Below are 278,657 nucleotides of genomic sequence, written 5' to 3' on the forward strand. Positions count from 1 at the left end.
GGTTCCTGCTCTTTTTTGGTTGGCGACATCCGAAGTCCTGGGACAGAAGGGAAAGGAGGATAAATATGAATATGAATGTGTGTGTGTGTGTATGTGTGTGTGTGTCTGGCTTCTCTCACTACAATTCGTATGGTCTGTATCGATGGTTCTGCCTGTTTTGTCCTCTGCCATATCCTCATCGCCTAGAATAGTGTCTGCTACACTTTTGGGCTCTAAGGAAACATTGTTGGAAGGAAAGGAGGAAGGAAGGGAGGAAGGGAGGAGGGGGAAGGGAGGAAGGGAGGAGGGGGAAAGGAGGAGGGGGAGGGAGGAAGGAAGGGAGGGAGGGAGGAAGGAAGGAGGAAGGGAGGAGGGGGAAGGGAGGAAGGGAGGAGGGGGAAGGGAGGAAGGGAGGGAGGGAGGAAGGAAGGGAGGGAGGAAGGAAGGGAGGGAGGGAGGAAGGGAGGGAGGGAGGAAGGAAGGAGGAAGGGAGGAGGGGGGAGGGAGGAAGGAAGGGAGGGAGGGAGGAAGGAAGGAGGAAGGGAGGAGGGGGAGGGAGGAAGGAAGGAAGGGAGGGAGGAAGGAAGGGAGGAGGAGGGAGGGAGGAAGGAAGGGAGGGAGGGAGGAAGGAAGGAGGAAGGGAGGAGGGGGAGGGAGGAAGGAAGGGAGGGAGGGAGGAAGGAAGGAGGAAGGGAGGAGGGGGAGGGAGGGAGGGAGGAAGGGAGGGAGGGAGGAAGGAAGGAGGAAGGGAGGAGGGGGAGGGAGGAAGGAAGGGAGGGAGGGAGGAAGGAAGGAGGAAGGGAGGAGGGGGAGGGAGGAAGGAAGGGAGGGAGGGAGGAAGGAAGGAGGAAGGGAGGAGGGGGAGGGAGGGAGGGAGGAAGGAAGGAGGAAGGGAGGAAGGGGGAGGGAGGGAGGGAGGAAGGAAGGAGGAAGGGAGGAGGGGGAAGGGAGGAAGGGAGGGAGGGAGGGAGGAGGGGGAAGGAGGAAGGGAGGAGGGGGGAGGGAGGCGGGATTGCGTTTTCTTCATGGTGGACCTGAGCTCGTTGCCCAGAAAGCCGCAGAGCTTTGGCCTTTACCCTTGAAGATGAGTTTTGAAGCCATGCCCCCCAGTTCTCCCCCCGCCGACAGCTGCACAAGATTCTCATCGCCCACTGGCCACATGAGTGTCCTCAGAGGGAGCAGACGCAGGTGGAGGACCTCCTCGTGGCCAGCAGAGAAAACAGGGCAGCGCTGCTTCACTGAGCGCCGGGGGCGGGTGGGCTGGGGGCGCCCCCATCGGCTCTATAAAGGCTCCCTGGCCAGAGCCCAGGCGGACAGCGGCTTCTACCTCTTCGTCCCTGGAAGGGCCAGGAAAATGGCCCTGGCCCTGGCGGTCTTCAGTCTGCTGGGCTCAGCCTGCTTGGTGTCAGCCAACAGCTTTGGTGAGTTCTGAGCCTGAGGCCATGGGGCATCGGGTCAGGAGGGAGCTCTCAGGCCAGCCCCTTGTTAGCCAGGATTTGCCCCAGGGCCTTGGAACCTGTCATCTCATTTAATCCTCACCGTGTCCCGGGTCAGTTCCTTGCTCTTCCCTTTTCAGATGAAGAGACAGGGTCTTGAGAGGGAAACTGGATGGTCTGAGGTCACGGAGTCTGTGATTTGCGGAGAGGAGATGGGAAACCAGATCTTCCCAGTCGGACTCTAGTTCTCCCCCACCCCACCCTGTTAGCAAATTTTGGCATTGCCGTTGTTTTTTTAATTCTCTTAGCGATCTCAAGTACTAGGTTATCCGTGTGGGGTATTTGAGAAATAGTCAGCAGGTAGTGAAAAACACAAATCTACCCGTGGCATGAAATAGACCTAAATTCTAGCTGTGGCTCAGCCAGTTAACCTGTGACTTTGGATAAGTCTCAGCTTGCTTCCTCGCTGGGAAAGTAAGCAGTTGTGACTGTGATTTCTGCATAAGCTCCTGCATGTTACACGCATTCTCCATGGAAAGTAAGACACATGGGAGTTATTTTGTATTATCATGCGGGACCAGGAAGGTGCTCTGTCTGCAGGGAGTGCCTTGATAAATTCAGGAGCACCTCCTTTATGGTGTTCTGACCTGACCCAACTGCTCCCTGGGGGAGCGTGCAATCCAAGGGTTCATTTTGAATCCTTCTCTTGCCAGCTGTATGATCTTGAACAGACGACATTCCCTGCCCAAGTCTTAGGGCCACATGGGTAAGGTGGAGATAATGCCTCCCAGGGGATGACGGGAGCCAATGTCATACTTGGAAAGGTGTGAGTAGCTGCAAAATTGCAAGTTAGAACATACTTGATGATGGTGCTAGAAATAAAACCCGGAAGAGCATCTGTGCCTTTAGGGAGCCCGTCTCTCTTACTGGAATCCAGACCAGCAACTCCTCTCTGATGAGTCACTTCCTTTGTGCAGAGTACCAGGTGGACGCCCAGCCTCTCCGTCCGTGTGAGCAGCAGAGGGAGGCGGCCTTTCTGAAGGGAGCAGACCACGTTCCCCAGTGCGCTGAGGATGGCAGCTTCCAGTAAGGCCTACTCCAGCCATGTGGACTCAGGGGCCTTGGAGGCCTTAAAGCACATCTCATTCCTGTCCCCTGTCCACCCTTCCCGCCCTCCCTTTACTCTCCTCCTTGAACGTGAGATGTGGCTACTGTCACCTGGAGGGTGCCTGCCACTCAGATCCTCAGACTAATCAACACTGAGTCATCTGACCCAGAGTGCCCCAACCCATGCTTCATTCCAGCCAGAGCCAAAGATGTCCCCTCCTTTCCTGCCAAAGCTTTTACCCTAATTAATAAGGGGTGCGGGGGGGGAGATCTAATGATTGATGCTTTGGCGCCTCTTCTCCTCCCTGCATCCTCTTGATGAGTCAGAGGTGGAGGGAAGCAGGGGCCTCTGAACTTTCAGGTCAGTGGCTGCCTCCAAGCTGTGCTGAGTTCGGCTCTCTGGGCTGCATGACGCTGTCTCCCCACGGGGCTCCTCTCTGAAAGGGGTTTTGGCTGCCCTAACAAGAACGTGGAGCCCGGGACTCTCTCCCGGCAGAGTGGAGTGATAACACACAGGGACCCTTTGCATGTGTTTCACTTTCCCCACGCTGTTCCAGCCACGTTTGAACAAGGGGAACTCTGTCTCTAGGGCTGTGTTCTGGGAAACATCCCTGAGACATCCGTCACCCCCCACCCCACCTCCATTTTATTCACAAGCTTGCTTTGTGCGCCTGACAAAGCTCTTACCTACTCTCGAGAGCGCAAAGGCCAGTGCAAAGGCCAGTCCCTGCTCGGGGCTCCGCGAGTTCTGGATCAGAGGAGTTAGGAGGGTGGCTCCCCTTTGCCGCCGTATTTAATCAATATCTAGCTGTGCCCGTGTCTCTTTCCTGGCCACGTGCAGGTTCAAGCCAGCCCTGCCCCCCCTCAGAAGGTTTTGCATACGATGTTCTCTTTACCTGGAACACCTTTTACCTTCTTAGGCCCCTGGTATAACACCTGTCCGCCCCTCCACCTCAGTTTAGCCATCACTTCCCCTTGGAGACCCACGGAGCGTTTCCTGTGTAACCATAACCCAGGCCACTGTCTGCCCACTCCTGGTCCGCGTAAGGAGCACCTTTACCCCCTGCAGCCTCCATGGGGCAGGAGCGTGGACACCAGCGTGGCCTTTGCTACAGGGCTGGCAGACTGGCCTGGTGGAGGATGAATGTGCGGGGCTGTCACAGGTGTCAGCACTTTCCCTTTCTCTAGTCACCTGCCCTGCCCCACACCAATCTCTTCCTAGTTTAAATGAATTAAAGCTTGGAGGGATGGAAAGGAAGAAGAAAGGTACCTGACTGTGTCTCCTGCCCTCAGGACTGTCCAGTGCGGGAAGGATGGAGGCTCCTGCTGGTGTGTGGACGCCGACGGCAGGGAAGTGCCCGGGAGCCGGCAGCCTGGGCGGCCTGCGTCCTGTAAGTTGGCAGGGGGGACCCGCTGGGGACAACTCACATCCTGGGTAGAACACTAGGCTTGGGCGTGTCAAGGGTGAGCCTCCCCATGGGCTGCTGGATCTTCCCCTTTGAATTCGACCCCATCTCCTACAGGACTGCTGTGAAAATCAACAGGACAAGTCCTTTGTTTAGCTAATCGCCTCTGAAATCCCCCATGTGCCAGGCTAGGTGCCTGGTGCTAAGGAAGGGACAAGGAGCAGACATCAAAGGTCTCTGAAACCAGAAAGCAGCCACGTGCACAGGAAGTGTTCTTTCACCTGGGGTGTTTCTAAAATTTGAGACTGAGGTGAAAACTTCCCTGTTAAGACGATTGTTATGATGAGTAGTCAAAGAAAGTCCAGTCCCCATTTAAAGCGTGTCACAGTTCAGCCTAAAACAAAGGTCAGTTTACACTGGTCATCTTAAAATTGTGAAACTGAGCTTGGAACCACTTATCCTTTAATGGAGCAAAGCTCCGTTTTGGGCACTGGTTTTGGGGGCCAACATGCTGCTGGGTCCCATGCTGTCACTGAGTTCTTGTTCCTTGTCTGTAACACGAATATAGTACCTGCTATAGGGTCGACTGTGATGGTTGAGAGGATTTAAAATGCACATAAGACACCCGGCCCACAGTAGGTATTCAATAGGGGCAGTAATCACTAATGTCACTAGTCCTCATGCACCTGAAGAAGGCACTTGTATTTTAATTCTGTAGATAATGTGAGTGGGGCACAGAGAGGTGACAGACTTCCCCGAGGTCACACAGCAAGTGTGCGGGGAAAGTTGAATTCAGACAAGCTGTCAACAGCCAGCTTGTACTCCATTCACACTGCACCTCTGCAGTGCCAGGGCTGTGGGGTGTCCCGGGGACCCATGGGACACGATGAAATCTGCCCTTCCAAGCTCGGTCCGCAGGATGTCAGGAGAAATCCTGGGATATAGAGTTGGGCAGTTGGAACGCTGGTCCTGAGGCTGTTGCCCGCTCCTCGAGCACCCATGGGCTGTGGGAGGGACCGCCCTGCCTTCCCGCCTCTGGGGAGGGAGAGGGGTCCTCCTGGGCTACGACCCCTACGTCGTCCCTGCTGTCCTGCTCTGACGCCGCTCTTCGTTGCCACAGGTCTGTCGTTCTGCCAGCTTCAGAAGCAGCAGATCTTACTGAGCAGCTACATCAACAGCACGGCCACGTCCTACCTCCCTCAGTGTCAGGATTCGGGGGATTACGAGCCCGTGCAGTGCGACCTGCGACGGGAGCAGTGCTGGTGTGTGGACGTGGAAGGGATGGAGGTGTACGGGACCCGCCAGCGGGGGAGGCCGGCACGATGTAAGTCCCACTGGCACCAGCACCCCATGAGGAGGTGGAGGCGGTGTGCGGCCTCCCATATCGGAACCAAAACAGGGTCAGGGCTCCCCGAGAAAAGGCAGAGGACCTGGCCCTCGGCACAGGGAAGGAAGGGATTTTAGGAAGGTTTTATCCCTGCTGATAGTTCCATGTGGTGGACAGCAACGTTCACCGGCTGCTCATCAGAAGAGTGAGTAGGATTCCAAGGAGCACCTCCCGCCCCAGGCCTTAGTCCCTGTTTGGGATGCTGTCATGAGTGTACTATGAACCCATGCACCTAGACTGCAGAAGTGGACACACTTCCTTGTATGGAAGAATTAAAAATTGTTTTCTTGGAAATGTTTAGGCCCAGGGAGCTGTGAGATAAGAAACCGCCGCCTCCTCCACGGGGTGGGGGACAAGTCCCCACCCCAGTGTTCTCCAGACGGAGCCTTCATGTCTGTGCAGTGCAAGTTTGTCAACACCACGGACATGATGATCTTCGACCTGGTCCACAGCTACAACAGGTAAGGGCTGCTGGGCCCCTGAGCGAGCTCGTCACGGGCCATCCCTTCCCATCTCCTGCCAAAGCTCCTGCTCACTTTGGGACTGTATGCTGGGATGTGCGCACACTCGTGTGTGTGTGTGTCTGTGTGTGAGACACGCAGCCCGTGGGAACGGAGAGAGGCCTCACACTCGTTTGCTGTGACGGACATCTGAAGGGCTACAGCATTCCCCACAAAGCGGGCTGGCAATAGCTATTCAGATTAAGAATAGGCGAACCTTCTGGCCCAGCCAGGCTATGGAGATAAAGACACCAGAATGTGAAGATGTATGTACTAGGATGTCTACTGCATCGTTTTTTATTGTAGCCCAAACCTGGGAACAAAGTGACTGCCAGCCCAAGGTGGGTGGCTGGATGAATGTGTACCTGCCATGAATGTTTCTGCAGCCCTTTAAGAAAATGCAAATCAACTCTTCCAGTTGATTCGGAGAGGATTCTGCAGCACACTAAGATAATATGATACTCAAGGTACAGATAATATAAGAGGATTTAATTTTTAGAAAACAAACATCAGACAGGTCCCTTCATGTGCATATATGATTATATGTTATGTTCATATTATGTGATCATGCTTGTGTCCGTACAGGATTAGGTGAGCGCAGAGAAAAATATGAATAAGCACATACTGTGTGGTTATCACAGCCACCTTGAGGGTCAGGTTGCTGTGGAGAAGGGAACCAGCAGAAAAGGAAAAAAGATGGCTCCATAAAAAACGTGGACCGTTTTTATGCATTTTTATAAATTGCATGTATGTTTTCACTTATCAATGAGTTTAAAAATTCAAATAACAAATATAAAAAGGGAGATGCGTCATAGATCTTGGCCCAAATAACTGGATAGCTTCTGGTTTTTCAAGATGGCTACTTTATTACTGTAAAGGCCTCGCACAGACTTCAGATATAATTGAAACATTCTGAGTGAAAATAAATAAGAATATTAGTCTGTGAATACTGATAGGAATTCTCTTGGAGAACCTGAGCCTTTATGTAGCTGGCTTTCAAAACAACAAGTTTCTTTCCCTATGAGAGAGAGGGATGTGCCGGGAGGGGTCACAGATAAAAGCCTGTGACCAAGAACTGTCCCAGAGGTAAGTCTCTTTTGAGCTGCATAGTGTTTTAAAAACTGGGGGATTTTAAGTAGAATCCTGTGAAATTTCCATTTGTGTAGGTAAAAATAGTTGCACATCAGCAATTTTATATGTTCCACATAATACACAAAAGTCTGAATTCCTGATTCTGAAGAACAAGGGTGAGGGCTACATGCATTGTCGCATGGCACCAAGAAGCTGGTTCTCTTTGGACTGAGCGCACCGCCCCCATCCCGCTGCTCTGGGTCTCTCCATGTCCTGCTGCCACATACCTCTGCTCCATCTGTTTGCATTACCTGCCTGGCCCCATAGCATTTGCCCTGTGACCCTCATTCTGACTCTGTCACTGCTGGCAAAGTGACCTGGTCACTTACTTCTCTGAGCCTCAGTGTCCCCATCTGTAAGGACAACACCGGCTCATTAGGTCATGGTGAAGATATGCTGAGCCCTTGTCTATAAAACCGCTGCGAAAATTGTAAATTATTATGCATCTGTAAGGAATCCTTACAGATTCCTTACAGATCACCAGCTTTAGCAAATGTAGGTTACATTCAGCAAATGTAGGTTACGTTCCCCTCCCCACCCCACAAGGCCTGCCCGTGTGCACATAGGAATCTGCAAACAGCCTGATTTACTGATGCTCATTGATGCAAACCAACGTGTGCTCAGTTCAAGTTCAACTGGATGTTCACTATATACAGGGAATTTGAGATCCTTTCATTTACTTCAATATTTACAAAAATAATTGGAATTGATGGTCTCTGGCACACAATGGGGAATCTGAAGCACAGAAGTTAAGGACCCTAGCCTAGGAAGCACAGTTGGTGGGTTCCAGAGCTGTCTGTCTCCTTTTACCATCCCACAAAACCTCAGTTCATCTGTTCCCCACAGCATAGAGCACAGAACCTTGCATACAGTAGGCCTACAGTCATCAAAGAACTTCTTGCAGGTGCCAGCTTGAGGCACAATTCATAGCTGCTTCCACCAGAGGGCAGTCGAGTTAAAGGCAAACATTCAGGACTAAGCATCTATTGTTAAGGAACAAAAAAAGTTTACCCTTGAAATGGGAGCCTTTCTTTTATGTAAGCAAGCATGTCTCTGAGCGAATTCTGATTTAAGAAGGTCATGGGAAGGGTCAGGTGGCTGGTTACTGGAAGCCCAGCCATATTCAGCAATTTTCTGATAAGCAAACCTGGGCAGTGCCAGCCCCAGTGACTCCACTGGGGCAAAGTGTCAGGAGCCACGGAGGCTACGTGGAGAGTCTAGAGTCTAGTAACACCTAGGGTCGCCAGTTGAAAAAATACCGGATGGCCAGTGATATTTGAATGTCAGATAAACAAGGAGTAATTTTTTAGTTTCAGTACATCTCCAATACTGCATCAAGAATTTTAAGCCTGAGTGGGAGTTGGGTATATCTTATTAACCATCAGACTTGGATTTTGAAAAGAATGGACTGGGGTCAGGGAAGAGCAGAATGGGTGCCTGGGGGTGACTCTACAAGTTCAGAGGCTACAGTACTAGTCCAGGTGAGAGGTGCTGTCAACTTGGACCAGAGCAGGTGATGGAGAGGACCATGGTGAGACGGAGCGGGATTGGACAAATATTGACTTGGTAGACTCCATGGAACTTGGTGAAGGAACATATATGGGAGGCGAGGGAGAGAAAAAGTTAAGGAGGACTCCAAGGTCTGGTTTCTGGATGGATGGTACAGGAAGAGTCTGGAAAGGAAAAGTCACAAATTTGCTTTCGGAATATTGAATCTGAGGCAATTTCTATGGGAAATTCACATGGAGAAGTGGCGTAAGGCAGTTGACCTATTTCTATGGGGCCACAGGGAGCCTGGAAGCCTCATTTGCCAACCTGTTTGTTGTGGGTTCTTGATGTGCTGGGTGATGATTTACACTTGAACTTGGCCACAGCATTTGCCCATTTAAGGCAGGTCCTTTTGCCTCTTGAAAAAGGCAGCTGTTAACTATACCTGTTTGGCCGGTGACCAAAAAAACATATCATGATGGGGTGACATGATGGAGTGAGCTTTGCCAGTCCTTCCGGCCCTTCCCCCATCTTTCACATTGCCCTTACCTAGGCACTAACTAAGGAAGCATATTCTGGCTAAGCAGATTGTAGTAAAGGGCTTAAGAGCCGATGCCATTATCAAGGCTTTAGTGACCTGAATTAAATTCAGTCAGTTGGTTTCTTTATTAGCTCTTGTCCTTAGTGACCGAGCTCATTCAAACTTCTTCAAATGCCTTGGCAACCCATGCGATACAGGTGGTCCAGGGGGACGGAGCAGATGCGTCACAACATGTGGTAAAAGGGCCTCGTTGCCTGAACGTGTGAGCGACTGTGTGTGGAGACATCCTCGTGGACTCATCACCTGTTACCCTCACAGGACCCTCTGCAGTGTCTGCAGTGCCCCAGGCACTGTGGGAGTCACAGCGCTTGACTGTGAGGAGGGCTCTGCTAGTCTTCATCAATGGCGAGATGTCTGGAGGGGCGGTTCGGGAGAGGGTTGGAACATCTGACTGAGAAGGGGGTGTTGGCTCCCTGGGCCCAGGGGCACGAATCTTACACTGCAGTTGGGCAGGACCAGACGCCTGGCAGGGGCTGACATTTTGTATTGCACGGAGCCTCATTAGTGATTTCTCTAACTCTATGTTGGCCACAATCTGAACATAAAAGCAGAAATGCCATCATTTTCCCCTCCACTACAATTTTCCTTCTTGAGGACTCTTTCATTCTCATCCTGATAAAATCCAAAGAAAGGGAAGCATCCTTTTCCATTAGTTGAAGGTTGAGGTGGGTCTCTGGGTTGAATTGGTGGAATGTGGGACTGGAGTGATTTAAACTTCCCGTGCCTCATGCTGGAATGGGTTTCAGAACTCCGGGCCAGCTGAGTGACCCACGACTGTCTATTAGATGCCAGGAAAAGCTCAGTGTCCGGCCTAGAAAGAAGAGTGTCAAAACAGAGGACTGCCTCTCAGGATATGGGGCAGGAGCTGGGTACAGCCAAACGCTCTGCGTAACACCATTAGCAGAGATCACGTGGTGGTGAAGCCCTGGATCTGAACCTCCGTTCCCACCACTGGTTCAAGACCCATGGCCAATACACCTCACTTTTTTAACCTCTAAAATGGGCATGAAAAAAATACCACCTGCCTTTTAGTAGGGTTAAATGAATTAAATGAGTCAACATATATTAAACATTTTGCAGGTTGTCTTCTACAAATTAGTGTTCAATAAATGGAAGTGATTATGCTGCTATTATTAGCACTTTTGTAATTGAATTGTCCCAGGTTCCAATGAATGAACTTCTGTCATATACCTCCCATCAGTGGGAGCAACTGGGCCAAGTGAGTTTTTAGTTTCTTTTATTCAACTCACTTAGTGTAACATTCTTTTTAATTTAACTCACATACACACAGTCATAGACCAACAACATGGAAAAAATCCATAATTCTACAGTGCGTTCATAGGTCTTGTTTTGTGCATTCATTTCCATTCAAATGAACTAATACTCGTGCACCCTGTGTTCAGGCTCTGAGCAGTTCCTGCAAATATATTCCCTTCCAATACTGGTTCATGCGCATAGGAGCAATTGTAGTGTATGTACATGCCATTTTGTATTCAACCCTTTTTACATAATATTATGCATGCATTCGTTTAGGGGGTTTACTATAATTTACTTTTAATTTTCATATCTTTGGACATTAAGGTTGTTTTCAACATTGTGCTAGAATATATTACACAGCAACAGACCTGTCTGTGCAGAGAGCTGCTTTTCTGCTAACTTATTGGTTGGGGATATATTTCCAGATGTAGGTAGAAACATACTATACTGGGTTTCATAGACTTGCTATATAGGGCATAAAATAAATCTCTCAGTGTTGCATAAAGGTGAACAAATCCCCTCTGGTTGCTATGTCACTGCACGTGGGAAGAACTCCTGATACAGCCTTATGTCACTCACCTGGGCTTCATATTACTTCCAGGATGGGGAGCCCAGCCAATTAGCTCCCTTTAGCAATTGCCGGGTCAGGCGGGATTTAGGCATCCTTTTTTTTTTTTTTTTTTTTTTAGTTTCTGCTTTATAACAAAGTGAATCAGTCATACATATACATCTGTTCCCACATCCCTTCCCTCATGCATCTCCCTCCCTCCCACCCTCCCCATCCCACCCCTCCAGGCGGTCACAAAGCACCGAGCTGATCTCCCTGTGCTCTGCGGCTGCTTCCCACTATCTATCTACCTTACGTTTGGTAGTGTATATATGTCCATGCCTCTCCTTCGCTTTGTCACAACTTACCCTTCCCCCTCCCCATATCCTCAAGTCCATTCTCAAGTAGGTCTGTGTCTTTATTCCCTAGGGGTAAAACGGGAATATAGGCATCCTTTTCCTCAATTTATGGCAAGGGATGTATAGTCCTTGTTAGAGATGTCACACTGATTTGGTGTTTTTTTCAACTATGGGACTGGGAAATGGCCTACATAAGAATTTCCTATCCTGGAATTTGGCTTCTTTTCAAGCTCTTGAAAAGTTGTAAAGGGATCTGAAGTTGTCTGATCTCCCCAAATGAGATCATCTACAATGTGTACCATATGTCTGTAAAGCACACTTGGCCCTTAGTCTCGAGGGTTATATTCTTGTAAAGGAACTTGTTAATGCAATGCTCATTAACTGTTTTCTGCCTGGTCCTATGAGACACACGCTTGGGCATAAATTGGTCAAATGCCATGAATGAGAAAAACGCTAATTAGTAGATGACAGCCAAGCACAGCTTTATTTTCACAAGTCCAGCCTCGCTCTGGCCAAGGACAACCAATTTAGAAAAAAAAAAAAAATACATTTACTGCAGGAAGCATGGAGCAAATGGCATGAAATAAAGAAGCAGACATTTCTTTTCCCCAGATGAAATGAGGCCACATTAATTTACTTCTACAGGAAGAGCTCATGATGACTTGCTTTTTATGAAATGGTGGTCATAAATCCCATTGTCTCTTAGGTTCCCAGACGCATTTGTGACCTTCAGTTCCTTTCGCAGAAGGTTTCCGGAGGTGTCTGCGTATTGTCACTGTGTGGACAGCCAAGGGCGGGAACTGGCTGAGACAGGTAAGCGCATTCCCCAGACCCGAGAGCCTAAATGTCACTCCCTGTCAATCAGAAATAGCGGCTGGGCTGCCCTGGGTATGGAGGAGGGCGTGGCCTTCACAGACTTTCAAGGGTGGTCCTTTAAGCACAGCTGCTGATAGTCCACGTGGTGCCTTTGCACACACTGGAAAGAGGTGCCCGGCCCCACCCCACCCCACCCCGCCCCACCCCTGCACAGCTGCAGCTCCAAGCTTGGCACGTAGAACCCAGGATGGACTGCAATTTCTCACTCTCTCAGCTGTGCTCCCTTGTGCTGTGAACAAACTGTTCAACCATACACAGCCGCCCTGACTTTGAAAACCATTAAAACCTTGTTCAGACCCAAAGCACAATGATGCCAGTGGAGGCTCTGGCCTCTTCATATCTGTTTACACAGCGAGGTCAGGGTCTCCTGTCTGAATGAACCCATCCCTCCAAACGTTTGCTGTCTTGGCTCAGGTTTGGAGCTGCTACTCGGTGAAATTTACGACACCATTTTTGCTGGCCTGGACCTTGCTTCCACCTTCGCTGAGACCACCCTGTACCGAATACTGCAGAGACGGTTCCTAGCGGTGCAGCTAGTCATCTCGGGCAGATTCCGATGTAAGTACTAAGCCCATGGCAGATGTGTGTGTTTCTGCTAGGAGAAAACCACTTGGCTTTCAAGTCGCTGCAGTCTCTGTGGTTGTCCCAGCAAAGTGGGTGCGGGGATTGAAACAATCGTACCAGCGTCCAGAACGCATGCTGTAAACACACCAACTGTCCTTTCCTTTACCACTCGGATCTCTTGTAGGCCCCACAAAATGTGAAGTGGAGCGGTTTACAGCCACCAGCTTCGGTCACCCCTGCGCTCCGAGCTGCCGCCCAGATGGGGAGTACCAGGCGGTACAGTGCCAGAGGGATGGGCCGTGCTGGTGTGTGGACGCCCAGGGACGGGAGATCCAGGGGACGCGGCGTCAAGGGGAGCCTCCATCCTGTGGTGGGTGTCCTCTCCAGGCCTCCTCTCTTGTTCTTGTCAGGTCGTGTGACTTTAAGTGTCTCTCCAGACGGACCTCTTCATAACCCATTAATTCCAATGCCTCCTGAGGGTGCCCCCACGGGCCCTTCAGGCTCAACATGATGCAAACCCGTTTATCATCATTAATTTCCAGCACATTTCTCATCCTGCGTCAGGCATGGTTGCTTTCTCAGGGAGCTCAGAGAATAGTAGAAGAATTAAGTGTACACGTGCCATGAGAGAAGTGTGTGCTGATAGCTGAAGGAGCACAGAGCAGAACCGGGTCAATCCTATCTCTCAGCATGTATGGCAAGGAAACATCCAGGAAGGCTTCATGGAAGAGGTGACACTTGATGAGCATCTTCTAAAATAAAGATGTTTCCTGAAGGAGGAAAATAAAGAGAGTCGTTCTCTCTACAAAGAGCAGGAGAAACAAAATTATAAGGACAAAAATACGAAAGGGTCCCGACTTAGGATGGTTTGACTTACAGTTTTTGACTTTGCAATGGTGCAAAAATGATACACTTTCAGTAGAAACAGTGCTTTGAATCTCGATCATTTCCCGGCCTAGAGATATGTGGTATGAAACTTTCTCGTGATGCTGGGCAGCGGCAGCGAGCCGCAGCTCCCCACATCAGCCACTCGATTGTAACCCATACACTTATGACCATTCTGTACCCAGACAGCTATGCTGTCTTTCCCTTTCAGTACAGTATCCAATAAATTACATGAGGGAATTCCCTGACTGTCTAGTGGTTAGGACTCGGCACTTTCACTGCTGGGGCCTACGTTCAAATCCTGGTCGGGAAACCAAGATCCTGCAAGCGTCGCGGTGAAGCCAAAAAAAAAAAAAATACTTACATGAGATATTCAGCACTTTATTATAAAATGGGCTTCGTGTTAAGATGATTTTACCCAACTGTACGCTAATGTAAGTGTTCTGAGTACATTTAAGGTAGGCAAAGCTAAGCTACAATGTTGGGTATTCAATGCATTTTCGACTTCATGATATTTTCAGCTTACGATGGGTTTATCAGGATGTCACCCCACCACAGTCGAGGAAGATCTGTAATAGGCGTTGGTGAGCTAATGAACAGTGAATCCGTGAGAAGGATAGAGAAAAAACATGTTGGAGTATGTTTGGGGTGGGGAACTCTGAAAGGCAGGGGTAGTAAGGTCTTTCATAGCAAAGCAAAGGCTTGGGGGCTTCATCCTGGAGGGTCAGAGGAGCTGTTGAGGGTTTTTAAGCTGGAGAGTGCCACGTGGGGTTTGTGTGTAGGAAAGACAGCCCAGGCATTTTGGAGGACAGATTGTACAGGAGCACCAAGCTGCAGGTAGTGGGGCGTTTGAAGGTCGTTGCAGTGTCCTGAAGAGAGATAAGGGGCCTATGTTACTTTCCTGGGGTGGCTGTAACAGATGACCACAAACTGAGTGGCTTAGAACAACAGAAATATATTCTTGCACAGTTCTAAAGGCTGGAAGTCTAAAATCAAGCTGTGAGCAGGGCCATGCTCTCTCTCAAGGCTTCAGGGGAGAATGCTTCCTTGCCGCTTCCTGATTTGTGTTAGTCGCCAACAATCTTTGTGTTTTTAGATAGAAACGTAATTGTTTTATTTTATTTTATTTTATTTTTATTGGAGTATAGTTGATTTACAATGCTGTGTTAGTTTCAGGTGTACAGCAAAGTGAACCAGTTATACATATACATATATCCACTCTTTCTTAGATTCTTTTCCCATATAGGCCATTACAGACTATTGAGTAGAGTTCCCTGTGCTATACAGTAGGTTCTTATTTGTTATCTATTTTATATATAGTAGTGTGTATATGTCGATCCCAATCTCCCAATTTATCCCTCCCCACCCTTACCCCCGGGTAGCCATAAGTTTGTTTTCTACATCTGTGACTCTATTTCTGTTTTGTAGGTAAGTTCATTTGTACCCTTGTTTTAGATTCCACGTATAAGCAATATCATATGATAATTTGTCTTTTGTCTGTGTGACTTACTTCACTCAGTATGATAATCTCTAGGTCCATCCACGTTGCTGCAAATGGCATTGTTTCATTCCTTTTTACGCCAACAATCTTTGGTGTTCCTTGGCTCGTGACTGCATAACTCCACACTCTGCCTCTGTTGCCACATGGCTGTCTCCCTGTGTGTCTGCCTCTGTATCTCATCTCCTCTTCTTGTAACGACACTAGTTGTATAGGAGTAAGAGCCCACTATATCCTATAGTTAAGAGCACTCTAGAGTAGTAGAGCCTACTCCAGTAGGAGCCCATCTTAACTCGTTACATCTACAATGACCCTGTTTCGAAAGAAGATCACATCTGAGGTTCCAGGAAGGACATGAGTTCTGGGGAGACTATTCAGCCCAGGACGGGAAGCAATACTGAAATAGAAGTAACGGGCTGTGGAAGAGGGTGTGGACTTGAGACATGTCACCAGGCATCCCAGTAAGACTCCATTCCAGGGACTTCCCTGGCAGTCCACTGGTTAGGACTTCGCCTTCCAATGCAGGGGGTGTGGGTTCGATCCCTGGTCGGGGAGCTGAGATCCCACATGCCTCGTGGCCAAAACACCACAACATAAAACAGAAGCAGTATTGTAACAAATTCAATAAAGACGTTAAAAATGGTCCACATCAAAAAAAGAAAATCTTAAAAAAAAAAAAAAAAGACTCTGTTCCACCTTGCAGTGAGACCCTGAAAGGTGTTAGCTGTGGAGGGGGAGGAATCCAGGAGCACTTGCAGGCTTCCAATTTAGGTGAAATGGATGGCCTGGGCAAGATCTGAAACAGTGAAGGAGGAGTACAGCCTTTTTAGAGGCTCAAAATAGACATGTGTTAATGTTCTTTCAGTACTTCCTGGTAAACCATTTGATTTTTCCAACTTAACATTTTGAGCTCTTGGCACAGTATCGGGTACCATCCTATCTGCTAAGTGTGAGGATGTAGAAAAAGAACATTCTGAAGCTCTGCCTTGAAGGTAGTTTTACAATTACACTTTGGTTCTATTAAAACCCAGAGAATATTGTGCCCTCCAATTTCCAGGTGAAAATGAAGAACTGAGGTCTTCCAAATTAAAACCAAAAGTACTTCCAAATGCATGGATCTTTTTTTTTTTTTACTTTTTCTCTCTGGTGTATCAGTCCTATTTCCATGGAAACAAATGCCACGTGGAATGAATATCTGAATTTTCTTTTTTTTTTTTTTTTGCCTTGGTAACTCTACGTAACAAATGAATGGACAGGATATGCTCTTAATTTGGAAAGAGAGTAAGCTGAGCCGTGAACTTGATTTCTTCCATACCTTGCTGTAATATCCATTAGAGGAAGCTGTGGCCTCGTGGACGGATGTGTTATGTGTTCAGATGTTGCCAGTCTTTCTCACTCTCTCTGATCGCAAGTTCCAGCTCTTTCTCTATTGCCTGGTTACAGAGGAAAGTTGGCTGACTTCCTTTTTGGCACCCATGTGAATTGAGGGAAAAGAATTATTTGGAAAAGTTGTGGGTGGGTGGGTTGCAAAGGACTTCTAAGATTTATGGTATTATGGAGAGAAATGGAGCTTTCTCCCTTCCACCTATGTGACTGAGACAATTGGAGTTTGAATTTAAAATCTTTTCTCTGAATGGGATGACAGTCAACTTAGGATATTCAGATAGAATGACCTGACCACACATGTATTGAGTTGACTGAGTTAATACTATTTAATTAATAATTTCAAGGAAAGGTCAAGAAGCCTGGGAGAATGTGCTAAGTGTGTTTGCTGAGTGAGCATTATTGTATTATATTGTGGGAAATATCATAATTCCTAAATACTGTATCAATATGTTGAAACATAGGAAAATATTTCTAATTATGGGAAATACCAATAGCACTTAAAGTATGGTTCTTATCCTCAAACAGACTACAAGCTAGTTAGCCTAGATGAAATGACCCACAAGGAGGAATTGGAAGCCACACAAAGAGCATATAATGAAGCATTAAAGGCCATTGAGAATTCCAGTAGGAGAATACTGGAAAACAACATTTCATTAAAAACAAATAGGAATTTGTTGGTATAGTAGTTTATTGGGGGGGGGGCATAAGAAATGATCACAAACTGGGTGGCTTAAAATAACAGACATTTATTCTCTCACAGTCCTGCAGGCCAAAAGTCTGAAATCAAGGTGTCAGCAGGGCCGCGCTCCCTCGGAAGGCTCCAGAGTAGACTCCTTCCTTGCCCCTTCCTAGCTTCTGATGTTTGCTGGCAATCGTTGGCATTCATTGGCTTATAGCTGCACCACTCTTGCCTCTGCATCCATCTTCATGTGTTTTTCTTCCCCGTGTATCTTCTCTGTAACATGGCATTTTTTAAGGACATCAGTCATTGGATTTAGGGCCCACCCTAATCCAGTATGACCTCATCTTAACTAATGACATCTGCAGAGATGCTCATTCCAAGTGAGATCACATTCTGAGGTTCCAGATGGACTTGAATATTGGGAGAGGCTGGACATCTGGTGAGGAGACATCATTCATGGTGGTGAATGTGTGGTCAGGGTTCCAGAAAGTGAGCTGGTGTCTCTGAGCCCAGCCTGAGGGGGAAGTCACCCTCTAATGAAATCTAGGAGAGGAAGTCAAGTCAACTGGAGTTCTTACTCCCCAAGATGGGGGCCACGGGTTCTGCTCAGGGGGAAAGGAAAAAAATGTTAATAAAAAGATACAGAGAAGCAAGAGGTATGAATTCGGTCCCTGGCTGACTTTTTTCATCTCACTACCAGAAAGATCTGAGGCCTTGTGTCAGGGTTACTGGTGATAGTAAAACCATTTCTCTGTTTGCATCTCTGTTTGCATTTCTCCTGCAGCTGAAGACCAGTCCTGTCCCTCCAAGAGGCGGCGGGCCTTTTCCAGACTCCGCTTTGGGCCCTCGGGCTACTTCAGCCAGCACGACTTGTTCTTGGCTCCCGAGGAAGGACCGGGCTCTCAGAGAGTCACCAGATTTGCCTCATCCTGCCCCTCCTTGATCAAGGAGCTCTTTGTGGATTCTGGGATTCTCCACCCAATGGTACAAGGGCAGGATACACGGTTTGCTGCCCTAAAAAGTCTCCTCAAAGAAGCCATCAGAGGGATTCTTCCCACCCAAGAGCTGGCCCGTCTCGCCCTGCAGTTCACCACCAACCCAAAGCGACTCCAGCAAAACCTCTTTGGAGGGAGATTTTTGGAGAATGTCATCCAGTTTAACTTGTCTGGAGCCCTGGGCCCAAGAGGTACGTTTAATTTCAGTCGCTTTTTCCAGCAACTTGGTCTCCCAGGCTTCCCAAATGGATGGGCACTAGCAGATCCAACCAAGCCCTTCTCCGTGGGACTGGATTCAAATCCTGCCAGGGAAGCCCCTGAAGCCTTGAAGACGGGTGCTGCTATGAATAAGACAGTTGTGGGCAGCTTTGGCTTTGAAATCAACTTACAAGAGAATCAAAATGCCATGAAATTCCTTTCTTCCCTCCTGGAGCTTCCAGAATTCCTTCTCTTCTTGCAGCATGCTATTTCTGTGCCAGAGGACAAAGCAAAGGATTTAGGTGACGTGATGGAAATGGTGCTTAGCTCCCAGGGCTGTGGGCAGACACCTGGCAGCCTTTTTGTCCCATCATGTACTGCAGAAGGGAGCTACAAGGAGGTCCAGTGCTTTGCTGGAGAGTGCTGGTGCGTGGATGCCCAGGGCCAAGAACTTGCTGGCTCCAGGGTCAGGGGTGGACAACCGAAGTGCCCAACAGAGTGTGAAAAGCAAAGGATGCATGTGCAAAGCCTTTTGGGTAGCCAGCCTGCAGGGTCCAGCCTGTTTGTCCCTTCTTGTACCAGTGAGGGGCACTTCCTCCCTGTCCAGTGCTTCAACTCAGAGTGTTACTGTGTGGACGCCGAGGGTCAGCCTATTCCTGGAACTCGAAGTGAACTTGGAGAACCCAAGCAATGTAAGTCTGTTGGGTATTCAGTCTGCAGACTCTGATTCTCCCCTGGGCTCCTGACACAGTGCCTTACAGTCATAGCTAAAGCCCCAATTTCTGTTATGGCAAAATACGCTGGCTGTTTTTTTTTTTAACTTTTAATTTTCTATTGGAGTATAGTTGATTAACAATGTTGTGTTAGTTTCAAGTGTACAGCAAAGTGATTCAGTTATACATATACATGTATCTATTCTTTTTCAAATTCTTTTCCCATTTAGGTTGTTAGATCATATTGGGCAGAATTCCCTGTGCTACACAGTAGGTCCTTGTTGTTTATCCATTTTAAATATTATGCTGGCTGATTTAAAAATTGTCCAGAAAGGTCTTGATACTGTTTACCATTCTAAGGAGTGAATAGGGAGATTTATTTGGCCTTAAGGAACTGCCACATACATGTCTGCCGTGCTGACAACAGCTGGTCTCAACCATGTTGATTTAGTGATGGAGATGTTCTCTTTCTGGATGATATTTACAAATTTAAGGTTGATGGCATCTCTATGGTTGTATAAGGTGTTAGATGGAATTTGGACAGTTAAGGTCTTCCATCTCGGTCTTCGGGGCTTATTAAACTTCTTAACCTGACGTACCTGTGCTTTGTTCCTCCCCAGGCCCCACACCCTGTCAGTTACAGGCTGAGCACGCCTTTCTTGGGACGGTGCAGGCCCTGGTCTCTAACCCCAGCATGCTGCCCACACTCTCCAGCGTCTATATCCCGCAGTGCAGTGCCAGCGGGCAGTGGAGACGTGTGCAATGTGACGGGCCCCCCGAGCAGGCCTTTGAGTTGTATGAACAGTGGCGAGCTCAGAACAGTGGTGGCCAGGAGCTGACCCCTGCAGAGCTGCTAATGAAGATCAGGAGCTACAGAGAAGTGGCTTCCAGAAGCTTCCGTCTCTTTATTCAAAGTCTGTATGAGACTGGCCAACAAGACATCTTCCCAGGGCTAGCAAGATACTCTTCAGTCCAAGATGTCCCGCTGGCAGTGTTGGAAGGGAACCTGACCCAGCCCAGAGAGAACATCCTTCTGGAGCCCTACCTCTTCTGGCAGATCCTAAATGGCCAGCTCAGCCGATACCCAGGGCCCTACTCAGACTTTAGCACTCCACTGGCCCACTTCAACCTCCGGAGCTGCTGGTGTGTGGATGAGGCTGGTCAAAAGGTGGAAGGAACCTGGACTGAGCCCAACAAGGTCCCAGCATGTGAGTTGAACCATGAAGACCTGAATTTGTGGTTTTTAAAAAAGGGTGTCTGGTGGGAGTGTATTGTCAAAGCTGGAGTGGAGTTTAGAGAAGGCCAGGTACATCCCTTCAACGTATGGTTGAGAAAACTGAATGTATTAGTCAGCTCAGGAGGCTATAACAGAGTAGCAGACTGAGGGGCTTAACCAACAGACATTTGTTTCTCACAATTCTGGAGGGTGGAAGGTCAAGGTGCTGGCAGACTTGGTTCCTGGTGAGAGAAGGCCTGGCTTCTTCCTGCCTTGCAGAAGGCCACCTTCTCGCTGTGTATTCACATGGCAGAGAGAGAGAAAGAGCTTTGGTCTCTTCATTTTTTAAGACACTAATCCCATTAGGAGGGCCCCACCTTCATGACCTCACCTAAACTTAATCACCTCCCAGAGGTCCCATCTCCAAATACCATCCCATTGGGGATTAGGGCTTTAGCACATCCCTGTGGGAAGGACCCAAACATTCAGTCTGTAACACCGAGGCTCACAGAAGGGAGGTGATTTCCCTACATCTACACAGTCAGGCATCGGCAAAGTTAATGTAATTCATTTTTAAATTTTCATATAATCGATTACTTAAATCAATGCCTCAAATTTTAACTGGGTGTCTTCTGTGTGCAAAGCATTACCTTAGCCCAGTGACGGCTATAAAGTGAATATGACCTGGCTCTTGCTCCGTATGGCGAATGCTTTAGTAATCTGTCATAAGTTAGGTGCATCGTTTGGTTAACCAGCACATTTTGTGATGGTTTTGTTACTTATAAGGACACTGCTAGGTGCTCTGGACCTCAGGAAGAGCTTCTGTCTTCAAAGTGCCTTTATTTATCAATACTTGAGGGGTGTTGATTCAAGGGCTAATTGAAGAGCTGCTGAAGGAGGTCCGTGAGTTCAGTTTTGTGGCAGAAGACTTACAACAAAGCTATGGTGTATGACATAAACAGAATGAAGCTGACTCTGTGTCTTAAACTAAAATGCCTTACCACCAAATAGCCATGCCATCAGTTTGAAAGAGCAACCAGACAGATTCAACACTGGTATTACCAAAGCAGAATCTCACTAACTAGCAGTTGCTAATTTTACAGGTAATGTTATAGCTGTTTAAGTCCAATAAAGTCTCTCAATTCATCCTTTGCAATGTTCAACATTGTCCAGACCTTTCTGGCTATCGTTAAAATTAATCAGACTATTTTTTTAATTTTAATCTTTGTACTTAAAAATTTTTTAAATTTATGCAGTTTTTAAAGGTTACAGTCCATTTACAGTTACTACAGAATATTGGCTATATTCCCCATGTTGTACAATTCATCCTTGAGCCTATCTTATACTCAATAGTTTGCACCTCCCACTCTCCCATCCCTATATTGCCCCTCCACTCTCACTGGTAACCACTAGTTTGTTCAGTTTGTTCTCTGTATCTGTGAGTCTGCTTCTTTTTTTGTTATATTCACTAGCTTGTTTTATTTTTTAGATTCTACATATAAGTGATATCATACAGTATTTGTCTTTCTCAGTCTGACTTATTTCAGTTAGCATAATGCCCTCCACGTCCATCCATGTTGCTGCAAATGGCAAAACTTTATTCTTTTTTATGGCTGAGTAGTATTCCATTGTGTGTGTGTGTATGTGTGTGTGTGTGTATATATACACCACATCTTCTTTATCTATTCATCTGTTTACAGACACTTAGGTGTCTTCTTTATCCATTCATCTGTTTATGGACACTTAGGTGGCTTCCATATCTTGGCAATTGTAAATAATGCTGCTATGAATACTGGAGTGCATGTATTTTTTTGAATTAGTGTCACTATTTTGACATTAGCCAAAGTTTAGACTTTAGCAGAAGTGGGTTTTGGGTGATAGGAATATGTGATGAGAACGGTAATTCCCTGGGTATCTTGAACAGCCTGGAGACCCACCACTAGGATTCTCCTTAAACATGTCAAGTCCTAGCAATGGGCTGACCTTCAAAGTCAACACACAGATGTCAGCATGACTGTTATATAAGAAGTCTCATTTATTTTTTGAGATTCTCTGGACCAATGGTCAGGTCTCCTACACGGGGACATTCCTGTAATTTTAGATGATTTAGGACTGAATTTGGTCCTCTTTGGATCTAATTTTTGGGACCTGAGTTGCTGATACCAAAAGCACCTAGTAAATTCAGCAGCTAGTCTTATTCACTTTGAGACCTTATCCACCAAAGCGCTGGAGCTGGCCTTAGAATATACCATCTCTTTCATGGAGTAACGTGAGGTTGTGTAGAGTAGACCACCCAGGTGTATAGAATAATCCACTGGGAAAAAAGTATTAGAACTTCCATTTATATTTAGTATTTTATCTCTTCCTTTTAAATTTCTGTTTTTGGTTTTGCCATTAATTGTTGACAGCTGAAACAGCTGAGAAAACTGTACCCAGCACATTATTTTACTGGTACATACATATGCTTTATAAATAAAGAAATGCACATGTTTTGGGGGTGCATGTTCAAACTCTTTCGTTGATGGGGTTGTATTATCAGAAGGGCTTGGTGGCCATTGGTTCAGGGCCCTGATGCTCAAAGTGGACTCGGGCAGCATCAGCACCACTTTGGGAACTTGTTAGAAATTCAGAATCTCGGACCCCACCTGCTTAATCAAAATCTGCATTTCTGCAAGATCCCCAGGTGGATCTAATGCTCCCTAAAGTTTGAGAAGGATGGAACTAGAAGACAGAGCTCTAGGCATCTTGAATCCGGGTTCTGTTACCTCCTACTCTGTGAGCTAGAGAAAGGTTGTCCGTCTTAGTCTTAGTTTCATCTGTAAAATCTGGGTTATGACAGATAACTACTTCAGAAGTGTTGGTGTGAGAATTATAGCAGAGAATAACTACTTCAGAAGTGTTGGTGTGAGAATTATAGCAGAGAATAGATGGAAAGTGCCAGGTCCAGTACATAGAAAGTCCTCAACTAACTGGATTAGTACAACTGACAGTAAGTAAGGAGGTGACCAGTAACTTCCTACACACATGCAGGGATGATGGCTCCTGCCTTTAGGGGTGTGATGTCAGGTCCTGTCCATATTGCCATCTCTGGCCTGTTTGCAGTTTGCTTTCTTCACTTCATATGCATTTATGGACCACCCACTGTGTGCACTGTGCTGTGTGATGGAGAAACAATCATGAGAAAGTTATGGTGTCTGTCCTCCAGGGGCTCAGAGCCTAGTGTGGGAAACTGACTTGTCATCGGGTAATAAACTGAAATGATAGAACAGAAGTGTGAACACAGAAGACACGACGGAGGATGCCCAGAGAATGGGGCTACTCACCGAATGGGGAGTTGGGGAAAGATTTGCATGGCATCAGCTTCTAGATCGTGAGGGATGTTTGCCCAGCCCTTCCTGACAGAGGAAATAGATGTGCCGAGTCAGGGAGACTGTGAAAGGGTCTGCTTTGTTGGGGATGGGTGGAGAAAGGTGGTAGGAAGGGGTTCAGGGTACTTAGGAGGGAATGATAGAAGGAGAGACTAAAGGTAAATTGGGGCCAGATTTTCAAAGGTCTGAAGTGTCCAGTTATGGAATCTTCATTCTATTCTGAAAGACATGAGCAGTAAGCATAGATTTTTGAATGTGAACTTTTGCTTCAGTGATTCCAAATCCGTGGGATTGAGAGAATAGATTTTTTGATCAAGAATATCCACAGAAATCAATGTCTTCAAATCCCAGATGTCAAGAGTTTCTGGTAATCCTGTGCTCTCAAAAGAATCTACTGAACATATTCACTGTTGAATTCAGTGTGATTGATTGAAATAAATATGGCTGGGTGGCTTTTTATAGTAGTAACAATTTCAAGGACAACATGTACCAGACATGTGCCAACCACTTCAGCTGCCGCACTCATAGAATAATTACAAAAACCCTATGGGGTAGATTCCCTGATTATCCCCATTTCACAGATCACAAGACTGAAGCTCAGAAAAGTTAAGCACATTATTACACAGCTGATAAGTGATCATGCTGACATTTGAACCCAGAGGTCTCTGAGAGTCATGCTCTTTCCTTTTCACAAGAATAACTCTTTACTAAATTACAATGCCTCCTTTCAACTTTTGATATCCATCCACTCATCCATCCATTCCCCGATTTATCCATCCGTTCCCCCATCTATAGTCTATACATCCATCCGTCCATCCATCCATCCACTCATCCATCCATCCATCCATTCCCACATTTATCCATCTATTATCCGTCAATCCATCCATCTGTCCATCCTTCCATTTGAGGCAGCTGGTCAACATCACTGGTTCTAGAGTCATACTGACTAGATTGGAATTCTGAAGCAACTATTTGCCAGCTAGGAGCTTGTTTGAAGTTATATGACTTCACCATGACTCACTTTGTCATCTGTAACACACAGATAATAATAACATCATATTGGGCTATTTAATAAATTAAATTAAATTGTTTGTGTAAATGTTCATAGTACAATGCCTGGCATGAAATAAACATTAACTACTACTAATATTCTTACAAAATGGATACTCCATAAATGTTGAGTGAATGCAATTGTGGAGACAAAACAGAAAGAACATTTCAGGTTGTGGAAAGAGCTGAGGTGAAGGAAACAGCTGAGGCAGAAATATGTGTGTGTGTGTGTGTGTGTGTGTCTACATGCTCACATACTTCAAAGGGGTCAAAGGGAGCAACAGGGGGTGGATGAATCCATCTGTGATGTCTTTACTCCCCTAGGTCCTGGCTCTTGTGAGGAAATGAAGCTTCGTGTCCTGCAGTTCATTAAGGAAGCAGAAGAGATCGTCATGGATTCCAACAGTTCTCGGTTCCCTCTGGGAGAGAGTTTCCTAGCGGCCAAAGGAATCCAGCTGACGGATGAGGAGCTGGCCCTTCCTCGTCTCTCCCCACCCCGGGAGACTTTCTTGGAGAAGTTTCTGAGCGGGAGTGATTATGCCATTCGATTGGCAGCTCTGTCCAGTGAGTGCCCCGTGCTTCTGGTTTCTTGTTCCTTATTTGGGGGAAGCAAGAGCTTGAATTAGTTCCTCTTCAGTCATCTTTAGGACTGCAGTTTCCCTGGGCCCATGGATTCCAGAAAAGACAAAGGCTTTTTGTGATCCCAGCCAAAGCTGGAATTTTGCACACCTCTCCAAGATGTCCCCCAATCCCCCAGCAGAGCCCCCTGGGGGCGGGGCTTCACACTTTGTATTGTAGATGGTGCCTGCTGCGCACCAGGAAGCCAAGGATTCTGGTTAGAGGGTTCAAATATGTGAGCCCCAAATGCTCCCACTCCCCTCATGGCCTGTTCTGAGGCTTCCCTCCATTTCCAAGGATTCAGGAACACCCCTCCAAGGGGGAGAGGAGAGGAGCCCTCCTAACTGAGGAACTTCTGGGTTTAGGCACCTTCCTCATGTGAGCGAATCTAATCCAGGTAGTAATTCCAAAAAGCACAACTTAGTACCTGCATAAAACAGAAGTATGCTCAGGGGACTGACACTGCTCTGGCCTAATAACAGCTCAACATTAGTTGAAACGTACCTCTGGCCAGGCACTTGCTGTGCTCAGTAGATTTACCACATCTTTACATTTGGTCCTCCAGCAGCTCCATGAACATGATGCTATAATCAGCATCTTTGATTCTTTTCAAATGTGGAAACAGAGGTTAAGTCACACGCCCAAGTTCACCCAATTAATAACTAGCAGAGCCTGGATGCGATGCTGGTGGTTTGGCCCCCGGGCCTCTGCCCCATGCCCCTGCTGCCTAGTATGGCCAGGCTCGGAGCCTAGATTGGTCTCATCCCAGGGCCCCATCTCGTCCTCCAGCGCCTGCAGCCTGTTCTGGCAGCAGGGTCTCACGTCCCTGCAGTCCTCTGGCTGACCCCGCACCAACTTGGCAGGGAGACCCGATTCATCTATGTCCAAGCATACCCGAGTTCCCACCCCCTTGTCAACTTAGCCGATTCCCTGTCAGGGGTTCTCTGGGCTTGGGTCACAAAACAGCAAAGCAGGGCTCCCCTCACAACATCTGTACTGAGATGAAGAGCGCCCACGCCTGCAGGCTGGAGCCTCCCTGCTTTCATGTTCCTGGCATGTCTGCTGCCACCTTGACATTGGGTTTCACATGTCTTTATTTCCCTGACCACATGTGAGAGTCTCCCAAGGGCCATCTCTGTTTCCTGCTTCTCTCCCTCACCAGCCGTCTCTCTTGGAGGACAAGGCACCCGTCTTATTCTTTATATCCTGGGCCTGGCACAGCACTCAACAGATCGTGGGAACCTGGAAAATGTTGCTTAACCACCCTTGATTCTTTCCTCCTCTTTTTTTCTCTTCTCCTTCCTTCCCTCCCCTCATGCCCAGGTACTTTCTTTCTCTGTTCCTTAGAGACTTGGAGATTCTGCTTTTGGCAGGAAACCAGTTTTTTAAAATTTTGTGCATGGGCAGGGTATGATGTAATCAAAGAGAGGTGGAGGGACTGATGCCCCTTGAGTTGTGACCACATTGGTTAGGGAGGGAAATTTAGAGGAAGGGAAGAGAGGTCGGTTGGCACCATATAGGGGTTTATTCGCTGAATGGTATGATGACACGTTCCTCAGAAGTCAGGCTAAGGAAGTTCCCCTCCACCAAGCCACTGGCTCTGATTTTGCATGTCTGACATCACTGGGAAAAAAGGAAGTGTCTATGGAGAAGGACCAGGGTTGGCCCCTTTCCTTGGCATCCCTCCTGCTGAGAAGAGGCACGTCTGCTGTTGCAGAGGAGAGGAAGCTCTTGGCGTGCAGACCTCCATGTCCTGTAGAGTGCGGGGATCGAAGGCCCAGCGCAGGAGATGGAGGGCCACAGAGTGTCTTTGACCATCAGAACCTGGTAGCAGTGTCCCAGGGCCTCGTGAGGGGAGGGGTGGGCGCAGGAGGAAAGGTGGCTGCTACGCAGCTGTGCCTGGCACACAGTCAACGTGTGATAAGTGTCATCAGTGATCACTGCTGTCTCATGTGCCTGAAGACACTGCGTTGACCTGATCAGCTCTAAATGAGAATTCCTGAAGAAGGAGGAACAGTGATTCCATTCCTTCAAACTTCAGCCGACACTTTTCTTTTCTTTTTTTTTTTTTTTGGCCACACCTTGCGGCTTGCGGGATCTTAGTTCCCCCACCAGGGATCAAATCCATGCACCCTGCAGTGGAAGTACAGAGTCCTAACCACTGGACCACCAGGGAATTCCCATCAGCTAGCATTTTAGTTTTATGTTTTTTTACATTTTTATTTTTAATGGGCAATCTGGTGAGTGCCTACCCACCGCTCAGTGAGCCTATTTTGGGTGGAAGTGTTTGTCACATAAATAAAAAGGCTGCCTATGTTGAAACAGGGTCTGTGTGGCTGTTCTCAGGATGGAGCCTACGCGGCCCGGGCTTTGCCAGTCAGGCACTCACATCTCTGCTCCTCTCTCCTGACTCCAGCCTTTGACTTCTACCAGAGACTCCGTGTCCACCTGGGCAGATCCCCACGGGCATCCACCCCTCTGCGGTCCAGCCCCTACGTGCCCCAGTGTGACGCATTCGGAAGTTGGGAGCCCGTGCAGTGCCACGCCGCGACTGGTGAGGGGGGCGGGCGCCCTGGGGAGGCCAAGTGACACCACTTAGAGGAAAGAGCCCGGCCCTGGGGGGCAAGTGCGCTGGACTCTAGGCCCCTGTTTGGCGGCTGGGGACAAGTCCTTTAGTGTCTCTGGCCTCTGGTTGTCGCATCTGTACAATGGGAGCAGTGGCCTTCTACTAGCCCAAAGGTCACGTGAGTGGTTGCTGCGGTTTCTGGGTGTTAAGGCCTGTGATTGTGGACAATGTTGGGGAGGGCAGACAGACGGGAGGATGGGAGAGGGACCTTACCGGCACTGCTATGCATGCAAAGAGTAAAGTTTTTAAAATTTTTTAAAGATTTTTATTGGAGTACAACTGATTTACAATGTTGTGTTAGTTTCAGGTGTACAGCAAAGTGAATCAGTTATGCATATACATATAGCCACTCTTTTTTAGATTCTTTTTCCCTATAGGCCATTACAGAGTATTGAGTAGAGTTCCCTGTGCTATACAGTAGGTCCTTATTCGTCATCTATTTTATATATAGTAGTGTGTATTGCGGGACACTCGGGGCAGGTCCCTCGGGGTGCTTCCTAAACTCTGGCTGTGGCTCTTTTCCAGGGCACTGCTGGTGTGTGGATGGGAAAGGAGAGTACGTCCCTACCTCGCTGACTGCCCGCTCCCCTCAGACCCCGCAGTGTAAGAGAAGCCCCCCTGACCCGGGCAGTGGACTCTGTAGTGGGTGGTGCCCGCTCCCAGCCTGGGGAGGCTCCATGGGCCAGCCCTTCAGATGAGCCCCTGAGAGCAGCCAGACCACACCTCCTCTAGTCCCCAGGCCTGGAAGACTCTCCCTGACCTTGGCCCTTCCTAATGGGTGCTCCTCGTTTCCCAGGTGGAGAGAGGCAGCTGTGGTGGGAGAGGGAGCCCCAGGTCTCCCCGCTGCACCTGCTCCCTGGGCAATTTCTGCCACTTCTGTACTTTCAGCAGCCACCTCGCATCTGGTCTATAGTCCAGCCTCTCTCCTGAGTTCAGACCCGTGCAATCAAGCACTCACATTACATCTCAGAGATGATATGTCCCATGTGGGTCTTTGTCCCTGAATCTCAGCCTGCTTCTTCTCTGAGGTTCCAGCTCTATGTATAAGGCACCTCCATCCACCCAGATGCACGGCTCTGACACTTGGGCCAACCTGGGCTCCCCACCCTTCCTTGGCACCCGTGGCCAGTCTGTTAAGAGGTCCCCTCTCTCCCCGCCAGGCCCCACCATCTGTGAGAAGTCTCGAGCCAGGGCGTTGCTTTCCAGTTGGAAACAGGCTGGTTCCCAAGGAAAACCATCTCCAAAAGACCTGTTCATCCCAACCTGCTTAGAGGTAAGCCTCTGAAGGCCCAGTAAGGTTTGAGAGGGAAGCTAGAACTTCCTGGATGTTGATTTTTCTAGTTTTCAATAAATTTGTTTTAGTTGAAAACTCACAGGAGTTCTAGACCTGGGTTTTTGTCCCAGCCCTGGCTGACCCTAGCTGTGTGAACTTGGGTAATTTACTTACCTTCTCTGTGCTTCTCTGTACTTTATTTTATCCTAAGATCAGGACACATTTTAATCTTCCCTAGTGCTAGGATTGTTTTGAGGCCCTAAGGAAATATCTTTAATGGAAACTCTTTGAAAAATAATCTACACATATATAGTTTCTGAGGCCATTTGCCACATCACCATGCTCATCACATTTCAGCTTCTCAACATAATTGGGGGACGTAATATATTTCCCTCTGCAGCTCCTTGGATGGTTGTCATGATTTAGTGCAGTGATTGATGTGAAAGCTCTTAGAGAAAGGCTTCTTGCTGGAATCAACCACTTAGGTGCCAAATGATGGAAATCTCTGTGCCCCAGGCCCCTTTCCCTGAAGTAGGAGTGATAGGAACACCGCCACCCACTCTGCTAGGCTCCAAGGGGCTCCAAGAAAATCAGATGAAATCAGCAGTGTAGAGGTTAGTGAAACTGCAAATTACTGAGCAAAAGTTTCCTTATTATTATTCCTCATTATTATTATTGTTTGGTGCTGTAAACATGGACCCCAATTATGATGACGTTTTATAGAGAAAGTTAATCTTTTATTTTGGTTGACAGCCCCCTACCACTGGAATGAGAGTCTGCTCCATCATCCAGGGTGGCGAGTTCACCCATGGAGAAGGAGAGGCAGAAACCACAGCTCTGACGGAGGGAAAAGGGGTTCAGAGCAGGTCCCAGAGAACCTCTGATCATGTGGTTTCCCAGCCTGTCTCCTGGAGGACCCAGGTGCCAGGAAACAGGACCCAAGACGTCCACTGCCCAAACTGGATGGCTATGCCTTGGACCCAACTCCCAAAGAAAAGTCATGTTAATGGCTAAAGTGTTCTCAATTTTAAGTCTTTACCCATATTTTCTCAAACCTTTGCTTGGCTTTGACTCTTACCTGTGTAGCTAAAAAGCCGTGCGCCCAGGGGTGCATCACCTGATTTCTCTGGGCCTCTCTGAGTAGAATGAGGACAGTGGGCTCCCTACCCCCCAGGGACTGAATGACACCCCCGGGGAGGGGAGGGCCTCCTGGTTATGTTCTCTGTAAATGTCAGGTGTTGTTATGATGGTCATTTCTTGTCTGTGAACATGGCACAGCAGAGTATAAAATGAACAAGTGCCCACGAAAAGCTCAAGGAAACCTCCAGTGACGGCCAGGAAGCCTGGAGGAGCTGCCCTCTCCCCGACACCTGCTGTTACACGCCCTCAGGAGAGATGCTGTTTTCTTCCATCAAGGGTTCTGAGAAGGAACATGCTCAAGGGTCCATCTAGTCCCACCTCCTTCTTTTTTAGATGAGGAAACTCTCCCCAGTGAATCGAAGGAGCTTTCCCAGCATCCCCCAGCTGGCCCTGGGACAGGCCGAGGAGACAGGGGCCCCGGTCAGGGTTTGGGTGGCTGCCTTTTACCTTTTCTTTATTCCCTGTTACAGGTGTTACAGACTCCCTTTCTCCAAGGGATGCTTGTTGAAAATCATTTCTGGAATGGGGGGCATTATTCCAAGAGAATGGCTGGGCTTTGGGGCTGGGCGGGTTTAGGCCCAGCCCGGGTCTGCCATTCCCCAACCTATGGGATGTTTTTCTGTCACTTTCACTCTCTGAGTGAGCCTCAGCTTCCCCCACCCTAAAATGGGTTAACTGTGGTTCTTGTCTCATGGGGTTGTTATAATCACCAACTCAAATAATGTATGTAAAGGGTCTGGAAGAGGACAGCATCTCCCCCCACCTCCATTTGGAGAAGCCATCCCCAGTGGTTCTGAAGGAACATTCTTGACATCTGGCTACCGACCTATCAGCTACAAAATCACCTGCCCTTGGTGACACGACCTCGGCTTTGTCTCAGACAGGAGAGTTTGCCAGGCTGCAGGTGTCAGAGGCCAGCACGTGGTGTGTGGACCCGGCCTCAGGAGAGGGCACACCGCCTGGCACAAACGGCAGTGCCCAGTGTGAGTATGGCTCCTCCCCCATTACCCCCTACCCCACCCACGAGCACCAGGTGTGGAGCCCCAAGAGCTGGGGCTTCACGTCCCAGCTCGGCCACTTCCAGAGCTGTGCAAGCCTCTAACCTCACTGTGCCTCAGTTTTCTCACCTATGAAATAGGGGCGATATTCCTCCACTTCAGTGGGCTCTTGGAAGAAATACACACAGCAGGGATTGGGGCTGCGCTTCGTAACTAGAGGTGCAAACCTGCGCTGGTCCCTATTAAAGTGGGCACTGGTGCTTTTGTGGGGGACCAGCTGTGCGGCACCAATGCCACCACAGGCTCCAGCCTGGCTCCGCCATCTGGTTCCCACGGTGAGGTCAAGACGATGTCCCTAAAGTGCAGACGTGTTTACGTCCCTCCTCTGCCTGGAACCCATCGACACTCCCCGGGGTCCTTAGGGCCAGGCTCTCTGCTGTGGCTCGTGGGCCCCTGTGTGTGTGGCTCCTGTATCTTCTTTTGCTTCTCTTGTTTCTCCATCTCAGCATCAAGATCCAGGTGTAATAAACTGTAGTCAGACTTTTCAAGCAGGCAGACACTCTCTTCCCCCGGGGCCTTAATGTGTTCTGGTTCAGCCTCTGCAAACCTCCCACCCCTCCCCCTACCAGCTGGCTAAGTCTTACTCAGCCCACCCATAGGTCCCTCCAGGAAGCCTTTGCGGGCCTCTCCCTTCCGGCGGAGTTCATTACCTTCCTACGGACTCCTAAACTGCCCTGCACATCTCCTGTTGTCGCCCTTATCATCTGAACTGTGGTTGCTCACTTACTTGTTAGATATCCTTTAAGACTCTAAGCTCCTAGAGGGCAGGCAGTGTGTGTGTGTGTGTGTGTGTGTGTGTGTGTGTGTGTGTGTGTGTGTGTATGGATCAGATAGGGGAGTACAGACCTGAGCGAGGCCCAGGCTTTGCCCTGTCCCAGTTCAACACCCCAGTGGGGAGGCAGCCCCAGACCCAGGGGCCCTGCAGGCAGATGGCAGTCGGTGGTGGGTGGTGACAAGGGCTATGGCAGCTTCACGGGCAAAGAGCCCATGTGGCTTGTTTTTGCATCAAGGCCCGAGCCTCTGTGAAGTGCTCCAGAGTGGAGTTCCCTCCAGGAGAGCCAGCCCTGGCTATGCCCCAGCCTGCACGGCAGAGGATGGAGGCTTCTCCCCAGTGCAATGCGACCTGGCCCAGGGCAGCTGCTGGTGTGTCCTGGGCAGCGGAGAGGAGGTGCCTGGGACCCGCGTGGCTGGGAGCCAGCCGGCCTGTGAGAGTAAGTGGTGATGCCGCAGAGGGGCTCCCTGGGCTGGTGGGGTCCTGCTCATCTCTTCCTTTGTCCCGGCTGGGGTTGGGGGGGACTCCAAAGGTGCCAGGACAGTGGGGACAGGAAGGGAGACAAGCGAACCGCAAGAGGGATGTGGTCACAGTTGATTCCCGTGATGCTGAAACTGCGTCTACTTCCTACCAATGCCCAGCCCTGGGGCTCAAACCAAGGAGAGCCCGTGCAGGGATCTCCTGAGCCGGCGCCTCACAAAGCTCAGGCTCTGGCCTGCTGAGGGGTGCCAGGTCTTGGTCTCCCCATCCTCGAGTGGGGAGGAGGGTACAGACAGCAGGATCTCAGTGTGGGTGGGTCCATCCCAGCCAGGGAGCTTTAGGAATCCGTGGAGGTGTTGATCTGTTTATTTTTATTTCTAGTTTAAAAATCATTTGGATATCAGATATTGAAACATATCTCTTATGAATATATATTATACGATTGAAATACATTATTACTTATTAAAATATATTATTTAATTATCAATTACTTACCTTTCATTCCTCCTATATACTCAAGTCACAGGACATTGCAGTCATGCTAAAATTTATGGGCACAGGTAGGTTACATTATCTGTGACTTTCGTTTCAGAACAGTAAATGAAGACATTGCAAAATATTTATTACAAATTGGGATGTTGGGTCTGGCAGGGTTGAGGAATATTGCACTAAATACTAATTTTATTGCAATTGCCTTTCTTTTGCTGTCCTTATTGTTTCGTTGCCTTGTTTTTAACTTTTGTGGTCTATAAGCAACATTTTGGAACTGCGGACATATTTAATTAGGTCTAGTGATTTCTATGCGTAAAGAGAATTTTTATATTTGTAAATTTATATTTATATTGTCAAGAGACAGGGGGTCTCTTCAAGGGAAGCGTGGGAAGGAAGAGTCACCTGCTCTCTTTGTGGGGCTCTGTCCCCTTCTGTCCGTTTCCTCACCTGCCCCTAATCTCTGGCGTGTGCCCACGGCTCTCACCACACGCCTTTTCTCCCAAGCCCCCAACTCCCCCTCTCTGTATGGGGCCTGCTTCAAGGGCCTCAGCAGCTTCCATCATGCGGGGAACATAGTAGGTGCTCGATGGGTATTTATGAGTAGAGCTCCCTGCCAGATACTGCCGCGAGAAGTGACGTGGCAGCCTTAGGGTCGGACGCCATGCACGTTGAACTTGCAGGGCATCTAAGAGTGGTCTGCACTGTCTGGGACCCAGGAAACAGCCTGAAGTGTCTCCTGCAGGAACAGGTCCGGAAGCACAGCTCTTCTGGGGTCTGGGAAGACTCCATGCGGCTTGGCCTTGCAGGATTCCATGATAATAACTCACCTGTGCAGAGATTTACCTGTTAAAATGTGCTTTTCACATTACTTATCCCATTTCTGCCTCCCAGTGATGCAGGTAAATAGAACAGTCCTACTCCCCATTATACAGATGGCAAAACTGGGACTCACAGAAGCTCAGTAATATGTTGAAAGCCACACCGCTGGCAAATGGAACAGCCAGCACTAACGAAGCCCCTTCCTGCTGACCTACTGCAGAGCGTGGTGGAGAAAGCTCAGATGTAGGGGCCAGACAGACAGACCTGAGTGTCAGCTCTGCCACCTCCCTTGCTGGGTGACCTTGGGCTAGTCCCTTAACCTCTCTGGACCACAGGTTCCCAATCTGTGAAATGGGCATGGGGAATCGTAGCTATTTCTTAGAGTCATCGTTAAGATTAATTCAAATAGTCTCTGTAAACAGCTTCGCCTGGTGGCTCAGAGGGCAGCCTCCAGGGCCAGGCCTGGCTCCCCACTTGCTGCTATAGGACTTCAAGCAGAAATTTAAGGTCCCCCTGCTTTGGGGTCCTCACCTGTGGGATGAGGGTGACAACAGTCTTGCCTCACAGAGATGCTGTGAAGATGAAATCAGTTCTTGGGAGATGCTTGGGCAGCCCTGGCACACAGTAAACGCGCCGTGTGCACAAGCTCCTGTATGAGAGGCTGGAAGCAGGATCTGGTTTCTAGTCCAGTCACCAGCACGTGCCCCAGGCAAGCCACTCAGCTCCTTTGAGCCTTCATTCTCCTCACCTCTAAAATGGCAATGATGCAGTTATCCTTTGGAAGGGCTGCGTGACTTTAAGGAGGTGGAGTGCCCTCTCCATGCAGGCCCGCTGTGGGTGTTCAGTTCACGTCAGTTTCCATACTTCTTCCTTTTTCCCTCCTCCCCGACCATGGAGGCTGGATGAGTCAAACCATAGCCAGGGAGTCTGCATTTCAGTGAAACTGAGAAAGAAGGCCGTGGGAAAGCAGGTCGGCTGGGCAGGGTGAGACACTGGTGAGAGGAACATCTGTGTCTCAGATGATGCGGAGACCCCAGGAGGAGATGCCTTCCCAGCCAAGTCAAAGCACTCACTGGCCCACTCCCAAAACAGGCCATGGAGGGGAACCAGAAGAGCCACAGGGTACAGAGCCATCCTGGGGGCCTGGAGGGGAACGTGCATTTATTGAGGTTTACTCTGTGCACCGGGGGCTTACACGTGCACATTCCCTCACTGACCCCTCGCTTTTCACACACACATACACACACACCTGGCACACTCGTGGAGAACATAGATTCTGGGGTCCGGTTTTGCTGTGTCCTAGCTCTCGAATCACAGGCAAGATATTTACCCTCAGTGTGCCTCAGTGTTGGCATCTGGGAAATGAGGATAATGGGACCCACCCCACAGCTTTGTGGGGAGAATTGAAGGAGTTGATATTGGTGATGCTCTTAACAGTATCCCTGGCACATACCAAGGGCCACACAGTGGTTTTTAAATAGAGGTGTGGTATTGGAAGCTCAGATGGTGAGGGGTTTTCCCTGGGGTCCCACGGGAAGGATGAGAGTCAGTTCTGGGCCCACATATGGGTCCAGCTGGGGATCCTGCATGAGTCCTGAGAGGTGCCTGGCCGAGTAGTTGCAGGAAGCCTCAGAGGACAGAGGAAAGAGCGTGGGCTGGAGATGCGGGGCATGCAGGCTCCAGTGCCACTCTGCCTGGCATGAGGAGGAGCTTGGCCTCATCAGCCTCAGTGGCCTTGGCTGCAAATGGGGGCCTGGCTGCTGGTGTGGGAAGCCCCTCGCAGGTCCTCGGCCCCTGGCCCGGGTGCCCTCTCACGTGAGAGCTCACGACTCAGCGGTGCTCTGGCTTTCCAGGTGCCCAAAACCTTCCCCTCTGTCCTTGGCCCACCATGGTGGTCGGAAGTGCCAAGGACCCTTATCGCCATCCTAGAGGTCAGACACGGAGGCTCAGAGACATATGGGGCTGTGCACAATCACGCGCTCAGCACGGAGGGGTGGAGTCCTCCCCCAGCCTGGCGAGCCTGCTGTCTAAGCCAGAAGTAGGGCCAGGGCCTGGGAGACATCCATGAGCCATTATAACACCGAGTGTTGAGGGCTCTGGAAAGAGTATGCTGGAGCTGGGGAGCCCAGGGAACAGCACCCTCCCATCCCTGAGCAGCACCAGACTAAAGGGCCTTTCCCTGCTGGGGTAGTGCTTCGATTCAAAGAACCAGCACTCAAGCCCTGCCTCTGTCCCTCCAGATCCTCAGACCTCAGTTTTGTCATCTGTAAAAGGGGGATGATAAAACCGGGGATACCTGCTTCATAGGGTTATTTTGAGTGAGGTCCAATTAAGTATTGATCATGACAGAGTTAACCTCTAAAATTCATGGTAAATATCAGCTATTATTTCTCTCAGAAGTTTACCCTCGTGGTGCATCAAATGCTATTTCATTGTTCTGAAAGGGTGAATTCACATCCTATAATTTCCAATCAGGCAATAATGTATTACACTTGTTGTTACTGTTAATAATAATAATAACTAACATTAATGACCATTTATTAGCTGCCAGTAACTCCTCTGGGCTCTTTACATCCCTTAATTCATTTTGATTCACACCATCCCTAGGTGGTAGGCACTATTGCTATCCTCACCATTTGATGGGTGAGAAAACGGAGTCACAGAGCAGTAATTAACTTGCTCTAGGGGGCTCAACTAGTAAATGATTGGGCCAGGATTCAAAGCTTGCAGGCTGGCCCCATAGCCCACAGGCTGACTCTTCCCATCCCCAGCGTATACATGGTACTTGGTAAGAGCCAACTCAATAAGCCCTCAAATTTCAGTGCAAAATTTTGGCCAGAGGCCATCGTCTTTATTAGATAGAAGACCCAGGCTGCCCCCTGGAGATCAAAATGGGTCATTCTCCATCTTTGAGGCCCCCAAGTACTCCTGAGTCACATGTGGGTTGCAGATTTTAAAGCCAGACATATGCAGGCAGCAAGGCTATGCTTCAGTCAGATGATTAACTAAATCTCTAGCCAGGTGTGAAATTGTCGCACGGAGTATGTCTGTCCTTTAATTTACTTAGTTACCCACTTATTTAACACATACTCATGGAGCTTGTGTTCTGGGTCAGCATTGTGCCATGGCCTGGGTGAACAGAGGAAAGGGGTCCTCTTTCCTCTCAGAGCTCAATCCAATGCGGAGACCAGAATGCAGATAGAATCTTGAATAATTGATAACACGACGGGGGCGTGGTCTACTCCAAGTGGCCTGAGAGCTTAGAGAAAGGAGGGCTAAGTCGGCCTGGGAGAACCATGGAAGGGGTTAGACAGTTTGAGGGGTTGAGCTGATAACTGAGGACCTGAAATGGAACCTTCTAGGCAGATGAGCAGGCAGAGGGAAGGGCATGGGGTGTGCAGCCAGCCTACGGTCAGGGAACGACAACTATGGGGCAAAACGGGGCTGGAGGAGACCAGAGCAGAGAGAGGGAGTCGGGTCAGCAGGCGCTGGGGGGGTCTTGAGAGCCAAGTCCAGCTCCATTTCTTTGCCGGTGGCACGGACTGGGTTGGACATGGGAGCAGAAGGGCAGGGGATGAGGCCCAAACGCGGGGAGCTGGCGAGGAAGCTTCGATAGCCGTTCAGGAAGAAGATGACAGATGTCTACATGAAGGAAGTGCAGTGGGGATGAAGAGAAGTCGAGGACGTGTGAGCCACTGCCTCTGCTGATGGGCAGAGGAGGTGGGACCATCTTGGCTGGCTGCCATGTTCCTGGCTGGAGGTGCCAGGCCTTGAGCTCGGGGTGGTGAAGCCAGAGTGGGTGTGGGCAGCAGACACTGAGTTCTGGACCCGTTGGCCTTGAGGTGGAGGAGACTGGCTGAGGATGGGACTTAGAGATGGGAAGAGATGGGAAGAAGCTCGAGAGGGCCTGAGCTGGAGGTGGAGGAACGAGGGTCATCCCTGCTCAGGCGTGTGATAAAACTGAGAGATGGGCTCGGCCAGGTGGAGGGCGGGGCGGGGTGGGGGCAGGCCCAGGCTGGCCTGAGGGAAGGGAAGGCGGGGGGCCCCCGTGCGATGAGCGGCAGTGAGGGGGGCAGCGCTCAGCCCCGCGCTGGGCAGGTGCCCACAGCTGTCCCTTTCCTGCTCCTAGGCCCGCAGTGCCCACTGCCCTTCAACGTGTCGGATGTGGCCAGCGGGGCCCTCCTGTGTGCACCAGCCTCAGGCCCAGGAGGGGCTGCCGTGCAGCGGTGCCAGCTGCTGTGCCGCCCGGGCTACCGGAGTGCCTTCCCGCCAGAGCCGCTGCTGTGCAGCCTGCAGAGGAGACGCTGGGAGTCGCAGCCCCCTCAGCCCCGTGCCTGCCAGCGTGAGTGGCCACAGGAAGGGCTGCCCGGTGCCCCGCTCCCTCTCAGGGCTCGGGGCCGAGGCCTTCATTTTCCCCACCTGAGTGTAGCATGTCCACCATAAGCCAGGTGGCATCAGAGCAGGAGAGAAGGCCCAGTGGAGCATTTTCTTCTAGAAGGAGCAGACGTGCTTCCCAGACCCCTGGGTGGGGGGAAAGCTCTATTTGTGGCTTCTCTGGAGCAATCTGCCCCTTGAGACACCTGCCATCATTTTGGGCTCCTGAATACAGGACTGCATTCAAGATGCAGGTGCTCCAATGGCCTTATTGGTTACTATGGTGTTGGCAAGCTTAGAGCTGCTGGTCCGGCCTCTGAGAGGGACAGTGACACTGCCATGCCAGCCCTGCCCCCAGGTCTACCTGGAGCTCCGGGGTGTGGCATCCTTTCTGATCACTGTGGGCCTGGGCCATATTTAAATATGGGCAGATCTCCTTCCTCCTGCTCTCATAGAAAACCCACTTTCACATGCACGTGGCTGTGAGGCCACATCAGGCTCTGACTGCACCCGCCTTGGCAAAGGCTGGCCGTGGTTACTCACAGCCAGGCCAGGCGGGGGCAGACTCGGGGACCGGCGCTGGGTCCACCCAGGGCAGCGGGAGGGGCATTCAGGAGAGAGACCCAGATCCTGGGACTGACTGTCACAAGGCTCTGGGTGGCTGGTAGAGCGTCAAAGGATGGCATTTGTCGTAAAGCCTTCTGAAATAGAGAATACTATCCAGAAAAATTTCAAAATATGATTTGGACAAATAAGCGGCCTATTTCCCAGGATGATGACAGAGTGGCCTGAGCCGAAATTAAGTCCAGACTGGTCACGACTGAGCAAGGGACTTGGGAGAAGAGAGGCACAGGTCCTGAGCTCCTAAAGTGGAGTGCAGGGCTGCCGTGTACGACTGTGCAGGTTGTGCACTGAACAACCTTAGAGAAAGCCTTTCACATAGGCTGTGGTGAAACTCTTAACTGGCCAGACCAGGTGCGGTGGCCCTGTTTGAGTGCAAGGTACTGTGGAAGATTTTCCAACAAGAATGTCCAGGTCCCATGTAAATGTAAAGCGGCCTGGTTTAGAGGCTGAGGCAGGACTGAGTTTGCTGTGAGGGTGCAAAGTAATTTGAGACGAGCCGGCATGCTAGGAGGTAGTTAGACTGAGAGGGTGACAAGCAAGATGGCAGTGCTCGTGGGCTCCAAGCTAAATGAAGAAGGGTTATTTTTGCAGAGGAAAAACCAAACAAGGCAAAGAAAAGAATCCCGCAGCTCTCCCGTCCCTGTCTGCTGACCTCCGGTGCTTGCCTGCAGGGCCCCAGCTGTGGCAGACTCTCTGGACACGAGGGCAGCTCCAGCTCCAGCTCCCGCCGGGCAAGGCGTGCCACGCCGACTACGCAGGCTTGCTGCCGGCTTTCCAGCTCTTCCTATTAGACGAGCTCACAGCCCGCGGCTTCTGTCAGATCCAGGTATGTGCCTGGCCTTCCCCACAAGGGGGGCTTGGACTGAGCTGAGTGTCCCTGGGCAGAGAACCTCAGATTTCAAATGAACTTACAGTTCAACCCACGGTCCTTTTACCAATGGGCAAACTGAGGCCCAGGATGAGAAACTAACTCAGACGAGGCTAATGACATAGAGGCAGAGGCGGATCTGGTATCCATCTCATCATCGGCCATTCTTTCTGCATAAAGATCCAAACCAAATGTGTGCTGAGCGCTTAGACTGTGCCAGGCACTGTTAGCATGGCTTAGTTAATGAGATCCTCACTGGAACCCTATTATTTTTACCGTTTTCTTACTAGAGAGTAAAAATAATTGGCCAGAGTCACACAGCTGGGGAGTGGTAGAGCCAGGCTGGCTGACGTGAGGACAGAGCTGTGGTCACCACATGGTACTGTCCCCACCCATAAAGAAAGAGCCTGGGAATGGGGCAGGGAGGCTGCAGTGCTGCGACACGCTCTCTGAGCTGCTGTGCCGGGGCGGTCCTTAAATCTGTGAGGAGGCATCATGGATCCTCCTTGGAAGGAAAATGTTACATGCCAACTGGAAAGACATGGTTACCGAAGAGTTTTTAGCTGTGTAATAGGCAAGGACTTCGGTGATTTGAAGTCACAAGCGTTCACAGAGGGAGTCTTTAAAAGTCACTCAGTTAAATAAGTCCTTGTTCTGCTCAAAGGCTGCTATCTCATCAGAGCAACTCATTTCTAGTGCCTCATGTTAAGAATTTCGGAGAACACACATGTTCACAAAACCAGATACAAAGGGTATTGATTTTAAAACAAAGAGAAACAAACCTTGCCCCCTTTTATCTAAAGAAAGGCACTTGACAGCAGTATCAGCAATATTTATTGGTTAGTGAGCACTGGTTGTATTCCTGGTGCCAGGCTGGAAGTTCTACTTTCCGTATCTCTAATGATTACAGCACCCTGCTCAGTGGGTGTCATTAGCCCTTGATTGGTAAGTGAATTAACTAAAGCCCATGGAGAGTAAGTAAGTTGCCCAAGATTTCACATCATGGAGTTAAGTCTAGACTCTCACTACACCAAATCTGTTCATTCTTTCACTCATTTTCTCCCTCCTTCATTCTTCCATTTAGCAAGTGTTTGGGTGCCTGGTACAGGCCAAGCATGGTTTTAGGCACTGAGAATTGTCAGAGATAAACAAAGCCAGACACTAGTTACAGCGGCCAGAACAGATTTTCATCAGTAATATACTGATGCTCCGCAGCCCCTCAGCCTCTCTGAAGCTAATTCAATCTGTAACGTGGGGTGATGACAGTTCTGACTCCACAGGCCTGTTTTGGAGACTAAACTAGCTAATATGTTTAAAGCGCTTCACGCAGGGCCTGGATAATGGAGGATGTTCAAAAAGTGTGCGCATTGCCTCCCGGGAATGCCAGGTGCCTGGCACACAGCAGTTCTCCTCCAGTGACAGTGGCACGAACCCCACGTCCACTGGTGCACCTGCACCCTCGGCGTCGTGGGGTGCACGGCACACAGTAGGTGTCTGGTACCAGTCTGTGGCTTGACCTGCCATCCATGTTGAATGGCCTCCTGCAGCCCAGGCCCTGTGTGGAGAGGGCATCGTCTGGACCCTGAATGAGGTGGTCGAGGTCTCTTGTGCAGCAGGCTGACAGCCAAGGCCCAGATCGACTCTGGATCGTGGGTCAGACAGATGTCACTTTCCTTCACAGACCCTTCCTTTTACACAGAACCTTCTCATTCTCCTCTAGATGCCCAAGCTTCTGATAAACTAACACCCCCTGGGGCTTGATATAGAAGCTCTTGGGATGTTGCTTTTGAAAGAGCACGATGGGAAGAGGGCCCAATGAGGCTTGTGTTGAACCCCGGCCCCTGCCCGGCACTGTCCCCAGGCTAACCAGGCACCACCACCGTCCATCCGCCCACCCTGCCCTGCAGACGGTCAGGGGTCACTGAGGGCCGTGCTCAGGTTGGGAGGAGAAGCCCGGCCGCGTGGTCACAGTGGAGGAGTTGGTGCTTCCCGGGAGGGAGGGTCGTGTCCTGCTGGATGTAGGTGTTGTGAGGACATTGGCCGAGTCGGCAGAAGTTGTTTCTCCAATGAAGTACAGCCCCGTGAATTCGGAGTGTTTAGGCTTTCTTGTGTGTGTGTGTGTGTGTGTGTGTGTGTGTGTGTGTGTCTGTGCCCTTTTAATTTTATTTTTTTGAGAATCTTTTAATCTTTATTTTTTTCTAAGTATATTTGTTTTCTTTGTAGTTTATTTTTACATATATGTGTATCTATTCTTTTTCAAACTCTTTTCTCATTTACGTTGGCTTTTACTCTGCTTACACCTCTGTCTGCAGGCTGTGTGACCTGAGTAGGCGATTAAACCTCTCTGAACCTGGAACCTCATTTTCCAGCTCTCTCAAGGCTGCGTCCTCCCAAACGGCTCCCACTGGGGACAGGTGGTGGGTGTAGAGCAGACCTTCTGAGGACAGGGGAGGGTCTCAGGAGCTCCGATTGCCCGTGGCCAGTTCCCGGGTCAAAGGGAGGTCACGACCTCTCCACAACCTCCTCCGACAGTAACATAAGCCAGTTTCGGTGCCTGGTGCAGGCTCGGCAATGCTGGCTCCCTGCTCCGTGTTCTTGAGCTCGTGTCTCCCTGCAGGTGAAGACGGCTAGGACCCCTGTCTCCATCCCCGTCTGCGATGACTTCACGGTGCGGGTGGAGTGTCTGAGCGGGGAGCGGTTAGGAGTCAATGTCACGTGGAAATTGCGTCTGGAGGATGTCCCACCTGCCTCTCTCCCGGATCTGCGTGACATTGGTATGTTTTCCCGCACTGCTGCCTTCAAGGTGCACAGACTCGCTGGGTCTCAGTGTTCCTATCCGGCAGATGGAGCCACTGCGGCCCTAGCTCCTTCCTGTGGGGCTCAGGGAGGGAACCATGTGCCTGGCCCGTGGGAGGGGCTAGTTCCTGAGCAGTTTATAAAAAGCAATAGAGTTCTGGTCCATAGCTGACTAGAGCTAAATAATATCACCCGACTGCGCTTGTGAGAACCTTTTCTAATTCTCCTCTTGGTTTTCTGGGCACAGAGAAGGAAGGCAGGTGTGATGTAGGGGAGGGTGGGGCAGGGTGAGGGCGTCTCCGTTTGTTTATAATTTATGTCCTGCCTACTTCCAATCAGAGAACATCTCAGGCCACTGACACTGTTTAAACACATTATTAACACTATTTAAAATGGAGTGGTAACGATACGGATGAATCGAGAGTAGAAAGGTCTAAGGAGAAGCAGAGTGGACCTTACGATTGTTACTCTGAACCAGGGTGGGACATAACCCATGGGCTTCTGACCAGAGGGTGGAAGCTTCTCCACTTCCTCTTCCACTATCTGGTGGCCAAACGCCGAGGGTCAGGGATGGCTGGAGCTTGACTTCTGTTCTATGAGGGGGAACTTGTAGAAAACGCCGCCGTGTAACCCAGGAGGCAGACTGTATGTATCTCAGACATTCTGCAGTGCCTGTGACCCTAATTACCATCTCCCCCCCAGTAGCGTTATGAATTAAGGGTCACTTTTTGTTTTGCTCTGGAAACAACCTGCATAATTTGGGTATGTTTGAAGCTGCAAATGGATGAGATGTTTATTCCTGGCGTCCATGGCCTGGGGCTGCCTTTACCGTAGCTGTTGTGGCGTGAATGTTTGTTGCGTGCTGGGACCCTCCCCAGCTCCAGATGCTCACCCATCTGCTTTCTTCCTAGGAAACACTTGGAGTTCGACAGCTGGAGGCCTTCTCAGCGTTTAGCTGAACCTGAGACGGGGGCTCTGCCTTCCCTTTGACCGGCCCCATCACATTCTCCCTTGTAATCCTCACCAACTGCAAGAGGGGCATTCCTAGCCCCATTTTTCAGATGGGGAAACTGAGGCTCAGGGATGGTGGCTTGGCAAAGCTTGGGACAGTTGTGTATCTGGATAGTGTACCTTAGATGAGTGACTGAGGTCATGATATCCTATACCGGTGGGGGTCACATTGCTGCCACAGAAATGACAGGAGCTGGAGATCTGGTTTGGAGTCCTAGCTGTGCTTCTGATTCTGTGTATCTTTGGGTCAATCAACCCCCTTCTCTGGGTCTCAGTTTCTCCCTCTGTAAAATGAGACACTGGGAGAGGCCTATGTCTCCTTTCGCTGTGGACATTCTGCGTGGCTCTGTCCCTGGATCCTCCCTGACCCTTGCAGGAACAATGACACTCCTGCCTCATCTTGTGTCTTGCAGAGGAAGCCTTGGTGGGCAAGGATCTCGTTGGGCGCTTTGCAGATCTGATCCAAAGTGGAAAATTCCAGCTTCATCTGGATTCCAAGACGTTCCCAGCAGACATGTTCATCCGCTTCCTCCAAGGGGACCGCTTTGGCACCTCTCCCAGGACACAGTTTGGGTGCTTGGAAGGATTCCACCAAGTCTCGGCCACCAGCAACGCCAGTCAGGACCCACTGGGATGTGGTAGGTTCCCCCACTCTCCCTGGACTGCTGTTACTGAGCCATGCGAGGCTGTGGAAAAGGCCACAGAGCTCTGATAGAGGTTATTCTGACATACAGAGTGGAGACTCATTCATTTATTTATTCGATGAAAGCTTTTCAATTGTCCAAATATGCTCACAGGCATATAGTTATCACCCACCAGGTAGTAGCTGAAACTAGAGGCAACATGACAGAGGAAGAGCCCCCACGTTTGAGGTTATCCTTCCTCTTAGTCCTGGATGAACTTGGACCCTGTGGCCTGGGCTGCACTGTCTTGGTGGAGAAGGCCGATGTCTACCCTGTGTGCTCCATGACTTTTCCTAGTCTGGTTATGGCAATACGTTACTCACCACCATCCCCAAATGGCCAGTGATCATCCCAGGACATGATGGTTCAGGGGAAGTGATTCCTGGTGGAGGTTTACTGGGCTGTTCAGCAGCAGCCTTGGAAACCATTCTCACTAGACTGCAGCTGCCGGTTCCCTGGATAGAAGCTGTGTGATTTGCTGCCATAACAAATCACCACAAATGTAGTGGTTTAAAACAACACCCACTTATTATGCTATAGTTCTGTAGGCTTGAATTCTCACACAGGGTCTCACTGGGCTCACATCAAGGTGTCAGGAGGGCTGCATTCCTACCAGAAGCCCTGGGAGGAAATCAGTTTCCTGATTTTTCCAGCTTCTAGATGTTGCCCACATTTCTTGGCTTGTGGCTTCCTTTCTTCATCTTCAAAACTGGCAGTGTTGTAGCTCTCAGGCTGTTCTTCCGTAGTCACAGCCCCCTTGGATGCTGTCTGTCACTTCTAAGGACCTTATGATTGCACACAGCTGGGTAATCCAGGACACTCTCCCTATTTTAAGGTCTGTTGACTAGCGACCTTAATTCCATCCGCAACCTTAGTTTCCCTTTGCCATGTGATCTAACATATTTACAGTTTCCAGGGATTAGGACATGGACCTCTTTGGGGGCCATTGTTCCATCCACTACTGAAACTTCCAGGGCCTCATGGTGAGAAGCCATCCTCCCACATGGCATGAGACAGAGGCATTTTTATTGAGCTGAAGAGAGAGAATATGTTTCTCAGTTATTTATTTTTCCATTATTCATGTTGGTTGCAACACAAAAGCTATAAGGCCTTTCCTCTTATGAAATGCATGCCAAATTCTAAGCTCCACACTGGATTTCAGACGCAGCTAACTCTTAACACAGAAACCAGAGACACAACCACTTCTTGCTAATATTTACAGAGGATCTTGCAGTTTACAAAGCACCTTCACAAATACTTAACTCTCACTATTGCCCCCGGTGGCAGGTCATCTCCCCATTTGACAGGTGAAGAGGCTGAGGCTCAGATGAAATGAGGTCATGTGTCTGTAGTGCCCAGAGCAGGGCTGACTCAAAGGAGGGACTCAGTTCTCTGTGGATGAGTTACCCCAGGTCCTCTGGGCCCAGAGCTCATGATCCTTCCACCTAAACAGAGCTGCCCAAACAAAGAGGATGAGGAGTAGAAGCAGGCATGGATGGTGCCACCTGCCAGGGTGGGAGAAACAGGGTCACAGCAACGGAGGTGATTGCAACACCTGCCACTGTGTTCTCAGACTTGCTGTTAAGAGCCCTGGGCTCCACTGCCGAGAGCTCATTTGTGTGTGTGTGTGTGTGTGTGTCTGTGTGTGTGTCTTTGTGCACAAGCACACGTGTATTGGGAGGAGGCTGCTTTTATAATCACCCCAGGCAGTGTTGATAAGGGGGTCTGGGAGCCCCACTTGCAGAGGCTCACCCACCTCGGGTGCCCCCTCTGGAGCACGGAGCCAAGAGGCGGGACAGCAGGAGATGGAGAGAGGGACTAGTCAAGCGCCAGGTCCCCATTTCCTGTGTGTACAATAAAGGGGGTGGACTGGGAATCTGGTCCTAGGTTCCCTCTAGGGAACACGGTTGATGATTAGATGACCATTTCCTGTCTACCAGGACGGATAGTGCGGCTCAACTGGGAAGTGGGAGGGGAAGCTGAGCCAGGAGCACAGACAGACTTGCCTGACGGGTGTCAAGCAGTGGGGACCCAGGGAATCACAACCCAGCCTTGGGGTGACTGGACTTCAGAGAGAGTGGGAGTCACAGGGTGGGCCTGTGAATGAAAGGTTTGGCCAGGGCTGCACTTGCTGCAGATCAGGCGTGGCCACCTTTTTCCGTAAAGGGCCAAAGCAAGTTTTGCAGCCTTTGCAGACCATTCTGTTTCTGTCTCATGGACTCAGCTCGTCCACTGTGGGGAGAGAAACGTGGCTGTGTTCTAATAAAACTTTGCTTGCCAAACGGAAGGTGAGCTGAATTTGACCTGAGGGCTGTAGTCTACCCATCCTAGCTCTACACAAACCTACATTCTGTTCTTCAACTGCAGCAGCTTTTTACCAAGTTACAGAGCATTGTTGATGATACCATTCAGCCCCACCCCTTATTCCAAATGGTTAGAAACGTCCAGAATGGAATTCACAAAAGCTGTACCAAAACCCCTGGATTTTCTCCAGTGTCGATGATAACATCCATTCTCTATTGAATTTCTACATTGCTGTGGTCCAGGCTGTCAGGTATTTTTAATGCCATGGGGTGGACGAAGCAGCTGGGGGGCATAAGTTAAGAGTGTTAGGAAGACCTGGGTTCAAGTCTTGGCTCCAGCACCTTCTCAGTGTGGGTTCTTGGGACACTGCCCATCTTCACTAGGCGTAATCTGGAAAACAGGGACAGTAATACCTATTTCATGGGGATTGTGATTTGCATAGCTGAATATAATCTATACAAAGCACATTGCTTCACACAAAGTGAAACTTCAGCCACGTGAGATTTAAACTCAGCCCTGCTGTTTCCAGATTCTTTGTTCTGTCCGCTGATTCACAAGTCTCCCTTCTCAACAAGGGCCCTTGGTGAAATCACGCCCTCGGATTCTTGTATCTATTCTTACTGGCTCTTTTTCCTTCTGAAGCACATCTGGAATACAGCTGTGAGGCTACAAACAGAGCGTTGTCCTGTGGAGATAAGGCAGGGTTTCTGTGTGTCGTCTTGGGGGGCCAATCTGGATGGTCCCCCGGGGGGACAGTGACTCAGGGAGATCGGTGGGAATGTCCACCTCCCATGACTCAGGCAGGCCTGGCAGCCTTAATCTAGGCAGTGCCTACTGCAAGGGGTGGAGGCCTTGTTTGCACCTCCCATGCGGTCAGTTACATTCACCCTCTTGCCTCACTGCCAGCCAGGTGGCTTCCCCTCAGAATTACCTGCTGGCAACCTTCATACCAGGTTGGTCCATTAAGGAGAATCCCAGAGAAATTGTCTGGATTTTCCATTTCCATTCTGAACAACATTCACTGTCACTCGTTCACTGCAAATTCTTATAATAGAGCTAGTTCTCTACGGATTTCTTCCTGAAGTAACATGTTATGTCTTGTTTCCTCCCTCCCTCCCTCCTTTCCTTCCTTCCTTCTTTCTATTCATGCATCTGTCCTTCCTCCCATCCATCTTTCCATCCATCCATCCATCCATTCCATCCAAACTTTCAAAATATAATTATGTATCAAATACCATGTGACATTCTTAGGGAAGCAAAAGTCATAGCTCCACTTTCAAGGAGCTCACAGTCTAGCTGAAGAGAGGTTAAGTGAAAAGACAGCTAAAATATCATGTGAAAAGCCTTTTGCATCCCAGTCAGGGCAGTCAGGGATGGCTTGCTGGGGTTATAAAGGCTGGCGTGAAGTCTTAAAGGCTAGTTAAAATTGTCTCTTGGACAAAAGCAGACAAGAAGTGGTTTGTGTGTGTGTGTGTGTGTGTGTGTGTGTATGTGTGTGTGCCCCCATGTTGAGTTCGCTAAAGTGATGAAGGACATTCCAGAAATGGAGATTAGTGCAAAAGCAGGGAGTTACGAAGTGCTGTGGCTTTATGGGGACAGTGCACATGGTTTGCATGACTGGAGAATGGGGCCTGAGAGATAGGAGAGGACCAGAGTGGGAGAGGCCTGGGGGCACAGTAAGGGGCTTGGTTTGGTGGGGTCACCAGGGGCGAATTTTAAGTTGGAGAGTGACGGGGCCAGGGGTGGGGTTGAGCAAAGCAGGCTAAGGAGTGAAGGACAGTTATGCTTCCTCAGATATTTTTCTTCAGCAGAAACACAGCTGCTGTTGCTTGGGGACTTTGGGAATGGGTTGGCTAGAGGGATGGCATAACCCCAAAGCTTTGTGAAACGTGCAAACTCAAATTGGCCAAATTGCCTCATTTTACTGAAGAGGGAACTGAGGCCCCAGGGATTTTCCAGTGATTTCCATGAAGGGATTTAACTGAGGGATAGACATCCAGTTGTTGCGGTGGACTCAGGGTCTCTGGGGGGACCCACCTGCTGGGGAAGGAGACAACGGAGCCTCACTGTGATGTTCACAAAGGTTCCTTTGGGCGGAAAAGACTCTTGACGTCAGACATGGAAAGAAACAGAACGCAGGTCCTTTGCGTGTGGTCGAGGGGCCTGAAACATATGGCAGCAAAAATTCCCAGCTCTCTTTTTTCTGCTCCTTCACCTGCACCCTGGGTTCAGAGGCAGCAACTCAGACTGGCTTAAAAGGTTTTGTTTTCCTTTAGCAATGAACTTGGAGACTACTTGAAAAAACAGCCACAGTACTGAGGTAAAAATACTAGAGATGATCAACAATGTGACTCATAGAAGTAACGAACCCCCGCTCTCTGAGCGAAGATGTGCATGGCACAGGGCAGGCCGGAAAACACACCATTCAGTTTCCAGGGTGTGCCTGGAGTTTCTGATTTACTCAGAAACACCACACACATATGCACGCTCAAGAGAGTAGCTCTCAGATCCACGCTGGCTCCGTTCTAGCACATCCTACACGTTTGTGCTCACTTCTTCGTCAAAGGAAGGTGGTTGAATTGGTGTGTGGAGAAAAGGCTTTGGTTTGGCGAGAAGGGGGCTTGACTCCCACCCCTATCATCTCGCTGCCTGGTTGACCTTGCCCTTGAACATGAGTTTTCTCCAGGCTAGAATGGCGCTGATAGCTTTCCCATAACGTGGTGACATTGTAATACATGGCACTGTGCTTGGCACGTTCTACAATTTTACTTCCTCCCTACCCTTTTCAGAAAAGCATGCTGGGGGCATCATGCATGAATGTCCTGAGGCTCAGCTTTCTCATCTGTGAAGTGCGGGTGGAACGCTAACTCCCGGGTGCGCTGTAGTGATGTACATGCAGCACATAGCGGAGTGCCAGGCACAAAGACAGCGCTCCCAAGAGTGGGCACGCTTTTGGCTCCCACCCTTACTGGGTAACAGCTCACTTCTTCTAGAAGTTATTTGGCAAAATCTCCAGAACACAACCCTGAATCAAGAAAAAAGACAAAACAGAACCTCCTTCCGCCATCCCCTTCTCTGAGCTGTCAGAATCTGTGTGGCCAAGTTCACGCACTCGCCTCAGAGCAGAGCTCTGGGATGCCAACTTAGAACCCTTATGCGACATGCATCTGTCCAGTTTGGGTTTCTAGTTTCTCAGCTTGTATCATATTGGAGGAGACAAATTAGGAAGGGTTGGGAGTGTTAGAACCAGAGGGACAGAAAGCACTGAGACTGCTGATTGACAGGGGAGCACGGGGAGGAGACGAATGAGGTGAATGAGGCATCCAGGGTGCAAGACGTGAGTAGGTCCTCACTCTCAGGGTCACACTTGGAGTTTCTGAGTAAATCAGACTCCACAAGCCAACTGTGAGGGCCTCTGTCAGTCCTGTGCCCTGGGCATCTCACTCACTTCCCGGTAGTCCCAGGTCTGAGCCATGCCATCACCAACTGACCAAGAGGGAGAGGCCACATTCGAGTGCGATGGTGCTGAATTGTTGAAATCACCCCACAGAGGGAGGGCACCCTGTTTGGACAGAGTAGGTGCTGAGGTTGGCTGTCAGGAATGAATCCCTCAAGTCTAGAATGAATTACCATGTGTTGAGCACCTATGAGTCTGGCATTATGATATGTGCTTTCTGTACATCATCACTGCACCCCAACGGGATAATATTATTAATCCTTTTTTTTACAGAGGAGAAAATGGAGCCTCAGGGAAGTCCAGAGGCATTTAGGTAGAGTGGGCTGGGGGATTTTACCCGATCTGTCTGACCCCAAAGTTTGCACCCACCACTGTGCTCTCCCATATTCCCATGGCAACCTATGGATGGACGCTCATCTTTCAAGATGTTCTCAACTTCATCCCGTGACAACCTTCTCTCTGTCTAGTAAGCTCTAGCTCAGTAGCTGGCTTTAGCTGGCTTTTATCTTTCCATTCCTTGAATAATCCAGACTCATTCCTGCCTCAGGATTTCCGCACTTGCGGAAATTTCTCTCTGCACAGAATTCTCTTCTGCATCTTGGCCTAGGGGACTCCTCACCCATCAGGTCTCACGTGTCACCTCTCAGAGGGGCCTTCCTCACCATCGTGCCCTCCGCTCCTGCTTCATTTCACTCAACTCTGACATTCTTGTCAGACACCCTCTCATCCTACCAGCCCGTCAGCTTCTGGAGAGTAGGAGCTTTGTCGACCCTCTTCACGGCTTATCCCCTCCTCTTAGGGCCTGATGCACAGCAGATTCTCAGTGGGCAATTTGTTAAATGAATGAGCTCTTGTCTGATTTTGGAGTTTCACAGACCCTGTGTGTTCTGAGCTTGTAACTATAAAGCTAGTGTCTTGTTCTTTAACCTCATCGCTCTGTTTATCTTTTCTAGTTAAGTGTCCTGAAGGAAGCTATTTTCAGGATGAGCAGTGTATTCCCTGTCCTGCTGGATTCTACCAAGAACAGGCAGGTAGCCTGGCCTGCGTCCCTTGTCCCGTGGGCAGAACGACCATTTCCGTTGGAGCTTTCAGCCAGACTCACTGTAAGTTCTAAAGGGTCCCGCTTCGAAAGAGAAACCCTACAGTGTCGTGGGGACACTGCAGGACATCTCGGCCTTGTTACTACTGAAATTCTGAGACAGATAATTCTTCGTTTTGGAGCTCTGTCCCTTGCATTATAGGATGTTTATTTAGCAGCATCACTGCTCCTTACCTATTAGACGCCAGTAGTACCACCCATGCACACCAAGGTGTGACAACCAAACTGTCTCCAGACAACGCCAAGTGTCTCCTAGTTGGGGGCAAGATTGCCCACCCTTGAGAACCACTGGATACAGATCGTAATCCAAAGGGTACCGCCTTTGAATGCCTATGCTCTGTCAAGAGCTAGGCCAGACATTTTACCCGTGTTGCTTCATTCAATCCTCTCAACTCCCCTTCTAGGTAAACATGATGAGCCCAACTTTTACGTATAAGAAGGCTAAGGCTCACGGAAGAAATTTAGCTAAAGTCGCTCAGCTAGAAAGTGACATAGCTGGCCTTTGATCTTGGCGTTGTCTGATTCTGAAACTTCTGATTTTTGTAAGTCAATGTTATCAGATCAAGAAGTGGAAGATGTTTTCCACCTACGATCATGACCACTGTGTAGCTCATATTCCCTTTCTGGCCCCATGAATCTGTCAGGACTGTGTGTACCGGTGGCCTTCCTGTATGTCATGTGATTTCACTTGGCCTATTTACTTAACAGTCAACTGGGGAGTGTTGGGTTTTCCCTAGCAGGGGCCCATAACTTGCCTTGTCGCAAATCTTTTCATGTTAGTTCTGAAATGGTGTCAACATGAGGCATTGCTTAAGATCGGAGTAGTGTTTAGAATTGTAAAATAATCAAAAGAGATCAAGACACCTTCTGTGACACAGGCAGTTTCCTTGGTCAGGAGAGCAGTGGAAATAGGGTGGTACTTCCAAGAAAGTAAATAGAGGAATTTCCTAGGCTGGAAGTCTGACATTCCTTCTGGAGGAGGAACTCTTCCCCAGGAACTCAGAGTGTCCTTGACCCCCGGGCGTCCCGCTCAGTTTGCACACGTTGGCCCCAGACACTGTGGTTTGGGATGACATGAAGTGTTGTCACACGGCCCCGAGGAATCCTTTCTTAAAAGGAGGTCCCTGCAGTGCACTGATCTGTGTCTGTGGAGCGGGTGCTGCCTACCTGGCAGGGAGCAGAGGGGGAGGGGGAGGCTCGCCACCCCCCAACCCCATTTCCATCCCCACGCTCCCTCCTACCAGCACTGTGACCTCGGCCAAGTCACCTTCCTTCTCTGAATGTCAACTTCCAGAAATAGGGATAAAGACCAAGTACCTATGTCTTATTATAAATCACAGTATCAAAGCCTGGGGTGGGTAGGAGGCTTGTATTATATGTCAGACACTGAGCAAGGTACTGGAATAAAATAGGGAGCAAAGCCAGCTGAGGGCCCTGCCTGCTTGGGAGGGAGTCAGACAGCTGCGAACTGTTCCTTCCCGCAGACAAATGGAAATGATAACTGTGCCCCCGGCTCTGAGCAGAGGTGTGGGTCAAGAGGAGAGTGTGTAACACTCGGGCGTCCAGGGATCTGGGGGCTTCCCTGAGGAAATGAGGACTGGCCGGTGAAGAGTGAACTCCTTGCAGACTGGGGAGAAGTCTGCACCAGGAGAAGAACCGGGGGGCAGAGCCTGCGTCCCAGCAAATGGTATCAGAGCAGGAGGTGTGTTCCAGGCTGACTGTGGACACACAGGAGCATGTGCAGGATCAGACGGGCGGGGCCAGGTCACAGCGGCCTTAGTGGCCCAAAGGCGAGCCCAGACTTTGTTTTTTGGTCGGGGTGGGGACACTGACAAGTTTTAAGCTGGGGGATGTCTGGCTCCGACGTGTGACTTGGACGTCTGATCAAGGACTGGGAGCCTGGGGTCCAGCAGGGAGGGGACCCCAGAGGCACGGCACTGAGAGATGTATCCATCTTTGGTTCCAGGTGTCACTGGCTGTCAGAAGAATGGGGCAGGCCTGCGGTGTGACCAGGACGGCCAGTACCGAGCCAGCCAGAGGGATGGGGCCAGAGGGAAGGCCTTCTGCGTGGACGGCGAGGGGCAGAGGCTGCCGTGGTCAGAGACAGAGGCCCTGCTGATGGATGCCCAGTGTCTGAGTACGTGCAGGCCGTTAAGTCAGCCACTCCTGGGGACAGGGCATGCCATCCCAAGGGCTTTCTAGAAGGGGAGAGATATGTGAGATGCGCTTGTCCCCAACCTTTCATTTCGAAAACTTTTAACCTATGTAGGAGTTGAAAGAATAGTAGGAAGAACAAATACTCGTCACCCAGATCCAAAAATTGTTATTGTTTTGCTCTTTCTCTCTCTCTCTTTTAATCATTGGAAAGTATATTTCAGCCGTCATGAAACCTCACCCCTAAATACTTCAGCATCATGAGAAATGAATTTAAAAATCATTCGTCTGCTGAGGTTTCCTTTCTTGTGGGCAGCTTGCCTCCGAAAAGCTGGTCAGCATTTCTCCCTCAGTGGGATGTTGGGGGAAGACCCGAGTGCCAGTCCTTCTTCCATGTTACTTGCTGGGTTACCCAGAGCAAATCGCTCAACTTCTCTGATGCTCATCACCCCAGAAGCCTCCTGCTCGCCTCCTGAGAGACCGTGAGGGTCAATATTATCCTTTGAAGATGCCAGACATTGAGCCCAGCTCTTCAATGAGATAATGGGTGCGAAAGAACTAACAGGAGTCCTATAATCCTAGGTGCATGGGAGTGGGACCAGAACTAATTTAATCCCAATGGTGCCCTTTACTGGTTGTGCAGGGCTGGGCAAGTCACTTACATTCAACCGTTTCCCCATCTGTAAAATGGGATTGTTAATGCCTTAGCGAAGCGTTAATGAATGCCAAGGGTGTGTGTGTGTGTGTGTGTGTGTGTGTGTGTGTGTGTGTGTGTCTGTCCATGGATAAATTGCAAATCCAATGAAAATCTTTATTATTATTTGTCAGTATCCCTCCTCTTGGGCAGAAATAGCAATTGGGGAGTTAGAGCTGGAAGTGCTTTAAGAGATCAGTTAGGCAGATCTTTGTTATCCTTTACAAATGAGGGAGAAGACGTCCTCAGAGGGAAAGCAACTTGCCCAAGGACCACGGTGATTACTGACCATTCTGGGTGCTTGCGTCTTAACTCTGGCCCTCTTTGCACCTGTACCACTGGCTTGGCTCTGCGGATTGTAATGCACACTTTGTAAAGCATTTCCTGGCTTTTCCTGCCCTGTGTTCATCTGGAGCAGAAACGCCAGTTTAATCAGTGGCACCAGAAATGTTTATGAGGAACAGCTCAGCTTTGCCAACTTTGATGACGCCTCCCTGAAGTACAGGTTTATGAATAGCCTCCAGGTTGGTCCTCAGCATCTTGGCTTCTTATGCAAAGCTTGGAGCTTAGATTTTCCTTTCTGGATATGCAGAAGGATTTCCGTGTTAAGAAGCTGGGCCCCCACTGGGATGGCAGCACGCTGTCTCAGAATCCTTTCAACTTGACTTTGAGATCTTTCTCTTTGGGCGTGGAATTGAAGTCTCATTATTGAGGTGTTTGTCCCCTAGAAAAGGCGAAGTGTGTAGAGGTCAGCTGTGTAATTCCCTGAACAGGTATCCACTGGTGAGGGCGGTGCCCCTTCCGCATCCTGACACCACCTCCCTCTGTCCGACCTGGATCCTCAGACACGTGGATCACTGCTGTAGCCTCCTGATTCATCTCTCTGCTCCAGCCTTGCCTCCATCCAATGACTTGCCCACGGTGCTTCAGAGCACTTAAGAGGCAATTCGACTTATACAATTGCCCTTAAAACTCTTCAGTGGCTCCGCGGTGCTCCAGGATACAGTAGAGCTGCACCACCTCAGGGCCCTCTCTGGACTCTAGCCTCATTAGACCACATGTTCCTTTGCGGCTAGACCTGTATCTTCCTTTTTGTTCTATTCGAGAGTAGCTGGCGCTTGTCGACACAATGAATGAATGACTCTAATTATCTGGGCTTCTTCGGAACTATTTCCTAAAGGTCATCAGGGAAAGGGATTCTCCCACCAGCTGAATTCCTGCAGCCAGTCTGATAAGGCCCGGCACCGAGGCGGGGTGTCCTTGCAGGGGGCAGAGGGACCCAGCATTTCCTGAGTCGTTACCGGGTACCGGGTACTCTGTGCCGCTCTGTTTATTCCTCACACCAGGCAGCTGAGACTCTCAGAGGTTGAGACATGCCCGGGACACAGAGCTGGTGAGGGCGGTGGCATCAGGACTGGCTGACTCCAGAGCTAGTGCTCCTTCCCCATTGCCAGCTGCCTCCTCACCTTATATCTCTCTGCTGCAACTTCAGCGTGGCCCCCTTGATCTTTCTGACATTGCCTGTGGTAAACCCTTTGTTTAGACCTTGGCCGGTGGAAATATTTCAAGCTCATCTTCCCTTTAACTCTAGATCCAGTTTTCTAGTTCTGCCCTTTGTTGGTCCACACCAAAGACTTCATACTCCATGTCAAGTGCTCAAACAGAGGAATACGCCTACCATTGGAATTACACCATCTTCATAATGTTCTGCCCTGGTTTCCTGGTGTTGTAATGATTTTGGCAGTCATCCATCCATCCATCCATCCTTCCATCCATCCATCCATCCATCCATCCATCCACCCATCCATCCATCCATCCAATAAGTAGGAAACTAGTATATATCTGTCACTATCATACCTGGCGGGTGTTCAGATATCATCAGAACATTATCCTTGTCTTGGAAGGAGACAGGCACATAAATAGCCACAGTACACTGTGCAAAATCATGATCAAATAGAGTGATGTGCCCAGATGCTGACCCTTTATACTTTCCCCCAAACATTTGTAAATATCTGTTATGTATGTAAATTTGTAAATATCTGTAAGGCATGTGGCAGATTATACCAAAAGAATGTATAAATCTGCACACTAACTCAATATGCCATGGAATCATTGGTAGCTCAGTTCATAAATTGTTTCTGTTCTGTTTGTCAATGAGCTTCTTCACAGAACTCTGAAATGTCAGGACCTCCAACACCAAGGTGTCCCTTATGTGAAAACCAGCAGATTCTCTAACTGAAGTGCTAAACTTACAGCATTTATGGCTCCTGAGAAGATTTTAATTGGAAACTGAAAAATGATTCAAATTTTATTTAGTCTCCTAGAATGCTGTAAGCTGCTGGTCCGTACCAACCAAGCCTCAGGGACACTGGCTGCGTATAATGTGGTGTTTGCTGGACTGGAGCTTCTGGTCCCTATAAATAAGATAACAGGGAGTATAAAAAATAAAAAAGAGAGGAGGAGATGAGAGCGGAGGGACTGAGTATGGGCTGAGCACATGAACTTGGCAACTTCAATGATCAATGAAGGACCACTTTGTAAAATTAGAATTTGTTTTTTAACATCTTTATTGCAATATAATTGCTTTACAATGTTGTGTTAGTTTCTGCTGTATCACAAAGTGAATCAGCTATACGTATACATATACCTCCATATCCCCTCCCTCTTGTATCTCCCTCCCACCCTCCCTATCCCACCCCTCTAGGTGGTCACAAAGCACTGAGCTGATCTCCCTGTGCTATGTGGCTGCTTCCCAATAGCTATCTATTTTACATTTGGTAGTGTATATATGTCCGTGCCACTCTCTCACTTTGTCACAGCTTACCCTTCCCCCTACCCATATCCTCAAGTCCATTCTCTAGTAGGTCTGTGCCTTTATTCCCGTCTTACACCTAGGTTCTTCATGACCTTTTTTTTTTCTTAGATTCCATATATATGTATTAGCATACGTTTTTTTTTTTTCTCTTTCTGAGTTACTTCACTCTGTATGACAGACTCTAGGTCCATCCACCTCACTACAAATTACTCAATTTCGTTTCTTTTTATGGCTGAGTAATATTCCATTATATATATGTGCCACATCTTCTTTATCCATTCATCTGTCAATAGACACTTAGGTTGCTTCCACGTCATGGCTATTGTAAATAGTGCTGCAATGAACATTATGTTACATGACTCTTTTTGATTTATGGTTTTCTCAGGGTATATGCCCAGTACTGGGATTGCTGGGTCATATGGTAATTCTGTTTTTAGTTTTTTAAGGAACCTCCATACTGTTCTCCATAGTGGCTGTATCAATTTACATTCCCACCAACAGTGCAAGAGCATTCCTTTTCTCCACACCCTCTCCAGCATTTATTGTTTGTAGAGGTTTTGATGATGGCCATTCTGACTGGTGTGAGGTGATACCTCACTGTAGTTTTGATTTGCATTTCTCTAATGATTAGTGATGTTGAGCATTCTTTCATGTGTTTGTTGGCAATCTGTATATCTTCTGTGGAGAAATGTCTGTTTAGGCCTTCTGCCCATTTTTGGATTGGGTTGTTTGTTTTTTTGATATTGAGCTGCATGAGCTACTTGTATGTTTTGGAGATTAATCCTTTGTCAGTTGCTTTGTTTGCAAACATTTTCTCCCATTCTGAAGACTGTCTTTTCATCTTGTTTATGGTTTCTTTTGCTGTGCAAAAGGTTTTATGTTTCATTAGGTCCCATTTGTTTATTTTTGTTTTTATTTCCATTTCTCTAGGAGGTGGGTCAAAAAGGATCTTGCTGTGATTTATGTCATAGAGTGTTCTGCCTATGTTTTCCTCTAGGAGTTTTATTGTGTCTGGCCTTACATTTAGGTCTTTGATGCATTTGGAGTTTATTTTTGTGTATGGGATTAGGGACTGTTCTAATTTCATTCTTTTACATGTAGGTGTCCAGTTTTCCCAGCACCGCTTATGGAAGAGGCTATCTTTTCTCCACTGTATATTCTTACCTCCTTTATCAAAGATAAGGTGACCGTATGTTCATGGGTTTATCTCTGGGCTTTCTATCCTGTTCCATTGATCTATATTTCTGTTTTTATGCCAGTACCATACTGTCTTGATTGCTGTAACTTTGTAGTATAGTCTGAAGTCAGGGAGCCTGATTCCTCCAGCTCCATTTTTCTTTCTCAAGATTGATTTGGCTGTTTGGGATCTTTTGTGTTTCCATACAAATTGTGAAATTTTTTGTTCTAGTTCTGTGAAAAATGCCATTGGTAGTTTGACAGGGATTGCATTGAATCTGTAGATTGCTTTGGGTCGTAAAGTCATTTTCCCAAGGTTGATTCTTCCAATCCAAGAACATGGTATATTTCTCCATCTGTTTCTATCATCTTTAATTTCTTTCATCAGTGTCTTATAGTTTTCTACAAACAGGTCTTTTGTCTCCTTAGGTAGGTTTATTCCTAGGTATTTTATTCTTTTTGTTGTAATGGTAAATGGGAGTGTTTCCTTAATTTCTCTTTCAGAGTTTTCATCATTAGTGTGTAGGAATGCTAGAGATTTCTGTGCATTAATTTTGTATCCTTCTACTTTACCAAATTCATTGATTAGCTCTAGTAGTTTTCTGATAGCATCTTTAGGATTCTCTATGTATAGTATCATGTCATCTGCAAACAGTGACAGTTTTACTTCTTCTTTTCCAATTTGGATTCCTTTTATTTCTTTTTCTTCTCTGATTGCTGTGGCTAAAACTTCTAAAACTATGTTGAATAATAGCAGTGAGAGTGGGCAACCTTGTCTTATTCCTGATCTTTGTGGAAATGGTTTCAGTTTTTCACCATTGAGAACGATGTTGGCTGTGGATTTGTCATATATGGCCTTTATTATGTTGAGGTAAGCTCCCTCTATGCCTACTTTCTGGATGGTTTTTATCATAAACGGGTGTTGAATTTTGTCGAAAGCTTTTTCTGCACCTATTGAGATGATCATATGGTTTTTCTCCTTCAATTTGTTAATATGGTTTATCACATTGATTGATTTGCATAGATTGAAGAATCCTTGTATTCCTGGGATAAACCCCACTTGATCATGATGTATGATCCTTTTAATGTGCTGTTGGATTCCGTTTGCTAGTATTTTCTTGAGGATTTTTGCATCTATGTTCATCAGTGATATTGGCCTATAGTTTTCTTATTTTGTGATATCTGTCTCTGGTTTTGGTATCAGGGTGATGGTGGCCTCGTAGAATGAGCTTGGGAGTGTTCCTCCCTCTGCTATATTTTGGAAGAGTTTGAGAAGGATAGGTGTTAACTCTTCTCTAAATGTTTGATAGAATTTGCCTGTGAAGCCATCTGGTCCTGGGCTTTTACTTGTTGGAAGATTTTTAATCACAGTTTCATTTTAAGTGCTTGTGATTGGTTGGTTCATATTTTCTATTTCTTCCTGGTTCAGTCTTGGAAGGTTGTACTTTTGTAAGAATTTGTCCATTTCTTCCCGGTTGTCCATTTTATTGGCATATAGTTGCTTGTAGTAATCTCTCATGATTCTTTGTATTTCTGCAGTGTCAGTTGTTACTTCTCTTTTTCCATTTCTAATTCTGTTGATCTGAGTTCTTCTCTCTTTTTTTCTTGATGAGTCTGGCTAATGGTTTATCAATTTTGTTTATCTTCTCAAAGAACCAGCTTTTAGTTTTATTGATCTTTGCGATCGTTTCCTTCATTTCTTTTTCATTTATTTCTGATCTCATCTTTATGATTTCTTTCTTTCTGCTAACTTGGGTTTTTTTTTTTTGTTGTTGTTCTTCTTTCTGTAATTGCTTTAGGTTTAAAGTTAGGTTGTCTGTTTGAGATTTTTCTTGTTTCTTGAGGTAGGATTGTATTGCTGTAAACTTCCTTCTTAGAACTGCTTTTGCTGCATCCCATAGGTTTTGGGTTGTCGTGTTTTCATTGTCATTTGTTTCTAGGTATTTTTTGAAATCCTCTTTGATTTCTTTAGTGATCTCTTGGTTATTTAATAGTGTGTTGTTTAGCCTCCATGTGTTTGTATTTTTTACAGTTTTCTTCCTGTAATTGATGTCTAGTCTCATAGAGTTGTGGTCCCAGCCCCCACCCACCCTGGAGGGTGAGCAGACAAGCCTCTCGGGCTGGTGAGTGCAGGTTGGCACCAATCCTCTGTGCGGGGCTCTCTCCACTTTGCCCTCCTCACCCCTGTTGCTGCACTCTCTTCCATGGCTCTGAAGCTTCCCCCCTGCTCACCCCCCATCTCCACCAGTGAAGGGGCTTCCTAGTGTGTGGAAACTTTTCCTCCTTCACGGCTCCCTCCCAGAGGGGCAGGTCCCATCCCTATTCTTTTTTCTCTGTTTTTCCTTTTTTCTTTTGCCCTACCCAGGTATGTGGGGAGTTTCTTGCCTTTGGGGAAGTCTGAGGTCTTCTGCCCGCGTTCAGTAGGTGTTTTGTAGGAGTTGTTCCACATGTAGATTTATTTTTGATGTATTTGTGGGGAGGAAAGTGATCTCCATGTCTTACTCCTCTGCCATCTTGAAGGTCCTCTCAAAATTAGAATTTTTTATATCAAGATTTTTGAAGGCTTAATACATGCCATTTCTATTATATTAATACTGCCCTTTCCCATTCCCACTCCAAAGGTAATAAACTTTTTTTCTGCACTTATTATGAAAACTGAGAATATATTGCTTTGGATGGCTTTGAATTTATTGACGTGATGAAAACCAACTCAGACATGGTCTCTTTTATAAAGCAGTGGATATGTGTGAGAATGAGGGCCTACATACATGTTTATAATCATGTCTTCAAAAACCTAGTACTCATGCACTTCAGGGTTTGCTTTTGATAGTTATCTGCAAAATATTGACACTCTTGGGCATTTTGGATTGTCAGATAAGTCTCATTCCTTGAGAGTTACATGCAGTGCTTTTTGCTTGGTGAAAAGTGAGTTCCAAGTCTCATAGCCTTGAGAAATTTTATTTCTTTCTCCTCTCTTATCTAGTTCCATGAGCATGTGACTGTGTCATTCCTACAGATAGGAGCTCAGGTGTGTTGATGGTACCTGGGAAAACAGATGCTAACATATCATTTAAACAAATACTATCATAAACATATCTGAGCCTCGTGACACATTTTCAGACTTACGTGAGCCCATGTGCACGTGTTTTATTTGTCTTTTAAAAATAACTTACTTCTTTCCAGAAAGTGGACACGTTGTTTTAAAATAAATATGAGATATCATTATAAATAAAATATTTTATTTATAGAATTATACATAAAATAATTATGAGATATCATTAGCATTCAAAGATAAGGACAGTGGGCTTCCCTGGTGGTGCAGTGGTTGAGAGTCCGCCTGTCGATGCAGGGGACGTGGGTTTGTGCCGCGGTCCGGGAGGATCCCACATGCCGTGGAGCAGCTGGGCCCATGAGCCATGGCCGCTGAGCCTGCACGTCCAGAGCCTGTGCTCCGCAACGGGAGAGGCCACAACAGTGAGAGGCCTGCGTACCACGCACACACACAAAAAGATAAGGACAAGGAAATATAAATTTAGATAGAAAATCAATATCAATGTGAAAAAGGGAGTTGTGAGAACTAATACAATATTAAATTATTCTTCTTACTTCCTGACAATGAGGTGGAAAAAGGAGACATGGCAAGTTATAGCTCTCAGTGTTAGCCATGAGGCAGCATTCTGGAACTACCCTTAAAAGGGAATTTCTCATTTTGGAACACCTGTGTGACCAAGGGCTGTGAGTGGGAAGTGATTTCTTGACCTAAAACTCTTTTTGGCTTCTCTGCAGAGGCCCCAGACCCTTCAGAGTCACATTTCACAGATTTGCTTTCCTTTCAGTGATGAGGAAATTTGAGAAGCTCCCAGAATCTAAGGTGATCTTCGATGCAGATGTTGCTGTGGTGGTCAAGTCCGACGTTCCCGGTTCTGAGTCCTCACTGACGCAGTGCTTGGCAGGTGAGGGGCCGGGCACCTGGGTGGTGCTGTATGAATATGCTGCGCTGATCTTGCAAGACACATCAAGTACAACCCTTGAAATGATCATCAAATATACGTTATAAAAAATACTTTATAAATCACTTGATTCTCAAAATGTGCATCCAACTCATAATTTCAGTTAGGAGTTTATAGTGCATCCACCACCTGCCAAGAACGAGGCTCTGCCAGATGTCAGGGAGCAGAATTGAAGGACATTCGTTCCTTGTAGAGCATTTTGTCCAGATCAGGAGATGTATCTGTTTATTTCAGCGGTCAAGCCAGGGATAGGTAATAACAACTACTACTCACTGAGTATTCATCTTTAGGAGCCTTATCTCATAATCCTCCAATCCTCCATGAATAGTCATTGTAACCCATGTTACTGTGTGTGTGTGTGTGTGTGTGTGTGTGTGTGTGTGTGTGTGTGTTTGGGGGGCAGGGAGTAGGGGTATGTGTCCATCTGTCCTCAGCATCTCCTGAGGGACTGGTGGGTGACTGTCCCATGGTGCTTGCAGACTGTGCACTAGATGAAACCTGCAGCTTCCTCACCGTGTCCACGGCAGGATCAGAAGTCTCCTGCGATTTCTATGCTTGGGCAAGTGACAACATCGCCTGCACAACTTCTGGTCGGGTGAGTCATGGCAGCTGCATGGTGGGTGTCTCTTGTCCTACATCAGACATGCCCTGATTGAAGTGACACGACTTTGATCAGGTGATGGAATGAGATTGTCAATAGCTGATCCCACGTTACCTCTACTTCTTCAAAACGATGGGACTTTGGGAAATTGAAACTGCAGAGGACCAGTGATGGCTCAGGATGAAGTTAACTTAGGGACTGTTTATCTGAGCAGGACCATTTCCAGACAGATCCATCAGAAGAGGATTTCAGTGATGAGCCCCCTGTCCCCCACCTGCTTATCTCATTGGGTAGCTTGAGCCACTGGACATGCCAGGACATTGTCCAGAGACCAAAATACCATCTGTCTCTCTGAGCCCCAGGCCCCAGCATTCTTTCCCATTGTAGAAGTAAAACATGATTATGGCTTAAAATGGAAAAGAAAGTTAAATATTAGTTAGAACCACATGAAATTGCTGTTTCAGTAAGTCAAAGCTGGTCGGGTATCAGCAATTTCATTGTAACCATGAATTAGGACAGAAAGGTATGCAGTGAAAAGCAATTCTCCTAACTTCCTAACTCTTAGCCACATGCAAATCTCCATTTTCACTCCTCCATTCCTTATGGATCCTTCCAGAACATTTCTATGTGTTTATAAGTGTTTATTACATAAAAACATTTTTGTTTACATGCTAATATTTTACAATACATATTCTTTCCTACCTTGATTTTCTTACATAATATTTATCTTTCTGCATCTAAAAAATGACCCTTGTTCTTTTTAATGGCAACATACCAATCCATTCTTTGCATGGACCTCATTTATCTCACATTTAAGGGCATATAGATTTGTTAGCAGTTTTTTTTTAATACATTTATTTATTTTATTTATTTATTTTTGGCTGCGTTGGGTCTTCGTTGCTGCGTGCGGGCTTTCTCTAGTTGTGGTGAGCGGGGGCCACTCTTAGTTGCGGTGAGTGGGCTTCTCATTGTGGTGGCTTCTCTTGTTGTGGAGCACGGGCTCTAGGCACGTGGTTTCAGTAGTTGTAGCATGCGGGCTCAGTAGTTGTGGCTCGCGGGCTCTAGAGCGCAGGCTCAGCGGCCATGGCTCACAGGCTTAGTTGTTCCCCGGCATGTGGGATCTTCCCGGACCAGGGCTCGATCCCGTGTCCCCTGCATTGGCAGGCGGATTCTTAACCACTGTACCACCAGGAAAGTCCCCTTTTAGCAATTTTGCATCAGCACCAGGTACCAGTGCTTGTGTGCAACTGCATATTCATAAGTGACAGCCCAGAAACAGCATGGAAGGTGGACCCCTGAATTTTAGGACTCAAGCTGGGGCCTGGAGCTGTAGGATCTTGAGAAGAGCAGGGAGCTCTCTTGGATTGAATCTCAACCCTGTCATTTCGGGGCTGTTTACCATGTGCAGGTTCCTTAACCTCTGTCTCCTCATCGGTAAGATGGAGTCTGGTGAGGATCCGAGACACTAACTCCATACACACAGTAGATTGTTGAGGACACGTTCACTTCTTTGAGTTTAAAGCATTTTGAGGAGGATGACCGCGCCTTTATTTGTTTTTGCGATCATGATTCAGACCTGCCTTAAGATATATCAGGGGGAAAAGGGGGTGGGGTGGGGGAGGGAGGATGGGCTAGTAGGCTGGTCTCAGCAAGAACTCACCACCTTAACCCATTAAGGTCAGGACTGAGCCGTGCTCTCAGTGTCGCCTCTCCTGCCCTGGGACAGTGCAGACAAGCTGGGCTTATTTGTTATCAGGGTCCAGGTGCTGCTCCCGCATCTTGGCTGGTCCATGGTGAGTGATTGTGCTAATAATAGGACACCTCTGTCCAGACTTCCGTCAGGGCCTTTATGGTCTGAGGGTCAGAGCTGTCAGTGACAGTGGTTCCCTAGGCAACTGTCAAGTCCTTGGGAATCCCTGATTTAAAGAACGTCTACTACTTGTGCTTCCCTAAGGGATCAGAACCAGCTTATAGAATTACTAATAACGGAAAGAGCTGACATTTGTTGAGTGCTTACTAAGAACCTGGCATTTCTGTGAGTAAACATCTTAGATTATTGATCACCTGATCCTCTGCTGACAGCTGCTTGCTCAGTAAGTGTGGATTTTATTCTACAAGATATACAACATTTCATTTTATTAAAAAAGGCAAAAAAAGAACTAACTCTAACTTCAACCCCTCAGCCCATGAGAGACACTGTCTTACAGGGAGAGTAGTTAGAAAGCGACTCTGGAGCCAGGTTGCCTGGGTTCAAGTCCCAGCCCCACTATTTGCCTGTTGCTCTTTTGCACCTTGGTTCCTCAAAGCCCCCATAAATATGGGGTAATAACAGCACCCGCGTCACGGGACTGTTGTGAAGTCATACATGGGAAAGTTCACAGGACAGTTTCTGCTGCAGAGGAAATGCTCAATGACCTTTGTCCTAGTCTTCACCATGGTTGTTAGTGTGTTATCCACACATCAGGTCGACGGGGATTCCATCTCAACCATTAGTAAGGCTCCTCTCCGGGGCCGGGGCCCTGCAGTGCCTTTGACCATGAGGGATCGGTCCACCCAGCCCAGAGCTGAGGCCACGGTCCCAGGAGCTGACTGCGGGCCCCTTGGCACCACTGGGTCTGGGCCAGGCTCGGGGTGGGGAAGGGACTCTTGCTGAGGCAGGAGCCCCGTGCTTTGGGTTACCTCCGCCCCCTCCCTCAGAGCCCGCCGCCACCCAGCAGAGCCTGACTGCAGACGGGGCCAGGGCTCCTGTAATCTGGGGCCCAAGGCTCAGGTCCTTCTCAGTCTGCAGGAATCCCACCTCCTCAAAGGCCCTTCTTCCCTCCTAAGACCATCATCCATTCAGTGAGTTCGGGGTTTTTCAAACAGCAAGGAGAGCTGTTGCCTTCCAATAGCCTGTGTTTCAGCCTCTGCCCTCCCCAAATTCCCAAACTTCAACTGGGAAACTCAACGTTGGGCAACTTTGCAGGGTGTGGGGGCAGGGAGGGGCAAGACACTGGAAACAAGACAGAACCTGATACAGATTTCGCCTACCACGCCCACCCGGCAAGAGCTCTGGGCCTAGGGGCAGAGGCACTGGACAACAGCAAGATCTTCAGAAGCCTGACCTCCCCATTTCCAGGCTAAAGAACCTTCCCCCGATCCTCCCTGCGCACAAGCTGCGTGCCACACAAGGTCTTCCCGGGGCTGGACCCTGCCTCTCTCTCTCTCTCTCTCCTCCCATCACGCCCCTCTCATAACTGACAGTCCCTGAGAACCACTAGACGTAGTTAATGAAAACACCCACGGGATCCCAGGTCTCCATCTCTGCTGTTTCTTCTGCTTACAATCCCCCTTCTCTTGTTTCCACCGGACAAACTCTTATTTATACGTCAGAACCCCACCCAGATTCACTTTTTCTGGGAAAATTTTCCAACTCCCCTTTCTCCATAGAGTTAACCACTCCTTCTTCAGGGGTAATTATCTCCTCTTTTATTACACATGTCTTTGCAGCTAACACTCTGGGCTGGAATTTACTGCTTACATGTCTGTGTGCTTCAATAGATGGGGAGAAACTAAGGAGCAGGAGTCTTCTCTTATTTATCTTTGTAGCCCCCGTGCCTAGCTTTGGTTGGAGTTGAATAAATGTTTGTTGAATTTAATTGTTAAATGTCACCGGACGATAATTCCGCCTCTTTCCACGTTTAGGAGGAAGATGCACTGGGGACCTCGAAGGCCACCAGCTTTGGAAGTCTGATGTGCCAGGTGAAAGCGAGGAGCAGGGGTGGAGACTCTCCAGCTGTGTATCTGAAAAAGGGTAGGTTGATGAGCTGGGTAGCTCGGGGCCCCAGTGGCTTAGCCTGTTCAGTGTCTGGAGCTGCTTCCCCGCAGGACGTGTTTGGAGAGGAGCCTCGCTGCCCCCAGCGCAAGGGACAGGGAGGCGCATCCTGCAGGTGAGCGATTCAGTTGCAGAGCAGACACAAAGGCTGCGGGCAGAGGCCAGCTGAGTCCACACCGTGTGCCCTCTGCAAGCTCATGTGGCTGCCTGTGACATGGGGGTGTCCCCAGCAGGACCACAGGCCCTGGGCTCCTGCAGCTGCCCATCCTGGCCCTCCAGCTCACGGGCCTTCACTGCCCTCTCGCTTTCCTGTCCACACGCCCTGGAAGCTGTCAGACCTTCTCATAAGCAGCCAGACCTCCGAGCTCTTGTCTCTCCCTGCCCCGCACTCAGAACCTCCCTGGCTGCAGTGTGTATGCACGTTACCTGGGGGCTGGTAACACTGCAGACGCCAAGTCAGTAAGTCAGGGTAAGGCCAAGATTTTGCCTATCAAATAACCTCTCAGGGACGCCAGAGCAGCTGGTCCCTGGACTGCACTTTGAGTAGTGAAGCCGTCTCGTGTTTTATACTTTACAGCTCACTTCCCCAGGCACCTTTCATTCCACCCTCACAGAGATTCTTGAGGGAAGGTGAAAATGGGATCATAATCCCTGTTTTACAGATGAGGAAACTGAGGCTCAGAGAGATTAAGAGTGTTGCCCAAGGTCATATTGCTAGTAAATTGGGGATCTGGGTTTGAACCTAAGTGCGTCTGATTCCCCTACACGACCTCACAGAGGGAGTCAGGGAGATACTTTTGGTCACTGTAACAAAGCAGTGGGTCTTCCCCAAGAACCCTACAGCCTGCACGACTCTGCCCTATCCATCAGGGCCAAGAGAGGGGACAGCAGTGCAGGGTCCTGAGCCCTGGCCCACGACTACGCTCTGCCCGTGAGCTGTGATGCCCTTTCTAGTCACCGCTCTCCCGGCCCCGCTTCCTGCGGTTAAGGGTGAGGGGGCTGGAGCCCGCCTGGCGGGTTGACCCCAGCTCTGCCACCACGAGCTGTGTGTGACGGTGGACAAGTTCCTTGACATTGTAGGCTGCTGTGATTCCGTTAGTCAAACAGGAGTCGCAGGTGAACTGAGGTTGTTGGGAGGTGGGAATGAAGATGCTTTCAGAATGATGCGATGCTTTTAAAACAGTGTGTGGCGTGTGGTGAGGAGCCAGAGGAGGGCTTCTACGATCCTTGTCACTCTTGCTAACAGTTTCCCGATGACCCGAGGCAATGGCTGTGGACCAGAAGATAGGCCAGGGGACCTGAGCGAGGATGGGAGGTGGGTGGGTGGGGGGTTGGAATGAAGGTGGCAGGCATGTCACTTCCTTAGGTCTGAAGCTCCAGGCAGGCAGCCTGCTCCCAGCAGCTTCAGAATTGCGCTGCGAGCAGCTGGCGACGGAGAGGATGCCTCGGGCCAGACCCAGGGCCTCGGCTGACCTCGGTAGCAGGCTCAGCCCACGGCAGGGACAAGCGTCTGTGTACTTTTGTCTCTGGTCCTTCTTTCGCCTAATACCTCCATCCTGTCTGAAATGAGAGCTCCCCTGGGAGAATGGAGTCCAGCAGAGCTGGGTTTTCTCTGATCTCTGGCCAGGTTTTAGAATGTCTGCCCCAGTGTTTATTCCAATTATTTTTACTACCCATTTTGAAAAATGACAGAGCACAGAGATTATTTTCTGAAAAGGAAAACCAAAATAAAACAAGTAACCTCTCTCAAAAATGTTCTTTAAAACCCTACTTTGGCCTTTTATCATATTTTTTTTTAAAAGGCAATTGTATTTCTTTTTAAGTGTTTGTTATTTTTTTCTCCTCCTTGTCTCCTGCAAGTTTATACTTTGGGGGAAAATTGCAAGGGAAATTGTGAAGCTTCTTGGCTGCCAAGCTAAATCAAGGGCAGAAATGTTTTCTGCCTTTTTTTGTTTTGTTTTGTTTTGTTTTGTTTTGCCTTTTATATTTTCAAGCAGAAAATGCACAGACCCAGCCATTCTGGGTTCTGTTGTAATGAAAAGAGAAGGGAGGTAAACTGGATCTGGCTTTCGACTCCCCCGCTCCCAACGTACTAGTTCTATCTTTGATCGGGAACAACTTCTTTATTTTACTTTCTATAAAGTGGGAATAAAATGGCACAGCTGAGCAGAAAAGGACACAGTTTCTGAAAGTCTCCTGCACAGTCCGTGGCACCCAGTAGGTAGTCAGCATGTCCCTCCACATGCCTGCGCTTAAGTGACCTGGAAGATGGGACAGTTTGGTCCATCCTTCAGGGCCGTCCTCTGTCCAGACCCACTTAAGGTCCGTGGCCTTGACTGTGGAGGAGAAGCCATGTGATTTTTCAGTATCAAAGGAAGTCAGGGCCTGAAGGTTCCTTGGAGATTATCTAGCCCTCATGTCACAGGTGAAGCCTAGAAACAGGAAGCATCTTGTCACACTGCATCCAGGTGGACCAAGGACTATAGGCCCGACCTCCCCCAACTCGGGAACATCTCCCAGACCTGCTCCATTGTCTAGGACTCCACCACCGTGTGGGTGAGCCCAGCATCACACGCCCCATACATGTTTACTGAGTGCCCATGGAAGGACATACACTTCGCAGGTGCTGCGGATGCCGCTGTGATCGAAACAGACAGAATCCCTGATTGATAGAGGAATTGGTCCAGCAATAAAAGCACTTCAGAGGGTGATAAGTGCTTTGATGAAAATGAAACAGGACATTGGGGTAAAGATGGACGTGGGCTACCTAGGAGAGCCAAATTCATGGAGAAGAAAGTGGAACAGTAGTTACTCAGGGCTGGGGGAGGGGGGAGTGGGGAGTTAGTATCTGATGGGGACAGAGTTTCAGTCGGGAGGGTGAAAAGTTCTGGAGGTGGATGGGGTGACGATGCTCAATATAGTGAATGTTCTTAATGCCACTGAACTATACACTTAAAAACGGTTAAAGTGGTAAACTGTTTGTTATGTATATTTTATGACAATTTAAAAAGGAAAAGAAAAATGAACATGAGCTGCCTTGGGTGCTCAGGGAAGGAACTTCTTAGAAGGGAATGTCAGAACTAAGGATGAGAAGGAGCCCACCATGCCCAGATCTCAGGGCAGGTGGTCCTCTGTGCAGGCTGTGTGGAGGATGCCCAGCGAGCTGAGACGCGGCCCTACCATCCAGGGCAGCACTGTGCAGTAGAACTTTCCGCAGGGATGGAAATGCTCAATAAATCTCTGCTGCCCAAAATGACAGCCAGTAGCCACATGTAGCCACTGAGCACTTGGAATGTGGCTATTGCAGCATGAACTCTGATGAACTGAAATTGATCTTCGAGTAGTCACACATGGCTTGTGACTCCTGCTTGTGAGAGCGGGGACTGTGTCCGGGGAATCACAGCTGGTGGGGCAGCAGTAGCTGTCTCAAGTGGCTTAACTGTAGGGTGAAGGATGACAGAACCTTAGTAGAGGCACAGAGAGAATGTACGAGAGATCAAGGGAGGGAGGTGAATTCTAACCGTATAAAGCTGGGAGATGGGCCCTTTAAGTCAAGCTGGGCTTTGGCAGAGGGTGGGCGGGGGCTTGGCCTGGCACAGTTAGAGGACAGTCAGGCAGAGGGGGGCTGCGTGAGCGAAGGCTTGGAGGGAGAAGGTGCTGGCTTTTTGGAGACCTGTAATGTATCTGCTGAGCGTCAGCTAAGGGCCAAGCTCATGGTTCAGCCTTTGAATGTCCAGTCTATCTTTTCATCTGCTCAGCATCTGTGAGGATTATATACCATCATCGCCGGTTACAGAAGGGAAAGCTGAGGCTCGGAGGACTTAAGAACTCACTTGCCAGGGGTGCTGTGGGGATTCGCACTCGGGTCCGCCTGGTTCTGAAGCCTGCACTCTTGCTCCCACGCTGTAAGGTCTCCACCACCTTTAGGTGCATGTGTTGGTTAAGACCTGGTGACCTGCCAGACCACTGGGAGGTCAGGGTGGCCAAGAGCACAGGCTCTGGTGTTCTTTCTGCCAACACCAGCTGTGTGAACCTAGGCCAGACTGTTCACTCGTTAAGGTTCTCTTTCCTCAAGTGCAAAATGGATATAATAATAGAACAGACATGTTGGCTATAGTGAAATATATATATCTGAAAAAACCTCATATTTGCAAAAAGATGCTCTAAAAATAACTGGGCTTTTATGGGAAAACGAGACTTAGGGACAGGCAAAACCCAAACCATGCCACTTCTAGCCAGAGGACTGACAAAAACAGTAACAACCCTATTTAAAATGCTAGCAAAACTTTAAAAAGAGACATACTGAATCCATCACAAAGAAATGCTACAGTAAATGTGGAGGGCAGGGTAGCCTGATGGAGGAGGGGAGGGCCTGAAGATGTTGAGGCACAAAGATGCAGGAAGAGAAGGAAAATCGCGGTCCTCACTTTGAAGACAGAGCCGCTGGCCAGTCTGAGGCAAGAGGAAGTCCGTGGGCTGATGGGCATCATGTAGTCCTGTGTTTCTGAAGCTTGCTGCCTTCAGCTGCACGTGTATGTGCTGCACTCGCTTGTAGTTTGATGACACAAGGCAGCGACAAGCTGGGAACACTGCAGATCAACCAATGCAACCTCAGCATTGCAGCGGCCGAGCTGCCTGTGCACCACGTGTTCAAACCACTTTGCCTTACAGAAACACACGTGACAGCAGAGCAGTCCGAACCGAACTCAAGGGCAGTGAACATTAAATGAGGTCGTCTAGGTAAAGCACGTGGCCTGGTGTCTGTGTGTATAGTTAGAGCTCAATAAATATTTGCTGGTAATAATAAAAACCATAATAAATGCCAGTTCTCCACATCTCCCCTTCAGACCCTCAAAGGTGTGGTAGGTGTTTGTCCAGGTCTGCTGGTCTGGGGCCATGGCTTTGGTGGGCTCCATTGTTCTGCACAGACGGGAGGCCCGGGATTTTCATGGCACAGAGGGCATCTTGGTGGACCGCACACTGTACCTGGTGTGGTCAGAGGGCCCACTGTCATGTGACCAGCACGCTCTGCTCAACGCTGCATTGTTTTGAGATTTAAAAAAAATTTTTTTTCTACCTTTTCCCCAGGCCAAGAATTCACCATGACAGGTCAGAAAAGCTTTGAAAAGACTGGTTTCCAAAGTGTGCTCTCTGGAATGTACAGCCCCGTCGCCTTCTCAGCGTCAGGAGCCAGTCTGACCGAAGTCCATCTGTTCTGTCTTCTTGCCTGTGACCGTGATTCCTGTTGCGATGGCTTCATCCTCACGCAGGTCCAAGGAGGTAACATGACAGTGAGGGCTGGGGCTTCCCTCTTCCACGAGCTGTGGTCTAGAAAGTTTGGAGAAGGCGTGGGATTGCAGAAGACAGGATACACAACACGGAGAATGCCTGGGGAAGTGGCCGCACTCACTTAGAATGTGATATTCACAAAATTAGGGACTATCATGACCCTTCCAACAGGTCACATACTATTTTGGCCACTTTGCGTTTTAATACCATGTTTTTCCTTAGTGCTGCCTTCAGAGGAGGTATTTCGAGCTCTATTTTCACAAACCAAGAAACTGAGGCTCAGAGAATTCAACCAGCTGCTCCTAATCACTCTGCTCATGACACAGTCACGGAGCGAGGGAGCTGAGATTTTTTTTTTTTTTTTTTTTTTTTTGTGTGTGTGTGTGTGTGTGTGGTACGCGGGCCTCTCACTGTCGTGGCCTCTCCCGTTGCGGAGCACAGGCTCCGGACGCGCAGGCTCAGCGGCCATGGCTCACAGGCCCAGCCGCTCCGCGGCATGTGGGATCTTCCTGGACCGGGGCACGAACCAGCGTCCTCTGCATCAGCAGGTGGACTCTCAACCACTGCGCCACCAGGGAAGCCCGGGAGCTGAGATTTGAGCCCAGGTGTATCTTCAACAGCATCTCACTGCCACCTCTGAAGCCTGGACCCACCACATTTGGTTGAAAAATGTTAGTTCATTCCCATCACCCATGATCATTCATTCAGTGATTATTTATTGAGTGCCTACTGTATACCAGGTCCTGTGACCCATAGGGCTGTAATTTTCAATTGTCTGTCACCAGTGGGAATAGACTTCTGTTTACAAAAATAAATCCGTGTCCTTGGCTACGTAGCCTCGTGGTGGTTGAGAAGGGGCTTAGGTCAGACGGACCTGGGTTCTAGTCATCACTCTGTAACTATGTCACTTTTCTTGAACCAAGTGCTTAAACTAAGTTGTAGGTCCCTTATCCATGAAAGAGAGAGAATGATAATTCCTATTTGACTATTCATTATAAAGATACTGGGTGCAAAATGCTGGACTTGAGCTTGGCTCCTGGTATGCTATTAATTTAGTGACAGAGGGACTTACCTGTAACCAACTGCATGATTGGCAGCTTCAGCTTATGGAGAATTCTGAAGATTAAAAAATATGTGAAGTATTCTTATATATCTCTTTATGACCCTCACTTACAGTCAGCTATAAACCTTAGGTGATCACCGTACCTGTGCAATCCAATGTTCCAGGTATTGGGAATCAATAAAAGGAGCTTAGAATGTGGTTGGGGAGGCGAAGGTACCATGAAGGACCATAACCTTCACTCCCTCATCTGTGCTGTCATCCAGGCGCGTATGGAGGTCCGCTGTGCTCCAGGCTCGAGACACAAGGCGACACAGGTGTCTGAGGCCGTAGGAGGCTTGAGTGTAGAGGAGGGAGATGTCAAGGGGGCTTGGTGGTCAGGGAGAGCTTTCTGGAGGAGGAGAGACTTGATCCAGGCTTTGCGGGATGGGTAATGTTTAGATGGTAAGAGAGGAGAGAGAGTCTGGTCAGAGTGGGTGTCCCTGGGAGCTGAGCTCAGTCGGGGAGACCACGTATTCTGGAGAACATCATCCATGACACTGGACTTATCAGTCTACAGACCCATGGCTATGATCAACTCCAGCATCTGTACATCATTCCCTCCAGACTCAGAGGTAGATACTGTTGGCTGTCTAGCTTGGTCACCTGGTGGGACAGTTGTATGGTGAGTGATGGAAGATATCAGGTGTCCGATTTGGTGATGGGAAAGGGAGATTTGGGAAGGTCCATATGGGGTATATGCTAAGTATGAAGTGGCTTTAAGACATTCACAAAATGTGGACTGAGCTTTTGGATACAAAAGATCCAGAGCTCAGAGAGGGAGTCTGGGTGGGAGATAGAAACGTGTGAACAACCAGCGTTGAGGTAGTAGCAGAGGTGTGGGTACAGATGGATTTCCTAGGAAGGGGGTGCTGGGTGAGAAGATGGAGGAGGGTGGGACTGATCCCTGGGGAATATCTACATAACTGATGAAGAATCTGCATAGAAGACAGAGAGGAGGAGACCCAGGAGAGCAGCAGGTCATAGAAACCAGACTGGAGACGGTTGAAAGATGAAGGAAGTTGTCAACAGTTTTGAATGCTGCTGGGTGTTCAAACAAGGTGACTCCTGAAAAATGCTGAGGTCAGCTCGCAGTGGTCAGCAGAGGCTACAGTGAGAATGTTTTGTTGGAGGTCAAAGGAGCCCAGGCAGGAATGTGGATTGAAGTAAGTTGAATCCTAAAATTCCTTCTAGGTTTAACGCTTTGTGGTTATGTGATGCGCATTCATGTCAGTGTTTAGATAGGCAAAAAATTAGATGTTGTACACACACATATACACGGACACATACACACAGGCACACTCATTTTATTGTACTTCACTTTATTGTGCTTCGTAGATGCTGCGTTTTTTTACAAATTGAAGGTTTGTGGCAACCCTGCACCAAGCAAGTCTATCGTGCCATTTTCCCAGCGGCATTTGCTCGCTTTGTGTCTCTGTGTCACGTTTTGGTAATTCTCAAAATTTGTCAAACTCTTTCATTATTATTACATTTGTCATGGTGATCTGTTCTCAGTGATCTTTGATGTTACTGTTGTAAAAAATATTACACCTCGCTGAAGGCTCAGATGATGGTTAGCATATTTTAGCAACAAGGCACTTTTAAAGTAAGGTATGTACTTTGTTTTTTTAGACTAAGGGTGCTAGACTACAGTATAGTGTGAACATAACTTTTATAGGTACTGGGAAACCAAAAATTCCATGTGACTCACTTTCTTGCAACATTTGCTTTATTGTGGTGGCCTGGAACCAGACCTGTGACTGCTCTGAGGTGTGTCTGTATATATCTTCTTTATGTGTGCCTATATTTAGAAACACTGCAATTCAAATCCAGGGTGCTTTCTGCCTTCTTTAATCTTAATGTCTTTTCTGAGGATACCACAATTTCCCCAGATGTTCGATTACTCACCAGACCACAGGATTTTTCAAATTGGAAAGGTTGACTTCATTTTCCTTAGGGTCATCTATGGAATAATTACTTTGTTCTGTGGAGAAGTAAGCCCACACAATCCTTTTTTCCATGACATTCCTGGCAAGCAGTTTGCCCGTCTTTCCCTCCCAGTGTAACCCGTGATCCGTGAATTATGTTGATCTGAACAACCACCTCGCAATGCTGCAAGTTAAGCTTTTCTTTGAGACACACATCAAACATCAGGCAGATGTTTTTCCCAGTCTCGTCTGATGGGCAGTCCTGGAATTTTAACTTGTGAAGCTTTGGCTGGATCTGCTGATGACCAGGAACAGAATCCCGCGACATGATTTTCCTGCAGCCTGGAAGGGCATTTAATTTCTGGTAGAGTCCCTCTCGTCCCCGTCCCCTCCTCCCCTGCAAGACTCCAGCCCCGCCAACCTCCAACCCTGAAATGGCTTAGTTTCCACTGATAATTATTAGTGGAAATTCATGAGGCTTCTGGACCTACATTTCATGAGCCTACTTATAACACAACGAGTTGAGGCAACTTGGAAATGGGGTTCAGTGGCACTTGTGTGGCCTGAGGCTCCCGGGAGCGTAATTGAAGCTGGCTCACGTGATCAGCAAAGTGATTTCAAATCTCCAGCTGGCGCCCACCTCTCAGACACCTGGTGTTCTCATCGACACTTGAGCATTAGTTAAAGAAGAAAGCTGCCTGCGTTTCTCTTCCCAGGTCTGAGAGGCGGAGGAAAAACGTGCCCCACCTCTTGTTTAAGTCCATGATTCTTTCTTTGGCTTCAGAGAGGGGCAGCCAGCAGAGCTCAGGCTTCCTCTGGGCTCTCGGCAGGCGCTAACGCACCCCTGCTGCCCTGTGCTCGGCTCCGGCTCTGGGTCCGGCCAGGCCGGGCGAGGCACTCACTGCCCTCTGGTCCTTCCTCTAGTTCTGTGCAGTCACTCAAACAGCCCCATCTGTGAAGTGAAGTGACCTCACCAGCTCAGGGATTCTGGGATCCGGCTGTGTGCTAGGATCACCTGTGGTGCTGAATTAGTCACAGGACTAATTCCCAAATGCCACCCTTGCGACCTGTCAAGTCGGAACCTCTGTAGTTGGTGCCCAGGAACAAGCACTTTCAAAACTCTCTCTGTGATTTTGATATAATCGGTCTAAACACCCTGGTTTGAGAACCACCGAGTTAGTGGGTCTCTCAGGTAGCTTTTTACCACAGAGATGCTGCTGATGATAGTGATGACGATGAGTTTTAACTACTCAGGTTGAAAGTGGGACAGGAGAGAACAAAATGTCACATTCATAAGCCAGACATCCATGAGTCATCTACATTGGGGAAATTTTGGTGCAAGAAGTTTGAAACTTATCTGGATTTGGATATAAATTAGGATAAAGAAGGGAATAGGAGCTGCGGGGTGGTATGTTTCCTTTTTCTTTTCTTTTCTTTTTTTTTTTTTTTTTCCCCAGGAGAATCTGAACAACTATACTACCTAACAGGGTTATGTATCCAAATAATACATAAAGTATTTAATTTCTAGATCTCAATAAATTCAGGCAATGTACTTAACTTATATGAAGCTCAGTTTCCTCATCTGTGAGATGGAGATAATAATGTCAGTAAGAATTAAGGAGATTAATATACTTAAAGCGCTTATCATAGTGGCTGGCACATCACAGGCATCCAAAACATTTGAGTTACTTATATTTACCTAACTAAAATCACTATCAAATTCAGTTAGCTTGGGGGTAGGATTTTCTGCTACTGAATAAATTCATAACATTAGGGTAGCTTTTTAAAAATTCCGATTTAGAAGATATATTCAAGACAAAATAGTCCAATGCCTTCCAATTACCAAATCTAGTAATGGATTTCTCTCTATGCATCCCGGGGATGTGGGCACACAGCCTTGGCTTGGTTACGTCCAGAGACAAGGAGCTCATTTCCTAACAGGGAAGCTTGTGCCATGGGTGTACAGCGCTTGGCTTTTAATAGTTCCTTACTTTGAATCTAAATACTGCTTCCTGAGCTCCTTCAGGATTGATCTCCTGTGTGTGTGTGTGTGTGTGTGTGTGTGTGTGTGTGTACGAGAATGAGAGACAGAGAGAGAGACAGAGAGAGAGCTGTTTATTTCCTTGAAGCCTCAAAAAGATGGTAAATGGAGACAGAGGATTCTGGCAGTAAGACCCCTGGTGGTATCAGAGGTGTCATTGCTGCTGTCCCCATGAAGAAGTGCTCTCATGCAGGAGGAGGTGGTGTCCCTCCTCTCAGGAATTTCCCAGTAAGACAACTGCGGGACGACTGGGGAAGGATAGCCCAAGTTAAAACCAGGCTCCTGAGTTCCGGTGTCCACTCCCGAGGAGTTGTTACCTGCCCACAGCCTACAAGCCTCTCAGGGCACAGACGCGTGTCTCTAAAGGGGCTCTGCTTGGTCCCCATCACACTGACCTCTCTCCCCTCTCATGACTCTGTAGGTCCCATCATCTGTGGGTTGCTGAGCTCTCCCGATGTCCTGCTTTGCCATGTCAGAGACTGGAGGGACCCTTCGGAAGCCCAGGCTAAAGCTGCGTGTCCTGGGGTGACGTATGAGCAGGACAGCCGCCAGGCGACGCTGCGTCTGGGAGGCCAGGAGTTCAAGAGTAAGCCTCTGCCTTCTGCCCGTGTGCGTTCCTTCACAATGAACTGTCCTCACCAGCAAGGTCTGCCCCTTTGCTGTGGGCCCTCTCCATACCCTGAGGTGTTTATCCTTCTGAAAAGAAACTGTACCCAAAAGGGGAAGAAAAAACAACCAGAGCATCTCAGCAGCGCTCCACGGGAAGCATGACGTGGCTCTGGGGCCGCAGGTTGGCTTGGGGGGAGGCTGGCTCAGCAGGGCAGCTGCACTGCCCTTGGCCGGGCTCTTTCACGTGTCTCGGGGGTCACTTGGTGGTTGAGCGCTCTTGTCTGGACTTGGCCAGGGCGGCCTGGCCCTACTTCACGTGCCTCCTCTTCTGGGTAAGCACGTTCTCCTGTGGGCAGAGTCAGGAAAGAACGAGGGAGACAAGCCAGGCCGTTGAAGGTTGCGGCTTGGACCTGTCCCCGTCACCACTGCCTTACTGCACTGGCCCGGCCTGACTGGAGTCAGGGGCGGGGACACATACTCCATCCTTTAGTGGCGGGAACTGCAAAGTCCAGTGTAAAATGCGTGGCTACAAGGCGGGGGGAGGAACTGGGGTCAAAGACGCGGTCTGTCCCCAGGGCTATCTCCCTGGGCGTATTTCCCCTCTGTCAGTCAAGGACTTCCAGGAGGTGACCACCGCACTGCCCGTCCTAGATACAGGGGCCCAAGGAACTGTCGGCCCCCCGACAGGGGCTCCACTGACAGAAATAACCATTGAGCTTGCTCCTTGCCCTTTTTTCTTTCAGAAGCTCTTCCAACATTTTCCATAAGCGTATTAGCACTGGATCTAAAGATCACCCCTGAGATCATCCGCCCCCCCTCCTCATTTTACAGGGAGGGGCCTTAGCACCCGAGGCCCCCGGCGGCCAGTCAGCTCTCTCTCTGCCTCCCCCAGCCCCGGCCTCTGCTGCCTCTCAGCAGACCTCCACCAGGGAGGAGTGGAGACTGCTCTGTCCTGAGCCAGGGACCACCACGCCAGGGCTACTCAGTGTGGTCGGGACCAGCAGGCTTCGCATCACCAGATGATCATGAGAAATACAGATTCTCAGGCCTCTCCCCAGACCCCAGGGAAGCCCCAGGAATCTGTTCTAACAGGCTGTCTGGATAATGCCATGCCCGCTAAGTTTGAGAAGCACTGAGTAGGTGACCTGAAAGTTTCCTTCCGACCTGGAGAGTCTGAGTTTTCAGCGTGAACGGGGCCCAGCTGCTCACTTACCTCTTCCGGACCCGGTGTGGGGTTGGGGGCAGCCTGGCTCCAACTTGTCTCCTCTCTGCTCTATTTATCTGCCAGCCTGTGAACTCAGAACTTGACCCCATGGTTCCAGTCCACCCTCTGAGTTGAGAGGGGTGAAAGCACGAGCTGGTGTCAGCCAGATAGAGGAGAGGAGGGGACTGGGCAGAGGTCAAAGGAGCCGTGAGATGCCCTGGAAGGTGGTCCTCTAAGGGCTGGCAGAGACCATGTCCTTTCTCCCGGAGAAGTTTCCACGCTTCTCAGTGTACTGCAGCCCTTGGGGTTCTAATGGCAGAGAGCTCAATGTCACCTCCTCCAAAAGCCCTCCCTGACTACCCCTGCAGGGCTTCTTGCTTCCTCCTCTGCAGAGCTTTATGCATGCTCCATGCAGCTCTGTTAGACAGTGCAGTGGGCAGTGCATCTAAACTGATCCTTTGCCTGGCTGCTTCTCTCCCTGGCCCAGCTGAGAGTTTGCCCCCTGGTGCTGAATCCCACCTTTGGATACCAGCTGTGTGACCTTGAGCAAGCCAGAAAATATCTGCAGGCCTAATTGCTAATGGAGTAATGACAGTTTCCTTCTCACTGGGTTGTGAAGATGAAAGGAGGGGGTAAACAATAGCAATGGTGATAGAAACGTGTCTTCCGTGGTGCTCCCTAGGAGCCAGGTCCTGCTCCAAGGTCCTGACCTGTTCTAACTCGTGAATCCTCAACACACTGCTTTAAGGGAGGTACTACTGGGACTCCCCTGGCGGTCCAGTGGTGACGACTCCGCGCTTCTACTGCAGGAGGCACGGGTTCCATCCCTGGTCGGGAAACTACAATCCCGCATGCCACGTGATGCAACCAAAAAGGAAATAAAGTTTAATTTAAAAAAAAAAGGGAGGCACTATTATCATTATCCCCATTTTACAGCTGAAGACACTGAGGCACACAGAAGTGGGGTTTTTCCAAGGTCTCAGAGCTTGCACGTAGAAGGGCTGGGACCTGAAACCAGGCATTCTGGCTCCAAAGTGACGTTCTTAACTGCTTCCCTATATTGGCACTTACAGATGATACACGTGTAGAACTTAGTATGGTATCTGACACATAGTATTAATATTAGATGATTTTATTATCATTTAAAAATATGTCATTTTTTTGTTATATTTAAGAACTGGACCTACTATATAATATATAATAAGAACTGTGTCTTATTCATTTCTGGATTCACACCATGGAGCATAAAACCTGGCATAGAGAATATACATAGTATCTGTGGAATGCCTATTTACCAAAGCCTGGAAAAAATATTGCAGAATTTGTGGAATTCCATGAGGTTTAGTTTTTTTGGGGATAAGTAAAATCAAATAGCTTATTTCTATGATGGATAGTAAACACATGGTATCCATTACTCTGAGAGGTAGCCCAGTGTGGAAACGAGCATTTGAAGAAAGACATATGATCCATTCATGGGCAATAAATCCAGAGTGAAATGCTTAACACAGAGTGTGTGCTTGGTACGTGCCCAAGAAGTGAAGACTATGCCCTTGTCTGGCCTCCCTGAGGAGGAGTGATTACCGAAGACTTTTGAAGTTCTTTATTTTTTTCGGTGCCCTCTGTGTATATATATATATTTTGGGGTGCTGGGAAAGCTTTAAGAAGGGAACCCTTGGATGGGGATTTCAGGCAGCCTGAGGCTATTCATGATGTTCCAAATTGAAGGTTGACTTACACACAGACTGATCTGGAGGCCACCTCCAACTGGGAACAATAGGTCCAAATCCTTCCTTCCCACAGTGAGACGTCAGCCTTAAGTACAATTAGTCCTTGAGAAAATAAACATGGGGATTTAAATTCTTACTAGAGTGTGAAGAGCTGATAAGTACCTTTTCCTAATGGCAGATATTGATGGAGGGATACTGATGGAGGGAAAGAGGAGTGAGGATTCCAGGTATCTGAACAACTGAAGGAGACACTGTGGAATGGATTGGTAACACGTGGGAAGGGGATAGGGATGATAAAGAGGATTTCTATCCCTCCCACGGTTGGTTGAGGGCCAGCCTCTTCCTTCCATTTTGCAAATGGTTAGATGGTCTTTAAAATACAGACTCTGGAATCAGACCCCAGGATTCAAATCCCAGTGTGAATGCTTACTCGTTATGTGACCTCTCTGTGTCTTGATCTTTCCAATTATAAAATGAGGATAATGGTGACTTCTGACGCCTGGGGAGGTTGGGAGGATTATAGGAGGAAAGCATGTGAAGCACTTGGAGTAGTGCTTGGAGCGAGGCGGGCACTCAGTAGATACTGGAGACCCTGGAGCAATGATTGGCATTTAAAATACTGCGGCTGAATCTTGCTTCCCCACCTGTCCCCCAGTTCCGTGACTTTGTTCAAAGCACCTAACCACCCTGAGCGTCAGGGTCTTCATCTGTAAAATGGGGGCACACTTTTAAAATATATTACATAAGGCAATGCTAACGTGCTCTACAGGCTGCAGTTTAAGGTATCGTTTTCCAAACCCCGAGTCCCTGGTCCCCCAGTTGCACATCCAGCAGAGGCGCTCTGTAGGATGTCGGGTCTGGACATCTGCTCTCACTGTTCAACTCACCAGTATGGCAAGGGTCTGCTTCAGCAGGTGGTTCATGGAGAATGAGTATTTTCTTGTAAAATGTAAGTGAATTGATTGCCAGTTGTAGCAAATCACAACCCAACGGAACACAATAAATTCAAATAGTAAGCGCGCCAGTAGCCGTGTCGCATTTTACAAAGCATTTTCACATCCGTCAACTCAACTGATCCTTTTGACAATCTGGTGAGAGGCAGAGGCAATCTGAGGCAGAAGTGTGAGGTTATATCACACTTTTGCTCATGGGAGTGAATTTCATAGCTGTGACTTGTCACACTTCAAGAAACTATCTTTGCGTTAAGTGCCATGGCTGGGGCTTCAACTCAAGCTTTGGAGACCAGAGCTGTCAGGGGCATCTCTCACTGTCTGCTGCAATGGCCCTGCATCTAATTTACTGGAAGCATTAAAGTGCTTCAGAGGTATCCTTGTATCATACCAGCAAATTAAGGAGTCTGGTAATTGAGAATTTTGCTCCCTGGACATCTCTCTGGGGCTGCTGTACTCCAGATATTGGGGAATGAATGTCATCTACCAGCATATTCTATTTCAAGATTTTAAAGGGCTGTGGGGAGAAGGGAACAAAAGGTGCAGGAAAGGCAGCGGGTCAAGCGTGCACTGCAGAGATGAGCTGGGAGGGGCACGACAGCCATGGGGAGGGGAGTTGCTGAGCTAGCCCAGCTATCACTCGTCCTGAGAAGCAGCTGGGTGTGAGGCCAGGTAGTAGACTACAGAGACAGGTAGAGTGGTTTCTGCTCTCAAGGAGCTCACAGGCTAGTTGGGGTGACAGATATGGACATTATTAAAGTATAGTGGGCCTCCTATTTGCTCATCTTATGGACTGATGAAGGATTGTGGGACAAAGAACCCCCTTTAGCACTTCTCTCCTCATTTCTTAAGCCAACCAACCCTTTCCTGCTCCATGGGAGTAGGGTAGACTTATAATATTACCCAGAACAAACAAATACACCCCAAAACAAGCTACCCCACAAATCACCCGGAAGCAGTCTTATCAGCACGTTTCACTGGCTGTGAGGTTTCTCTTTCCTGTCACCGATTTCTGTTTAAACTGGTGCCAGGTTGACGTGTGTCTCAATAGAAGGGTCCACTCAGGGTCTGCATCTCCCAAATTCCCAGTGGACATGTCGGATGTTTTCAGCTGTTTGGTGTTGGCTGGATCATCTTCTTATTTCTAAGAAAAAGGCTTGGGAAGCTCTGGGGCTGCACATGCCTCATTTCTGACAACACCTTGTAGTGCAGATGAATTTAAAAATAGGCAGACTGAACATCCCCTAGTGCCCACAGGGATTTAAAATTGGATAGGAAAGACAGGCCTTGGAAGAAATACTCCTGGGTTTTTTCTACATCCCAAAGGCTTCATGTTGTTGATTAATGGTGAGGCTCAGCCCGATGGCTGGCGTTCTCTTTGTGGGAGTCTGTTTTGTATCAATGATTGTCACTACCTTGGGTTGCTGGGAGCTGAGTGGAGGAACTTACATGCATCTATAATGTTCATGGTAACCAAGTGCATCTGGAGTAGATATATGATGGACACCTACACACAGGATGACTCTCTTAGTTCTTTACAGTAGTTGTCATTAGCAGTAAGCAGAGCCTGAGACAAGGATTCAGGAGTGTAGTTTATGTAGGAAGGGCAAGGAATATAAGTAGAGGTGTGGTGGAAGTGACGATACAGAGAAGAGAAAATGGCCTGTAAAAGATGGACTCTGAAACCTAGGTTTTCCAGTTTAGGATCATGCCCACTCCCATGTCGTAGATTCAAACTACCCATACCAGGCGCCCCTCCCCCCCCCAACCCCAGATGTAGCACGTGATCTCTGCAGAAGTGTCCTAAAGTCAATTAAGACCACACAACACCCATCAACCCTCGAGAGTCAGGCTCCATGCCAAAGCCCCACAGTTCTAAATGTGTGTGTGTTCCTGCAGCCTTGATTACAGAGAGAGCAGATCACATAAGCCAGAGTCTGCAGGGCTGTTTGTGTAACAGGGGTATTTTAACTCAGTTACTGTGGAAGGCATGGAACGATGTCTGGACAGTCTAAACCATTAGCCAGGAAGAGGAGGGATAAGGTTTCCTTCTGTTCTATGTATCTTCTCACCATCAACAATATTGAACTGGGGAAGTTTAGGGGAATGGAGTGCAGGATCAGAAGTCTGCATTAGGAGGACGAATTTGGTGGCCAGCCTTCTTGTGATTGGGCAGATGAGGCTCTGCATTTGCTTGGTGAGCTCTGAAAATCATTGATTGCTTTGTTTTCTTATTCGTTTGTCTTTGCATTCATTACGGTGCTGAATGCTGGTTCTATGGCAGGGATAATAATAGGTGTGGGTGATATAAAGAGGAATAAGGCCCATTCTCAGCCCCTGGAAGCACACAGTACATTCAAGGAGCTGGAAAATTATGGCCGAGCATGAGATTGAAGATAGACATTCCCAGCCTCACAAATACCATCCCCATTTGCCAATGGGGCAAGAGTCTCAGAGGACGTAAGTGACAAGGAAAATTAACACAGCCGTTGGGTCTTCTATGAGTTTGGTTCATTTTAAACCAATCCATAGTTCCTTAAGTGATTCTCAGTGTCACAGGATCCTGACCCCTCCCCACAATAGTCCCTTTGATGCTCTAAGAAAGACACGTGGGCTCTGGTTTTGGAGGATGGAGGGAACGAAAAGTGCCCACTGAACTGAGACGGTATCTTGACACTGTAAAATGAGGCAGGCAGCTCTAAATAATCAATGCGTCTATTTATTATAGGGTAACTTACTCACAGAGTGGAATGGGGATTGAGCATCACTGATCTGGAAGCATTAGTAGCTGCACTCTGCACTACTGAGGAGCCTCCAGGACAATTTTATAATTAACCTAGAGTATGGGGGTACGTGCTTGGAAACAGGACGTGTATTCCTAAGTGAAGATTTATGAATGGGTAACTAGTCTCATGGGTGCTGGGAATACATCAGCCAAGGTCTTCATCATTGTTTGGAGTCTACCAGAGCATAGAGGCCACCTGGACCTAATGATCATTAAACAGTATCTATTAACTACAAAGCTCTTGATGACAGAGAAGTGATTTATGGCACAGTATAGCCCTAGGCAGGGTCAGTGGAAGGACAGAAAGGATTGTAGGGGCCCAAGATGGCATCAGTTATGCTAACATCCGTAATTCTGGCCAGCTCTGGTTTTGTACCAGCAGCTGGAGGAAAGCTTCGAGAAGATTTTGGGATGTGCCTTGTGTGGGAAACAGAGTTTCAGGCCCAGGAGGGGCCAGTGTCGGGGAGGTAATGCAGCTATGATCATGGTGGGTCCCCAGTAGGAGCAAGCACACTCAAGCTCATACAAATAAACACCTTCTTTGCAGGTGTGACACCCCTGAAAGGAAACCAGAGCACCTTTACCAGTTTCCAGCAGGTTTATCTCTGGAAAGGTAAGCTCTGTGGTGGGAGGGGGTGAGCAGGACACTGATCACAGGAGACGGTCTGGACCCACATCTCACTCACAGGGCACTCTGTTCCCCAGAGAGACAATGTAGAGATTTACTTTCCAAGTGAGTGCTCTGTGTGGATAGAAGGGCCCCAACTCTCATCAGATAAGATACCAAAGTGTAAAACAAAAATGAAAAGTGTGGAAACCTAAGGAAGGAAGGAAGCACTGGTTCCTGTGAGATCAAGTTCATTGACCACAAGCTGCCCTTGTTAGTAGGATGGGAGCCCTGAGGCCACCGCAAACGACAGGAAGCATTTCTCCAGGGGGCCTCAGCCGCAGGCCCCTCCTTCCCCAAGGCTCAGTGAGGGACAGGACCCCAGGTGGGTGTGCCATGGGCTCCTGCTTAGAGCTGATGCTACCGTGGGTTCATGGGACAGGTTGGGCTCAGATGAAATGCATATTTGGCATCTCTTTTCTGCTTTGTTTGTTCTCCTTTGAATTTAATGAACATTGACCTAGTGCCTTCTCAGAGCCAGGGACTGTGAAAGGCATGTGGGATGAGTCTAACATGGTGAGAGAGATGAGTGAGGCACAGCCTTGACCTGGAAAGGGCCCCAGCCTCAGGAGGGAGCAGACAGGCAGGGGATCATTACATGTCATGGTCCTAGGTGCTGGGTGAGAGGCATGAGGAAGATCTCGGCCACTGTACCACTTCCCTCCTCCAATATCAAGGACAATAATAGTTACCTTATGGAGACGTTGGCTGATGTTCCACAAAAGGCCAAAGAATGCAGACCTATGCCACTGGATTTGTTCCAGATTGTATTGGGGCACCTGGCTGTGGACCATGAGGATTTCCTACATTGTCATTACCATTCTGTTGACCAGAGGAATATCTCCCCTTTTCCTCCCCAATATTAGAACAGCAATCCTTTTTTTTTTTTTTTCTCCTAGATTCTGACATGGGGTCTCGGTCTGAGTCTATGGGGTGCAGAAGGGCTGTGGAACCAAGGCCAGCATCTCCAGCAGAAACAGGTACCCACCCCAAAGCTCTTAATATACTTGGTGTCTGCCTGTGGAGACAGATGGTGATGCCAAGGGGCTGGTCGATGAGTGGACCCATGAACACCACTTCATTCTGCAGCCATGGACCCCCTCTATCCATTTCGTAAATACGGACCGCTCCTCAGAGGGGCAATTGGCACAAAAAGTAAGGTGAAATGACTGCAAAGTCACCACTGCTGCTGAGAAAGAAAACAACCATAATAACAAATCCAGCAAAAAACCATTAAAGAGCAAGGTTCATCTGAAGGTGATCAGTGCCTTCAATTATGTACATGCTGAAGAATGTAAGCAAAATGTACATGTTCTGGAATTGTTTAATGAATGAGATGTCTATGAGGGTCTTTTGAGAGAGAGTCATTTTATGCAGTGGAAGATGTAAATCCACAGCTTCCTAGGGACAGAGTGTGTGTGGTGTCTGAGGCTTCTCCACTGCTCGAGGCTACAGTTGTTCCTTAGGTGGAGCTGAAAGTCAGGGTGGGGGGCAGAGGGAGAGGGAAAGAGAGCCAGATAGAGAGAGAGAGAGGGGAGGGGAGGAAGGGGTGGGGAGAGAGGAGGCAGGTCAGCCTGCAGCACGGTGGTGGGGGACAGCACACCCATGGGAGAAACACCACATTGCAGAGCAGAGACACTAGGGCTGGCGCGGCTTTTGGCAACTCGTTACGAACTGCACAGCCACGGGTACTTTGCTCACCTCCTATGAGCCTCGATTCCTGCTGTGTAGAACGTACCTTGCTTTCCACTTATCTTCTTATAGAGAACATACCAGGGAAGACACCTGGCACATTGCCTGGTACATGATATCCCCAGATGCCCACACAAGGGCAGTTTCTTCCCTTTCCCATGGCTTTGGTGCAGATAAAAATGAGATCATGTACATAAATCATTACAGTTGGGGCTCATCCCATACTAGCTGTTCAGCAGTTATGAGTTCGCTCTGTGTCCATAGAGCTGTGGGCTCGAGGGCTGTGTCCTGATTCAGAGTGTGGCCCTCAGGTCAGGAGAGCAGGGCTCGAATCCCAGCCCTGTCTCCATCTGCCTGTGCAACCCCGAGTCATCTTCTCTGAGCCTCGGTTTCTCCTTCTTTAAATGAGAGTAATAGCAGTCCCCATGAGACGGGATTAGAGGATGTAATCCTATAAGTTGCCGTGACACAGAGCAGGTGCTCAAAAACCGGTAGCTGTTATTACGTGGTAGTTGGGATTATGATCCTAGCACCGAGCCTGGCTCGTAGCAAGCCTTCCCGAAGGTTCTGTCCCCAGTCCATCTCTCCTCCTGTATTGCCTGTCGGACAGCAGATCCCAGCTGGGGGTCGTGCTAGGGTCACAGTGCCTGTTCCCGTCCAAATGCCTTAGCGGCTATTCCCTTCTGCACCTTCAGAGGTTTGTAGTGGCAGCTTCAGTCTTGCCAGCGAGCTGGGGGGAGTGGGGGAGTGGGCACCCACCCAGGAGCCTTCCCCTTCTTGTTCTCAGGTGCAGGCATTTAGCTGGGTCCCTCCTGCACAGAGACCTGGCCCGTCTCCTGTCCAATCTTTGCCTGCACTGGCAAATCGGCATATTGGTTGTGTCCTGGGAGCCTCCCAAGCCCATGGCTGCTGTTCAGGTTTCGCTGCTGCCACGGGGACAGGGGGAGTGAGCTCACCAGGCAGGGGAGCCGCAGTGAGCCCGCTCCCCCTTGAGACTCCTGGGTGCCAGGCCCTGCCTCTGGCGCTTTAAATCCATCACCGCACAAACGTTATGACAGCCCTGCTCATCGCTGTCATTCTTCCCATTTTACCAATGAGCAGCGCGGGGCTGAGAGTGCCTGGTAGCCCTCGCTTCAGCTGGTCCAGCACTAAGAAAGCAGCCATGCTGGGATTCAGACCCTGGTCAGCTGACTCCAAGGCCCAGGTTCTTCTAGAACACAAGCTGCTCCCAGGTGCAGACAGCATGGACTTGAGAGCTGAGTCTTGGTGGCCCCTGGCGGACAGGGCAGACGGGTTCTGTTTGATTTGCAGAGTAGACTTCTGACTTTATTTAACGGAACCAATATTTTTAAATTGGAAGATTTTATATAAAAATTCAGATTTCCAGCTTCTGTAGAGAAAAACAGAGGAAAAGCTCTAGCAGCGCGGGCTTCAAATTTCTGCCTGGCAACCACCCTCGAGCTGAGCTGAGCTGCCCCCTCCATGGGGTGTGGCTCTCCGGTTTGCCCCTACCCCCCAGCACCCTACACTCCTGCAGGCCAGCCTGCCCTGGGGACATTTACGTTTGTGATCCCCAACCTTAGCAGTGCCTCTGAGCTGTAGCCAGACTGCTCACGGCCACGTAAATGTGAATGTTTTCCTGGTACTTGAGAACATTCTGTAAAATCCGCCATTGGCGCATCTACAAAGCTATCACATGATTCCCACCGGAAGACCTTGGAGGGCTTCAGGGTGAATAGACAAAGCCCAGCTTGGGTTTCCCCTTCCCAGCTGATTACATTCCTGGACTTGAGGAGATAACACCCCTGCAGGAGAAACCCCGTTGATGGGCTCCCCTGCGGTGGGGCTCACTTCCCTGGCCAGTACTCCTCCCTGCTCCCCAGAAGGGCCTTTCCCAGTCACAGCACAGCGAGGAATGTTCCCCTTTCTGCTTCCGGTTACTGCAGTTACACCGAGTGTCTCAGACACACACAGAAAAGCAGAGAACAACCTCCCAGCTGGCAGCCCCCTATTGGCCTCCTGGCCTTCAAGAGGATTGCAAAGTTTTGAAAGACCAAGTCGAAAATGGATTCTTCCTAATGCAGCATCAGGGATAAACTGAGAGGCTACAGTATCCATTCTTTCACCCAGCAGACACTTTTTGTGCACATACTCGGTGCCCTCAGAAGTTCCCAGGCTGGTGAGAATTCCCATGTGCCAGCCACGGCGGGCCAGGGTCGTGAGGGCTGCGATGGGGTGTCAGTGCAGAGGGCTTGCAGGGAAGGAGGATGCTTGGCAGCCTCCAGCAGGTAACGGGCTTCTCAGAGGAGCCTGGAAGATCTGCCAGGCATTTCCAGAGAACACCTGGGCGAAGGAGTTCCAGGCATGGGGGACAGCCTGTGCAGAGGCTCTGAGGACAAAGTGTGACTCCAGGATCTACAAGTGAGCCTCTAGGCTGGCTACGTTGTTTTTCCTTTCTTCCTCTGCTGTCTTAAGGGGTGGTGTGTGTGCTCCTACCTATGCCAGGCATGGTTCAGCAGGGCGACAGGCATGCAGACCAGCCATGGTACAGTAGCATGGGAAGCAATAACCCAAAGGGCGGTGGCTGCACAGAGGGGCTGGCGACACGGTCCCTGGGGTCTCTGTTTGCACTAAACTTCTGGCCCTGCCAGACCTCATACACTTTTATCCCCTTTGGTGATAGTTGTTGGTGAGGAAACCCAGCCTTTGTGAGCCTGCTTTAACTGGCCTGAAGAGTGGGCTTCTGAGAGGATGCTGCAGTCCAAGGCAACGTGGGGTATGCATGGGCTGTAGAGCCCCTCATTCCAGAGCCCCAAGCTAAGGGATGCTGTAAACCTGCCCCAGCTCATTCCATGATCCGCTTTATGCCCCCAGTGAAAGCCCCTCTGGGAAGTCAGAGCCCTCATGAGGTGCAGAAGTGTGCCCCTACTCCTGGGCTGGGGTGCTGGGTCCCTCAGCGCTGGAGACCCTCTGTATAGAGCCACTGAACATCAGAGCAGGAGGGAGCAATGTTGGTCCTTGAAGCACAGGAGGACTAGGCAGGTGACGAGGAAGGGGGTAAAGGGCAAGTGAGCATGGACAGTAGTCCTGGGGCAGCAAGCAGAGAGGTGATGAGCTGGAATTACCAGTGTTCTGGGGGCAGAATAGCGATTAACTACACGATTAATGTAGTGTAATGTACATGTTTCTTGAGTGTGAGTTGAAGCAATCAGAGATGAGGCTCCAAATGCAGGTAGAGCCCGGACCAAGAAGAAAGCTCGGACTTCTGTCCCGTGGGCAGTGGTGTACCCAAGAAGAGCCTTCAGCCAGAATCATGGAGTATGAAGACACAAATAAAGATGGGGGTGGGGTGAGGTGGGGGATGTGAAAGCTGGAACTTTCAAGGCTGGGGCTGAGCGGAGCTGAGAGCTGTCTTCACAGATGAAGGCTGCCATGGGGAGGAAGTTAGAACTTCCACGTGGCTTCGGAAGACAAAAGGAACATCAGTGGTTCACATTTACAAAGAGGCGGATTTGATTCCTCAACTTCCTAATGATGGGGCTGCGGTGGGCACAGACATGTCATGCAGGGCTGCAGGGACCTCGGCCAGAAATATCGTGGGGAACAGTTCTGCCTTAGGTGAAAAGTTAAACCAGATGGCTCCCAAGTTTTCTCCCCAGCCAAGATTCTAAGGTTTTGCAACTCCATAATTTTTAGGGCTTTCTGGGACCTTCTGAATCTTTCCTGCCTGACCAGACTCCCAACCCTATTGACTCCAGACATGCTCTGGCCTCACACAGCCTGCAAGTGTGTGTGTGTGTGGGGGGGGGGGGGCAGACAGACAGAGAGACAGAGATTTTCACCATGGAGATAAAGGCAAAGGAAGTTGACTTGCCCCTTCTTTTTCAGATTTGACAACAGAGCTTTTCTCCCCTGTGGACCTTAACCAAGTCATTGTCAATGGAAACCGATCCCTGCCCAGCCAGCAGCACTGGCTTTTCAAACACCTATTTTCACTGCAGCAGGCAAATCAGTGGTGTCTTTCTCGTAAGTATCCTCAGACCTCATCCTCCTTCTTCTCCACCCTGTGGTCAGGCATCTCAGACCTAGTTTAAAAACTCTTGAGACACAGATATGATCAAATTCAATAGCATAACTCAGGGGTCACTTCAGTGTTAGTGTCATGGGTGATACAGAAGACAGGACATAACCCATATCTTCAAGAAGCTAATCATGATAGCAAAAAAACAAACAACCCAATCCAAAAATGGGCAGAAGACTTAAATAGGCATTTCTCCAAAGAAGATATACAGACTGCCAACAAACACATGAAAGAATGCTCAACATCATTAATCATTAGAGAAATGCAAATCAAAACTACAATGAGATATCATCTCACACCAGTCAGAATGGCCATCATCAAGAAATCTAGAAACAATAAATGCTGGAGAGGGTGTGGAGAAAAGGGAACACTCTTGCACTGCTGGTGGGAATGTGAATTGGTACAGCCACTATGGAGAACAGTATGGAGGTTCCTTAAAAAACTAAAAATAGAACTACCATATGACCCAGCAATCCCACTACTAGGCATATACCCTGAGAAAACCATAATTCAAAAAGAGACATGTACCAAAATGTTCATTGCAGCTCTATTCACAATAGCCCGGAGCTGGAAACAACCTAAGTGTCCATCATCGGATGAATGGATAAAGAAGATGTGGCACATATATACAATGGAATATTACTCAGCCATAAAAAGAAACGAAACTGAGCTATTTGTAATGAGGTGGATAGACCTAGAGTCTGTCATACAGAGTGAAGTAAGTCAGAAAGAGAAAGACAAATACCGTATGCTAACACATATATATGGAATTTAAAAAAAAAAATGTCATGAAGAACCTAGGGGTAAAACGGGAATAAAGACACAGACCTACTTGAGAATGGACTTGAGGATATGGGGAAGGGGAAGGGTAAGCTGTGACAAAGGGAAAGAGAGGCATGGACATATATACACTACCAAACGTAAGGTAGATAGATAGTGGGAAGCAGCCGCAGAGCACAGGGAGATCAGCTCGGTGCTTTGTGACCGCCTGGAGGGGTGGGATGGGGAGGGTGGGAGGGAGGGAGATGCATGAGGGAGGGGATGTGGGAACAGATGTATATGTATGACTGATTCACTTTGTTATAAAGCAGAAACTAATAAAAAAAATAAAAAATAAAAAAGAAGCTAATCATGTAGTTAGTCTCTACTCTACTTGCAGAATCTATCATCCATCCATCCACCCATCCATCCATCCATATATCCATCCATCCATCTATCCATCCATACATCCATACATTCATTCATCCATCCATCCTTTACCTAACGGGCACATGCTGTGTTGCGCAGGTGCTATGATCTAGGCCTTGTGTTTCACCTTGGGAATGAGAAAATAAAAATCAGCCATATGCCTCCCCATTAGGGAGCTCACATGTGCCAGTGGCAAAGTCTGACACGGGACTGGGAACAGGGGAGATTGTTCACAACGCCCCCAAATTTTACATTCTGTGGCCTGTGGCCTGTGGTCTGAGGTCCTGACTGCCTCTGGGATGGTCCTGGGCAGATCCAATGGAATTTTACCCTCTCTGCTCCCATATTGCTGAGTTTCCAGCTGACCCTTCACCCTCTTGGACTTTGCCTTTTTTCAGAGCCACCTGGACTCCCTGTTTCGTGCATGGCCCTCTCCACAGCCAGGAGAACCCTAGTGTGTTTCTTGGGCCTTCCAGACTGGACAGCCTTGACTGACCTGGGCCTCTTCCCTGCCTGGGAAGAGTCCCCACGGGGCATTTCTCCCAGAAGCTCCTGTAGAGGTAACCCTCCACTGCTGGCCTCCCTATAGGACTAACACCCAACTATTCTCTTGCCTGTAGGCTGTGTCCAGGAGCCCTCTTTCTGTCAGCTGGCAGAGGTAACAGACAGTGCACCCTTGTACTTCACCTGCACCCTCTACCCAGAGGCCCAAGTGTGTGATGATGTCATGGAGTCCAGTCCCAAAGGCTGCAGACTGATCCTGCCCCACAGGCCAAGTGCCCTCTTCCAGAAGAAAGGTGAGTGCTTGGTTGGATCAACCCAAACTGCGTTTTTAGTGGGCTGCTGGCTCTGTGGCTTTACAGATATCCAGATCAGTTCTTCTTCTTTGAAAAATAGACTTCCCTGGCGGTCTAGTTGTTAAGACTCTGTGCTTCCACTGCAGGGGGTACAGATTCGACCCCTGGTCAGGGAGGTTAAGATCCCGCAGGCTGTGTGGAGCGGCCAAAAAAAAAAAAATGTCTAAAAGTAAAGTTACCCATGCTTCTTGTAGAGATGCAAAGGCATTTAGAAATGCATCAAATTGACTAGAGAGAATAATCTCACTCTGGAATCCCACTGCTCATAGAAATCATGTTCTTTGTACATAGCAGGTGGAATTCCAATTGGCCATTTATTATAGAAGATCCCAACAACTGTAGCTTCAACAAGATCGAAGTTGATTTTACCCCTTTGAGAACATTAATGACGCTAGTTGGGTGGAGAGGGGTTCACCTTGCCCAGTCGTCATTTCTTCCTTCATGCTGAGATCTTTCATTTACTGTTCTATCTTCCTTGTTGGAGGCCTTTCTCAGGTGTCTGGTGACCCTTGATTTTTCCACTTAAATGTAAGACGGGCCCAGAAGCTAACTGGGAAACTCTGAGTGTATTGTGGGAGCTTGTTGACTTGGGCTTTCTTTGTAGGATAATCTAGTTGGGCCACCCTTTGGGGACTCCCTCACGTCCGTATATCTAGGCCCTTCCTCCAGAGGAATCTTGTAATATCTGGCCTGGGGGCGTGAGCCTGGCTGCTTGTGGTTTAGATGCCAAATAAGATTGGAAAATTAGAGGATCTCAATATTCACCACGTAGGCTGACTGGAAAAAATCCCCCGGCTTCAGTGTGGTACCCCCTCCATTACAACTCAACCTGGCACCCCCGAGAGACCCCATCCTTCCATGGTAGGAAGGGGCAGTTGTTGGCTGTGGAAAAAGAGGAGGGCCTCTGGAGACCTAACTGCTTCTGCAGAAGCTTTCCAGCCCATTCTGTTTTAGCTCACTTTCATCCCACTGCTGCTGATACTGAAACTTTTGGGGATTCCAGAAGGTGTATGGGGTTGCTTCTCAGTTCTTCCCACAGAAAAGTCGAGAATTCAGCTTTCTTAGATTTATTAGGTCAACTTTTACTCCTCTGTGTTTTTTGTAGCTTCCACAATTTGTTTCTCTCTCCCCTCTCCTATCCTCTTTTGCCTTGGGGGTATATGCCTTTACTATTATTTTAGTGAGATTTGGGGTGGGAGCAGACTGTAAGTACATGGGTTTAATATGCCATCTTAATTGGAAGCTTTCAGTATGGTTTGTATACCTTTGTCCCCCTACAAAAGTATCTTTATGGCTACAGCACATCTCTCCTTAAATAATATAATGTCTTCCTTCCCTCTGTGTAGTTGTACTGCAAGATAAGGTGAAGAATTTTTACACTCGCCTGCCGTTCCAAAAGCTGATGGGGATTTCCATTAGAAACAAAGTGCCCATGTTTAACAAATCCATTTCCAATGGGTAAGCTGTTTCCATTCACTCCCGCCCCACTGCAATACTTATTATTAAGACCCTTCTGTTTTCATAAAGATGGTGATATAATATCAGTTAAAGGCACAAGCATAAAAGACTGTAAAACCCAAAGCAAAGGGTAAAAAAGTAATAAGGAGGTAACTATCTAAAAACCATGGCTAAGGTCAGTTACTAATAGCACAACATTTAGCCCTGAATATCTGGTCAGCTGATGCAAAAGGGAAACCCTGACCCAGTTTTATCAATTAATACAAGTTATCAAGCATTGTAATAAAGTTGATCAGCAAAGTCTTCCTGTGCTGCATTCAAATTTCAGAGAGCAAGCAGAACTTTCAATGGGACCATAGGCATATCAGGACTTTTAATTTATTTAATTTTTTATTTTAAAAATATATTTTATTATTGATTTAATTAGTCAGCTGTAATTCAGTTGTTTTCATTAAAGGTGATGTTTCTCTCCACCAGTCTGTGGATCTCACCCATCAGAATTACCAGGAGGACTTTTTACAAACTGCATTCCTGGGTCCTACCCTGGACCTACTGAATCAGCATTTACAGGGGGCTCAGGAATCTGAGTTTTAACTAAGCTGCCCCTGTTGAAGTTACAATTTGAGAGTCATTGATCTATGAATTGTTGATCTATGAAGTGTTGCTGGTTTATGAAACTATGCCATGCTGCTGGCATTTAAGATCTGCTTTTGAAAAGGCAGATTAAAAGATGATACAGGATAGTCTGCCTTGAGTTCTGGCTGGGCACCACCCATGCCGACAGGAAACGGGACAAGAAGGAGGGTGGGAAACGGGGATCGGTCGGACCCTGGTGCTGGGATGGGGGCTGCGGGAGCAGAGCTGGTGTGTCTGGACTCAGGAAAGGGTCGTCATAGCGAGCAGGCCCCCAGAAGTCAGTGGTGGCGATTCAGCCCGCCCCATAGGTCCTGCCCGGCACAAACCTTCAGGCCTGCTCTTTTCCCCTTCCGCCAGCTTCTTCGAATGTGAACGACTGTGTGACGTGGACCCGTGCTGCACCGGCTTTGGCTTTCTGAACGTTTCCCAGTTAAAAGGTAATAATGGTAACTCCCTCTGGTCTGCATACAGCCCTTTACAGTCTAGAAAACCCGTTCACATCTACAGTCTGATCTAATCCTCAGCACCTCCTCATGTGGGTGGGGAGGAGTGCCCTTCATTCACAGATGGGAAGTGGGGGCTTGGAGAGGGGAGGCGGCTAGTAAACATAGTAACTGGGACATGGCTTCTGCCCCAGTGCCCGGTCATCATTACACGACTCTTCTCCCTGACCCAAGGAGCCTTCCTGCCATGGCTCACTTAGCTGTCTTCTGCTCAGCTTTCAAGACGTGGGTCAGGAAGCTTGGTAGGGTGAACTTTGGATCCATCCATATGATCTGCATTTAAATCTTGATTCTGGACAAGCCACTTAATCTCTCTGAGCCTTGGTTTCCTTATCTGTAAATAGGGATAGAGATGTTACCCTCCTCCTAGGGCTGAGTGAGGACCAAGGAGTATGATGCAAACACAGCCCCAGCATAGCCCTAGGCACACGATGGGTCTGTGCTGTCTCCATCGATGTCCTCTTAGATCAGAAGCTCATTAAGGTAGCGGGTTTTTCATCAGTGACTAAGATCGTCACTGGGATAGCGTGCTGCACCTCCAATGTCTGCTGAAGAATGAGTTTGCAGAATTTCTCTCATTCCGTTAGAATCTTCTGTCATGATCATTTCCCTGCTCCTGGTTATTTTTTGCTCCAGGAGGGGAGGTGACATGCCTAACTCTGAACAGCTTGGGAATTCAGATGTGCAGTGAGGAAAATGGAGGAGCCTGGCACATTCTGGACTGTGGCTCTCCCGACACTGAGGTCCGCACTTATCCCTTCGGATGGTACCAGAAGCCTGGTAAGTGATATTCTCCGAACAGCTACATGGACTTCTTTAGTTGACTGCTTCTCAACTGTATATTAGGATGATGTCCTTGGCCCCGGGAGGAGATTAGTCAGGATTCACTGGGTACAAGCAACAGAGACAGATTCTATTTAACTTAAGCAGAAAAGGAATGTATTGGAAGTCTGCTTGTAGACTCAAAGGAAAGATGTCCAACTAGGTCTCAGCTCCATGGCTGTATTCAGCAGGAGTGAATGGACAACCTCTTCAGTGTGACACTGTCTTCATCAGTCTGCTCCAGATGGTTTTGGTGGTTGTATTCAAGCTTTAAATTTAAGGGAGAGAGTCTGGTCCTGGCCTGGTCCTTGCCCTAGAAATGAGAGTAATGGGATGTCTGACCTGGAGGAAGCTTAGAGGTCTGTAACTTTGATTTCACATTCTGCATATCACCCAACACAATGCTTTGCCCAAAGCAGGAAAGGTGAGGAGAACTGACATTCCTCATGTGCCCACTGTGTGTCTACATGTGTGCTGCAGCTTCTACACGGGTTATACAATGTATTACTCAATGCCTCCATAGAGTAGACATTATTTCCTCCATTTTAAGATGAGGAGAGTATGGTGTAGACAGTGGAAGTTATTTGACCCAAACCACATAGCCATCAAGAAACATAGTCAGGTCGCAAACCCAGCTCTCAAGACTCCAGACTTCACTCTTCCCCTTTACCTGCTGCCTCCTGGCAGGTCTCCCATATGGCATGAGTGACTGTATGTGAAACTGTCTGGACACATTGCCTGAATGGTTTTCCCCCAGCTCAACTCAACTGACCAAACAAGCAGTTGACAAATAAATTGAAAAAATAAAACTAATAAACGAAACCAGCAGTAGGTTGACCTCTTGTTCCAGAGCTATGTCCAACCCGAGAGGCTTGGGATGGGGCTTTTTGGTGGAATCTGGTCCTTGACATTTGTTCATGAGCCTACTAATCCCTGAGACATTCTGTGGCTTCAAGGCAGAGTCTTTTGGGGTTGATTGTTACCAGGCTGAAAAAAATCTTCCTTGCTGATGTCTACTTTGAGCATCCTGTGACTTGATCTGAGTTCACTCTATTTATTATTTTTATTTTATTTTAACATCTTGAATTGTTTTAAGAAAAACATCAGGAGTGTATGATGAAACATCCTCAGTGGGTTTCTATTTAGGGGGGAGGGATGTGCCATATAGAGGAAGGGGAGTGAATGCCTGTGTAGGACGGTGGCCCCGCAGGAGATCCAATGTCAGCTCTGGGTATTTAGGGCCTTCAGAACTGAACTCTCAGCCCACAATGCCTCCTTGCCCAGCTGTCCTCCCACACCTCTTCCCAACTCCTCACCCCACCAAAAGCTGGAAAATGTCATTTTTCATCTTTCTATTGCTCAGGGAAGAATTGGATAAAAAGAAGCTAAGAAATAATTCATTTGTTCAGAAATATGGGAATCAGATCAGAGGGTTACAACATCTTGGCAGGAGTTAGCAAGGAAAAGAACCCAAGGTGCTATTGTCCCCACTTTTTCCATCTGTTCTGTTTCTTTTTATCTGACTGCACAGACCACTGACTTTTTCTAACGTATATTCTGTGGGGTCAGGCTGGGGACTCAGGAGTTCTGACCAGGAACTACAGGGCAGGGAATTACAAATTCATTCAACAGACACTGACCAAATGTCAGCCATGCCTGGGGTCCTCTGGTTTTACAAATCCAGCCTCTAATCCTTGGGCTCTTACTGTGTGCCTGGCTGGATGCCAAGCACTTTATAAGTATTATCTCACCTAATCCTCATAACCACCGTTAGCTGAGGTTCAGGGAGATTAAGTCACTTGCCCAAAGTCACACATAGCAGGTAAATGACAGAGTTTGGACCCAGAATTTTTGGACCTAGTCAGAAAGAACTGGGTCCAAATAACCAACCATATAACCATATTATATGGCTATACTCAGCCATATGACATATTCACTATGTCATATGGCTGAGTTGGAATAAGAAATGATTCCTGTCCTCCAGGCGCTCACAACTTATGGAGGAGTTACAGACTGTAAATAAATAAGCCGTTCTAGCTCTGGATTGCTCATGTTGTAAATCTAGAAGTTTTCAAACTCTACTGAGTGTCCATACTGGGTCATGCACTGTGCTGGGTACTAGGAAATGTGGGGTTAATAAGACGTAGTCATTTTTTTCTTAGGTGCTCACATCCTAGTGAAGAAGATGCGGGCACGTAGGATTAATTGTAGCATCACAGGCTCAGTACTGGAACAGTCATATGCATGAAGTGCTGTGGGAACATGTGAACAAGAAATTAATTCTGCTTCAGAGTGGTGGAAATCCATTACTGAAAGCCTCCTACACCCTCCTTTATGTTTCAGGGACCACCTCCTGCAGGCTCTGGCCCGCTGGCCTGGAGCTGCCCAGGCAGGCAGCTTTCCACCCTGCATGCTGCCTGCTTTCAGTGTTTGGGCGAGTGGGGAGAAAAATCTAAAAATGCCAAAATGGCATCAGTCTCTCCGGACCCCTGGGTGAAAAACAGCTCGGGATGCACATGGCTTATGGCCATTCTGGTGTGAGTGGCTCTGAATTTTCCATTTCAGAAGAATGGGAGGAAGAGGGCCAGCTGTCAGGGGTTCTGGTGACCTGGTGTGACCCATGACTGTCCATCAGAGATGAACTAGGTCCTCACTGGTCAGTCTTCTTCCCTTAAGTCGTCTTCACCACCCAAGGCGGGTGGTGGGGTAAGTCTTAAGACTTGATGGATTATCTCCTCCTAAGACCCAGGCAGAGAAAAGGAACCTTACTCAGGGAAACTGGTTTGATAAATTAGACCATTCTCTCCGCTGGGTCACATTGACCTAGTGCAAAACCACCTTCTGATTTGTGATATATTTTGAGCCAAAACACACTCATCTTCTGGATTCTGAACCTTAGATGGTCGTGTATTCTGTTTTCTGTAGTAGACAAAACTACCCTAGTGTGACGTTGGAAAGTCCCAACAGGCAAGCTGACATCATCGTTACTTTCCCCACATCCTTATCTTTGTATTAGACAATCACACACAATAGTAGGAAGTAGGGCCCCTGCAGGGCCAGAGAAGCCTGCACAGAGAGGGACCTGAGCCTTGAAGGATAACCTCTCCGTCAGCACAGGAGACACGGATTTTTTGAAAAGGAATTCTTGCAAAGAATTTCCGTTAATAGGCTTTGCCCTCCCTTCACATCCATGGTTTGGTCATTTAGTGTACTGGCATCTCCGTTGAGTGATGAGCACAGACCCCCGATTTGACTGCAGGCTGAGAGCCAGACCCAAAGAGGGTAACACAGGTCCTGTTTCTGAAGAACGACACTGAGGAAGGGGAAAGGAAGGGCTATTTGTTGAGCTCCTACTATGTGTCAAACACCGTGGAAGCATCAGGGGTAGAAAGTCCTCCCCAAAAGCGCTTAGCCTGGCTGCAGAGGCAGAAGTGAGAGACATGAACATCTCTCAAGCACTTACTAATGTCAGAAACAACTCTCCAGCACTCTCCCTGCATTCACTTACGACGCCTGTGGGGCTGGTACTCTCCTATCCCCTCCCCGGGAGGTAATTATTCCCTCTGTATCAGAGAACTACTCAGCCCTGTGGCTTGTGTTACGGTGCGGGGGACCCACAGGGGCTTCTGAAGCACAAAAGGGGAGCAAGAAATTTTGTTCTATAAGGGATTATGCAAAAGCCACTCTGGGGGAAAATCTGGGCGTAGATAAAGGAGAGCTGGGTGAAGGGTGCAGTGGCCGCTGCGTAGGGATAGTGGGTGGGGTGGCCGTGGTCCTGCCCTGCAGCCCCCGGGGCCGCAGAGACCTGCACACGGGCAACATAACCCTGGTACCGGGCTGTGTTCTCAGATCAGAAGTGGGAGTTGAGTGTCCTAGGATCCAGGAGAGAGGCACAAACCTAGAGCAGGGAGCGCCCAGAGGGGCCCCCAGAGAGCCTGCAGCCTTGTGCTTTCTGACTGCTGTCCACAGAGAACAGAAATTTGCATGGGTCTGAGCACCAAACTGAGAGGCTCAGGCCAAGCAATTATGGATGCAAATGAGGCTGTTGGCAGCCCCTTTCCGACAGCAGGACCCAACGAGGAAGTATCTTAGCAACCAAGGTGGGAGTACGGGGGAAGTAGGCTGCTCTGCAGTCCAGCTGCCCCAGAGCTCAGGGCTGCCTGGAGGGGGCGGCCTCTGGGGCACTGGTACCTGCTGCTCTCAGAGGAGAACTGGGCTGCCACTCGCTCTGCAGCTGTGCGTGACTTGCAAGTGGGGCAGGGTCTTTGGTTTGTTTACAAAGTCAAATGCGGCATCTAAAAAAAACAACCGAAGCCTCACACTTCCTTTGTTCTTCTGTTAAGCAAATGTACGTGGACCCTGTAGCTATTTTAGATATGGGAAATGGAAAGGAAATGACCAGCTCTTCTAATTATGCCTCTGTAGCCCACGTAGAAACCACCACACGTAGGAGAATTTACTGTGCAATCCGCTCTTCACATCATCACTCACATCCCCTCAGGAGTGTCTGCCATTTACTTAGCACGGAGTGGGCTCCGGGGCTAGGCTAGTGTTTCGCATGCAACATCTTATTTGGTCCCCAAAGAACGTGATGAGGTTGAGTCTATCCTTACCCGCATTCTCTGCTGTGCTGGCAAATGTGTTACAACTGGGGAGGGTGGCGGAGGCCCTGATTTGTAGTTTTGTAGCGGTTGCCACTTTCCGTGGTGTAACTACTCCAGCCACGGCCCATTTCAAGCCACCAGCTTGATGTCACTGAAAGCAGAGCTGGGAGGAAGCAGAAGGGTTACCATCCATCTGTTTAACAAGCATGAATTAGCTGAGCAACTTGCTCAAGGTTGCACAGTATCATTCTCTGTAGGGGCGTCCCCAGGGACGGAGTCCCTCCCAGGGGCTGAGGCTCAGTGCCCCGGGGCCCAGGGAAGCTGAGAACTTTCAGGGCTCAGCTATTCCTGTACAGTGAAGAAGGTCCCACCCAAAGGGCCGACAGCCCCCCGTCAGGAAACACTGAGGGAGGATGAGGAAGGGTAAGCAGAGCAGCGGCAGCCGCAGAACGAGGTGGTGAACGCCTGGCTGAGACGCGCACATAGCGATTCTCCCTGCGGATGTGCGGCAGCTCGCCTCACCGTTCTCACAGCATGAGGCGTATACAGTTTCCAGTGTTTCATTAGTGCTGTATAAATGTTTCCTTTGCAAACCGAGCTTGCTTTGAATTTCCAGATAGATTTCCAGAAGCAGAATTACGGGGTCCAAGGGTGTGGGCATCTGAATGCCCTCGATGTAGATTCATCAGATTGTTTTCTGAAGATTGCACTGACTCTCGGGGTCTTTGCTCTGAGAAAGCAAAGATGGACATTTAAATAAACAAGCTGGCCCCCTGGGCGCTGTAGGGCGTGGTGGGTGGTTCTGAGTCATTCTGAGTTTTGTGGGAGGAGCTCACAGCATGTAGGGTGACAGGAGCCTTAGCTCAGCGGCCCTCAGAGTGAGCCCCTGGACCAGCAGGGTCAGCATCACCTGGGAACTTGTTAGAAATGCCGGATCTCAGGCCCCAGCCCACACCTGCTGAACCAGAAAGTCTGGGGATGGCTCCAACGTGGTGTGTGTCATCAAGCCCTCCAGGGGATTCCAATGTCTGCCAAAGGCTGGGAACCAGGGCCATAGAAGGATGACCGGGAGCAGGTGCTTCTAGGCAGATGGAGTCAAGCAGGAGAGACACACGACAGCTGGGGGCTCGAGAACTCAGGGAGGCTGGGTCGTGGCATGTCTGACCAAAGTGAGGAAGGCGGCGGAGGGGATGGGATGGGAGGGAACCCAAACCGGGACTTTGGGGACCAGAATAGAGCATGACTCTGACTCGAGGCTTTTCATGGAGGCAGACAAGGCCAAGAGTCAAGGACAAGGGTGTGTCACTGTGAAAGGGCGATATTATGAGTGAATAGTGGCCGGCATTTACCGAGTGCTGACTGTATGCCCAAAGGTTTACATACAACAACTCATCTAAGCCTCAGAACCCTGAGAGAGGTACTGTCATTACCCCCATTTTACAGACAAGGAAACTGAGGACAGGGAGGTGAAGCAACTTGCTCAAGGTCACACAGTCTCACCCTGGGTTGCTGACCCTTGACTGTGGGCCCCACCCATGACCCTTGACCCCTGGCCATGCTACACCATAGCTCAGAGAGGGAGACGACCTGACAGCACTCCTAGTTTGGGCCACTGGAAGAAAAGGATGCTGAGGCTGTGACGATTTTGATTTGTTCAGTAAGGGAAGAGGAAGGGGAAGGGGATAATGAGCACTCACGGGTCACCTACTAGGTCTGCATGGTTTCTCATTTAATTCGGACATCATCCTCATGTGCCAACACCAAAACTGGGTACAGAAGAAACCAGATTACTTGTCCATTTGCCCTGCTTCTAAGAGGCATGTGGAGGTTCGAGCCCAGGTCTGTCTGCCCTCCTAGTCCAGGCTCCGCCCACCTGCCATGCGGTGAATAGCTGCCGTCTAGTGAGCTCTCACCCTGTGCCTGGCCCTACACTACCTCTTGTCATGCCTACAGCCATTCTCAGCATATGTTGTGTCATCCCCAGTGTACAGATGTGGAAACTGAGGCCCAGACAGGCTAAGTGCCCTCCTTGAGTGAGTCAGTTAAGCCACGGTGGTGGGGGTTTCACTTGTTCACTGTGTGCCTCTGGGTGCTCACTCTCTGGAACATGGTAGGTCTGCACTTCTTCACTGCTGGCTTTGGAAAGCCATGTGAAGATGACGAGTGCTGTGTGTCACTCGTCGGTGAAGCTGTGAGAGCAGGAGTGAGGTCTCCTGCCGCAGCGTCTGTGAGGCAGGGGCTTGATGGCGCCTCCCCGGCCTGGGCCTTGAGGGAGGGTGACACAGAGCAGATAAAGCAGCCCAGCTGCAGTGAGCGTGTGGTGCCAGGTTGGTTTAAGCCCCTGAGATGTCAGGACGTCCCTTCAGCACAGCCTAGCCGTTCTGACCACGTGGGAGTGGTGCCGGGCACCGTGGGCCCACTGTCTGCCTTCCAAGTTTGACTTTTCTGTCACCAAGTTGGACCTCTATTCCTGCCTTTCAGGACTCAATGATCAAAAGGGTAAAAAAGAGCTAAAGGGCTGCCTTTGTCTTCTTTTCAGTTGCTCAAAATGGTGCTTCCAGTTTTTGCCCTTCGGTGGCTTTGCCTCCCCTCACAGAGAACGGTAAGTTCATTGTCTTCTTAATTTCTCCAATGTGATGCGGCCTCATCTTTCTCCTTGCTTTTGTCCCACAGTTTATAGCTCCCACGACCCTCTCACATCCATGAACTCAAGCCCCTCTCAATTCACACATGCATAGAGAGGGCAAATGCCAGCACCCACATGCATTTTATAGATGAGGACACCGACTCACAGCAATTTAAACGCCAGCCAAAGAATGCATCCAACTGGAAGCAGGGTGGGGTGGGAGCCCAGTCCTCCTGATTTTCATTCTAAGGTTTGTTGCACCCTATTGTGTAATGACTAGGCCTGCACAACCCCGGGGCCGTGTCAGGAAGAGTAGTGTTTGGGAACCATGTGCAGAGGAGTCAAGGCCCCGAGCCGTCAGTGCCCCGTGCAGCACGGTGACATCTGAGGCCAGGCACTGGCCCTGATCCCAGGAGCACCACCTGGGCTGAGGCTGCCATCTCCTTCTGCCCATGGCACCGTCCCCACCGCACACACCCTGTCTGGCAGCAGGAAGTGCGGGGCGGTGGTCGCCGGGGGACCAGGCAGGGCAGCATGGGTTTCGCTGCATGTCCCTCTTCTGCTTCCCCTTAGTCAGGAATGAGGGGCTCTCATCATTCCTGTCCTGTGACATGACGTCTGAGGGGCACTAGATGTCTGTCGTTATGGTCCTGGCTGAAGGGACAACATGTAGCTCATGTAGGAGAGAATCATTTGTCATCAAGGCTGGGCTGAGAGTATAAATGTCCTCAACCATGTTGTCACTTCCTTCCCTCAGTTAAAAGAGCTGACTTTGTGTGTATTTTTTTTCCTGAGCATTCTGTACAGAATATCGATGTCTAAGCACTTAAAGACTTCACATCTAAGACATTTGACCTTCACACCAACCTCAAGGGGCAGGTCCTATTTTCCTATTTGTTAATTACAGAAAATTCAAACAATGCTGAAATACAGAAGGAAAAATCACAGAATTATTTAGAAGTTACTCCATGTCAGTTCATACATCAGTTTATTTCCTAATCTCCTTAGACTTTTCTGTATGGAAAAGTAGTTGTAATCTTGCTACAATGTTATGTGTCTTGTTTTTACCTAATATTGCATCATGTGTATATTTCCAAATGGTTATATATGTCTAAACCATTCATGTATGCATGTGTATATTCATTCATTCATTCTTTCTTTCATCTGTCTATGTTCTTCCCCTTAAAATGCTCCCAATCTGGTGATGGAGAAACAAAGACAGTACAGTGATCAACCACGGTTGTCACATTATCCTACTAGGTCGACGCACTGTCGTTCACTAACTCATTCCTCTATTTCTGGGCATTTGATTGTTTTTGACTCTTCACTATTACGAAAATACCACAAGGATACCTTGGTATATAAAGCTCTTTCCGATGTTGAGATTATTTCCTGGGGGCAGACTCTCCAAAGCAGAATTACTGGGTTTGAAAACTCTAGATTTTTTGACTCTAGATCTATATTGCCAAATTAGTCCCAAACACTTGTTTGTAGTTGCAGACTTACTAGCAGTGAATCAAAGTGGTTTCTTTTTTTGTTTGTTTTTTTAATAAATTTATTTATTTTATTTATTTATTTTTGGCTGTGTTGGGTCTTCATTGCTATGCACAGGCTTTCTCCAGTGGCGACAAGCGGGGGCTCCTCTTCATTGCGGTGCGCGGGCTTCTCATTGCAGTGGCTTCTCTTGTTGCAGAACACAGACTCTAGGTGGGCTTCTGTAGTTGTGGCTCACGGGCTTTAGAGCGCAGGCTCAGTAGTTGTGACACATGGGCTTAGTTGCTCCGCATGTGGGATCTTCCCAGACCAGGGATTGAACCCGTGTCCCCTGCATTAGCAGGCGGGTTCTTAGCCACTGCGGCACCAGGGAATTCCCTCAAAGTGGTTTTTTTCCCATCATGTGCTTAGAATCCTTAAGTATGATCACGAAAAATATCATTTATTAAATTTACGGATAAAGAAAACTTCCGTACCTAACGTCAAATGCATATATTAAATAGGAATAGATCAATGCATAAACATCTTCAGGTGATTTTACAGTGCTTCCAGTCTGTTTCTGCTAAAATTTGTATTACTGAGACTTGAGTTACTAACAAAAGAAAGAAAAGGTGTAGAATTCCACATCTCCCTTCACACACACACAAAGTCTATGGAGCTGAGTAGATGTTTTGAAGGCGGCATGAGATGTCACGGTACTTTCAAATGTGCCTTTGACGAGTGTGATTTGAAAGCAGGAGAGATGGGGGGCCGACATTCCATGTGTGCTTAGAGCTTCCAAGTCGGCATGAAGAGTTTGAGCATGTTCCTTTGATGTGAGTCAGAGAGAGGACATCATCCTGCCTTCAGGGTGTTAGTATGTCTATGTGATTGTGACATGGATTGTGTGCGTGCGTGTGTGCTCACACTTGCATGTATATACCAAGCATAAGTAAAACCCTCAGCTTTATGCACTTTTTATTCGGGGAGAAAAGGAAATATTTATTAAATACCAAGCAGTTCATAAATCACTTAATGCTCAGAAGACAGTTGGATGATAACAAGGTCTATTTTTCAAATAAGGAGACTGAAGCTCTGTTAGGTTACATGTTCAAGCTGGGATTGGAACCCACATGTGCCTGCCTGGCCCCCCTCAAAGTTAGATGAAAATATTTGGTTTGAGCTTCTGGAAAGGGTGACAGAGATGGACTTCCCAGCCCCAGACTTGTCGGGAGACCTAAAGTCTTGGCCTTGTTTCTTTTATGAGATTGTGTGTATAAGCTGCCCATTCAAAGCCTCTTTGAAAATGGGATTCTGATGAGCTGATTGCTCCATGGGGATGGTGAAGCCAAAGGTGACTTGTGAAATCTCAGGGGCCTGTCTTGGGTACATACACTCTAAACGCTTGGTTTATGTTGCTCCAGAGAAGACTTCAGACACATTAACGGGTGGGTTCAAAGACAGCAGGAGTTTGTCAAATGGGTGTTTCAGAAAGTCTTTCCAAAGAGAGTGAACGTGCAAAGGCCCAGGGCCACAAAACAGCCTGAGGCATTCAGACATTGGAAAGGGTTCAGGGTGGTGGACCTAGGGCTGTCAGTGGGAGAGGCGGAAGATGATCAGTAGAGAAATGCTGTAGCTTGAACGTGGAGCCGGTGTGGGACTTCGTACTGGGTTTGGAACTAGACCTTGGCAAGATCTCTTGGGAGCGCTAGGGTGGGCATGAACAGAGAAACGTGTTATGGCAAAACAGATCCTCTTTCACTTCAATTTAGTTCAATTCGGTGAATATCTATTATGGAAAATGGATTCTGAAGTGTCACTTACGTTCCAGGAAAGGCGTTGTGCTGTGCTGGAGGTCTTGATTGCAAAGAGAGGATCCCACCTACTAATCAGGAGAAAGGCACAGGAAGGAAGAATTTAAGGAGATGAGCCACTTACCAAAGTGAAGCCACTTCCAGTGGCAGTGGGAGCCTAGGGAAGGCTCCCCCCAAATTCACCGCAGACAGTTAGTGAAAGCACCCAGGCACATCATGGCCAGTCTGTGCCATAAAGGCCAGCGTGCATTTGTCAGATGGCCAGGAGGGGGAAGGGGGCATCCTGGGCAGAGGGCAGTGCGTGGACAGAATCCCGGGGCCTGCATGAGCACGGCACAGGCAGGGAAATACAGGTAGCTCAGGACTGCAGGGCCAGGAGGGAGGCTGGACAGGGCACTGGGGCCAAGCATTCGAGCGCCTTGGGTACCACAAATCCTTGAAGGGTTTTAAGCAGTTCCATAATGAGCTTTAAAATGACTCAGACGCTCTCCCTTTGGGCTGTGTGGGGATGCACTGGTGCCTGACAAGCTAGGCTTTGAGAGAATGAGGACATTTGCGTCATCTGTATATAGAGTGCCGTTTTACGCTCTTTAGGGAAACACTGTATGCTTTTTTAAACAGGCAAAACAGTAAAGGTGCTATTTCTTCATAAGAGAAAATGTCCATTGCTTCTTAAAAGACCCATGACAACCAGTCCAGAGCAATGCTCAGGTTAGCATGAGATGTCTTTTCAGATGTTGGACCCTGTCTGTAGGATGACCACTCTCTGCCCCCTCCTGCAGGCCAAATGGGGTAGGGGAGGTCTTCCAAGGGCTAATTCCCAGGAGAGTTGACGTTTTGCTTGTCATCCACTATTTCAGAAGCTCTTCTCTTAGAGGTGCCATTGAAACAAATTTAGATTATTTAGAGTATTTAGATTGCAAGCGAGAGGAAAACACAGATGTGAGTCTTTAAAAAATTATACCTGTACTCTAAGCTCCTGTCACCTGAGGAACTTCAAAATACCCTTTAAAAAATGCCCCAGCCCTTGACTGTGATCACAGGTTGCTACCAGCAGATCGAGGCTGTGGGTGAGGCTGCATTTGAGAGGGTGTGAGGCATGGCTGAGAGGGACGCCTGGTGAAAGTTTGCCCTGCTCAGCTTCACCAGCCTGGAGCTCAGTGACAGCAACAAAGCTGTCACTGGGTATATGGAGATAGAAGTGGCCACACCAGCAGTCTTTTTTGGGACCTGCGATTTGTAGTCAATCACTTTTGTCTGCTTTGCCTCTGGCTTTTCACAGCTGTGCCAAAGGGTTGATAGAATTCAGTTGATCTTTTCTGCAAATGTTTTCCACTAAGCTGGAGACAGAGTCGTGTGATCCTAAAAAATGCCAGCACTGGCAGGAGTGTGTGCATCATCTAATTGAGGGAAACATCGGGGCATTCTGGTGTGGAGATGGGCTTTGAAGTCCGTCTGCCCAGCTTCCAATCCTGTTCCATCACTTAACACATGGGTACTCTGGGGACAAATTCCTCAGCCTCCTGATGCCTTTGTTGGCCTCTGTAAAATGAGGATGATGGTGAAAAGTAAGAAATATCAACCTAGTAGGCTTGTGTTGTGGAACAAAGTACAAGGCTCGGCACAGAACCCGATAAGAGTGGGTGTTTAAGCAATGTCAGTAATAGCGCCCAAGTCCAAACCCATCTTTTTATAGAGGAGGAAACTGAGGCAGAGAGAGACAAAGTGACTCTCCCAAGTCACAGCCAGTTAAGGGCAGAGCTATAAAATCATGAATTTTTACATTCCTAGGTATCGAGTGACTAAATATGTCAATCACTGTGCTAAATGCTTTCCATATTTTAATCCCCACAACTGCCCTAGGCAGTGTGCACCATTGTGTCCATTTTACAGATTTGGAAACTGAGGGTCAGAAAGGCCCAAGGTCACATAACTAATGAATAGTAGAGCTGGAGTTCAAACCCAGTCTGAATCCAAATCCAGAGTCTCCCCACTGAAGATGCTGACTGTTGCTGGTTGGGTTCCTCAGGAATCAGACTCTGAGTTCAGTATGCAGGCCATTTTTTTTTTTTCTCTTAATGTTGATCCTTCTTTTAATTTATTTATTTTTATTTTTGGCTGTGTTGGGTCTTCATTTCTGTGCAAAGGCTTTCTCTAGTTGTGGCAAGCGGGGGCCACTCTTCATCGCGGTGCGCGGGCCTCTCACTGTCGCGGCCTCTCTTGTTGAGGAGCACAGGCTTCAGACGCGCAGGCTCAGTAGTTGTGGCTCACGGGCCCAGCTGCTCCGCGGCACGTGGGATCTTCCCAGACCGGGGCTCAAACCCATGTCCCCTGCAGTAGCAGGCAGATTCTCAACCACTGCGCCACCAGGGAAGCCCTGCAGGTCATTTTTTAAGAGAATGGAATCAAGAGGGGTGGGAGAGGGAAAGAGAAGGGCAGAGGGAGAACTTGCGCTTCAGTGCAGCCTCAGAGGAGGCCTCAGCTGACCTCTAGGGATGCTGGGACGATCGTCAAACTTGTTATGCCCTCACGTTGGTCACTCACTGATATGGGCTGCCCTTCTGGGGGTCACTCTCCCTGCAGGGCTGACAGTGGGGTCTGTCTGCCAGCAGCCCTCCTAGCAGCTGGGGAAGAGCCCTTCGTTAATGAAGGGGAATCTGGAGGACATCGCAGCCTGCAGCCTAGTGGTGTTATACTTTAATAATCTCATCTGGGGCACATTTGAGGGTGGAATGGGTGCTGTTAAAACTGTGCAGGCTGTCCTGCACCAACCCTGGGGCACTGTCACCTGCCTGCTGTAGCCACGAGTCTGGTGGTGCGTTAGCCCACACAAGCTAATTGTTAATCCCTTTGGTCCTCGGGCTGGAAGGGCCATGTGAGCAGGCACTGACTCCAAAATTGCCTAATGTTTGTATAAAACTTAAATCTCCTTTCCAAATATGCACAGAGCTGATGTGTGCACACGCACACAGACACACAGACACACACACACACACACACTCTCTCTCTCTCTGGACCTCACGGTGTACACTCTGTCCCTACTTACGGGAAGTGCTGTCCAGGGGAAGATCCCGTAAATCAGGGCCCATCAAGGTGAGGCTGGCAGGCATGCACTCTTTCCTACCTTCAGTCTGCCGAGAGTGCTGTGTCTAGTTAGTAGCTGCGTGCCCAGACTAACACGTGCAGCCAGGATGCACATCTGCCACAGCCCCGAGCTGCCTGGGTAGCTGTAACTGGCAGGGCTGAGTGTGCTCTGGGCACAGCCTTGCATGTGGCAGCTCCCCTGGACCACTTCTCTGCTTCTCTGAGACCCAGGGGGTGAGATGGAAGAGTAGCTGGCAAACTGGGATCACAGCCACGGCAGACTGAAGGAAAGTGGGACACGTGGGGAAACTGGGCCCCAGCTTGGAAGGCTTCCCTTCCCTTCTCTCCACGAAGCAGGAGGGAGCCTCCGGCCAGCTGGTGGGGTGCTGGATTTGGGACACAGTTATAGTTTCTTCTGCCTCGGCTGCCATTCCCCTGCTCATTCGCTTATTCATTCAACAGGTGTTTAGTGAGCACTTACTCTGTGCCGGGCACTAGGTGCTGGGGCTACAGCAGTGAACAGAGCCTCCAAAAGCCCTGCCCCATGGAGCCTTCGTCCTAGTACATCTTCAGGGCTGGCTCCTCCTCTGCTCTGAGCTAACATCGCCGCCTCAGAGAGACCCCCCCACCCCGGCCACCCCCTCAAAGCAGCCTCTTCAGCACTCCCTACCCCTTCACCTTGCCTTATTGTCTTCTTATCTTTTTGCTATGAAATCTTCTCACTTGTTTACTTCTTGAGTATTTGTCTGCCCTCCTCTGAAAAGGAAGCCACAGAGGGCAGGGATTTTATCTGGCTTGTTCACTGCTCCTTTAGCTCTTAGAAGAATGACTGGTACCTAGTCAGTTCTCAAGAAATAGTTACCAAATGAATGAATATAGTTTTCTTGCTTGCTTGCTAGATTGCGTGCTCCAAAGGGCAGTTATTTTGTAATTCATGGTTTGATCCTAAACACTTAGCAAAGTGTCTCGTAGACTCTCAATCTTATTTTATTTATAATTGTTTGGTTTTTTTAAAAAAGAAAAAATATATAAATGTTCACTTTGCTCTAGGTTAATATTTAAAACCAACAGTGATTCAATTAATGCTTGTTGAAAGAATGAATGGTAACCACATGAATGGATTGGAACACACATGGAATACAGGAATCCTATCTTTGCCACTCCTTAGGTATGGGAACTTGACTAATTTAAAAGATATTTGTGAATCTCAGTTGTCTCACCTATAAAATGGAGATGATGATGTTTTCAAAGAGGCTGTTATTAAGCTGGAAAGATATATTATATGTAAAATTGCCGCACCCAATGTCTGGTGAAGGCTGACTGTGTTGGAATAGCTAGATTAGGTCAAGCACTGCCAGTTCTAAGGGATCCTTTTCACAGGTCATCTTTGTGAATGCTGCCCCTGCAATTGTACAGTATACAACCTGTGCATATGTACATAGTGGGCCTGGGAGGCATTTGATCAATGTTTGCTGAATAGTTGTGTCTTAAACCTTTGTTAGATCTTTGAGGCTGGAGAAAACAGAGGATTTACCTTGATAACTCCCTCCCCAGACAACACCAGTTTTGTACCTGGTCCATCAAGGGTTTATTTGCTCGACGGAGTTGAAGGGAGTAGAACCAAGAACAAAATATGCCAACCTAGGACCTACCTTCTTTTTAATATGATATTTTCTCCAAGAGTGGTCACATTTTAACAAGTGGGTAAACCAGAAGGATTTCATTTTTAAGAGTGGAAATTCAGACCATTTGCTAAGCATTTGGGGGAAAATATTTGAGGCAGTTTACCCTTCCTAGGAGCCCTCTAATCATTCTGAGTAGCTGACTGTGGATTAGACCCTTCCTGAATGCAATCCATCAACAGTGGTAGATTTCCTTTAGTTTTATAGATTATAATAATTTTAGCTGTTGATTTAAAAAGGTAATACTATGTTACCAATGGCTACACAGTTTTGTTTAATTAAAAAAACTTTTTTTAATGATCCTTTGGTCATTCTTCATTGATTTCCCCCCCACCCCCGCACTGTTGAGTCTGTGCTGAATTCTCTGGCCTCCTTGGTGGAACTGAATTCAATTTACCAAGGAAGCAATCACCTTCCCTCCCCCATGAGTAAAGTCGAGGAGGGGAGAGGAGCCTAGCGTGGGAGAGACCGAGGGAGGGGCTTCAGTATAGACAGAGCATCTGGCATCATGGGAGGGGCAGTGGGGGATGAGGTGAGAGGCGATGGGGTCAGAGGATGGAGGAAGAAGTCGTGGTGTGTCCTTCTGGGATGGAGCGAGGTGGAGAGGATGAGCTCCCCGTCAGTGGGGTATTCAAGCATGTTGGAGATTCCCGCACTGTGTGGGGGGGTGGTTTACGTGCCCTCTAAGTTTATCTTTAAGTTTTCTGTTTTGGTCATTCTAACGATTGGCTCAGTTATGCTTTAAGGTGTGTTTTCTTTTTCTTCTGTTTTTGTGATAACTTACCCACAAGCAAGCAGAACGCTCTTGGCAGATGTTTTGAGAAGCAGAAGCAATGAAGCAGAGGCACCTTGGCACTGGGCGAATCTGGGTTTCAATTCCAGTTCTATTCCTACATTGTGTAGTGGGGGCCAGTCACTTCACTGCTCTGAGCCTTGGGCTCCTTGAGGAAGAGTTTTCATAATATCACCTACATCCACAAGTTGCTGTGAGATCTGGATGAAGTCGTGTAGGGCAGGTGCTTAGCACAGTGCCTAGCATGCCTAGTGGATGCATGCTGAGTGGCGACAGCAGCAGGGGCCCTACCCTCACACTGACCGGAGAGGCAGAGGGTGGGAGTGCAGTCTTGGGAGTTTGCCCGCCCCGGTTCAAACCAGCTGTCAGACCTTGTGCAAGTTACCTACAGTCCACTCAGAGGTCAGGATGGCCTCCGTCCCATGCTCTTGTTCAGTGTCTCTAGGGAAGCCTCCGCATCAGCTGGAATTACTTTACTCAGCTCACGCTGGTTCTCATATGCATCTGTGACTCCAAATTTCTGCAATTTTCCCCAGCTCCCTGGGATCACTCACAATGACCCCAAGAAAGAGGAATTCAGATGCTCTCAGTAACCCATTTATCATGCCACCTCCCAGGTAGCCTTTGCATGTGGGTGGAATTTGGGGGGTTCCACTTGATAGGAGTCAAACTTCCTAGAGAGAAATCAGATTCAATCTGAGCCTCTGAATTTCCACTAGGAATTTTGCTTGCAGTGCATTTAGTGATGTGCCGTGAGGACATGGACAGAGACTATAGCTCCAAGTCTGGTTTCATGTGTGTGCTTTCTTCTTAGACATTTCTCTAGAAGTGTCTTTGAAGTTAGCCGTGTAGAAGATGATTACTCACCAACCACAAGCTCGTAATCTCAACAGGTGCTGGACCATTTCAGATGTCTTTGAAAACCCATGCCTGAGATGTACATGCCACTAAAGGGAACCAATTTATGAGTCTGGAGTTGAGCCACGGGGAGAAAGGGGCAGCTGTGGTGGGGTGGGGATTGGGAGGGGGCAGCCTGGGTCAAGCCCTGGGCTTGCCAATCATGAGCTGTGACTTTAGCCACGTTATTCCCCACCTCTGGTCTTCAGTTTAGTCCCTTGCAAAATAGTAATAGTGATACAATGAATGCACAGGTTGATGTCATTATTAAATATCACAGTGTAAGTGAAGATGTTTCACAAACTAGAATGCATCACATAAACGTGAGATATTATGAAATCAAATGCCCGTTACTTGCTTCCTATGTGATCAATTGATCAGCTAATTGATTTATTCAATAATTATTTACTGAGGTCTTGTGGTATGAGAATAATTCTAGCGTTAACCTTTATAGAGATGAAAAAAGAATGAGTATCTCATTTCTCCTTTATTGATTAAAGAGCTGTGTTCATTCACTCATTCATTACATATTTATGGATTGGGCAGCTCGTGCGAAATTGTGATGATGTTATTCCTGTTTAGCATATAGATCCCTTAATAAATGCTAGCTACAGCTATATTACTATTTCTATTGTTAATATTTTTATATGCTTTCATGATAGGTCTTGGAGAATTAATGAAAACTAAGGCAGAGTCTTTGATCTCAAGATGCTCATAATTTTAACAGAGAAAAGAACATAAGTAAGTTTCGATGCAGCACATTAGTGGAACACTAGACATATTTAGAAGATACTTAGAGCAGAAGAAAAACTACTGGGGCGTGGTGGAGGAAGGAGTCTTTCAGAGGGGTTTCCAAGGGAAGTGATATCTGAGTTGGGTTTTGAAGGATGATACAAGCTCATCATATGCATAAACTGACTTCACTTTGTAAGTGTAAACAAGGGGAATAGTGAACAAAGTCAGACAACACAGAGTGTGTTGCTAGACCGCCAGATGTGAGTTTGAGGTGGTAGGAAGTGGACAGACGAGAGAAGTGTCTGGAGAGGCAGGCGAGGGAGGCAGCAGACAGAACATGAGGAAACTTGGGGGCCGTGCATTTTGCTAGCAAATCAGAAAAACGCATTTACCCCATCCACTTACAATGGTAGAATCTGAAATTTAGAGTGGAAACTAATATTCATTTTGACTTTCCTTCTATAATGACGTTTTAGATGGACGTTCAGTCTACTGAAACACCAGTTGAGGATAACGTTGAACGTTTCAGGTCAGGTAGTCCCGTGGGTGGAGTGCCAATTCTCAAGATAGAGAATATAAGGAGGGGACCAGTTAAAGGGTGTGGGTGAGGATGGAAGTAAGATGTGAGTGTTCAGCTTTCAACATGCTGAGTTTGGGATGCTTCAGGGACATCTGCTTGGAGGTGTCTAGTGAGCACTGAATATCTCAGCGTGAGGCTTGGGCAGAGGTCTGGCCTGGAGATACATTTGATAATCACTGGCATGTCGGTGGTATTTTACATCATGGGGGTCATGAGATCACCCACGGAGAGTGTGTAGGATGCAGATAGTAAAGGTCAGGGACAGGTCTCTGAGGAATCTCAGTTTTTAAGGGAAGAGCAGAAGAGAAGCCAGAAGAGCAGCTGGAAAGCTGGAAGGAGCACGTGGTGTCATGGCAACCAGGGGCGGGTCAAGGGGTCCGTAACTTCAAGGAAGATGGGGACTGCGAACATTCATTGCGTTAGTCATGAAGGGTCCTTTGCAAATTTCACAAGGTGATGAGGGAAGAAACTACACAGTAGTGATCTGAGAAAATGGAAACTACAAACTTTCCAAAAAATCTTGGCTCTGAAGAAAAAGAAAGAGATTGACAGCTAAGAAAAGAATTGTAGAACATTTGTTAGTAACTATCAATTTTTAGGTCATGAATCACCCACGATAATGTATTGAAAACAACATCCTCCTCCATACATACCAAATTTTGCATGTATTTTCAGGGAAACGGACCCCCTTAAACCCAGAGCCTAAGTTAAGAAACCTTGGGCTAGAGTAAAGGGTTGTTTTAATAATGGAAAAATGTGTGTACGTTTTTTTGCAAAGAGTGAAGTGTCAGTGTCCAGGGGTAGACTGGGCATATAGGAGGGATGGGAGTGGGCCTGGTTGGGGGGATAGTTGGTAGATGGATGTCCCTGAGGGGGTGAGGTCAAGCTCTCGAGCACCGATGGGGGAATTGGCTTCAAACAGCCACCCTTTCTCCGTTCAGGAGAAACAAAGAGGGAAAGATGGGACGGTTCATAGAGAGTAGATGGGGGGTGGGGAGTTGAAGCTGACGCTGATAACGGTCCCTCTTTCTCTGGGAGGCAAGAAGTGAGGCACCTGCTGACAGTGCAGGGGTCATGGTGATACCTAGACCTGGGGAGAATGGACGAGAGAGACGACTACATTGTCAGGCTGCATTGAGACTTCATTGGAGGCTGAAGATCAGAAAGTTGTAAAGGCGCCAATCTGTTTGTCTGTGGGTATTTCTTTAGCCGTACTCAGGCCAAGACAAGTTGCAGAGGCAGCAGGCCCATCGGATCAACCCGACGGGGAGGAAAGGGGGCTGAGGGCAGTGGCAGAAGGGAAGTTGAAGTGATGGACCAACCAATCGGAGGCCTTGGTTTATGAGCCAGTGAAGATGGATAACATGGTGTGGGGGGTAAGAGAGTAGAAATCACAGTGAAATTAAAGAGCTGGTTTTGATGGAATAAAGTATAAAAATGCTAGAAGGAAGGAGGATCGTGGGATGCAACAGCAAGTGTCCCTTAGACAAGTAGGATTTACAGGGTGACGGAGCTCAGTGCCGTGCCAGAGTCTGGGATGCGATTGTGGAAGCTGGAGTGAATGCAAATACAGTTTTCTGGGATTAAAGAGGCCAGGAAACTGAGACCAGACTATGGAATAGGCCATCTACTTTCCCCCTAGATGACAAAGTTCCCCAAGATTTTAGCAGGATCTGGGGTGAAGATGAAAATTGCCAGCTGGCTGGCAAAGAATTTGAAGAATGTGGGAGAATGACCAGGCATCCCTAGTTGAGGATAAGGAGTACTAGAAGGTTTCATAGCTAGAAGATTGTGACTCAAAATGAGGGCAGGGCACATTATAATAAGAACCCTTGTTTCCAGGGCACAGTGGATAGGGAAGGATGAGAAAGGTTCGGGGATTCGCTGTGACAGCAGGCAGATGATTTCAGAGAGCTGGCAGCTGCAGGAGGCTGGGTCAGGAGTCGGGTAAGACCACCTCCATGTAGAGAAGACAGGCAGGGCTTGGACTCTATCCTCGGACTGGAGGGCAGCTCATGTTTGCCACCTTTTCGTTCTACCAAATAAGAACCTTTTTAAAAAAACAAAACAAATGAATCGTTTTGTAAAAGGACATTAACATGCCAGGTTAGGAAGGAGAACTATCAACATGTCATAAAATGATGATATTTTACCGTCCAGATGGCATTTCCCAGATGACTCCTCATTCCCGGAAAAAGTACAAAAACTCCCTGTCAAGTTTCCTATTGGATTTTTTGTTCCCAGAATGTAGACTCTCCATCCGTCATGGTACATAGTGACTGAACCCTTGTCCCTTCTGTCTCTGCCTTCTGGCCCAGGGGTCGCAAACCACAGCCTGCAGTCTGTTTCTGTGCAAGACTTGTAAGCTTACAATGTGATATATATATATATAGATAACATGCAGCAGAGAAAGAATGTGGCCAACAATGCTTAAAATATTGATATTTACTATTTGGCTTCTAACAGAAAAGTCTTGCTGACCCCTGTCCTAGCCTGAAGATGTGCTGTCTTCTCCATCCTTCCTCGCAAGTCCCTGAATCATCAGAGTGGGTCTTTTCTGGTCCTCCTGGGCCATATAACCAGACCTAACCCCCACTGTGCAACATTCCTGACCAGGAAAGTGAGGGGGTGGCAGCCTTCCTATCGGTGCTATTAATGCTCGTGTTCTGGTTGAAAATGCCCTGTTTTACAAGTAACAGCGTGTACGCCCTTGTGCATTCAGCAACACGGCAGAGCTAGAAGCTCTGGTTTTGGAGGTCAACACACAGGGGGTAAATCTTTAATAAATGTTACTGAGTGCTTGTTATGCTCCAAGCAGTTTGTAGGTATCAGTCCATTCAGCCCTCACCCTCACCGTGTGTCCAAGGCCCACTGACTTTTTATGCCACGACACACTTTGGGGACAATGATATGGCGTTGGGAAAACCGGATGGGAGGACCGGCACGGCACTTCCAGCCCTTCCCTCAGGGAGGCTAGAAGGATCAGTAGCAAGCTGTAGCCCTTAGCATATGGGAAACCCTCTCTGTGACTCAGGTGACATCAGGTGACACGACTATTCCAGTTTACAGAGTACAGTTTACCCTATGTCAGAGCTGGCAGTGGGCAGAGCTGGGATTTGGGCAGGCAGGGTGCTCCCAGAGTGGTCCCTCCTTAAAATGTGCACACAGTGGTGGCCAGAACAGCCACGCACATGGCTGTGTGTGGATTAAATGAAACAACACACATAGCACATCACAACGCATCTGGCAAATAGGAAATGGTTGGTAAACATTAACCATGGTACTATGTGTTATTTGACATGATAAGAATTATCATTACAATCAGCATTTCTATGCAACACAGGGGTACAGCAGGCTCTCTGTGAATCAAGGAATGGATGTGTTTACTGAATAGTCACTCACTGTATTAGTTCGGGCTGTGTAACAAAATACCACAATCTGGGGGCTTAAACAACAGAAATTTATTCTCCCCCAATTCTGGAGGCTGGTAGCCCAAGATCAAGGTACTGGCAGGGTGGGTTCCTTCTGAGGGCTGTGAGTGAAGGATCTGTTCTGAAACCCCCTCCTTGGCTTGTAGATGGTAGTTTTCTCCCTGTATCTGCATGTCATCTTCCTTTAATGTCCGTTTCTATGTCTAAATTTTCTCTTTTTATGAGGACACCAGTCCTTTTGGATTAGGGACCATTCTAATGACCTCATTTTAACTTGATTACCTCTGTAAAGGCCCTATGTCCAAATAAGTTCACGTTCGGAGGTGCTAGGGGTTAGGATGAATCTGAAGTGTGAATCTTGGGATTGAGGGGGCACAATTCAACCCACAGTACTCACTGCCATCGGTCTGCTAAGCTCTGGAGGTGCAAACTTAAAGATGAAAGCATGCTTCCTGGGTAGCTCAAAAATAGGTATTTGGAGGCTGAACAGAGGTAAATAACGTCTCTGGGTATTTTTCTAGTGTTATAAATGTTAAAAACGGGTCCAGTAGGGTCTGCTATGTCAGGCATTTCTCTCTGAAGGTATGCTAGACCAACAGCTAGCTCTGGTCACATTTTCATCTCTCAAATAGTTGCAAAATAACAAGGGACATCTTTTTTCTTCTTTCTGTTATCAAAGGAACATCTAGGGTTTTTTGGGGGTTTTTTTTTTTTTTTTTTTTGAGTGTTAATGAGACGTGGTTCTCACATGAAAGACGGTGTCTGGTGAGAAATCAGGATGTCTGAGTCTTGGTCCCATCCAGTAATGACAGCACACAAGTGTCTTCTACCAGCAAGAGCTCGTGGCCGTAAAGCTGCGAAAGCAGCATTAGCGAGCCTGTTATACTCCGCTGACTCCAAGGTCACGGAGGCTTGCTGGTGCCTGAAATGTTTTCCTGTGTGAAAGACCTTTCCTGCTGAAAGGCTTCAAAGCATTGATGTTTTTCCCCCAGCCGGCCTGGGCATGGAAACCACCTCCAGGATTTCCTCAAGCTTTTTCGATGTTCAGTGCCTATCCCTTCGATAAGCCTAGAGGAGCAGAAAGGAATTCTTCTTGGTTCTGATTGCAAGAAGAACAGTAAGGATCCTGGATTCTTTTCAGGGCTTTAGAGCGTCTGCTTGTTATCTTCTGTCTTGGTGATTCTTAAGAAAATCACATCGATACTTTCATTTAAAAAATGGCTCTGTGATTATTTGAACCTTGGAGAGAAGGTCAGGCATTTGCGACCGGCTTGACATTTCTGCACTTTGACCTGATTAAAAAACTTTGAAAGGCTCCTTCCCCCCGTTTTTCAAATGAGAGAGAGGAGGGCCAGAGTGGGAATTTACCCTTGGTTACTTACCCAGCCAGCAAGCGAGAGACCTGTTCCTCCTGTCGTAACACAGGTCTGTAGTTCCGTGGGTGTTTGGTTTTTGTTTTGTTTTGTTTTAGCTATTTTTAACAGCTGAAATTACTCTATCTGAGCCTTGACATCAAAATCAAACATTTCCTTCTTTAACTGATGTCTGTGTGGAAAGGAGCAAAGGAAGGCAGGAAGACAAGAAAAGAGGAAGAAAGGAAGGAAGGGAGGGAGGAAGGAAAGGGAATTAAACACAGTTTTCCATATATTGGTGGAAATTTTCAAACATATTTTAGTCTAGTGATTTTTTTTAAGCCGAGTCTACATTAAAAGGGAATAATGCTGCCTGGAAGGGAATGGAAGTACCTTGGTATCACCCCAAGGCCTGCCTGTGCCAAGGCTGCAGGCCGTGCTGTGCCACCCGTTCCCTCCCCTCGGCCCTGCCCACCCTCAGCAATGCTTAGGTGTACGGGGCAGCATAATGGCACAAGGCTGTCCCGGGTTCAAATGCTGGCTCACTACCTTTTAGCTGTGTGGCCTTGGGCAAGTCATTGGCCCTCTCTGGCCCTCATTCACTTTTCTCTTCTGTAAAATAGGGATAATGTTGTCCATCTCAGCATTGTACTGTAAGAGAGAATCAGATCATCTTGAATTTGCAGGCCCACTAGATGGTAGCACATGTTGCCTGTCTGTCCCCATCACAGAGGAAAGGGCTGTGTGACATGGGTGAGTCTCTCTTCCCTTCAGGGTCACCCTTTCCCCTTTGCTAATGGACAGGCAGGGCCACGTTCTTCCGAAGGCGTGTTCTCCTCCAAGGTCTTCAGAGCTGTTGGTGAACTATTTCATATGTAGGTTGTTTACAGTATGAAAAAGTCATCAAGATTCCACACCATAACACAGGTTTGTGTCAAGGGCTGAGAGGGGGCACATTTGCTGCTGGGAAGGAGGTCCCAGGCTACAGCCAGGCAGATGGAAACCATGCTGGCAGGGTCTGAGACCAGGCTCCACCCTGTGACCTTGGGGAGTGCCCTGTGACTATTCCTCCCGGTGGCTCATTGCCTCATCTGCTATGACTAGGATGGATCTGAGTTAACATAAGTAACTCAAATTATGTAATAAAGCAACATCTCTTTCTACTTATGACTGTACAATGTGTTTGGTGTATGGGTGACCATGGCAAGCACGCAGGCCCACCATGTGAAAGTGAGAGGGGTGCGATACAGCTGAAGACCTCAGCAGACTCGCCCTGTTACCCCGAGGACATCGGGCAGTGGGTGTCGTAATCAGATTTGGAGGTGACCCCGGTCGCAGTGTGTCGACGGCCTGAGAAGGGATGAGGGGGCAGGTGACAAGGAGGCCCGTTTGGGTCTCAGTAACTGGAGCATCAGTAACTGGAGTGAAATTGATGAGGCCAGAATCTAGGTGGAAAAGAAAGGACAGTTCCCAGAGGGGCTGAGAAGGCAGAATTGCCAGGACAAAGCGAGGGAGAAGGTGATGAAGGCGGTGGGATTTCTGGGTTGGGCAGCAGGGTGGGTGGTGGAAGCAGTCCCTGAGGAAAGAAAGAGCCCGGTGTGGGAGCAAAGAGCAGGATGGAGGGAGGGGGCGGCGATGGGTTCATCTGGGGCGTGCTGGGCTCCCAAAACCTTGAGATGCTGCTGTTTCCGAAAGTCGCTGTATTCAGCAGCAGGCCTCCTGGTCGGGCACGCGTCCTGCGTCCATTGTGCTAACGACCTGACCAGGAGTCCCAGGGCCAGAGGCAGGAAGGGAAGTGCTGACAGAGGCCCTCCTGGGCAGGAAGCCAGGTGTCCTGGGACAAGGCTGGGGTGAGGGAATGAGGCAAATTCAGGAGGAAGGTTTTGAAATCACCAACAGTGATTTGTGCTCCTTTACCCCTTAGAGAACTTCCCCCAGCACCTCAGTCAGGCTCCTACCTCTATAGTTTCGAAAAGACAGTGACCCAAACACAGCAAGAACCGAGCAACTCGGCCCAGAGAGAATGGGAGCGGCTGATTTCACTAATCCTACCCCGAGCAGGCTCTGAGCAGCTCACCCACAGTAGCTCATTCATTCCCAATGACCATCTTAGAAGAGAGCATCTGGTAATATACCCATTTTACTGATGAGGAAACTGAAGCTCAGAGAGGGTGAGTGGTTTGCCCAGAGTCACAGAGCTGTTAAGTGGAGGAGCTGGGATAAACTCCTGGAACCTGACTTCTTAAGCAAGTACGTGTCATTTATGCCATCATGAGTTACAGCTGCTGGATGGCATGTATTCCCTAAAACTGGAATCTACTGTGGGCCTGTTTCCAAAGTAGCCGCAGAGATATGGGCCTGAGCTTCAACTACGTCTGTGAGTTACATTCAGAGTAGGTTCAGGTCCTGTTCGAAAATAAATACACACAAATACATAGCTTTCCTTTTGGTCAACTGTAACCATTTAAAAAATATAATGGGAAACAATCCCATTCCATTCTTAATGACACCAAAAATTAAACAGAATAAAATTAAAAATCTTTTTCTCAAATTAATTTTTCCAAATAACATCCACAAAATGTTTTCTTGAAACTTGAAAAAGTGATTTTCAATTTCATCTGGTAAATAAACAACCAAAAAATATTTTTAAAGGAAAAATAATGTGGGAAAACTTTTACCATTTGACGACAGAATATAGTATAAAGTGACTCTAGTTTAAGCAGTTTGGGAATAGAGCCAGAATTAGCAGAGATGAATGAAAAAGAATTGGTACTCACCAAAGAAAACTCATTTACATATAAGGACTTAATATATGATAAACATGGCATTTCAAATTCAAGGGGAAGTGATTTTCTTATTTATTTATTTAGCTAGTTATTGGCCGCACTGGGCAGCTTGTGGCATCTTACTTCCCTGACCAGGGATTGAACCCCAGACCACGCAGTGAAAGTGTTGAGTCCTAACCACTGGACTGCCAGGGAACTCCAACAATTTTCTTTTTTAAATAAGTGATGTTGACAATGCAATCTGTAAAATATATTTTAAACAAAGGGAGAAAAAACTAATTAACAAACCAGAGATGATGCATTTTGGAGCAGACTATCCCTTTGGGTGAGTCTGAAAGCTGTCACCATCTCATTCACCCGGAGAGGAGGTCTGCCTTGGACTAAACCGTGGATTCTGAAGCTGAAGGAGCGGGGCTCAAGCCCAAGCACAGCCACTTATCAGCTAAGCACTTCGGGTGTGTTTACTGGATCTGTTTCCTCATCTGTAAAATGTGCACAGTAGTGACACCCACAGCATGGGTTATCGTGAACGTTAAATAGCAATGGTATTGCGAGGTTCTTGGCAAATCAGTAAACTCCTGTGAAGTGCTACCAAGCTCACCCAGCTTTCATGCTTCACTATGCTTTTGCATTCACAAAGAACTTGTTCTCAGAATTTTCATGAGATGCATGTGGAACCTCAGATGTTAGATTCTGCATGGCAGCAATGGCTTATCTGGGGGTCCTGCCAGCCAGGGGAGGGGGACAGTTGCGGGGTGTGGCAGAGAGCTGACCCCAGGCCCTGGGATGGCGACAGATGAGCTGACTCTCACTTTGGAGGTGAAATTCATCCTTTAATTAGAGCTCTTTCCCCTAGACATCAACCTAAATAAAGGTGGAGGGCAGCCAAGGCTTCCATTTTAAGACCATAATTGGCAAGTTCCGCCCTGAAATCCCATCATAACTCTTCTCTGAAATTGCAGTGTGCTCACCATCTAAAAATACGCACCTCGGTTTGGCCATGCTGCAAAAATGCCACTTGTAATGACCATGAAAATAGCAACACGTGGAGGATGCTTAAGGAAATGAAAGCCCAGGGTCTCTGACAGGGAAGCCAGGTCCCAAGTTCAGAAATACACGGCTCCACATTCTGAGGATGGCCCTGCAGCTCTAGGACAGGTGTGGGGCTTTCACCTCCTCTTGCTGAGTCCACGTGAAATCTGGTTGCATTATTTGGCCACTTCTCTGGATAAACCTTTTTTCTCGGTCTCTTTTTCTTTACTTTCTTCCTTCCTTTCTTCCTTCCTTTCTTTCTTTTTTTTTTTTGTCTATAAACAATGTTAAATTTATTAACAAAAGTCCCCTCACAGAGCAAGCTTCAGATCTAGGTAGTTTCACTGATGAATTTTATCAAAGAATTCCATTCTTTCCCTTTCTTTCTTTCTTTCTTTCTTTCTTTCTTTCTTTCTTTCTTTCTTTCATTGAAAAGAAGGGTGGTGGTGCTAGATTGTTTTGCTACTTTATTTACCATTCTAATTTTAGTGATGCTCAGTGCTCTGGTGTCAAAGACAAGTTCAAGATAAAAATGACAGTCTTCCCCATATAGCTAAGAGCATGATTCTGTCAAAGAAAACGACCTTTTCCTACCTGGGGATAAGTTTCTGAAAAGGATGCTCAGCTCTGTAGGAAGCTCAGAGGGATGGAAGTAGCACTGGTTTAGAGCCAGGAGGCCTGGGTCTATCTCTGGCTTGGTCACTGTCCAGCTCAGCATTCTTAGAAAGTCACATAACCTCTTCCAGCTTCCGACTCCTTATCTGTGAAGGAGGCATTAGAGTCCCTTCCCCACCCCCCATCTGGGGCGCTGCGAGGATCAAACATGATGATGTTTTACAGACAAGGAAACTGAGTTGATGGCTTATCACCCCCAAAGGGCTTACGGCACTTCGTAAACTGTGAAATGTTACACCTAAGATTGCCATTGTGTTTTTCTAGCACAAGGTAGACACTCACAAATATTTGTCATAAGGGTAAACTACTACCGTCTTCTGGAAAAAATTTAAAAAAAGTCAAAGACAGAAAGAAAAAATAAGTAGATAAATAGATTTTCTCCATTAACTATCAATGCTGTACCCACTGAATGGTTCCATACAGTATTCTGGTATTAGCACTCCCAAGTGGGCATGGAGGCCTATTCTGGGAGGTGGCATCGTGCCTAGTTTGATGCCATTTGTGGACAGAATAATGCACTCATCCCCCTGGGCCCACAGTCCTTCCCCATGGTGGAAGCTTAAGCCCCCCGTGCAGGGTCACCTCTGTCCTCACAGGGACACAGGTACTCTGGCAGATGTCTTTGCCTCTGCCAAGCATCTCTGTGGCAGCCAGAACCAGATGTCCCTCCCTCTCGCCGTGACGGCATGTCCTGTGCAAGGACTGGGAAGCAGCAGAGTAGAGCGGTCGGAGGCACAGGCTCTCTGGATGCAGAGACCTGCTTTCCATCTCGTTCCACTCCGAAAGCACAGCACGCTCTGGGCAAGCCGTTTTCACATCCCTGTGCCTCGCTGTCTTCGTCTTTTAAAGAGGGTGTCTTAGCTGAGGTTTTCCAGGAAACAGACTCTGAGATGGAGATTTGCATGTGCAGAAAGTTTAGTGCTCAGTGCTCTTGGCAGCAGCACCTGTAAGGAAGCAAGGTGGCAGAACTGGGCAGGGGTGGCAGTAAAACTGACGCAAACCAAACAACGGCCGCGTTGATGCCTCAGTGAGCTGTGAAGCGGGGCCGGCCCTTGGGAGTTGGCCCATCTTGAGGCAAGGGGGCTGGGCCTTTGTATACCCACAGGGACTAGTTTGGGGATGAAGGCTGACCCTGTGGAGGGGAGGCAGCTAGCCTAGACCTAGGGAGTTCCTAGAGAGGGACTCAGCTGGGAGCCCTGGCCATAAGCTTCCAGCAGCTGGGATATGAGAGCCTTGGTCCTGAAGGCAACCGGGCAGCACATCACAAAGTACCACATAAGGAACACTGACGAGCCTGTTATTATCATGGTTACTAGCGTTATTCTGACGTCTGCATGATAACAACTGTACTACAATGTTTGTCTCGTCATTTCACATTCTCTCCCTTCTACTGTGAGCTGCTCAATAGAAACACCCATGCTTTTGTTGCTTTGGTTGCTTTGTTTTTCACCTCTGTACCCCTAGACTTGAGCACGGGACCTTGGCTCATATTAAAAAAACTCTTAAAAATCATAGTAGAATGCAGAGATGGATAAAGAAATGGGGTCACATGGGAACGGAGACCACCAGGAGGGAGCCCTTGGGCACCCTTTGGGGGCATCAGATGGCACTCCACTAACCGTCCCTGCTTTCCCTCCTAGTCTCTCTGGACTCGTGGCAGTCCCTGGCCCTCTCTTCAGTAGTTGTTGATCCATCCATCCGGAACTTTGACGTGGCCCACATCAGCACCGCTGCCACGGGTGACTTCTCTGCTGCCCGAGACCGCTGTTTGTGGGGTAAGGGGGGTTTCCACCTCCAGGTAGGGGGTTGATTGGGACGGGACCCCTCTCACACAGGTGCTCCTCGGGATTCAGACCTCAAAAACACATAGGAGACCCCGAGATCACCTGGGGTGCCTGGCCGGAAGGAACTCACCTCAGGGAGAAGACCCCGGCGGGGGGTCTCTGCTCTGTAGTCTCCTCATCCTCCTGCAGGGTTGGCCACGGTCAAGGTCTCCAAGGGGCTAAGCCAGCTAGAAAATGCACACATTGAACCAGGTCAGAGGAAGAGCAGAGGAAGAATCTAGGGGGTTGGTCTGAGATGGAGATGCATGGAAGCTGTGACGGCTGTCCTCAGATTACAGGTGGGCCGTCATGGCCAGGAGGAAGGATATTGTCCTGGCCAAGCTCATGGGGCAAGCAAAGACCTATGGGTGAAACTCAAATTTCAAGAGACATTTTTCAGTGCAATATGAAGAACTTCCTAATAGGCAAAGCTGTCCACGGATGCATACTTCCTTTACAGGGTTTCAGTCACTGGTATTTAAACAAAAGCCAGGTGACCATATGATCAGAATGTTCTGCAAAGGCTTCACCTTGTGAAAGAGGCCAAGACTGGGTAACATTTACACTTCTTCAGTTCTGAGATTACATGGATCCTCTCCCCTACAAGGTTGGAAAACAATATGCACATATTACAGCCAGGGCCACCATGTACGGTTGTATAGGTTTTGGGTGGTGCCATGGCACAGAGACTGGGCTGTGAATAAAGCCTTTAGGCAATGCACAACTTGCTCAATCAAACAAAGCAGTACTATTTTCAGAGCTGTTCTTAGGACTGAATACCCTAATGCCATGAATCTTTTAAACAGTCTAGTGCATGACCTGGTACAGATGGGAAAGGACATAACCCCTGATGGAAGGTGGTGGGTGTGATGGGGTGGGGGAGGCAGAGGGAGATGAGGCTGAAGAGGAAGGCAAGGGCTGGAGCGTGAAGAGCCTTGTCTGGTATGACTTCAGTCGGAGAATGACAAGAGCACATTTGTGACTAAATAAACAACCAATATCCGGACTGTTGTGTGGAAAACAGATTGATGGGAGGGTTGGGTCCTCCACCACGACTATTTTATTCCCAGCCCCTAGCACTGTGCCTGGTGTTTAAATGAAGAAGTGAGTGTTTGTATAGATGGATGCATGCCTGCTTAATTGGATGGATGAATGGATGATGCATGGGTGGATGTACAGATTCATGAGGCATGACTGGTTGGAAGGATGGCTAGCTGGCTTCTCGCCTTGGAAACTTTGACTTTGGGCTGACCCTGAAGGAGGATGAGGAGACTGCAACAGAGAGCCCACCCAAGGTCTTCTCTCCCAGGTTAATTATTTGCTGCTGGGCATCCCAGGTTATCTTGGGATGAATGGAAGGGTGGGTGGGTGGATGATACACAGGTTTATGGACGTAAAATTGCATGGATGGATGGATGGATGGATGATGCTTGGATAGATGGAAGGTTGCATGCATGGATTCATGGATGCATGATTAGATGGTAGGATGGATGGATGGATGGATGGATGGATGGATTCATGGGTGCATGATTGGATACATGACTGAGGTGATCTCTCTGGCCCAAGCCCCACTCACCTCCTCCTCTGCAGAATGCTCCCGTCACCAGGCCTGCCTTGTCACCACTCTGCAAACCCAACCTGGCGCTGTGAGGTGTATGTTCTATGTTGATACCCAGAGCTGCACACACAGCCTGCAGGCACAAAACTGCCAACTTCTGCTCCGTGAAGAGGCTACCCACATCTACCAGAAGCCAAGTAAGTGCTGGCCTGTGTCTTTGCAGCCATTCCTGAGGGCCTGGGTGTGGCTGGGAGGGACTGTCCGAGCACCTGGTGACTCATGGGCAGTGGCTTTTGAGGTTCTTAAGGGAAAGTCAGTCAAAGTCCTCCTAGGCTCTGTGGCACTCACATGGGATGGACTGAAGGAAGGTGAAAAACCCTACTTCTGACCTAGAACTTCTCTGCACCGCCTTTATTCATTACTTCCTTTGAGTTATAGAAGCCATTTTGGCCTTTGCATTTCTGAGTAAAATAATTAAATAGGCCACTTTTTAACTACTATTTTAGAATTTACAAAGTTATTTCACATACCTTATCCCATTTGATACTCACACTATCCTGTGAGGTGGCAAGATAAGGGTTTTATCCCCGTCTTAGAGATCAGGAGACTCTGGTCCAGGGAAGTTAAGTTACTTCTCTGATTTCACACAGCTAGCGACGACAGAACGGGGACCTGGAGCCAGATCTCCTATCTCTAGAGGCAGTCCTCTCCCACAAAACCGCATCGCCTAAAGACCACACCACGGTGCCCGGAGAGAGCAGCTGCTTCCGGCTCAGTTTAGTTTAGAAACATTGAATAACGTGCTATCATGTGTCAGCCCTTGTGTTAGGTGCTGGGGATACAGGGGTGAAGCAAGCAAGGAGAGAGCAGCATATAAGTGCCTCCCTAAGTGAACTAATAAGAGCTGTGGAACAGGAAACATGGGAATCGAGGGCCTGGGGGACACACCTCCCCCATTAAACATGCTTATGGGATGAAATGAGTAATTTTTTAGGAATGTTGGCCATGTCTGCCATCTTATCTTCAAGAGCAGATGTCAGCAAACTCTCTCTGTAAAGGGCCAGATAATAAATATTTTAGGCTTTACAGCCACAAGTCTCTGTTACAGCTACTCAACTCTGCTGTTGTAGCAGGAAAGTGGCCACAGACAATAACAAATCCACAGGCTTGGCTGTGTGCCAGTAAAACTTTATTTACAAAACCAGGTAGCAGTGGGATTTGGGCCCACCCTGTGCTTGAGCATTAACGGTCCTTCAGGCCTGTCTGGATCCAGTGATGTGTCCTCTGCCCCTCCTCCACCTCAGCCTTTAGATCCAGAGAGGGTCCCCAGGGCTGGGAGCGCTTTGATTCCTATAAACTGACGTCTTGGGCCCTTAATCTCAAGGCTTGTCTTCTCTCGGGACGTTTGTATCATTCAGTGAGTTAGATAGATTTCACCCATAGTGTAGCTAATCTGCATGGTAGTCTTGCTGAGGATTGCCTTCACTCTGAGGTCTGAGTTCTGTAAAACAAATACGACTGCTTCTCTCCTAATTCTGTGTGTCTCAAATTCAATGTGAAATGCTCACTTTCCAGCAGAAGATGCATGCCCATATTTATCTACAGAGATGTTATTTGTTTGCACCTAATGTATACGTAGAGCTACAGATAACTTTCTTAATCCAGATAGTCACAGGGCCTAAATATGTGGGTATTCTGAAAAGAATCCACATTTCTGCAAAAGATTCCAAAGGGAGAAATGCACATCAAACATTTTCCCCATGTTGGATCTCTTTCAGTCTGGGATTCACTGGGCAGCCTCTGGAGGGAGGCTTAAATACCACCATCTGTGGGAAAGCAGGCTTGCCTTCCCTCGAAATTCTTTAGCTTTTACATTTTCTGTCTTCGCTCCCTGCTTCAGATGCTGCCACATTGGTGAAATGTGGCTGTTTCCTGCAGAGCTGACCTCAGATGGTTTGCTACTTTAGCGCCCACAGTCCTGAAGGCTGGCCCGAGAGCCTGTGATTTGCAATTGAAACAGGAAATCTCGTGAGAAGGAAAGAACCGTGGGAGTGAGCGCCGTCATGATTTGTGATCAAGGCCGGATTACAATCGGCAAATGCTTCCTTCCATCCTGAGTTTCCATTTTGAGTTCTAACTCACATGCCAGTGTTTATGCAACAGAGAAGTTTTCACTCACTGTTTCCTTCCTCCCTCCCTCCCTCCCTCTTTCTCATTCACTCATTCATGTGTTGATCTCCTGTCATTTGCCAGGCACTGGGCTTGGGACATGACAGGCGTTGTGTTATTTATTCCTAACATCTTTGCATTGTAGGGACTGCTACTGTTCCTATTTTGCAGATGGGAAAATTGAGGATGAGAAGAATTATAGAGGTTTTCTAAAGTAGCTGATCCATAACACAAAACACAGACCTGCTGGACTCCTCAGACCATCCATTGTTTCCTCCTCACCACATCGACCCTCAGTGGCCTGGAAGTCATGAAAGCACATCACGCCAGGGAGTCTCGGCCCCAGCACCACTGACATCTGGGACCAGAAGGCTCATTGTGGGGACCTACCTTCTCTATTGCAGGATGGTTAGCAGCTTCTCTGGCCTCTACCTATGAGATGCCAGTAGCTAGTATCTCTCCCCAACCCTTATGACAACGAAAAACATCTCCAGACATTGTCAAATGTTTCCTGGGGTCAAAACCACCTCTAATTGAACCACTGCATGGTACCAAGCTTTTGAGGAATGGATAGACTTCCGCCTGTCTGCCTGTCTGTCTGTCTGCCTCCTCTCCCAGGCTCAACATGATGGAAATAATAAGAGACCCCCTGCTTGACACACACACACACACACACACACACACTCACACACACACACACACACACACACAGAATCTCTTCACCAGTGTTGGTTTCCTCCGTGCAAGGCCCTAAGGCCTGTGGGGAACCAGGCACAGGCCTGTCTTAAGTCCCTGAAAATGGCATCTGGCACTGAGCCGGGGCCCAGCAGAAGTTTATTGAACCAATGAATGAATGTGAGAAATATAGTGGAGGGGATAAGATAGGGCTGAAGAAAGGCTGATAAGCGTCTGGAGGTAGCACTACAGGGGGGAACGGAAGGCCTGTGGAGCACAGTGCAGGGTGGCCGGCAGCACCAGCGTGAACTCATAGACGGGGTGGGATCCGGACCTGCACAAAGCGGAATGGACACTGCAGACCTGGGCCGAGGCCTGGCCTTGACCCTCTGTGAACCTCTGACCCTGTGGTCAGAGTTGGGGCTCGGAAAAGTATAGCTTTGGATCCTACATCACTTTGAAGCCCTGACAGCTGCCCACCCCCAGACTCTAAATCTATTTCCTCACCAGTCAAATACAAGTACCGGGTCTGCAGTGCCTTAGCTGCAATTCTGAAATCCAAACACTCTAAAAGTCAGAAAAAAAAATGTTTTTGTAAGTTGGTGGCAAACTCGTCTGGTGGCAACATCTGACCTGAAGTGACCGAAGAAACGATATTATGTGTTCGTCCCTCTTAGTAGGAAAAACCTATACATGTCATCCCAGAAGTAACTGGTGTGTCTGTTGATGGGTCTCAACTCCACACCCCCCTGGAGGATTGAGCCTTGCACGTTCTGTGCCCCTCTGTTCTTTTTAAAATCCAAATAATTCAGAATTGTGGTAACATCTGGCCCCAGGGTGCTGAGTCAGGGGCTGTGGGCCTGGGTCATCTCTCTCGGAAGAACTTGAGATGGCACATCTGGGGAGGGATTGCAGTGCCCGGGGAAGATCAGGTGTCTTTCCTGGGTTTCTTTTCTTTCTTTTTTTTTTTTTTGCCACATTGAACACTAACATGACTAGACTTAAGCTATTGGGACCTGAATGAATAACTAACATTTTGTTTTGTAATGCAGAAAGCAGTGTTTGGGCTTTTAGATTTGTTTCTTAAAGTATATTCGGAATCCCTGTGACTAGAGCACCAGCTGCTCTCTCTCTCTCTCTCTCTCCCCCCACCCCAGACGTCCCTCTGCTCGGCTTTGGGACATCCGCACCTTCTGTGACCATCACCACCCACGGCCGGCTGCTGGGCAGGTCCCAGGCCATCCAGGTGGGCACTTCGTGGAAGCAAGTGGACCAGTTCCTGGGAGTTCCGTATGCCACCCCACCCCTGGCGGGAAGCCGCTTCCGGGCCCCGGAGCCCTTGAACTGGACAGGGTCCTGGGATGCCACCAAGCCACGGTAAGGGTGGAGTGGAGTACATTTTAGGGGATGCCCAGGGAGGCCCTCTCCCATTCTAAGCCTTCAAAATGAGGCTTGATGACAGAGCAGCGCGTTCGAATTTGAGCCATGCGTGGAGCGGGGGTTATATGTGTTAAGATGGTGTCGAGTGCTTTAACACATAAGCTCCCACTTGTCGGTGCCTTAACACTGTCTTGGCCCCGCACAGTCCCTCTGGTGATGGAAGGGCAGGTGGGCTTTGCTCCATGCAGTAACGCGGGCACCCAGGCTGATGTGCCTTCTTCAGCACAAACCTTCTAAGGTTCCTTCTAGGAGCCTTCCTTGACTTTGCATCCAGGAAAGAGAGGCTGTGGAAGAGTCTGCAGGGGAGGTTTCCATGGGCCACAGCTGCAGGTGGGGCATGCATTCGTCACGTGCCCCAGTGTGGCGGTGACCAGGACTCAGCCTCCCAGCCACTTCTGACTTCAGTGGGGCTGGGAAGTAAGCAGAGAAGGAAAAACACGTGAGCTAGTGAAAAAATAATTTAAAAGGACTTTGATTCCCCCAACAGGAACAATATTGAAAGGAATTTTCAAAAAAGGGGAAAAAATGGAATATCTTATTTTCCTTCGTCATCGACTGCTTTCAATTTTGCCCATCCCCTCCCATGCATATACCACTATAAAGAGTTGACAGACTGGATATGACTTTGTGATTTTTCTAACTAAAGCATGTTCAGAGAATCTGTGGAAGGAGCACCCATGTCTCCCTCTCCCATCCCCACGGCCTTTCCCTTCCCACAGGGGTCCACAGCTCTGTCTCAAGGCAACCGTATTCTCCCTGTCCATCGCTCCCACGGCTGGCTGCTGGGCAGGTCTACAGGCCCAGGGCCAGATAGAGGGGTGGGCAGGAGGCTCTGGACTGCTCCAGGCAAGCAACAATGAAGGCTTAAACTAGGACAGTGGCAGAAAGATGCAGAAAGTCATGAATAAGTCTCCACCATTGGGCAACCAGAGAAACAAATATGGACTAATTAGAATACTTTAGCGCGTTAGGATACACCCATTTGACAGATGAGGTGGTTGAGGCTTTTGAGTGGAGAGTAGTTGGAGAGCTAGGTTCATCAGAGCCCAGTGCTAACAAGGCCTGGGCGGGTAACCATCATGCCTCCATTAGATGTGTCCCAGATGCAGTCTCAGCTCTTATGCCAGGAGATGTTCCAACTGGCACACTTGGACTCTGTACTGATGTAGAAAACAGGTTGGGACACCTCATCCCAGCAGGTCTGCTCACTTGGAGCCAGGAAGGGCCCAGGTTGCAGGTGACACACATTTTCCTCTTTATCTGGGCATCCTTCTCTCTGGGCCAGCCCTCTGTCCCTGTAGGATGTTCCTCAGGCCCGTGGTAGAGAGAGGGATGGGCATGCTGCTGTTTCCACCATTTACTCACCAATCCCATTAACCATTTCCTGAAGCTGCCTAATTGCTGGTGGGCCGCCGGGCTTTTGGAATGGGGCAGTGGGCTCTGCCACCGCTGACGGGAAGGGGGCTGGGACTTGTCGCTTTGGTTGTTTTCCCTGCAAGTCATGCCTTCTGTCTGTCTGTCTCTACCTGCAGGGCCAGTTGCTGGCAACCAGGCGCCAGGACGCCTTCGTCCCCCGGGGTCAGCGAGGACTGCCTGTATCTCAACGTGTTTGTCCCTCAGAGCGTGGTGAGTGCTGCAGCCCTGAAAACTATGTTTGCCCTGAAAACTGCCCCATTAGAAATCCCCAGCCCCAGAGTGGCCAGCACGGTCCGCCCTGCGCTCTCCTGGTGGGTTCTTGGCTTCCTGAGGCCTGAGTGGCTGAGAGCAAGCCTGGGTCCCCCACGGCCTCACCTGATCTCCCGAGTGGGAGCAGTGCATGGCTATCCTGCTCCGGCCCTCTAAGAAGTATTCCTAAAGCGCCAGTCACAGGAGGGGCTATTCTCAGTGGGAGGAGCAGAAATAAACAGATAAGCAGAGAAATATTGGACAACTGTGGTATTGATATGGTTGTGAAGAAAAACACAGCAGGGGAGGAGACGGAGTGACAGGAGGAGTGAGGTAGGTGGTGATCAGGAGGGCCCGCCTGGGCAGGGGTGCGGACGAGGTGGGGTGAGAGCCACGCCGGCGGGTGAGGGCCAGCCGCTGATGCAGGGCCCCCTGGAAGGCCGCGGGCTGGGGAGGTGTGGAGCTGGATCAAAGTAATCCGCAAATGAGGAAACCAGCGGCTCTTCTTGGAGAGACCCTTGGAGAGACCCCCCCTAGGGGGTATTTCTTTCCATGTGGTCTCTCATTTGAGGCAGTTCTAGAGGGTGAGGTTTGGGAGGTGACCCTGACTTTGGTTAGGTCCTGTTTTGAAGGCTGTATCTGCGTACGTAGAAGCTATGATCCCGATGTTGAGTGTTTGAGTTTCCTGTTTGGGGGGAAGGGTCAGAGCTCATGAGAGAAAACAGAACTGATGAGCCTTAGGAAACATGAGTTTCTGGTGACGCCAACCCTGACTGACAGATCCCGTGGTACGTGTGACTGTGCCACCGCTTCCTGTTCCCCTAGTTTACCAGCAGTGAGAGGCAGTGTACTTTGGAGGTTTGGTCACAGCAAGCTGACCTGAGTAAGCTTTGGAACAAGGGCACCTAAATGTACAGGCTCTCCTGGGCTGCATGAATGGAAGTATTCTCTCTTGCTTGTGTGCTACTCAATAAAAATAACTCAGGGTACTTTGAGGAGGGGGATACAGGGCCTGTCCCTGACCTCTCCGGTTGCCCACAGCAGATGAAACCAAGGCCACCTGAGCTGGCCTTTTTCTATGGCATTTAAAAGGCCACCTATTGGAAGAATCAACAAGCCCACCAAGTGGTGACACCTACGAGGAGTGTCCCAGAGGGAGGGAGGGGGGCTGGGGTCAGAATTCTGCTCGGTCCCTTCCTCTCTGTAGATGTTTCAAGAAGCCACTTCACTGCTCTGAGCCTCTGTTTTCACACCTGTAGAATGGGGGTGCTTAGAGTCATCTACCTTGTGAGGTGGAAGCTCTAATCAGACGTTCTAGGTGAGCACACTTAGCACAGAACCCACCCGGGCAGGTCCTTGGTCAGTGTTTGCTGTTGGTGTCGGAGCCCAGGGCACATGGAGTAGAGAAGTCACAGCCCAGGGATTCAGGGCCTGAGTGAGCAAGAGCCACCTGGGGCCTTGCATTCACCATGACCTGGGGCGGGGTGTCAGATCCCCTAGACGGAACACAATATTCTGATAGGAAGGGGTCAACCTGGGTTCAGATCCCAGCTCTGCTACTCGTAGCCATGCAATCTGAGGCAGGCTATTTAACATCAGCAAGCCTCTGCTTCCTCATCGGTAAAATGGGAGTAACGACAACACGCCAACCTCACGGAGCTGTTTGAGGACCGAATAACTGACACACGCAAATAGTCAGCATGGTGCCTGGCGCTCAGTCGGGCTTAACAAAGGTGGCTCTGTGTTAACAAGATGGGGTTCCAGGCACGGTGACCAAACTCAAGGACTCCCCAAGGAGGACACAGAGCCGTCTTCCAGAATAAACGGGGGCCAGGAGCTGGGCTGCTGGGAGACCACGTGGCTGCATGAGACAGGTCCCCAGCTCACTTGGCAGCATGGGCAACGTGTCTGCACTTTTTATGGCACTCAGGGTCCTCATCCGGGAGATGGGTTTTGCTCCTTTGCTCAGTCTGCTCTATCAAAGTACCACAGACTGGGAAGCTGAAACCACAGAAGTGTATTTTCTCATGATTTTGAAAGCCAGAAGTCCAAGATCAAAATGTCTACAGGGTTGTTTCCTACCGAGGCCACTCTCCTTGGCTTGTAGATGGTCATCTTCTCCTCCCTGTGTCTCCACAGGCCTCTCCTCTGTGTGCATCTGTGTCTAAATGTCTTCTCTGTATGAGGACGCCCGTCCTACTGGATTAGGGCCATGTCGTTACAGGACTTGTCTCCAAACACAGTTGCAGTCTGAGGCAGCCAGGGTTAGGGCTTCAAGATGTGAATTTGGGGGGCACACAATTCAGCCCCTAACTGAGACTAAATATGCCTCCAGGGCAGAGGTGAAGGAACAGTCGTGCGTCGCCTCACAGCTGGGCACCTGCATGGGGAAGGCGCCCTCACCAAGCTCTGGGGGGTGAGAGTGGCCGCCTGGAGCTCCCACATGTCTCCAATCCCTACAGGCCCCCAACGCGTCTGTGCTGGTGTTCTTCCACAACGCCGCAGAGGGCAGGGCCAGCAGGGGCCAGCCGGCCGTGGACGGCTCCTTCTTGGCTGCTGTTGGCAACCTCATCGTGGTCACCGCCAGCTACCGAGTGGGCATCTTTGGCTTCCTGAGTTCCGGTGAGTTGCTGGCGTTGGTGGGGACTGCTGACCTCCTGAGCCGGGTGTGTTCTTTGTGTGCGTTTAGTCCTTTCTTCCCAAAGCCCCATCCTTCCCGGCCCGCAGCCCTCCTCCAGCCCACTGAGCAGGGAGTGGTATGACCAGTGCGTTCGCGAGACCCTCCAGCCATGCTGATGCCCATAGATGAGAGTCACAGTTACTACCGATTACACTTACCATGTGTCTGAAGCTGTCCCAAGTACATGTCTTATCTTGTGATGTATCTGTGTGTGCACGTGTGTGAGCCGAGACCCCAGAGGGCTAGACCCTGGCTCAAGCTCGCGTGGTCCGGAAGCAGCAGAGCTAGGATTCACCACTCAGGGTCAACCTGCCCTGGAGACTCTAAGGCGCGGATTAGAGCTCTCGGGCCCTCGGGAAGCCATTGACTGGAGTGAGGGCTGCATAGACAACGATTTCTGATTCCTCTTGAATTCCAGCATCACTTGGGACCATCCGGCCTGTCCCCTATCCAGTCACAGATGCCTTTCTCGCTCTGGTTATGCCCTCCACCTTCCCCACCAGCCCACAGGGCAGAACTGAGGCTTGGACCAATCCCAGCGTCATCCACCCACGTCCCTTCCTCCATCTCCCCAACCCCCAGTGGTAGGGCAGTTGTTTGACAGGCAGACGTGGCAGAGGGCAGACACGCTGGTCTGGGAATCTGAAGAGCCAAGGGTTGTCTGGGTGACCTTGGATAAAACCCTTCCTTCCTCCAAGTCTCAGTTTTCTCCTCTGTACAATGGGAATAATTTTACCCAGCTTCCAGAGTCACTGTGAGGCTCCAGTGATATGCTACATGTGAAGGGGCTTTAGAGGCTGTGATGGGCTTTACGAGTCCTCAAGGACAGGCACCTAGCAGTATCTCTGTTCTCCGGGGATCTCACTTAGGACCTGGAATGTCTTGCCTGCTGAGTATGGCTGGGTGGGCGGGAGGTAGCCTGGCGGGAATGACGGACTCCTCTAGATTGTGGCCAAGTAGAGCAGGCGTCCTGCGTGAGCAGAAGCCAGGCAGTGCTGGGGAATGAGGGCGGGGTGGACCACGTGGCAGGAGGCCTTGAGTGTCATAAAGAAGATTCTTCGTCTGCACAACAAACGTGAAACAGGGAACAAGTTAAGGCAACATGCGACCAGGTGCCAATGAGGGGAATGTGGATGATGAACAGATTCCAGACTTTCCTTCAGGGGTGCAGAGGGAGCTGCTGGAGCACTGAACGCCCTGCCCAGGTTTCCTTTCCTCTTTTCAAACACACGACTGACGATCTGTTAAATCAGGAGCTCCTTTCTCTAAAGAGATGGTGAAACTCAGAACCCAGCCTGTGGGAGCCGCTCAGGTGGAGCTTTTCACAGACACGGCTGACTCTGGCTCAGAGCGTTTCCAGACAGAAGAGAGCGAATTTCCATATGCCATCCCTCCGTGAGGGGGCGGGGATTATGACTTCGTGGGCTGTGATCTTATGGAGAATTCTGTGGGCTTCCGGGAAGAGAAACTTATTTCTGCGGCCGGCGAGGCAGAGTCCGGGGTTGGAACACTTCCAGAACACCCACACCGTCTCACTCCTGACTTGCAACACTGCCTGTTCCTTGTGCTTAAAGCAAAGCTGTCAGCAAGAGAGAAGGAGAGTTACCCTCACCCAGCGCCCACCTCTACCAGACATCTTTCCTGGGTGACGTCATTTCAGTCTCCAGGCACCTCGGCGAGGTCAGCCCTGTGCGGTCATGTCATAGAGGAAACGACGAGGCTCAGAGAGGTTAAGGGACTTTATGCCCCGCAGCCGTGAGTTAAATTTAATGTCACACTGTGCGTTGAATCCCGTGGATGAAACACTAAGAAGAAATAATGATAGCTTGCTCCCTCCATGTTTTCGGTTTTATTGTTGTTGTTGTTGTTGTTGTTTTTGCAACTTTCACAATCTCTTTTAATTCGGGACAGTTTTAAAATATCTTTAACATATAATTTGAGTGTTCAAGGAAATAGGGAAAGGAGAAGAATGTTAACTTAGTTGTTTTCACAAATATAATCTCTTTTAAAACTGAAAAAGAAACCCAGCTATCTAAAGTTGACATGTCTGGAAAAGTTATCTGTGCCACTCCCTCTCCCTCCCAAATAAAAGAAAACTCCTCAGAGAGAATTGCTTCCCCTTAAAGTTGCACATTTAAAACTGGGGTTCCAGGAGATTCCATGGTGTTTGCCTTCCTGTTTACGTGTGTTGTCTGTGTAAGGGTCCTCTCAAGAATTTGTGGTGTTTCTTCTATTTCTTAAGCTGGGTGGTGGGTTAATGTGTTTGCTTTTTTTCTCATGCTTTATATATAGTGCTTATATAGCATATATGATATATGATTCATATAAGGGCAAGCTATTTCTTAAAAAGTGGGGATATGTATATACATATAACTGATTCACTTTGCTGTACAGCAGAAACTAACGTGATATACTCCAATAAAAATTAATTTAAAAAAATGAATGTAGGAGACGGGGGATACAGAGGAAGAAAGAAGAAAGAACAATACTTAGAAGTTAATGTTAAAGATTGAGAATAGGTATCATTTAAAAAAATAGCTTACTCTCCCTTGATGTTTAGAAATGCCCTACAGATTCCTCATTCTTCTGTATACAGAGAGGATCAGGTTTTTTTTTTTTTTTTTTTTTTTTTTTGCGGTGTGCGGGCCTCTCACTGCTGTGGCCTCTCCCACTGCGGAGCACAGGCTCCGGACGCACAGGCTCAGCGGCCATGGCTCACGGGCCCAGCCGCTCCGTGGCATGTGGGATCTTCCCGGACCGGGGCACGAACCCGTGTCCCCTGCGTCGGCAAGGCGGACTCTCAACTACTGCGCCACCAGGGAAGCCCAGGATTAGTGTTTTAATTCATTTAGCCTCAGGCGGCTTTTCTTTGCTTTATTCTGGAGACCTCCTGGTACTTCCCACATTCCAGAGCTTTAGCATCTCTTACCTGGAGCTCCTTGCAGTTCAGCCCCTAGGGGAGCCATCAGTCAATCAAGAAACTGAGACCCAGAGAGTGGCCGCCAGGGCCGGTGGGTGGAGGGGCAGCAGCACTAGGACACACACAGGCTTCCTGGCCGCAGACGACCGCCTCCCGCAGACACTGAGCATCCCCCTCCCGCTGACACTGAGCGTCCCACGGCAAGGTTCCAGGCAGAGAAGGTGAGCACTCACAGCGGAGGGAGAAAAGAGCAGGGGTGCCATTCAGCTAAGCCCCCAATAACCTTCCAACACAAATACACCATCCCTTTCCCATTAAAAAAAATATATATATATAGGGAATTCCTTGGCGGTCCAGTGGTTAGGACTCGGCGCTTCCACTGCCAAGGGCGCAGGTTCAATCCCTGGTCGGGGAACTAAGATCCCACAAGATGAGTGGCACGGCCAAAAAAAAAAAAAAGAAAAAAAGAAAAGAAAAATATACATATATGTAATAGATTTCATTATTTAGATGGTTTTAAGTTTACAGAATAATTTGAGCATAAATTACAGAGTTCCCATATGCTGCATCTTCCCCTGCCTCAGTTTCCCCTGTTGTTAACGTCCCGCATTGGTGCCACACATTTGTTACACTCCATGAGCCCATAGGGGTATGTTAGTGTTGACTAAAGTCCATATTCTACAGCAGGGCTCACTCTTTGTGTTGTACATTCTGTGGGTTTTGACAAACACATCATGACGCGTGTCCACCAATCACACAGAATAGTTTCACCGCCCGCCCTGAGGCTTCCCTGCGCTCCACCTACTCATCCCTCCTCCTTTCCATTTTAAATAGTTGGAAACTGTGGTTCAGGACAGGTCTGGAAAGAGCTGGGCGACTTCAAGTGCCAGCCCCAGACTGGTGTCCTGCGCAGTGCACAGGATTTGCACCCGCGAAGAACGAGGTCCAGGAGCAGCTCCTCATTCCATGGGGCTCCGGGGTCTGGGCGGGTCCCTCCTGGGCGGGTCCCTCCCTCTCTCCGTCCCTCCCTCCCTCAGCGTCCCATCCCATCCCAGGCTGCCCGTCTCTCAGGAGATCAAGCACGTGAAGGCAAACACCGGGAACCTTGCTGGCACCTTGCAGGGGCTCCCGAGGGCTAATGGCCCTTTCCTTTCCCTGGCAGGGCCTCTCCAAGCCAGGGCTCTGCTGCAGCCATGTCCCGGCCCTGCATCTGGCCACCAGCAACTGCAGGCCCTGGCATATACTGAGTTAGGCCAAGCTGCTGCTTCATGTACATCATCTCATGTGATAAATGTGTGCAGCATCTGCTGTTGTAGCCCAGAGTGAAGATAATCCCCCAAGAGCTCCAGACTCCAGAGGCACATTAAGAAAGGGATGGGAGAAAGCTGAAAACAGCAGCTCATGCCAGGCCTGTGGCCGACTAGACAAACTCGTGTTCTCTGCGAGAAACCCAGCAGTACTTAAAGGAGCACGATTCCTGATGAAGAGCAATTGGGAAGGAAGTGAGGGGGTTGGTGATGGGCCAGGGAGGCCCTCTCCCAGCCTGGACCCTGCCAGTGGGACAGACCCCAGGGCCGTGGGGCACAGTGATTATCCTTCTCTCTCTGGCAAGGCAATGCAGCAAGGGCAACCCGGGCCAGTGGCGTGCAGGGTCAGAGGAGTGGGTCGGCCCTGGCTCGCAGGCCCTCTGCAGGGTGTGGGAGCAGAGGAAGTGGGCTTTGGCCAGGGAGACAGACCGAAGTCCAGCCACGTAACACACCCATCACCCCGTCATCCCTGGGGCACTTGGAGCCTCCCCTCTGAGGGGGTCTGCTCCCCATCCTAACCAGAAAAACAGGCACAGAGTCCTGCCCCCATCACAGGTGTAATTTCTGCTACTAAAGACAAGGCAGACCGTGCAAAGGGCACCTGTGAGATAATGCTGGGACCTAAACCTGTTTCATTTTATTTAAGAAAAACCAAACAAATTCCAGGGTGCTTTATGCCAGGCATTGCACTGTTCTATTCCTTTTATGAATATTAACAAATTCAATCATCATAACAACCTATTGAGGTTGGCACTATTATTATTCCATTTTACAGATGGGGAAAGTCAAGTCACATTAAGTAACTTGTCCAGGGCCCCGCACAGCTAATAGGTGTTGGAGTGGGACCTGTGCCCGGCTGGTCTGGCTCCATAACCTGCCTGCTAAGCCCACACACCATGAGGCCTTTTATTGATGGCCATCAACAAGAGCTGGGGGAGAACCCGCTGTGAGCACAGCTAAGGAGCTTTAGAGGGAGAGATGAAGAAATCAAACGAGCTAGCAAGAGCCGGTTAGACAATGAGGGAACAATCAAATGTTTGCTGGTGTGTTCTGACCAGAGAGGTGGGAGCATGGATCTGCGGGGGCCCAGATGGGGAGCAGCACCGTCACACTGTCCGGACACCTTCCACTCACACCCGTCTCCCTCTTGGACTGTACACGCCTGGCCAGCAGAAAGCAGCCCTGTCCAGTTTCACACCCCCAGCAGCACTGCACGCCATGTGTTTGTGGCGGGGCTGAGCCAGGTGAGACGGAGGACCAGAGGATAAAGAGAACGGGGCTCAACCAAGGCCAGACTGCAGGGCGATGAACACGGGTGGTGAGCAGACCCCGAGGGCTGGACGAGGGCAGCTGTTAGAAAGTGAAGGGGACCCAGACTGTTCGGATGGGCTGAAGTCAAGCTTAGAGGAGCTGAAAAGCCAGGAAGGAGTTAGACAGGAATGAGGGAGTTATGAAGGCTTCCGAGCAGAGAAAGTTCCATAAATAGAGTACTTAAATTTTTTAATGAAAATAACACAGTGCCTTGCACACCATAGATTTTTTTGACAAATGTTTGTTGAATTGAATTGAATGTCAGGACAAAGAGCTCTGAGTGTGCATTGGATTTAAGTGCCAACTTGATCTCAAATTTGCTTCTTGCACCTAAACAGACTCTTTCCCTCTCAAGTCTCAGGTTCCACCAGGGGAGGAAAGGGTTGAACTAGACCATCACAGAGCAGCTAGGTGGCTGCTTTGTGTGCACGTCCCGGAGGGTGTCTGCTTCGAGGGCCAGGATCTTGCCTATCTTGCTCTCCGCACTACCCAGCACAGCGCCTGGCATGAGGTGAAGCCCAGTTCAGACTTGCCTCCTGAATGCACCCTCAACTCTGACATCCTAGGGGTCTGTAGACCCCAGAATGTCAGCATTGTAAGTGGGAAGCTGGTACATGGGGAGTGAGAGTCAGGGACAGTGGCGTCCCTCCCTGTTGTCACTAGAAATGCAGGCCGTGGGCGTCACTTCCCAGACTGGGTCCTGTTCAGCTGGTGCCCGGCTTTCCTGCCCTCCCTCAGACCTTGGAAACAAAAGCACTCATCCTAACCAATGGAATGTGCGTGTAATCCAGAAAAGTCCGCAGAGAGGATGGTGCCAATGGCTTCACTAAACCCAGAACATGAAATGCATTTGAAGAAATTCTGAGTGTCTCCCCAGCTGGAAGAGTAATTCGTACCGTTATGTCCACTGAGCTGGTGTTCTCGTCAGCTTTGTGAACACCAGTTTGGGGAATCGGATGCAAGATCTTTCTATTTTTCTATTTGGGAATATGGGTTCTTTCTGATAGTTTTTCACTTGACGTTGAATCGTGTTCATAATAACTATAGTCATTTCATTTACCTAACATTTCATAAGGACCTACTCTGTGCTTCTGGTTTTCATGGGGGGTAGAGTCTAGCAGGGAAGCCAGTGGTGACAAATACTTTGAAAGGGGCCCCTCACTTCCCCTGAGGGCTGCCTATGAGTTGATGGTGTAGCTAAGACTTGGAGGATGACTGGGCCAGAGGAGGGAGTTAGAGAAGGTCAAGGGGAGAGGGGACAGCTCTGGGTGGAGGAAATCACATGTGCAAGCACAGGCATGGGGGAGGGCGGGGCTGGTGTGTTTGAGCCTCTGATGGGAAGCCTGGGTGGTTGCAGCACAGGACAGGGGGGAGACAAAGGGAGATGTGGCCTCAGAGATGGAAGACCCGGTCCTGGGGGGCTTTGAATGTGGTAGAAGAACTGAAATGGTGTCCTAAGGACCACGGGATGAGAGGGGAGGTTTTACATAGGATGGGGCAGGGTGTGTGTGTGTGTCAGAGAGAGAGAGAATCGAGGTTCTAAGTTTAGAAGACCACTCTGGATGCGCCATGGAGAATTCACTGTAGGGAGGAATGTGTGGATACAGGAGGCCAAGGAGAAGCGTGGAGGAAAGGGGGTGGTGGTCAGTGGCGGGAGAGCCCGCAGTAGCGGGGGAGGAGGGGGACGCGGCCGAAGGAGCAGTCGGGGAGGCCCCCGCGAGGCCGTGCAGGAGCGGGGTGGGCGGTGCCGCGCTTGGAGGAGACGGTAAGAAACTCCGCCGAGGCCGCCGGTGGGAGCGCTCAGGAGACTTAGAATCAACTCCCTTTGGGGCTGAATGGACTTGAGGTGCCCGTGAGACGGCCTCCTGGGGGAACTCGAGGGGCCGAGGCCTGGGAGCGTGCCCTGGGCTGCAGACAGAGTCCCGAGAGTCGTCGGCACGTAGGCGGTGGTTGGAGCCACGGGTCCTGCTGGGGTTTCCTGGAAAGAAGCCAGAGACGAAGGGCATGAACCTCGGCTCAAACCAGAGCAGGCCTGGTGTTTCAGGGCAGTTAGCGGTGTAGACTGATAAAGAGGAGCCGTTGAATTCAGAGGATGCTGGAAGGGCCTGGGCGCGGCGTGTCCCAAATGCCAAGGGGAAGAGCCTGCGTTGGCTCTATGGTTTTTTTGTGTCTGAATCATTCGATTTAAAAAAACATGCTGAGCTTTTGATACATATTTACTGAATTCTATGAAAAAAAGAGAGATGGACTCAACTGAGTGCTGCATATGTGGTCATATACATGACTGTAGTCAAAAGGTGTGTGCTTTGGAAAGAAGCAACAGGATCAAATGACAATCAACAACAATCAAACAATGTGAGAAACTTGAATCGCAGCTCTGCCGCTGCTGCGAAGGTCGTGGAAGGTAGTGGGAAGAGGTGGGACCGAGAGCCTCCGCCGGGCCTGGCCATCATCAGCGGGGAGGAGACACGGAGAGTCACGGGCGGTGGGGGGAGATGGAGGGCCGGAAGTTCAGCCCCTTCTCGTCGGATGCGCCAAGCCTGGGGTCTGAACGGCCACTGCCTCCCATGTGAGAAGCCGCCCTCTACGGTGGAGCGGCCACGGCCCACAGGGGTGGAGGGACATGTCTGCGGTCTCCTAGCTGGCAAAGGCTGAAGCGAGAATCCGGGCCGGAGGGGCCTGGTTCCGGAGCCCAGGCTCTTCCCACTGCCCCACTATATTGGGAGACCACAGTCCAGACCTATGCGGGCGGGAGCCCAGGTCCCCCACCGGCACCCCGTGCCTGGCTTACACAGCACGAGGATGGTTACATCCCAGGTTGCAGAATCGCGGAGTGCTGAAGGCTTTCCTCTTTCTGAAGGGTCCGGCGAGTTGAGCGGCAACTGGGGGCTGCTGGACCAGGTGGCGGCTCTGACCTGGGTGCAGACCCACATCGGAGCGTTTGGTGGGGACCCTCGGCGCGTGACACTGGCAGCAGACCGTGGCGGAGCCGACGTGGCCAGCGTCCACCTTCTAACTCCCAGGGCTGCAGATGCCAGACTCTTCCGGAGAGCCGTGCTGATGGTGAGTCGCCTGCCCTGCCTTCAGTCTTGCTGAAGGTGGTCCCTCCTTGACCCCGTTGGCTTCAGTTGCTTGGACTTGCTTTATCCTTTGTTCTGAGTGGGGGTCCTGCCCATGGCCATCTTTCCGTGTTCATGTGAGCCAGGATGCTGCAGGGCCCCCCTGACTGCTGTCCACTCATATCTAAAATGTTAATAATTCTAGACAGGGAAGAGTTTCTATTTCCTGGGAGTGCCTCATTAGGGCTTAATAGCAATTAAAGGAGTGGCGGGCAGCTGGATCTGTCACAGAGCAACAAAGGTTTGGCCAACTTTTTTGCTGACTGGTGAAAGAAGGCAAAGAATAGAACATAACACTCAGGATTCCACTGGACGGTCTGAAGTACCTGCTGAGTGATGATGATGATGATGATGGTGATGATGGTGATGGTGATGATGATGATGGTGATGATGGTGATGATGATGATGGTGATGATGGTGATGATGATGGTGGTGATGGTGGTGATGATGATGATGGTGGTGATGATGGTGATGATGGTGATGGTGATGATGATGATGGTGATGATGACGATGATGGTGACGATGATGGTAATGATGGTGATGATGATGATGGTGATGATGGTGATGTTGATGGTGATGGTGATGATGACATGAGAATGTTGATAGTGATGGAATAATTATGATGGAGGAAACAACCTATTGACCACAGCATATGCTCTGACGGCTATTGTGTCACTGATTAGCTTCTAATATTATTGAATGTCCAACTGGTGCCAGGTACTATGCTCAGTTTTGGAAATGCCATGCTAAATAATACATGTCCTAGTTCTCAGGAAGCTTGTAGCTTACTGGAGAAAGAGGTGACAAACACTTAAAGCAGATATTTAAAAGAACATCTTAGAGCAGCTCAGAGAGAAGCTCCCAATCAAACTCAGGGGAAAGAGGGAATGTCCCAGAATGCCTCCTGAGAGAGAGACTGTGCCAGCTGATGTTGAAGGCTGTGTAGGCACGTAACCAGAGTCCTGGCACCAAGGGAAAGTTTGGCTCTTTGCTGGGATCTGCCCATGATGCAGTGCAGCTGGAGGACCAGGTCTGCGTGGACAGTGGTGTGGAGGCAGAGAGCAGCCAGCCTGCACTAAATGCCTCAGGTGTTATCCTGAGTGCATGGGAGCCTTCAACGTCTTTTGTGTGTCTGCTGGTTTGGTTTCCCGTTTTAACCAGTACTAAGTGTACAATTCACTGGCATTGAGTACATTACAATGTAGTGCAACCATCAGCATGAATTGTCACCAGCACTTTTTCATCATCCTAAACAAAGACTCTGTACCTATTAAACACTAACTCCCCATTCTCCTTTCCTCCCAGCCCCTGGCAACTGCTATTCTACTTTCTGTGTCTGTGAATTTGCCCACTCTAATATGAATTTACCTCATGTTAGTGGAATCCTATAAGATCTGTCCTTTTGTAACTGCCTTATTTCACTTAGCATAGTGTCCTCAAGCTTCAACCACGTTGTAGCATGCGTCGGAATTTCATTCCTTTTTAGTGCTGAATGATATTCCATTGTATGTGTACACCACGTTTTGTTTATCCATTCATCTATTGATTGATGTTTGGGTTGCTTCCCCCTCTTGGCTACTGGAAATAGTGCTGCTATGAACACTCTCGTGCCATCAAAGGGTTTTAGGCAGGTGGGAAACTTGCTTAGACTCGCCTTCAGGAAGACTTCTCTTAGAGCTCGGTGGAGGATGCGTGTAAGGGGGGCCGTGCTGGAGGAAGAGAAAGCAATGAGGAGACTACTAAGTGACACAAAGGAAGGTACAAAGGAGGACCACTGAGGCCAGTGCCATGGACCTGCTGGCGATTCTAAGGCCATCAAACCACATCTCGCTCTCTCTAGCCTTCCCAGGCTCCAAACCTGTGATCATAAGCAGGGTGGAGAAGTGTCACTGTTTGGGCACAACTGAGGCGGCCTCAGCATCGTCACTGTCCCTGATAGGGAGCAGGGCCTCCTGCCACTTCGTCTCTCCCCTCAGCCACGGGAGCCTTCTAGCACTCCTTGAAGGCTCCCTGCACTATCCTGCCTCTTACTGGCAGCTTCCTGTGCGTGGATTCCTTTTCTCCCATCTTCCTCTTTGCTCTCCCTACTCGTCTTTCAGGGGCTCCTTCCAGACTTCCCAGACTCGAACCAGACCCTCTTCCTATGGCTGATGCCATCTGTAAATCTCGTACGGCATCTCTCCTGCTTCCCCACCGGCACATAATTACTCCTACTGCCATGTGTGTCTCTCTTACAAGACTGTCAACTCCAGGACAGCCGGGGATGCCTGGCTCTCCACAGAGCCCGGGGCACCCAGCACTGCTGTCTTAGGGTCGCTGCTCCGTGATTCACATCCGGGCAGTAAAGGAGCTCATGAGCCTGGGAGGGGGGCTGTCAAGGGACCCACAGGCTAGTCCACTTCTCGCCTTCCCACCTCTTTCTTGTGTTTCTCGTCCTTTGCTTCAGGTTCTCTTCAATCTGTCCCTTCATGCTTGGTGCATCTGAGTGGCAGGAGGCCTGAGCACAAACATCTTTCAGTTCCTGGTATTGAAAGCAGACCGTCCTGACTTTGAGTTGATCCTGAAGGGCTGCGTTGATTCCCCCAGGGCCTGCTCAGAAGCCAGACACTCAGTGGGACCCAGAGGACACCAAAAATACCTTCCAGTGGGCCCAGAAGGCAGAATTTTCCTTTTGAAAGCTCTGGAGGGTTTAGATGTTTAGGGAATTTCAAAAACGAATCTGTTTTAACAAATGGTAGTGTATTTAAAAATAATCCCTCCGTCTGTTTTAGTCATTTAGAGGCAGCTTTTTACAACTGCTCCCTGCAGTTTTGGGGGATGCATGTGAAATTATTTGGGAATGAGAGAATTAAAATACTTCAGGATATTAGCAGTTCTTCAATGTGCTCTCTACCAACAGATGTTTGGGGGAATGAATGTGAGTTGGTGCTATATTCTTGGATAAAATCTTCAGTCTTTCTACAAATCTTGGGACCAGAACTGTTGAAATTTGGACGAGCAGACTCCTGTGATAATTAATAACTTATATTTATTTGTTTAGCATGTTTGGGACCATAGGTCACTTCCAATATATTACCTCATAGATTCCTCACATTAATTTGCCAGGGACATTTATTTTATTTCTAATCTAGACAAAAGAAAGCCAAGGCTCAGAGATGTTTAGTGACCCGCTAAAGAACACACAGTAAAGAAGGAGCTGCATTAGGGGTTGGAAGCTGAAGCCAAATCCTGTGTTCTTCTACACTGTGAAGCTCCTTCTCCAAGAGCCTGTGACTCATTCGGGGTCTCAATGGGTCAGAGGAAGAGTGCAGGCCTAGGATCAGACAAGCCGGAATTAAGATGCTGGCCTTGGGTAAAACACTTTACCACTGCCTTCTTCATGGATAAAATAGGTGGGATTAATTCTGTCTCCCACGGGCTCACGCAGTCACAATATAAGGTTTGTAAAGTGCCCTGCACACTGTGGGAACTCAAGGAACCCGAGCTCCCCCATGTCCCATGCCAAGCGAAGGCAACTCCAGGCAAAAGCAGATCCTGAGTGTTTCACCTGCCCTGGGGGCCAGGTTGAAAAAGGAAGAGGGGAGCCATATTGCAAGCCTGAATTCTGTGGCACTGACCCCTTGGCCAGTTTTAAGAGAAGGCAGAGGAGGTCACGTCCTCTGTGCTATGATTCTCAGGACCCAGAAGAAATTTCCATTGCTTTCCTTTGACGTTGCCCCAATTCTGCATTCCTCCGAGTGAACTCCAGGCCTCAGAAACTGGCCTCAAGCTAAATTTTCCGGTCTCCTTTCCCACATGAGCCCTACAGTCAAGGCTCAGCAGCTCTGCCACCATTCCTAGAAAATGCTGTGCCTTCCTCTAGATCTTTCCAGGCTCTTCTGTGGTCAGCACGTCCTGTTTTCCACCTGGAAAATCACTCCACCCTTCAGGGCTCAGCCGAATGGGGCCTCTAAGCCTTTCTCGAGCTCTAAAACAGAAAGCATCTCACGGTGGTGAAGAGACTTCTACTTAGCAATTTTTAGGAATCCCAACTTGTTTTCCATGCTTGTTAATTTTTCTAACACACCTTATTCCATTTCTACTGGGACTCGGTGCTTGATTTGGTACGTGATTTATGCTCTTAGTACGGCCTTAACACTTAGCTCAGCTCCTGGTTCAAAGAGGGCACCTGAGACCACGCTGAGTCCATTAAACCAGCAGTGGTGGAGAGCAGGGGATGCTGGTTTGGGCCCAGAGCACTGAGTTTTCCTGTTTTCGTACAGACCTCCGAATCCTCGCCCCATCGCTTCCCTTAATCAAAACTGGCCTTGCTATTCACAGGCTTTGATGCTTCCGTATATATTCTAGAATAAGTTTACGGAGTTTTAAAAATATTCCTGATGGGAATTGGATTGTAGTTTCATGTAATTTTTCAAATCATTTCAGAAAAATATCTATGTTTTTAGGACGTTAGTTCTTATATCCATGGATCAGTTTAACCCCATAACCAGGAACATAGTATTTTTGTCTCCTTACGTCTTCTCATAGAGTTTTGAACTTTTCTCCATAAAAGTTTTGTAAAGTTATTTTGGGGCGAGACCTTGAGGTGAGACCCTACGTGAATGGTTTCATGTTTCCTATTTTACTCTCCAGTTGGGTGTAGCGGAAAAAGTTGGTTCCGCATTTGGCGAGCTTTCTTACCGCCTCTGATATTTTGTCTGTTGGTTCCATTGGATTTTCTATGAAGTTATCTCATTATCTGCAAATCATGGCGGGTTTATTTCTGTGCGCTTTGGAGCAAATAGTCACCTGCTGTAACAAGGAGACCCATCATAAAAGTAGCTTAAATAACAAATGCGTTTCTTTTTTCTCCTCTTTCCCATAACGTTTCCCCAAGTGTGGAGTACAGGTATCTCATGATCTCTCGGGGGCTGGCTTCCTTCTAGGTGTTTCTCTGTCATCCCAGGGTCTTGCTGTCATCTGCAGGGCTGAGCCTGGGCTGCCAGGAATTGCAGACTGTGGGGAGGGGACGAAGGAGAGGAGAGCCACCCTTGCTGACGTGGGGAAGGAGGGGCACATCTCCCGGCTCCGCCCCACAGGGACCGCCTCTGGTTTTCACTGCAATGGCCCCAGCACCCAGGACAGTGTCTGGTATTTAATAGGTGTCCGAAAACATATTTGTAGAAAGAAATTCTTGGGAGAACCAATAGCAGAGGTATCAAAAGTAATTTGCAGGGGTGTCTAGGTGAGACAAAATTTTCATAACCATTGCTAAGAAATTGTTCTCTCCCTCGATCCCTGGACATCCACCTTCAAGTTGGATGAGGCACCCTCAAAAGTCATAAAACCCTGGTTTCTTAAGGCTGCACCTCAAGAAGAAACCAAGATACTAACCAGTGCGGGTTCGTCTCATGTTGCCTGGTCTCCTCTCTCTCCAGCTGGAAGTTTATTTGAAAATTTGAAACCCACAGAGCTTCTGGACGAACCACCCACCGGCCTCACCCAGGAGGCTCTCCCCACTTTCCAAGAATTAAATATTCATTAGGTTTATTTTAATCAGGAATACATACATGATTTAGCAAAGGGTAATGCTTCCCACTTAGAAATCCCTCCGCCCCAAATGTTCCAACCACGTGAGTCACAACAGAAAACAATACAGAAGACGCTGTACACACAGGAGTTCACCAGGTCACCCTGACTTACGGCGGAAGTCGGTGTCCCCAGAGCTACATTCATTTCCCATACATTGGCTGGCTCTATAGAAACAGCCTTTGGAGAATGTTGAGGAAACCACAAGTGTCTTCTTGGATAAACACACTGGAATCTGATGATACGGAAAATCATGTAAGCGCGTGTGCACACACCACCAGCGCAGTGATCTCAGATGGACAGAATGCATATATACTGGACAGACAAACCTTTCCTGTTGGCAGTGCCCCTCCTCCCCCCGAATCCCTTTGCAACCGGGAAAATGGGTCACGGCGACATCTGCAGCCCCCTTCCTAACAGGATCTGGAGATAAAGGCTTCTCCTGCTCTAGAACTTTGCTATGGTTTCTCTTTCGTCTCTTAAAATTATGTTTGACAGAATTAAGCCACTCCAATTCCCATCTTTTCTAGAGCTGAGCATTTTTATTCATGTGGCTGCCAGACTCTTTTTAGAATAAGATATTGGATGCATTGTTCCTTTAGAACTTATCAGTTTCCTTTTTTCAAAAAATCCAACCATTCTCACTTATCCAGTCCAACCAACCATTCCACTGTTTAAAGATCCAGCTGAAACATGAGCTCCAGGGTCACCCTTACCTGACCCCACTCCCACCCAAAGCTGTGAGCTGATTTCTGCTTTACAGCCCCCTTTCACAATATTTGTTTATACACTTTTCTCCCTGTCTACACTGCTGGGGCCTCTCTCTCTCTCTCTCTCTCTCAATCCATACACACACACACACACACACACACACACACACACACACACACGTTTTTGACCTGATACCTTACACAGAACTTAACACAGTGCCGCTTCTGGCAGTCACTATCATGAATGAGTAATTGACGCATTAATATAGACAAGAATCGCAGCACCCCAGAGAAGCTCTTCCTGTGCTGTGAGCCGTGGTTGGCGACCTCATGAAATCTTGCGCGGTGCCAGGCCTGCCCTCGCGCTTTCCCTGTCAGCAGCCACCCCCCTCCCCCATCACTCGTGGTCTCAGCAGAAGTAGGGAGGCCATCTGACTTCTGCACACGTACCTTTGGAACGAGAAGCCCAAAGGGATCTCCCCATTCAGGGCTCGTAAGGAAGGTTAGCATTTAGTGTCACTGAACTCCCTTAAAAAGAGAGGAGCTGTATCCCAGAGGTCTCTTTACAGGTGGGTTACAAAAGTTCAATGCAGGAGATCAATTTGCAAACCCAGACTTTCTGCCAGGCCACAGTTTCTGGCCCATCTTCTTCTCAGGCTTTTCTCATTCAGAAGTTTTCTTCAGGGACCTCAGAGTGAGTCCACCTGGGCGGTGTGTTGGAGCGTGGTCCTCGGTTGGGCACGGTCCTGTGAGAGAACGTCTTTGTCTTTCCCACAAGTGCGGTGTGCACGTGCACACACGCAGGGCTCTTCTGAACCCTCGCCCGAAGATGCCAGGAGTCCACATTTTGCAATGTGCCTGATCAGATGCCAGGGAGGGGTTCCCTTTGTCATGACGCAGATAGAGAAGATGAGAGTTCAATTCTCCATGTGGCTTCTCTTGGCTTCTGGAAGATGTGGGGTTCCCCAGGAACCAGGAAACCATGCCTCTCTGCAAGATCCCAGGTGACAGTTTGAACCTCTGTTATTTTGGGCAAACACCATGGTGTCTGTTCTCGGGCTAGTCTTCAAAGTACGGCCTTGATGAGAAGAAAGAGCTCTTTCTTTTGCTTCCACTGTACATCAAAGAGACGCTTTTCTTCTTTCGATCGAAGGAGGTGCTGTCATCCCCTGTCAGGGACAGGTAGGAGGCGATGCTTTCCCGAAGGCCGTAGCTGAAAAGGGACTCATCCACACTGAGTGGGTTCTCAGCCCCCTCCGGGTCATCTTGCCGTCTGCGAGTGGGCAGAAATTGGACGGAGAAAGGGGCAAAAGAGAGGGACGTAGTGGGATGGAGGACAAAAGAATGAGAAAAGGTAGAAAAACAAATGAAGAGCCTGGTTAATATATATCTAACATTCTAATTCTGCTTCTTGCATTTGCGGCTGTGTAATCTTGGAGAAATCACTCAACCTCTCTGAACTGCCATTTCCTTGGATGGCTAAAACTTCCAACTATAAATTTTAATGAATATTCTTCATGATATTTACAAGGAGGAGCTGTTTTATTCATTTCCCAGGCAATTCTGATGACTGATTTTCTTTGAATTTACCAATGGGATGTCTGGATCGGTGTTTAATTAATAAGATAACCCCAACTACAGATAATCCCAGCTACAGATACCCCTAAAAATGCAATAGCTGACAATCAAATAGAACAAATAAGGGAAGATTTTTTTTTCCCTTAAAAAAATGAAGTTGCCTTAGGATTTTGCTTGTATGTTTACCTTCATGATTAAGTTTACAGTAATATTAACTTTGTACAAGATTGATTTGTGTGTTATTCTCTAGGGTACTAACAATTAGAGAAAAGCAAGATGGTATAATTCAGCTAGAAAATATTCAGCTAACACCAAAGGAGGACTCAATAAATGTTTGCACAACTGCGGGGACTGAGGCCATGGCAGGGAGTTGCTAGGGCCATGCCACCCGGGGCATGAGGCCTGAGGCTGGGTCTGCCTCCCAGGGGACAGTGGGATTCCTGGGGTCTGTATCTGCTCAGAGAGAGGGTTTAGCAGGGCCAGCGGTAACTGGCCATGGTGTTCACATGCCAGGCTCACGTGCTGGTTTGGGGCTTACACGTTCATTCATGGAGGACACACACACACTCACACACACGCAGACACACACCTGGATGCCCTCTTCCAGTCGAAGGTCTTCTGGCGCAAGGTGACCGGTGCGTCGGGGGCCCTCACTGCCGGGGCAGCCGTGGTCTGAGTGAGGCAGGGCGTGGTCAGCACACAGCAGAGGCCGTCGGCCACCTCTGAGGAGGGAAGCAGAGAACCAGTCAGCGACTGTGGGATGCCCCGGCCAGTGTGGGGTGCAGAGCCCTGGATATTCACAAGGGGGAATGGAGGCTGAGATCTGAGAGGGGCTGAGAGTCACGTGCCCAGCTGTTGAAGAATTATTAACGTGTCCTGGGTACACACCGTGCCTAGCTTGCCACAAGTAAAGAGAAGGGTTTAGGATCCAGAATCCACCAAACTTGGGTTTGAGTTTCAGCTCCGCCCAGATAGTGAATCACTTTGACCCTCTCTGAACCTGTTTCCTCAATTGTTGGATGAGGGGACTGAGCTACCAAGAGAGAACAGCTGGCAGAGCACTTGCATGAGGGCCCAGACTCAGTGGTTTCCCACCAAGGTGCAGGGCCACCAGCGTCAGGTCAGCCTCCTGTGTGCGCGGCAGTGGGGGAGGTGTGTGCCATGTGGCTTCTCCCACAGCACACAGAAGGGGTTCAGTACAGCATGGGTGGGGCTAATGCATCTTTAGGAAGAAAGGGAGACAAGGGAAACAAGGAAAGAAGACAGAAAGGAAGGGAGAGAGAGAGGAGGGAGGGAGGGAGGGAGGGAGGCAGGCAGGCAGGAAGGCAGGAAGGAAGGAAGGGAGGGAGGGAAGGAAGGGAGGAAGATGGAGGGAGAAGGAGGGAATGGGGTAGAGAGAGGGAGGGAGGAGAAGAAACAAAGACAGAACAAAAAGGATAAAAGACACAGAAACAGGAGGAGAAAAAAGATAAAAGGCAAATGGAGAAAATGGACGAAGAGAAAAAGGGAAGAAACATCTCTCTTCTCTACCCTAGAAACAAAGAGGATGAAAATTCAATAAATCCTTTCCTTTTATCCCTCTGCTAGTAGGACGTAGCTGAGTTTCCATGGTCCCCCATCTTTCCAGGAGCTTTAAGGTAGAGCCTCCATCTCTTCGAAGCCTTCCCGTAGCCCACGACATCATGAAAAGACTCGAGCCTGCTGGGCTCAGATATTCTGACAGATGGAGGAGATCTGTGTGGCCCTATTGAGGCTGAAGAGCCCAGTGGGTCTCATGTCCTGGGGGAGATGAGGTGGCCAAGGATGTGAGCTGCCACTGGCCTCTCAGGACAATGCCACCCCAGCCCCGAGCACATAAATCACCAGGGTTTAGGAAGCTCATCGCCCCTAAGGCAGGCTCCACCTCCCAGCTCACTGATGCAGCTCTTGGGGTGTCCTTGCCAAAGAACAAAAGGTAGTGGTAGCTGAAGAAGCAAGCCCAGGCTGTCAGAGGGTGGCAGTCAAGAATGCTTCGTCTCCACGTGATTTTCACCGTGAGCTCAACTGTCTACCCACCCTGGCTCACACTGAGAAATGTGAGATTGGACCCTGAGGTTACAGGCAGCTTAACTGGATGTGAATCTGAAATAATTACCTGTCACGGGTTGGAAATTGAAACGCCCTCCCAGATTAGGAGGCAAAGGAGACTTGAGTCAGACACAAAGACAAAAGAAACCAGCAGCAGTAGGTAGCACAGGCCGGGGGAACGTCCTTCCTTAGCAAGGTTAACACTTAGGGTGAGAAATACATTTTGGCAAAGAAGGAGAGGACGAACACTTCTGAGCACGTAGGCCGAGCCTGGTGCTGAGCGAGCTTGGCATGTGTCAGCTCAGGGAACCCCGAGCTACTCTGGGCCGTCAGTACTGTTACACCTATTTGGGGAATGAAGAAACTAAGGCCCCTGGGGTCAGGATCACAGCCAGTTCACAGGCATTATTTTTTTTGGTCCTAACAATAATCCTATGAGGCATTTTCATCCCCATTTTATAGATGCAGAAACTGAGGCTCTGAGATATTAAATAATTTTCCCAAGAGCACAGGATAATAAATATAAGTAACTCATAAAACAAAATCGTCTGTTCACGTAGCTTAGCGCACATCTTCTCTGATTCTGCGCCTTTAGGAAGAACCTGGTGGGACGTAAATTGGCCACATGATTCCCATCTTGAGGTCCTGAAGGCACCGGAAGGCTTTCAGGCCTCCAGACCCTTTTCAGTCATTCGCAGAGGTGACTGCTGACTGCGATCCCTGTGCTGATGCGATGGCCAGGGGTGCATTTTTGGAAGGTGCTGCTTCTGTGCTGGTGTGAGATCCTCGGGCGTCTGCGGCCTGGAAGCCGTGTGGTCCTCCTGGTCCATAAAAATCTTTGCTGGGCCAGCATCCTTTTCATGTTTGCTTTCGTCTATGCAAAACTTATGGTCACCACACCTCTCAGATGATTCTTATTAAAAGCCAAATACCACAACCAGATTTGACTCATGATCAGTAAAAGCTGACTGTTTCCAGGACTCCCTTCCTCTTTCATTTTTAGCTAAGCTGCTAGGTGTTTGGGTATCATGGGAGTAATATTTGTTATCATTTATTTTGCATCCTCCATGTGCCAGGCTGTGATAAACGTGTTACGTTCACCTTCGTGTTCAATAATCATGACAGCCACCTGCAGGGGGCGCTGCTCTCATCCACCTTCCGTGAATGGGGATCCGGGGCTCTGAGAGGTGAAGGTCTTCGCCCACGGTCTCACGGAGCCCATACCGGAGCCTGGGCCTGGGTCTACATAGCGGCCATTCGTCCTTCCAGACCTGCACTTCTCCCAGGCCGGGTGTGATAACCCAGCCCCGTAGACTCCTCCTTTCACCTTGAAATGCCCTTCAAGATCCCACATCCTAAAGAACCCAGGGTGTGGGGTCAGACATCCTGAACCCAGAAGGGGGAAGATGCTTACAAAGTGAAAGCAGCTTCTGTCTTCCTCCCTTTCACAAGGCAGAAGCAGGGAGGAGGGAGCCCTCCTGGCCGGGGAACAGTGGCTCACATAGCAGGAGCCCACGTTTGCGTGGCCGGCGCTCTCGTCAGCACTTTCCGTGCTCTAACTCAGTGGACCTCACAGCGTCCGCACGGTAGGAACAGTTAGCACCTGCATTACCTGGAGAAATGTGGGCACAAAGGTGGACCGCCAGCCCAAGGTTGCCCAGATCTGGGATATGAACACAAGAAGGTTCCAGAGCCAACTCTTAGAAATGCAGCCACCTTTTTACTATTTCTCCCTTTTCCATAGGATAAAATTCTAACTCCTGACCTGGCATTCAGGCCTTTCCCAATCTAACACGAAGGTCCTCTTCCAACTCTACACACTATATCATCGCCTCCATCAAACCCCACTCTGCTTCCGCCATCCTGGAGGATGCGCCCCATCCTGGTCAGCATGGAACATTTGGACTTCTCTCCTGGGCCCAAGGAGGACATGTGGATGAACGAAGTATAATCCCTGGTGTCTAAGAGCTTGTTGGGAAACACAGACTAGTACACAGTTAACTAGGTCCCTGGGCAGGACGCCCAGAGTTCTAGGGAGAAAAACACCTGACATGCTAGGAGAGCAGAGAAAACAGACCATTCGTTTTCTGACTCTTAGGGCTTCATCAAGGAAGTGGCTTCCTGTTGGCCTTGAAGGTTGATGAGGATTTTGACATGCAGAAAAGGGGAAATGAGCGGCATTTCAGAACAAAGCCCCCGAGGCCCAAGCGTACAATCCACTTAAGGAAGTGCAGACTGTCTGTGGTTGTGAATGTAGGGGCATCTTAATTCGTTTCACTTACAGGTAGAGAGGGGGTGAAGTTGAGGTTGGCTGCATCTTACTTACTTAGGCAGCCTTCACATTCAGTCTGTTTTAGCCTGAAATTTACAGTCTGAATTAAAAAGAAAAGAGCATATGAAGAAGCCAGGATGGGCAAGAGAGCAAAAAAGTAGACCACCTGGCATGTCTTAGTGACCCGTGTGCAGCCTAGACTGAGTGCCCGGGGTAGGGGCAGTTAGCAAAGAGGGGCATCATGTATCGGTCCCAATGGAGTGTTTCTTACCAGAATAGTGGTTCACCAGGTCCTCCAGGCACTGGAAGGTGAGCCTTGGGGAAATGTAATACCAGTTGTTTGGCAGACGGAAGATGCGGTAATGCTTCACCTGCCGATGTCTAACCGAGAGCGAATAAAAACCTGCAGGAAGTGGAGGACGAGTCAGTGGCATTCCATGTGTCCCCACCCAAGTGCCGCCAGCTAAGGAGCCCACCACCGCTGAGGCAGAGAGACCTTCTCAGCCTTGTGATATGATGGTGGTACCCAGACACACGCTTTTGTGTTTTGAGCAATGGCTGCTCAAACCCTGTCTGCTTGGTTGTAGCTCACTCTTTAGAGACCCCAGGAGTGTGGTATTTGAGCAGCCCAGTTGCATTAACCTTATTGCAATGCAGGTGTTCAAATGCAAGGGCTAAGTCTTTGCTTTGTGAGTTACCATTCTGGGGGCTTCCACATCCTTTTGTGGGTCCTTAGACCAAATGAAATGACTATAGAGTTGGGTTGCACCCTGTACATCCCGTATCTGCGGTCATTCTTGAGTCTTTCCCAAGTTCACACTCCAAGATACTTGTGCTGTCATTTTCCTCCATCACACAGTTGAGGGGCCCTTACAGTTATGCCCCCTTTCCCTGGTCCCTTTTGCCTCTGACTTATGCTTGGTGTTCTCAGAAATTTAGGAACTGTGGCACTTAAGACATTTTTCAGAGTATTCCTAAGCGACATGAAATGTGTTTTGTCTCCTTCAGCACCATGAGAGTCGTGACCCAAGCTGGGTTAATCAGAGTAGAACTTTGGGTGAGCACCCGCCACTACCTCTCTTAGCCTCGATTTCCCCAAATGGAAAGTGAGAGAATTGAGCTTAGGTCATGTTTAAGAGTCTTCCCTGCTCCGTCTTCTGAGGTTCGAGGTGTGAAAAGGCTGGCGAAGCAGTGAGATGGAGGGGCACTTGTCCTTGCTGAGTTTTTGCTGCATGTGCTGGGCTGGGGGCTGAGCTATTCCATAGCAACGTCTCTGATGATTCTCAGAAAGAGACTCTGGGAGGTATTGTTCTCAAATACTATATAGATGGAGAAACTGAGGCTCGAGCACTGCGTGATATAGCCTGAGGCACACAGCTTGGAAGTGGCAGCCCCCGGGGTGGGACCTTGTCCTCCTAGAGCAGGCCTCCGAGCATTCTGCTGGGCATCCCTTGCTCCGTCCCAGGCCCGCCCTCTGAGTCAGTTCAGCATGTGTATTCCGGTAATGTCAGCAGGGACTGGAACTATGGTGAGTAGGTCAAGGGTAGCAGGTGGAAACTTATGAGAACTTTGCATACCCAAGGGAGCAGGCCCTGGGCCCCCCACCTGGGCCCCAGCTCGGCTGCAGCTCGGCCGGATTATTTTTAGATCAGCTCTGGCAACTCACATCGGGTCTGTCCCCCGCCACAGCCTGGCCATGCCGGAGTCTGGGTCTCCTGCCTCGGGAGATCCCTGGGACCTGCACAGGAAGTTTTGCCTTTGCTTTTCTCTTGCTCTTACCCAACATATTCAGGTTTTTGAGAGAAAAGTTGTTCCCGGATTTTTAAAAAAGTTTAATCCACATATATATGGTCCCTGCTTCCCCAAAGGAAAACTGATGCTCATTTTGGTGGAGGGCTCCATCCAGCACCAGGTAGCTCTAGTGCTTAATAAGTGCACGGGAAATAGTCTCAGATACCACACTTTCTCTTCTTTGATAGCGAACGTACAGGAAGCAGGCTAAGAACTTGAAAATATTTTCTATATTTAGGAAGTTAATATCAATTCTCAGTTAGCCTGAGTAAGCCCAGGCTATTAATGTTTTGCTTCTGCGAGCTTAAGTGTATATGCCATTCCAGACACCTGCCAAGTCTTTTCCTGTTATTAATCCCATGTTATAAAGAAGGGAACTTAGGCTTAGAGAGAAGAGGTGACTTCTTAGTAATTCACGCAGGCCAAATTAGAGTTCGGGACCCTTGCTTCGAACCATGACAAAGCCCGGCTATTTCTTTTTCACTGAATTACTTAGTGTGTAGGATGTATGAAAATTAAAACAATGAAGGTCATGGTGAATCTGCTGGTCCCGATTCTCTAAGCTGCCTGATTTCATTGTAGGGCACAGCCAGGACTAAGAATGAAGGTCTGCTGTGTAGTAAGAACACAACAGGTCTGCCAGGCCTGCTGTGGGTCAGAGCCTGTGCCAGCGACCCCCTCCACCCAGGTCACTGCCCCCGGCTTCGGTGCTGGCTGCACTGATGGTGTGTGGGCTGCTGGGAGCTCACCGCGCTGGATTGATTTGCGTGCCTCGTAGGAGGAGGGAACCTGAGCCAGGTAGTGAATGAGTTAGCCCGGAGCAAAGCCTGCTTGTCTGACCCGTGTACAGAAAGATGAATTGGAGGCTGCTCACCTCTCTTGGTCTCACTCTCCCTGATCATGAAGGAGCCGATCTTCGTGTCTGGCAGCTGTAGCAGCTCCTCAGCTTTGTCTCTGCCCAGCCCTTCAAACAGCCAGCTGGGGAGAAGAAAGACAGCCATGAGTATCCTGAATATACCCTCCCCCAAGAAAGACAGGAGGGATGCAGAAATGATCCAGGTCCAGCTAATATAAAACCCTCTGTTGGGATTTAAAAAAAGAAAAAAGAGCAAGGCAATCAATGGTTCATTCATTCATTCATTCATTGAATCTTTCAAATAAAATTCCCAAGTACACACTGCAAGCCAGGTGTTACACTGGATAATGAGGATGCAGAGATGCACAAAGCATCTTTCTTGTCCTGTTTCTCAGATGCCAGCTGCACTGTGCCCGTTCCGTGTTACATAAAAGCATCCTAAAACGTGATAAGGGACCTGTTTGGTAGTTTATTTAATGTCTATGTCCCTGATACTCTGACCACCCGGTCCCTCCATCCATGGGGGCAGGGACTGTGTCTGTCATTTGAGGTTTTGCCTTTGTGTCCAGGTTATCAAGCTTGGTATATATCTGTGAGTGAGTGAATGAATGAACATGAGAAAGGAAGGAAGGAAGGGAGGGAGGGAGGGGGAGGGAGAGAGGGAGGAAAGAAGAAAGAAAAAAGTGGTGGTGCCTGATTTCCCCCCCACCGATGCCCCACCTTGCATTCATTCTATTTCCTCTTTGTCTTCTCTTTTCAACATATTTTAAACTCAGTTGTCATTGCATGATGCATTTCCATACGTTTCTTGCTTTTTTTTCACTTAACAATTAAAAAAAGCAGTTGTAATGCTGTAGTCCAGTCTTCAATGTAATGTTCACCGTCCATAGGAGAGTGGGCACTTTGAATACGCTTTAGAAAGCAGCTCGGGACACAGAGGAATCTGTGTTCTAAGGGGAAGGGCCCTTCTCATTTTTCAGACCAGGCTGGGCCAGATCTCAGCGTGGAAGGAAATGCTGTTAGCAGCTGGCTGGTGTGTACTCGGAAGCAATTGTACATCCCTTTTTAACTGACTCTGTTTCAATGAACGTGCCCTGGCTTTCAATCACACGTCTGGATGAGTGCATGCTGTGACCAATCTTAACACTCTGCTGTTTCTCACTCTCTAACATTCCCTGTGGCATGAAAGCGGGCCATTGACGGGGCTGGCTGAGGGCTCCTGAAGCACCGTGTGTGAGAAGACACGCAGGCATAACATCCCATACCGTTTATGTATGTACTGGTCTCCAAGAAGGATTTTGTTACTAAGATCATGATGACACCATATTCGGCCAAATATTTCAACTATTCCCTTAGGTCTCCATAGTACATGGCATATTAATTATTGCAGCATACATGACATTCATCCTTTCAAGTCCTTACATGAAATTCCACTTATAAATATGAAGACAGTAAAACGATGACAGTAACAACAGCCACGCATGAATACTAATTATCGGCCACATACCATATTAAGCACTTGAAATCTAATCCTCATATCAACCATCTAAGACAGGTAGTATTATCTCTCTTTCACCGATGAGGATACTGAGGGTCAGAGTGATTAAGTAATTTATCCAAGTTACCCACGTTGCAACTTATAGAGCTAGAATTGAGATGCATTTTTCGAATTCCATAACCACTATGCTGCATCACCTCTCTTCCTGTTATATATTTTAAGAACGTTTATTGCATCTGCTGGACTGGAAGTGCTATAGTGTCAGGATTACATCTTATTCGTCTGGGCTCCTCACTCCCTGCGCCTGCCAGCGTTCAGCACCACATCCTCAACATGAAGGTATCCATGCATGATTGCTAAGTGAATGGATGGATCAGTGACACACAGCTGATGCGAAGAGTTCCATGACTCACTTCTCTTTCAGAGCATAACTCTCATAGCAGCTACTGCCTCACCTCCGCTCAGCTTCGTCACCCTAAGCACAGAGACACTTTTGGGTATTCATCATCAAAATCAGTAACACTGCACTGAATTGCACTGAATTCTATGCTTCAAATACTCAGGCAGTTCGCTCTGCTTCCCCAGGTGAGCAAGTGGCATGCAGAGTCCTCCTCTGACTGTAAGGAAGTTGTTTCTGGATCCCTCAAATGGGAAGTGGAGCTCCCTTCTCCCTTCCTATAGGCCAAGGTCTGGCCTTGGTAGCTCGACAGATGAGGAGACTGCGGCTCAAGGAGGTTGAGGAAGTTTTCCGAGGCCCCACCAAGGAAGCAGGGCTGAGACACACCTGTCCTGGCCTGGGTGTGCTGGCCACCAGGGCCACCCGTCATGTCACAACTGCAGGGGAAAGCAACGTCCTTGCTTTCTCATCTGCTGTGCCCGATTATTTAAAGGGTCTCCTTTTCTGCTTGACTTCTCCGTCTGTCAGGTTGGGTACGTAAGCATTTTTGTCAGAGCCTGTTCTCTGTGTTCTGGATATGATTTGGTCAGAATGTAGCTAATACGTATTGAGTGCTGATGGTAATGCCAGGCATGGTTTCAAGAAATCTCCATGTATTATCCTATCTCATTTTCCTGACAACCCTAGACTTTGGTCCCATTACTATATATTATTATTCCTATCATTGTATACTATGATCTCTATTTGACGCGTGAGGAAAGGAAACTGATTCTTAGAACGTTGAACAACTTGCCCACTGTCACACAGCCAGTAAGTGACAGAGGCAGGGTTTGAACTTAGACTGACTTTTGGCTGCTGCATCCTGTGATCACAGTTCCTGAATCCTTATTGCTACAGGAACACAGCATTAGAGCTGCAAGCTCCATCATTTGTCTTACTATTGAGGAAATCAAGTCTCAGAGAGGGGAAGGTTAGCCCAAGGTCGCACCATTCCTTAGGGACTGAGCTGAGAGTAGAAGTGACCCTCTCGAACCAATACCTTCCTTTCCACTGTCCCAGGCTGGGATTTCTCTATGCAGATGTCTGAGTCACTTGCATAAAGATCATGCTTTATTGATGCTATTTTGGAAATGTACTCACCCATGGTAAACTCTGGCCACACATATTCCAGGAATGTAGCTCTCTCGACCAGTGCTAAGGGAAATGGCTTTCCACCAGCCCCCTTCACTAGAAGGACAAGAACAAATAGAAAAGAGCGAATAGGGGAGTAGCAAAGTGAATGAACAAATGAAGAGAGTAATCTGATTTAACCTGGGATACGTTGGGATGTTCCTTTTTTAAGGTCTGTCAATGGCCATGTTAACTGGAATTTCTCCCTATGAAAATTTAGTTTTTAAGTGTATCCCCCCCCCATTCTGAGCTAGCAGGAAATCTTCCCACAAGTTGGCAATAGCCACCTTTCAGGGATGAGCAGATGATGTTTCCAGCTGATCTTCCACAGTTGGAGGTTTTTTAAAAATAAGTGTTTGCTATGTTGAAATAGACCCTGAGATTTAACCAAGATAGTTTCACATGTCTACATCAATGAGGATCTAAATAAAAGGCACTCAGAGCCCCTATTTCTTTTATAGCCTATTTCAAATCATGGAGAGACAACAGGCTAGAAGGCAATACCTTTCTGTTTATCATCAGAAGTTTTTTTCAGACCTCCGTGTCCTCTTCCTGAGTCTGCACTAATATATAATATCAACCCTGCCTGTGTCTGGGAGATGGGGCCAACGTAAGAAGCAGACGTTGGATCATCATAAAGGGCCTCAAAAGCCAAGTTAAGGAATTAAATTTTATCCGTCAGGCAATGGGGAGCCACGGAGGGCTTTAGAGTACTGGCAGCACTAAGGAGGATTAAGGCCTGCTGTATGGGCCAAATTCCTCACCTCACAACAGGACCAGGACCCACGTGGAACTGGACAGCTATAACTAAAATCTAATGATTCCCACCAAAATCGAGTTCTTCTTTTGGGGGCTTTGTAAAATTTTTGGAAAGCTCACTCACTCAGAAATCACACGCAGTTTCTCCCCACGGCGGAATATCGGGGGGCTGATGTCAGGAGACGGGTAGTCACTCAGCACAGCCAGGAAGTCGCTGTCCAGTCCTGGGGAAACAAAGGCAAAGGAGATGTAGAAGCAGAGGTAAGATCTTCCTGGGGACTTTTCAGCTAAAGACACTTGATTGTTTTGAAACAGCAGTTTTCAGCTGGTCCTCCTCTCTTCAGGGATGGTGAGGCAGGATGCTTGAAGGAACCCAGAGGGTCAGGTGACCTACTCTCGTGATCAAGCCTGCCCTGGCCCTGACGTTCTCATCTGAGAAATGGGGATCCAGAGGTCCTTGAGCTGTGGTCACAAGATCTGACTCCATGGTCCGTCCCTGTGTCTACTGACCCATATAATCTTGGGCAAGTCGTGGAATGCCTCCTAGCCTTGATTTTCCCATCTTTAAAATGGGGCTAATAATACCTCTTTCCAGGATTTTTTTTTTATGAGATAAGATGAAAGTATGTAGCAGCATCCATGAATGATGAGGTGCTGTGAAAACATCCCATCTTATTACCATCACCTCAGGTACCCTCCTTGGGGCTTGTGGGCCCCACGTCTGCAACGTATCAGGGTCGGGGTGTCGGGCTTAGGCTCTGTGAGTTCTGAGGACCCACCAGCATCAGGAGATATTAACTCTGAAGCTCCACAAAGCCCTTCCTCCTTGTAGAATGTAAGGTACCGTGTCGGGAATCTACTTAATAGGGACTTTTGCTGGAGAGGGGAGGTGAAAGAAAAATTAAGTACTCATCATACATATGTTGAAAGCAATTCTGGTGAAGTTTTGAAAAGGAAAGCATGCTCTCTCGTTCATTCTGGTTCAGGTGACTACAGCTTACTGTAGACTAGAGATAAAGAGATAGCATGGGAGTTCACGTTTTGACACTAAACAAAGCCTTGTTTCACAGCCTTAGTGATTTGCCGTAATTCAGATCCCTTAGATGCAAGGGAATATCGGGGTATGTCTTTGGGGAAATAGCATATCCTACAAATTGGCAAATTCAGTCATTGTTTGCTGTGATGTTGCGTTGATCAGTCTGTCTGCTGGCTGGGCATCTGAACTCACAATTCTGGGTAGCATACCATTTATTCATTCATTTGCCATTTATTTATTGAGCACCTACTGTGGGCCAAGCATGGCAAACAAAGCAAGCCAAGTCTCCCTGCTGTCACGGAGCTCACATTCTAGAGAATACGCCAATAATGGGGGGAGGGGTCATTCCCCGCCCCCTTCACCCCAAGAAAATCTGGAGAAATCCCAGCCAGCATTTGGGCACCTCAGGCTTGGTGGCCACTTTCTAGGACCCAGACACCCTCATGCTGGGACCTCCAGCCCCTGCCCCTTAGAGCCCACATGTCCTGTAGTCTCCAACTCACATGTCCCCTATCAGACTAAGTCGAAAGAGAGCTTAAGTACGAGGATGAATGAGAATAAATGAGAAACGAGTGATCGCCTTGGAAGAGCGCACTCAGACGGCTTGTTCACTTGGGGAAGCTGAGTCACAGACAGTGAGATGGAAATCAGAAGTGATTCACGGTGGCCACAGTCAGTGAAAGCGGGGAGGGCTCACGAGAAGGAGTGGAGTCGCCGGGGAAGGGCTGACCAGTGAGGCCGCTGACCTTCCCTGAGCCTGCGGGGAGGCCTCCCCACACTCTGCTTTGCTATAAAGAGAGTTCTTCCCTTGTGTAGCTCCGGCCCAGTCCAATAATTAGAGGTGGCACTGCAGTTGGGCTTGAAGCCCGGAGTCCTGAGTTTTAATAAGGGATGGATCCAGACGTGGTGGGACATGAAGCCTATACACATTTGGAGGTCCTCTTTAAGAAAAAGAGCACGAAATTGCAGATACGGTGTTAGGTAGGGGCCTTAGGAAGGTGCTGAGCAGTGAGTGGGGCCTGGTACATAGGGCTTGTCCAGCTGCCCGGTAAATCGGCCCCGGTTCTGAGGCTGATTTGCCATTCTGAGAGTGGACACTTTTTCCCCTCTGGGATGTGGGTTAGTCTGGGAAATGAGGGGTTGGAAAATGCTTTCATGATGGAAATCTGTCCTTCCTGGACTAATTGCTCCCAAATATGAAAGGACCACTTGGTAACATGGTCTCCACTGCCTCTGAAGCTGTGAGATAGGCCATTGTGTTTTTCTCAGCCGGCCAGTTTCCCCCATCCTCAGAGCCTGTGAACAGTCTGTTCCCTCTGCCTGAACTACACTCTGCTGTCCCCTTTCTCATCCCTCCCACCTCTATCAACTCAGAAGTCACCTTCCAGAGGGGAGGCTAGTCTGATGCTCGGGAGAGGCCCAGCCCTCCTCTTGTACCCCATCTTGGGCCCTGGGCTTTTCCTTAGAGGCAATTAGCCAGGGTTGTATGTGTTTTTGCATTTGTGTGGCTATCAGGGAATGGCTGTGAACCTCAGGAGGAGCTGTCTCGTGGCCCCTAGCCCAGCACCGGTCCTGTCCCACCCAGAATGCCCAAGGCAGGTTTACCAAATGAAAACGTGAAGAGGCCCCCATGCTACTAGGCCCTTGGAGAGTGCTACTGGGCTAAGGTTTTAAAGGGTCCAGGAGAAGGGAACCTGATCTGCAGCAGGCAGCATGGGGTGGGGAGGTCATCACAGAACCAGCCCCTTTTGAAAAACGAGTGTGGAAATGAGAGGCACAGCATTTATCTGTGCTGAGAATGGAAACTTGAAACACGTTGTGTGTCTACAAGAGGGGCTGGGCCTTTGATCTCTGATTCAAGAGTAAGGCTGTGAAACAGAACAACCGTCTTTTCATAAGGCTAAAAACAGAAACAAAAACAAAATCCCGTTATAAAAAAATTGTTTCAATCGGGGAAAACAGGCTTAAGGGGCTGGAGAGTTTCAATTTTACAATAACAGAGTTGAGTTTCCTGTGGAATTTTCGTAATAATGATGTTTTTTTATAACTATGACACTTAAACATTGCTGAGAAAATCTTGCATTGGAGCTTCCGCTTCAAGGTTATGGCCTTTGCGTGGTCCTTTGCCAGGGATTTCAGGTCCACCCCTATCACCTTTTTGCCCAGCGTTGGCAAAACAGAAGGCGAAGTCAGTGGAAGATAGAAAGTTCAGTTTGTACTTTTGTGGGAAGAGCGGCCATTCTAAGCAAGGTCGGGGGCCAGGATCCCAGCTAAGTCTTCCCTGAGCTTTGGTCCCTACGGTGAAATAAACGCAAGATAGGAAATTTAAGTTCGCTCATAAAGTTCAAACTCATTATTATGGACTTCTGGAGCCCCTGGCTTTGTGCAGAGCAGGGCGTTTGAATTAAGTCAGATAAATGAGCGCTAAGGGAAGCGGAGCTCAGAGGAAGCAGATGGGATTATGGCAGACTCAAGATAAGGAAACAGACTAAGTGAAGAATAGTGTGCAGGGCCGACAAAAGAGAATCCAGGGAGAAGTTGCGGGAGAGAGAACCGGCTTTGAGATAAATCAGGCCTGGCTTAAATTCCACCTCCTCAACTTCATTGTTCTGCGAGTTGGAGAAAGATTTATTTTTAACCCGTCTGAGCTTGATTTCCTCATGTATAAATATCAAAATGGGCTTCATCTGACTGGGTTAAGATTCATGAGGAAGTGTCTGTACAGAGCCTGCCTCAACCAGTGGCAGCTGGTATCATGTTTATGGCACGGGGTAGGGTTATCATGCCGTGATCCAAGGCCAGTCTCAGCCAGTAGTGTTCTAAATTTTGAAAAGCCTCTAGTCCCATAAATTTGAAAATATCCTTATCTTCTAAAAACAAACTCCATTTGCTGAGAACAGAAGATGACATTCAAGAGACCAAATGTTGGTGATAGCTCAACTCAGAAATGAGTCAGATTGAACACTCTGCACAAAAGTGTAAAATAGGAAATGAATCCAAAAAAGGAAGGAGACTGAGGCAGAACTTACTAGCCACAAATATTACGTGGTCAAAAGAGGACAGGCTGGGCTTCCCTGGTGGCGCAGTGGTTGAGAGTCCGCCTGCTGATGCAGGGGACGCGGGTTCATGCCCCGGTCTGGGAAGATCCCACATGCCGCGGAGCGGCTGGGTCCATGAGCCATGGCCGCTGAGCCTGCGCGTCCGGAGCCTGTGCTCCACAACGGGAGGGGCCACAGCAGTGAGAGGCCCGCGTACCACAAAAAAAAAAAAAAAAGAGGACAGGCCCTTTTTTTGCATTATTATTCCTTAGTGTTATCATTTCTTTTAAAGTGCTGAAAATCTCTTAGTAGATCCCATTTATAACCATCTTGCAAAAGCAGCCATTCTTTACCTCCTTTGCTCCAATACAATGCTGTGGAACATATATTCTTATTTAAAGGGTGAAGAAACCAAGGCTTGGGGGCATGTTAGGAAAATGTCTTGGGGAGAGCATGAGGGTTTCCAAGCTCATGGTCAGGTGCCTAAGCCACTCAGGACTTTTTGAGATGTAGTTATCAGGCTCTTCCCAGTTGATCTTGACCCCTGACAGGCTGGGACAAAGGCTGATGTAAGGGAGCCTTCAGAGCTGGCACAAGATGCTCAGTGCTGCTGGCAGGAGAGGAGTAACCAACCCAGTGAGTTCAGCTTCTGCTTTTGCATTTCCTTGAGTCATGCTCAAACTCATGGCCTCGGGAGGGGTGAAAGCGGACCTTACTTTTAGTATCTTTTACTGGAAATACACCCCCAACCCCCAAACACACACTGAAACAATAAGACAGGGCAGGGCAGACTGGCCTGAAAAAAGATCTACTGAGTTCTTTGGGTCACCACGAGCCACTTGTACCTGTGGGTCCTGTGTTATGGGCTGGAAAGTGAGACCCAGTGGCCCAGAAAGCTCTTGGCTTCTCCATCGCTCAGATGGGGCAGAGTGGGACTGAGCAGACCTCTCCGATGGTGCAGCCAGGTGGGGAGTCTTGCCAAGAACACACAACCAGTAAGTTGAGGGCCTCGTTTCGGAACCAGGTAACCTATCAGCAGAGGACGCAGACTCCATTCTTGATGACCCGCTCTTCTCCTGGTCACAACTGAGTACCACCTACACTACCGCTTACTTAATAGCGTTTCTCTTCATGTTAATTCAGTCTTAATTACCTTTAGTCCCCTTCTAAGCAATGTGAAATCAGGGGTTTGATGAACTAATCATAATTTGTATGGTATCCATTAAGTGTACGAACGTTGTACCTTCAATATAAAAGTTGAATGATCATGTTCCACCTAAAGCCACCGTATGTACCAGCAGTGGGGTAAGTGAGACCAGATGGGAAACCCGCATCTAGTCAAAGATCTGACGCGGTTCCCGTCTGTGTCCCTCACAAGGGCACTTGAGTGTCTGTGTCATTAAACCTGGTGACCACGCTCTCTCTCACTCCAGAAAACACGTGTGCTTCTTGCAAGTCCATCCCCTCCAGGCACGTGATGTGTGGGTGAACAGCGGGGACTAGATTCAGGCCACTGACTTCAAATCCCAGCCGTATGGCCTTGGGCATACTAACCCTGCGCGTCCCTCAGTTTCCTCAACTGCCAAGTTGAAATGATAATAGTAATCACCCCCTGCGCTGTGTGCGAATCCAGAGGGGTCTAAAGAGAGACACTCTGGATGACACTGTCCCCCTGCCACGTGGCATTGTGGCAGGCACATCTAAGCACCAAGTAACTCGAATTATCCCCAGGTTACCAGTGAGGACAGAGAGACACTAGGGAGACCGCTGGCTTCTCTCTCTCTCTTTCTCTCTCTCCGTGTGTGCTGGTGTAGGGCTAGCTCTGTGGTCTGCAAGTGTTAGGGGGCTTAAGATGCACCAGGGGGCTTGTACGAAATCAGGCGTGCGGCCCCCTCCTGCCACCCCTGGATTCCCACAAGCTGGTTTAGGGTGGGGCTCAGGAATCTGCAGTTTTGATGATTACCCAGGGGATCGAGGCAGGTGGTCTGAGCACCACTCACTGAAAAGTATTCTGCTGTCTCTGAGGCTCCCTGCCCCCTCTTCCTCCCCCAGAGCCCCACCCGCGCCTCTTTCCACCCACCCTGGCAGCACCCTTGATGCTATGTAAATGTACAGTTTAGCATTATTTCCATCCTCGCACGGAAGGGGGTCTGAGCAGCGTCTGGGTTTGTGTTACCACCTCTGCCAGTGAGATCTCGCTTTAGGCCAGGGCAATAAGAAGATAAGGAATGGGGAGGGGAAAAGATCACAGCGATGTGACTGAATGCTCTTTTTAAGGTGGAAATATGCTATTTCCCTACTCCTAGGGAGTCCCCTGGCTCTCATTCAACTTTGTACCGCCTATGTCAGGCCCAAAACAGGAGTCTGAACCATGTGTAGAATTTGCAGAGAAAATGAGCTATTTGGGATGATTTGGAAACAAGTCACGGAATCCCCAATTCTATCACTTTAAAACTTTTTGGGAGGAAGGCCATTTAGTCACAGCCTAGTGCAATCAGATAGCCTCAAATGGAGTTAAACAAAAAAAGTTCTTCTACCCACATGTATCAGGTAGCTGCTTTGTGCTGCCATTACTGCTGGGGAGGGATTGCTCTGATCTCCGTTTGAGAGCCTCCCTCGTGGGAGGCTGTGTGACTTACCTGTGGTCAGGTAGCTCCCAGGGGACAATACGAGAAGCCCAACAAGGTCATCTGACTTCGAGACCTGCCCTATTTCCATCAAGCCCTGCTGCCTCTCTGGGTTTTGTAATATTCGTCTCTGGGAACCAGACTAATCAGGAATGTTCTGAAAAGCTTAGTTTAGGAGAAAACCGATGGGCAAACCCATATTCCAAAGCATTCACAGTCCTGCTCAGGACACTTGTTTGCCTAGAAATCCACAGGTTGGCCTCCTGCTGACCCCTATGCGGGACCTGGGGCCTCAGGCCCGCCACTCAGGCCTGCAACTCAGGCTGATGTCAGAGGAAGCACTAATTGTTTGTTGGCCCAAAGCAATGCACTCCCACATGACCTCCTAGGTATTTGAGACCAATCAAATGAGCAAGCAGGAGTGTTACCTGAGAAGTGCTTGTTCCATGAAAACCCATGTTCTTTACATCATTTGAATCGAGACTAACTAATGTGGCATCAACTGTACCACCTGTCCCTTATTCAATTAGGTGTCAAAGAAAAGAGGAAATCAAGTCAGGACTGATCGCAAAGGAAACTTTTCAGGGGCGGGGGATGGAAAAGCCACCACCCGCCAGCACTTGATGTGGTTGCCTGGGTCACAAACTGGGTAAGACCTGGGGAATTCTCCGAACCAGGGGGCGGAGGGTCGGGGAGACCCCTCTCCCTCCTCTCTAGAGGTGACCTCCCACCCACGCAGTGGAAAAAGAGAAACTTATTTCATGACGATTTGCATTGAGAAAATAAAGGCAAATGGGCAAGTCTTTGGAGGCCCGTGTTTTCATGGGGTTTGCTCAAGCATGCTGCCCCTGCCAGCCCCGTGGGAGGGGCGACCACACACGATGGGCTCGTGGGCGGTGCCTCCCCTGCCCTGGAGCCGGTGCCCTGGGCCTGGCAGTGTCGGTCCTCTAGAAGTGGCCATGACCAGAGGAGGAGACTGAGACTTGAGCTGGGTTGGAGGAGGTGAGGGAAGGGGCCCAGGTCCTCCCCGACGGCAGCAGGAGGACTGCACACAGCTCTGAGCTTTGCATCGGAGGGAAAAGCTTCCCCCGCTCGCGCGGGGGCCCACAGCGCAGCTCCAGCCAATCACGTGGTCCCATCTCCGGGAACATTCTTCCTGTCTCCCCCCATTTCTGTCTGGGAGGGGTATCGAGGAGCTGGGAAGGAGGGTTGCTAGAATCGCCCCGCATTTTACTTGAGCCGGGGACACAGCAGGAAGGTCTCTGCATGGTCACCTGGGGACATCTGAGGAGTCATGAGACTGTGCATAGTTGGGGGTCTCCACTTTGGAAAAAGTGAGAAGGCGGCTCCTTTTTGAAGGGGCCCCAGAAGTCACAGAGTGAGTGGCAGGTAGCGTCATGGCACCTGGCTCCGTCCCCGCTCCGCTCCTGGGGAGCTGTGCTCCGCACACGCCGCCGTGCTGGGCGTCTGTGCGTGTGAACGCGACCCAGTTCAGTGCTGCAGGGGATATAGTAGAACCAGGTGGGGTCACCCCCGTTAGGAGGGAGGGACCAGGCCCCAAGCGCTGTGATGTAAGGCAGGAGGCCCAAGTGTCCCTAATCCCCCATGACTCACCCTGGGGACACTGATGGGTCACCCACCCTCCTGACCATCCCCTTCCTAACTCCTCGAGGACCCACAGGTGCACCCACACTGTCCTGCTGGGAAATAAAGGTGAGGGTGTTGGTGGCCACCAGCACCCCCGAACCTGGAGCTCGATGGCTTTGCTCTCAGCCTTATATGAGCTACAAGGAAATTTTAATAATTAAATTCCTATTTTTTAATTTGTATTGTTTGAATTTCTAATTTATAATCTCTAATATCATAAATGCTTGCATTATGTTACATGCCTAAATCATCATTACGGATGTCCCCTCCCAGCTCTCGGGCCATCCCTGAACGAGACTCTGTAGCTTCGGGGGTCTGGCTCAGCCTGGCATCTCTGGGAAAAGCTGATTCCTGTCAGCCTCAGTTAACCCATCACATTGTGCCCTCCCCCTAGAACGCCTGTCCCCTGTGATCCTACCAGTGGACACAAGGGTTCCTTTATTTTCAGGAAGATTTCCTAGGGCTAGTGGCTAGCTTCACAAAGTTACACTGAAAACACTCCAGCAGAGCTTTGATAACATTATATACCCATGATAATATTATATACCCATGATAGTATCATATACTCATAATAGTATTATACACCCATCATAATATTATATCACAGCTGGCAGGCTATGGTACAAAAGAGCCTAGGTTTCAGAACCAGACCCCCCTGGGTTGGAAATCTGACTCTACCAATAGCTAATATACAAATTACATTTGCTTTGTGGACCTCAGTTTCACCACCTATAAAATAAAAGGGTCGGAGCTTCCCTGGTAGCACAGTGGTTAAGAATCTGTCTGCCAACACAGGGGACGCGGGTTCGATCCCTTCTCCGGGAGGATCCCACATGCCACGGAGCAGCTGGGCCCGTGCGCCACGGCTGCCGAGCCTGTGCTCTGGAGCCTGTGAGCCACAGCTGCTGAGGCCCGTGCGCCTGGGGCCCATGCTCCGCAACAGGAGAGGCCACCACAATGAGAAGCCCGCACACAGCAACGAGGACCCAATGCAGCCAAAAATAAATAAATAAATTTATTTAAAACAATAAAAGGATCGAACCAGCTGCTTTGAAGTTCCATCGCGAAGTGCCCGCGATTCGGCATCCTTCCGCGACACCATTGTGGATCTTTTTTTAACATTTAATTACAAACATGTTAACACAAACAAAGCGAGAGAGACAAGTATAAGGAAGCCCAAAGTACCCACTGCCCTGTTTTAACAGCTCTCAGCACCCGCATGGCCCCATCTTCACCAAAGAAGCCAGACTTACCCTCTGGGCTAGGCAGAGGCCTCTCAGGAGGCGCCGGGGTAGATCGCATGCTGTTTCCCATTTTTCTCTCTCCCCGGGCTGTCGATGCCACTCGAAGCCAATGGCTCAGGGGATCCACACGGAGAGTGAGCCACGAGCCCTCTGGGTGGAGAATGACCCAGTTTAGAGTACATCCTGCATCTTTTCAGGCAGCTCACTTCTTGAAAGGCGGGTGTTTTTATGTGAAGATGAGATTCGTGAAAGTTGGTTACATTTGTGCAGCTCTACTTCTTTTATCAAGGGAATGACAGAGAAAAACCACAGAGAGGGAAGTTGCTAGCAAGTGCTGTCGGTGGAGAAAGCTTCCATTCCTCCGCACGGCTGACAGCAAGCAGCCGGCAGCGTTTGTGTGAGAGACTGAGTGCCTCTCAGATCCCCCCGCCCCGGCTCTGCTGAGCCCTGACCCTCAACTCTCAGGGTCCTGGCATTCGGAGCTCTTAAAACTCAGGAGTTCTGTGGCTCCACAACCAAAAGGGGGTGAGAAGAGGGTACTTTCTGTTTCCACTTTCTCTCTTCTATTGGAGTTTCTCAACATGCTCTAAGCAACGGTGACGAGTGAAAAACCCTGACAATACAGTTTGTTGGCCGCCTGCTTCCCGTGCTGCTACAGCACTTTGACACCTGCTATCACTTCTGATTATCATAGAATCTCTGCATCCCTAACCCCATTTTGCAGAAAGGAAAACTGAGTCTCAGAGAAGGTAAGGATTTTGCCCAAGGTCACACAGCATGTAACCGGAGAGCTGGGATTTGAATGGCTGATGCTAAGTCTCCGGTTTGTTCCATAATATTCAAATTCTGGCTCTGCACGTGCAAGCTAGGTGACCTCGGGCAAGTTCTCGACCTTTTCCTGACTGTTTCGGGGAATAATAATAAAACAACATTGGGTTGTGGCTGCAACGTTAAAAGATAAAGCCTGTGAAACACTTAGAACATGACCCAGCATAAAATCCTTGTAGGTTATTGCCATTTACTGTGTGTTTTCTGATAGTCCATAGTGAGAAAATCTTGAATTCTGGGTCTTCGTACAGGTATTTTGGAAAGGGACTTAAATGATTCCAGCATAGATGTGTCCTCCCAGGCTGCTTGAGGCACAGAGAAGAAGGCCACATCCTTAGACAGAGCTATTCCTATCTCCTGGGGACAAAGACAGTTGATGGAGCAGAATCCCCCAGCTGGTGTCCAGCCCACTGGGAAACTTGCATTCCACCCCATTGTTTGTCTCCAGTTTAAGATCAATGCCTTATGAGTTTGAAAGGGTCCCGAAGTCAGCTAGTCCAACCCCCAGCCTGGCCTTACATCCTTCCTTTATGCATTATAGTTTCAGATACTGGAAAGATGGATGCTCTCAGAGCAAGGCCTTTCAGAGGCTGAGGGAGGTCTGCACCACTTCCTAACTGGGGGGAGGGGATACCTGGTATATTATGAAACAAGGAAAACCAGAGTGAGTGTTCTTTGAAAGTTAATCTATTTTAACTACTTCCATGGACAAGCTAAGAGACTGTAGTGTCATTGTGCTGTTCCCAAGATAATGGCAAGACTTGCAAAAACTGTAAACTCATAACGCACCGCAGAACGTGTGGCTGGAATGGGCCACATGCTCAGTGAGGAGCCCTGTCTTCTCATCCTGTTGGTCTTTGTCACTGGACACAGTGGGGATAGTTTAAGGGTGAGGCCCCTCCTGATGCAAAGCCAGGGCCCTTCCTGCAGGCAGGGCATGTTTTAGCAGCATCCCCCTGGCTCCAGGGGGCAAGGACAAGTTTTCTTTGTCCCTGGCCCGTCCCTGGTCTGGTGTAGGGACTCCCAGAAACGTGCTCCAAAAAAGTGCTGGGGAAACCACGCCAGCGGAGGGACTGGCAGCCTCATTCCCTGCAGTTCAGCGTCTCCTGTGCAGGACCCTGAGCCAGTGCCCGGAGGAAGGCGGCCCACGGGGTCCCACCCAGAGGACAGGGAAGGCCACCGCCTCTGGGGCCCCACCTGAGGTTGGTCCAGGGAAGGAGCGAAGCAAGCAGACTGCCTGGGGGGCCAGCGCCCCACATGGGATGCACAGATGCTCGAGAGGCACCTGCTGCCTCCGTCCTGCTCCCAGTACCTTCCTAGAGCCCACAGTCTCCCCAGTCCCTCAGACTCCCTCTCTGTTATCACCAAGGCCTTCGGGCCTCTAGAGAAAGCTCTCGGGACAGGTGGAGGAGAGGCCCTGGCAGGCCTCCGGTGCGGAGATGGCTCTGAAATGGGCGCTGGCCTCGCCCCTCACTCTCCCAAGGGTCCTCACACCCCCGTCCCCTGACTCCTAGAACAACGCCACTCTGCTCCCTGCAGCCTGACGCTTGGCCTCCACGATCGGCTAGACCCCAGGGCTTGTGCCTTTCACCCCCGACCGAGCACCCATAGGCAGGTGAGCTCCCACCCCCGCAGGCAGCCCAGGCCCCTTCTCTGCAGCGTGTCTTAGCCGTCCGCCTACTCCGTCTTCTCCCCGAGCCACGTCCAAGCGACAACCTCTAGCCATCATGTCCAACACTCGTCTCTACATGAACAACTCCACAAAAGTCGTGGGGAGAGACTTTGTTATCTATCCAAGTGAATTCTAACTTCACCTCTCTGTCCAACACTTTATAATTCTTCTCAGGCATTTGTGTGCTATTTGGAGGAGTTCAGGGAATCCAATACAGAAAAACAAAACAAAACAAAAGACTTGAACATTGCGTTTTACAGATGGGAAAACTGAGGTCCATCCGAGGAAAGAAACATACCCACGGTCTGGAGATGAGAAAGTGGAGTGGAGGCTGGGAGCCCAGGTTCTCGGTCCTCTCTCTGTTCCTGTCTGGCAGGTGGGCGCAAGCCGTGAGCAGGGGCTGGGCTGGGCTGCAAGCACTGTATCCTGCCCGTGCTTTTCAGAAAAGCTCATCAGTCCAGCTGCCCCTTAGAGGTCTGCTCGCTGGCTTCCTATCGACTCCAAGTAGGAGTGAACTCATCTGAAAGAGGCTTTGATTTGAGAAGAGCGAAAGTGCCTCCAGAGACTGAGAGCTGGGGTCTCCCTAATGAAATGGCTGAACAATCTGATTTAATCTGTGACAGTTTTATGCAGTGGCTGGAGGTGGGAGAGAGGGTATGAGAGACAATTGCTTCTAGAAACAATAAGGAGAGAGCCAAAGAGAAATGAGTTAATTGACATCGGCTCTGAACAGTCTTGCTTTCCTTCTCCCTTTTCTCTGTGATGTCAGAGGATTGACTCTGGCCTTCGCCTCTTCTTTTTCCCCCAGTCTTTGGATCAACGCTTCTTTTTCTCTGCATGACCTTGGGCCCCACTTTACTCTTCTTAAAAATGAGATGAGTGGAAAAGGTGATCTCCAAAGAGAGAGCCACTGAATCCCTTTCAATTCTAGCAATCAAGACTCAGTGACCTTTTGAAAATTATTACTAAGAGAAAAGACCCACTGTCACTTTCTTATGAAGTCCCATTAGACAGAATCCAAGCCTTGTCTTTACACCCCTCAGGATCCAGGCCAGGCAGTTCAGGTGTGCTGTATGCCCACCTCTGGGTGGGCAACTAGCAGATGCCACTGCCTTTTATCTTCCCAGCATCCCAGGAGGCAGAGTTTCCCAGCTCACCTTCTCTGTGTAGGGGTCAGCCAGTTAGCTGCCCTGCCCACACACCTGGGGCTGGAGCCCCGGAGACCAGAGATGCAGGGGCCTACCTTCCCCTCCTGGCTTCAGAGCCCACGTCCTTTTCCCAGGGCCATGCTGCCGTCTCCACTGGAAGCCAGGTCCCCGAGGGACTCTGTTCAATAAATGGCTGGCCACCCTTTGAGCGGACACCTGGCGTGGAGAGGTCACAGGGATGTGGGCTGTGCCGTCTCCAGATGGTTTCTGTTTGACCAGATCAGGGATCCTTTTGTCGTGTGCTCTGCGTTTTCGTGTGGACACAGGGGCTCAGACTTCTCAGAGCCTTCCACTCCCAGGGCGGCATCCCAGGACAGCTCTGTGCCTCTTATCCACTTTGCACTTCTAAAAGCCAGCCTCGCTGTGGGAGAGGAAGTAACCTGAACCCCTTCATCATGTGACAAGGGGGCGACAGCTCGAGGAGCCCCAACCAAGGGAAGGCAGGTCTGGGACAGTTGGGAAACCTTGGGGACAGTTGGAATGTGAACACCTACTTAGGGATGGAACCCTCCCTTTGGCCCTAGGTATTTCTTCCACAGAGTGTGACAGCGGGAAGCCCACCCACGTGACCTGCTTCTAAGGTGTGGGAGCAGATGGCCCGAGTGGGGACCCTCATCACCCGTCACATCCAACCCCCCACAGCAGCAGTCATGTCAGAGCCACTGCCACCACCTTAGGTGGTCAGCCCTTCCTCTGCCAGGCACCTGGCTCGGCATTTTACAGCCTTCGTCCCCTGGGTGGCTCACAGCAGCCCTGCTCTATAGGCAACATAAGTTAAGTAAAGTGTCCAAGGTTATACGATCAGGAAGAGGACAAATGGGTTTTAAACCAGGTCTGCCTGACTCCAAAACCCCTGCTCTCAACCACCATGAAATACTGTCCGGCTTCTCTGCCCTCTGGTCCAGCCCAAGAACTCAATGGAAAGTGATTTTGAAAGGTCATCAAAGCAAGCTTCGGGGACCATAAACTTTGGGGTGAAACTTCAGTCCAGGGGACGCAGAGGTTCCGAGGGGTCTCTTGGATGTCAGGTGGCAATGTTTGGAAGCCCAGGGCTGGGGATCTGGCTGGGAAGGGCGGGCGGGTCAGGAGGGACAGGAGAGAGAAGCCAGTTAAGGCCTGCTCAGGTTCAGCTGCCATGGCCACTGTTAGGTGGCCTGGCATGGTCAGGAGGGCAGGAGTGAATCGTGTGGAATGTTTTCCAGCCTTTCAAAGCATTGTTTTAACGAACTATTAATGCTATGGGGGAAAAAAAGAACCCAAAACAAACAAACAAAACTAGTCATGCTCATACTATCTCAATTTTATAAAACTTTAACATGCATATGCATATATGTAGAAAAATATTAAAGGAAATTATTGCCAAGATGTTTCCAAGGGCTTTCTCTGAGTAGTGATTTTATAGGTGAATTTCTCGATTTCTTCTTTATTCCTTTCTAAAATGTCCCAATTTTTCTCCCATGTGCCTGAATTGCTTTTATAATCAGAAGCAGAACTAGAGAAGAATGAGGGTGCCTTGCAAACAGGGTTTTCAAAGCAGGCAACCCTGAGTTCAGATTCCAGCTCCCTGGCCTACTGGCTGTGTGTCCTTTGGCAAGTTATTACACTTCTCTGAGCCTCGATTTCCAAATGCAGACATCTGAGATATTAATACGTGCCCTGAGGGGTTATTTTGAGGACTAAATTAAGGTCATATTCAAGCAGAGATAAGTTTGGTAAGATGGGATAGCTACAGATTTACCCATGCTGGATCCCTTGGGGTACTGGGTGGCCAGCTAAGTCACCGTGTGAGCTTGAGCAGTTCTTCCCCTCCTTGGGCCTCGGCTTCTCAAATATGATGGGGAAAGAGTTGGGCTAGACAATGGCTCACAGCCCTTTTGCCTCAACTACCGTGCCCCCCACCCCCTGCCCCGTGCCCCGTGAGTGGTAGTGGGTATCCGCCCAACTGACTTGGGACTTGCTCAGGGCTGCCTGTGGTCTGCCACTCCGCACCAGGGGCAATAAGAGCTGGGACAGGGCCTTAGCATCGGTTGGCTCCCCTGCCAAGGATCTCGCAGGATTTCCGGGGGGCACCCCACCACATCCTGACCTCGCTCGGCAGGTGCACCACCCCTGTGACCCACATCGTTCCCTGCTCTCCTCTCCGGGCAGGTGCAGCCACAGGCCTGTCCTCCCTGCCCCCCAGGCCCATCTTCTTCTCCTGCCGCTCCACGGAGAAGGAGGCTGCGATACAGTCTGCTGGTTGAAACCTGTTTTAACAAAGTTGCCCCAGAAACTCGATATGAAAAATAGATAAAAGCAAGCTGCCGGTTGGAGGCTGGGGGCTCAGCACTCTTGCCCCTTTATTTCTCCTGATAGGACTCCCTGATCCTAGGATATCATAAAGCACCAATTGAAACAGAGAAGTTCAGTGCCCTCACATTACAAAGAAAAGGCTCAGAGAGGGCAAGCCCTCTGCTCAAGGTCGCTCAGTAAGTTTGGATAAGTGCTATGACCCCCTGTCCAGCACTCTGTCCACCACAGAGAGCCATTGCCCATTTGTCAGCACTGACCCACGTGTCCACGAGCCCGTGTTCTGGCCCCTTCCACCCTTGGGTGTCCGGAAGGGGATCTCATATACCCTCAGGATAAAAGGGAGGCTTGGCTTTACCCTAAGACCAGGGTGGATGCATCCTAGAAAACTTTTTATGGTCATTTTAGGATGTTGTAGGAAGAAGCCAGATTTGGGACCTCTTGGTGCTGGGGCAAATCTCAGTTTCACCTCTTAGGAAGTCACTAAACTTCTTTCCACTGTTTTTTGTTTGTTTTTATTTAAAAAACGAGCATAACCACATCTGCCTTGCTGGATTTTTCACGGGTAAGAATTAGAGAGTAGGTGTTACAAAACGAGCACATTGTGGGGCAGGGGCGGGGGGTTCTCTGTGGCTCAACTCTCTGCTGACAATAACTGTGCTGCAAGCAAGTGCCTTCTCCCCAAACCTACAGGATCCCTGTGAAGTGGTGTCCAGCGCGGAGAGGTGGGCAGTACAGTCATTCCTGACATGGCTTTAATACGTCATTGAAAGCAAAATTTCAAATTTCCCCATTTCTTTTTTTCTAGATCAGCTTTTCATACTCAGAGCCTCCCCGCCACAGCCAATACCCAGGGCTGGTGGGATACGGTACCTCCAGTCTGTGAGCCTGTTGGACACTGAACACATCTGGCAAAAAATGGTACAAATGAGGTTCAGGCCCCAGGCCAGGTCCTGGATACCCTCATAACCTATAGGCTGACATCATAATCCTTGGCAATGAGAAAACAGTCGTAAAGACAATTATTTTGATGTTAGATCACAGATACACAATTGGACAGAATAGGACAACAGTGAATATGAAGTAGGCTTTTCCTTTCATTTTAAATCTGGATGCTTGGGAAATGCAGGACTCCTTAGAAAGAGGAGGGCATCTGGACACGTGGGCCCAGGGATCGTGAAGTTAGTGATTCCTGTAGTACATCGCTTTTCCCAGCAAGACTTAGTTTTGCTTTTTGGTCATACACACGATCCACCAGCAAGGCTCATAAGCTTATGGAGCAAGATGGAAATTGATATCTTGCCTCCTAACGGCATCTGCATGTGCTGAACCCCGCGTGAATCACTTGTCGAAACACACAGGTGCCCGGGTGAGGACCCCCGAGCTACTCTTTTTCAGCTCACCATTCCATCGTTATCTCTTTGGCTTCACCTGCATTGCCCCTGAAGTAGATTATGATTCTGACACTCATTTCTGTGATTGTTTGATGAATGACTGTAAGTGCCGTGAAGACAGAAGTCTGTTTTCACTCAGAGCTGGAACACAGTAGGTGTTCCATAAGGAAATTAAAGGAATAGATGAAAACTGAGGAGACACTGTGCCTGGGAGAGACACGCCACTGTCATTATGCCTCTTGTATGATTGAGGAAACCGAGGCCAGAGAGCTTACATCACTTGTCCGAGTTTATCGCCAAGCTGGTAAAAGAGAAGGCAGGGTTTGAACCCAGGCGTCTGGTTCCAGAGCCCGGCTCTTAAGTACTCTGCTCTGAAACATAAAGAAATGGACGGAGGGTTACATAAAGCTGAATCGACCCCCTTTTTTTTTTTTTTTTTTTTTTTTGCGGTACGCGGGCCTCTCACTGTTGTGGCCTCTCCCGTTGCGGAGCACAGGCTCCGGACGCGGAGGCTCAGCGGCCATGGCTCACGGGCCCAGCCGCTCCGCGCCATGTGGGATCTTCCTGGACCGGGGCACGAACCCGCATGCCCTGCATCGGCAGGCGGACTCTCAACCACTGCGCCACCAGGGAAGCCCTCAACCCCTTTTTATGACAAGATCACGGCACTTCTCTTGTGTGCTAGAGGGTCAGGTACATCATAGATGTTCAGTAGATGGACCAATAGGCATATTGATAAAGTAGCATATTGGGAAGTGGGTCCTGACATTCTGGGTGCTTAGAAGTTCTGTCTGTTCAGAGGATGTAATTTTTTAGCTGATTGTCCATGTGACTTGGAGGGTGTGGAGGTCTGGAAGAGTAGGGGAGATGGCACATCTATACTTTGAGAAGGAGTGCGGCCACCTGCCAGGGTTAACGTGAGGACTAAATTTAAAGACTTCAGTGACGACTGGTTCCCCTCTGCTCTCTGTCCTGGGCTCGGTCCCCTTTGTGGCTCACGCCACAGTTCATCATTACGTATTTGTTTCTTTAACAACCCCAGGTTATAAACTCCCTGAGAACACGATCCCATGTCTATTATATTGCTCAGTGAAAAATCATTACCTAGCAGGTGCCTGGCACATAGTAAGCGCTCACTGAATTCAGTCGAGTGGCTAAAATTACCATCTACAAAGTCCCCAGCACAGTGCAGGCAGGCGGGGCTGTGCTTTCAGGGGCAGCCTGACCCTCTCAAGGTGGCCCTTTCCCCCTGAGCAAAATCGGGGGGACGATTCCCACTTTCTTCTGAAGCTCCTTGAGTCTCCCCACCTTCCCTCCCCGCTCCCCAACCCTGAGCACCCCCGGCCATGGTCCCAGCTGCCTGGATGGTGCCAAGGAGGGAAGTGTGACTTTGCAAAGCTGTTTGACAACAAAAGTGAGCAACTCTGAGGCCACACAGTTTCTGTCTGTAGCTCAAGTTACCGTAATGAAATGAGACCCCTCCCTCCGTGGTTCTCAGGAGGAAGTGGTTCGGACCCAGTGTACTTATTTCCTTTGGAACTCTTGGGGAGGAAAGAGAGGGAGGAAGTCAGTCACACAGTACAGCCTCAATGCATATTCATTAAGGGAAGGAGAGATGGATGGACCGGTGGACAGATGGATGGATAAATGTGCTTACAGGGCCCTCAGGTTGGCTGACAAGAACCAAATGCTCTAACCTCACATGCTGGAAAATTTTAATGAGAATTTTAAGCTCCAGCTTCTCTCAGAGCTGGGGGAAATAACTTCTTGCTGAATGTCAAATGAAAAATTAAAACCCAGCAGCATCTATTAATGCAGGAAGCTGATTGGGGTTTATTGAAATGAATCATTTCTAAGTCTTTAAGAAAGATCCACTCCCCTTGGAAATACATTGCCAGCACTCGAAGCTCAGCGTGGGGAAATTTTTTCTGTAATAGGAAAATGATTTCAGTGCAATACAAACCTACCCATCCCATGTCTGTTTCACTTACATGAGAAGGAGGAACACTTAGAAATAAGCATTCAGAAAAATCAAGAAGGAATGTCCAGGTCGTCAGCTGTGCAGTTTGACCCATGATATTTAACACAGTCTGCTACTGTTTGCTGCCTAGGGATATACAAGTAACTTGGGGTACTTTAATTGTCTGGGTTAGGAATGATATTAATAGCTGCTATTTAGTATTTAGCATCTCCTACATACTGTATATAATTTAAACTTCTTACTAACACACGGAAGCTGGTCTTTTTACGAGGAAAAAACTAACCCTCAGAGAAGCAAAGTAACTTGCCCAGAGTCACTCAGTTAGTTCACTGGCGGCCGACCCAGAACGTTGGCCCAGGTGTAGCTGATTAAAACAATGGGTTTCCCTGGTGTTACTTCCCTGATTCTAGATCTGTTTAAGACGCAGGAGTCTAAATAGCTTTCAGTCTGTCTGTTCCATCGTTTTTGTTTTTTTTTAATTACTATTTTTCTTGAAGTTTATTTATTTTTTATACAGCAGGTTCTCCTTAGTTATCTATTTTATACACATCAGTGTATCCATGTCAATCCCAACCTCCCAGTTCATCCCACCACCACCCCTGCCCCGCTTTACCCCCTTGGTGTCCATACATTTATTCTCTACATCTGTGTCTCTATTTCTGCCTTGCAATCAGTTTTTAATATTATTACTATTATGTTTGTCAGAGCATGTTAAGCACCCTTAAATAGAATTTTTCCAACTGGAGACTATAGACTGCACCAGATTTTGCCAGAACTTCGATTTGGCCTTACCTCCCCAGTTTTAAAAGGACCACAGCCCCAGTTTACGGCACCTCATAGCAAACTACAGAAAAATGATTTGCAACTATGGGGTGTTATTTCTCCTAAGACAGGAGCACTGCTTTAAAGACACACTTCCGTCCTTCCCGCAGCTGCTCTCACTGCGGTAAGGCTCCCCCTTCCCCACCTCAGCCCTTGGAGCCCTCAGAGGCTCTCACCAGCTGTGTGACTTGGATGAATCACCAAGATTCATAACCTCTCTGAGCCTCATTTTCTCATTTGTCCAAAGCAAATAATCATCGTACTCTTACAGGATTGTGCTGAGGAGGGCAGGAGAAGAGCCTTTCCTGCAACACCCCTGCCCTGCCGCTCAGCTTGGCAGACCCCTTCCCTTCACCCTGCGTGCATGACCCCAATTCAGGACAGTCTGAGGCCAAAAACCAGGTCATCTCCCTGGCACCAGGCTCTCTGGACATCTAAGAACCTAAAAGATGTGGAGTGTGCCACATTCCTGAGGGGAGTCTAGGTCTCCCAAATCTCTTCTAATCCTCACATTTTGTTTTCAGATTTTATATGCCTCGCATGTTTGCCTTTCTTTTAATACTGCGCCTGCCCTGTACACAGCCCACCTACTTGGATTCCTGTTGCTTATCATCATCCGTTCTCGTTGGCATCTTCCCACAGAAGATCCACACTCCCAAACTCCTAGAAGCACTATTGTGATGTCCATGTACCTTTAGACATCATGACTCTACACTGATAGCATTTATTGAGCACCTACTATGTGTCTGAAACTGGCTTGGGCACTTTGCATATGTCAGCTCATTTAATCTGCTCGATACCTATGTGAGTTGGGTACCATTATTCCCACCTCACAGAGGAGAGAATGAAGGCCTGGAGAGGTTCAAATGTCTCGCCCAAGGTCACACTGCTAAAAAGTCTAATAGCGAGCAGGAGTGTCCTCGGTAAGAAGCCTGCTATGTGCTAGGATGTTCTGCGGCTGGAAAATCTTCCCTGGCAGGAGCGTGCCCATCCCAGCTCTCCCAGCCCTTCCTGCCGTACGGTTCCCCATCACTGGGCAGCCACGACGCGCCAGCCACCGTGTTAGGTGCTGAGCCTCACTTGGGACCAGGTTCTGCCTGTCCTCCCAGAGCACATCTGTCTCCAGAAAGCCCACCTGCTACCAGCTGTGTGTCTCTGGGGTCCTGAAGCCTCCCCCGCCCCAGCCCCCCCATGCCATCCCCAGATACCTTCAACAGCTGGGCATGGTCTCCCCTGGGAGTAGCTGAAGAAGGCCCGCCGGGAGCACCATCACCGCCTCTCCATCAGCTGCTGCGGCGGCGGCAGTGAGCCTCGCGCGGGTGCTGAGGAGCCCATGCTGTCAAGAAGCGCAGTTACTAAACCAGTTGCAACTTCCTCTGCTAGAAACAAGAAAGGCTCGCAGAAGGCAGGTTCCTGTTTTCAGCAACGGCACTGAGCAGACTTCTCTCTGTAAGGACAGGGCAGATAGCAGCATTGTTCATTTTGTTTTACAAAGCACTTGGGAATATGGGCAGCTTGATTCTAAATGTCTGGGCCACGCTTGGCTTTCAGACACTGGAATGTTTTGTCTCTAATTAAAAGGCAGAGGAGGCCAAGAGGCTGCTCTCACGGTCCCCAAAGCTCACTGGGTCCAAGGAGGCTGTCGTTCAGAGCTGCAGCTTCTCTTTTCTCAGTTTATTGATGTCACTGCCCAGTGGACCCTGGAGCAGAGCCTCTGGCCCTGGCTCCGCTGTAGATGAGTTTTTAATTGGCAGAGGCTTAAAATAGTGGGCATCAAAGACCCTTTACAGAAAGGAGCAACCCACCAGCCTTCCCGGGGAGGCATACCACCCCTCGGCTGTGCTACAACCAGAAGAAACTAGAAAGGTTATGAAAAATAATCAGCTTCTCCAGGTTTCTGCTTCAAGTTGACTAAGAAAACAGGGTAACTGAATGTGTGGTGCTTGACTGGATCCTGGATCAAGGGAGAAGGACTAGAAAAACATTGGGATGGAGGTGGGGGATATTCAAATATATACGGCATGTTAGGTCGCTTGTGTCGATGGTAATTGTCCTGGGTGTGAGAATGACATTATAGTTATATGAAGAAAGTGTTAACTTCTGGGTATTTAGAGGTCAAGGGGTATGGTGTCTTTAACTTTCAAATGGTTCATTAAAAAAAAAAAAAAGAAAACACACACGCATGCAAAGAGAAAGAGAATGAGAAATGTCTTTGAGAAATGAGAAAGCAAATGTGGCAAAATGTCATACTTTGTCAATCTAGGTGAAAGGCATAGGTGCACTGTACTATTTCAACTCTTTTGATGGGTCTAATAATTTTTAAATGATAGTATACAGCTCCCTGTTCATAGCATGTGAATCTCAAGCAGGAAAGCCCAGGCACATGGGGCGCAAGGGCTTGTTGGTGGCAGAGATGGAAGCTGCCTGGATGCCGACTCCAGGTGGCCCGCCTGGAGTTGCCTGCATGAGCTGGGAATGCCAGATCAGTTCCCTCTGAGAGCCCTGGCCCAACCCGTGCTTCACAGAGAAGACAGAACATCCAGGGACTTGCCCAGAATCACACAGCTGGTCCCCAAGCAGAGCCAAGGCCAGCGTCACGGCCCCAACCCAGCAAGGCCAGTACGGCCAACGGGAACAGTCATTTAGAAACCTCTCTCCGTGTTGTTCTCGAAGATGAATTAAAAACACCAGGGCGGGGCTTCCCTGGTGGCGCAGTGGTTGAGAGTCCGCCTGCCGATTCAGGGGACGCGGGTTCGTGCCCCGGTCCAGGAAGATCCCACATGCCGCGGAGCGGCTGGGCCCGTGAGCCACAAGTCATGAGCTTTCGGCGACTTTTCAAAAAATATTTATTGAGAATCTATTGTGAGTAAGACTCTGAAGTCATCCCCTCATTCAATCATTTATTCAATGAAGTTTTCCAGGCACTGGAGTTCAGCCGTGCACAAAAGCCCCACCCTCACTGAGCTTATTACCTCCTCCAGGGAGCCAGGGGATAAGGACTGAACTATAGCAACTGTTAATTCCAGTGACTCTACAAGGAAATGACATGGCCAGTGTGATAGAGGGGACCGGGATGGGGGATGGGCCCTCTGTGCCATTGGCTGAGACCCGCGGGGGGAAAAGGAGCCGGCCTTGGCACAAGCTAGGGGCTTAGAGGCCCATGCAGACTCTGGAGGGTAGGAGAAAGGCACGGTGGGGCTTAAGGAGGCTTCGAGTCTGATGGCGGAGGCTGACAGCAGGCAGGCAGGGACCAGAGAGCGGTCTCTATCAAAGGCAGCAGTCCACACCCAGGAGAAGCTGCTGCAGAAGGAGAAGCCCAGAATTTGGAGCCGCGGGAGCCTGGGTGGCGGGAACCACTGTGCCCATGTCCAGGGGGTGACTGGGTAGCCTGGGTCTGTTGCTGACTTGCCCTGGCCCTGGTGTTTCTCTACCTCCCTGGCACCCCCGGGGTGACCGCGCCAAAACAGAACATGTGTGAGAAGATGTCCTTGAAGCTGTCAGCTGTGCTGCCAAGAACCCTGGGCTGTGGGCCAAGCAGCGAGATGGTACAAAGGTCAGGGCCGATCCTTAGCAGCGGATGCCCCCGCCAAGGTCCTTAAGGATAAGTCTGGGGTCAGCCCTGGCTGGATGACCACGTTGTGTCCGGCGGCCACACTTTAGAGCACATGGAGACACCCAGGTCCATAAGTGTAAAAGCACCCGATTTCTGGAGGGCTTTGCGAGTTAATTCGCTGTTAGGACCCAGGCTAGTGGCCACAGGCAGGTTAGCAAGATGCCCCCGTGAGTTGAGATTTGCTCAATTAATTTCCTCGTACTTATGTGCAGTCATCACCTTATTGAAATGAAATGTTCCATTTTGTAAGCAACCAGATTTACACACTTAATATTGTCGGAGGCTGGGTGTAACCTCCCCACCTGGGGGTCCTCAGGTCTCCTAACCCAAGCAGGACCAAGCCCACTTCTCCAGCGTCAGGTCTCAGAGGGGCTCCAGGCTCCAGGAGGTAAAGGTGACTCAGCGTCACACGGCAGGGGAGGCAATGCTTAAGCCCCACAGTTTACAGCTTGGTCCAGGGTTAGCAGCTTACCAGTTCTACTCGAAAGCATATTTCCTTCTTTCTACATAAATGTTGGAAAGGATAGAAGATGAAAAAGGCGACCTCAAGTACTAGTAAACGCCCTGTCAACGGGGAGAGTCAAGTGTAAGTTAGTTCACTCAGTAGGGGAGTTCAATAAGCATGTGTCGGACATGAGACTTGTACTTGGTGCCGTAAAACTGTCGATGGGATTCTCCTCTTCAAAGGGATTAAAACATACGAGCTTCAAGATCCCATGCAAGCTACTGGGTTCTCTGAGAGCCAAGTTCGTGCACCTCCTATGGCTGGATAAGTACTGACTTATTCACTCCTTCAGTCATTTATTCAACAACCATTTGTTGAACACCTGCTATGTGCTAGGTGCTGCCCTCGGTGCTGAGTTAGAGAAATGAACAGGTAATGGCATAGAAGGTGGCTGAGAGAGTGGGGACAGCAAGGAGAAGGCTCATCTTGGAAGAGAATTCTGGAAAGATCCCAGAGTGCCACCATCATGAAGATCAAGGGGAGGAGTCATCAGGCAAAGCCAAGGGCATGTGCAAAGGTTTGGGGTTACAAGTTCTCGCAGTGTTCAAGGAGCAGAAAGCAGGGAAGGGGATCTCATATTGGGGGTGGTGCTAGGAAAGGAGCTCGGCTCTTGCTGTGGCCCCTCTTTCTTCTTTCCAGTGGCTCTCTATGTCTAGACTTCACCCAGAGAAACCGAGGCTCCTCAGGTTTAACTTACTTGCTCTGGGTCCCCCGTCTGATGAGGTCTAGCCCCAGGAGGTGAGCTTGCTGTCACTGCTTTGCTGGCTCCCACCTGGTCCTCTCATGTCCCCATGCTTCTGTCACTCCGTCCCAGCCCTGTACGCCTGAATGAGACTCAGCGCCTGTCTGCATCCTCCTCAAGTACCTGCTGAAGACTTCTGCGTCCCACAGGGCCAGCTCCGTCCCACAGGACCAGCTCCGTCCCACAGGGCCAGCTCCGTCCCTTTCCAACGTTCATCACGGTTTGTCCTCCCCACTCCTCCCGTGAGTCCCCACTCAAGGCCTCCACGCCCCCTTCCCTGCAGGGACCTCCTGCGCCCCTCTGCGCTGCAGCCAGGGCTCCTACCTCTTCACCATGTACTTTGCTGCTGCCCTGCCCTGCCCTGCCCTGGGTGAGGGGTCCTCCCTCCTGCCAGGCCCAGCCCAGAGCTCACCTCGTCCTTACGAGTTCCCAGACCTCCCCCAACCCAAAGGGATCGCCCCCTCCTTGCAACACCCCTTGGAGTTTTACCTGCCCCGCAGAAATAGGACACACGCATATTGGAGTCAAAGAAGAGAGCGGTTCAAAGTATTGGGAGCTGCGTGACCTTGCCAAGGTTTCTGAATCTCTCTGTGAGCCAAAATGGTGTTACTATAATCCTACTTCTTTCCTAGATTGTGAGAGTCCGTGGGAGGATGTGTGTAAATTACCTAGCGTAGGGCAAGGCACGAGGTGGGGCACGGGATATGCACGCCCCCCCTTTCCTTTCAAAGTGGAGTATAAGCTGGGGAGGGCAGGGACAGGTCTAACACATGGCCGTGAGCCCAGCACCCCGCCTGCCCCCACAGATGACCCATACCATCAAGTGTACAGGTAGATGGAGGTGATGCATCTGCCTTCTGAACAAAAGCATGTACACTGTGAATATTGGCTCTTCACCTCTGGGGGGGACAATGAGCTAACCTTGAAAATCATCTGGGAGACCTCAGACCCTATTGTTTCTCTAGAAGGGGGAGTTGGTCATGTTTCTGGAAGCATCTCCAAAGTAGTGTAAGTGCTCCATGTGGATGAGCTGAATTCTCCAGCTAGAGTGGGACCTGACGTACATCATCAGAATCTTTGTGCTTCTCTGGCAGACCTCTTGGAGCTGACAGTGTTTTTGGGAAAAAGAGAAGCAGAAGCTCTGTTTGCGCCGGGCATTTCTGCTGTGAGGAGTTGCATAAATGCTGCCGATTCACCAGAGCTGTTCTCTTCTGTTGTTGCTCAACCCGACCCCATTGTGTCCCCCTCAGGGACAGTGGGTTCCCAGAGCCGGGGAGGCTCTCTGAGCGGGAACCCGGTTTCAGCCTTCACAACGTTGTAACTTTGCTTTCCTTATTAACTTCCTCTAGACGCACTAAGGTGCAACTCTTTTGTTTTCTAGATCTAACAGGTGTTTATTTATTTAAATGAATATTGTATTACGTAAATATCAGCCTAACGCCAGTCATGAGGCTAAGCTCTGGGGGCACAAGGATGACTGGGACACATGCCCTGTCACCCAGGAGGTCAGGAACGGACCACAATGACAGGGCAGCACTGTGGGGCGTCCAGGGTGAAGGAAACCAAAGGAAATGGTTCAGAATGTTGCAGTGGGCCCAAGGCTCAATGGACGGGTGATGCTCAGCTCACCCTTGAACACAAGCAGAGTCCACTGAAGGCTACACACTTGCTGGTGCTGGCCAGGACGTTCCGTTTGTGCCTTCCCGTTTTTTCTTGTTACGGGATGACAAGTTGCATCTTGTCTGGAGGTGGAAGTGACTTCAGCATCTGCCACTCACCAGTCATGCTGCCCCCTGTGACCTCCGCTTCCCTCTCAAATGCTCCTGGGACAGGCTGATGAGTTGACCCTCCTCAGATCAGCTCAGCCTCAGCCCAGACCCGCCCCAGCCTTCCACCCACCCTCCCTGCATTGCACTTGGCATCTGTGTGGATTCCTCCCCGGTCCTCATGGCTCCAGCCTGCCATCTCAGTGACCTTCCCCTTTCTCCTACTGCCTGGCAGGCTCTGCTGGCTTTGCCTCTGAATTTACTTCTATTGTTCCCCTCATTTTAGGATCTGCCAGAACCAGGGATAAGTCTCCAGTCCAGGCCAGCCAGGGCTTGATCCTTTCCTCTTAGGGACTCAGAGCCTGGAGGAAGGGCTCATGTTCCCTTTACCCCGTGCAAAAGGTGGGATCAAGCCCTGTGCCCCCAGCTCATGTCCTCTGTCCTAAGGTGATGTTCTTCAGCTGTCCCAATGGCCTATTCCCCAGGCTGGCTCCTGCCCCGTGACATTGGTGGGGAGGAGGGATGGAAGATGTGGTGCCATCTGTCTGCAGGATCTTAGTTCCCCAACCAGGGATCCAACCCGTGTCCCCTGCAGTGGAAGCACAGAGCTCTAACCACTGGACCGCCAGGGAGTTTCCTAAAAAAAAATGTTTTAAAAGGATAAGGCTACTTAAGTGATATTTATAAGTAACTATTTTAGAATTTTCCTCCTGTGCTCCAATGGATTGTCTCGTGCACCCTATTTGCGAGACCAAGACTCTAGTAGAAGCATAAAGGAGGAGACAAGGCATCATTTCTAAACGCAGAGCATTCTTAACAAGGAATTTGGAAACACTGTGAGTTGTCTTCCCTTGGGGCAAATATATAGTCAGTCTTCTGGGAAGGGCACAGAGATCCTTGTGAATTCCACTTAGAACAAAGACAAGAGGCAGTCTCCCCAAGAGAAAGAAGAGGTGGCGCATAGTGGCATCCGGTGGTATCAGGCCCCATGGAGGGAATTTCTTCAAGGGTCTCCCTAACATCTCCCTTTCCCACCTCCATGTTGGTCTGACTTCCAGAACCGTTAAGTTCCATGAAGGCAAGGAGCCTACCTGTTTTGTCGGTGCTTGGCACCTAGCACGAGCACCTTGCATGGCCAGAGTGGCCGTCAAGCATTTACTAGGAGTCAGGAAGGGCAGGGAGGGAGAATTGCCGGGCGGGACAGAGGGAGTGAAAAAACAGAAAAACTCCCCTCCCTGGAGATGACAAACTTTCTGAGGGTTTTAATCACCTTCAGATTCCCTGCAGCATCTGGCATACAAGAGGTGCTCAAAAATGCCCCTGGAATTCTCCTGATAGCGGACTAGCTTCTAGCAGCAGAGCAGGCTGTGTCCCTGGGCTGGTAGAAACAGCTGGACAGACATTTAGAGATGAGGCCTCTGTGACGAGCTTCCCAGCATGACCAGAGTCAGACCTCTTAACTGCTTTGCCCCTGTATTTTCATCTCATAAACAAGAATAGCCATTAAGCTCGCCCAAACACCTCGAAATGTGCTTTAACAGCACAAAAGGAGGTTACGATCTATCACAGGATGGTTGTGGCTTTTATTAAGGTCCCCTTTCTAACTTCTAACTCGCTCGTTCTATGATGCCTTAACACTTCCGCGAGGTAGGCTTTTCACGCGTGACGAGATTCTGTGGTTGTCCTCTAAAGAACAAGCTCAAAACTGGCCTTGATGTAATTTAGAATGGTGTCATCCATTTATAAGCCACTGGATGGGTGTGAAATTGTCAGGCAGCCTTTACGGAGCCTCAGCTGAGCCACAGCTAATTACACCCAGCATCACCAGGCCGCCAAGGAGGGAAAGGAAAGGACAGACCAGCTCAGCCGCTTAAAATATCCTTGGCCAAAACAGAATTTCAACCCCAAAGCCTTCTTTAGACCGGAGAAAATTTCACTCTTTTTTTAAATTTTAGTTTGAGTAGCAGTAATGTTATAAATGATAATAACTGATCTCTGACAGCACTCTACAGGTTATAAAGTAATTTTCAAACCTGTTATTTCATTTAATTTTTGCAAGAACTCTTTGAAATATCAATTCTGAGTTTAATGACGACTACTGTTTATTAGAAACCTAACACATGTAAGCACATTACCTTTTATGTCACCAGCTCATCTCAACAAGCAAGTGAGGTAAATATCCTTCTTACCCCCATCTTACATTTGAGGAACTGAGACACGGGGAGTGTAAATAGCTTTCCTGAGGACACACAGCTGGTAGGTGGGGGATGCTGGACTTGAACCTGGGCTAATAATTGACATATGGCCCGTGCTCTCGATGCCGTACCTTGAGACACTATTATATACCCATTTTACAGGTGGGGAAACTGAGACCCAGGGAGCAAAGCCACTTACCGAGTTGTCAGCTCAGGACTCAGTAAGATTTCTCTAATCCCAAAGCCCATGCTCTGCCCATTCTTTTTTCTCCACTGTATAATAATTTATACTTGTTTTCCCTGACATATTTGAAGGGGATGGGGTTACAAATGATGTGACATGGACTCCGGGGGCTCAGCTGGGGCAAGGATTCAGGAGGGTACCTATTTAGTTCATAGTAATGCATCAGCACCTTAGCCAGAGTCCCCTGGGATTGTCCACACGGGAAGGTTTGGGGAGCGGGTCTGCCGGAATGATGGGCCCCGGGGCTACCCTCGTTTACAGGGCGGGCGCTGGGCTCAGACTTCACACCCAGCTAGAGCTAATACAAAATAAGGAAGTGGGCAGTGGAAAATGCCAGGCCCATCTGAACACACAAAGCCAAGTGTGGGAGGGTTGGGGTGTGAGGCTCAGGCCCGAAGGCACAGCCGCCAGGACAGGCCCGGGTCGCGGGTTTCACTTCAGCTGGTTGTGCAGACAGTTTGCCCTGTGCAACTTCAAAGAGCAAGTCCACGGTGGCCTCTGTGGTCTGGACGTTATGGGAACCCTGGACAGTCCACTTCTGGTGCGGCCCCTCCCTCCAGGCCTCCTCCCCACCTCTGTGGCCAGCACAGGGACTCCTATCCTGGAACCTGAGCCCAGCACCCTGTAACTGAGCTCCCTGGGGCAGTCCCCTCCCCACGCCTTTGCTCGTGGCACCCAGGAAGGCCCTCTTGGGCCAGTGCCCTTCCTCCCAGCGCAGCCTCTTGCCGAGGTGCCCCCTCCTCAGCTGACCTCTCCAGGGATGTCACACCCACGCCGGCCACACCCCTCCTCTCTGCTCTGCTCGCTCCACCCAGAGTCACCACCAGTCATGTCCACACAGCCCAGGTCACCCCTCCTGCTGCTACTGTCCCCTGAGGGGACACCCTATCCCCCAGCCAGTTCCCCTCCTGCACACACAAGACCATCCACACCTGCCAGAATCTCAGAACTTCCACACACACTGCGCTTCTCCAGGGCAGGCACAGGGAGCCCTTTCTATGGGTCAGGAGCTGGTCGGGGCCATTTACTCCAGGAGGGAAAGGAGCAGGAAGAAGGCAAAGGAGGGGGAGATGGAGAGAGGGAGGCAGTCGGGGGTGACGGGGAGGAAACTAGCAATCAGACATGGCTTTTGCACTCCTAGATGTCTGGGCTGGGCTCTACCGTCTTCTAGCTGCTCATATTTGGTGGGGAAGTTCACGTACCACAGCTGACTGTGGAGACAAACTTACAGGGAAGACAAGCAGCTCAGTGTCTCCCGTGGGGCAGAGTGGCCAGGCTTCGGTTCTAGGCCAGCTTCCTCTGGGCTGGGAATCCAGGCAGCGCCTCTCACCCTCCGTCTTTCCACCTTGAAATTAGATGTGCAAGTGCAGCCCTGGGCAAGGGCTGGCTAACCCCCAGAGCTGCCGTCAGGACCACTTATTCATGTATCCTGATGTCACCAAGCCACACGACAAAACAGAGAGGGATGAATAAAATCCCGCCTTTACAAAATGGATTTGGTGAAGTTAACTGATTTGGTGCAGGTCGTTGATGCATCACTGTGAACACGACCAGGCCACTAAGGGCCAGAGCAGAGGCACAAATGCAAGTCTTCCTGATTTCTAAGCCCGTGTTCTTACCACTTCTCTACACTGGTTTTGCTTTTCAAAACTTTTAAGAGCACGACAGTGTAGAATTAGTCAGCAAAGGGCTGGCATTCCTCCTGGGGGACCCACAGACCTAAGAGGGAGAGAAGGAACGGAAGCCAGTGAAGCGTGTGCTCTGCCGCAGGCCCCGTGTTCAGGTCCTCACACACTGTGCTTCCCACACCTCTTGCAACAAGGCTGTGAGGCGTGTGCTGTATCGTTGAGGGGACTGAGGCTTAAAGGGGTGACTGATTTGTTCAAAGCCAAAGAATAAGAATGTGGGAAAGCCTAGGCTGACATCCTCCGAGGCCAGGCCTTGCCCTATCTCCCACACAGTCCCAGCTGCCCTAGGCATTATGCTGGGCCAGCTGGTCCCTGAGACAAAGCCACAGGAATACATGACTGGAAAGAAACATCTAGGCACTTTTACAAGTTGTCATTTTGATATTATTTTTAAAAAGTGACGCCTGCCCACCGTGTATGCATGAATTGCTTGTTGAGAACAGGGAGAAAGGCTCCGGAGCCGCCTTTTCGATTCCCTTTGAGATAAGGGGGCAGCCATCGCCTTGGCTATCACTCAGGTGTCACTTTTAAAGGGTGATACCTCTGCCTGGGAAAGCAGTGCTTTTCAAGTGCCAAGAGATTAAATGGTTTCTGACAGCCAGAAGGTGACTGAGGCCGTTGGATGTGATGTTTGTGACAGATGGAAAAAGGCATTTTGTCAAGTCTCCAAGAGCCTGGAGGAGAAACATGACAGGAGAGCAAGCTCTGTTCTAAAGGGGCCAAGCCAAGGCCGAGCAAGTGCCCAGGAGGCTCCCCGACCCAGGATGGCTCCCCCCAGCGGATGCCTGGGCAAGGCCTCCACACAGCGCATCCAGGTAAAGGGGACAATCTGTAGCCAGGTCCCGTGGAGAGTACCATTTGCCAAAGATGTCAGGAGAAGGGAGGCTGAGAGCAGGTAGTTGCCTGGTCCCTATTCCCTTTGGCATAGGGAGGCCGGACGGTGCAGCTGCTTTGGAGACAAACAGACTGAATCCAACTCGGAAGCAGTGGGTGATTTGGGGCAAGTCATTTATCCTGTCTGAGGCTTTGTCCCTCTTTCATAGAAGGGACACAGCCTTCTCTCCCCAGTTCCGAGGTTTAGAAGATGATGTAAAGGGCGTGGAACACAGCAGGCACCCACTACCTGCTGGCATCTCCTCCTCTTTCTTCCATGTGTAGACATGGTTGGTTGGTGGGTTAAGTTTGCAAATAATAATGCCTTTTTGTAAGACATTTTGGCAGCACGTTATAAAAAATGTTTTAAAAATATGTCTAGTTAGAATGCTAGGCAGGACTCTTGAACCTTGGGTTAAGCAGTGGTTTCTTATATATGACCCCAAAAGCAAAAACAGCAAAGAAAAAAATAAATGCATTGGATCTCACCAAAACTAAAAACTTTTGTGTTGCAAAAAATACCTTCAAGAAAGTGAAAAGACAACCCACAGAATGGGAGAAAATGCTTACAAATCATATATCTGATAAGGGACTTGTATCCAGAATATACAATGAACACTAATAACTCAGTAACAAAAAGACAAATTATCCCAATTTAAAAATGGGCAAAGGATCTGAATAGATGTTTCCCCAAAGAAGATATACAAATGGCCCATAAGCACATGAAAAGATACTCAACATCATAGACATTAGGGAAATGCAAATTAAAACCATGATGAGATACCACTTCATACCCACTAAAATTTCTATAATAATAAAAAAGACAAAGCGTTGGTGAGGATGTGGAGAGATCAGAACATTCGTACATTGCTTGTGGGAATATAACGTGGCGCAGCTGCTTTAGAAAACATGTTGGCACCTTCTCAAAGGGTTAAATATAGAGTTACTATATGACCCAGCATACACACATACATACCCCTAGGAAACCAAGAGAAATGAAGACATATATCCACAGACACAAAATTAAACACGAATGCTCACAGCAGCATTGCTTATAATCACCAAAAAGTAGAAACAACCGAATGTCCATCAGCTGATAAATAGGTACACAAAATAATCGTATATCTAGGCAGTGGAGAATTATTCAGCAACCAAAAAGAATGAAGTACTGACGCTTCCATGCTATAACATGGATGAAGTGAAAGCAGCCAGACACAAAAGGCCACGGTATTGTGTGATTCCATTTATATGACATGTTCAGAATGAGGAAGTACGTTAGTGGTTTCCAGGGGCTGGGAGTAAGGGTGGGGAATGGGGACTGACTCCTAGTGGGTACAGGATTTCTTTGTGGGATGATGAAAATATTCTAAAATTAGATTATGGTGATGGTTGCACAACTCTGTGAATATAACTAAAAACCATTGAATTGTATGCTTTAAGTGAGTGAACTGTCTGGTATGTGAGTTATAGCTCATTAAAACCATTTTTAAAAAGTTAGCTATAGAGACAAAGAAACATGGCTTAAAATACTATCTAGGGCTTCCCTGGTGGCACAGTGGTTGAGAGTCCGCCTGCCGATGCAGGGGACGCGGGTTCGTGCCCCGGTCCGGGAGGATCCCACATGCCGCAGAGTGGCTGGGCCCGTGAGCCATGGCCGCTGAGCCTGTGCTCCGCAACAGGAGAGGCCACAGCAGTGAGAGGCCCACGTACCGCAAAAAAAAAAAAAAAAAAAAAAATCAATATGATTTAACTTGTTTCCTTCTTATAACACACACACACACGGAAGATACATGCTAGGAGGATAACGGTATTTAACAGTCATGCTCCCTGATTGAGAGGACAGTAAGTAATTTTAATTTGCTTTGTTTTGTTCAGCTGTATTTTCTACCATAGACTTTTGTGCTGCTATTTTTGCTTTAAAGATTGCAAAAGTTGCCGTTCTGCCTTTAACTAAACTGAGGTGACACCGATGGCTGTAGGACAATGCACGTTAGCTTTTTTCCAGGGTGTGAAGAAGATTGCCATTTCGGCAGACCTGTGATGTGATGACGCAAGGGTTGTTCTTGGGACCACTCCTCTTGGTCAGGACGGCCTCTCCCGCCCTCGGGGGTCTTCCTCTTATTTCCCCTGCCAGGTGTTCTTCCATGGTCTTGGCCTTGCCACTCATCCACTGATCAGTGACTATGGCTGCTTTCCTCTTGACAAGAGTCAGGTTATGTTTTAGTATGGAACTGATCTTTTAAATGTAATTAAAATTCTTTCTAATTAAAAGTAACAAATTCATTGGAGAAAAGTTAGAATATTCTGAAAAGTGTAAAAAGCCCGTAAAACTCACCCATCATTCCCTCTCCTGGAATTAATAGGGGACTCTGGGAATTGGCAAAGTTGGGCTATGCAGAGAGCCTGGTGGAGTGATAGGCAGTGGGGAGATGGCATGAATTTCACAGGACCCCTGCCCGCCATCAAGGCAGCATGGCATCATGGGAAGGCCACAGCATCTTGGGGTTCAGGAAATCCGGCTTCTTAACCTCCTTCACCTGGTACCAGCAGCTTACTAAACTTCTTTGACACCCTTTCCTGAGTATACCCCAATTTCTTTTCAGAATGAAGTAGGGAATGTACAAAAGAGTGATTAAACAAGTAATGTATTTTCTTTTTAAATAGTATTGGTGCTTCCGACTTCCTCAGGTGGGTGAGCGTATTGAAATGAGATTGAGTGAGCGCTCTGTATAAAGCAGAGTGTGGGACAGTTGTAAATGCACATCAAAGTGACCGAGGGTGGGTTCTGGGCTGTGTGGCTTTTCCAGGCTGCAGACATAACGAGGGCCATGACAAGGGACCTTTGCGAGCCGTCCTGTGCGATTCTTCCCCATTCGGCACTCGGACGCAGGAGAAGCCAGACTCTCCCCGCCTTTCCTCTCTCTGTCCTGGACACCCTCGCGAAGATTTTGTTTACGGGTCATCACCCATAAGCCACCCCGAGTGGCGTGGAAAACAAGGGTGTGATGGGCTGAGTTCTCGTTTCCAGCCATAGGTAAGACAGTGGAGGGGAGAGACAGTGCAAGCTTTATAACCCTGGCTCTGCTGCTTTTAGTCCCAAGACCTTGAACAAAGCACTTACCCACTCTGAGCCTCCATCTATAAAGTGGGGATGATAATCCGTATAGGGCTGTTGCTGGGATCACATGAGAAAATGTGCATGAATGACTGGCTCTTAAAAGGTACGTTGTAAACATTTAATTCCCTTCTACTTCCCTTTAAAAGTTATATAAAGGTGGAGCAGGAATTCCCTGGTGGTCCAGTGGTTAAGACTCCGTGCTTCCAATGCAGGGGGCGCAGGCCCTGGCTGGGGAACTAAGATCCCACATGCTGCGTGGTGTGGCCAGAAGCTTTTTAAAAATGTTTTAACAAAAGTTATCTAAAGATGGAGAGACGGAGGTGGAGAGAGGCCGCGGAGGGCTTAGCAGGCGTCCCACGGCCGGGAGGAAGCAGACCTGGCCGTGAAGCCGTACCTCCTGCTCTGTTCCCTGCACCTCAGAGGGACCAGGCTGCTTGTCTTTCCTGCAGGTTCTGACTCCTGCCATCGGCTGCAGTTTATGAAGCGCTACCCCACTTTTCCACACTGGAAGTTGCTTTCAAAATTTTAAAGAGAATGACAAGGTAGAATCAGTCATCAAAGGGCTGGCGAGCTGTTGTCCTATTGGGAGGACCCATAGAACTAAGGGGAAGAGAGGGAACGGAAGCCAGCGGTGAGCGTGTGCTCTGCCCTGGGCCCCGTGCTGAGTTCCTCACACAGTGCACTTCGTAAACCTCTTGCAACAAGGCTGTGAGGCTGGCGCTTTATAGTGGAGAGCACTGAGGCTTAGAGAGGTGATGTATTTTGTACACACACACTTCTCCGAAAGAGGGGACGTACTCACGGAGCCTCTTTCCAGCCTTGCCTTTCATGCGCTCCCCTAGGTTACGATTCATCCCTGTACTTGATGTTAAGATGTTTCCAGGCAAGGGCAACACCTCGGCTGATATTCAAAGGACATTAACAAGGGCTAAGATACCGCTTTTTTTCCTCATCCAAATTCCCTGGGCTTTCACCAACTAAAAACAAGAACTGCTGATTCCTAAGAAGGAGAGGAAGGGGGAAGCGTGCTCTTACACCCTCAGACTAGGGTTTCAAGATGAAAGTTGTGCTAATTATCATCCCTTTGACTGAAATTTTGCCAAACTCGGAGTGTTACAAATTAGACTAAAACTCATGCTTTTAGGGATCAAGGAAAGAAGACGATTTCGGTGTAGAAAAGATGAAAGAGAATACTAATATTAACTTGGATGTACAGAAGGTTTTTTAAAAAGTCTATCTCTTGCTTTAGTTTGCAGAATTCTCTTTGAGTTGTCTGCCTCGATGGTGTCCCCCAGTCCAGCTAGCCTACAACATTCTGGTCTCAACCTTCCAGGTTTGGGCCCGTTTCTAGGAGAGGGCCCTATGCAGGGCAGTGGCAGTGATGCTCTGGATTACGCCTCACCCCTTTCTCCTCTGGCCACACGAGCCTTGCTGGGCTCACTGCCTCAGACAGCATCTCTCCCTTTCGTCCCACTCAGAGGTCAATCCACCATCCAGCCATTCATTTGAGTTCCTGCTCACCAATGTTTAGCGAAGGCCTGCTGTACGCCAAGCTTTGTACTAGGCTCTGGGGGTAAAAGAATAACCATCCCAACCTCTGCCATCAGAAGTTCATCTTCAGGAAGCTTCGAGGATCATTTACAAAGAGGCTATTGAGTGCTATGTGCTATTTTCAGCACCGAGATGCAAAGACAAATGACTCAAGGACATTCCTAAAATACCTTCTCTAACACCCTGTTCAGAAGCCTTTACTGACTGCTCACCGCCTGTGAGATACCTGTCCTGTATCTTGGGGTTTACTACCTTCTAAATGCACCTCTTGCTCAGGCTGGATTTAAAGCCTTCTCACTTTTGTTCCTCGCTACCTCTCTATGCCCATGCCTCTCTTCACCCAGGAGAATTAATTGGTCCATCCATCCACCCACCCATCCATCCATCCATCCATCTACCCATCCACTTACACAGCCACTGGCTCACTCATTCAGTACATATTTTTCTGAGTTCTAAGTCCTGTTCTGGGGATGCTGGGATACTTGCAACCAGCTGCTACCCCCTACAGCTCCCTTGGGTAATCAGACCCCTGAATTCACCTGCCATCCCCGCCTATTCCCCCCAAGAGTGGCCACCTGCCCTCTTTCCTTTTCTCTAATCATTTCCTCCCATCAAAGCCCACTCAAGTCCTACTTCTGTGCAGCTTCCCCTGGACCACCCTCATGCTCAGAAATCTCTCCCTGCTCTGAACTTCGAAAGCATGAGAATTCCTGGCTCTCTCTTGACCCTGATGACAGACAGACTCACCTTGAGGCCACAAATATGTGTGTCCTATGGATACAGTCCATATTTTCAAAAGTGCATGTGAGCAGAACTCCAAGACAGAGATCGCAAGGGACTTGCTACCTGTCGCTAGGTTTGTAACAACAGGTTTAATTAAGTGACTTTGATAATGATACCGTCAAATGGTAGTACATCAAATTGTAGGGGGAAATACCTAGGTAACAGCATTCATCATGATAATCCTAACTAACTTTATTGAGTGATAATTCCATGTTAGGTAGTTTGCATCCATCATCTCGTTCACTCTGCGTACCAGCCCCATGAGTGTTCACCAAAATATCCCCAGTTTTCAGATCAGGAGCTGGAAGCTCAGAATGACAAAGGGGGTTGGCAAGATGGCCATGGGTGGGGCTGGGGTCGAAACCCTGGTCTGCCCGGGCCTGGAGCCATGACCTTCCACTTTGCTTTGGCCTCATATTCACACAGGGACAGAAAGGGACCGGTGACCAGAGGCATAAGACTGAGGGCTCACAAGGTTAGAACATGTTGCTAAGGATCCAACTGCCTGGATTCAAATCCCGGTGCCCTCGCTCCCCAGCTGTGAGACTTGGGGCAAGGAGCCTGATCTCTGCCCTGAGTTTTATCACCTGTAAGGCTGCGATAACCCTGTCCCCACCTCGCAGGGTTGTTCTTGGGTGTAAACCAGCCTCTATGTGCACAGCCTCCTAGAGTGTGTGGCACACAGTGAGTGTTATTTAAGTGAGAATTATTGCCACCATTGTTACATCTACATGCAGGGCACCTTCGCAAGGGCTCGGCGTGAATTAACTCCTTGATTCCACACTGTGCCCCAGTGGGCGTCCAGCTTCCCACCCACGCCCTCTTTCCCCACGAGGTAACATCACTGGCCCCCTCATGGGTGAGGGATCCATTGCGGGGGGGACGGGTGGCAGAGGGTGACGGACTCGAGGGAGGAGATGAGAAGGAACGGGCACCTCCTGGAGGGCCCACCTGCCACCCAGAGCCACTTCCTTGGACTCACCTGTCCCCCTACGAGAGGGCCACCAGGCCCTCCTGGGATGGCGTGTTTGTCACAGAAACTACCCCCTCCTTGGTGCTTTCTGGGGAAGACCTATGAATGGGTCACTGAGGTGTCCATTTCAAGAAAGTCTGGTGTGTCTGTGTGTGGCTGAGTGTATCTGTGTGTGTCTTTCTATCTGTGTCTCTGTGTGAGAGTGTGTGTTTTTGAGTGTGAGTCTGTGTGTGTCTGCAATGTGTGTGTGTGCGTGACTGTACGTGTGCATGACTGTACTGTGAGTGTGTCTTTCTGTCTGTGAGCACGTGCTCTGTGCCTGTGCTTGGCCAGGGGCATTTCCTGACTCTCAGGTGACCACAGTGGCTGGCTGAGGTCAAGACATCTTCCTGTGTTCAGAGGCTCCAGAAAGAAAAAGCAGTGGTCAGCAATTGTGGTTTTGCCCTGCACTATTTTTAAAGTTAAAAAAAAAAAAAAAAAGCGGAAATTCATCGCCACTCGATAACTAGGTCAGATTTAGGTAAAGTGCGGGCCCAGGGCTGGGGATGCATGGCTGGCGTGACAGGCGGGCTGGAGAGACCCTGCTGCTGGTCCCCGGTCCCCTGAGCCCCGTGGCGCTCACAGCAGTAGGGACCTCACCTCCCGCCGTGGGGAAGACACAGCCACCTCCTCTGGGCATCTTCACCATGACCTGTGGAGTAGGTTCGTCGGCCCCATTCACAGATGAGGAAACCGAGGCCCCAGGTGTTACTCACTTGCCCAAGGTCACTACATCAGCGAGCGTCAGGGCTGGAGTTTGAACCTGGTCCTTCTGCCCCCAAAGGCCCCGCTCTTTGCACGACTCTGCGCACCACACCCTCCTGCCACCCCCAGTTCTCTGTCTTCAACCAAGTGCTTCAAAGTGAGGACTGAGCCGGCCGTTGGCTTGTTTAACCACTGATTTTCCATGAAGAATGTGGTTTCCTTCAGAAAGATCGATTAAAACAAAGTCCTTGAAGAGAGGAAAGTTCTCTGGGTTCTCTCTTGCAATGTCAGTGTAACCCACGCCTTTAACCACTTCCTCACTGTATCGGGGACTCTGGCTTTTTATATCTGTAGAAAATGTAGAACACATTAGAGGGCCCCATCCTGCAGTCCACATCTCCCCGCAGCCTCTCTGTGGGCAGAGCAGGCCCAGAGGCCCACTTCAGCCTTCTGCACTTTGTCAGCTCAAAGCGCAATTTAGAACATGGGGCTTTAACCTTGAATACCGTGAGCGTGTATTAGTGTGTGTCTGTGTGTGTCTGTGTGTGTGTCTGTGTGTTTGCCCTTCAGACAGAGCACACCCAGTGGTTCTCAGAAAAGCTGACATTCTCAGTGTTGGAAGGATAAACCCATGGGCACGGGGACTCCACGTAAGGGTTCAACCATCATGACCTTTACTTGCTGACACCATTGCTGAGCTCCAGGTTGGCTGGCATTGGCTGGCATTTTACTTTTATTACTGCTTAGGGCTCGCCATGGTTTGTAGACGCTGAAGCTCAGAGCAAGAGCCCTTGGCTGGAGGTCCCCAGAGCCCCTCTGTGCCTGAAACCCCCTCCTCTATAAAATAGGGTGATAATTCCCTCTGCCTCGTGGGATGGTAGTAAGGCTTAAGTAAATTAATATCTGTTGGATACTGAGGACGCACAGAAATGCTCCATCGAGGTTGGCTCTTGTGATGCTTGGGCATCTCAGCCACCCCAGAGGGACCACGTGGATCGATACTTCTGTGTCAAGGTGCCCAGGAGGAAAGGTGTTAAGGAACATGTGAAATCAGCCTGTAGACTTGGGGCCGGGTCTGGAGCACAGAGCTTCTACATTTGCTGCATTTAGCTTCTAGGATTCGGAGCCTCGACCCTCCTTGTGGACAGGTCCAGTCCCAGGCCCCAGGCAGGGGGCTGCCTGCCCTCTGGGCAACTGCTTGGCCCAGTGCTGCCCTCAGCTCTCCGTCTACCCTCAGGGTGGCCTGTTCTCATTGTGGCACCCATGCTTTGCCCGTGACCCTCAGTCCTGACCTGAAGCATGAAGACCCCTGGGACCTCCCGGGCGCAGCGCTGGAATGTACTCCCTATTCCAGAAAACTCATCCAGCAGGCTTTCAGCAAGATCAGTGTCCTGCCCTCTAGACTTCTGTCTGTTGTCTCTTTTACACAGTGGGTAGGAGCACCAACGACCCAGGGGAGCATGGGCACTGCACTTTACAGTTTCCAGAATGCTTCCTCTGCATTTCCTCAACGACCCTCTCAAAGACCCAGAGAGAGCCGTACCTGCTGGTAAACCCATTTCACGTATGAGGAAACCGAGCTCTGTGTTGCTGGTATTTTTAGCTCAGGGTAGGGCCTAAAATGGAAACGTATACCATGGAGTCAGCCAGATCAGTGTTCTCTTTACACTGGAGCAAGGGGGGCAGTTCAGCTCCTGGACACACCACCTTGTTCTGGAGGTGAAAACACACGTGGCACCACGTGGGGCTGAGAGCACAGCCCAGGGGTGGGATCCTGGCTCTGCCACTCACCAGGCTGTGTGACGCTGGACAAGATACTGAACCTCTCTGTGTTTTCCTTTCCTCCTCTCTAAGATAAGGGCATAAATAATATTTACCTCCCAGGGTTGTGGAGAGGATTTATTGAGTTAATACACGTGAAGTACTTATAAGCTGTGGTTGCCAAGCTCCTGGCTCCTGGTGTCTATTAGGTGCTTGTAAGTGAGGATTCTCCCTTTCCTCCTGGAGCCTTAGTTTGCTTGTGGACAGGGCGGGGATGACAGCTGTACCTACCTTGTATTCTGGTTGTGACGATTACATGAGACAAAGCAGAAAAAGTTCTTGGGAGGGGGACCACCAGGCAGGTAGCAGTAAGTGCCCCATGACCAATACTCTCCAGCCCAGCTGGCCCTCATTGCAGAGGCTGGTCATAGATCTAGCGCTTTCCACTTTCTGCCCAAGGTCCTGGAGCACAGCAGACTCTGGAGCCCAGCTGTCTGAAGCCACAGGCTGGTTCCACCTCTGATAAGATTTTTGGCCTTGGCCAAGCTACTTAATTTCCCTATTTCTTTCTTTCTGTATTTATAAAATGGAGACAGTAACAGCCGCTAACGTACTCATCTCTTAGGAGGATCCAATGAGATAAAAAGGCGGAAGCTCTCGGGGCAGTCTAAGTCCCCAGTCGATGGCCGTTCTGTTACTGTTATTAGTGGCAGCATCACGAGTATCGGTAGTGGTGCCAGCAGTCCCATCCCAGACCATCCCTGATTCCATGGTGGGCAGTAGCCCGCGTCTGAGCTGGAGGGAAGGGGTGACCCACAGAGGATGGGCCCCGGGGTCCTACCCTGGTCAAGACCCCACTCAGCTCACCTCTTCCACCCCTGGCAGAAGACCCAGTTCCACCAACAGTCCAGGCCCGGAGAGCCATCTCCCAGAACCCAGTAACCACCACCTGCATTCTTAGAGAGGAAGTGCTCCCAGAGACCTGAAATTTGTACGGAGACTTACAGTGACTTTGCTGATACAATTTACTTTCACAATGACTGTGTTTCCATCACCTTTAAGTGGGCATCTATTTTAAAGTCCAACTCTAGCTTAACTGAGCCAGGAAAGCTTGCGATTTAAGGAGCCCCCAGGAGGTGCTGGTGGGATGTATCCACCTTTGCAGAGTCCTCTTCTCAGAGGACAGTTCTGATCTTTGTCCCTGTTCAACCACCATCAACTCTTTGCCTCAATATACAACTTTGGTTCATAGCCAAGACTGAAGATCACTCGGTCCACTGCTCTCACTTCACAGGTGAGAAACCGAGGCCTAGGGAGACTCACTCAAGAGCTCACAACATGTTGATATAATATTGATCAGCTCTGACTTCCTAGAGGCCTGTGGGTATCCCAGGAAGGGTCCTGGGACTCCCATACCTAGAAGAAGTATGCAGAGCCCTGATGAGGCCCTGAGGTCTCTGGGCTGAGCAGAGGACGGGAGATGATCTAGACCTTGGGCCCTGAGTCTGCTTTGTCTTCCAGGGCGGCGCCGCGCTCTCCCCCGCCGCTGTCATCAGGCCGGAGAAGGCTCGGCAGCAGGCAGCTGCTTTGGCGAAGGAGGTTGGCTGCCCCACCTTGTCCATCCAAGAAATGGTGTCCTGCCTCCGCCAGGAGCCTGCCAGTGTCCTCAATGACGCCCAGACCAAGGTGGGCACTTGTGTGCGAGTCGGGAGGGACATCCTCTGATCTTTTAGAAATGCAAACCAGGCCAGAAAGGAGACAGGACCCACCCAAGGCCACGCAGTAGGTTGGTGACCAGCTGGAACTGAGTCCATATTTCCAGACCCCCTGGGCCGTGCGTAGGCCACAGGATGTAATGGACCAAGCACAGGTCCGGAGGGTCAACAGATCTCTCTGCTCATCAGATTTTATCTGTACGATGGGGATAATGATGGAGACCTTATAGAGGAGGAAAAGAAAATGAAGTGACACAGGTAAAGGGTCTTGCTGGGACCCTGGTGGCACCCCATCAAGCCACAGCAACATGTACTGAGCACTGTGGTCACGGCTGCAGTGGAGCAAGGCCAACATGCCCTCTTAGGCAGGACAGTTGTGCACTTCCTTCTCCAGCCTATAAAGACCCTGCTCACAGCCCCCAGTCTCTCTGGCTGGCCCTGATATTAACAAAGGGGACTCTAGCAGGAATAACTTGTCATCTGAGCTGACACTTTAATCCCTTCGGCAATGAGCCTGGACTTGCAGACCAGGTTCAGGTCTTATCCTTAGCTCCTCCAAAGGTGGGCTAATCAGATGGTGGCTAAAGCTGGTGAATTTCCCTGTCATATCCTGCCTTTGGCCACCACCTCCTCCTCGATCAATATCTCTTGCTTCACTCACTCAACCACAGGCTCAGGCTTACCCATTCTTCCCTGTGGATCTGTTGTCACTTTGGTGGGAGGCTCTGGGATGCTCCCCTAGGGACCAACCACTGCTCAGAGCAAGACTCACCTTCCCGGCACTGTCGCCTGGTGTCCTGCCTGGCTGCTGCCTGGCCACGTTACTCTTATTTCCCAGTAGAGCTTTGGGTAAATAAGCAGCACTGGTGTTCATTATGGTTAAGACCTGATTCAGTGAAGCAATGCAACGGATTATTCCAGTACCACTTTTTTAAAGGACAAAGTCCATATAAATCACGACACACCTTTGCACCTGATGCAGCTCCTGGCCGTGAGTGGCCCTTTCCACTACTGGGGTCCTGTGGTCGATGGCCAATACCTCCAAGAAGCTCCAGCCCGAGCACTGCAGAGAGCTCCACGGGTGAGGGTGGATCTGCTCATCGGGAGTTCTCAGGATGACGGGCTCATCAACAGAGCCAAGGCCGTGAAGGTAGGTGGGAGGAGGCCTCGGGGCCCCTGCGGGGTGCGGCCCAGTGACTCTGGGCCTACGCCTGACCTTGGTCAAGGGTCATCAACTTACTTGCTTATTTTCAAAACAATCACTGAAAAACTACATGTGCAAAGGCTCTATAAGAAGTTTGGGAGGTGGTAGTGGTGGGTGGGATTCAGAAATAAGACACCTGCCGAGTTGTGAGCAACCCAGACACATCCACAAATTACAGCTGGGAATGAATCACCATGGGAAGCTGCCAGCAGGGCTGACCCAGGAGCTCTGTAGCTTCAGGGCTCCAGGCCGTGGGTACCGCTGCTCCATGAAAGATGCTTGTCCCACGGAGGCTGGGAGAAGGAGAGGCATGGGGATGAAGAGAGTCCTGGCAGGGAAACCCAAACACTAGCCTTCCAAGCTACCGAGCTTCCCAGCCATCCCAGGAAAGTGTGGACCAGGCACAGGGCAAGAGCAGCTTTGTGTGGCTTGTTGGAGACACAGCAAAGTGCGAGGGACTTGTGAGGTCATTTATCTGCCTGAGCAGATACTTCCTGCTCAGCCCAGAGAGGCCATCACTCCTCACAGGATGCAGCCACCCAGGAAGAGGCCGAGCACACTCCCCCCTGGCCCTCCCACCCCTCCTTGTCAAGCTGCTCCTGATGGGTCCTCTAGGTCATCAGCCTGGGCTGGTGGCCCCAGCACATGACACAAGGTGAGGACACACACACTCAGTGTAGGGCTCTGTCTGGCTCTGTTGAGTATAAGGCAGTATCGTTGGAATTAATAACACCAAAAAAAGAATCATTAATGCAACCAAATGGGGTCTTGCACCCTTTGGATTATGCTATTCCCTTGGGTAATCTACCTCACTTAGGGGAATCTATCTTACAGCAATAAAGCACCACTTTGACATGAGATATATACAAGGGTATTAATCACAGCATTAATTACTGTGGCAAAAACATTGAAAGCAGCTCAAATGTCTATGAACAGGGAAATGGTTGACTAGATGAAGATACACACTATTAAATATGATGAACTATTGAATATGATGCAGATGGTGAAAAGAATGAACCAGATACATCTTTCCTGGCTTGAGGATGCCTGTGATATGTTGTTAAATGGAAAACAAAAAAATCAGAATGCAGAGGAGTGTGAAATTAAGGTAGCATTCATATATTTAAAAAAACAACCAACCTGTGTATATCTATAAATATGTAAATGTGTATAATTGTATTTATTTCTATGTGAAAGGATAGTGCTGCAGAAAGATACACAGCAAGCAATTAACAGGGCTATCCCAGGAGGTATGGCAATGTGAAAAAGAATACTATGAATTTAATATTACTAACATTACTAATATACATATGATTACATCACATAGGCATATGTGTGCATATATATGTATATGTATAAATAGAGAGCATTGTGTTGCGTTGTGTGTGTGTGTATTGGGGGGTGGCATAGAGCAGAGCTTAGGTCACTAACAGCTTCCATCCTGTTGACTCACAGCCATGGAGAAGGAACTTTTGCCCCTGATCCATCTCTACATTTTTCTGCCGAGCACCCATATATGACTCAGCCCTTTACTTCAAGGGGCTGCAACTTGTTTATTGAACCAGACTAACACTCAGGAAACACTGAAACAATGCCACTCTCCACCACTAGCCCTGGGCTTTTCTTCTCTGAAGTAGTGGGTCTTCAAATTCCCACTACTTTGATCAAGCCCGTCATCAGTTGAAAAATAGTAAGCACAGTCATTTGAGTATAAATTATATACATGAGTACTCTTATACTAAGTGTTATAAAAGATTCACAAAAACAAAAAATTATAAAGCAAGAGAAAGAAACGAATATCCTTACATTTGTGCTGCACTCTCTGCATGCTGCCCGAGAGAAACGATGCCCTACAGCATGGGCAGCATGGAAAGGCATGGCCATCGGCCCTGGATCCTCTTCCATGAAACACCTCATTCCACACTACCCATCAGGGGAGGCTGTGGAAATCTTTGTACAGAAGATACTATATCCTCACAGCTCTGATTCTTTGGACCATGAGCTGGAAATGCATCCCAGCCATCTCCGACCTTAGAGAGAGAGGAAGAAGTACATACATTCCCGGGAGCCTGGGGAATCATCCTAGAAGCAGGCCCCAGCAGCACATTCCTATACTCCTCCCACCCGCAGTGGAAGAGCCATCCATCGGGGCTGGGGGGAGGGGAGCTTTCATTGTCAGCCTGGGTGCTGGGGTTGACCATAGGGCAGCTCAAGTTTATATTTTCGGGTGATGCCAACCCATTTTAAGAGGACTGTCTGCGGCTGCCTTGGTGTTTCCTGGTCCTCTCCCAGCAGCATCTTGGGAGTTTCCCAACTCTGCCCTGAATTTCTGAACCTCCTCCAGCAGGGAACCTGCATCCAGAGGACTGGAAACCCTTGTCAACAACGCATTGAGTTTCCCTCTGAGGCTTTCAAGGAGATATATATCCTTGGTCCACTTGCAAAGAAAGATCGTGTCTGCTGACAGAGCTCACTGCCTGCACCAGGAGATGAGTAGGAGAGTGTGCCCTCAAGTCCAGGCATCAGAATAGGGAACTGGCTGACTCTTCCTGTCTGACTTCCCTTCTCCATTTATTCTCCTTTGAACAGGCGCTAGTGCAGTCGTTGGGTGGTTCTTGTGAGCCTGCATCCCGCTGGGAACCCACCTAGGTGCTGACTGCTGTGGACAGTTGGGAGAAGCAGGGATACAGTAACAGTTGGGTTTGAGGCCAAGTCCACACTTGCAGTGCCATTACATGCCGGCCTCTCCTGAACGCGTACCTCCAGCCCCACTCTGTACCTCCCGCCTGGGCTTTGCCCCTGAACTCTAGACTGGGTTAGCGCAGGGTCGACTTGAGTCTTCACTTAGATGTCTCATCGCTTCTCACTCTTAACACAGCCAAAATGAACTGCTGATTCCACTTATGTCCCCACCCCCAACCAGCTTATATCCCCACTGTCTTCACCATCTCAATAAACAGCAACCCAGACTCCAAACCTCTCTCTCTGCCTACCAGCATTCCATCAGCACATCTATCTTCAAGATGTTTCCAACCCTCCCTCCCCACCCCTTCTGCCATCACCCTGATCCTTGCCATCATCTTTCTCCGGGAGTCTTGCAATGGCCCCCAACCATCTCCCTGCTTCTGGCTTTGCCCCCTTTGCTCTATGAGAACCACAGGGGCTGGAGTAATCCCTTTATGGTGCAAGTCAGATAACGTCACTCCTCTTCTTAAAGCCGTCCAGTGGCTTCAGCTCATGCAGAGGAAAAGCCACAGTCCTTAACGCCCACTATCTGATGTGGCCACTGTTTGCCCTCTGACCTCGTCTCCTGCTGCCCGCCTCCTCCCGCTGACTGTGCTTCAGCCTAACTGGTCCCTATGGTGTTCCTCAAATCTGCCGAGCACACTCCCACCTTAGGGTCTTGGCATTTTCTGTCCTCCCTTCTAGAATGTTCTTCCCCAGGTAACTCATTCCCTCACTTCCTTCAGGGTCTGCTTCTTTGGAGAGAACATCCTGGACCACTCTGGTGGAAAAGGCATCCACACCCCCAGCATCCTCTCTCCCCTTTATCCTGCTCCCCGTCCTCAGCACTTGTTCCCCTTGACATGTTCTATATTCGTCTACTCTATTTCTTCCTCCTCTAGAATGTGAGCCCCATGAGCTCTGAGACTTTATCTATTTTGCTTTCTGCTATATCTCTGGTGCCTACAAAAGTGGCTGGCACACAGTAAGTGCTCAGTGAATCTTTGTTCAATGGAAAGAATGAAATTATGGATCTGACCTAGGAGTCTTCAAGGAGATAATTTATTCCCAAACGACCCTATGGATCAGGGATTATTATCACTAATGCTCAGATGGGAAACGAGTTCAGAGAGAAGCCAGAATTCAACTCCAAAGGCACCCTTTTTCCATCCCAGCCCTCTGGGAGAAGCCAGGCCTTCCCTCCATGAGCTTGTCGTCCAACAATGACAGCATGCTGGGTGAGCACAAACCCAGCTAGAATCAGGGCCACTCGGTGCAAAGGACTTTGCAGTTCCACCCACATTCTTCTTTTATCTCAGCCATAAGGCTATGAGCTCCATACCCACGAACCAACATTTAACACCATTGTACTGAGGAAGAAATAGGTTTCGAGAGGTTTAATGATTGTCCCAAGGTCTACTAGCTAGTCATTTGCAAAGCCAAGTCTCCACTGAAGGTCCTCTGCCTCCAATTGGGGGTGCTTTGTGTGCTAAACTCTAGGACAGGGATGGAAATACACTAGCACCACCTACAACACCCTACAGCCAGATCATAGCCCAGAGGAATAATCCTCAGAGTCATGCCCAACACAGAAATACCATGGAGTAGTGTGGACACCCAAGTGGGAACCGAGCTACCAGCTGCCCTCTGGAGGCGGTACTGAAGTTCCTCTTTTATATCCAAACACTCTGCTCACTCGTGCCCTCCAGGTTGCCTTCCCTTCCTCAGCCTGCTCGTGACTGTATTCAGCATTGGGTTGTGGGTTTCTCCATTTCCCCCTGGAAGGCTCCATAACACCTGAGTCCAGCTGCCATTAGCCAAGGAGAATCCCAGGATGGCACATTCCTGAGGGCCTCCATCCCAGCGATTCCTTTCCTGAATCCTCTGTCCATCCATATGGCCGAGCCCTTCCCACCCTGTCTGTGCTGAGAAGCAGGACATACCAACTGTAGAAAATTTCCACATCCGCCTAGAACAGGGTCTCAGGTATGTTTTCCCAACACAGAGACCTGTTCATTTAGTCATGGGGACACTTCACAAGGTCACTTACTATGTGCCAGATGCTGTGCTAGGTGTCTGGGGGCATCGATACAAATTAAATTCCTGCCCTCGGGGAGCTCAGTCAAGTAACAAAATAGAAAATGGGCAAAAGTAAGTAACTAAAATGCAGTTTGATACACACTATTTGGAGAGATGGTCGTCCTACTGTAGGACCTCAGGGCAGTTAGGGAAGAGGGGGCGTGTCACTGGACCCGCAGTGGCGCTGCCAGCAGTAGTGACCCAGTGACGAAGGAACTGACCAGGACCCTGTTCCCCCAGCTGTCTGTCAGCGGAGCGGGGAGAGTGCCCTGGGTGTTCATGGACTGTGGTCAGGGGTATTTGAGTTCTCCAAACCTGAGCCTCAGTTTCCCTATCTGTAAAATCGGGAGATTATTAGTACATATCCTCATAAAGATATTGAAAGAAATCATACATGCAACAATGTCTGGCAAATACCATGTGCTCGATAAATATTAGTTTTTCACTTAATTCTTTAACTGTACTACTATGGTCAGTATCCAAAGCCATTGTCCCCAATCCAGAGAATAATCCCAAGAAAGCAGGAATACAAAGGACGCACAGTCACTAAACCACCTCGCCTGACCTGAGCCAATTTTCCAAATCGTGGCAGATGCACACACATGCTTTCTCCTCATGCCACCCTACATCAGTACCATCCAGAGCCCAACCCACAAACACACACCATCCAGCTCCCTGGGGGAAGTCACAGGAGGGGTAGACGTCCCTCCCATCCCACGTGAGCCCCCGGACTCACCCGTCCATCACATCAGCAGAGACCCACTAAATTCCCGCAGCCCTAAGAGGTTGGGTAGGGCTTCCAGAGATTCCACGTGAAGACCCTCACCCACTTACCACCCCAAGCCATCTATGGCCCACCCAAGGAGTCTTAATGACACCAGCAAAGTTAACCACATACCCGTGGAACATCAGCGCTGCCTGAGATGCCTGGAAAGGCTCTGTTCGCAGAGAACGATCTTATTTTCTGAAGTAGCAGCTTTCTGTTGAAATTCTTCATCAGTTGCCGTGGTGGGGATTTTTCCCTCTCTTCTCTCTCTCTCTCTCTCTCTCTCTCTCTCTCTCTCTCTCCCTCCCTAACTGGTGAAACTGACAGTCTGCCTACATTAACCGGGCATTAATTTGCATGATCAAAAGCAGATTTGTTCCAAGAGGCAATGCTCTGCCTTCCCCTCCAAAGCACAAGCATCTCCAAGGAAGGCGAGAAAAATCAGAATCGCCACCGCTGAGGTGCCCCTGAGCTTGGCCAGGAGTTGGCCTCATCCAGGAGCAGGTGGGATGGGGGCCCTGCGGAGAGTAGGGAGGGGGAGGGCAGCCTGCCTGAGAGTTGGAAAGTGGCACCTGGCAGCCCCAGGCGCTGGCACGAGCTCCAGCCTGGGAAAAGCAAGCCTTTGGTGACAGATTATAGCAGAGGATGGTACAGGAGTCCCAGGGAAGTACATGGATTTCCTGCAGAGAGGGGCTGCTGCACCGAATTCCCCAGCCCTTTGGGGTGGGGTGGTGCGAGGATCACAACCCTAGGCATCGTGAGGCTCTCTGGAGAGCCCAGGACCTGGAATCAGAAAAATGGGTCACAATTCCTTGCTTTAGCCATGCAATTCAGGCAGGTTGCCTAACCAGTCGGAGCTGCCTTCTCTTTAGGCTTTGAATGGGCACAGGGTGACCAGCCCTGCAGTTATGAGAGGACTTCTAGGTGAAGGAGACAGTGTCCAACCCCTGAGAACCACGCTGGGACCCCTCCACACCGGCGCTGTAGCCACCCGGCCCTCAGAGTTGTCATGCACACACGGCACCTCGTCTAAGTGTCCCCCGGCCCTGATGCGTGGGATTATCATTCTCAGTGCAGAGGAAGCCAGGGATCGGCAGGGTTGACTTGTCCCCGCAAAACAGTAAAAGTATTTTCTGACTGTGCAGGTAAAAGATGAATGTAGGCTGGATTCATTCTTATATATCCATTCTTATATTTATTTTTCTTCTGATTTTAAATTAAAAGGAACATTTTATCGTGTACCCCTGCAATGATGGTGGGGTCTGGACACCGGGCCTGCTGGATGGTGGAGAGGTTGGCCCCTTGTCCCGTCACATCCACACCCAGTGGTCAGGGCAGGTCCCGAGTTGATTCGTGCATGCAGCCAACACATACTCACTGAAGGCTCTCCTCCAGGCTGGGGGGGATAGTTGTAACCCGAACAGATAAGGCTCCCGGTCATGGAGTTTCTGTTCTCGGGAGAGGACACAGACAGGGATGCGTAAGCAGAGAAAGGAAGAGAAAAGTGTAACAGTAACGGGAGAGGAAGTGATGCAACGGGGGAAGGAACTTTCGTACGGAGTCCAGGGAGGTGGCTTCCGGTCCTGAGTGATGAGAAGGGCCAGCTGTGGGGCGAGTGAGGCGAGGGGCCAGTGCAAAGGGCTGAGGCAGCGCTGGTCTGGGGGACACAGAAGGCCAGGCGCTGGGAAACCCAGCGGATGATGGAGGAAGCAGTAGGAGGGGAAGGCAGATGTGTTGCAGGGACCTGTTAGGTCATCAGAAAAGTGACTTATTCTACCTGCAGGGGGAAGTTATCGGAAAGTTTTAAGTTAGAGGATGATCGTACTGATTCATCTTTTTTTTTTTAGTAATCAGGAAAATTCACTTTATTATCATTTTTTAAAATAGTTTTACCATACAGATACAACATTGTAAATCAACTATGCCGATTCATCTTTTTAAAGAGCATTCTGGCAGCTCTGTGGAAAATTGACCATGGAAGGGTAACAAAGGAAGTAGAGACCAGACTGAGGTCCACTGTGAGGTCCAGGGAGCAAGCTGCTATGTTAAATTAAGGTTAACGACGTGGTAATGGTGAGAAATGCCCAGATTTGGGATATATCTTAGATCGGCATCTGGGTAGATGAGCTGGGAGTTCAAGAGAGAGTTCAGAGCTATAGATATGGATTTGGAGAAAAACCAGGAAACTATGATGTCACAGAAAGCCAAGAAAAGTACGTTTTTCTGAAAGGAAGCCAAGGTCAAGTGTACAGTGTCATTGGAAGTGGTGTGAGTTGAGCGCAGAGATCTGACCCCTGGACCTGACAGGATGTAGGTCCTGGGCGCCCTGGGTAAGGGCCATTTCAGTGGGGTTAGTGGAAGGCCTGAGTGATCAGAGTAGGCTGAGGGGAGAGTGAAGAAGTGGTCACGTGCTTCCCAAACTCACCCTCTTTCCACTGTATCTCCATCTCCACCGGACACCAACCCTCAACCAGGTTTCATGACCACTTCATTCATTGCCACATTACCTCTGCGACCTTACCAGGCTGTCCCATGGCAAGATCTGTGTCATGTTCATTTCAAATCCTCAGCTGCTGGCCAACAACATGTCTTTAATTTATGCCCATCAAATGAGAGAGTATTTGTGTCTCCACCTACCTCAGAGCTCTATAGAATTCTGGGGGCATTTGTTCATGCATTCATCCTTTCAGAGTTCACCCGATTGCCTTTGGAGAGGCTGCCCCAGGTCTCCCTCTTCTCAAACTTACCAAGTCATAACCATTTTGCATAACATCAAGAGTAATCAATGTACGAGAGTTAATTCACTATCTTCTGTGTACAAAGCACTCCTCCTCCAGTCCCCACTCCCCAGAGAACATTGTCAGTGCTTCTGCCCCAGGATGGGAAGCAGAGGAGGAGGGAAAGAGCCCCGATGGGGCCGTAGGAGTGGACAGGAGGAGTGCGTTAAGACGTCCTCAGGAGGAGAATCGACAGGACTGGGGTACCGCAGAGCACTGGGGAAGATGAGGGAGTGGGAGGAATCGGGAAACATCTCTTTTCGAATCAGGTCGCTGGGTACTGGTCTTCATCACTGAGGTCAGGAAAATAGGAGGGGAAGAAGGTTCTGGAGGTGAGGAAGCACACAGGCTGGAGAGGGATTTAGGAATCGTCAGCTTACAGATCACTGTCGAAACAAAGGGAGGAAACGGTACCACCTCATGAACGTGTGTGGACGGAAGGGGATGAGAAAGGGCAGGGGTGGCAACTGGTGGGGGCGGAGACATCAGCATTTAAAGTGGGCAAGACAGCCAGGTGGCGGGGAGGTCCAGAAATGAGCCCAAGATGGAGAATTTTATGGAAAAGGAGATGGGGAGGGTCACCAAGTCCAGGCAAGAAAGAGCCCCAGACGGGGATGGTGAGCAGCGCCGGCACCGGCGCTGACCATCAGTGACCTTGGCCAGCATGGAGGTGGGGGAGCGGGTGGCCAGGTAGCTGTGGGGTGAGGGGTGAACTCCCTGCGCTGGGAATGCCGAGGTGGACAGACAGACACCTTGGCTGGCATTTCGTTCTGGGTGGGGGTAGGAGTCATGGAGAGTTGCACGTCACAGGTTCTAAGAGGGGGGAGATTTACCCAGTGACGTCGCTGAACAAGCAGAGGGGAGGGTCCCTAGAGTGCTGGGCAGTGAGTCATCAGCCTCAGAGGGAAGGAGTGTCCCTTGGTCCAAGAAGAGGGAGGGGATTCGGGAAGAGCATCTGGATGGGCCGTGTCCCTGAGAGTAGAGGATGGCGCGGGTGTATGGAGAGCTCTGAGGATCACCTTGGGCTTCCGAGCAGCCTCGTGGGATCCACACGGCAGAAGAGAGGCAGTAAGAAGCAGCAGCTCCCGGGCTCCCTCCTGGGGCCCTGCAGAGCCCACACCCAACACCCGCTTCCCTCCAGTCTCAGCTCTGCTGTCCTCCACGAGGTCCGAGGCCCATCTCATGAGCCCATTTACAATGTCAACCCTCACCAGCCAGCACCCTGTGCCCTCCCCAGCCCTGCTTGTCCGCTTGTGCCATGGTGCTGACCACCACCGAACCTCCTCTGTCACAAATATTTGTCCTGTGCCATCCCTCCCCCGAACTCGACTAAAAGCCCCCAAAGGTCCAAGAACATGGGCTGTATGGTTCCCCGATGTACCCCAGATGCCTGGAGCTGCTCCTGGCACATGCAGGCGCTTGACAGAAATTTGTTGACTGAACTGTGACTTGAAGATAAAGACCCTGCAGCAACGTGGCTGTCATCTGTTTCTCAAACTTGGGGTGAACACAAGGACACCTACTTCTAATAATTTACTAACCAGAGGGGAGAGAGAAGTAATATTTACTGTCACCCATTTGATAACAATTAATTTTCTTTTGATTCTAACATCGGCCCCAGGCACAGAGAGGGGTATTCAGTGAACGAACTTACTGTCCAGCAGTGAGTCTTCTGAGGTTGCCTGCGGAGCCAGGTCCGAACCCCACACTCCGTCCCCTAGGTCACAGGCATCCAAGGTGACTGTGGACACGTCCACGGTCGCTAAATGTTTCCCAGGGCTCTAACTTTTCTATGGGAGGTGTTAAGGGCGGTCCTTTAAAACTGCGCACTGCACCTGTGCCAATTCTTGACGGCCCTTAATGAGCCCAGGCCCAGCAAACCCGCCTCTGAGGCACGTCTTGCCTGTCATTACAGCCTGTGGCTTCGGCCCTGGCTTGGCAGTCACGTGGTGGCCACCTCCCTCCCGCTGCCTCTCTAATTAAACCAGCAACAGCATCTGTGCCTCTGTCCTCGCCAAGAAGGAACAGACCTGGGTCCTCATGAAAACGGGCCCCTTCGCATGCCCACCCGCCCCCCGGGGGCTCAGATCCGCACTCCAGCCGTCTCTTCAAAATACTGACTGTGGATGCAGCCACGGCCCAGCTTGTCTCAGGGGCTCAGATCCCCTTAGAATGGGAAACGAATCGCAATCTTGTGGAAGCAGAACCTGGGCCCCTCCCTTTAGCATTCTAGCCATGGAATTGTTCAGATTGTTGGAGGTACTTCTAGCAAGGCCCAGGGCCTGGTGCCCAGCTGCTCCTAAAAGGTGCCCTCTTGTGGAAAGTGTTTCCGCAGCACCCGTGAAGGAGGCTCTGTCCTTTGGGTGAGGTCGTCGTTTTCTAGCAGTGATCCGGAAGAGGAGTTCCCAAGGATCTGGACCCACCGCCAGTGGGACCAGCCTGGATCAGGCCTGGCTCTAAAGCATGGGCTCTCCTGGGCCAGCTGAGCTGCAGACACCTAGCCGCCGACATCATGCTAACAGTGTATAGGTGTCATCTCGTTTAACCTCAGGACAGTTTTATGAAGAGGGTAATATTATTGTGCCCATTGTACAGAGGAGAAAACAAAGGCAGAGAGGGATTCAGTAAGTTGCCCAAGGTCACATAGCTAATACGTAGCAAAGCTGGCATCCAAGCCCAGGTCTTTCCAGCTCTAGGATTTGAATCTAGGAGGTTTGACTTTGGACTTGCAGCCTCACCTGTGTTATCTCTATGAAGGTCAGTGTCTCTTCCATTCATTGGTCCAACACTTATTTCCTGGGCACCTGCTAGAGCCCTGCGTGCCCCTCCGCTGCTTGGTAGTTCTGGAACACTAGGCGTTAAACTGACAATAACAGCACCTGGGGATTCAGCGCAGCATCTTGAAGCACCCCAGGGGCCCCTGCCTGCGCCTGGGACAGGGCAATAGTAATTGCTCACAGCTACTGACCATGTGTGCCCAGAGCTGTGCTAAGCCCCTTATATGCAGGTTTCATTGGAATTTGGCAATGATTTTATGCAACCGCCCAACTCATATGGTGATTTTGATACTGCAGTGAAATACACATGCTAAATGTTTGGCAATAATTGGAGTTATGCGAATGGTGACTAATATAATTTTTGTGATAAAATATTCCAAAAACTCAGTAAAGAACAGAGAATAACATAATGCAGGTTTCCCCCTAAACTATTAGTAGGCTGTGAAGTCAATTAAATAGATTTCAGGCAGGCATTTTTGAATAGACTAGATTAGACTAGAATAGGCTAGAATCGAAACTATCAGATATATCATGTATGTTAACAGCAATGAGTATGAATGTTATTCGTGAATGTTACTACAGGCATTGAGTGTGAGTGTGTGTGTGTGGATTCTGCATGTATAAAATGTCTTTTTTATTATAGATCATGGTCAGAAATATTTGATATAAAAAACACTGATATAAGAAACACATCACAGGGCTTCCCTGGTGGCGCAGTGGTTGAGAGTCCGCCTGTCGATGCAGGGGACACGGGTTCGTGCCCCGGTCCGGGAGGATCCCACATGCCGCGGAGCGGCTGGGCCCGTGAGCCATGGCTGCTGAGCCTGTGCGTCTGGAGCCTGTGCTCCGCAACGGGAGAGGCCACAGCAGTGAGAGGCCCACGTACCTCAAAAAAAAAAAAAAAAAAAGAAAGAAACACATCACCATTCAGATTTAACAGACATTAATATTTTGCCACATTTGCTTCAGATCTTTTTCCAAGAAATAACCCGTTATAGATAGATAACGAAGATAGATAGATAGAATATAGATAGAATTTAAATGAAGCCCTTTTTGCACACCTCTCCCTGTCTCCTTTCCTCATCTCTCCTGAAGCTGGTGTGTGGCCACCAGCAGACATGCCTCTGATCAGTGATTCCAGCCACTCGTCCAGCCTCTTGGCGAGCCAGGCTGAAGGCAGTCCAACCCAGGACCCCAGAATGTGCTGAAAGAGTGTCTCAGATGGAAGGGGTTGCTTACTGATCATACCCACTCCTTGAATTCTAATCACAGTTCCTGTGTGCTTGGTAATGTTTAGAAAAACAAGTTAAACATGTCAGGATATCCTGATAAGCACATGTCAGTGTTGAAATAAGAGCCTAGAAATATGTAAACACACATCCTAGGACCGTACAAGGGCCCAGGGGTCTGGATCTCCCATGCCAGAGCTGCGTCACTGACAGCCCCTCCACCCGTTGTCTTCAGAAATGAGGAAACTGAGTCCTGAGGGGAGGACATGGCCTCCCCAGACTCTCCCAGGCAGACAGGATAAGAAAGGAAGGAAGGGAGAGGAGGAAGACAAATACCATATGATTTCACTCATATGGGAAGCGAACAAATGAACAAACCAAAGCAAGCAAAAATAAACACGTAGCTACAGAGTAGTGGTGACCAGGGCAGGAGGGCTGGGGAGAGGGCAAAATGGGTAAAAGGGATTAACTTCCGTTTCATTTCCTGGTTCAAGTGTGCGTGACCAGACGGAAACTAACCCTTTGGTGGTGAGTGTGCTGTAGGGTACACAGAAGTAGGAACGGAATGTTGGACACATCAAACTTATATAATGTCATAAGCCAATGTTACCTCGCTTTAAAAATAAATCTTAAAAAGAAGAGAGAAAAAAGAGAGTGAGGAAGAAAGAAAAAGGAGGAAAGAAGGAAGGAAGGAAAGGAGCGAGGGAGGGAGGGAGGAAGAGTTATCTCCATCTGGACACACATCCCAGAGAGCTCCCTGCCTTCCCCGCCCATCCTATATAAAACAGCCCTGCCCCCATCCCTTCACCCTGCTCCGTTTCTCTTCATAGCACCTGTCCCGGATGAACTGCACAACTCTTTGCTTATTTTCCGCCTCCGCCCACTAGAACGCAAGTCCCTTGAGAGCAGGGAGCTTGATTAGCATGTCCAGGGCTGTTTCCCAGGCCTAGCAAGCCGCTGGCCCTGGACCAAGAGTGTGTCAGTAGAAAAGGGTACAGACAGTGTCCGTACGTTGAATGCTTGAGTCAGTGAATGCGACTGAGGTTAGCTCTCCTAACAAAACCAGGTGACAAGCTGGCTGAGAGTCAAGTGCACGAGCACGCGTGAGACCCGTGATCAGCCTGCAACAAAGGCTTGTGTTCAGTGAGCGCTTGTTAGGCCCCAGGCGCCATTTTCAGGGCTTCACGTGTATGAACCCTTTTGACCCTCACCAGGGGCTCCACTGTGTCCACCTTCAGTCAGGCACAGAGGGGTATAGGTGCTTGTTTGTTTTTTTTTTTAATGTTGAGCCTTCTTTTAATTTATTTATTTTTATTTTTGGCTGGGTTGGGTCTCCGTTTCTGTGCGTGGGCTTTCTCTAGTTGTGGCAAACGGGGGCCGCTCTTCATCGCGGTGCGTGGGCCTCTCACTGTCGTGGCCTCTCTTGTTGCGGAGCACAGGCTCCAGACGCGCAGGCTCAGTAGTTGTGGCTCACGGGCCTAGTTGCTCCGCGGCATGTGGGATCTTCCCAGACCAGGGCTCGAACCCGTGTCCCCTGCATTAGCAGGCAGATTCTCAACCACTGCGCCACCAGGGAAGCCCCAGGTGCTTGTCTAAGGCCACACAGCTGGAAAGAGGCAGAACTGGGATTCCCACCAGGCAGTCCGGCCCCAGCTCCCACGCACTTCTCGCCATCTTCCACTGCCTCCGAGAGAGAAAATTCTAGACCAAGGGCTTGAGCTATGCTCCGTCGGGCCTTTCAGAATCTGACTGGGGAATTTCCACATATTTTCTTTTAAGCAATTTGAGGAAAGTCAAGGCCGGACCAGTAGCAAAACAGCCTTTTACCAGGCGCTGCAGAATTCTCTGGGCGGCGAGGCGGCGGACGAGCGCGTGCAGGCTGCGGCGACCTGGTACTACGCCCTGGAACACCACGCGGATGACTACGCCGCCTTCTCCCGCGCCCTGGAGGCTGCCACGAGGTGAGCCGCCAGGGCATCCTGTCCTGCCTGCACCTCCCCGAGGCCGTGGGGATGCTCAGATCCCCCAGGAGAACCGGGGCCTGCTGCTGCTGCTTCATCTGTGTTGGTCATTCAGTCCCCAGTGCGGGCTGCCTGCCCGCCACTGGGAATCACGAGGGGTGACCCACCCCTCCTGTCCGTGGTGCTTGCGTGCCATCAGAGGGTGCCTGCTTGGATATGCCCCGAACCGAGAAGCTGCGCTCAGCTGTGTGGATGGAGAGCAGGCGGGGAGCAGTCCAGCAGAGAGGACCCCACCTCCAGCCCAGTACCTGGACCCCTGCTGCCCTTGAGAGCAGAGCGAGGAGAGCTCCAAGGGTGGCTAGAGCCCAGGCCTCGTAAGCATCGGTACCTTTCAAGGCTCCCCCAGGTGACTCTGCTGGGCGGCCAGAGTTCACCTTCCACAGGAAATGGAGGCCTGGACAGGGTAAGGTTTGTGCCTGATGTCACACCCAGAACAGAAGACCCAGGGCTCCTGAAGCCGTGCATCCCCTTCCCGGGCAGCGGGGTGCGGGGGCTGCCGTTTCTGCACTCACTGCTTATGGATCTTGTTGCTCAAGTTCACCGCTTCAAGCTTCCTTCCCTGGGAAAGTCTGCCCAGGTCCCCCAACCCAAGAGGGGTTAGTGGGTGCCTCCACCCATCACAGGCTCTGCCGTCCCCAGAATGTCCCTCTCAGCACCGTCAAGAGATAGCCAGGATTCCAGTTCTCTGTGCCTGCAGAGCCCCCTGGGATGAGACCGCAGTGGGACTCCAGCTCTCGTGTCACCTTTGAGCTCCTCACAGCCGCTTGACATGTTCTGTTTCCCTGACAGGCCCCCCTCCAAGCCGGGAGAGTGCGGTTAGGTGGTTTCCGCATCCTGTAGCTTCTTTCCTGTCCTCGGGGAGGGAGGTCCCCGCTGGCCCTTGCTGTTTGTCCCCGGGGAGAGAGCCACTGTCAAGGCTCAGAGGCCTCTGCTGAACTTGACCCTGTTGAGAAGAGATGGACTGAAGGATGTTGAGGCCCACTGTCCTGCTTGGTCATTCCTCCCAGGAATCTGTGGCTTCCAATCAGAGGGTCGCTAGCTCAGAATAAAACTTTGTACCTCCCCCTGGGATCTTGGGGACCAGGAAGCCTCTAATTTTCCTTCTAGCAGAGAGCTCAGCTTTGAACAAAATAGCCAACACCTATTCCTGGAGGCCCAGCCCCAGACTGGACCTGAAGAACTCACAGATGTCCAAATCCTGGACCCTGAGAGGCTCACAGCCAAGTCGGGACTGGCTTAGATCAATGTTGTAGAAAGAGCTCAGGGCTAGAGTTCAGAAACCTATGTCCATTCTTGCCCCAACTTTGCCTGTAACTGTCTTTGAGGACAATCTGTGAACAGGGGCAAGAGCAGGGGTCTGAAGGAGGGCAGGTAACCAAAAAAGGCTTCACTGAGGAGGTGGACTCCATTCCTCCCTTAGGCCAGGTCCTCATTCTCTCCTGGCCAGACTGAGGCAGCAGCCTCCACAGGCCTCCCTGCCTCCAGTCTCCTCGGCAAGGCCCGTCCACAGCGCAGCCAGGGTGGAACTCTCTGCAGGTCTGCTCCCACCCCCGTCCTGCTCACCGCTGCTCAGGGGACCATGAGGTAAAGAGGGCTGCCTTCATCTGCCCTTCCAGACCCTCCCAGCAGCCCCAGCCTCTGTGAGAGCCTTTCCTGTAAACCCTGGAGGTGCCGGTCTCAGTCGCCAGAAGAGGGGTAGGAAGCCCTCCTCAGTGATGGACGTTTGTGGGGGTCGTCAGCATCTCTGCAGGGTCAGGCCCTTGGGCCCCATTTCTCAGCTGAGGAGATGGAGCATCAGGGAGACGCAGGGATGCTGAGTGGGTTCAGAACCTGGTGGCCCCAGACCAACCAAATGTGGCCTGATTCTAGCCACGCTGGCCTGCCTCTGGGCACGCAGCTGGTGCAGGTCCACATGCAGGACCCCACTGCTGAAAGCGGGTGCTTCTGAGATTTATTCACATCACCCCCAAAGGGGGAGTGGATGTGGAGCTTTGGGAATCTAAAGCAAGGCTCTCAGCCTCCTCCCTGTTGACATTTGGGGCTGGATAGTTCTTTGCTGTGGGGTCTGTCCTGTGCATTTTAGGATGTTTAGCAGCATCCCTGGCCCCTTCCCACTAGGTGCCAGTAAAAACCTCCCACTCGCAGCTGTGACAACCAAAAGTGTCCCCCAGACATTGCCAGACGTCTTCTGGAGCGTGGAGGCATCCCAGCCGAGAGCCACTGGTCTAAAGGTGTCACACACCTGAAACGTCCCTGAGGTCTCCACCTTCCTTCAGAATGCACAATTATTTTATGTTCAGCTTCATAGTATATTATATTCATTTTACTATAAAATGTTTTGCTCCCAAGTCTTTGAGTAAAATTGATGTCCTGGGAAGGTGTTTGTCCCATGGGTCTCTTGACCCTGCGATGCATCGTATGGACATAGTGTGTGATCGCGGCCCTCCATGAAGCAGGCTGGACCAGGCGCCAGCAGGGGGGCCAGCAGGGGCGAGAGGAAAGCTGGAGGGTGCGAGGAGGTGGGGGTGTGTGTTCTCTGCAGGCCTACGCAGAGGGGCTGGCTGGTGACCCAGGGCCCTTGCCTGGGAGAAGCCTTTACCCGGCACTGTTGTCCATAGAGCTGTGCATAGCTAAACCCCATCCTCTGTCCTCTCACCAGGGACTACTTTATCATCTGCCCCGTGATCGACATGGCCAGACACTGGGCAAGGAGAGCCCAAGGAAACGTCTTCATGTATCACGCTCCTGAAAGCTACGGCCACAGCAGGTAAGGTGGCTGCGTGGCCACAGCGGGTGTGGGCACACAAAGAGAATCTGACAGAGGGTCCCTGTCACTTCTGTGATCCACAGGGCAGCAGAGAAAAGAAGGCAGGACCATCATACAAGTCCTGGTTCAATGACATGGGATGCGTCACTTAACTTTTCTGAGTCTCAGTTTTATCATCTGAAAAATGGGTAGAATAGTAATCACCACTTTATCTCACAGCCTTGTAGGAAGAGCAAGTAAAATAAAAGATGTAGAAAGCAGTTTGGAATTGCAACATTAGACATTCATTGATTGACCTGGCTTGGGGGGAGGAGCCATCTTTATTAATCCTACCTGTTTATGTCTCTAAAAACTGAACACTTAGCTTAACTTAAGAAAATGACTTTCCAAAGTATAAAAAGATTTCTTTTGCAACAAAAGGAGTTTTATTTACCCCTAATTTATATACCCTTCTAACTTCCAGAATAAGTTCAATGTATCTTATAATAAAAGTCTCAAGTGCAATAAAATTATCAAAATGGAAAAGAAAAGTAAGAGGTACAAGTAAAAGAAAACCAGTGATAAAGGAAGGGGCAACCAGTGGGCCCAGAATGTGATCCTGAGTTTCTCAGAAGTCAAAGAAAAGATTTAAAAGTAAAGAAGAAAAGAACAAAGGTTCGGTTTTCATAAGCCATCAGCTGAACAAAGGAGCAGAGAGGAGTGGTGTCACAAGACATATTTGGTCTCGGCCAGTGGGAGGGCAAAGCAGCATGCGTCGCTGGGGCACAAGGTTTCCAGGGCATTGGAGGGAGGACTGTGAGGCCACATGTTCTGCTTCTTATGACCTTCCAGTCCTGAGCTCTTCACCTGCGCTGGAAAACCCCGCATCCCCCCAGTGCTGGGCCAGTGACTTCCCACATAATCTGATGTGATTCCCACAAATTACATCAGATTAGCCACTTCACATTGGAGGTCCTTTGGTAGCAGAATGTCAGGGGGTCAGGTGTCACAAGATGCCAGAGTGTGTTGCTTCATTTCATACGAGAGTATGAAGCAAGGACCTATGGAGCGAGGACATCCATTGCCCATGTCCATGGTCTGTTTGGGCCGCAGGGAGACTGAGTGTAAGAAAGTCAACTTTTTTGGGGGGGCTGTGTTGGGTCTTCGTTGCTGTGTGTGGGCTTTCTCTAGTTGCGGTGAGCAGGGGCTATTCTTCGTTGCAGTGTGCAGGCTTCTCATTGCGGTGGCTTCTCTTATTGCGGAGCATGGGCTCTAGGCCTGCGGGATTCAGTAGTTGCAGCGTGCGGGCTGAGTAGTTGCAGCACGCAGACCCTAGAGCGCATGGGCTTCAGTAGTTGCAGCACATGGGCCCAGTAGTTGTGGCACGCGGGCTCTAGAGTGCAGGCTCAGTAGCTGTGGTGCACGGGCTCAGTTGCTCTGAAGCATGTGGGATCTTCCCAGACCAGGGATCGAACCCGTGTCTCCTGCATTGGCAGGTGGATTCTTAACCACAGCGCCACCAGGGCAGTCCCGAAAGTGAACTTTAGAGCTGAAGGATGAGCTCCACTACTTGCCAGCTGTGCAATCTTAAGCAGGCTCCTTTGCCTCTCTGATCCTCAGTTTCCTCATCTACAAAATGAGGCTAATGGTTTCCTCTCACTGAGTTGGTGTTAATAATGTCTGGATTATAAATTATCCCTCTCTAACCTGTGTTGCTTTGCAAGAGCATCAAGGGACATCTTACAAACATACACGATTTCTTATTATAATTGGCAACATCCCTATAGTAGGTTGAATAATGGCCACCTGAAGATACCAGGTCCTAACCCCTGAAACCTGTAAATGTTACCTTATAAGGAAAAGGGGGCCTGCAGATGTGATTAAGTTAGGGATCTTGATGTGGGAAAACTATCCTGAAGTACCTCAGTGGGTCCTAAATGCATTCACAAGTGTCCTTATAAGAGAGAACAGAGCGAGATTCGCTACACATAGAAGAGGAGGCCACGTGACCACAGGGGCAGAGGCTGGAGAGATGCACCCACAAGCAAGAAATGCCAGCACCCGCCAGAGCTGGAGGAAAGAGGAGTGGCTTCTTCCCTAGAGCCTCCAGAGGGGGCCTGGCCCTGCCCACACCTGGAGTTTGGCTCAGTGAAACTGATTTTGGATGCCTGGTCTCCAGAACTATGAGACAGTAAATTTCTGTTGCTATAAAGTCACCAAAGTTTGTGGTAATTTGTTACAGGAGCCATGAGAAACTAATACAGGCCCCCAAACATTCTAGTTTTCCTAAACAAGCACTCTTTACCTGGTTTCCCCCAACGACTTATTCAATTTATAACACTTCACAGAACATCCATCTTTGTGAGGCCAGCGGTGTTGAAAAGAGCATCTCTGTGTTACAGATAGAGTCTGAGGTTCAAGAAGTTCCACGTGATTTCCCCAAGGACAAGCAGCAGTTGGTTATAGAGCAGTGACCTACTCATAGCTTCTCTGAGCCCCAGAACTCTCTTTCCACTAAAACACACGGTCTCTCTGCTTAGAACTGTTTATAATTCCAACTTGATTTACTTCCTAGATTCAAGCAACTGCCTCCAGGTTGTGGGAAGGGAAGTACATGCCAGGCTAGGGTTCTGGTGGGAAGGCATTCGGGGGAGAAGGAATGGTGAGAAGAGCCAAGGGTTTGGACAGAGATGAACGGAGGTCTCGTAATCCCGTGGCCACCACGTCCAGGAGGCCAGACCACATCCAGGGAGGCCAGGCATGGGAAGCCATTTGTGGAGTGCTCTGGCAGCGCCTCCCAAATGCCAGGGCTCTCAGGAGTTCACGCCCAGAGCGCGAGTTCTTCGATCTGGTTCTCCGCCTTCCCCTCTTTTACGGCAGAGATTGTAGCAGAAGCCGCGATACTCCTGCAGCAAGTCCATCAAAAGCCGTCAACATGTGCATACAGCTTGGAACTCCAAAAGTTCCAAGTGGCAAAAAAATAAGAACTGCACCTATTATATGAGGACAAAAACCATCAAAACATAACGTAGCAAAAGGATCCATATGATTCCAACCAGCGTCAGTAATGCTCTGAGCCCACCTGTATTCGGTTCCTAGGGCTGCGGTAACAGAGTACCATACCCTGGCGGGTTTAGAACAACAGGTATGGTCTCACCGTTATGGAGGCCGGGAGTCTGAAATCAAGGTGTCGGCACAGCCGCGCTCCCTCCGGAGGCTCTAGAGGACGATCTGCTCCAGGCACCCCGTGCCCCAGCTTTTGGAAGCCTCAGGCATTCCTTGGCTTGTAGACAACATCTTTCCACTGTGTGTCTGTGTGCAAATTTCTCCTTTTTATAAGGACGCCAGTCAGACTGGATTAAGGCCCACCGCAATGACCTCATTTAAACTTGGTTATCTCTGCAAATACCCTATTCCCAAAGAAGCTCATATTCTGAGGTCCTAGAGGTCAGGGTTCCGACATATCTTTTAAGGGGGACAGAGTTCAACCCAAAGCACCACCCTTCTCTCTAACATGACAGCCCTGCTGGGGAGGCTCCCGAGGGGCAAGGGTGCAAAGCAGGCTGTTCTGGACCTGGGATCAGAGTGGTTCCCGGAGGAGCAACCCTTGAACAGAATCCAAACCACATCCTCAGTCTCTTGTGGCCAGTTTGGGTTTCTCTGTTGCTGAAAAGCATCCTCACGCCCCTCTGGGGACCCACAGACAGGATGCCACTGCACTGATCCACAGAACCTTCCTTGAAAGGAAGCCACGCCCATGCATCAGAACCACACAGAGCGCCTCCCGGGTCACCTCAGGGCCTAGAGACCCTCCTGGCACAGAGGAGGCATAGTAGGTGCTCAGGAAATCATGCTGAAAGACAGAAGCTGATCCAACTACCTCAGTTGACAGGTGGGAAAGGGTCTCTTCCACCCTAGTTTATAGGCTCCTTGGGGCTCGGTTTTGCTATCTGCAAAATGGGAGTGAGGAGGCGGGACAGGTCAGGAGTAGTGATTCCTCACTGGGCTCTGTGGACCCGGGGGAGGAGGAGAGCCAGATGGAGGGTCCGAGCTTCCCAGCCCCTTTCTCTCTACTTCATAACTGAGCTTCAAGTAAAATTTCAAGGTCATTCAGTTTACAGAGATATGAAAAATGTCTGGGCTCAGTCACCGTTCAGACACCTTCTGACTCTGACATTTTATCAGTTTGGGAGGAAAGAGACACTCAGAGCCACTGAAACATTTTACAGGCAGAGATGTTGTCAACTGTACAAAGGCAGAAAGTGTCCTGGGTAGAGCAGCGACTCTGGGCCAACTGCCTCGTTAGAAACCCGTCTTGACTCTTATAAGCTCAGGGACCTAAGGCAAGTCACTTAACCTCCTTGGTGACAATTTCTTCAACTGAAAATGGGAAGAAGAATAATCGTACCTACTTCAGAGGGTTATTGTCATCATTTGTGTATAGAACAGGACCTGGCGAACGGCAAGTGTAAGAGTGTCTCATTATTCTTGTCCATCAGAACACGTTCTTGATATCTTTCTGGGCCTATATCACCTCTCCCCACCATGACCATAATATGGTGCCATCTATATAGTAGATACTTGAATGAATGAATGAATCATAGAAACTCACCCATTTAATTGTTGGCAAGTTTATCTTTTCTGCTCGAAAAGACATCTCTCTCACTCTGCCGTGGAGCTGTCACACTCTCATTTATTTCTGGCTGAAACCTACAGACTTAAAATATATGCGCGTGCCTTATGGTTTCAGCCATCTGTCTGTGAGCATATATTAGCTTTCCTGGCATAGCTAGTGAACAAAACACAATAAATTACCACTTTCTTGCAGACTCTTGTTAATTGATCACAGCATCGCATGCTCACCTGGATTATGTAGATGAGATTTGCATCTCTGAAATTGAGGGCCAACTTTTGTGAGGAAAGAATAAGTGTAATGGATGGGGGAGGAGACAAAAAAAGGAAAATCTAGAGTGTGAGGAGAAGGTGCAATTTTAAGATCCAGATTCAAAGAATCATAGACTATGTAAGATGATTTCATCCAACTCATTTTACAGATAAAGAAACAAACGCCCAGGGAAGACCGGAATTATGTCCCAGTCACAGAGTCAGTAAGCGGCAGTCTGCACTCAAACCCTGCCTCCTGCCCTTTCTCCAGTTTTCTTTCAATTGCACCCACTTCGACCCAAAGCCTCTGAGTGCCTGCCATGGCTAGGTCCACCTGCTCGCTGTGCGACTTTGGACGAGTTGCTTAGCCTCTCTGAGCCTCCATGCATCTTTATCTATCCAAGGGGATAGTAATAGTGCATGTCCCACAGGGCTGCTGGAAGGGTTCAGGGGTGCAGTGTCTGGATCTAGGGTGTGGGTGTGGGTGTATGTATGTGTTTGTACACACCACAGTGCCTGGCAGCTTTGCTCACCAAGACTATTGACACGAGGACAAAACTTAGCAGCTTTCTTTTGCTCAGTTCTGCTCACTGGGGAGATTTTGAGCCAGTTTCCTCCACGGCTCCCATCTATAGCCTGCTGTTTCATGAAGACGGATTTTCAGTGATGACTGTAATCCAGGGTTTCTCGACTTGGACACTGTTGACATGTCAGGCTAGATAACTCTTTGCCATGGAGGGCTGTCCTGTGCGTCCTGTGCTGTTTAGCAGCATCCCTGGCCTCCACCCACTCAATACCAGAAACACCTTCCCAGTTGTGACAACTGAAAATGTCTCCAGACAAGGCCACTGTCCCCTTGGGGCCCCAAATGGTCCTCTGTTGGTAAGCACTGCTGGCGTGCCTTAAAACGGGAGTTATCACTAACCCCACCTGGAGAGAAGGTGTGACCCCTTCCCCAGATCTTATCCCTGAATCAACACAAGATTCCCCCGCCGCCAGGTACTCTCCCTGGTCCCGCGGACCCTCGGGCAGACTGCAGTGAGCCACAAACCAGAGCATCTGGCTCTTCTGTTACAAAGCTCACCTGGAGGGCCGGCAGGCTCTCTCCCGTGGTCACACCAGGCAGGACCCTGGCCTGCTGTCCACGCCTAGGTCTGAGGCCGTGGGTGTTCTCTCTCTCGCCCAGCTGTGTCCAGGCGCCACCTCCCATGCTCTGCTGGGACTCTTCCCTCCCTGCCAGTCCTGGCATCGCCGTCTTGTTGATTACAGTTGACGTCTTTCTCTCTCACCAGCTCCTCCCATAGGACTCTCTCGCCCAAGTGTCTTCCTAGGAGGGACCCCCATTGTATACTCTGCGACTCACGAGCCACGGACTCCAGGACCCTGTGGCCAGCCCAGGTTTGGGGGGATCCCCCTCCAACACACCTCCAGGAGCCAGGCCCCGGCAAGTGTAGAAGGGAGCACTGACGTACTCTCTGGTGTTGCCTGTCCTTAGGGGGCTTATCCTGGCTCTGTCACTCACTGTGAGCCTCTGGCAAGTGACGACCTCTCTGAGCTTTGGTTTCCTCATCCATAGATGGAGCTAATGATAGTACACTTATAGGAGTGTGTCGGGATCGAATAAGACAAAACACGCAAACGGCCTAGCTAGCTGGCTGGCATAAAGTTGGCACTCAGTAGGTGCTACTAATACTGCTTAATGTATTATACTGGGAGAACCCACGTTGGAATGAACAAGATCCAGGAAGGAAGCAAGCACAGAAGAAGTGGTTTTTGTGTACTAGCTCCTGAAAGATTTGCTGTGGCCACTTCAGAGGGAGATGGGGCCCATCATCTTAAGATTCCTGGGGGTGGTACCAGTTCATCGTTTCCCATGGAAATTCACCTCGGGGCTGTGTGCGAGCCATCATGCTTGAATTACGTGCTGTGTTCAGGTCCTTATTCCAAAGTCCTTCGTCCCCAGAGTCCTGAGATGTCATTCCCACGTCTCAGTGGTGCAGAGACATTTTAGAGAGATGAGACTTGACTTTGAATGGGCAGTGGGGTAGGGCTCTTGGGATTAAACACCTACCCAGGCTCCATGTAGGATGCTGGACCATTCTTTAATTTTGGAAAAAGCAGTTCAGTGTAGTGAAAGAACACATCCTTGGAGGTTAAACCAACTAGGGTGTTAATCCCATTTCTTCCATTTGTTAGCTGTCTGCGTTTGAGCAAGTTCCTTCACCTTAGTTTCCTCACCTAGAAAATAGGTGTAGTTATATCTACTTCATAGTGTGAAGATTCAAATCAATGTACATTAAATACTTGGCGTGTTGTAGATGGCCAATATTTGGGTTATTTTCCTTTTAGGAAAAATAAGGTTCTGAGAGGAAAAATTATCAGAATGACTAAAGAGGCAGTAATGTTCCTCCTCCACAAGTCGTCCCAACCCTGGAAAAACAAAGACATCAATTCCAGACTCAAGATATTTTGCACACCGCTGCATTGGCATTCTAGATGTTTCTGTGCATTCCAGGGGCCTTTAACATTCCAGATTCAAAATATTATGTTTTTAGTTGACTGTCTTGGTGAATTAGTTGGAATTAGCAAACCAAAGCAGCTATTAAGTGGTTGAATTCTTGAACTGGGTCCATTGGCCTGGCTACATCCTGTGTGATTAACAAGATTATTTCCCAGTAAAGATGGAAGTAAATCATTTTCTGACACTGAAGCCAAATTCATGATGTATAAGGGCTTGTGCTACATATGCTCTTCAACATTCATTCGACAAATAATTACTGTCTTCTATGCCCCAGATTCTCTGAGATGGAGATCCTAGAGATGGAGCAGCTGGTAAGACAGAGAGGGCTACCATCTTGGGACTAACACTGTAGTCAGTGGGTGGGCTGATGAGGGTCTAGGGCTAGGGTGCAAAGAACAGACAATACACAAATAAATGTGTAGAGTAAATTCAGATAACTGCCCTAGGAAGGAGAAAGGGAAAGGGATTGACATGTTTGAGGATAAAGAAGGACAGACCTGGAGTTTATTGAAGAGGAGGAGAGTAGTTGGAGATATGGGGGAAAAAGACAGGGTCTTGTAGTTCACATAAGAGTTTGTAAGCTGTGGCAAGCAAAGAGATAGTATTTTATCTGAGCATGATGGAAAGTCATTGGAGATTTTTAAGGCAGATTATATAGAATGCACCTTGGTCTTTTCTCTCACACTCATAACACAACTCACTAAAAACCAGATTTTTAACTGAATGTAGAATAGAAACCCTGTAATCCAATATGATGGTCATTTAGTTAATCAAAAAAATCAATTAAAGTGGGAACTTATGACTAATGAATATGCCTTAAACAGTTAATTTTCACTCTAAGCGTACAAACGTGCATTTACTTGCTGTTCTTCTCGTGCAGAGTCAAAAGTTTGAGTAGGAAAATGTGGTTTGGAGTTCTCCCTTTGAAATTTGTGCAAACCCATAACCATAATGCAAGTGGATGTCCACTTTTGGTTTCTTGAAAGTGGGGCATCCACGTGATATGTTATGCATTTAATTCAGCTCTATACTTACAAGGAGAACTATAACTGGCACAGACCGGCCAGTGATGAACACAGTTGGCTGTTGGTAAACATCTAACTTCCTGGTGAGAGTAGATGTGTTGGACCAGGAAAGTTCAGCCTTTTCTGAGCAACAGTTGTTACGTGTCATATAGAGAATAAAATGTCCAGGTTAATCCAGCAAGTCCGCTGAAAGCTTCGCCTGATTAGCCAAACCATATATCATCCAGCTGTGCTGGGCTTTAGGGAGTTATGGAAATATTGCAAGTATTTCATCTGGGGCCGGGGATGGGATTGTATTATTTAAAGTATTGCGTAGTGAATCTCTTTGTAAAACGCAAGCCAAAGCATATAATTCCTTCTTGATTAATTCCTAGGCAGAATCTGAACTTTTGCATATTAGCTTTGCCCAAAGAGAAGTACACTGTAAGCTCCTATTTGTAAGTTATTTAACAATCCCTCAAAAAAAAAGAAAAAAAAAAAAAGAAAGAAAAAATCCTGGGAAGCAGAAGGGCTTTTATTCCTCCATGTTCCCTAATTTCTTTTGGAGGAAGTTATCTGGAGATGCTGGCTAAAGATTAAAAAAAAGGAGTATATTTTATGGGGATGAGGTCAACAAACTTCCTCTTTCAGACAGAACAGCAGACTCTCAAATCAATCCAGTGAGATGGGGTGGAGCAATGGGCCCCAGCCAAAAGCCTCTTCAACCCCTGGAAGGTAAACACGTGGCCGGTTTATGTCAAGAAAGATCCTACCCAGTCCCTCTCCGCACCCTGCTCCCCAGCTCAGGTCACTGTGTCAGCAGGGCCCAGGGTCAAATGCGTTCCTCTGGGGACACCATCTCAGCCGTGCTCCCTAACGAGCCCCAGTGTCCGTGCGTGATGCCTCTCTTATACTGGAAACAGAGCTCAGGTCAGGAGCTTCTACATGAATCGTCTCTGAAAGGTGGCTTTGGCTTTTGACTTGCTGGAATGCAGACTGAGCCTCCCTGCACGTTCACACCAGCAGACTTAAGATGAGCAGGAAGACTGACAGGTAAGGTCGGGGGGACAATCTGTCGAAAGAAGCAAACTTCTATCTCTCCTGGATAACTACAGCCACCCTGTGATTTCTCAGTTCTAAGCTTTCTTCCCAGCCCGCTCCGGCAATCATTCCAAAAGAGATGCAGCTTGTGACTGGCTTGTTTAGAAACCGTCAATGTCCCCTATCCCTTAAGATGTGGCCCTGAGTTCCTCTGGCCTCAGTTCTCATGCCTTTCACAGGACCGGAGCCTAAAGACCTTACCGAGCGTGCACTTGAGTGGCTCCCGAACTTTTGATTTTCCTGGATCAGGAAAAACTCCAATTTCATTTTTCAGCGTGATGCACTTCTCACAATACACGAGGCCCAGAGCGCTGGAGACTCCATCACCTGCCGCCACAACTCCCCGTCCTGCCTCCACCCCTCTGTGCCAGGCCACACCTCCCACCCCATCGTCCGTACAAAGCGCAGAACCCAGTCTGTGATTCACACACCCCGAGTCTCTGCCCGGACACCCGTCCACACTTCACCCACTCCTGGAGACCTCCACTCACCTTTCAGGGCACAAATCAACCATAATTTCTCCTTTCTGACTCTCTACAAACTCCTCTCCATTCCCTTGCCTGAAACAAGTAGTATTGCTTTTCTCTCTCTTTTTATGAAGTTTGTAAGCAATTCTATCATTTGGTATCTATTTACCTATCATGCAACCCACAGAATTTTATTTTTTTAACGTTGGCTTCTTTGCATTTCCTGTCAGACGGTGAGCTCCCTGATGGACGGCAGACTTATTCCTCTTTCCCCCAGCACCTATTCAGAGCACGGTGCACCGTAGGCATTTGGCAAATAGGACTCAAGTACAGTCCTGCCCCGCCAGGCGGTGCTCTGCCACTGTCCTCGCTGAGCTGTAGTCACGTCCTCAAACCGAAGCGCACACTCAGTTGTCCCCCGGACTGTGTGGCTGCTCAGTTTTCCCACACTCTGGCTAAAGGTACCGTCCCAACACCAGCAACAGTAGCTCTTGCTTGGATGGCAATTTGTAGTTTTTAGAGAGATTTCCATCCACCATCAGTCTGTGAGCATCTGGTAATGCCACGGGGGAGGCTGAACAGGGATGATCAGACCCATTTCACAGGTAGAGCAGCCAAGAGTCAGTGGTGGAAGTGGGGTTTGAGCCAAGCTCACCCAGCCTGGGCAGGGAGCTTTCCTAGACCCCATGTCCACATGGGACGATGGGACGATCCAGACCTGGTCTGAGATAGGATACGTGACTATCAGGTTAGGGAAGGATGATGGGAAGGTTATCATCAAAGACAGCAAATGACACCGAAAAGCTAAATAAAAGCAGCGTGACCATATACCCACATGAGTGCCACACGTCTGGGTATAGGACATACCAGTGATCAAATCCAGCAGAGAGCCAAGAAGCCAAATCAACAGGCATGAACTGTCTGCCTCAACCTGCAGCACTGCGGCCATTCAGCTAGCGAGTTTCTCCTTTTACCTCGTCAGTCCCTGGAGTGTCCTTCCGTGTCCCCGTCTGCTGACGCTGACTCCAAATCCCTCTTCTTCCTCCAGAGGGTCAGGGACTCTCAGCCCAGACTCACTGAGGCCTTGGTGCTCCGATCCCATATGCCCTCTTCCAAGGCTCCCACTGCCTGCTGCTCCTCCAGATGTCTGCCTTCAGCGGCTTGAAATAACTCCAGTCTCCTGATAAAGATCAGCCCTGCTAAGGAAAAAACAAAGCGGCAGTCCTCATACGCAACAAGCTCTCAAATTAGACAGATCGGATGGGCTGGAAGGCCAGGCCTTTCCCCAAAACAGCGCTCTGTAAGCTTCGGGTGGTGGGCTGGAGCCAGCTCGTGCGTGCTCACAGGAGCCGGGGTGCACAGCTTTCCCCAACTGCATGTTCTACGATGTCACTTTGGTAGTTTGGCGTTGTCTATGGTGGGAGACTGTGGAAACTGGCAAAAGCCAATCATTAAGCGTTTACCATCACACCATCGGCACAGATCTTCTTGAGAACGTGATGAAAACGATGAAGCTTCTCCCAAGAAAGATGCACATACACAGTGTCACAGCATGTTACACCTAACTTCAGGGAACTTGTGGTCCTCTGAAACCCTATAATGGACCCTCAAGTTAAAGACCCTTATTCCTAAGCTTTCTGATGGTTCTCATGGGGAAAAGAAAATAGGAATGAACATTGGAGCCAGATACTGAGCAAGAGATTTGAAAAATTTTGTTGCTAGACCTCATTCAATGTTTGGAAGCATGATTGTGTCACCATTTTACAGATGAGGACACCGAGGCTTAGGGAGGTTGTATACCTTCTCTGGGATTTCATAGCTTTAAGTGATCGAGCCAGGATTTGAACTCTGTTCACTGCACCATTTGGAACACAGCTTTCTTTGGAAGAAACAGTGGACGAGGCCACTGTGGAAGGCAGGATATGGCCCCTTCAAACGTCCACATCCAAATCCCACCCTACCTGTGAATATGTCACCTTACGTAGCAAAGGGTCTTGGCAGATGGGGTTAAGATTAAGGACCTTGACACGGGAGGTGATTCAGGATTACCCAGCTGGGCCTCATCTAACGACATGAGTTCCCCAAAGCAGGAGAGAGGCCAGAGGAGTGGGTCAGAGAGACGGGACGAGAGAAGGACTCCACTGACTGTTGGTGGCTTTGAGGATAGAGAAGGAGGACCACGAACTGTGGCCTCTGGGAATGGCCTTCAGTTTACAGCCCGCGACAGAACGGGAACCTGGGTCCCTCCCCTCGGGGATCTGAATTCGGTCACACCCCCAATGAGTAGGAAACAGATTCTCCCGCAGCCACTCCCGAAGGAATGAAGCCCGCTGACCGCTTGATTTTGGCCCAATGAGACCCATGCTGGACCTTTGAACTCCAGAGCCTGTGAGATAGTACATGTGTGTTGTTTTAAGCCCTTTAGTTTGTGGCATTTCTTAGGGGGCAGCAGTAGGAAAGGAATGAAGTGACTTTCTCTTCAGGGCCTTCCGAGACGTTTCCCTTCCACACACTGCAGGGGAGAAGCGGGTTCGGGGGTGTCGGGGCAGCAGGGGGAGGGGCCGACCCCTGCGACTCCGGGCTCCCCTGGTTCCTATGCAGCCACTGAGATGCACAGACCTCAGCCAGCCCAGTGGTGGTAGTGGCGCCGGTGGACGACCCCATGCAGCAAGGCCAAGAGGACAGCGGGCCTTGGAATCCAGACCTGGTCCTGGCATCGCCGCTGAGTTTCAGGGCCTTGGGAGGAAAATAGCCTCCGGGAGCCTCAGTTTCCTCCAGTGTAAAACTCCATGAATCATTCCAGTACCACCTACTCACGGGACCCTTGAGACAATCAAGGTGACAGTGATTTGTGAACTACCAAGCGTGGGTATTAGTGAGAGATCTTTTATCGCCCGTCTTACAATGTCTATGTTCCTGGCCTGTTTTTGTCCTGTGTTCCTTTTCCTTTCATGGCTCGTAAAACACCACTGAGAATTTGGGGCATTAATACCCAAATTAATGGGTATTGATTTGGTCCTCAGCGCTGCACCCCCAGAGGTAGAGTAGACAGAGACAGGGTTTGGGGTCTGGGAAACAGCTTCCGATCCTGGCTCTCCCGTGTCACTTCACCTTTTCAAGCCTTGGGTCTTTGCCTGGAAACGATGCAGATGATACACTTTACTTCCTGGCTGGTCCTGAAAGTTGCTGATCAAAGACCAACCACAGTCCCTGGCACATCTCGGGTGCTCAGGAAACAGTAGCTCCGAACAGGCGCTCAGGAGGGCTGGCCGCAGACTCTGGGCTCTTGTCTGAGCTTGACCAGAGCTGGACAAAGGACTTGGCTCTTCGGGTCCCAGGACCTATAAATTCTGCTGCCACTGCCTCTTCCTGCTTCCTGCTCAGGAATGAAATAAAGCTTACAGCTGCTCTGAGAGGGTCGGGGTACCTGACAACAGTTGCAAAGAGACATCACCCTTTGGGGCTGTTATTCTCTCCATCCTGACCGAGTGCTGTCCGTCCTGTGTGGCTCACACTGTCTCGTGTTCCTTCTATGATGCCTTCCAGTGGAGGTGGCCGATATTCACACATAATAACCATAATCACAGTAGCCCCTGGCATTTGTGAAACACTTGTTTTAATAGCTTCCACGTGCAATGGCTGCTCTGGTCTGTATCTCACAATGTAGAAACTAAGCCTCAGAGACGTCAAATGACTCATCCAAAGTTACACGGGTGACAAGTGACAGAGCGGGGTCTCAGCTGAGTGACTCAGTGGTGTGTCGTTTCTTCTGTGCCCTGCTACTAGTCACATGTACACCTGCTGATAATTCTTCTGATGAAAGGAGGAGTTCCAGCTCTCGAGCCCCTCAGAAGTCCCCAGGCTCGGCCAGGCACCTGGCTTCCAGCTCCAGCCCCGCGCTGCTGGGTCACCTCGGTTCCCAACATGAGCAGGCAAGGGATAGCAGAGAAGGCCCCCTCTTGGCTTGAAATGTTCCCCTTCACATCCCTAATCTTGAGGGTCCCCTTTCCCGTCTCTGGGGTCATCACAGTGAGTCACCCTGAGCCAACGTCACACTGTCTATTCACACAACTTTGCATCTTGATTTAGAGTAGTTTAGCCTCTGTACAGATTGCCTTTATCTAGGAGCCACCTGGTCTGAGCCCTTTCCCAGGACATCTGTCCAATGGGTATATCTGCCCATTACACCAGCGTGGATGAGAATCACTGGTCGCCTGGCCAGAGACACTGCTGATACCTTACAGATGGTTGATTACATCCGGAAGTATTTAGGATGATGGATGAGAAAGAAGTGGGCCAGGCTTTCAAGTACCTACTGCATACACCATCTTACTTCCAGCTTCACAACAACCCTGTGCAGTAGGTATTTTATACCCATTCCATAGATGATGAAGCAGGGAACCAGGGAGGTCAAATAATTTTCGAGAAGTCACGCAGCTTGAAATTGGAGGAGCCACGACCCGGGGATGGAGCCCCTGGGCCCCTCCAGGCCTTTGGTTAGCATCATGCTCCCGAGCAATGTTCCTGACCCGACTCTGCTGCTCAAGTTACAGCGTGTCTCTGCGTCAGTCAGGAAACCTCTCTGAACTTTGTCTTCTTCATCTGTAAGATTAGAGATTGGCTCTTGTGATAAATTAGGCCAATTACAAGGTCAGAGAACACAGTCTCCACCCAAGACCGTGCTCGTTTCTAACGCCAAGTGCAATTCGGGGGGGTTCCCCAAATCACCCTCCGGTCTGATAATTCACTAGAAAGACTCACAGACCTCACGGGAAGCTGCTGTATGTGTGGTTGAGGTCTTCACAGGGAAAGGATGCAGATTAAGATCAGACAAAGGAAGAGCGACATAGCGGCGGGCAAAGCCCCCCACCCTAAGTCACGTGGTTGGTCTTTGGCATGGCCGGCCCCTGCGCTGAGACTGCTGAGTGAGGTCACATTTACAGAAGGTCCAGCGTGGCCAGCCATTGCCCTAAACAAAGACACTCGTATCAGGTATGACATGGATTACCTCCCAGACACCAGAGGGCAAAGACCAGACTTCTCCTTGGGAAAAGCCAGATTCTCTACTACACAGCTGTAAAGTCCCTCCAGCTTTTCTCCCAGTGCTGACTCCCATGGGCCCCAGTGCCAACTCAGTCCATTTAAACCACTCATCTGGCTTCCAAATCTTTATTCCCCCCTGTCTGCTGCATATTAGATATCCAGTTCAGCACAGCATATACATTATTGACCAGCTATGTGCCAGGCACTGTGTTAGGGTTGGTTCCATGGATGAATAGCAACCTTGAAGAGCTGGAAAGTATAAGCCATCTATGAACAAGGACTAGCACAGAGAAGGGCTGAAAATGCAGGCTGTTTTGAGCAAACAAATGTTCAACGGATACTCTAAGTATCATGGTTGGAATGTGGTCAAGAGAACATTCTCTTGGAAAATTGCTTACAAACTTACAGATGTTGTTTCCAGGGAGTTAGGCGCTCAGCATTGAGTACACTTTAACCTATAGATTTGCCATGGATCTGCCCCAGTGGGGCCATTAGACTAAGGGCCAAGCAGAATCTCTACTAAACTAAGCACCAAACAGTAATCCTAAACATAAAGAGAGAAAAACCTTCGCTGGGCAAAGAATATTGGGTTTTGGCTCCTTTGGTTCTTCCAGCAGTTTATTATTCCTTTAACTTTTGCTCCTTCTTCTTTCCGTGTGTTTTCCCAGCTTGGAATTGCTGGCAGATGTTCGATATGCCTTTGGGCTTCCCTTCTACCCTGCCTACGAGGGGCAGTTTACTCTGGAGGAGAAAAGCCTTTCCCTGAAAATCATGCAGTATTTTTCCAACTTCATCCGATCTGGGTGAGTGGACCACGTGCGCATTCCCTCCCCTCATTCTGAACTCAAAGGCCACACTTTGCGTTGATGGACTCACCCTTTCCTCCCTACCACTGGTCTCCCCGGCTCAGCCTCCCATTCTAGCCAAAATGACCTTTGCATAGATTAGTCTTGGCAAAGAAACATCCCAATCATACGCTCCCTTGTTCAGCCACATTTGATGGCTCTAGATCAGACTTTCTCACCCTCGGCACCGTTGACACAGGACTGGGTAAGTCTTTGCGTGTGGCCGTCCTGTGCATTGTAGGCTGTTTAGCAGCATCTCTGGCCTCCACCCATGAGATGCTGGGAGCACCTCACCCCCGTACCAGTTGTGAGAACAAAAATATTTCGGATATTGCGAAATGGCCCCTAGAAAGCAAAATCACCCCAAGTTGAGAACCACTGTCTTAGATGATCAAATGAAGTTACGACGCTCGAGACCCTTCCTTGTCTGCCTCTGGCCTCCCCACAATCCTCTATTCTAGCCCAGCTAGCAGACTCACCATTCCCACTTCCAGAGCTGGTTCCTGCTCTCCTTTCCACCCTGGGGTTTACCTGTCTCCCTTTACACCAGACAAGCAGTGCTCACCTAGCACGGTGCTCAGCCCCCTGGAAACTTCAAAGGGAAGTTGACCTTCAAAAGGAAGGTGGCCAACAGGTTTTTCCCAGCTCCTGGCCCACCTTCCTGCACAGGCCTTGGGCAAACAAAGGCATTCCAGACACTGTCTGTGGTGTCCAGATAAAGGACACCAGGACTGAAAGAGACACGGAGACCTCTTGAGCATTCAGAGAGTCAGAAGGGCAGCACTAGGTCCTGAGTGACACTGCCGGGTCCAGAAATGGCCTAAGAGCGGTGAGTCAGGGCATCTGCAACTTCTGTTGTGTGTAATGCAGCTGTTAAGAGCACAGCCCTGGAATCAGATAGGGCGGGTTCAACTCCTGCTCTGACACCTAAAGATGTGTGACGTGGTCCTCAGAGACCATGTGCAAGTGGGAAGTGATCCCAGGTGATGAAAGGAGAGAGCAGCTTCCCTCATGGGGAACTTTCTTTCTTTCTTCTCATTTCCCCAGAAATCCCAACTACCCGCATGAGTTCTCCAGGAAAGCGCCTGGATTTGCATCCCTCTGGCCTGACTTTGTCCCCCGTGATGGCGCAGAGAGCTACAAGGAGCTCAGTGTCCCGCTCCCCAATCGACAGGGCCTGAAAAAGGCCGACTGTTCCTTCTGGTCCAAGTACATCCAGTCTCTGAAGGCCTCAGCAGGTAGGGATCCAGGGCCACTGGGCTACTGGGATGCCATTGGCATTGCCCTTTCCTGTGAGGAACTCACAGTCTTCGGGGTGGGGGGGCTTCTCTTTGTCAAGGGCCTCCTGTTCTGATGGGGGATGGGAAGGGCACAGGGGGAAGACACTGGGAGGCCCGGGGTGGGGAGGGCTGGGCGGGTTCAGTAGGGAACCGACGGCAGCATTGGTGCGGGGAAAGAAGGCAGGGTCTTGAGCCTCACGCCTGCTGCCCTTGGCGGCTTGGACGAAACATCTTGGAGAGGGATTCCTAGCCAGGGGAGAAATGGGCATTTCACCGCTTCCTGTTGAAGAGAACTTCCTGTTGCAAAGGTGCTGAGAGGAAGTGAATCATAATGAGGGCACGGGGAATATAGAGATCAAAGCAGTGCCCTAAGAAGCTTCCAGAAGACTGGGGGAGTGAGTGACAGAACCCAGCAAATGTCCTTCAGCTTTTTGGGTGCCATGATGGAAGTCTACCCCCAAGCGAGTGAGACCCCAAAGGAAGGAGGACTCACATCTCCCCGGAAGGCTTCCTGGGGGAGGTGGTGCAGGGCTGAGGTTTTCAGCGTGACAGGAGCTCTTCACGTGGGGAGGGGCAGAGTGGAGCATTCAGCAGGGAAGCGACCTTTTGCCCAACATACATTTTAGACTCTCAACTCTGCTTTTATCTTCTCAGTTGATGAACCCAAGTCCATTGTACCCTTAGCATGTCCCTAGAGCCAGGAGATAAGTCTGGTGCCCCACCCCAGAAGTGTCACTCTGTAGGGCATTAGTAGGGAACTCCCATCAGAGGCTGGGCTCTCTTTGGGCCAAAGGGAAAGAGACGAGGGAGGATGAGTCCTGAGCCAGGCTAGACCAGCCTTGCCTCTCCTGTTTCAGATGAAGCTGAGGATGGGCCGTCAGCAGGGAGTGAAGAGGAGGACCAGCCGTTTGGCTCTGGGCTGACAGAAGACCTCCTAGGTCTCCCAGAGGTTGGCTCCAAGACCTACAGCAAGTGACCAGCCCCCGAGATCCACCCCCCCACCCTGCCAGCCTCACCCCAGCTGCCACCCTGGACACCTTATTCTCCAACTTAGCCACTAACTTTCAATAAAGTGTCTACATGCAGAGAAGCATTGGTGACTCAGATTTGTTCATTCAAGAACATCCCTGGGAGACACGAAGCTATGTCTTAATAATCCCCCCGAGGTTGGAATCCCAGGCTGCTGTTTCCTTCCAGTAAATGTTGATGGAGCATCCTCTGTGCATCAGGCCCTGCTGGGTGCTGGGGAGGCAAGGACCCTGCCCTCTAGAAGGAGAGAAAGGCAGGTCAACAGTGACCCAGGGAATGGGGATCCATCAAGGGCAGGCCCCAGAGTGACACAGCCTCACCTGTGTGTTAGAAAGAGTTCTCTTGTGAAGGTTCCAGAATGGAGGTAGGAGACCAACTCGGGTTGGGACAATTTTCTGAGTGAGAAACAGTGTGGTCTGGAAGGAGGCCGTGAGGGCAGAGATGGAGGGGAGGTCCAGATCCATGGACTCTTCAGGAAGTAGAATTGACCTGATTGAGTGTGAGAGGGCAGAGGTGCAAGGGTGCAGAATTATCACCCCAGCTATTGGTTGATTTGCATTCCCAGATAAGCACCTGAGTTTGTCATTCACCTCCTGAGGGACACATTTATGAAGGCAAATCTTCTGTTTAAAACTTCTTTCTTCCCCACCCCTACCCCCATTATACATACACACAATTAACCCAAAGTCAAAGCAGGTGGAGCCGGTTAACAGTCTGTCATTTACACGGCATGTCATAAAATGTGTTCACACGTCATTTCATTTGAACTCAGACCAAAGTCAGTGAATATTCATATGTTGGGACTATCACCCCCATTTTGCAGATATGGAAGGCGGAGCTCAGAAAGCCTTATGTTATGCCTAAATTCACACAGGGGCGAAGTGGAGGATCAGAGTTCAACTCAGGCCTCCTGACTTCTCTGTTTCCTCACTCTTCCTGGACTTCACATAAATCTATAGCCACATCATGTGTCCTGTAAAACCTATTTATATCACTGAAAACCCCAGGTAACCTCTGACCTACATTATAGGCTTTTTTTGTTCCATTTAAGTAAACAAAGACCCAACTACAATGCCTTAACTAAAGAAGACTTCCAGAGGCAAATGGTCCCAAGATTGATCAGTGGCTCAGTGATGCCATCAAGGACCCAGACACTTTGTAACCTTCCTCTTTGCTATCTTCAGCACATGGATGATGGCTCACTTCACTAACACAACATAGCTGCCACAGCTCCAGACATCACATCCCCTCCTGACAGCATCCCGTGCTGGAAGCAAGCAGAGCAGGGTACCAAGGGCCAGCCTTGCCTTCAAGTGCCTCTTTCTTTTCTTGGAGGAAAATCTTTCCCAGTTACTTCTAGCCGATTTCCCTTTGCATCTCATTGGCCAGAATGGAATTGTGTCCCCACTCTCAGACCAATCACTGACAGTGGGGAATGGGTTTACCATGATCTGATGAGACCAGGCGCGACTTATTCCCTAGAGTAGGAGATATTGCTGTCCCAACAAAGCTGGGTGAAGTTAGCAGAGATGAATGGAGACAGTTGTTGGGCAGGTAGCTGTCATTCTGCCACATAATCAATCTTTGCTCCCAAGACCAGGAGAGTTGGTCCCGCCCACCCATCCTTGGGGCCATTCTTGTTTGACCTGGAGCTGGAGTTGGCCTGCAGCACCTCCACCTCTTCGGTCCAGAGTGGGCTGTAAAATCAGGTGAGCATGAGTGCCCCCGTGTCAGAGGTCATGGCCCTGGTGCTTCCTGGTACCTTTCATACAGGATCAGGCTCCGGGGCCTGGGGACTCAGACGGGGGGCAGGGGACACAGCGCCGAGAGGCAGCGGTCTGCCTTCCCAGGCCTGTTTGGCTCTTTTCAGGGATCCAGAGGTGGAGGTGGGTGAGATCTCTCTTTGTTTCCTATGGCTGCCATAACACGTTACCATAAAGGGTGGGGAGGGTGGTCTTAAGACAACAGTAATGAATGGTCTCAGTTCTGGAAGCCAGAATCCAACATGAAGACGTTGGCAGAGCCAGTGTCTCTAAGGCTCTGAGGGAGAATCCTTTTCATGCCCCTCCCTCAGCTTCTGGTGGCTGCTGGTGACCCGTGGGGTCCCACCAATCTCTCCTCCATCTTCGCACGGACTTCTCTGTATGTGTCAAATCTGCCTCTCCTGTCTCTTACAAGGACACCCTACATCCAAAATGATCTCATCTTGAAATCCATAATTACAACTGCAAAGACCATATTTCCAAATAAATTATATCCACAGGTACTTGGATGAAGACTTGGACCTGTCTTTTGGGGGGACCCAATTCAACTCACTGCAGGATTCAAGACCTGGGGGTATCTGACACCGTGTCAGGGAGGGATGGGAGGGAGGCTGATGCCCGGGTGGCCCACCCAGGACTGCTCTGGGAGAGACTTGAGCTCAGATTCCCGCCGGGGGAGAGAGAGGAAGTGTCAGCGTGAACTTTGGGCTGAGGCTTCACGCATCCAGAAGGCCCTGCTGGCATTGCTGTCTCCACAGCCTGGCCCTAACAAAACCAATAGCAGCATCACCATTTTCTGAGGTCTCACACCCTATGCCAAGTTTTGCCCTATAAGCACTGTCTCATGTTTCTCCCCCAAATGAAATCCTGTTCCTGTGTTGCCATCAGGAAGTGGGTGCTTGAAATTCTACCCCTGAACCTTCATTCCCTTGGTTTCAACTACAGTCTGTCTCCAGTTAAAGTACCAATGCCCTGCAGAAGAAATGAAGGCTTCTCCTCTACCAGCACCTAGTGGGGGCTTTGAAATAAGATAGGCCTGAGTGCAGTGCCTGCTTTTTCAGGTGCTCACAGTAGGGCGGTGACTTGGAGTAATTCCTTTAGCCCAGTGGCTTCAGGCCTTGGCTGTTAGTTGGAATCATCTGAGTGCTTGTAGCAAATCCCAGCGCCCAGGCCACGCCCCAGATGGATTAGATCAGAATCCCAGAGGGTTTGGGGAGGGCATCAGGGGATTTCAATGCACAGTCAAGAATGAGCCCCACTCATAAGCTCTCTAATCTTTAGTTTCATCACCTGTAGAATGACTTCAGCTGAGTTTACTGGATGAGCAACACTCAGCAAGGTGTAAGCGGGAAGTGTTTGTATTTTCTCCTACCATTTCCCATTAGTGATCAGCAGAATAATGGCTCCCCAAAGAGGAACACAGCCTAATTCCCATGACCTGTGAATAAGTCAGGTTACAGGGCAAGGGGACATTAGGGTCGAAGATGGAGTTAAGGTTACCAATCAGCTGACCCTAAAATAGGGGGGAAATAGCTGGGATTACCTGGGTGGGTCCATTGTAACCACAAGGGTCCCCAAAAACAGGAGTGGGGCAAGGGAGAGGACCAGAGAGACGCCAGCGTGAGAAGGACCCGGCCTGACATTGCTGATTTTGAAGATGGAGGAAGGGATTATGAGTCCAGGAATGTGAGTGGCCTCTAGAAGCTGGAAAAGACAAGGAAATGGATTCTTCCCTAGAACCTCTAGAAAGAAACGCAGCCTGCAGACATCTCGATGTTAATCCACTGCGAGTCACGTCAGTTTCTGATCTACAGAGCTGTGAGATAATAAATTTGTGTTGTTTTCAGCCCATAAATGTGTGGTAATTTGTTACAGCGGCCATAGAAAACTAATACATTGCTGTACTTGTTCAGAGGTATGTTTTATCCTGTGCTTGGACCAAAGATCAGGCATAGCTTATTAATTCCTCATAATAAAAAGTTCACTCCTGTCCAATATCAAAACTCCAAATTCACCATCGATAGCCCGGAAAATGGGATGTTCACATTCTTCAGCCTGGTTGGGGTAGGTGATGGACTGATGCTCACAGAGCCCGTATGGGCCACCCCCTTTGTAAACCCTGCACTTAGGGCCTAGCACCGGATGCCACCGGCTACTCGTTTACAGCCTTTGAAAACTGAGACAGAAAACATCCCATTTGAACATCCTGTCATCATCATCATGCCTACTTTGCAGATTCACCCTGCTGATGTGCTATGTACACGAACAGAACACAAGAAAGTACTGTCCACAAAGCCTGGACAGTTAGCCATCGATTCAGGCTACCTACTACATACGAGGCAGTCTGTGAGAAAGGCAGGGATGGGGAATCAGAGGGTCCAAGGGCCAGGCCATCTTGGCTCTGGCCTGGAACAGCTCTCAGAAAAGCCTGGCCAAAGAAACACATACAGTAGTTAGACTGTCCGAGCTGGAGGAGGCCTGAGCCCACATCACAAGGAAGGAGCTGAGCGGGGCTCACCCAGGTCCCACCCCCAGCCCTGCCGGGGCTACTCTCAGAACTTGGGCCCAGCTCCCATTCTAGCACTTTCTCCTGCACTGCAGAGATACCTCTGCAAGTCCCTGTCTGTTCCCAGATGGTCTGGGCCAGCCTGACGTGTAGCAGGGCAACCATGAAGACGTCAAAAACTTTCCCTGCCTCTGCTAAGGGCAGGAAGGCCCCAGAACACCTGGCATCAAGGCGAGGGTCACCCAAGAGTCCGGAGGTGAAGGGGGCAGCACCTCCCCCTGAGACCCATGGTGACCCCAAGGTCACCAAGGATCAGTAAGTCAGGAATCAGGAAAGGAAGTGATGATATTTCACCGTGAGTCCAGCGTCAGTCTGAGTCAGCTTCCTCCTGAGCCGGAAGCTAGACAGACAAGGGGATGAGGTGAGGAACTTTCTCAAAGGGAAGTTGTAACACAGCTGCAAGTCCCCCAGCTCCAGGCCCCGGCACAGAGGCCCCGGAGTGTTGGGAACTCGGGGAATCCAGGGTCCCCAGTGGAGCTGGGAAGACAAGGGCATCTCCTCCCAGACCATCCAAGGCTGTCAGGCAATCGGTCCAAGAAAGGTCTGAGCTCATGAAAATCACCCGAGGTTCCTGTTCTCAAACTTTTGAGGATATGTAGGTCTCAGGTAGGGCTCCTAAATCTACATCTTCAAATAAACAGCACCCCTACTTAAGGAATTCCTCCCTGGTTCCCCCATCTGCCATAATCCCATTTTCCCAACTTCTCACAGTTTTCATCTTAGTTCAGTCTCCCCGCCGTGACTCTAGACTGTGTATTTGCTTCTATCTGTGATTTATCAGCTTCATACTACGCTTTGTTCTCTCAGTGATTTCTACAGTTAAAAACCAGTTAAATTCATTTACCAGGTTAAGATTTTATATATATTGTTCACAGGCCAAGCTGTGAGCTAGAATTACACATTCCGTTCTCTTGGTCTGTGATGCAGCCTCTGGGCATTTCAAGAGGACTATTCCTAGCCTCTAGATCAAATAGCTTCTCTTTTACTAGACTCCATCAGTTCCTTAAAATCATGCTATGTTTTAGAGCAATTTCTGTTTAGACTATAGTATTATAGTACAGCTTCTTGTTTTATCTAACATTTATAATTGCTTTCTTTCCTTTTCTTTCTCTCTTCCCTTCCTCCCTCCCTCCTTCCTTCCTTCCTTCCCTCCTCATTTTCCTCTGTATTTTTTTCACATCTTCCAGGAATGTGTATGTTCTTACATCCCCCTTAATCAGTCTCAGCCAGGTTTGTGTATCACTGCCTTAAGGATGCTATATGGCTTTCAGATTCAGATAGGAGTCTGAGTTCTGACTCAGCAGCTCTCCCACTGAATGACCCACCAAACCCCTCCACCAATTGGGGCATTAGCTCCACCTGGAAAATGTGGACAAGGCATCGCTCTCCTGGCCCTGCTGTGAGGCTCCTATAAGGCAAGAGAAATCAATGTCCCGCATAATTAGAAACTGATGGACAATCATTGGAAGATGCTTTCATTACCAATGTATGTTTCTGTACAGCTCATTCCCCACTTTGGGCCGAGCCCTCGACTCGGTGCTGAAAATACAAAGATAAATAGTCCCAATGCTTGAGGAGCTCCGGGTCTAGAAAGAGGCTCAGACACGTAAGCAGCGGGTCTCAATTCAGGGGAACGAGTGTGCTGATAGACACAAAACTCAGGTGTCAGGAGCCAGAGGAGGCACCTGAGTCCGACGGGAGAATGTTCTCCAGAAAGGTGGCCCCAGGCTGAATACAAAGGATGAACAAAAATAAGCCTGGCGTAGACAGCTTGGGCAGGTGGGGATGGTGTTCTAGGCACCCCCCATCCCCTGCAGGGACAAAAGTACAGCTGGTTCCCAGCAAGCATACAGGAGCCCCTAAGGTATGACAGCATCCAGTAAGCTTACATGTCCAGGAGCTGCCTCTCTCCAGCCCGGGTCCCAACCCGCCCCTTGCCGGGGGAGCCCCAGGTCCCTTCTGGGTTTCTTTCCCATCGGCTCCCCATCCTCCCAGGGCCCCTGGGGTTGCCCACCCTCCCCTCCCTCGATGGTCCTGCTTCCACCCTCCACCCAAGCAGGTGCTCAGCTTCCCGTACTTGGAGCAAGGCTGCCCGAATGCCGTGCCGGTGCCCCCGTCCCAGTGGTGCCTGTGTGAGCCGACCTTCTGGGCCTTTCCGAGGTCAGAAAGTGAGTCACAGCGGGGAAACAGACAAGTGAGGGAACTTTAACAACGAACCTGGGGGCAGTGACCGATGTCTGGGGCTCTGCCGAAGTGCTGCCTGGCCTGGGATGTGGGCTGCCTTGAAAGGGGAGGTAAGACCAAAGTTTGTCCCAGGCCTTTGCTTGCTGATCCTTCTCTAAGACACCCCTGGGATCGTCTCATCCTCTTTGTGTCTTTATATTCCAACTGGGATTCACTGGGTCTCCCCTCTCTCTGAATGAGCCCTCCACCTCCCTCCCTTGCCCTCGTCCAGCTGTCCCCAAGCATCCCTGAGTCCAGCTGTGTGCCTGGCCAGCGGTGGGGGGATGAGAGAGAGAGGAACACAATCCCCTCGTGAGGACGTGGCATTTGTGTGTATCTCACCGAAGGGCTAGAACCAGTCATGGAGGAGCTGGGGGAAGGGTGTTCTGGGAAGAAAACATAGCAAACGAGGGCAAAGCCCCACCCCAACAGCAGAGAGAAGACCCAGGAGTTCTGGACCTGTCCCGTTAGGTGGAGAAGTCAGTGTGACCTCAGACACCAGCCCAGGTGTCTGGACCAACACGGTCCCAGAGAAGGACAATGCAGCATAGAAACGCCGAAGCTTGGCTTCCAGATCCAAAGCCACCATTCTTCCTTCTGGTGGTCCTTCTAGCCCCGGGGTCCCGGCTTTCCTGAAGCTCGGCTTGTTTCACTGTAAAAGCGGGGAGGAAAATGACCAACAGCACAGAGTTGTGTGACTACAGTGTAAATCAGGGACCCAAAAGACTTGCTGGTCTCCACGCGGCCTGGCTGGCTGTGAGCTGGCAGAGGGCACGCCTACCCCTTTGAATCCAGACTCTGCACCTTGCCGGCTCTGTGTCCTAGAGCAGGTTACTTAACATCTCTGAGCACCTCCAGACTTAGTGATGAAATCCCTAACTACGCCTCTCAGGAGCCATAAGGAGTAAATAAATTCACATCTATCAATGGCACCTAAAAGCATTTACGTGCAGCAACTGTTCAAGAGGTGATTGTCATAATTAAGAATAATATTAGTGACTGGAGGTGAATTGCTCTTATGATGCAGTGCTCTTTATTTGGATATTTCTGGCTTTTTGTCACGGCCCTTCTCACTTAGTTCAACAGCATGCATTAACACCTAATTTGTTCCCAGTTGTCTACAAGACTATAGTCTGAAGCCAACTGCTCATTACCCTTTGAAGGATTAGCTATAAATACATCAGGTCATCAGAAAGAGGAAGGAGCACACCCGGGCAGTCAAGAACATGTAAATTTGGCCAAAGGAGATTTCAGGGCCCAGAGCCCACCCAGCACCATAGTCTCCCCTCTGGCATCTGCAGAACAACTCTGGGCATCCATGTCAGGGACTGTAGGCCAGCTGGCTCCCCCCTCCAGCTTCCTTGGGAAACCCCCCAGGGTCCCTCAGGAAGACAGCAGACAGCCTCACGCTCTAGGGAAGAGGGAAATGGCCCCTGGTGGGGAGAGTCCAGGGCTTGGTCCCAGTAGGTGTGGTGTTTCGCTCTGTGGACTGGAGGTGTCCGGAAGGTCTAGAACCTGGAGGGCCCAGGAGGAACAAGCAGGTGAGTCCTGACTGTGCAACATATAAGCTGGACAATCTTGGGTGCATTGTTGAACCCCTGAACACCAGTTTTCTCATCTATACAATGGGATGTTCTTGACCATTATAGAAAATGCATGAAGTCACCTGCCACATCGTAGGTGTTCAACAGGAACCAGTTTCTTTTTCTCTTTCCTCTTAGTAGTATATTATCATTTCCATTTTGTATCCCAAACACTTAGAAATTTCCTGGCACAGGGAATGCTCAGTGAGTGCTTTTCAGAAGGATGAAGGAAAACTCAGAGATCCCCAGATCAGACAGAATTCTCATGGTGGGACAGAATTCACTGCAGGGTGTGGTAGATTGAATAATGGCCCTGCAAACCTGGCCATGCCCTGATACCTAGAACCCATAAATAGGTTGTTATATGCCAAAGGGGGCTTTGCAGACGTGACTAAGTTTAGGGGCCTTAATATAGGAAGATATCTGGAGTATCTAGTTGGGGTGGGGGCCAATCTGGTCACCTGATCCCTTAAAAGCAGGGAACTTTCTCTGGCTGGGGGCAGAAGAGATGTTGCAGAAGGGGAAGGCATGGAGATTCCAAGCATGAGAAGGATTCAACTTGCTGTTGCTGCCTCTGAGATACAGGGGCCTGCATACAAGGACCAGACAGAGGCCTCTGGAGCTAAGAGTGGTCCCCAGCTGATAGCCAGCAAGGACCTCAGTCCTACAACCACAAGGAACTAGATTCTTCCAACAACCTGAAGAAACCTGGAAGTAAATTCTTCCTCAGAGTCTCCAGTGAGAAATACAGCCCTGATGACATCTTGATTTTAGCCTGGGGTGACCGTGGCAGACTCCTGACCTACAGAAACTGTGATAGAAAAAATCTGTATTGTTTTAAGCCAATTTGCTATGCTAGTAATAAAAACCAATACACAGAACCTCCAGGTTATGAAGAAGTCAGAATCTCCAAGCTCCTTGGCTACTGTATGCTTTTACCAAGCATACTGGAAGTATAACCATCACCACTGTTTGTGGTGTCTGCTGAGAGCCAGGCACTATGCTTGTGGCTCCCATATCCCTCTCTTCCTTAAACATATACCATCCTTCAAGATATCTTACCAAGACCCATGGACCGTTAGACTTTGGGCCCCTAGGGTACCAGGCAGGGTCAATTAAGACCAAGACTTTTTGGCTGGGAGAATCTTGGGGGAATATCATTGGAACTAAACATATCCCATACAATAGAATTCGAGTAATGTTCCAAACAAAGTCAAGATTTTCCCCAAAGATTTCACAAGTGCCATGATGAACTTGTGTCCTGAATTCCTTCCCATTGATGGCACCCCTCCCAATTGTGTAATGGCTCACATCCATTTGATGGGTCATGCAGCCAGGTGGGGATTCATGGGGGTGGAGGGGGTGGGGGGAACTCTACTGGGAGGACAGCTTGGTGCTACTTCCACCTTGAACTCTGATATCACGTCGGGATGCAAATCCTTTAGTTGTGGTTTCACATGCCATTAAGGTAAAAGTCACCATTCTCCTCTCTTCTCACCCTTTTTCTTGCTCACAGAGGCTGAAACTGAGTCAAGGATTTGGATGCATGATGGTTCAGAACAAGGTGTGGCAAACTCGATCAGCTGGGCCAAAAAGAACCAAAACTGTTGCCTGGTCTTTCAGCGACCTTCCCTTTAAGGATCTCCAGGGTGCCTGGGAGAGAAGGGAGACCAGCTGACCATCTCTTTCTGAGTTCATTTCCAGTTTTAATATCAGCTATCTGTCCTGATTTAATAATTATTTCCATCCCCCTTTTACTGATGAGAAAGTAATTTGGGTGGGTTTATGTAAGGTGCCAGAGTGTCCAGACATATCCAGGAGAAGCTACCGTGAGACACAAAGGAAGATTCTTTGTCACGAGCAGCAGCAAACAGTGACCCTGACCCAGGCCGAGCTCTGCCATGATCATACATGAAATTCCTCGTTTCGTTCTCAAGTGAAGGGAGGGGTGAAAAATCCATTTCCCTGAAATCCAGAGGAGTGAGAAATCCTGCCCAGGACCACACCCTGTAAGAGGGATTTGGACCTAGAAGTCTGGCACGAGGGCTCTGGCCCTAGAAGTCTGGCACGAGGGCTCAAGCCATGAATGTCCACACCACGCTGCCTCTGTGCGACCACAGAGGAGGGGACTTCGAAGCAGGCTCTTTGAAGGATGGGCTGAGGTTAACCATGCAGGGGTCGGGGGCAGGGGATGCTGCTGGGTAGAGGGTCTAGCATGAGGCGAAGTTCAGGGTCAGCCAGGGATGCTGAAGAATCATCAAAATTGACCTTGAAAACCTCCTGCAAGGTACAGTAGACACAGTTATGATACGGGCCCTCTCAGTGGTGGAACAGCAGGAAGCAGGCAGGCTGGGAGGACTGGGGAGGGCATGCCAGCCCCCCGAGGGTAGAGGCTTAAGGCCAAAACCGCCAGACCTAGCCAACTCCTCCTTTTCAGCCCTGGAGCTTCTTGGGCTGTGGTGGTGGATTCCTATAGACCAAGTCCAGGGGAGACAGCTTCCCGTGCAGGGAACAAAGGGGCCGCCTCCAGGGCCTACCCCACCCCAGTGACTTCACCGGCCACAGAGCCACACATGCAGACAGCAGATGACATCATAACCACAGCCGTGGGCCGGCCCGCCGGGTGACATCACAGGCCCCAAATAGCTCCGACATATGTTAGCAGTTGAGAGAGAGGCGGCAAGGTCACCGGGGCCCTCTACGGCCAGCCACTGCCGCTCCTCTGGGCCCCGCTGGGGATTCTTCCCCAGTTGCTTCTTAGATCAATTGGCGACTTACAACTTGGATTGCAGAGGCATAAGAATCATTACTAAAAGCAGACCAGACAAAGGAGAGAAACGAAATCACCCCAAACCCCAGTACCCAGAGAGATACACTCACATTGTTCAGTGTTATATCTTTCTACTTTGAGGATTTATGAACATACTCTTGCAGCATATAATCATTTACACACTTAAACAACAAAAAAGGCACATATGCTATATACTATTTTGTACCCTACTTTAAAAAAAACTTTTTAAATCAAATGTGGGCACTTACTGCATCATTAATTATTCTTCTAAGTAAATTTTAATCACGGTGTATTACTTTAGTACTGAATTTAGTACTAGTACTAGTATTACTCTGAATCTTGCAGTGTTGGAGGGAGGTTAGGCTCTGATATCTTGAGTAAAAATCATATACAGTCAAAATTAACCTTGAAAATCTCCTGTAAATGTCCAATAGATACAATTGTGGTATAGAGTATGCCCCTTTTAAATCTATGTCAGCTTTTTCTCTGATGTTGGAGCAGATCTCTGTTTCTCTGGTTCATCACAAAAGAGCAATAGATAGCTTGTATTTATAGGCATTTGATTTTTTAAATTTCCATATTTTCATCATACCATTATTATTACTATTTACTTAGTGCATAGAGTTGACTATTCACAAGGTAATGCAAACACGATGCAGTTTCACCATGTTCTGCTTTACTGGAACTTCTTCAGCTTCATTTCGACCTCCTCACTGAGGACCAAGGAGGAGATCTGAAGGTCCAAACAGTCCCACGACAGAGACCACATTGTATAACACTGTAGTCTCATAGAAGGTCAGAGCTTGCAGGGACATCTAGGATCATCTTGTCCCCCTCTGCCATTTTCTAAATGGAGACTGAAGCTTGGAGAAAGGGAGGGACCCACAACAGGTCAACAGCAGCTGGACCACATGTTATCAGGGCCCCCAGGCGAGGCTGGCGGGGACACTGGGGATGATGTATCCTGGCCTCACCAGGTAGCTTGACACATGGTCCTTGACTGGCCAGGTGGGTCACCAAACTCCCACTCCTGGACTCTTTTATATAAACATGACTAACTTGGGGTGTCCACAGGGCATGGATGTTTATAACTCGTCTGATCTCCACACCAACTCGGGCAAGTAGGCCAGAGAGAGAGCAGTTATCATCTGCATTTTACAGATGGGAAACTCAGGCTCAGAAGGGCTGAGTGACTTGCCCACCATCACAGAGCTGTTCCCTTGGGTCTCCTTGGGTCATTCATCTGACACACTCCAGGGCATTTTTTCATCACGGTGCGCTTCCTCTTACCCACTGTGTCACGCTGGGCTTTGTAAGATGGTGGGGAAATAGAGCCACTTCTCTGGAGACAGAGTTGGGGCACTACCTTCCGAGTAGGCACAGTGGGATTAGAACACAGGGCTCCTAACTGCAGGCCAGTGTTCTTGGAACTCTGCTTTCCATATTTATGTTGTTGGCATCTATGTTGTTCAGAACAAGGTGTGCCCCTCTGGGGAGGCCCCTGTATGTTCATGGCCTGGTGGCACACAAGAGGTGGATTTCAGCCACTGCCCTTAGTCCACTGGTGGGGACTAAGCTGATGCCGGCGTGCAGAACGGGACTTCCTCCGTCAGATACAAGGACGTGTCTGCATTGCCCAACCAATTTCTCTGCTGTTGACTACAGAGCTCTATCCCCCTGGCTGGACATCTATTTGGAATAGTCATATTTTTCCTCCTCAATTCTTTGTTCAAGTTTTTAAAGATGCAGAATTTCTTCCAGCCAGGCCACCCCCTCCTCAAGCCTGCTGGGAAAATGGGAGGCGATGGTAGACCTACCTTCATGATACAGGCTGCTGACCACCCAAAGCTAGAAGTTTCTGCCTGAGATGTTACTCTTTTCCTTTGTAGACAATGAGCTCTGGGGAAGTCAAGAAAGACTAGAGTTTCAGAACTGCTCCTTGCAGAAGTCAAGCCAAGCCTCAGGGTCAGGCGGCGTCACACCCTTTAGCCGTTTCGTCTGCCCAGCCTCCCACTTGCTCACCCATGGAACTCTTCCTATGTTTGCCTCTTCTCTTCTTTCCTGGCTCTGGCGTCTCTCTCCCTGCCCATCAAGAAAGATCTGGAATCCCTGTTATGGTATCAGGTGAGTCATCTTCACCTACGGCCAATCTGTGTCCACGTCCTGAGGAGGTGGCGGAGAGACGTGTGCTTGTCCGAACCCAGAAGGCCCCCTATGGCATTTTTCTAAACCAGAGAGTCACCCAGCATCATCAACGACACCATCCCTTCCATCGTATTCTATCTCTAGCTACATCAGGACAGTTCAGAGGCTTTGCAGGCGTCCCTCAGGGCACCCCTCGATGGGTTCCACCCTGCCCCTGCCCAGCGACTGCACCCAGGCAAGGCCCCAGTTCCAGTGGGGTTGCCCATTGGTCACGGGTTGTGTGACTTCTTCCTTTCACGCTAGCACAGCAGGAATGAGGGAGTAAACACTGCTCCTTTCTGTGTGGCAGGGAGGGTGTATACATAGGTCGGGGCTGGTGGTGGTGTGAGTGCGTGATGTGCGTGCGTGTGTGACAGACTGGAGATTGTGTGTGGGCACGTGCTCCCTCGTGCTGGTCCTGGCGGTGGCGTGTGTCCTCACGTATGCCCGAGCTGGAGGTCAGGGGGCTGAGGGGCAGGACGACATTTGTATATGACTTGCGAGTTCCCAGCCCGCCTCTCGCCAAGTGGTTTCCTCTGAAGCTCAGAATCAGCCCACATGGTCTGGGACGGAAAATACCAGTGTCAGCAGCCGGTCCCTGACTCATTCAGAAAGTCCGCAGGCCTGCCGCCGACAGACGGCCCAGAGCCTCCGGCCCACTCCCCTCAGCTTCCAGGTGGTGCCTCTGAGGACCCGTTTCCTTGCCCGCAGTTCAGAGGCCCGTGGAAACACTTTACCACCTCCATCACCTGCCTCCCTCCCTCTGGCTGGTTCTTCTACCCAGAACACAGCTCAGTCTTCCACCTTTGCCCTCGGTGTTCAAAATCTCCCCAGCCAGAGCCTTCCCGACTCGCCCCACGAGGTCCTGGAGTGTCGCCGAAGTCCCACAGGTCCTGGGGGCCACGTCTGCCCTGCTGTCCCTTTCTTTCTCTCCTACTCATGTTCCCTGTGGGGACCTGTCACCCCAGAGCCACGTACATGTGACTCAGCATCAGCTCTGCTGAGACGGGACACTGGGACCGTGTCCAGCAGAGAAACCACAAAAAAGTGCACATTTTCATACCCCAGAATACGCACCCCAGACGCCTCACCCCATCCGAGACCCTTCCCCTACCCTGTGGTGAGAGCCCGGGTCGGGGGGGATGGCACATGGGGCAAGACTGGGGAATATTTGCAAGCACATCAGTCAGCAGGACAGGTGTCCATCATACAGTCAGACCAGGGCATCTTGATGCATCGAAAGGCAGCTTCCAAATGGCCACATCAAAAGGCCCCAGGGTGGTGCCACCTTCTGTGCTGGACGTTGTATGCCATAGGCAGGGTGTTGCCCTGAGCTAAGGCCACCCTGTAATTTCACGGGGTGTACCTTCTGCTGCCACGGAGAGAATCAGTGCTGATGTTCGGCTGGAATGCATTGGAACGACCACGCTGGTGATTTACAGGCAGCAAGCGTGCTGGAAAGCTGATTCATTTGCCCTGCCTGTTGTTAAATATTCTCCCCTTGGGGTCGGGGAGGGAATCCCTCCCGCCCACTACCCATCCACCACCCCCTACACTCACTTATGCATTTGGAACCTCACTGCCATTAAGACACCCAAAAAGCCCCCTTGGCTCTCGGGTTAGCAATTTCTTCTGAGTGAACTACATCGTCTATTTCTGCCTCTAGCCCCCTCTTCCTTGGTGTCAATAGACGGCGAGCAGAGCCAAAGGGAAACTTCACACAGCCTTGTCTTCCCAAACCCCCTCTCCTAGCTGCTTCACTACCTAATCCCTCCCTCCTGTATCTGTCCTTGATTTCTGCATAAAGCCCCAATTGCTGCTGGGTTCCAGGTTGCTCTCTGGAACGACCAGGGCCCCAGCGGGACTTCCACACAGCCCAGGAGGACACTGCCTTGCAGAAACAAGGCTGGGCCCAGGGAAAATAGATGCTCTGCTTACAGGCTGTGTTATCGTTGCTTGAAAGGCCCTCAGAGAGGAAGCTCATTACCTACCACCTGAGGAACCTTCTGATTATTATTGCAGTAGATTCTGAATTTTACTGTCACCAAAACAGATAACAAAAATTCAACTTAAAGTCTATTTTGAGGGCCCATTTTTGCCAGGTAACAGAAAACACAATGTAGTCATTTCTTGACAAATTGAGTCGCTGCGAGTACATGTGGGGACTCTTTGGGGTGACCAGGCAGGACCAGACCTTCCCCTGCCTCTTCTCTCACCAGGAGACGTCTGAATCCTGGATCTCAGGGCATTGACAGGGACTGGATGTCTGTTTCAGGTCCCCATATGTCCCTTAATGATGCCTACCGGACGTAAATGTTCTCTGCCAGGATTTGGTCTTTGCAAGTTGGGGCCTCAGGAAAACAGCAGTGGGGCAGGCTTAGCTCAAGGTGGGAGCGGCAAAGCTGGACCACAGCCTGGCAACTTGGCCCCAATCTGCTATTCTTGTTTCAAGAAATGATGCATTGATCATGTTGGTCAATCTTTGACCCATTGATTAGAAGTACATATGCTGCATATTATTTTTAGTAGCTCTACATTTTAATCCCCAGCAGTGCTACAGGTGGTGTAAAGGAAGTTGATGGAGAAGACTTGGCCTCAATATATAGAAGCTACTACTTGGCATATAGTAGGAATATGGGCTTTGGAGAAGACAGACGTGGGTTTGTAATAAGAGTGTGAACTCCTGGGCTTCCCTGGTGGTGCAGTGGTTGAGATTCCGCCTGCCAATGCAGGGGACACGGGTTCGTGCCCCAGTCCGGGAAGATCCCACATGCCACGGAGTGGCTGGGCCCGTGAGCCATGGCCGCTGAGCCTGCACGTCCGGAGCCTGTGCTCCACAACGGGAGAGGCCACAGCAGTGAGAGGCCCGCGTACCGCAAAAAAAAAAAAAAAGGAGTGAACTCCTGACCCACAAGAATTAAAATGTGTTCTGAAAACATTGTGGACTATAGGATGAGGACTTGGGCTTGAAGAGTCTTCCTGAGGAAAGAGACGCACATTTCTTACAAGGTCTCTATTTTTTTCTTTTAAGATTGTCCATTGCTTTTATGATTGTAAAAGTCACACAAATTTGTTATGGGAAATTTCGTAAAAATGATATGAATAAAAAATTTAGTCACCCATAATCCCCCCAGATATGCCAGAAATAATTGTCATAAATATTTTGACAAAGTTTCTTCTGGCCTTTTGTCTCTGTGTGTGAGTATGTGTAGATTTACATAATTATGCTAATTTTTTACATATACTCTGCATCATTTTTTGTTGTGTTTTTGTTCGTTTTCTTATATCTACTATTATACCATGAGCTCCTTGAATTTTCCACTAAGATATCTGTGAAGCCACCAAAGTACAAGGTGACAGAGAAACTTAAATTTTTTTTTTTTTTTTTTTTTTTGCCTTTTTAGCATATTATGTTCTGGTCGCTGAGTGTTTAATATATCATATATCACGTCTCTTCACAACAGCCATAGAAGGGAGGTACTACTTTTCCCCCCATTTCATAGATCAGGAAACTAAGATTTAGATGGGTAAGTAATGTGTACGAGGTAACAGATAGTAAGTTGTGGAAATAAAATTGAATTGATCCCACACCATACCATTCATTCATGTATTCACTCACTCTACAAATGACTGAGTACTTCTATTTCCAGGCATTGCTCTGGAATACATCAGTGATCAGAACAGGCAAAAAGAAATGCCCTCATGAGGTTAGTGTCTATTGGGGGTCAGTGGGTTGAAAATAGACAATGAATATAATAAATACAAACATCTTATAGTATAATAAATGGTTATGAGTGCTATGAAGAATTAACAGGGAAAGAAGAGGAGGTGAGATGGGATAGCATCGCAATCTGAAATAGGATGCTTAGGGTAGACCTCAAGGAGACGGTGATATTTGAGCAAAGTCTTGAAGGAGGTGAAGGAGGACATCTGGGGAAAGAATGTCCCCAAGAGGGAGCAGCACATGCAAAGTCCCTGAGGCCGAGGGTACTTGGACTGTGAGCAGGAGAGAGGGGTGGAGAAGATAAGACTTGAGATTTGAGTCAAAGGGTCCAGTCACTCTTGTAAACCAATGTCGAGACTCTGGCTTTTCCTTTAGATGAGATGGGATAGCATTAGAAGCCTCTGAATAGAGTGACATGGTCCAGCTTGTATTGTAGAAGAATCCCTCTGGCTTTCGTGTGGAGAAAAGACTGTAAAGGGAACAGGAATTAAAAAGAGCAGAGTTAAAACTATACTTAGCATTTTGTAATAACCTATAAAGGAAAAGAATCTGAAGTGTAATAGATATATAGACATATATGTATAACTGAATCACTGTGCTGTACACCTGAAACTAACACGACATTATAAATCAACTATACTTCCAATTAAAAATTTTTTTTGTTTAAAGCATTAAGAAGCTATTGCAATGATCCAATGATCCAAGCCAAAGATAAAGGGGGAGGGGTTGGACCTGGGTGATAGAAGGCAAGGTGAGAAGTGATCAGATTCCAGATCTACTCTGAAGGAGGCAGAGAGGACCCAGGAGTGTGGGCGCCCTGAGAGTTACTCCAGATGATACTCGAAGCTTTCAGGTTAGATGAGATCACCTGGGAGGTGTGTTCTAGAGAAGAGAGACGCCTGAGAACTGAGTCCAGGGCCATTTAACAAGCAGAGGCTGAAGAGGAACTAAGAAAGTTGAGGCGGTGAGACGGAAAATGAGTCTCTTTTGAGAGTCTGAGTTGATTCTCAAGCAAGTTGAGTGAAGCGAGCTGTCAATGCCTGAGGTGCGTTAGTTTATCACGTCTCCACCCTTCATCCTCTCCCCAGTTTATAGATGAGGGAACTTGAAGTTCAGAGACAAGAAGGGAATTATCGAAGGTATCAAATAAGGATGTAACGGAACTGGGATTGAAGCCTTTTTCTGGGTGATGGGATGGGCAGCTTTCTTGGACTGGCTGTGCCCTACACCCACGCGTCAGACAGGCTCACGTGAAAGTCTGCATTTCTACACCAGCCTTCCACCAGGACAGAAAGGGCGTTGATTTATACACACTCCAGCGTCCTCCCTCCATGGGTGGGATAATTCTGAGCCACGTTCTGCACGCCCTCCCGGAGCTCCCCATGGGGTTCGGCCCCCGTTGCCTTGGTCACCACTGTGTGTTGAGGATGTTCCTTGCATTCCCTGTGTCCCTTGACCATTCTCTTAGTGGGATTCCCCAATCACCTCCCAATAACTCCCTTGCACCTGAATTCTCATCTTGGGACCTTCCTCTGAAGAAACTCAAACGTAGGCTCGTTCGCATTGTGGACAAAGAAGGTCGCCTGTCATTTCAGTAAACAGAGGATGTTCCGGCCATAAAGCCACCAGCCATTGCAGCGGCCCCTGCCCCCCTCCCACAACTGTGCACCTTGAGGGGATTCAGGATGGAGAAAACCGGGATGCTAGCCCTGGATAGTTAAGGTGCACATCAAAGGAATAATTTCATTTAGCCCAGACTCTTGCATCTTCTCGTACATAGAAAAGTGTTAAGTTCATTAACTTGAGATGCCTGTTTTTTCTTTAGTTAGATTACTATCTTTTGATGTTTGACCATCTGTTTTTGTTTTTGTTTTTGGACAAAACTCCTCTATATCCCGGCTGCTCCCTTACCTCTTCGGAACAGTCCCTCAGAGCAATCCAAGAGGCTGTATCCTGGGCTGTAGTCCTCAGTAAGTCTGTTGAGTAAAACACAATTTTCCACTTTTAGATTGTGCATTTTTACTCAATCGACAGTATGACGAACAAAGACACAGAGCCTGGGGAGGAGAATAGACACGTCCCAGAGACCCTGCTGTGTCCATAATCCAGGGGGGGTGAGGGATGGGTTGCCATGCACGTCGAGCCTGCGTGTGTGAGACACGTAGGTCTGGGCACGCATCCTTGTGTGCATGTGGGTGGGTATCCACATCTGTGGGCCAGCTTATAAGCTAATATAGGAAAGGAAAATGTAAGCAGCTTCTTATGTAAATATTGGGTAACTGAATAATTTTCTTTTCTTTCTAGTCATTTCAGTTTCTGAAACTTTGCTACCCTTCCCCTTGGATGGAGGGTAGGAGTGGAAGTGGTGGAAAATGAGGTTATTTTTGTCCTGGGGATTTCAGGGTTCCTCCTTTTATGCATGTCTCGCCTCTCTCTCCCACCCACCTGAGCCCCCAAAGGGAAGATCTACTGAAGAGAGGAGGTTCTCGTAACCTTGGCAAAGAAGACGGTGCCTCTGCTCATCTGGATAGCAGATAATCCACTGAAAGACACAGACCCACCCGATGGCTCCCCCCTGCCATCCCGCCCCTGGTGTCCCAGCCTGAGAGAAAAGGGGGGAGCAGGCGCCAGAGCTGGAACAGTTCTAGATTTGATGATGGAACCATAGGTTTGTAATTCACCTACATTTGTGACAAATGGAAGTCATTCAACCTTTCTGAGTCTAAGAAAGGGGGTGATGGAGGCTGCCTCGCAGTCCCCAGGGTGGCTGTGAGCTTCAGATGTGCTTAGGAGCCAGTGGAGAACATTTGAAAGAACAGGTTTTAGAACCAGACAGACATAGATTCAAATCTTGACTCTGCCGTTCCTATGAACTTGAGAAGTAAATTAATCTCTCTAACTCTGTTTTCACGTGTGCAAACATACTGTTCAATGAATGTTTAAATAAGTATAGTTGACCCTTGAACAACATGGGTTTGAACTGCATAAGGTCCATTTACACACAGATTTTTTTCCAATAAATATTTTAGAAATTGCTTTGGAGATTTGTGGTAATTTGAAAAAAAAAAAAACACAAACAAACCATGTGGCCTAGAAATATTGAAAAAATTAAGAAAAAGTTAGGAATGTCATGAATGCCTAAATGTAGGTCCTAGTCTATTCTTACATAGGCAGAAGGGGGGTGATATTTAATATAACATTAATAATGTGTTAGTTTTCCTACTGTTTTATAACTTTGCTTTCAAAGAATTACATTACTGTACAGTATGCCCGTCTAATAACTGGAGAAACTGCCTATCAGCCTATTATCACAAGTAAGTGGTTTTTCTGAAAAAAGGCAACAATGTTTCCAATACTGTATAATGACTATGACTCCAATACTGTATGGCATAAAAATTTTATAACAATGTATTCATTGGTGTACAGGCCAAGCTGCAGTGAAGCAATCATATCGATTACCCTAGGCTACCATAAAGCAATCACATTGCTGCTTCTTTGTTATCAATGCATGAATTGTTATACTTGTAAATAAATGTGAATTTCTTTTTCACATTATCTTTTCTTTTTTGATGTCTAGTGTTAGTAAATACCTACAGTGTTTTGTGTCATATAAGAAAAAATTGATGTAGATACTGATAGATAATTCATCTTGTTAAACAGACATCATAAACTTACAGTATCAACAGGTGTAGTACAGTACTCCAAATGTATTTTCTCTTTCTTATGATTTTCTTATTAACATTTTCTTTTCTTTAGCTTACTTTATTGTAAGAATACAGGACATAATACATATAACGTACAAAATATGTGTTTTGCAAGTGTTCATGTTATTGGTAAGGCTTCCAGCCAACGACAGCTTATTAGTAGTTAAGTTTTGGGGGAGTAAAAAGTTATTTATGGATTTTTGACTCCATGGAAGTTCTGTGCCCCTAACCCCTGCATTGTTCAGGGGTCAGCTGTAATGCTACATTACACCAGGGAACATGATGGGCTTATTTAAAAAACATATTTACATTACATCAGTTTGATTCATAGAACGTATTTTTGAGGGATAAAAGTGAGATGCAAAGAGGTGTGTTTACATTATACTACGTCATTTTGATAAAGCAAACAATGATCTAAAAACTCTGTCCATGGATGTACACATACGTGGAGAGCAGAGTGGATGGGGAATGTGCACGTCAGGTTGGGAACACTGATTATCAGGGTGGGGTCCAGGGGTGGGGTGGGCTTATGACATGAAAGGGAGAGGGTGAAGGAAGCAAAAAGGCAAAAGAAGAGAAAAGCAGGTCAGCGAGACCAAAAGCACATACCATATAATCTCATTTTGGTGCGTGTGTCTACATCCATTTAAAAATTCAGGAAAAACAAAAGATTCCATTAGGTGTACTACATATGAGTCAGTGGAAGGACATGGCACGTTGCCGGGTAACATGAAACTAATAACTATAGTGAAAATGCTAATGAGTAGGACTTGAACTTTCAGTGACGTAGGGAAAGGACAGTCCCAGCCAAGGAAGGAGCAGGTACACAGACTCAGACCTGAAAAGCGGGGGTGCCTTCCTGGCCTGGAGAGGCACGTCCCAGAGCGGTGGGAGACCAGATACGGGAGAAGTGGCCGCAGGAGAGTAATTAAGGTCACAGAAGTTCTCCTCCTTTCGTTGGCAGTGGAATGGCCAATAGAAGTTGTGAGAAGGTGGAGAAAGGAGAGGAAAACGTAGGGAGTTTAAGGGTCCTGATGTTCGCAGCGTAAACAGTAGAAAATGAATTGGCCCCATGCAAATCTGATGAATTAGAAGTAATTAAAAATTAAGAGGAGTGAGAGAGATCTTCTAAGAGATGATACGTGTCATACCTCTTCATTAACCAGCATCTTCAGATGACTAGAATATTCCATTTCCCAAATATTCTGGAACTGCAAAGTTCATGGCTCAAATGATGTATAGTTACAGACTCTTTTGAAAGGAAGAGGCATAGAAATCTCACACGTGTAAGCATATCCTGAGTCAAAAGAAACTTCAGAAAAGGTTTATATCCCTTATCCCATGTCTTAGCAAAATCTCCAGTGCTGATTCAACTCCATGCCCTCTCTCTGATGAATCAATTAGCAGGCTCCATCCAGGGAGGAAGCTGGGTTCAGAATGGTAAGAATGAGGAAGGAAAGAAATCACTCGTTTCGAGACCCATTTAAGAGGTAAAAAGAGGATTCGTTAAGACGGTAGATAAGGAAATGCAGAAACATCCCCATTTTTCTGGCATTAGCCAGTGAGTGGATGGTTGTAGCTTTGTTAACATGGAGAGACTGTGGGAGGGCCACTTTTTAAGTTCTACCAAGAGCTGAGTTGAACATGTTGTCCTTGGGATGTCTACGACAGATCCATTGGACATATGAGTCTCAGGTTCCCAGGAGAAGACTTGTCCGGAAGTGTCCATCCGGCAGTTGCTGGCATACTGTTGTCATTTAAAAGCACTGGAATGCATGAGGTCACAGGTGAAGCAGAGAAGAGACCCTTAGAAAGCTCAAAAACCAACTCAGTTATTTCCAAACAAAATACCCAGATCCTTGAGGATTTTTGAGATAAAGGATTTGGAAGGATTTCCTCGGAGGAGCTTGGTTCCACTAATCATTTTTGGCTGCAGGAGTGACGTTGCAGCCCCCGTCCTTGGCTGGCCCATGCGGTGCAAAACTGTCTTGAAAACCACGTCTCCTCCAGCGGTCCCCGTGCCAGACCCTGTAATCCCACTTCCTCCCGTTCCCCCTCCTCTCACTCCACCTCCGCCCCATGAGATGATGGGACTTTGGTCTGAGAGTTCTGGAAGGGTTCTACAGATTTAACAAGATTTGCCTTCTTTTTCATATACTACAACTTCAGTTAATATTAGTCACAAATGTCCAGAAAGGACATGAGAAAGCCAGGTCTGTGGGATTGTGTTTTGGAGATGCCTCCATTCCAGAATGAACAGATACTGGGGGAGGTCCAGCAGGGTAGACACAGAATAAAAGGGAGGGCTCTGGTGTCTGGGCAGGTAGAGGTCACCGCAGAGGGAGGAAGGGGTGTGAGCATCTTTCTCAGGTAGAGCGTGGCTGCGGATTTCAACATCCCTCCCCTTCCACAGTCCATCCTCCACACAACAGCCAGGGTCTTCTTGCTAAAGAGCAAGATGACTGCCACCCCCATGCCGCGGGTCCTTATTCTTAGAGCTAAACCCACACTCTGTGGCCAGCACTGTGGTCCAGCTCCTGGCTGATTCTCTGTTTGCGTCTCCCTCCGTGTTTCCTCCTGTTACTGTGCTTCTCCACACTCACCTCCCTTTTGTCCTTAACCATATCACCCTCATCTTGCTTCAGGACTTTGCATTCTCTGTTCCCTCTGCCTGGACCACCCTTGCCCCAGCTCATCCTGTTTCTCTGCCTCTTTCTAGTCATTCAGGTCACAACTCAAGTGCCACCTGCTCTCTGGTCTTCCCTGAACTTGGCTAAGGAATTGGCTGCCTGAGTCTCCATCTACCAATATTACCTTAGTTTTTGTCTCCATCACAGCACCTACTGGTACCTGCCAGTTTCTTGTTTATTTAGGTAGCTATTTGTTATCTGACTTTCTTCTCAGAAGGTCGGGACTCTGTCTGTCTCTGACACTTCTATATCCTCCGTGTAAAGAAGAGTGTCTAGCATACATATGGCGCTTCATAAATCTTTGTTGATTGAGAGCTAACATTTAATAACCCCTCACCTTCTCCTGGGAAAGATGTTCCATGAATAAACTTCAGATTTTAGTTCATATGAGCTATGTGGTTTCTCCAGCTTACTTAACCTCCCCAAGTAAACGGGGAGATAATAAATGTTTGTTGTTGTGGGTTTTTTAAAAAGAAAAAGAACCCTTCCTTCAAGGAGGTGAAGATGCAAAAGTCACTGGAGTTGAAAAGGTCCCCTGTTTTTTGAGCACTGCCTGTTCTCCCACTTAATCTTTCCAATGGCTAATCTGGAATGAATGTTTTTGTTCCACTTGACAGATGAGAAGACTGACACTCAGAGCAGCTAAAGGATCTACTGGCAGTCACACATGCAAAGCGGCAGAGCAGGACCTGTACCATCCACATCGACAGCAGCGCTCAGGTCTTCTTCACATCACCTTGAGCTTACATTGGGCCTGTGGGCACCTATCCAGCTCTCCTCCTTAGTTCGCTGTTAGCCTCTCTTGGCCTCCATCTTCCTGTCTGTGAAATAAGCAGATGGTCCTGATACCACACCCTCCCACCTCTCAGCTAGCTCCCGTCTGTGACCCACAGCCGGGCTGTGAGGACGCGTGGGGCTGAGGCCAGCCCTCACTCCATTCCTGGAGTGTCTTGTTATTCTCCCAGAGTTACTCGTGGCAGACAGACAAAACCCACAACTGAAGTCCATGAGGTTTAGAGGATTTAACTCCGAGGTCAAATGCTGGCTTTGGGTACCCCTCGCCAACCACAGATCTGCCCCAAGCCCAGGGCAGGCTTGTCTTACCCAACCCCCAGGGCGACTTGCCTGGCTCCTGAGTGAGCTCACGGTGGGTGAGCAGTGGGGGGCCCACAGGGTCAGCTCAGATTGGTCCAGCACATGGTCCAGCCATGAGAGACAACTTCCTTCCAGATGTGCGGCATGGCCTGAGACCAGGCGTTTGCAGACGCCTGGAAAATGTTAGCTCTGGAGCATTATCAGCCAAACCTCAGCTCTGGCCATGGTTAGACAGAGAACAAGACAGCAGGAGAGAAGGGGAAAAGGGGATCTCCTCATGGTGGTGGAACGGTGATGGGAAAGGAGGTGATGCGAGCCGGGGGCGGCATAGCCTCCCTTGCTCCGTGCGTGAGTTCTCCTCCGCGCCTGGTCTTGTCCATTCCGGCTGCTCTTTTAGACGCGGTCTGTAGACACCCAATTTCTTTTCTTTTTTTAAATTTAACGTAATTTTATTTTTTATTGAATGAAAGATCCTTTAAACTCTATAATGCTTTACAATTTTTTAAAGTTTCATGCACATGATTTCACGTAATCCCATAATAACCCTTTTATCCCCTATATTGCCCCTCTCCCTTCCCTCCTCCCACAGGTATTCACTGCTTTGTCCTCTGTATCTGTGAGTCTGCTTCTTTTTTGTTTTACTCACTAGTTTGTTATATGTTTTAGATTCCACACATAAATGATATCAAGCAGTATTTGTCTTTCTCTGTCTGACTTACTTCACTTAGCATAATGCCCTCCAAGTCCACCCATGTTACTGCAAGTGGCAAAATCTCATTCTTTTTTATGGCTAAGTTGTATTCCATTGTGTGTGTGTGTGTGTGTGTGTGTGTGTGTGTATCACATCTTCTTTATCCATTCATCTGTTAATGGACACTTAGGTGGCTTCCATACCTTGGCAATTATAAATAATGCTGGAATGAACATTGGGGTACATGTATCTTTTCAAATTAGTGTTTTTGTTTTTATCAGATATATACCCAGGAGTGGAACTGCTGGGTCGTATGGTAGTTTTAGTTTTTTGAGGAACCTCCATCCTGTTTCCATAGTGGCTGTACCAATTTACATTCCCACCAACAGTGTACGAGGGTTCCCTTTTCTCGTGGACATCTGATTTCTAATGGTAATTAGGCTCCAGGCCATTTATTATGTAGCAGAATAAATTTTTTAAAGGTACTACGAATTGGCACCAGAGTCCCTTCAATTCATTCATTTATTCATCCTTGCAAAATTATGTGATATGCCTACACTCATTTGGACTTTATGGATTTAATAGTAAAGATAACGAAGTCCCTGCCCTCCTCAAGTTTACATTCTGATGGGAAGAGAAACAATAATAAACATGGAAACTATGTATAGTACAGTCGTCCCTTGGTATCTGCTAGGTATTTGTTCCAGGACCCTTGACAAATACCAATATCCAAGGGTCTCAGTTTCTTTGTACAAAATGGTGTTGTACAATCAGCTCTTTATATCCACTGGTTCTGCATCCACAGATTCAATCAACTATCTGTGGTTGATACGGGGGGCTGACCGTATTAGGTAGGAATCAGTGCTTTGCATAAAGTAAAGATGGGTAAAGGGGTAAAGAGAAAGGGGTGGTCATTTTTTATATGATTATCTGAGAAACTTCTCTTAGAAGGTGACATTTTCACATGGATGACTGTTTAGAAAGCACCTTTGATCAGCAGCTTGTGGTTGTATTGGAACCTGAGGGTATAAATTAGTAAGAGACAAGGACTCAAGGAGTGTTAGAAATAAATATGGATTTGGGGTCAAGGGATGGGGAGAAAAGAGAAGAGAGATGCCCAGCCACATGGCAGAGAGGCTGGTGACCCGGTAAGATGAGAGACGGGTATAATTCTTTTTTAAGTCGTTTGTATTATTGTGAATAAATTTTCCTCCATCTCCTCAAAGCTTTAAGGTAAGCTTTGCTACATACAGAGGCCCTGTGTGTGTGTGTTTGTGTGTGTGCATTTGTGTTTGTGTGTGTGAAGTAGAGGGCTGAGCCCCAAGTTTGCATCCATCCCAGGACAAGTTGCAGAGTCAGAACAAAAATGCAGAGGCGGGGCTTCCCTGGTGGCGCAGTGGTTGAGAGTCCGCCTGCCGATGCAGGGGACATGGGTTCATGCCCTGGTCCGGGAGGATCCCACGTGCCATGGAGTGGCTGGGCCCGTGAGCCATGGCCGCTGAGCCTGCGCGTCCGGAGCCTGTGCTCCACAACGGGAGAGGCCACAGCAGTGAGAGGCCCATGCACTGCAAAAATAATAATAATAATAAAAATAAAAAAGAATGCAGAGGCGGAAGAAGGAGGTGACAGCTGGAGGTGACAGCTGGAGGTGACTCTCTACAGTAGAACTGCAGTCTTTCCAAAGCCCAAATTTTTCTCCTAGGCAGAGGGAGTTCCGTGAGTGTATCATCCTCCATGCTCTCTGTCCCGTCACACACCCGGCCCCAGGAGAGAATAACTGGGCAGCTTAATGCAGCTCTTGCCCTGTCCTCTGGGGAGAGAGCTGCCCTCTGGGAGCAGGCATCCTTCTCTACTCATCTAAGCCCAAGTCTTACCTGGACAGGTTCTCCACATGGATTCCATGGATACTTCCACCCCCAGAATCAGGTTGAAAGATCCACTCATCCAAATGTTAGTTATCATTATCATAAGTGCTACTGTAAGATATAGACTGAGTCTTACGTAAGCAAGCAGACTCAACACACAGAAGAGCCACAGATCCAAGAGTTGGAAAATCCAGGCAGCTTCCTGGAGGAGGCATTTCAGTTATCTATTGCCACATGACAGACTACCCCAAGCTCAGTGTCTTAAAACAATCACTCTGTTTTGCTCACAGTGTGATGCATTGGTAAGGGCTCAGCTAGGTGGTTCATCTTTGATGCTCATGGCATTAGTTAGGACGGCTGGGGCTGGAGCCCTCACTTCCAAGACGGCTGTTTTACCTTGGCACCTTGGCAGGGATGGCTGGGAGGCTGGGCACCTCTGCCTTTCCACACAGTCTTGGGACCTTTCCAGTACGCTACAAACAACCAACGAAGAGGCTTCCCATCCTTTTAAAGGCAAGACCCCAGTGATTTCTGCCACACTCTGTTGGTCAAAATAGTAATGGGACCAGTTCAGATTCAGGGGCAGTAGAAATAGACTCTACCTTTTGCTAGAAGATTATCAAAGAATTTCCTGTCATCTGTAATCTTCCAAAGGAGGTGATGCCTGAGCTCAAGGATCCAACATTTATTGAACACTTACTGTGTGGCAAGCATCGGTCTGAGCACTTCATCTTTATACGTAATAGCTCCCTTAATCTTCATCACATCCCTCCAAGATAGGTATGATCATTAGCCCCATTTTAATTTGTGAGAAATGAGGCTCAGAGACGTTGAGTAACTTGCCAAATATCACACAGATTTAAAGTGACAGAACCAAGATTAAAACCCAGACTGCGTGACCCAGAGCTCACCCTGTCTAGCCCCACTCTTAGGAAGTGGCCAGGTGAAGGGGCTTGTGAAAAAAACCAAAATCAGGGATGTGTCTTCCTGGCCAAGAGAACAGGATGAGCAGGGTCCAGAGGAAGAGAAAATGAAGAGTCTGAAAGATGCTGGGGGTCGACGGGTCAAGAGAAACTGTATCCCAGAGGGGTTTGGGTCCCAGGTTTAGGAGTTGATCTTACCTTGAGAGCAAAAGGAAAACTTTTCTAGATTTTAAGAAAGGGAATGTAACAGTCAGGTTTCTCTTGTAGGCCAATCACTACAGCAGCCGGGAGAGGAGGAATGGGAAGCAGAGGGCTGCAGAGAGATCAGAGAAGAATTTGCTGCAAAGTGAGAAGCTGGGTGCTGAGACTTGTTGTAGGAAGACGTCCACACACAGCAGGAAAAAGGGGCTTCATCCGGCACTTATCACTATTTAGTCCTTGTATCTATCCCAGCCCCTAGCAAGGTTTTCTTACATGTGGAGTAAATAGAACCAGAAACACATGGTTCTGGGTTTCTCACACTTAGGAAAACAAAAACAGCTCTACAAGAGAAACTTCTGAAGTCGTACTTTGAAGCTCTGGGCCAAGCCCTGAAAGATAGGGGGAAAAAAAAAAAAGATTGTCAGCAGATATCACGCTTTTTACCCATGTTTATACGGCATCTCCCCTCACTCCACTTCTTTCTAAATCCCTTAATCTTCTCCCCTCTCACCAGGCAGGCCATGTGGGGAGAGGTTGGGTGCAGGTCCTAAAGAGGGTGTATCTGTAGCTCCTTAGTGAGATGTGGGTGGAGACCAGGCTCCTGGATTTCTGGAGGGAGGCCCAGGGAGGAGCAGTGGGGAGTGCAAGTCGGGCAGAGATGGAGTTTGAGAAACTCAGAGAGATTGGCAGGTATTGAAGCCTCAGTCCCATAGGAGGACCTTGTGGGTAATACAATCGTCCAGGGCTTTGGTCCCAGACAGACCTGGGTTCACATCCCAGCTGCGTGTCCAATGACAGGGGATTGTTCTCATAAATCACAATGGGTCCACACGCGGGATATCATGCAGCTAATTCACCCCAGGCTCTCCCAGGAAACTGAAGGCACAAAATGTTTAGCTTAAAATATCAAGTAAACAGTAAATAAATAAAAGTAGCAAGACCTCAGTTTCTAAATATACATGTAATTTGTACATATAGAGAAAAAAATTACTGAATGTCACTCAGTGGTAACAGGGCTTATCTCTGGGAGTCAATCTTGGTGTATCTTTTGATTTGCTTCTTTAAAAAGATTCCTTTGATAAGCATATGTTGTTTTTAAAAAATATAAATTATATATACATATATACACATGTACACAAACACATACTGGTATTAAAAATAGCCAGCATTTCTCCATGTATCAGACATTTGGCTAGACTCTTTATAAATGTTCTGTTCTAATTCTCACAAAAGCCCTTTCTGGTCAATTATTAGTAATTCTTATTTACAGATGAAGAAACAAAGATATTCAGAAAGTGAGCAGAAATTAGATTTCACACCCACAGCTTCTCCCCCTGGGCCCGGAATGCCCAGCCGTGGGCCCCAGTGCCCTTCCAGCCCCCCAGGAATCTGCTCCATCTGTCGAGTGTGGACATTGGGGTGAGTTGCTTTGGAAACCAGTCTGGGCTGTTTTGCCTTGGAAGATCACACTGAGTTCAGTTTGTTGACAAATGCCAGGTTCCCACTGACCTGGCAGCTTTCTCCAGAGCAGAATTTGCTGAATCTCATAGAAAATAGGGGAAAAGAAAAAAGTAGACAGATTATCTAAACCAGATCTGGAAGAGAGAAGAGAGGCAGCATTGTGTCTGGGTGAAGCACGCAGGCCGGGCACAGTGGGGACGAGGCACCACACACACACCCCGCCCCCCACCCCCCCGGCAAGGCTGCCCACACAGAGCCAGAGATGCCCTGGAGTCTGCAAGGCAAATGGATCAGGCGCCATCCAGCTGGCCAGCGGGGCAAGGGGCTATCCTGATTCCCTCATCCAAGGAAGGAGCTGAGGTTTGCCAGGCAAGTCAAGGACAGTCGGAGGTGAAGTTTCAGATGGTCAGTCCAACCCCTCATCTTACACAACAGGAAACTGAGGCACGGAGAGGGGAAGGACCAGCCCCAGGACTCACAGTGTAGTAGTGCCCAAATGTACTGCAGAAGCCAACACCCCTTGCCTTAGACTCAAAGGGAAGCACGTTAACTCTGCACCAGGCCGGGGTGCAGCTGTGGGCAAAGTGCACAAGCTCATTGCTATCTGGACGCCACACGTCCATGTGATAAGCACTGTATCCTAATTTAACAGAAAGGGAAACTGAGAGCTGAGGGATTAAGCAACTTGCTCCAAGATCACTTAAGCAGGGATATTTGAGATCTTCCCTACTGTCTTTGCACACACAGATTTGTGAGTAGAAATAGCCCCGAGTTCAGAGCCAGGAGTCAGGTCTTTAGGCCCAGTTCTGCAACAACCAGCCAAGTGACCCTGTCATTCTCTGAGACCACCAGACCACAGATTGCAGGGCTAGCCCTGCCATCCCAATGGTTTGCAAAAACTCTAACATTGCTCTTCGGTTCTCCCACGTTCCTGTTTCTTCATCCATTTACTCATCCATTTAATCATTATCTATCCATTCATCTGTCTGTCTATCCATCCATCCACCTATATATCCATTCATCTTCCTAACCATCAAACCACCCACCCATATATTCATTTTCCCAATTCAGTCATCTTTTTATTTATTATTTTTGCTCTTTATGCTTCTTTTCCTTTGCTTCTTTCCTCTTTCCTCCCTCTCTTCCTCTTTCCCTTCCCCCTTCCTTCCTGTAAACACTTAACCTGAACAAGGTCAGACATTATTAGCACAGGTGTACACAGCTAAGCAAAGTCCCACTTCTGACACCAAGTAGCTCACAGTCTGTTGAGAGAGTTGAAAGTATATCCACATGATTATAATACACATAATACTCGTGTATATTTTATGTATAACTGTCTTTTGAACCGAACAGGGAAAAACAAAATGTTGTAGGAATGAGAGATTGAGTGAGACCTCTGGCTGACACCTGCATGGAGGAGAAACAATGGATGTGGAACATCTGAAAGCATCTGGAGCAGCAGGGATGGGAGACAGAGTCGTGCTCTGGTCTGCAAGCTTGCTCTTGATTGCAGTGTCCAGTCTCTGTCTCCATTATTCCTCCAAGGGCCATGCACTCTGTGGGGATCCTAGTCAGCTTGTTCCCCAGCCATACCCAGTGCCGAGCACAAGGCTGGAACTTTGATGAGCTATTCATCTTTGTTCTCACCTCCACTCATGCTGCTTTCCCCCAGTAGTGGAGTTTAGCCCGTGTCTCCTGAATGCCCAGGTTCTAAAGTCAATCAAGCTGGCAGCTGTCACAGGTGTGTTTCCACCTCCCTTCTCCAGCCTGGGACCCCAGCCTTCAAACTTGTCTCCCCTCGTATCTGCTTTCTCCCCACCACTGCCAATCCATCCATCCATCCATCATTTATTGATCTCTCATCATGTCACCTCCTCCTCAGAAGCCCGAGGAGCTGCCATCACCTGGAGACCGAAGTCAACTGTCTCCTGACATGCTCTCCTTTCCCCGTTGAGCCTTTCCCTCTACTACAACCCTGGTGTCCCCCGAGCCCCAGTCTCCCCGCCACTGTACCCTAACCGGCTTCCAGCTGGACCCCCGCCTCCAGCTCTCTCCTCACCATGCCTTTTCCTGGTGGCTGCCACCAAGAACATTCTAGAAGATCTGACCGCAGCACTGTTCTGTCGACACCTTTACAGTAGTTCCCACAGCCCTCAGAGGGACCCCACACTCCTTAGCAGGACCGCAAGGTTTTTCTAGTTCTGGCCCTTTTGCAGCTTTCCCAACCACTCGCCTCTCAGAGTGCCCTCCCCTGACAGGCTGGACTCTTCCCGGCCAGCAGACGTGCAGTGCCCTTCCCTTCTGTGTCCCTGGGCCACCTGCTCAACCTTCTGCCTGGAAACCACGTTCCCTTGCTCTACCTTACTAAGTGCTACCTTTTGTGTCTCTACTTCCTCCACCTGCAAACTCCCACCCACCTCCGGCCCCATAGACCATGCCTCCCCCAGGCTGAGTGTATCCCCATAATTCCCTGAGTTTGCCTCAATGGCAACGCTATTGCTTAGTATTGAACTTAACTATTTCTTTATATGTTAATGTTTTGGAGGCCAGGGCTGTAACTGGCCACCCTAACCCCAGCCCCTTCCAGTGTCTGGCACACAGTAGGTGCTCAGAGAACAGAGAACAGCAAAGGGGAGCATCACCATCAGGCCTGTAGAGAACTAGACTGGAATCGTGTTAAGGAGGTAGACTTGGAGCCAAGCTCTATGGGTTCGAATCCCACCTCCGCCACTTATGAGCCATGAAATTTGAGGCTTGTGGTTGCATTTATCTACACATATAAAATGGAGACGAAAGGACTGCTGTGTTTTGTTTTGCAGTGAAGATTATTGAATGAATATGTGTAAAGTGCTTTACAAGGCACCTGGTACAAACAAAGAGCTCGGTAAATGCAGGATTGCATGGTGAATCTGTGCATTGTTTCCTCTGCGTGGAATTTGACTTCCTCTCCACACCCTACCTAGCAACCAAACTCTTATTCATCCTTACGTGACCTTTGGGTCCTGCCCATGGCCTTCCCAGATTTGCTCACCTTGATCCATGCCTGGATGACCTCCATCTGCCATGTGGGGAAGTTGCATGTGGACCTGCTATGACCCCCATGGCTCTGCAGTGACCAGGACCTCAGCTTATCCCCTTGGTCACCTTGGGGTCACCTCTGTAAGTGAGGGCCTAGCTCACGGTTGGGTCTGCAGACAGTGTGGAGTTAAATTGACTCACTTTACACAGATGTCAGTGAGAGATTTGAGAGTGGGGAGGACATCTGAGTTGCTGCAGAGTGAAGGGTAAGGGTCAGGAGGCTGTCATGTTGCTTCCCCACAGTGACATCTATGTCTCCATCTGTTCACACACGCTGGACACAGAACTGGGGGAGAGTGTGAGACATCTGGCCCTCAAAGACCGTGATGCCCAGAGACCAACATCGCTGCTCAGAGGTACCGGGAAGAAATCATAGCCATCTCCGAAAGTCCCAGACGGGCTTGGCCGGAAAAGATGCCAAACCGGGGATGCTGTCTGGCTTTTGGGACCTCCCACGTGCTCAGAGCTCCAGGGAATCGTGTGGGACTCCAGCCGGCTGGCCTCTATGTTGAAGCGAGCTGAGCGCTGTGGCCAGGGGAGAGAGGTCATCCCAGCCCTGCTGCAGACCGGCCGTTCATCCAGAACAAGCTCTGCAGCTCAGAGGACTGTACACAAACCCAATAGCCAAATGGCTTCCCCAAACCCCAGCCCACGGTCTGCTAGGCTGAGTCAAGGCCCTGCCACTCAACACGTCTGCTTGCCTGTCCCCGGAGAATTTGCCCTGATGATTGATTCAAGGGAATTTGGCAAGGTCGTGCGCAGAGAACCGGGGCCAGGCCGGTCGCTCAGACATGGTCAGAACAGGCTCATGAGGATGTTAGGGCAAAGCATCACGCTGTGTGTGCTTTAGACCTGGGTCATCTGTGGGTGGACAAAGGATGGAACGGCCCCGAAGTCTTGGGTTCAAGTCCAGCTCTGCTGATTACCAGCCATTTGTTATGCTCTGGGTTGGATCCCTCCCTAAAATTGATGTGTTGAAGTCCTAACACACAGGATCTCAGAACGTGACTGTATTTGGAGACAGGGTCTTCAAAGGTGTGACTACGTTAAAATGAGATCACTAGGGTGGACCCTAATCCGTTGTGACTGGTGTCCTTATAAGAGGAGATTGGGAAAGAGACACCCACAGAGGGGAGACATCTTCTACAAGCCAAGGACGAGGCCTCAAAGACACCAACCCTGCTGACATCCTGATCTTGGACTTCCAGTCTCCAGAAATGGGAGAAAATAAATCCATTTCTGTTATTTAAGCCATGCAGTCTGTGGCACTTTTTTTTTTTTTTTTGCGGTACGCGGGCCTCTCACTGTTGTGGCCTCTCCCGTTGCGGAGCACAGGCTCCGGATGCGCAGGCTCAGCGGCCATGGCTCATGGGCCCAGCTGCTCCACGGCATGTGGGATCTTCCTGGACGGAGGCGCGAACCCGTGTCCCCTGCATCGGCAGGCGGACTCTCAACCACTGCGCCACCAGGGAAGCCCCCCTGTTTAAGTCTTTCATTCATCTCTGGATTCACAGTTCTCGCCTGTTGCTCTGGGCACACCTGTACGTTGTTTCTCCGCTGTCTGCAGTGTCCACCGTTTACTTCCCCGTTTTCCCCACATGGACACCAGGCCCTCTCCGGCTCCTCCCCACCGCAAGCTAAACCCGGATTAACATCTTCCCACGTATCCCGTTATAGTCCCTGGAAAAAGTCTCGGGGCATATACACAAGAGTGGGGTTGCTGAGCCATAGGATACACGCCTGTTTTATTTTATGGATCTTATTAAACAGTGCCAGATTGCTCTGCAGAGTGGCTTCCCAGCTCACCAGGGAAGGGGGCTTGGTCATGCAAGCTTCATCTTCAGCGGATCATCTCCAGGAAGGCGGGGGAGGGGGTAGGTGTGGCTTTAAGGAGGCAGTGACTCCTAGCCCTTGGCCCCAAAAAGCCTCCAACAGTTGACAGACAGGACCATCCATGGCAGACACCTGCATTCCCCAATCCAGAGCTTGGGAGAACTGAGGATATAGCAGAATGTCATGTATCCAGAATCGTTTTCTCCCTAGAACAAGGATACAAAGCAGTAGGGTGTGTGTGTGTGTGTGTGTGTGTGTGTGTGTGTGTGTGTGCCAAACCCGACCCCAAATCCTGGGGCAGCTGGATTATAACGCCAGTGGAATTCACAGCCTTGCAAGGAAGGAGGAATTGTGAAAATGGGACCCTCGACATCAGAATGAGGACATATGGGAAGATGCCAATGAAGATTCCAAGGACCACAGGGTCCCTAATTCTATCAGCTTCCTCTTCAAGTAGAAACAGCCCCTCCTCCCCATCTGAGAGGCTCACCTTCCCTTGTCTGCAGAACCTATGAAGAAGGGTCCTGGGGGCGCTGCAGGTGGGGCAGTGTCAGTCCTCCCCGAGGTCTACCTCCACCAGCTCACGTTGCTCCTAGATGTACAGCCAGACGCGTTTTCCAGCAGCACTAAGGGATGCGATGTATCACCTGTAAACTTTTGCTAATTTTTATCAACAGGCACTTAGGTCATCTGTGTGTACGTGATTCATAAGGATGTCGAATCAGGGTGAAATGAACATGATACTGAATCAGGTCTTATTTGTTGACATGATCTTACTAACCCGAGAATCTGGATTCAACATGCCAGCTTAAGCAGCTGTGAGTAGTTTTAACAGTTTGTTTGGTAAATTCACTGAAACTGGCTCAAAGGTGGTCAAAATAGAACGAGGTTGAAATGCCAGAATTTCCTTGGTCTTGCATGATGGACTTAGGGAGACTGGATTACTGGAATGGGTTTTTAAATTCAATCTGCTCACCCAATCCCGAGTTAGTTTCCCCAGGAGGTTCAGTGGACATTCCTTCTTCCAGCCTTTGGGATATACACTGGTGAGGGAGCTCCAGCATCCTGGAAAGCCTCTGATGGCAATGTATCCTGCAGGGTGGTATTGACAGTGGGAGGAGTTCCCATCAAATGTGCGTCCTGAGTCCCGTGGGGATACCAGAGTCTCAGAGCAGTAACTGCCAGAGACCCAGTGGGCACGGGGGTCATGACGGGTAGCAGGGTCAAAATCAAAATCTGGTGGACTGATTAGGGACTGTTCCCTGACCTCACCTCTCCCCATTCCTCCCTGTTCAATACTCACTTGTGTGAGCACTAATGCCGAAATTCCCATACAGAAGAAATTCCATAAATTCCTTTGTGCAATGCATGGAATCTGTATTCCCATTATGCTTATGGCAATTCCTCTCCCCCTCTGAATCAAGAGTGATACAGAAGCTTGCTGGGGGCCATAAACCCTGAGCAGATGCTTGAAGGATGAGTAAGAGTTTGCAGCAAAGAAGCTGCTGAAAGCCTCGGTGGGAAGAGCAGAGACCAGGGTGCAACCCGGCCCTGTGGGACATCAGCCTGGCCTGGGTGGAGGAAAGCGAGGGGTGTGTGGTGGGAGATGAGGCTGGAGGTCATCAGGGACAGTGCTGGGTACACGGTTAAGGACATTGGTCCCTCGTGTCTAGAAAACCCCACTTTCCGCTGGAGCCCTTGATAATCTCTCTTTCCTCTGCGCCAATGCTGCCTACGCAGTAGAGATGTCATTCAAATACAGAGCCCAGGGCCTCAAGGCTGCAGAGTGGAGGCCTCCTCTTCATCACATGAATGGTGAACTGAGTCCCGGAAGGGGCACTGATCTGCTCCACACCCTCAGGAAATATTGAGCAGCTGGGCTGATTCTCGAAACCCCGACACCCCCGAGGGCCTGCCAGACTCCACCCCTGTATCTGGTGAGGCCCTGCGTGCCACCACGGCCACTGCCCTGCACCTATGGGTCCAGCCTCGGCTGCATACCTAGCCATTGGAGTGGCTACCAGCCCTTCTCAGGACTCTCCCGGGGCTGACACGGTCCCTGGTGAGCCCAGGTCACAGGACCTGAATGGTGGCAGTGGAAGTGGTAAGAAGTGGTCAGGTTGTACATTTATTTGACGGTAGAAAGAGCAGAATTTACCAAGAGAGAAGCAAGAAAGGGCAGGAGTAGGAGAATACTATTTATTGAGCCCCTGTGATGCCCCAGGCCTTGTACTGAGAGTTTGCAAATATAGGGGGTTGAATGATAACTGCCAAAAAGATATCGGGTTGGCCAAAAAGTTCATTTGGGTTTTTCCATAAGATGTTATGTGAATGTGACCATACTTAGGAAGGGGGGCTTTACAGATGCCATTAAGGTAAACATCACAAGGTGAGATCATCCTGGATTATTTGGGTGGCCCCAGATCTAATGACAAGTGTCCCTTATAAGAGACACACAGAAGACAGACACACAAATAGGAGAGGAGAGGCCATGTGAAGACAAGCAGAAACCAGAGTGATGCGGCCACAAGCCAAGGAGCAATGGGGTCCCCCAGGACCTGGAAGAGCTGAGGAACAGTCTCCCCCAGAATCTTGGAAGAAAGTCCAGCCTGGCCGTCACCTTGATTTCTGATTTCTGGCCTCCATAACTGTGAGAGAATACATTTCTGTTGTTTTAAGTACCAAGTTTATGGTCATTTGTTACAACAGCACTGGAAAACTAACACAGTTTTTCATTTCATCCTCATACCCGCAATGGAACGTATCTTATTACCCCATTTTACAGATAAAAAATCAGAGCTCAGAGAATGTCCACAGCTTCTCCACGATGAAACACTGACAGGAGCCGGGATCAGGTCCAGGCCCGTTTGTATCACAGCACAGGCTTGTTTACTCTGACCAGCTTTTC

General features: G+C 49.1%; 2 protein-coding genes across 3 annotated transcripts; one reads left to right on the plus strand and one right to left on the minus strand.

Annotated features, from left to right (window-relative positions):
* Positions 1–1,333: 1,333 nt before the first annotated feature.
* On the plus strand, positions 1,334–241,321 carry TG (thyroglobulin; the record flags this gene model as incomplete). Its single annotated transcript, XM_079722325.1, has 48 exons — positions 1,334–1,400; positions 2,393–2,501; positions 3,816–3,913; positions 5,049–5,252; positions 5,617–5,776; positions 11,905–12,011; positions 12,489–12,632; positions 12,823–13,008; positions 17,874–18,974; positions 19,616–20,203; positions 24,954–25,193; positions 27,664–27,801; positions 28,399–28,476; positions 29,034–29,146; positions 31,167–31,269; positions 32,355–32,555; positions 38,037–38,249; positions 39,577–39,731; positions 42,391–42,547; positions 43,994–44,218; positions 50,978–51,127; positions 53,090–53,260; positions 61,799–61,915; positions 62,452–62,567; positions 66,258–66,366; positions 71,476–71,667; positions 77,166–77,330; positions 84,567–84,632; positions 85,586–85,666; positions 90,267–90,404; positions 92,268–92,444; positions 93,851–93,962; positions 94,956–95,035; positions 95,738–95,881; positions 103,067–103,129; positions 125,128–125,262; positions 126,901–127,065; positions 130,870–131,089; positions 132,685–132,778; positions 135,280–135,439; positions 143,896–144,098; positions 204,684–204,848; positions 205,860–206,027; positions 220,213–220,394; positions 223,114–223,221; positions 238,889–239,023; positions 240,113–240,303; positions 241,203–241,321. The coding sequence occupies 48 exons, from the start codon at positions 1,334–1,336 to the stop codon at positions 241,319–241,321; spliced, it is 8,313 nt and encodes a 2,770-aa protein (XP_079578451.1).
* SLA (Src like adaptor) lies at positions 151,492–211,881 on the minus strand (the record flags this gene model as incomplete). 2 transcript variants are annotated; one of them, XM_079722326.1, is made up of 8 exons in its annotated part: positions 151,492–151,705; positions 152,600–152,732; positions 156,621–156,752; positions 159,015–159,118; positions 162,032–162,118; positions 162,945–163,044; positions 172,422–172,525; positions 211,783–211,881. In XM_079722326.1, 8 exons carry the CDS (start codon positions 211,791–211,793, stop codon positions 151,492–151,494), a joined length of 885 nt encoding a protein of 294 aa, XP_079578452.1. The 2 variants fall into 2 exon arrangements, with proteins under 2 accessions (XP_079578452.1, XP_079578453.1); XM_079722327.1 differs by lacking the exons at positions 156,621–156,752; positions 211,783–211,881 and having other exon boundaries at positions 172,422–172,482.
* Positions 241,322–278,657: the final 37,336 nt, after the last annotated feature.

The sequence above is a fragment of the Hyperoodon ampullatus genome (genome assembly GCF_949752795.1).
Source record: "Hyperoodon ampullatus genome assembly, chromosome: 17".
Classification (NCBI taxonomy): Eukaryota; Metazoa; Chordata; class Mammalia; order Artiodactyla; family Ziphiidae; genus Hyperoodon; species Hyperoodon ampullatus.